Source organism: Mauremys reevesii, linkage group 22, assembly GCF_016161935.1.
Source record: "Mauremys reevesii isolate NIE-2019 linkage group 22, ASM1616193v1, whole genome shotgun sequence".
Lineage (NCBI taxonomy): Eukaryota > Metazoa > Chordata > Testudines > Geoemydidae > Mauremys > Mauremys reevesii.
In genome coordinates this window covers 21,872,052-22,106,522 of record NC_052644.1, presented here as the reverse complement: position 1 = coordinate 22,106,522, position 234,471 = coordinate 21,872,052, and the positions used below count along the sequence as shown (strand labels likewise).

Here is a 234,471-nt window from a genome sequence, read left to right as displayed (position 1 = left end):
CTGGGCCCATCCTGCCCCACGGCGCCCCCAGGAAACAACTTCCCCCCCCCCCGTCCTGCCTTCTGGCCTCTGGCAGAGCCCAGGGCTAGCACGGGGCGTCCCCCTCCTCTGGGAGTCCTGGGGGCTGTGCCCCCCCAGCCCCCCCTTCCCCCTGTGACCCCTGCCCCACGCTCGCCCCTTCTCTCTCCTCGTCCTCCTCCAGCCCCACCTCCCCAGTCTTACCCTTCCTCCAGCCCCCCCTGCCCAACCCTCCCCACTCTTACCCCTCTTCCAGCCCCACCCCTCCCCTCTGGCCCAACCCTTCCCCCAGCCTTCCCCTCCCCACTATTATCCCTCCTCTTTCCCCATTCCTCCCCACCCTCACAATTACCCTCCTCCAGCCCCACCCCTCCCCCACTATTTCCCCTCTTCTCGCCCCCTCCCCGCCCCTCCCCCATTCTCTCTCTCCCCCCCCACTTCCATCCCTCAGTCCCGCCCCCTCCCTCCCGGCTCTGACGCTCCGCGCAGGCTCCAGACACGTGTCCCCCCCCCCCCCCCGCCCCAGTTCTCCGGGAGGCCCCGGCGCCGCCGCGAACAGCTGGGCGAGGGGCGAGTGGGGCGGGGGGCAGAGGGGCGGGGTAGGAGCGAGGGGGTGAGGAGGCTAGAAAGGGGGGGATGGGCTAGCAGGTGGGGGAGGGGGCAGCAGGGAGGGGGCAGCGGGGAGGGGCCCGTCCCCAGCCTGGGGGGGGGTCTCAGGACGCTGCCAACCGCTTGCAGCGCAGCGGACACCCCGGCTTGGATCCTGCGGGCAGGAAGGTGAGTGAGGGGGTGGGAGCCAGGACTCCTGGGTTCCCTCTCTGGCTGAAGGGGCGTGGTTAGAGCGGTGTGTGTGTGGGGGGGTGTTTGGGAGTCAGGACTCCTGGGTTCTCTCTATGGCTGGAGGAGGGGGGAGCGGGGTCTAGTGGTTAGAGCGGGGGTGTTTAGGAGTCAGGACTCCTGGGTTCTCTCTATGGCTGGAGGAGAGGGAGCGGGGCCTAGTGGTTAGAGCGGAGGGGGTTGTTTGGGAGTCAGGACTCCTGGGTTCTCTCTATGGCTGGAGGAGGGGAGCGGCGTCTAGTGGTTAGAGCGGGGGGGGTGTTTAGGAGTCAGGACTCCTGGGTTCTCTCTATGGCTGGAGGAGGGGTGGAGCGGGGTCTAGTGGTTAGAGCGGGGGGGGGTGTTAGGAGTCAGGACTCCTGGGTTCTCTCTATGGCTGGAGGAGAGGGGAGCGGGGTCTAGTGGTTAGAGCGGTGTGTGTGGGGGTGTTTGGGAGCCAGGACTCCTGGGTTCTCTCCCCGGCTCGGGGAGCTGACAGGCGGTGTGTTTCCCCAGCCCATCGATATCCTTTGAATTGAGATTCCAGCCCCCGGGGGAGCCTGTCTCTCAGGGGCTGATGGGATGTGAGGGGGAGGGGGGGGCGCGGCGCTGGGGCCGGGATCCCCAGGGGGAGGGGGGGAGGCTCCCTGGGCCGTCTCTGACTGATGGGTGCTGAGTGCGGGGTGGGGGGGCCCAGATGGGTAGGGGGGGTGTAGCGGGGGAGGGGGCTGGGAGCCAGGACTCCTGGGTTCCTTGGGAGCAGTGAAAGGTCTAGTGGGTTGGAGCCTCCCCATTCTAACCCACTAGGGCCCCCGATCCTGGGAGAGAACCCAGGAGTCCTGGCTCCCAGCCCCTCCCCCCGCTCTAACCACTAGACCCCACTCCCCTCCCGGAGCCGGGGATGGAACCCAGGCGTCCTGAGTACCAAGGTTCTGCTCTCCCCACCCCCGCTCTATCTGAGCCCAGGTCCCTTCCTGTGGGTGCGGGGAAGGTCACAGCCCCCAGAGCGTCTCCTGGGAGCCAGGGAGTAAAGGTCCCTGGCTGGGGACGTGTTTGCCAGGCACAACCGGGCAGCTGGCCTCCGGACTCCTGGGTTCTATTCCCCTCTTCCATCCTTCCCAGCCTGTTTCCCCAGAGGTACAGCGAGCCTGCTTTGATCTGCTTAAACTGGGAGGGCTGCGGGGCAGGGACTGCGTGCTGCTGTGGGGCTGGGCAGTGCCCAGCCGGGGGGCTCCGTTCTGGGTCAGGGGCTGTGGAGAGCCTGGTGCGATTGGGGGCCGGGGGGGGCTGATCTGGGTTAGGGATGGGGCTGTGACGTGCCTGGGTTCCCTCCCCAGCCCTGTGAGGGGAGTGGGGCCTATTGGTTAGAGCTGGGGGGCTGGGGGCAGGACTCCTGGGTTCCATCCCTGGCTCTGGGAGGGGAGTGGGGGCTAGTGGTTAGAGCGGGCGGTGGGGGAGATGGGATCTCTTCCTTCCTCCCACTCCCTGGGAGTCTGAGATGTCTCCACCCCCCCGCCCTGCCATGCCGGGGTGCTGGATTGTGACCTCAGCAGCGCGTCGGGGTGAGGTCACTGCGGAGCTGGGGCTGGACCGGCTGCTGCTGGCAGGTCTGGGCCCGTTGGCAGTGCCCAGGTACGGCAGGTACCTGCCCCAGAGTGAGACGCGCCGGGAGCCCCAGCTCCGCTGATCCCCACGGGGCAGGTGCAGGGAGGCTGAGCCCGGCGGCAGGTCCCTACGCACAATTCTGCGCCCATGGGCTCGGCAGCCAGGCTGGGCTGGAGCCAGCCTGTAAATATGGGGCTGGCTTTGACCAGGGAGGGGAATGACCCCACGGACAAGTCCCCAGCGTAGGCGGGACGGGGGAGTGATGGAGGTGTGGGGCCTGCGTATCCAGGGACCCCTCTGGGGTGGGGCACGGGAGCTGGGTGTCCGGGGACACCTCTGGGGTGGGGCGTGGGGGCTGGATATATGGGGACCCTCTGGGGTGGGGCATGGGGGCTGGGTGTCCGGGGACCCCTCTGGGGTGGGGTGTGGGGGCTGGATATATGGGGACCCCTCTGGGGTGAGTCATGGGGGCTGGGTGTCCAGGGACCCTCCGGGGTGTAGTGCGGGGGCTGGATATATGGGGACCCCTCTGGGGTGGGGTGCGGGGGCTGGATATATGGGGACCCCTCTGGGGTGGGGGGTGGGGGCTGGGTGTCTGGGGCTCTCCCCAGAGCCTTAGGGGGGTTAGTCTCCTGACTCCCAGCCCCCCGTTAGCACCGGGGTAGGACCCAGGCGTCCTGGCATGTCAGTGCCCGCCCCCGACGGCCCCTCTCTCTCTGCCCTAGCGCCCGCTAGCGCCCCCCAGCCATGGCGGAGGCTCACCAGGCCGTGGCCTTCCAGTTCACGGTCTCGCCTGAGGGGGTCGACCTGCGGCTCAGCCATGCGGCCCTGAAGCAGGTCTACCTGGCCGGCCTGCGCTCCTGGAAGAAGAAAATCACCCGGCTCCGGGTATGGGGGAGACCCCACTGGGGCTGGGGAGGAGCTGTGGGGTGGGGGGGAGATTGAGGGGCAGGGGGCTGGGAGTTACCCAAGAGGTCAGACTGGGGCAGAGATTGCGGGCTGGGGGGGCGAGGAGTCAGACTGTGGGGCTGGGGGTTAGAGGGGGAACTGTGGGATCAGACTGAGGAGCAGGGATCTGGGGGTCAGAGTGAGGAGTGGGGGTCAGACTGAGAAGCAGGGATCTGGGGGGTGTTGGGGGATCAGAGTGAGGAGCAGGGATCTCGGGGCTGGGGGGAGGTAATAAGTGGAGATATACCAATCTCCTAGAGCTGGAAAGGACCTTGAAAGGGATTGAGTCCAGCCCCCTGCCTTCACTAGCAGGACCAATTTTTGCCCCAGATCCCTAAGTGGCTGGGGGGAGCTGGGGGGTCAGACTGAGGGGCAGGGAGCTGGGGGGAGCTGGGGGGTCAGAGTGAGGAGCAGGGAGCTGGGGGGTCAGAGTGAGGAGCAGGGATCTGGGGGGAGCTGGGGGTCAGAGTGAGGAGCAGGGATCTGGGGGCTGGGGAGCTGGGGTCAGACTGAGGAGCAGGGAGCTGGGGGGCCGGGGGGTCAGAGGGAGAGGATCTCTGGGGGCAGGGGGCAGGGGGGAGGAGCAGGGGCTGGGGGAGCTGGGGGTCAGACTGAGGGGCAGGGATCTGGGGGCTGGGGGGATCTGGGGAGTCAGACTGAGGAGCAGGGAGCTGGGGGGGAGCTGGGGGGTCAGACCTGGGATCAGGGAGCTGGGGGGGAGGAGCTGGGCTCCGGCCTGGCCCCGTGCGGCTCTCCCCCCCCCCCCGCTGACCCCCGTCTCCCCCCACAGAACAGCCTGGTGACGGGCGTGTTCCCCGCCAGCCCGGCCAGCTGGCTGGTCATGGCCGCAGCCATCCTGGCCAGCCAGGCCTCCCGCCTCGACCCCTCCAGGGGGCTCATCGGCAAGATCAAGGAGCACCTGCCCGCCAGGTGGGGGGGGTATGGGGGGCAGGGCCAGGGATACGTGTGGGGCTGGGGGAGGGATGCAGGGCTGGGGGGCTCGGGGGCACTGAGGAGGGCCTGGGGGGCAGGGCTAGGGGGCTGAGGGAAGGGGGCTGGGGGTGTTGGGCGGACTGGAGGGGTCGGGGCAGGGCCAGGGGCATTTGGGGGAGGGAAGGGGCTGGGCTGGGAGTGTTTGGGGCGGAGGAGGCGGGGCTGGGGGCACAAAGGAGGGCAGGGCTGGGGGCAGGGCCAGGGGCGTGTGGGGCTGAGGAAGGGGCTGGGCTGGGGGCTTGGGGGCACTGGGGGCGTGTGGGGCTGAGGAAGGGGGCAGGGCTGGGGGCTTGGGGCACTGGGGGCAGGGCCAGGGGCTGAGGAAGGGGGCAGGGCCAGGAGCGTGTGGGGCTGAGGAAGGGGCTGGGCTGGGGCCTGGGGCACTGGGGGCAGGGCCAGGGGCTGAGGGAAGGGGGCAGGGCCAGGGGGCGTGTGGGGCTGAGGAAGGGGGCAGGGCTGGGGGGCTCGGGGGCACTGGGGGGCGTGTGGGGCTGAGGAAGGGGGCTGGGCTGGGGGGCTCGGGGGGTCACCGCAGAGGGGGTGGCCCCCCCGCTGACCCCGCCCCCCCCGCAGCGCGTACCTGTCGGAGCCGGCCCGGGCGGGGCTGGGGGCGCGGGCCTTCGCCACCCTGCTGTGGCTGGGGCTGGTGGTGACCATGCGGGGGGCCCTGCGGGCCCTGCTCTGCTACCACGGCTGGATGGGCGAGGAGCACGGGCGCCCCTCCCACGCCACCAAGTGCTGGCTGGTAGGTGCCGGGCCGGGGCTGGGACGTGCTGGGGCCCGGCGGGGCTGGGACGTGCTGGGGGCTGGGACGTGCTGGGGGCCCGGGCGGGGCTGGGACGTGCTGGGGGCCCCGGGGGGGCTGGGATGTGCCAGGGGCCCTGGGGCCATGTGGGGGGCTGCTATGTCCTGAGGCTGCGGGGGGGGGGCTGGTACCTTCTGGGGGACCCCATGGGCAGGGGCTGGGATGTGCTAGGGGCCTTGGGGCCATGTGGGGGGTGGTACATCCTGGGCTGCAGGTGGGGGCTGGTCTCTTCTGGGGGCCCCATGGGGGCTGGGGCTGCGATGGGCCACAGGGGTGCCCCACGCTGCTGTGGCTCAGGCCTGGCATGTACCATGGTGTGGGGGCAGGAGCTAGGATGGGGGCTGAAACTATCGGGGGCAGGGACCGAGCTGGGCGGTGCCGTGGGGCTGGGGAGGGGGAAGGCTTGGAACCGAGTGCCCCCGCCTGGGTGTGTCCTTGGCAGGCCTGGGGGTCGGGGGCTCGCTCCCGGCTGGCCGGTTGGGGGTCACTGCTCTGCCCCCAGGCGCTGGTGAAGATCTTTGCCGGCCGCAGGCCCATGCTGTACAGCTACCAGGCCTCCCTGCCACGGCTCCCCGTGCCCCCCGTCAGCGACACGGTGCAGCGGGTGAGTGACCGCGGGGGGGGCTGGTGGCTGGGGAATCCTGGGGCGGGGTCTGGACTGCCGTGGGGCTGCTGGAGGGGGAAGTTGGGGGTCCTGGGAAGGGGTTCTGGGGACTGGCACTGGTGGAGGACTCCTGGGAGTTGGGGGTCCTGGGAAGGGGGTTCTGGGGACTGGCGCTGGTGGAGGGGACTCCTGGGGAGTTGGGGGTCTGGGAAGGGGGTTCTGGGGACTGGCGCTGGTGGAGGGGACTCCTGGGGGGAGTGGGGTTCTGGGGGACTGGCGCTGGTGGAGGGGGACTCCTGGGGGGCACATGGGCCGTGCCGGGGGGGCTGGGGGCAGTGGAGCTGACACTCCCCGGTTTGGGGGCCTCCCCCCGGCTTTGCCCCCCCAGTACCTGGAGTCGATGCGCCCCCTGCTGTCGGACTCGCACTTCCAGCGCGCGGCCGCCCTGGGCCGGGACTTCGAGCGCTCGCTGGGCCCCCGGCTGCAGTGGTACCTCACCCTCAAGTCCTGGTGGGCCACCAACTACGTGAGTGAGCCGGGCCGGGGCACCGTGCTGGGGCTCGGGGGCACCGTGCTGGGGGCTTGGTGGGGTTGTGCTGCGAGGGGTGGGGGCTCGGGGGGGCTCGTGCTGCAGGAGGGGCGTGGGGGGGGGTCTCTGACTCCCTTTACCCTTGTCCTCCCCCCAGGTGAGCGACTGGTGGGAAGAATACGTTTACCTGCGGGGCCGGGGCCCCCTGATGGTTAACAGCAACTACTACGCCATGGTGGGTCCTTTCGGGGGGGGGCGTGTGGGGGCCCCCCTCCCTGTACCCTGCTCTGGCCCCGTGGGGGGGCATGGGGGCCCCCCTCCCTGTACCCTGCTCTGGCCCCGTGGGGGGGATGTGGGGGGGCCCCCCTCCCTGTACCCTGCTCTGGCCCCATGGGGGGGTGTATGGGGGTCCCCCTCCCTGTACCCTGCTCTGGCCCCGTGGGGGGGGGCGTACGGGGGCCCCCCTCCCTGTACCCTGCTCTGGCCCCGTGGGGGGGCGTGGGGGGCCCCCCTCCCTGTACCCTGCTCTGGCCCCGTGGGGGGGCGTGGGGGGCCCCCCTCCCTGGACCCTGCTCTGCTCCGTGGGGGTGTGTGTGGGGCCCCCCTCCCTGTACCCTGCTCTGGCCCCGTGGGGGGGGCGTCGGGGGCCCCCCTCCCTGGACCCTGCTCTGGCCCCGTGGGGGGGCATGGGGGCCCCCCTCCCTGTACCCTGCTCTGGCCCTGTGGGGGGGCGTCGGGGGGCCCCCATGTATAGCCCGGTCCCTAACCCCCTTCTCCCCCCCACCCCCAGGATTTCCTGTACGTCACCCCGACCCCCCTGCAGGCCGCCCGGGCGGGGAACGGGGTCCATGCCGTGCTGCTCTACCGGCGGCTGCTGAACCGCGAGCAGATCAAACCGGTGAGGGGGGGCCGGCGGCGCAGCCGACGGGGGGGGCACCTGGCCAAGGGGGGCGGTCGGGGGGCAGAGAGGGGAGGAGCCTCGGCAGGGGGCTGTGCCGTGAGGGGGCTGGGGTGTCTCTGGGGGGCGGGTCTCCCCTGGCATGGGGCAGGGGGCTGCGTTATGGGGGGGGGGGCTCTCGGGGTGATTGATTCCCTCCCTGCCCCCCCAGCTGATGATCCAGGGCACCCTGCCCATGTGCTCTGCGCAGTACGAACGCATGTTCAACACCACCCGTGTCCCTGGAGTGGAGGCAGGTAGGACCCCCCCGGCCCCCCTCCCCGGCGAGGGGGGGGTCACCTCCCACTCAACCCCTGGGGTGAAAGCTTTGCACCGGATTAAATACCCTGGAGATAGCAAGTACACCCCCCCTTACAGCTGGGGGGCCTTGCACTGGGGTGACCCCCAGAGTGGGATGGGGGGCCCAGTGGGGGGGCTCAGAGTGGGGTGGCCCCCCAGGGAAAGGCTGAGTGAACCCAGTGGGGGGGTCTCAGAGTGGGGTGACCCTCTCAGGGAAGGGTAGGGGACCCAGTGAGAGCTCAGAGTGGGGTGACCCCCAGAGAGGAGATGAGGGGACCCAGTATATGGGGTCTCAGAGTGGGATGACCCCCAGAGCAGGGTAAGGGGCCCAGTGGGGAGAGCTCAGAGTGGGGTGACCCCCCCAGGGAGAGGCTGGGGGGGTCTCAGAGTGGGGTGACCCCCAGAGAGGAGATGAGGGGACCCAGTGGGGGGACTCAGAGTGGGATGACCACCAGAGAAGGGTGAGGGGCCTCGGGTGGGGCTCAGAGAGAGGTGGCCCCCCCAGGGAGAGGCTGAGGGGACCTGTGTCAGGGGGGTCTCAGAGTGGGGTGACCCCTAGAGAAGGGTGAGGGTCTGGGGGGGCTCAGAGGGGTTGCCCCCCAGGGAGAGGCTAAGGGGACCCAGTGTCGGAGGGGTCTCAGAGTGGGGTGACCCCCAGAGAAGGGTGGGGGGATCTCTGGGGGGCTGGATGTGAACTGGGGTGGCTGCTGCAGGAGGGGAGGGGTTGGTGCCGGGTGTTTTGCCCGGGGAGGGACGGCCAGGCGCCCCCGCCCAGCCCACACCGCTCCCCCAGATTCGCTGCAGCACCGGCGGGACAGCCGGCACATCGCTGTTTTCCACGCCGGCCGCTTCTTCCGCGTGGGGCTGTACCATGGGGGGCGGCTGCTGGGCCCCCGCGAGCTGCAGGCCCAGTTCCAGCGGATCCTGGACGACCCCGCGCCCCCCGCGCCCGGCGAGGAGACCCTGGCCGCCCTGACCGCCGGGCCCCGGTGAGAGCGGGGGGGGGGGCAGGGGGGAACCTAGGGGGATGGGAACTGGGGGGGCAATGGGCAGGACCTAGGGGATGGGAATGCGGGGGACGGGACCTATGGGGGCAGGTGGGGGTGACCTAGGGGATGGGAACCAGGGGCGACAGGACCTATGGGGGTGGGGGCAGGTGGGGGGACCTGGGGATGGGAATGTGGGGGCAGTGGGGATGGGACCTATGGGGGCAGGAGGACGGGACCTATGGGGGTGGGGCAGGTGGGGACCTGGGGATGGGAACCGGAGGGGACGGGACCTATGGGGTGGGGGCAGGTGGGGACCTGGGGATGGGACCGGGGAGAGGGACGGGAGACAAGTGGGGGGGAGGCTGAGTGGGAGCTGGTGGGGGGAAGGGGGGATCCGGGCACCCAGTGGGGCGGGGGGGGGCAGGGGCAGCGCTGGCCGGGCTGACCCCCCCCTGCCCCCCCCGCAGGGAGCCGTGGGCCCGGGCCCGCCGGACGTACTTCGGGTCGGGCCGGAACCAGGAGTCGCTCCGGGCGGTGGAACAAGCCGCCTTTTTCCTGACGCTGGACACCACGGAGCAGGGGCTGCTGGGCCCCGAGCCGGGCCGGGCGCTGGATCGATACGCCAAGGCCCTGCTGCACGGGCAGTGCCACGACAGGTGGGGACCCCTGAGCCCCCAGGCCCCCAACTCCCCCGCTCCGCCAAGGCCCTGCTGCACGGGCAGGGCCACGACAGGTGGGGACCCCCAGGCCCCCAACTCCCCCGCTCCGCCAAGGCCCTGCTGCACGGGCAGGGCCACGACAGGTGGGGACCCCCGAACCCCAGGCCCCCAACTCCCCACTCCGCCAAGGCCCTGCTGCACGGGCAGTGCCACGACAGGTGGGGACCCCCGAACCCCCCAGCCCCCAACTCCCCCGCTCCGCCAAGGCCCTGCTGCATGGGCAGGGCCACGACAGGTAGGGACCCCCTGAACCCCCGAACCCCCAACTCCCCCGCTCCGCCAAGGCCCTGCTGCACGGGCAGGGCCCCGACAGGTGGGGACCCCTGAACCCCCGAACCCCCAACTCCCCCGCTCCGCCAAGGCCCTGCTGCGGGCAGGGCCACGACAGGTGGGGACCCCGGTCCCCAGCCCCTCCCTGACCTCCCAACTCCCCACGACCTGCTCCACCTGAAGACCCCCAATCCCGCCAGCCTCCTCCCTGGCCGCTCCCGTGAGATCCCCCCCCACGAATAACCCGCGTTTCACTCCCCAGGCCCCCTATGACGGGTGGGTGGGGGTGGCAACCCCCAGCCCTTCTGGGGCCCCCCCTAACTCCCACCACTGATTGCCCCCAGGCCCCAGTACCTCCCAGCTCCTCCCACCTTCCCTGCCCCCACCCCAGGACCCCCAGCAGGGAGGTGCCCCCCTGAGGACTCCCGCAATCCTCCAGTCACTCCAGGGTCCCTCCTCGGTCTCCATGGTGTGGGGGGGGACCCTGCAGCGCCCCCCTCCCCCCCTCCCCTGGATCCCGGCTGGCCTGCCCGCCCCCGGCCATGCGCCCCCCTCCCCAGGTCTGGGCCTCACCCCGTGGCTGCCCCCTTGCAGGTGGTTTGACAAATCCTTCACCCTGATCGTCTTCCGCAACGGCAAGATTGGCCTGAACGCGGAGCACTCCTGGGCCGACGCCCCCGTCATGGGCCACCTCTGGGAGGTACGCCCGGACACCTGGGTTCCCTCCCTGCTCCGGGGGGCGGGGTGGGGGAGCTGGGAGCCTGGATGCCTGGGTTCCCTCCACTCCGGGGGAGGTGGGAGGCCGGATGCCTGGGTTCCGTCCCTGCTCCGAGGGGCGGGGTGGGGGAGCTGGGAGCCTGGATGCCTGGGTTCCCTCCCCATTCCAGGGGTTGGGGTGGGGGAGATGGGAGGCCGGACGCCTGGGTTCTCAGCTGCCTGCGTCTCCCCCATTGCCCGCAGTACACGCTGGCCACAGACGTCTTCCAGCTGGGCTATGGCGCGGACGGTCACTGCAAGGGGGAGCTGGACCCCAGCATCTCCCCACCCCAAAAACTGCAGTGGGAGATCCCCGAGGAGGTGAGCCGGGCGGGGCCTGGGCACGGGAGGGGCTGAGGGTGGGGTGTGTAGGGCGAGGGGGGCTGGTCTCAAAGGAGGATGGAGCCAAAGGAAAGCAGGGGCGGGGCCTGGGGTGGAGCCAATTGAAGCTGGGCGGGGCCTGGGGTGGAGCCAAATAAAGATGGGTGGGGCCAAAGGAAAATGGGTGTGGCCTGAGTGGGGGTGGAGCCAAAGGAATCGGGGCGGGGCCTGGTCGAGACAGCGGGGGGGTCGTTTGGGGGCAGCTTTCTGGTCTGACACGCGCCCTCCATCCCCCCAGTGCCGGCGGGTGATCCAGGGCTCCCTGCGGGCGGCCCAGGCCCTGGCCGACGACGTCGACTTCCACACGTTCGCCTTCAAGGACTTCGGCAAGGGGCTGATCAAGAAATGCCGCACCAGCCCCGACAGCTTCATCCAGCTGGCCCTGCAGCTGGCGCACTTCCGGGTACGGCCCCGCCCCCACGGCCAGCCCCTGCCCCACGGCCTGCCCCACGGCCAGCCCCTGCCCCACGGCCTGCCCCAGCCCCGACAGCTTCATCCAGCTGGCCCTGCAGCTGGCGCACTTCCGGGTACGGCCCTGCCCCACGGCCAGCCCCTGCCCCACGGCCTGCCCCACGGCCAGCCCCTGCCCCACGGCCAGCCCCACGGCCAGCCCCTGCCCCACGGCCAGCCCCACGGCCAGCCCCTGCCCCACGGCCAGCCCCAGCCCCGACAGCTTCATCCAGCTGGCCCTGCAGCTGGCGCACTTCCGGGTACGGCCCCTGCCCCACGGCCAGCCCCAGCCCCACGGCCAGCCCCAGCCCCGACAGCTTCATCCAGCTGGCCCTGCAGCTGGCGCACGTCCGGGTACGGCGCCACCCCCCGGCCAGCCCCACCCCCACGGCCAGCCCCACGGCCAGCCCCGGCCCCACGGCCAGCCCCACGGCCAGCCCCTGCCCCACGGCCAGCCCCAGCCCCGACAGCTTCATCCAGCTGGCCCTGCAGCTGGCGCACTTCCGGGTACGGCCCCTGCCCCATGGCCAGCCCCAGCCCCACAGCCTGCCCCACGGCCAGCCCCTGCCCCACGGCCAGCCCCAGCCCCGACAGCTTCATCCAGCTGGCCCTGCAGCTGGCGCACAGGCCCCTGCCCCACGGCCAGCCCCAGCCCCACGGCCAGCCCCAGCCCCGACAGCTTCATCCAGCTGGCCCTGCAGCTGGCGCACTTCCGGGTACGGCTCCACCCCACGGCCAGCCCCTGCCCCACGGCCAGCCCCTGCCCCACAGCCTGCCCCACGGCCAGCCCCTGCCCCACGGCCTGCCCCAGCCCCGACAGCTTCATCCAGCTGGCCCTGCAGCTAGCGCACTTCCGGGTACGGCCCCGCCCCACGGCCTGCCCCAGCCCCATGGCCTGCCCCACGGCCAGCCCCAGCCCCGACAGCTTCATCCAGCTGGCCCTGCAGCTGGCGCACTTCCGGGTACGGCCGCTGCCCCACAGCCTGCCCCACGGCCTGCCCCTGCCCCACGGCCAGCCCCAGCCCCGACAGCTTCCTGCAGCTGGTGCACTTCCGGGTATGGCCCCGCCCCATGGCCAGCCCCTGCCCCACAGCCTGCCCCACGGCCAGCCCCTGCCCCACGGCCTGCCCCAGCCCCGACAGCTTCATCCAGCTGGCCCTGCAGCTGGCGCACTTCCGGGTACGGCCCCTGCCCCACGGCCAGCCCCAGCCCCACGGCCTGCCCCTGCCCCACAGCCTGCCCCACGGCCAGCCCCTGCCCCACAGCCTGCCCCAGCCCCGGCAGCTTCATCCAGCTGGCCCTGCAGCTGGCGCACTTCCGGGTACGGCCCCTGCCCCACGGCCTGAGTGTGCCCCCCCCACCCCCGGGGGCCATGTCCTGGCGCCGGGCGAGGGGTCCCCGTCTAAGCCCCCCCCCTTGCCCCGCAGGACAAAGGGAAGTTCTGCCTGACCTACGAGGCCGCCATGACGCGGCTGTTCCGCGAGGGGCGCACGGAGACCGTCCGCTCCTGCTCCATCGAGTCCTGCAGCTTCGTCCGCGCCATGACGGACTCCACCCAGAGCGTGAGTCGGGGGAGCAGGGGCCTCCCACCTCGGGGGACCCGGCTGCCAAAGCGGGACGGGGGCTGTGGGGGAGGGGTAAAGGGGGCAGGGGAGTCTGGGGGGCCCCCCACCGCTTCCGGGGGGTTCCCGCCGGCGGGAGAGGCGGGTGGTGGAGCCGGGGGGTGGCGTCCGGCGCCCCCGAACTCAGTGCGGAGAGAACTGCCGACGCTGCCTTCCCCGGCGCTCCCCGAGCCTCTGCCCGGCCAGCACTCTGCCCCCAAAGCCCTCGGCTTATCCCCAGCGTCGTGCCAGCTGCCTTTGGTCCTTCCCCTCACTCCCGCCTCCGTCCGTGCCCCCAGGCCGCCCAGCGCCTGGCCCTGTTCCGTGTGGCGGCCGCCAAGCACCAGACCCTGTACCGCCGGGCCATGACGGGCGCGGGCATCGACCGACACCTCTTCTGCCTCTACGTGGTCTCCAAGTACCTGGGTGTGGACTCCCCCTTCCTCAGGGAGGTACGTGGGTGTGGGGGGGTGCTCAGGGGTGGGGCTTGAAGAGGGGGAGGGCAATCTCCAGGAGGCGGGGTTTGGGGTACAGGGGTGGGGTTTGAAGAGGGGAGGGCAATCTCCAGGAAGGGGCGGGGTTTGGGGCACGGTGGGGTTTGAAGAGGGGAGGGCAATCTCCAGGAGGGGCGGGGTTTGGGGTACAGGGGTGGGGTTTGAAGAGGGGAGGGCAATCTCCTGGAGGGGGCGGGGTTTGGGGGTACAGGGGTGGGGTTTGAAGAGGGGAAGGGGCAATCTCCAGGAGGGCGGGGTTTGGGGGTACAGGGGTGGGCCAGTCTCTGGGCAGAACTTGGGAGACCAAGGAGGTGGGGCGATCTCAGGGAGGGGGTGTGGCTTGGGGTACCAGAGGGGCGGGGCTTGAAGAGGAGGGGCGGGGTGGGCACAGACTGGGAGGATCCAGAGGGCGGGGCTGGGTGTGTGGGGTGGGGGTCCAGGGGCGGAGCTTGAATCAGGAAGGGGTGGGCCTTGCAGAAGGGGGTGGGTCTTGGGGGCAGGGCGATCAGGACTGTGCCCCTCCCGCCCCCCAGGTGCTGTCAGAGCCGTGGGGCCTGTCAACCAGCCAGACCCCCATCCAGCAGCTCGAGCTCTTCGACCTCAAGAAGCACCCCGACTACATCTCCTGCGGGGGCGGCTTCGGGCCGGTGAGTGCCGGACGCCTGGGTTCTCTCCTGGCTCGGGGAGGGGAGTGAGGGCTAGTGGTTAGAGCGGGGGGGGGGCTGGGAACCAGGACTCCTGGGTTCTCTCTCCAGCTCTGAGAGGGGAGTGGGGTCTAGTGGTTAGAGCAGGGGGGGCTGGGAGCCAGGACTCCTGGGTTCTCTCCCTGGCTCGGGGAGAGGAGGCTGGTGGTTAGAGCAGGGAGGGGCTGGGAGCCAGGACTCCTGGGTTCTCTGCCCCCCAGGTGGACGATAACGGCTACGGGGTGTCGTACATCATCATCGGCGAAGACCTCATCACATTTCACGTCTCCTGCAAGTTCTCTAGCCCTGAGACGGTGAGTGGAGGCCAGGGGTGGGGGTGGGGGGGCGCCAGCCTGTTCCCCGCCCCCCCGTCTATCCCTCCCCTTCCCCCCCCAAGGCAAAAACCTCTCCCCCAGCTAACCCGTCCTGTCTTCCCCCCCAGGACGCTCACCGCTTTGGGGCCAACATCCGGACGGCTCTGCTCGACCTCCGGGCTCTCTTCAACCTGCCCCCCAAGTAGCCTGAAGACGCGCTGCGGGCGGGGGGGGCGGCTGGATTTCCCCCCCGCCCCAATAAAGCGATGGGGCACGGAGACCCCGCTCGGGCATGGGCTGTGTTTGTGTTCAGAGCCCCCCACTGGTGCGTCTGCGGGGGGGGGAGCATAGGAGTGGGGGGCTGGGGTGACTCCCGGGGGGCGTTTCCCCATCCTGGTGCTGGCTGGTTCCGCGGGGGGGGGGGCCTGCTCAGGCTGGGTACAAAGCCCCCCCTTCTGCTGACCCCCCCCTCCACAGAGCCTGACAGTTCAGCTACCCCATGGGCCCCCAGGAAATGGGGGGGGGAGACGTTGCCATTTTTATTCCCCGCCCCCCCCCCCACAAAACGGGTTTTCAGCCAGGGCTGCAGCCATTGAGGGGGTGTCTACGGTAGCCCCCCCCCACTTGTTTGCTTTTGTGTTATTTTTAAAGGGGGACTGTGGGGGTGGGGGTGGGGGGCTGAGCCTGGAGTCGCTGGCTGCAACTGCGGCCAGGTAATAAAGGCCCAACAGCGACGAACGTGAGAGTCCTCTGTCACGGTGCGGGGGGGTCGTTAGCTGCCTGCCCCCCCTCCCCCCGATATCTGCCCTAGAGCGCCTCGCCCACCCCACGGCAGAGCCCCGGGCTGCTGCCCCCTCTCCCCACAGAGAGACACACACGCAGGGGCGGAGACGCAGGCCCAGGGCCAGGGCGGGCGCTTTATTGGTGGCAGCGGTGGGAGTCAGCGCGGCTGGGGCGGCACCGGAGGCTGGGGCCCCCCGTCCTGGGCCAGCTGGGCCTGCAGGGAGCTGAGCCGGGCGTGGAGGGGGTCCAGGCCGGGGGGCTTCTCCCTGCAGGGGGGCAGAAAGAGACGACAGGGTCCTGGGACTCCCCGAAAGCCTTTGCCAAGGGGCCGCCCCAGGTAGGAGGGAAGCTCCCGCCCGGATCTGGTAAACTGAGTCGAAGTGGAGGACTCAAGGGTGGATTAGCAGCCGAGTCGTGCAGAGAGGAAAACAGGATCCCGACCAGCCGTACAAACCCCTGGGGGCTGCAGGAGCTGCTCCCGCTCAAGGCAGCGGGGGGCCAAAAACCCCACCCGAGCGCAGGCCCTGGGGTGGAGAATCTGACTCGGGTGCTGGTATTTACCCCCTCACCGGACACAAGAAACCAGGGGTCCCCCAAGGCCAGTGCCAGGCAGCGGGTTTAAAACAAACCGGGGGACGTATTTCTTTGCCCAACGCGCCGTTAACCTGGGGAACTCCCTGCCAGGGGATGTTGAGACCAAAACGGTAACGGGGCTCAGGAATGAACGAGAGCGCGGGGGTGGCTCTGTCAAAGCCTATTAGCCAGGGAGGCAGCCCCATGCTCGGGGGTCCTCAAACCTCGGGAGCTGGGAGCCGGCGACGGGATTAATGGCATCTGGACCTGGCCGCTTTCGGCAGGTCACTGGGCTAGACGGCCCATTGGTCTGACCTGGTAAAGGCGGGACGGGGAAGATCAGAGGTGGTGCTCGGATGTGGGGCTTTCCTCTCCCCTGCCCCCCAGCTGACCCACAGCCCTGGGGTCACCCCACACATACAGGGGCGAGGGTGGCAGAGTGACCCCGGTTCCTCCAAGCCCTAGATTCCAGTGTCGGGTAGTTCCACTGGCCCATCTGCCCCAGTGTAGGGGGGGGGTGACTCACTGGGGGCTGAGCCGCACCCGCTCCACGTAGGTCTTGGCTCTCAGGGCTTCGTCCTGGGCCAGGCGCAGGTTGGAGCTGAGGGTCTCCGCTCGTGCGTGGGTCTCCAACGCGGCCTGCTCCAGCTCCTGCCCCGGGGGTGCGGGGGGAAGAGACCTCGTTACGTTGGGGAGAATGGAGGGCAGGGGGGGCAGCGTGGAGGCACTGGGAGGCCCCCCAGTGTGGGACAGGGAAACGGTGGAGCGGGGGGAGGCCCTGGCTGTGGGGCAGGGGAGCTGTGCGGTACCCTGGGGGGGGGCCCTGGCTGTGGGGCAGGGGAGCTGTGCGGTACCATGGGGGCCCTGGCTGTGGGGCAGGGAGCTGTGCGGTACCATGGGGCCCTGGCTGTGGGGCAGGGAGCTGTGCGGTACCATGGGGCCCTGGCTGTGGGGCAGGAGCTGTGCGGTAGCATGGGGGAGGCCCTGGCTGTGGGGCAGGGGAGCTGTGCGGTACTATGGGGGGGGGCCCTGGCTGTGGGGCGGGGGAGCTGTGCGGTACCATGGGGGGGCCCTGGCTGTGGGGCAGGGAGCTGTGCGGTAGCATGGGGGCCCTGGCTGTGGGGCAGGGAGCTGTGTGGTACCATGGGGGCCTGGCTGTGGGGCAGGGGGCTGTGCAGTAGCATGGGGGCCTGGCTGTGGGGCAGGGAGCTGTGCAGTAGCATGGGGCCTGGCTGTGGGGCAGGGAGCTGTGCGGTAGCATGGGGGCCTGGCTGTGGGGCAGGGAGCTGTGCGGTAGCATGGCGGGAGGCCCTGGCTGTGGGGCAGGGAGCTGTGCGGTAGCATGGGGGTCCCTGGCTGTGGGGCATGGGAGCTGTGCGGTACCATGGGGGGGGGGGCCCTGGCTGTGGGGCAGGGGAGCTGTGCGGTAGCATGGGGGGGGAGGCCCTGGCTGTGGGGCAGGGGAGCTGTGCGGTACCATGGGGGGGGGCCCTGGCTGTGGGGCAGGGGAGCTGTGCTGTACCATGGGGGGTGGCCTGGCTGTGGGGCAGGGAGCTGTGCGGTAGCATGGGGGCCTGGCTGTGGGGCAGGGAGCTGTGCGGTACCATGGGGGCCCTGGCTGTGGGGCAGGGGCTGTGCGGTACCATGGGGGCCTGGCTGTGGGGCAGGAGCTGTGCGGTACCATGGGGGCCCTGGCTGTGGGGCAGGAGCTGTGCGGTACCATGGGGTGGCCTGGCTGTGGGGCAGGGGCTGTGCGGTACCATGGGGGCCCTGGCTGTGGGGCAGGGGAGCTGTGCGGTACCATGGGGGGGCCCTGGCTGTGGGGCAGGGGAGCTGTGCGGTACCATGGGGGGGGGCCCGGCTGGAGGTCCCAGCCTGTGAAGGGTCTCGCTGCAGCACCCCCCTTTCCTGTCGTGGGGGGGCTTGGGGCCCCGAGAGACGCCCTGGGGCCCCACATCCTCCCCCCGCCCCTTACCCGGATCTTTGTCTGCAGGCGCTGGCAGGCGGGGCAGGGGGTCGGGGGGAGCCCGCAGTGCCTCAGCTCCTCCAGCAGGGGCGTCACCGCGCGCTCCACCATCTGCCCCAGGCTCTGGGCGCTGACGCAGCCCTGGCTGGGGGGGGGGGGAAAGGTCACAGAAAATGCAGGGCATTGCCCCTCCCCCCAGCCCTGCCGGTGCCCTCACTCCCCAGCCCAGCCCTGGCCTCCCTACCCGCCCCACTGCGCCTGCCGGTGCCCCTCACTCCCCCAGCCCAGCCCAGACCTGGGCTCCCTACCCGCCCCCCCACTGCGCCCAGCCCGTGCCCCTCACTCCCCAGCCCAGCCCTGCCGGTGCCCCTCACTCCCCCCCCCAGCCCTGCCGGTGCCCCTCACTCCCCCCCCCAGCCCAGCCCTGCCCCCCCCAGCCCTGCCGGTGCCCCTCACTCCCCCCCCAGCCCCTTCCTTCCCCCAGCAGCTGGTACCTGGCACAGCTGGGGGGGGGCCGGTCGTGCAGCTCCAGGGCCCTGAGTCTCCGCAGCTGATTGGCCACGTCCTCCAGCAGCGGCTTGACCTGCCGCAGCCCCTCGAGCTCGGGGCGGAGCTGGCTCAGGGCCTGGGCCGTGTGGGTCGCCCTGCCGGGGAGTGGGACTGCCTGAGTCTGCTGCCCGCCTGCGCCCACTGCCGCCCGCCTGAGTCTGCTGCCAGCCTGAGTCTGCTGCCCGCCTGCGCCCACTGCCAGCCTGAGTCTGCTGCCCGCCTGCACCCACTGCCTGCCGCCCGCCCTGGGGGGAGCTAGAGCCTGCGGGGAGGGTATGGCACGGGGGGAGGTGCCCTGGCATGTGGGTGGGGACGAGGGGGGTGCCCTGGGGGGAAGGAGGTGGGGGGAGGTGCCCTGGGGTGTAGGAGGGGGGAAGGGAGGGTGCCCTGGGGGGAAGGACGTGGGGCGGCAGCGCCCTGGGGGGGGGACCTACGTACGTGCTGAAGGCTTCGTCCAGCCGGCCCTGCAGCTCCTGGTGCCCCCGTTCCCACTGGGCCCCCAGCCGCTCGATCGTCCGCAGCACGGCCCCCTGCCTGGGGAGAGGGATCGGGGGGTTGGTGCCCCCCCCAGTCACCCGCAGCCCCCTGCCTGGGGAGAGGGATCGGGGGGTTGGTGCCCCCCCAGTCACCCGCAGCCCCCTGCCTGGGGAGAGGAATATGGGGGGCTGGGCTAGCAGGGCCCCTGCCTGGGGAGAGGGGTCGGCCCACAGCCCCATGCCTGGGCTGGGAGTATAAGGATGCCCCCAACCCACAACCTGGTCCCCTCCCCCAACTCCCCACCACCCCCAACCACCCCACATGACCCTAGCCTGACTCCCCTCCCATCCCCCTCCCCTCACCTGGATTCCTCCAGCGCAGAGCCCGGCTCCCTGCCCTGCACCCCCTGTGGGGTGCCGACGAGGTCTGTGGGGCTGCCCCCCGCCGTGTCCTGGCTGGGTTTGGCGATCTCTGAGGCCGCGCGCTGCTCCGGCTCCTGCCCGCCGAGCTCCCCGCCCTGCGCCTGCTGCTGCAGCGTCCGCAGCTTCTCCTGGGGGCAGGGCTGTGAGCTTCCCCGCAGCAGTGCCCCAGCCGGGGACCCCGGTGCTGCGAGCTTCCCTGCAGCAGTGCCCCAGCCGGGGACCCCGGTGCTGCGAGCTTCCCTGCAGCAGTGCCTCAGCCGGGGACCCCGGTGCTGCGAGCTTCCCCGCAGCAGTGCCCCAGCCGGGGACTCTGGTGCTGCGAGCTTCCCCGCAGCAGTGCCCCAGCTTAAGACCCGGGTGCTGTGAGCTTCTCCCCAGCAGTGCCCCAGCCAGGGACCCAGGCGCTGTGAGCTTCCTCCCAGTAGTGCTCCCAGCTGGGGACCCAAGCGCTGCGAGCTTCCCCCCAGCAGTGCCCACAGTCAGTGATACCAGTGCTGAGAACTTTTCCACAGCAGTGCCCCGGCTGGGGACCCTGGCGCTGCGAGCTTCTCGCAGCAGTGCCCCCGCTGGGACCCTGGTGCTGCGAGCTTCCCCCCAGCAGTGCCCGCTCCCCCATGCTCTCACCTCCAGCAGGACGGAGCTTTTCTTGAGTGCGTTGGTCTTGATCTCGGCATCTTCCACCGACTGGCTGACCTTATGGCAACTCTCCTGTGTTGTGGGGGGGAAGGGGGTTAGCGACCCGGGGAGCTGGGTACCCCCCTCCGGCCTGGGGCCCCCCTCACCTGGAGCTGGGTGCAGTATTTCTCCAGGTCCTCGGCCTCCCTCCGCCGGCGCTCCAGGTTGTCACACAGCATCGAGCACTCGCTCTGCAGGGGGGGCAGAGTGGGGGGTGAGCAGGGGGAGGGTCCATTACCCCCCCCAGGAGGGGGCAGACAGACCTGGAGGCTCTGAACCCGCCGGTTGACCCGGGACGCCCGCTCCTTGAGGCTGGTGACGGAGTCCTTGGCGCGCACCAGGCCGCTGTTCACCATGTCCTGTAGGGGGAGATGGTGAGGGGGGGTCGGGGGGGACCCCCGGCACAGAATTCCCCCCTCCCCGGGACCCAAGGAGCAAATTCTACCATCCCCTGTATAGGGCAAGGTCGGGGGGGGGGAATGTGTGTCCTGCCAGGGTTGGTCCCTATGGGGGTGGGGGGTTCCCAGGTGGGAGGGGGCTCCCTGTAGAAGTCAGTGTTAATCCCTAGGGGGGAGGGACCCCATGGGGGCTGGTGGGAGGCTGGAAGGGCGTGACCGGGGGGGTTTCCTGATGGGGGAGGTCTTGGGGGGCTCTTTTCACATGGGCGGGTCGGTGTCCCCAGGCAGGGTCCCAGGGGGCAGGGTGAGAGGGTCTCACCAGCGGGGTGGGAGGGGCTGATGTCCCAAGGTGGGGTCCCTGGGGCAGTGGGGCTCTCACTTGTGGGGTGGGGGGGTCGGTGTCCCCAGGTGGGGTCCCCCTGGGGCAGTGAGGGTCTGACCAGTGGGGTCAGGGAGTCGTTGTCCCCAGGGCGGTGGGGGTCTCACCAGTGGGGTGGGGGGGTCTGTGTCATCCTCAGACCAAGCAGGGTCCCCGGAGGGCAGGGGAGGGCTGAGGGGGGCGGCCCCCCGCCCGGCCCCGTCGTCCGTGGACTCAGAGTCGTCACCCGTCAGGTTCAGCAGCGAGACGTTGGTGCAGGCGGAGGAGCGCTTCAGGTTCAGGTGGCCGGGGGGGGCCTCGCTGGCCGGGGGGGGCTCCACCCTGTGGGGTGGGGGGCAGGAGTCAGCCACACGGGCCCCCCAGCCGCCTTCTCCTCTCCCCCCCAGCCCAGCCAGTGCCACCCCAACCCCGGCCCTGCCAGCCCCAGCACCCCCCAGGCCTGACCCATGGAAGGACACGGCTTTCTTCTTCTTGGGGAAGGCCTTGGGGCCGGCTTTGCCCAGCAGGTCCCGGGTGCTCTGGGCTCGGGTCTCTGCCCCAGAGGGGGGGTCTCCGGCTTCGTTGATTTCCTTCGACTGCCAGATGGTTTTCACCACCACGTTGGCCATGGTCCGAACCGGGCCGGGCCCCTGGGGGCTCCTCCGCCGAGGGCCTCGTGCCAAGGGCAGGTGGCTGGGAAGGGGAGTTCACTAGAGCAAGGGGCTGGAGCTTGGGGTGGGGGGGCCGGTGCCAGCCCCTCGTGCGAAGGGCTCTCGCCACGACTCCGCCCGGCTGCTCCCTGTGACCTCACAAGTGCCACATGACATCGCCCCCCCCGGCAGAGTTCTGTGAGGTCACGGGCTCTTCAAGGGGAAGGGGCTGGCGGGTGTGTCATAGCACCCGTTCTGCTGCACGGTAAGAGCTGCGTCCGAAGCAGGGGGACGGGTGCTGCCAAAGGACCCGATCCCACAGTTGGTAGGAGTGGGGCCAAGGTCAGAGGGGAAATAGAACCCAGGAGTCCCGGCTCCCAGCACCCCCCTGCTCTAACCACTAGACCCCACTCCCCTCCCAGAGCCAGGGAAAGAACCCAGGAGTCCTGGCTTCCTGCCCCCCCTGCTCTAACCACTAGACCCCACTCCCCTCCCAGAGCCAGGGAAAGAACCCAGGAGTCCTGGCTCCCTGCCCCCCTGCTCTAACCACTAGCCCTCACTCCCCTCCCAGAGCCAGGGAAAGAACCCAGGAGTCCTGGCTCCCTGCCCCCCCCTGCTCTAACCACTAGACCCCACTCCCCTCCCAGAGCCAGGGAAAGAACCCAGGAGTCCTGGCTCCCTGCCCCCCCTGCTCTAACCACTAGACCCCACTCCCCTCCCAGAGCCAGGCAAAGAACCCAGGAGTCCGCTGTGTCTGCACCCGGAGGCTGGGCTTGTGGTTAGGGCTCCTGGCTAGGCTGGGCTGATCTGAGATCGAGTGCCCGCTAGCTGGGCCTCAGTTTCCCTGTTTGCGGAATGCAGCATTGTGCTCCCGAGGGTGCTGGGGGAGGCCACGGAGGGCACTAGCTTTGGAATAGCATTTGGAAGGCCCGGAGCCAGACACCGCCCTCCCCCCAGGGTGTCACTCTTTCTCCTGGGTCAGCCCCACAGCTTCACCTGCCCCTTGGGCTGGATCCCTGGGCCTGCAGCACCATCGCGGGGAGCAACGCGCCCCTCCCCCAGCTGGCATCCGGGTGGGTTTATCAGCCGACTGGACCCAGTGCAGGAAAGCCTTGGTCAGCCCAGAGAACAGACAGTAACAGCCCGGTCGGCCCAGAGCCCCACGCCCTGGCCCCTCACTGCCCCTCAGCCTGGGTGCCCCAGCTCGGCAAAGCAGGGGTGCAGGTATCACAGTCCCGGCCACTGGGGTTTTCTCATTGACACGGGGCCCAAGCCCCAGCCCCAGCCAGGAGCCGTCCACCGCCCGGCCCCTGGGCCTCTGCGCAGAGCCGCCTACCCCCAGGTAACCCGGCAGCACATGGGGGGAAACTGAGGCACGCACAGGCTTCCTGGAAGAGAGTGAATGGCTGCTGCGGGTGGGGCAGGGAGGGCGGTGAGGGGAGGGGGAAGGGCTGGCGGGAGCCCAGGGGCAGCGATTGGGCAACCAGAGGGCGGCACCTTCCAGCCCAGCGGCCGCCGCAGAGCCACGCGGAGGAGAAAAGGGGAAGCAAAACTAGGAGACCAGAACGGTGGAGAGGGATGGGCCCCACTAGCCCTGAATAGTTGGGGCCAGAACCCAGGGGTCCGGGATCCCAGCCCCCCCCTTCCCCTGCCAGAGAACCTAGGGGTCCGAGCTCCCAGCCCCCCCCCTTCCCCTGCCAGAGAACCCAGGGGTCCGGGCTCCCAGCCCCCCCCCCTTCCCCTGCCAGAGAACCCAGGGGTCCGGGCTCCCAGCCCCTTCCCCTGCCAGAGAACCCAGGGGTCAGGCTCCCAGCCCCCTTCCCCTGCCAGAGAACCCAGGGTCCGGGCTCCCAGCCCCTTCCCCTGCCAGAGAACCCAGGGGTCCGGGCTCCCAGCCCCCTTCCCCTGCCAGAGAACCCAGGGTCCGAGCTCCCAGCCCCGCCCCCCTTCCCCTGCCAGAGAACCCAGGGGTCCGAGCTCCCAGCCCCGCCCCCCGTCCCCTGCCAGAGAACCCAGGGGTCCGGGCTCCCAGCCCCCCCCTTCCCCTGCCAGAGAACCCAGGGGGCCGGGCTCCCAGCCCCCCCCCTTCCCCTGCCAGAGAACCCAGGGGTCCGGGCTCCCAGCCCCCCCCCTGCCCCTGCCAGAGAACCCAGGGGTCCGGGCTCCCAGCCCCGCCCCCCTTCCCCTGCCCGAGAACCCCGGGGTCCGGGCTCCCCGTCCCCCCCTTCCCCTGCCAGAGAACCCAGGGGTCCGGGCTCCCAGCCCCCCCCTTCCCCTGCCAGAGAACCCAGGGGTCCGAGCTCCCAGCCCGCCCCCTTCCCCTGCCAGAGAACCCAGGGTCAGGCTCCCAGCCCCCCTTCCCTGCCAGAGAACCCAGGGTCGGGCTCCCAGCCCCCATCCCCCGCCAGAGAACCCCGGGGTCCGGGCTCCCAGCCCCCCCCCCTTCCCCTGCCAGAGAACCCAGGGGTCCGGGCTCCCAGCCCCCCCTTCCCCTGCCAGAGAACCCAGGGGTCCGAGCTCCCAGCCCCCCCCTTCCCCTGCCAGAGAACCCAGGGGTCCGGGCTCCCAGCCTCGAGAACCCAGGAGTCCGGGCACCCCGCCCCCCACACTAGCCTCCTTCCCCTGCCAGAGAACCCAGGAGTCCGGGCTCCCAGCCCCGCCCCCTCCCCGCTGGCTCACTAGTCCCTCCCCCCTGGAACTGCAGGCCCCATCCCACCAATCCCCTTCCGCCGTCGGGTCGTGGCCCCGCCCCTTCTCAGCCTATCAACTTGCGGGATCGCAGGCTCAGCCACTGCGAGAAGGGAAGGGGCGGGGTTGTACCTTGATCGACAGGGGAAGCTGTTCAATGAGTGCGGCTGGTGGGCGGGACATAGCGGTGAGCGACAGGGGCGGTGCTACGGAGCGTTTAGCAAGGACAACGGGCACTTGGAGGAGGGCGCTGAGGAGCCGGCCAATGGGAGCGGTGTATGGGCGTGCCCGGCCGTGACCGATAGCGGGTCTGTCCAATGGGCGCTGAGAGCTGGGAGGGGCCGGCTCTGAGTGGTTGCCGGCAGTCCAATGGGCGCGATGCGTGGGCGGGAATCGTCCTGAGGGACAGTGGGTCTGTCCAATGGGCGCGGTGCGTGGGCGGGACTGATCCTGAGGGATAGTGGGTCTGTCCAATGGGCGCGGTGCGTGGGCGGGACTCGTCCTGAGGGATAGTGGGTCTGTCCAATGGGCGTGGTGCATGGGCGGGACTCGTCCTGAGGGATAGCGTGTCAGTCCAATGGCCGCGGTACATGGGCGTGGCTGGTTCCGAGGGACAGTGGGTCTGTCCAATGGGCGTGGGCTCAGCTGTAAGCGGCGGGCGCGCCGGCCAATGGCCGGCGGTGCCGTGGGCAGGGTCTCCCGTGAGCGGCGGGCGCGGCGGCCAATAGGGGCGGCGCGGGGGCGGGCGGCGCTGGGCCGGGCCCGGAGCAGCCGGAGGAGCCGTCGCGGAGGGAAGCGGGTCCCGCAGGCGCCGGGATGCCGGCGGTGTCCACGGGGGAGGGTATGCGGGGCCTGGCGGTCTTCAGCTCCGACACCCGAAACTTTGAGGGGGGGTGGGGTGGTTGGGGGAGGAATGAGGTGAGATGGGGAGGGGCTGGGGAAGGGGACCACAGAAGGGGAGGGGGTGTCGGGGTGTCATGGGGAGGGGACAGCGGGGGAGGGGGTATTGGGGTGTCATGGGGATGGGTGGGGAGGGGACAGCAGGGGAGGGGGTGTCAGGGGTGTCAGGGGAGGGGACAGCGGGGGTGTCATGGGGGGGGGAGGGGACAGCAGGGGAGGGGAGGAATGAGGTGAGATGGGGAGGGGCTGGGGAAGGGGACCACAGCGGGGAGGGGAAATGGGGTGTCATGGGGAGGGGGCCAGCACAGGGGCTGAGTAGGGTGGGGGAAGGGAGTAAAGGAGGGAGAGGGCAGGGTGGGGGCCAGGGACTGGGGCAGATGGGGGAGAGTCATGGGGGGCTCTGGAGGGAGGCGTTGGGGGCTTGCGGATAGACCAGTGGTGGGGCCCAAGTGCAGGGAAGGATGAGACTGGGGCTGTCAAGGGGAGGAAGGGGCCGTGGGAGGGGATCAGGATGGGGGCATTGTGTGTGTGTGTGGGAATTGGGGAGACCACAAGGGGCGAGGGGAGACCAGGGGAGCTGAGGTGGGGATCAGGAGAGAGGGGAGACCGAGGTAGTGAAGGCCCCTGAGCGGGGAGGCACTGGGGGCTGTAAGGAGGGGAAGGAGGGGGACTGTTGGGGGAGAGGCAGGGTGACATGGGGGCAGGGTGGAGATAGACTGTGGGGGTGGAGTTGGGGAGGAGGTTGGGGGTCCATGGACAGGGAAGGGGCAGACACTGGAGTGTGGGGCAGGGAGGAGGGAATGGGGAGAAGAGAGAGCGTATGGGGGTGGGTCTGACAGGAGGGGCGGGGGAGATGGAGCTGACTGGGGGAGGCAGGACCCACGTGAGGGGGTGAGAGGTGGGACGGGCCCTGGGGATTGAGGCAGAATGGACGGGCAGCTGGCAGGGGTTATGGGGAGGGGCTGTGGGGCGTTTTGGAGCCTGGCCTGGGGGCAGAGCCTGCTGCTGTGAGGTCACGTCCGTCTGTCCCCTGCAGAGAAGGAACAGTAGCCTGGGGCTGTGGCTATTGATGAGTATCAGGGGAGCCTGGGGGGCTCTGGAGGGGTGGAGCCCCTGCCCCACCCCAGAGGCGCTGCATTGCCGGGCGAGGGGCTGAGGGGGCTGGGCCGTCTCTTGGGCCCGTTGAAGAGGAGTTTCCTGTTGCCCGCGTGGCTGGGGAACGTGGCTGACTCAGCTGACACCCCCCCCCCCTCGTCCCAAGGGGCCCCGTCTGCCCAGCCCAACCCCCCGAGACCAGCTGTTTACGAGGCCTCTGGCTTGGAGCTCACACGCCACATGTGTGAACGCCCCCTTCCCAGGACAGGGGGGCTCCGGAGCTGGGCCCACCCGAGTCCATCTAGCCGGGTGTCCCGGCCCCGGGCAGCACTGAGGTAACCCCCAAGGCACCATCTTTCCTCCCCGTCCCACCCCCTCGTGCCTGGCATTGGCTGCTCCATCTCGGGCTACAAAGAAGCAGCGCTGAGGACTGGCCAGTGGCAGTGAATTCCCCAGGCCAACCCCATGCTGGGTGGGGAAGGGGTGCTCCGGCCGTCTGTCCTGGACAGTCACAGACCCACAGGGTCCGGGCTACGCCCCAACTTTGGGTCAGCCTCAGGGGGGCACCCGTCAGTGCCAGAGCCCCAGGGTCCTGCTCTGCCTGCAGGGCCGTCACTGAGCCCCTGGGTGCCAGCCTGTCCTGGCTCCTGCTTGGCCCCTAGAGCAGCTGCTTAACCCTTTCCCACCCGCGGGGTAGCCACGCAAAGCGCAGAGGGAAACTGAGGCAATCGCAGGCATCCTAAAAACCTTACAGAAAATTCAGGGGTGTATCCAGGACCCCACAGCCCTGCCAGCCTCAGCTCCTGGGGTATAACCCACCCCCGTGCCCCATTCCAGAGGTGGCCGCATCTCAGCACCAGGCTGTATAACGAGCCCCCCGAGTCTTTCCCAGAGCTCCTATAGGAATGTCTGGGGATTGTGGACTGAGAGAAGGTGGGGAGGAGAGATGGCTGACGGGGCTGGATGGTGACTGGCCTTAAACTTCTGGTGGGGGGCAGGGGGCGTTAACCCCAAGAAGGGAGGGGAGATGGCAGGGGAAATATTGGGGCTGTTAGGAACCTAGTTAAACACCAGCGCAGAGACTGGGACATGGGGCCTGTCCCCTCTAGTGGGCACCAGCTCCCATCCGGCCCCAGGGCGGGGACTGGCTGGCTCAGGGGGGGCTGGAAATGGGACACCGGGGGCCTGTCTTTCCCCCCTGAGTCTCTGTCCTTGGTGCGTCTATTTCAGGTAAAAGCAAAGAGGCCGAAATCAAGAGGATCAACAAGGAGCTGGCGAACATCCGCTCCAAGTTCAAGGGTGAGTGCGGCCCCCGCCGGGGTGGCCACGTGGAGCTCTGCTGTGGGGGGTGGGATGGGGGGGACGACACCTTGGGCTGTTTCCTTCCCCTCAGCCCCTCCCCTGCCCAGGACAGCCTCCCTTATTCTCCCCCGCCTCCACCGGGGATGTCCCCCCCAGCCACTTTACCCTGAAGCTACCCCTGAAACCCCCCAGGGATGATACCTCCCTACCCTGCTTCTGTCCCTGCTTGGCCCCTCCCGGCTCTGCTTCTCCCCACCGCAGCCCCCGGCTCCCTCCCTGCCGTGTCAGTGACCCTTCTCCCTCGGGCGCCCCCCAGGGGACAAGGCCCTGGACGGCTACAGCAAGAAGAAATACGTGTGCAAACTGCTCTTCATCTTCCTGCTGGGCCATGACATTGACTTCGGGCACATGGAGGCCGTCAACCTGCTGAGCTCCAACAAGTACACGGAGAAGCAGATTGTGAGTGTGGGTGGAGCTGGGGGATTGGGGGTGCAAGTGAGAGGAGCTGCGGTGGGGGACGGCCCTGGAAGCCTGGGGGGTGGAGTGCGAAGGGTGCTGCTGAGGTGGGGGTGGAGGGAGGGGTGGGGCTGGGAAGGGCAGAGGTGGGGATGGGGCTAGGGAGGGAGGGGCGAAGCTGGGGAGGGAAAGACGGGGGAGGGAAAAGGTGGACTTGAAAGGGGAGCTAGGGATGGAGGAGGGGGAGCTGGGGAGGGAAGGGATGGGTGGGGCTTGGGGAGGGGGCGGAGCTGGGAGGGATGGGTGGGGCTTGGGGAGGGGGCGGAGCTCATGTTCCTACTACAGTAACAGGGGGCTGAGGCCTGATTTCTGCGGGGGCCACCCTGGCATCACCTGCTCCCCCCATCCCCCCCAGGGTTACCTCTTCATCTCGGTGCTGGTGAACTCCAACAGCGAGCTGATCCGCCTCATCAACAACGCCATCAAGAACGACCTGGCGAGCCGCAACCCCACCTTCATGTGCCTGGCGCTGCACTGCATCGCCAACGTGGGCAGCCGCGAGATGGCCGAGGCCTTCGCCTCCGAGGTGCCCCGCGTCCTGGTGGCCGGGTGAGCGGGGGGCCCTCGCCGGGGGGGAGGGGAGGGGAACCTCCTGCCCATCTGACCCTGCCCCTCCCCACAGCGACACCATGGACAGCGTCAAGCAGAGTGCGGCCCTCTGTCTCCTGCGTCTCTACAAGACCTCGCCCGACCTGGTGCCCATGGGCGAGTGGACGTCCCGCGTGGTGCACCTGCTCAACGACCAGCACATGGTACGTCCCGCCCTGACTGCCCTGCCCATCACCAGCACATGGTACGTCCCGCCACAACTGCCCCCCCAACGACCAGCACATGGTACATTCTGCCCCCCCAACAATGTCCATCACCAGTACATGGTATGTCCTGCCTCAATTGCTGCCTTAATGACCAGCACATGGTACATTCTGCCCCCCCCAACAACCAGCACAGGGTGTGCCCTGCCCTGACTGCCCTGCCCACCACCAGCACATGGTATGTCCCGCCTCAGCTGCTCCCCTAATGACCAGCACATGGTCCATTCTGCCGCGCCCCCAGTGCTCAGCACATGGTTTGTCCTCTCGCAACCATCCCCAGCAATGACCCATGGTATGCCCCGCCCCCAATGATCGGCATGATGCATCCTGCCCCATCCTCCTCTGCTCGACCATCTGCACATGGTACGTCCTGTCCCAACCGCCCTGCCCATCACCAGCACATGGTATCTCCCACCTCACCCTCTAAGGACCATCACATGGTACGTTTTGCCCCAACTTCCCATGCAGTTATCCCCCAGTGACCAGCACATGGTACATCTCACCCAATTGCTTCCCCCCACAACCAGCACATGGTACATCCTGCCTCCCCGCCCTCTTTAAGCACTGCCACAACCCCCCCCCCCCATAAGCACTTGGTACGCCCCGCCATCCTGGGACCCCTATGACCCCCCCCCATGGTCTGACCCCCTTCCCCCCCCCCGCAGGGTGTGGTCACGGCCGCCGTCAGCCTCATCACCTGCCTCTGCAAGAAGAACCCCGACGACTTCAAGACGTGCGTCTCCCTGGCCGTGTCCAGGCTGAGCCGGGTGAGCGGGGCCGGACGCCTGGGTTCCACCCTGGCTCGGGGGGCGGGGGAGGGGCCGGATGCCTGGGTTCCACCCTGGCTCGGGGGGCGGGGGAGGGGCCGGATGCCTGGGTTCCACCCTGGCTCGGGGGGCGGGGGAGGGGCCAGACACCTGGGATCCCTCCCCAGTGCGGGCAGGGCAGCATTCGGGGCGGGGAGGGCCCATGGCTGGGAACTGACCCCTCACTCTGGCCCCTGCCCAGATCGTGTCGTCAGCCTCCACGGACCTGCAGGATTACACCTACTACTTCGTGCCGGCCCCATGGCTCTCCGTGAAACTCCTGCGCCTGCTGCAGTGCTACCCCCCGCCAGGTAGGGGGCACGACTCCCCACCCCCGCAGAGCCTCAGGAGAGAGCAGGTGGGGGGGGAGAAGCCAGGACGCCTGGGTTCTCTCCCCAGCTCTGGGAGGGGAGGGGAGTCTAGGGGTTAGAGCAGTGGGGGCTGGGAGCCAGGACGCCTGGGTTCTCTCCCCAGCCCTGGGAGGGAAGCAGGGTCTGGGGTTAGGCCAGGGGCGGGGAGCCAGGACTCCGGGGGTCTCTCCGGGGTTGGTGTCTGGGCCCCACACTCCCACCCCCGTGCTGTGACCCTGCAGAGGATGCGGCGGTGAAGGGGCGGCTGGTCGAGTGCCTGGAGACCATCCTCAACAAGGCGCAGGAGCCCCCCAAGTCCAAGAAGGTTCAACATTCCAACGCGAAGAACGCCATCCTCTTCGAGGCCATCAGCCTCATTATCCACTACGACAGGTCAGCCCTGCCCCCCAGCCCTGCCCCCCAGCCCTGCCCCAGGCTCCCCCGCAGCTGCCCCTCGCCGCTGACCCCCCGGTGTCCCCGCAGCGAACCCAACCTGCTGGTGAGGGCCTGTAACCAGCTGGGCCAGTTCCTGCAGCACCGGGAGACCAACCTGCGGTACCTGGCGCTGGAGAGCATGTGCACCCTGGCCAGCTCCGAGTTCTCCCATGAGGCTGTGAAGACCCACATCGAGACGGTCATCAATGCCCTCAAGGTCGGTGGGGGGGGGGGGGGGGCTGGGGGCGGAGTCAGGAGGGACTCAGTGGGCGGGGCCCTGGGCGTGTCCTAGGAAGGGGAGGAGCCACAGGAGGGGTGGGGGGGACACTGGGGTGCCATTGCTGGGGCTCAGCGGGTGGGTCCCTGGGCATGTCCGAGGAGCCTGGGGATGGAGGGGAGGAGCCGGGGCTGGGAGGGGGAAGGCCGGGGTGCCCCCATGGGTGGCGCTGACCCCCCCACCCTGCAGACGGAGCGGGACGTGAGCGTGCGGCAGCGTGCGGCCGACCTGCTCTACGCCATGTGCGATCGCACCAACGCCAAGCAGATCGTGTCCGAGATGCTCAGCTACCTGGAGACGGCCGACTACTCCATCCGAGAGGAGATCGTGAGTGGGGCCTGATGCTGGGGCCTGGGGCTAGTGGTTAGAGCTGGGGGGCTGGGGCCGGACACCTGGGTTCGCTCTGGGAGGGTGGTGGGGTCTAGTGGTTAGAGCCGGGGGGCTGGAAGCCGGATGCCTGGGTTCGCTCTGGGAGAGTGGTGGGGTCTAGCGGTTAGAGCCGGGGGGCTGGGGGCCGGACGCCTGGGTTCGCTTGGGGAGGGTGGTGGGGTCTAGCGGTTGGAGCGGGGGGCTGGGGCCGGACGCCTGGGTTCGCTCTGGGCATGAGCCGGCCGGCGGGTGCCCCCAGGTGCTGAAGGTGGCGATCCTGGCGGAGAAGTACGCGGTGGATTACAGCTGGTACGTGGACACCATCCTCAACCTGATCCGCATCGCGGGCGACTACGTGAGCGAGGAGGTCTGGTACCGCGTCATCCAGATCGTCATCAACCGCGACGATGTCCAGGGCTACGCTGCCAAGACCGTCTTCGAGGTCAGCCTGGGGCGGGGGGAGGCGGGGCGTGCTGGGGGAACGGGGTAGGAGGGATGGGACGGTGGGGAGGGCAGAGGTACTGGGAAAGGGTGGGGGCATTGGGGATGGGGCGCTGGGGCGGTTGGGGAGGATGGAGGGAGGGTGGGGGTGCTTGGGGCAGGGCTGTAGGGGAGGTGGGGATGGGGCGCTGGGGGCGGTTGGGGAGGGGATGGAGGGAGGGTGGGGGGTGCTTGGGGCAGGGCTGTAGGGGAGGTGGGGGGATGGGGCGCTGAGGGAGGTGGGGGAGGGGATGGAGGGAGGCGGAGGTGCTGGGGCAGGGCTGTAGGGGAGGTGGGGGGATGGGGAGGTGGGGGAGGGGAGGGATGGGGGGACAGTAGCCACCAGCTGCTGTACCCCTTGGCCCAGGCTCGCCCAGGACCCCCAGGTCCCTGCGTTGTCCGTCCCCCCCCCGCTCCCCCGTCCCCCCACTCGGGCGTTGCTCCCCAGCCCCCCTCCCTTTGCCGGTTCTGGCCCTTTGGGAGCTGCTGCCCCAGGCCGTGCGTCCCCCGGGGGTGGGGCCCCCCAGCTTGGCCCCGCCTGACCCCTCCCCCTCCCCTCTCCCTCCCCAGGCCCTGCAGGCTCCCGCCTGCCACGAGAACATGGTGAAGGTCGGGGGCTACATCCTGGGGGAGTTCGGGAACCTCATCGCCGGAGACCCCCGCTCCAGGTACGGCCGGGGGGGTCCCTGTGGTGGGGGGAGGCCCTGGGGCTGGCGGGAGGAGCTGGGGGGGCTCTCGGATGCCCCCCCAGCCCGTGCTGACCCCCCCCCCCCCGGTGCCCGCAGCCCCCTGGTGCAGTTCAACCTGCTGCACTCCAAGTTCCACCTGTGCAGCGTGGCCACCCGGGCCCTGCTCCTCTCCACCTACATCAAGTTCATCAACCTCTTCCCCGAGACCAAGGGCACCATCCAGGAGGTGCTGCGCTCCGACAGCCAGATCCGCAACGCCGACGTGGAGCTGCAGCAGCGGGCCGTGGAGTACCTGAAACTCAGCTCCATCGCCAGCACCGACGTCCTGGTGAGAGCGGGGGGGCGTCCGGCCCTGGGGCAGGGAGTGGGACACGGGGCCTGTCCCCTCCAGGGGGCGCAGGCCCTGATCCGGTCCTGGGGCGGGGACTGGCGGGCTTGGGGGGGCAGGGAATGGGGCAGGGGCCTGTCCCCTCTAGGGGGCGCCGGCTCCCACCCGGCCCCAGGGCAGGGACTGGCTGGCTCAGGGGGGCAGGGAATGGGGCAGGGGCCTGTCCCCTCCAGGGGGCACCGGCTCCCACCCGGCCCCAGGGCAGGGACTGGCTGGCTCGGGGGGCAGGGAATGGGGCAGGGGCCTGTCCCCTCTAGGGGGCGCTGGCCTTGATCCAGTCCCAGGGTCGGGACTGGCGGGCTCAGGGGTGGGCCAAGGGGCCTGTCCCCTCTAGGGGGCGCAGGCCCTGATCCGGTCCCAGGGCGGGGACTGGCGGGCTCAGGGGGGCAGGGAATGGGGCAGGGGCCTGTCCCCTCCAGGGGGCGCCGGCTCCCACCCGGCCCCAGGCCAGGGACTGGCTGGCTCAGGGGGGCCGGGGATGGGGCAGGGGCCTGTCCCCTCCAGGGGGCACTGGCTCCCATCGGCCACAGGGCAGGGACTGGCTGGCTCAGGGGGGCGGGGGATGGGGCAGGGGCCTGTCCCCTCTAGGGGGCGCCGGCTCCCACCCGGCCCCAGGGCAGGGACTGGCTGGCTCAGGGGGGCAGGGAATGGGGTAGGGGCCTGTCCCCTCTAGGGGGCACCGGCTCCCATCGGCCCCGGGGCAGGGACTGGCTGGCTCAGGGGGGCAGGGAATGGGGCAGGGGCCTGTCCCCTCTAGGGGGCACCGGCTCCCATCGGCCCCGGGGCAGGGACTGGCTGGCTCAGGGGGGCGGGGGATGGGGCAGGGGCCTGTCCCCTCTAGGGGGCACCGGCTCCCACCCGGCCCCAGGGCAGGGACTGGCTGGCTCGGGGGGGCAGGGAATGGGGCAGGGGCCTGTCCCCTCTAGGGGGCACCGGCTCCCATCGGCCCCGAGGCAGGGACTGGCTGGCTCAGGGGGGCAGGGAATGGGGCAGGGGCCTGTCCCCTCCACGGGGCACCGGCTCCCATCGGCCCCGGGGCAGGGACTGGCTGGCTCAGGGGGACGGGGAATGGGGCAGGGGCCTGTCCCCACCAGGGGGCGCCGGCTCCCACCCGGCCCCAGGGCAGGGACTGGCTGGCTCAGGGGGGCAGGGAATGGGGCAGGGGCCTGTCCCCTCCAGGGGCGCCAGCCTGGACCCAGCCCCTCTCTCCCGCCAGGCAACGGTGCTGGAGGAGATGCCGCCCTTCCCGGAGCGCGAGTCGTCCATCCTGGCCAAGCTGAAGAAGAAGAAGGGGCCCGGGGCCGGCAGCGAGCTGGACGAGGGGAAGAAGGAGCCCGGGGCGGAGCTCAACGGGGGGGTGGAGCCCACGGCCAGCACCACCGTGAGTCCCCCAAACCCGCGTTTCTCCTCTTGGCACTGAGCATCAGCCGGGAGGCCCGGGGCCTTGGCCGGCGGGGGGGCGGGGCAGCCGGGAGGCCCCGGGGCCTCGGCCGGCCGTGGGGCGGGCAGCCGGGAGGCCCCGGGCCTCGGCCGGCCGTGGGGCGGGGGCAGCCGGGAGGCCCCGGGCCTCGGCCTCGGCCGGCCGTGGGGCGGGGGCAGCCGGGAGGCCCCGGGGCCTCGGCCGGCCGTGGGCGGGGGCAGCCGGGAGGCCCCGGGCCTCGGCTGGCCGTGGGGCGGGAGGGGCAGCCGGGAGGCCCGGGGCCTTGGCCGGCCGTGGGGCGGGAGTGGGGCAGCCGGGAGGCCCCGGGGCCTAGGCCGGCCGTGGGGCGGGGGCAGCTGGGAGGCCCCGGGGCCTCGGCCGGCCATGGGGTGGGAGTGGGGCCTGTCGGGGGGAGCCGGGAAGCCTGGGGTGCCTGGTACGTCTCAGTCACCCTGCACCAGCAAGAGGCGCCCCACAGGTGGGAGTGGCCCCCGGCAGGCTTGGCTCTGCCCCCACCCCCACCCCGTTTCCTCGGCCGGGCGATCTCACTCCCCCCCCCCCTGGCCCCCGCAGTCCACCCCCTCGCCGTCGGCTGACCTGCTGGGGCTCCGGGCAGCCCCCCCCGCCAGCTCCGCCGCCCCCACCAGCGCCGGGAACCTGCTGGTGGACGTCTTCTCCGACAACACCTCAGCCACGCCGGGCCTGGCTCCTGGCACCGAGGACAACTTCCTTAGGTGAGGGGGGCCCCGGGCGCCGGCTCCCATCCGGCCCAGGGCGGGGACTGGCTGGCTCAGGGGGGCACCGAATGGGCCCCTCACTCCCAGTTGGCACTTTCTGTGCATCAAGTTGTTGGCTGGGGGGCTCGTGTTCATGTGTGTCTGGCCTGGGGGAATGTATGTGTGGGGAGGGTCGGCCTGTGTCTCTGGCCTGCGGGGGATGTATGTGTGGGGGGGTCGGTCTGTGTCTCTGGCCTGCGGGGGGGGATGTGTGTGTGTGGGGGGGGGTCGGTCTGTGTCTCTGGCCTGGGGGGGATGTGTGTGTGTGTGTGGGGGGGGTCGGTCTGTGTCTCTGGCCTGCGGGGGATGTATGTGTGTGGGGGGGGGTCGGTCTGTGTCTCTGGCCTGGGGGGGATGTACGTGTGGGGTGGGGTTGGTCTGTCTCTCCTGCTGCCCTGGGATTGGGTGACCCTTGTGGCTCTGGCTGCTGCTCTGTGATTGGATGATGCAGTGACTTGGCGCCGGACACCTGGGTTCCCTCCCCAGCTTCGGGAAGGAAGTGGGGGCTAATGGTTTTGGGGGCGGGGGGCTGGGAGCCAGGACTCCTGGGTTCTCTCCCCAGTCCTATCCCCACCTGCCTTGCTCTGACCCCTGCGTCCCTCGTGCTGCGTCCGTCTGTCCGGGAACTAACCTCGCACCTGCTCCGTCTTCTGGTGACTTGTCTTCTCTGCTTTCTCCCTGCCCCCCGCTGCCCCCCCCACTGCTGCCCCCCAGCTCGGGAACAGCTGCTTCCTCCGATGACCCTGCTTTGCCTATCTCTGAAGCTGATGAGCTGCTAAACAAGTAAGAAACCGCCGGGGTGGGGCTGGGTCCCGGACGCCTGGGTCCCTGGGGCGGGGCAGTCCTGGGTAGGTGCGCTGTTGCCAGGTGGGAGCAGCCCCCCTGTGCAATCTCTCTGCTCCCCCCTGGGTGCTGGCTCCCCCTCTGGGGCGTCAGCATGTGCTATTGGGGTGTCTCTCGCTTGCCTGTCGCCCGCCGACCCCCCCCGTGCCAGCTCTCTCGACTGCGACTCCCGTCTGCCCCTTGTTGCCTCGCGGGGGGGGGAGGGTCGGAGGTCAGACTTGTCCTGTGGCCACCGGTATCGTGAGTTTGCTTGTCACACAGGCAGGCTCCTGTCAGCCACAGATGCTGGGGCTGCGGGCGGAGGGAGGGGCACCGGCAGAGCCGGGGCGGCTGCGGGCGGGAGGGAGGGGCACGGCAGAGCCGGGGAGGCTGCGGGTCGGGAGGGAGGGGCACTGGCAGAGCTGGGGGCTGCGGGCGGGAGGGAGGGCACCGGCAGAGCCGGGGGGGCTGCGGGGGGGGAGGGAGGGGCACCGCCAGAGCTGGGGAGGGGCTGCGGGCGGGAGGAGGGGCACCGGCAGAGTTATTGGGGGCTGCGGGTCGGGAGCGAGGGGCACCGGCAGAGCTATGGGGGCTGTGGGGCGGGAGCGAGGGGCACCGGCAGAGCTATGGGGGCTGTGGGGCAGGAGGGAGGGGCACCGGCAGAGCTCTGGGGGGGGCTGTGGGGCGGGAGTGAGGGGCACCGGCAGGGCTTAGCTCACTGCCCCCGTCCCCCCGTGGCAGGTTCGTGTGTAAGAATAACGGGGTGCTCTTCGAGAACCAGCTGCTGCAGATCGGGGTGAAATCCGAGTTCCGGCAGACCCTGGGTGAGGGGGGGGGGGGCGCCGGCCGGATGGGAGTGTTGGGGTGGTTATCGCCCTATGTCTTTCTGGGGTGGGGGTGGTGAGAAGTTTGTGAGGTGGGGGCTGTCTGGCGTGAGGGGGAGGTTTTGGAGGCCTTTTCTCCACCACTGCTGTCCCAGGCCGGGAGGGGTTGGGTGTCGGTATGGGGCGGCCGGGAGGGCCTCTGGGGATGTAGGCGTGGGGTTGGGAGGGCCTCTGGGGGATTGGTGGGGTGGAAGGGAGACGCGGCAGGGCCAGGAGGGGTTCTGGGGATGTAGGCGTGGGGGTTGGGAGGGGCTGTGGGGATTGGTGGGGGCTCTGGGAGGCGGAGACGCAGCAGGGCCAGGAGGGGTTCTGGGGATGTGGGCGTGGGAGGTGGGAGGGCCTCTGGGGGATTGGTGGGGGTGGGAAGGGAGACGCGGCAGGGCCAGGAGGGGTTCTGGGGATGTGGGCGTGGGGAGGTGGGAGGGCCTCTGGGGGATTGGTGGGGGGTGGAAGGAGACGCGGCAGGGCCAGGAGGGGTTCTGGGGGATGTAGGCGTGGGGTGGTGGGCTGAGGGGAGGTCTAGGGGGGCAGGAAGCGCTGTGGGGGTCTGGTCCTGTCACCCGCTGCCGTTCCAGGCCGGATGTACCTGTTCTACGGGAACAAGACGTCGGTTCAGTTCCAGAGCTTCACTCCGACCGTCACCTACCCCGGCGAGCTGCAGAGCCATATCCTGCCGTGGGGCCGGGAATCGAGGGGGTGGATCTGAGGGGGGAGATCTGGGGAGCGCGGGGATCGCGGGGACCTGGGCGCAAGAAACGAGGGAGGATCGGCGGGGAGGGGGGTCCCGGGAGCGGGCACAGGGGGACCCCGGCCTGTCTGTAGTGGGCTGTGGAGCCGCTGGTGGAGGGCAGTGGGGATCGGGCGGTGGGGTCTGGGGGCACAGGGGACCCGGCCCGTCCTTAGCGGGCGCACAGCTGAACATCCAGACGAAGGCCGTGGAGCCGCTGGTGGAGGGCGGTGGGGATCGGGCGGTGGGGTCCAGGGGACCTGGGGCACAGGGGACCCCGGCCCGTCCTTAGCGGGCGCACAGCTGAACATCACGGCCTTCGGCTGGGAGCCGCTGGTGGAGGGCGGTGGGGGTCTGGCGGTGGGGGCACAGGGGACCTGGGGCACAGGGGACCCGGCCCGTCCTTAGCGGGCGCACAGCTGAACATCCAGCCGAAGGCCGTGGAGCCGCTGGTGGAGGGTGGGGGTCTGGCGGTGAGGGGGACCTGGGGAGGCACAGGGGACCCGGCCCTCCTTAGCGGGCACACAGCTGAACATCCAGACGAAGGCCGTGGTGCCGCGGGTGGAGGGCGGTGGGGTCTGGCGGTGGGGGGGGGACCTGGGGGAGGCACAGGGGGGGGCACAGGGGGACCCCGGCCCGTCCTTAGCGGGCGCACAGCTGAACATCCAGCCGAAGGCCGTGGAGCCGGAGGTGGAGGGCAGTGGGGGGGGATCGGGCGGTGGGGGCATGGGGGCACAGGGGACAGCTGAACATCCAGCCGAAGGCCGTGGGGGGCTCGTGGAGGGGGGGGGGGGGGGGGGTGGGGGGGGCCTGGGGGGGCACAGGGGACCCCCGGCCCGTCCTTAGCGGGCGCACAGCTGAACATCCAGCCGAAGGCCGTGGAGCCGCTGGTGGAGGGCGGCGCCCAGGTGCAGCAGGTGCTGAACATCGAGTGTCTGAGCGACTTCACCCTGGCCCCCCTGCTCAACATCAAGTTCAGGTAGCGCCGCCTGCCCCGCCGCGGGGAGCTGGGGACGGGGGTCAGTGTCTAGGGGAGGAGCCTGGGGAGGGGGTGCTGGCGCGCGTCCCCGGGGGCTGGGTGTATTGCAGGGGGCGGTCGGGGGAGGGGCTGCCCCCCTGACGGCTCCCCTCCCCCCAGGTATGGGGGCACCCTGCAGAGCATCACCCTCAAGCTGCCCGTCACCCTGAACAAGTTCTTCCAGGCCACCGAGATGCTGTCGCAGGATTTCTTCCAGCGCTGGAAGCAGCTCAGCCAGTACGTGGGCGGGGTCAGGCAGGGTGGGCAGGAGACAGACAGATCGGGGGCAGGGGGGGACTGACAGGCAGGAGACAGACAGATCGTGGGGGCAGGGGACTGACAGGCAGGAGACAGACAGATCGTGGGGGTGTCAGGGGACTGACAGGCAGGAGACAGACAGATCGTGGGAGGGGTCAGGGGGGACTGACAGGCAGGGGGCAGCCAGTCTGCGGGTGGGGTGGGCAGGAGACAGATCGTGGGGGGGGCAGGGGGAGGGGCCCCCAGGGCATGGCTCCAGTAATTTTTAGCCCCCCATATGGCGCCGGGAGGGGGAGGCCAGTCACAGGAAGCCCATTGCGGGGAAGCCCGGAGGGTGGAGTGGGGGGGGGGATGCATCATCTGATACCCCCAACCCCCCTGCAGGCCTCAGCAGGAAGCCCAGAAGATCTTCAAAGCAAATCACCCCATGGACTCCGAGGTGACCAAGGCCAAGGTGAGGGGCTGGGTGGGGGTCAGCGGGTGGGGGGCTGGGAGCCAGGATGCCTGGGTTCCCTTTCTGGGAGGGGAGTGGGGACTGGTGGTTAGAGCTGGAGTGCTGAGCATCAGGACTCCTGGGTTCTCTTTGCGGTTGTGACTCCCTGGGGCTATGGTGGGGGGCAGCCGCCCCCCAGAGGAACCCCCCAACACCTCTGTATAAATCCATGGCACACCCACATCTGGAATACTGCGTGCAGATGTGCTCATCCCATCTCAAAAAAGATCTATTCTGAAAAGGGCAACAAAAATGATGAGGGGTAGGAAGCATCTGCTGCATGAGGAGAGATTAATAAGACGGGGACTTTTCAGCTTGGAAGAGAGACGCCTAAGGGGGGGTGGGGGGGTGACGGAGCTCTATAAAATCATGCCTGGGGCGGAGAAAGTGAATCAGGGCGTGTTGTTTACTCCTCATAACACAAGAAGCAGGAAGCGCCCAATGAAATGAACCGGCAGCAGGTTTAACACAAACACAAGGAAGAATTTCTTCACACGACGCACAGTCGGCCTGTGGAACTCCCTGCCGCAGGATGCTGTGAAGGCCAAGGCTAGAACAGGGTTCAGAAGAGACCTAGCCAGGTCCCTGGAGGCCAGGTCCAGCGGTGGCCATTAGCCAGGCTGGGCAGGGATGGGGTCCGTGGCCGCTGTTTGCCGGGAGCTGGGGATGGGTCACTCGACGGTGCCCCCTGCTGTTCGTTCCCTCGGGGGCGGCTGCCGGCAGACAGGACACTGGGCTGGACGGGCCTTTGGTCCGACCCAGTCTGGCCGCTCTGATGTCCCCACCCCTGGCGTCTCCCCAGCTCCTGGGCTTTGGCTGCGCCCTGCTGGACAAGGTGGATCCCAACCCCGATAACTACGTAGGCGCCGGCATCATCCAGACCAAGTCGCTGCAAGTCGGCTGCCTCCTGCGGCTGGAGCCCAACGCCCAGGCCCAGGTAAGGGGGGGCCCGGACGCTTGGGTCCGGGCTGGTGGGTAGAGCGGGGTGGGGAGCAGCTGGCAACCAGGACGCCAGGGTTCTCTACTGGCTGTGGGAGGGGAGTGGGGGCTAGTGGTTTGGGGTTGCGTTGCAGATTTGGGTTTTAGGTTGGGCTGTCAAACGATTATAAAAATGAATCGTGCTGGTAACAGAATCCCATTTATTTCAATATTTTTGGCTGTTTTCTACGTTTTCAAATATATTGATTTCAGTTACAACCCAGAATACAGCATGTACAGGGATAACTTTCTATTTGTCTGCTTACAAGTATTTGCACTGTAAAAAAGCAAAAGAAATTGTAGCTTTCAATTCAGCTCAGGCAAGTTCTGTCCTGTGAGCCCTTTGTCGTGAAAGTGCAACTTACAAATGTAGAATTATGTACAAAAAAATAACTGCATTAAAAAATGTCAAACTTTAGAGCCTAAAAGTCCACTCAGTCCTACTACTTGGTCAGCCAATCGCTCAGAAAAACAAGTTTGTTCACATTTACAGGAGATGATGCTGCTGGCTTCTTATTTACAGTGTTACCTGAAAGCGAGAACAGGTGTTCACGTGGCACCGTTGTAGCCAGCGTCACAAGATATTTACGTGTGAGATGTGCTAAAGATTAATGTCCCTTCATCTTCAACCACCACTGCAGGGGACATGTGTCCATGCTGATGACGGGTTCTGCTCAATAACGATCCAAAGCAGAGCGGACCAACGTAGGTTCATTTTCATTGTCTGAGTCAGATGCCACCAGCAGAAGGTTGATTTTCATTTTTGGTGGTTTGGGTTCTGTCGTTTCCGCATCGGAGTGTTGCTGTTTTAAGACTTCTGAAAGCCTCTCCACACCCTGTCCAGATTGGATTTTGGACCTCACTTCCGATTCTTAAACCTTGGGTCAAGTGCTGTAGCGATCTTCAGAAATCTCGCATTGGTACCGTCTTTGCATTTGGCAAATCAGCAGTGAAAATGTTCTTGAAACGAACGTGTGCTGGGTCATCATCCGCGACTGCTATAACATGAAATATATGGCAGAATGCGGGTAAAACAGAGCAGGGGACGTACAATTCTCCTCCAAGACGTTCAATCACAAATTTAATTAACACATTTTTTAACGAGCGTCATCCGCATGGAAGCATGTCCTCTGGAATGGTGGCCGAAGCATGAAGGGGCGTGCGAATGTTGAGCACATCTGGCACATAAATACCTTGCAATGCCGGCTACAAAAGTGCCTTGCGAACGCCTGGTCTCACTTTCAGGTGACATTGTACATAAAGAGCTGGCAGCATCATCTCCTGTAAATGTGAACAAACTTGTTTGCCTGAGTGATTGGCTGACCAAGAAGTAGGACTGAGTGGACTCGTAGGCGCTGAAGTTTTACATTTGGTTTGGTTTTGAGTGCGGTTATGTAACAAAACAAAATAAAACATCTACATTTGTAAGTTGCACTTTCACGACAGAGATTGCACGACAGTACTTGTGTGAGGAACTGAAAAATTCTATTGATCATTTTTACAGTGCAAATATTTGCAATAAACAATCTGCACTTTGATTTCAGTTACAACCCAGAATACAATAGATAGGAAAATGCAGAAAAACATCCAAGCTATTGAATACGTTTCCGTTGGATTCTAGGGTTTAACAGTGCGATTAAAACTGCAGTTGATTTTGGAAATCGTGATTAATTTTTTGTGAGTTAATCGTGTGAGTTAAGTGCGATTAATCGACAGCCCTAGTTTTGGGGTGGGGTCAGGGGCTGTGGTATTGGGTGGGGGGTAGAGGGGAGTTTGGGGGGCTGTGTTGTGGGAGGGCGTTTGGGGGTCTGAGGGAAAGTTCAGGGGATTGGGGCTGCGGGGCTGAGGGGCGATTGGGGGCGGCGGGGCGGGGCCTGAGGGGCGATTGGGGGCTGCGGGGCCTGAGGGGCGATTGGGGGTACCGCCTGACGCTGCGCTCCCTCCTCCCCCCCCCAGATGTACCGCCTGACGCTGCGCACCAGCCGGGAGCCCGTCTCGCGGCACCTCTGCGGGCTGCTGGCCGAGCAGTTCTGAGTCCGGGGCTGCGGCCAGCTCTGGGGGTGTCTGCATCGAGCCCCCGCCCCATCCTGTTGTCGTGGTAACCGTGTTCTCATTGCCTGGCCCGTGGGGGCCCAGCGCTTCGGACGGACCAAGGGGGGCCCCCCCTTCCTCCAGGAGGGGCCCTCGGGAGCTGCCTTTGGGGGGGGGCAGCTCGTGCCCCCGGTTCCTGGATTAGTCGGGTTGCCCCCACTCTCTGGGCCTGGAGGGGCTGGAGTGTGTCTGTTTACACTACGCCCCCCCCTTGTGAGCTCTGTGCCCCCTAAGTCCCCCCCACCTGCACAAAGAGGGAGGGAACTCAAAGGGGGGGAGCTGGGCTGCCCCACCCTGGCAGCTCAGAGCAGCTGGGGAGGCTGCAAATGCCCCCCCCCCCCAGCCCTGACCCCCTCAACCTGGGGCTGGACCATGGGTGGGGGAGGTGTGGGGCTGCCCTCCCCCCCCCCAAAGGGAAGATGTTACACAAGGGGGGGGCTGCGTCTCCTGCCTCTCCCCCCATGTGGGACCCAGCCCCTCTTGGCCTGAGCCCCACCGGGGGGGGGGGGGGGCAATGGTGGGGAGGACCATGTGACTTGCCGTTCTAGGTGTTTCCGAGCGCGTGTGTCGACCTCCATGTGACTGTAATAAACGGGGGGTCGCCCCCCCATGCCACCCCAGCCGCCTCCTGTGCCGCTGCCGCCGGGGTGGAGACGGAGGAGGGAGGCCGGGGACTTGGGGGTCTCTTTCCCAGACGGAGAAGGGGCCCCTGTGGGGCGGGGTGGGGTGATGGCTGGGGAAGGAGGAAGCAGGTGCCAGGGCGGAGTTGCCTTTTCCCCATCAAGGTGTGGGGGTGACTCCCCTCTGCCCCACATAGGGGGCTGGGGCTTTCCTGTCAGACCCCCACCTGCCCCCAGCCAAGGAACCGGCTGATTATTTCATCCATCAGCCTCCAAGCAGAGCGAGCGAGAACCCAGGAGTGACGCGGGGGGGTTGGTTTTTTGGAGGACTTTGTATTCACATGGTGTGTGCCTCAGTTTCCCCATGTGCTGCATGATTAACTAGGGGGTGGGGACAAGGTGGCATGAGGGTTCCTGTCCACTTCCCGAGGGCAGCTCTCCTCCAGCTTCTACAAATCCTCCAGCGCAGGGCCCCCCTCCCCCACGTGTGGGGCTATTCTCCTAGCAGGGTGGGGCCTTCCAGGCAGGTCACCCCGGGGTCTTTCGTGCACCCCAAAAGCTTCAGGGCTCAGTTCACACTTGAGCAGCATAAAGCAGGGCACCAATCTGGAGTCCTGTTCCCTGCAGCTCGGAGTCTCCCCCTTACCCCACGGGCATTTTCCTGCCTCTCCGCTCCCCAGCTCCAGTCCATGCTTCAGCTGGGCTGCCTGGTCCTCTCCTTCCCTTTGCCAGTCCTCCAGCGCCTGTAGCCTCAGCTGATCCGCTGTGGGGCCGGCCCCACAGCCCCCCTGCGGGACAGGAAGCTGGGGCCGCCCTGCTGCTGCTCCGGCGGCTCCCAGCCCCTCTTGTAGCCCTGTTGGGGTCCGGAACCTGCCTCTGGGGCTGATCACCCCTCTCCAGCCGTGCCTTAGTAACAATCCCACCTCTGCCACCACCTGTCGCGGGTTCGCTGTTCCTGACCAGCTCTGAATCGGTCCCTCGTCAGTGGGGACATGCTGTCCCTGGGGTTAATCACTGAGCCTTGCCCACCCCTGCTAACAGCGTGAGCACCCCCCAAGGGGAGCAGCGCACCCCCCCCAGGCTGTAGCGCCTCTCAGCCCGCGTGGTAAAACCATGGGGGTTCATCGTCTGGAACACAGCGTGGAAATTCTTCATTAGCACCGAAAGCAGGAAGTTACAGCCAAGTCCAGCTGGGCGGGGTGTGAGTCCAGAGCCCCTCTCCCCTGCCCCAGCCAGACCCCAGGCCAAAACCGTCTCACAGGCCCACACGCAGCCCCCCCCACCTCATCCCTCCTCAATCGGGGGCCAGACTGGGTCCCCGGCTCTCCCCTCCTGCCCAGCTGGCTTCCTGCAGAGGGCCAGGGTCATCAGTTGCTAGGACACATCACGGGAGCCCAGGTCCCGCCTGGGTATCTGGATTCTTCTGCAAAGAAAACACATTTTCCCCTCCCCCTCGTTATTCAGGTACATAGGGGAAACTGAGGCACGCACCCGCCTAAAGGGGGAAATGATAGCCGTGTGGAGCAAGTGAATCAGCAAGTGTTGTTTACTCATAACCCAAGAACCAGGGCTCACCCAATGAAATTCCTAGGCAGCAAGTTGAAAAAGCAAAGGAGGTATTTCTTTCCCCCAATCTGTGGAACTCCCTGCCGCAGGATGCCGTGAAGGCCAAGACTAGAACAGGGTTCAGAAAAGACCTAGCCAGGTCCCTGGAGGCCAGGTCCAGCGGTGGCCATTAGCCAGGCTGGGCAGGGATGGGGTCTGTGGCCGCTGTTTGCCAGGAGCTGGGGATGGGCGACGGGTGGATCACGCGGCGATTGCCTCTGGCAGGACACAGGGCTGGATGGGCCATTGGTCGGACCCAGTCTGGCTGCTCTTCTGCGCACACGATCATCCTACCAAATAGCCCGAAGAAATCCCCTTTGGTCCCCCGAGGCGGAACCCAGGCGTCCGGGCCGGCGTCTCAGCAGGCAGCGTCCCCGGTGAGGCGCTGCAGGGCGCGGGCGGCCAGGGGCCGCAGGGCGAAGGTGGGCACGTGGGGCGCCAGGAGCAGGAAGAGCTGGTGCTGGGGGGCGTGGATGGCGTAGGCCTTGTGCGTGGCGCTCACCACGTAGCAGTGCCGGGCGCGGTGCGGGAAGCCGGCCTGGAACGGCTCCTGGGGGGGGGCTGCCAGACATAGAGGGGTTAGGGTGGGGGGAGGCCCCAGGCGGGTTTGAGACCCCTCTTCCCTGGGCCCTTCCCACCCCCTGGGCCCTCCCCCTGCCCCCCTTCCCCACTCACCTGGGCTGCCCTCCCAGGGGAAGTAGCGGGCGGCGACCAGGGCGTAGAAGTGGCGCAGGGCGCGGGCGCGGCGCCGGGGGGACAGGCCTGGGGGGAGGAGGGAAGACGCTGAGAGGGGGCTGGACCCGGCCCCTGGGAGGGCGTGGACCCACTCCCCAGATGCACTGGGGATGCCAGGCTAGGGGGCAGGACCTACCTGCCCCGGGCTGGCTTCGGGGGCAGGGACTTACCCTCTCCCCCAGCTGGGTTGGGGGGCAGGGACCTGCCCTCTCCCTGGGCTGGGTTGGGGGGCAGGACCTGCCCTCTCCCTGGGCTGGGTTGGGGGGCAGGACCTGCCCTCTCCCTGGGCTGGGTTGGGGGGCAGGACGTACCCTCCCCCCGGGCTGGGTTGGGGGGCAGGGACCTACCCTCCCCCTGGGCTGGCTTCGGGGGCAGGACCTGCCCTCTCCCTGGGCTGGGTTGGGGGGGCAGGACGTACCCTCCCCCTAGGTTTGGGGGCAGGACGTACCCTCCCCCTGGGTTGGGTTGGGGGGCAGGACGTACCCTCCCCCTGGGCTGGGTTGGGGGGCAGGACCTGCCCTCTCCCCGGGCTGGGTTGGGGGGCAGGACGTACCCTCCCCCTAGGTTTGGGGACAGGACGTACCCTCCCCCCGGGCTGGGTTGGGGGGCAGGGACCTACCCTCCCCCTGGGCTGGCTTCGGGGGCAGGACCTGCCCTCTCCCTGGGCTGGGTTGGGGGGCAGGACGTACCCCCCCCCCAGGCTGGCTTGGGGGGGGCAGGACCTACCCTCCCCCCCGGCTGGGTTGGGGGGCAGGACCTACCCTCCCCCCCCGATCCTGGGGGCTGCACTGAGCTCTGGCTGCTCCTCTGCTCCCGATGGATCAACAGGAACCTGAGAGAAAAGAGGAACGTGGGGGGGGCTGGGGGCTCCACTGGCTGGGCCCTTCTGGGGCACCCAGGCTGCAGCCCCCCATAGCACCCCCCGGCCATCCCCCCTCCCCCCGCAACACCTGCCTTAGGGCCCCCAGTGCCTCCCCCCCGCGCTCCCCCCAGGCACTCACGCCAGGACTCCGGGGGGCAGGGTGGTGCCGGGGGGCAGGCCGTGGGGCTGGGGCCTGACACACGCCTGCAGCGGCTCCAGCAGGGGCTTCCAGAACCGTGGCACCAGCTGGGGGCACAGGGGAGAAGGGGTTAAACGTGCTGGGGCCCCCCTGGCAGGTGGGGGGCCCAGCCCCACTCCCCCTCTAGGGGGCACAGGATGCCACCTGCCCCCCACACCCACCTCGGTCTCCACGGTGTGCAGGGCAGGGCTGGGCCCGCAGATCAGGCAGGCCTCCAGGCCGGGCAGCAGCTGGCAGGTGAGGAGCCGGTGGGGGACCTGGGGGGCGGGCATTGTCAGACAGAGACCCCTGGCCCCCCAGCCCAGCCCCTCTGCGCCCCAAACCTCCCCCGTGTCGCTGCCAGCCCCCCTGCCAGCCCCCCGAAACCCCCCGAAACCCCCACCCACACCCCGTCCACTTCCCCCTGCGTGCTCACCGTGGGGCTGCCGTGGGGCAGGTAGATGGGGTAGTCCCGCGCCGTGGGGGGGGGCAGCGAGCCCACCAGCCAGCTCAGCAGCAGCAGCTCCTGGGGGGCCAGTTGCCACCAGGGCTCAGTGGCCAGCGCCAGCTGGCCCCCAACCACCAGGCAGCCAAAGCGGCTCTCGGCCGCGGCCACGAAGGCTTCCAGGCCCTCCTGGCACACAGGGAGAAAAGGGGGGGGGTCAGGGGGTGGTGGCCCTTCCCCAGGAGCCTCCCACCCCTAGCTGGGGACCCCCCCATCCTGCTCCCCCTGCTCCCCACAGCTCTGAACCCCAGAACCCGCCCCCATGAGATCCCAGGGCAGGGGATGGCCGGAGGGGGCCCCAGAGGGTCTCTGTTCCCAGGGTTGCTGTGGGGGGGGTCTCACCTGCAGGGCGGCGCCGTGGGGCACAGGGACGCACTCCACACACTGTGTCAGGTCCCCGCTCCGCTCCAGGGGGGCCAGGAAGCTGTCAATCAGCTTGTAGCAGGCCTGGGGGAAGTGGGGGGCTGGTGAGGCTGGGAGCGGCCAGGCAGGGAGGGGGCTGCAGGGTTCAGCCCCCCCCCCCCCACAACTGCTGTGGGTCAGCCCCACGGCCTCCGTCTGTCCCCAGATACGGGGGCAGGATGTCACACCACAGGCTGGGGCTGCTACTCCACAACGCAGGCCACTCCCACGCCCTGTGGGGCCGAGGCTGGTGGGCAGCCCCCCCCTCCCAGAGCCCAGGGGTCCTAGTCTCCCCCACTCCGGAGCCCAAGTCCCCAGTCTCCCCCGCCCAGGGCCCAGGCTTGGGGGGCCCCAGTCTCCCCCACCCAGGGCCCAGGCTCAGGGGGCCCCAGTCTCCCCCACCCAGGGCCCAGGCTTGGGGGGCCCCAGTCTCCTCCCCTGGGACCCAGGCTTGGGGGGGTTCCAGTCTCTCCCAAGGCTCAGGGGGCCCCCAGTCCCACTCTCCCCCCCCGGGGCTCAGGTTCAGGGGGGTCCAGTCTTGTGTGGTCCCCCCCCAGGGCCCAGGCTCGGGGGGACCCCAATCCCCCCACTCACCCTCAGGTCCTTTTTGAGGCGTTCAATGTTGCGGATGTTCACCAGCTCCTCCAAGCCCAGGATTAGCACCTGGAACGAGGCCCCAGACTGGTCAGTCGTGTCCTCCCCCCGCCCCCCCAACACAGGGAGGGGGAGCAGCTGGGGCAATTCCTGGCCTGTTCCAGGGCCCCCTGGGGTAAAACCAGGATCTGCTGGAGGGGGTCAATTCCCCTCCCCCTGCTCCATGCCCCAAAGCGGGGGGGGGGGCACTGAATGGGCATCATGGAGAGAGGGACACAGGGCTGGGGGGACCATGTGTGGGGGGACAGGGGAGGGAGGTGGGTTCAGCAGGGGAAGGGCCCAGGACCTGGGGCGCAGCATGTGCGGGGCTGGGGGGGGGGAGGACATAAGAACGGTCACCCAAGGGTCCCTTTGTAACTCCTCGCGGGACTCTCCTGAGTCCTTCTGGGTCGTCTGCCAACTCGGCCGCCTCCCCCATTCCCCCTTTTCCCAGCCCCTTTCTCACAGGCTTTCGGAAAGTCTAAGGACGCTGGCTCCCCCTGGGCCACACGGCTCGACCCCCGGAAGAATTCTAATAGATCGGTGAGGCGCGATTTTCCTTTCCAAACCCAACCCGTCACGTTTGTCTCTGTGCCTGATCGTGCTGTTCGGGAACCAGTTTGCCCAGTACTGAAGCTGGACTCACCGGCCTGGAATTGCCAGGATCGCGCCCGGAACCTTTTCTAAAAATCGGCATCACATGAGCTCCCCTCCAGCCGCCTGGGCCGGAGGCTGAGCGAAGCGATTGGTGACACACCCCAGGGAGTAGTTCAGCAATGTCATAGCTGAGTTCCTGCCGAACTCTCGGGTGATTCCCAGCCGGGCCTAGGGCCTTATTCCTGTTCCCAAACCTCCTCTACCGAGGCCTCAATCTGGGGCAGTTCCTCAGATCTGTCACCCAAAAACCACGGCTCGGGTTCGGGAGTCTCCCTCCCATCCTCTGCAGTGACGACCGACACAAAGAATTCACGTGGCTTCTCCGCGACGGCCTTGTCTTCCTTGAGTGCTCGGAGCAGCGGCCCCACTGATTGCTGGGCAGGCATCCGGCTCCCAGAGCATTTCGGGGGCCCCTGGGGGGGCCCCTGCAGGGATTGGGGTTCGGGGGGGTGGTGGCAGGGGCTCACCATAGCGCTGAAGGTGTTGTCCAGCAGGCGTCCCAGGGCAAAGTCGCTGGCTCCTTCCTCCGCCGACAGGACGATAAGGGTGATGCTGGAAAAGTTGGGGTGATGCTGGGACTCATGGGGGGGCAGCTGCTCCCCACTCCACCCCCTGCCTTAGGGAACCAATCCCCAGCCCCCCCCAGCCCGAGGGCCAGCATCTCCTGCTACCTGACGTCCAGGGCCCTCAGCACCACCCTGCTCCCGCCACCCTGCTGCCCCCTGACCTGTTGTGGAAAACCCTCCACACCACATGGGTGTTTGCGGTGCAGGCTGCCGTCAGCAGGACGTCCAGGTTCGCCCCGAACATGTGCACCCCATTCAGGGAGCCGATCACCGAGAAGGGGAGCTGGGGAGAGAAGGGGGGGGAGGGAGTGTCACTCAAAGAGAATGGGCCAGGGAGCCCGGACTCCTGGGTTCTTTCCCGGCTCTGGGAGGGGAGTGGGGTCGAATGGGTTAGAGCAGAGGGGGCTCGGGGCCAGGACTCCTGGGTTCTCTCCCTGGCTCTGGGAGGGGAGTGGGGTCTAATGGGTTAGAGCAGGGGGGGCTGGGAGCCCGGACTCCTGGGTTCTCTCCTTGGCTCTTGGAGGGGAGTGGGGTCTACTGGCTAGAGCTGGGGGAGGCTGGGAGCCAGGACTCCTGGGTTCACTCCCTGACGTGACTGGCTCTGAGAGGTAATTAGCATTTGGGGGTGGGGGTGTTTCTCGGGGGGACACAGCTCTTCCCCCCGAACCTAATCTCTTTCCTTCCTATAACCCCCCCACCCCCCATACTCTAGGGTTAGGGGGCACCAGCCCCCCAGGGCAGGGGAGGGGCAGGGCCTCACCTGGTGCTTGGAGGGGGCCCCCGTGCTGCGGCAGAACAGGGGGACCCCGCTGCTGGCTGTGAGGCAGAGCAGGGTGACGGAGCCCCCCTCCTCCCCCATGGCCCCTCTCCCCAGGGGGCCCGGCCCTGGCTACCCCCTAAACTCTGTCCCCAGGGGCCTGCAGGCCCCGCCCCTCCCTTGCTGGGCCCCGCCCCCTCCTCCGGCCCCGCCTACTCGCAAGTCCCGCCCCCTCGCCTTGCTGGGGCTCCGCACCCAGGTCCCGCCCTCCTCCGGCCCCGCCCCTTCCCGAGCCCCGCCCCCTCCTCCGGCCCCGCCCCTGTCCGGCCCCGCCCACTCGGGGCCCTAAACCTTCTCAGGCTCCGCCCCTCTCCGGCCCGCCCGCCCGCCCTCCTGCTCAAGCCCTGGCCCCGCGCGCTCCCCGCCCCCCGCCCCAGCCCGCTCCGGCTCAGCCCCGGGCCGCGGCCATCTTGGAGCCCGGTGGCTGCCGGGATCGATGACGCTGTTACCATGGTAACGGCGGGGCGGGCGGGACCGGGGCGGAGCGGAAGGAGCAACTTCCGGTGTGGGCGGGGCTAGGCCGGAAGTGGCAGGAGGAGGTGAGGAGCGGGGGGCGCTGGGGGACCCGGGGGAGGTGTGGGGCGGGGGCTCGGGGAGGGGGCGGGGTTCGGGGAGGTGTGGGGCGGGGGCTCGGGGGAGGGCGGGCGGGGTTTGGGGAGGTGCGGGGCAGGCGGGGCTCGGGAGGGGGCAGTTGGGGGTTTGGGGAGGTGTGGGGCGGGGGCTCGGGGAGGGGGCAGTTGGGGTTTGGGGAGGTGTGGGGCGGGGGCTCGGGAGGGAGCAGTTGGGGGTTTGGGGAGGTGTGGGGCGGGGCTCGGGAGGGGGCAGGCGGGGTTGGGGAGGTGTGGGGCGGGGGCTCAGGGAGGGGGCAGGCGGGGGTTCAGGGGAGGTTCAGGGGCGGGGCCTCGGGGAGGGGCAGGCGGGGTTTGGGGAGGTTTGGGGGAGGGCTCGGGGACGGGGCGGGCCGGGGTTCGGGGGAGGTTTGGGGGGCGGGGGGGATACGTTCCCCCCCCCAACAGCATCTCTCCCCCCAGCGGCCGTGGGGCTCGGGGCGCCCGGGGGGCGATGGTGGTGCCGGGGCTGGAGCTGCCCGCGCAGGCCGTGGCCGGGATGGTGGCCGACGTGGTGTTCGTCATCGAGGGCACGGCCAACCTGGGGCCCTACTTCGAGTCGCTGCGCAAGCATTACCTGCTGCCCGCCATCGAGTGCGTCCGCCGACCCCCGTCCCCGGGTGTGCCCCCGCCCGGCATGTCCCCGGCGTGTGCCCCGTCCCCACCCCGGCCAGCCGGCCCCAGTGTGTCCCTGTCACCCCCCCAGCCTGCCTGCCCCACTGGCCGCCTCCCAGCCCCCACATCCTCTCTCATCTCCCCAGGCCCTTGCCGGGGGCAGCGTCCCCCTATTTCCCCCCATGTGCAGGGTGCCCTGCCCTTAATCCCATATTCTCCCAGCCCTCCTGTGCCCCCCTCCCTCTGTCCCCCTCCTGAATGGACAGCCTGCCCCTGCCCCAATCCCCCAGGCATGTACTTGCCATGAGCAGCCCCCCCCACACACACATTTTCCCCCCATCCCAAGCAGCTAGTCCCCCCGCAAGTGAGCATGGTCAGCCCCACTCCCAATTTAGAGGGGAGGCTCCAGGGAAACTTGGGGGTGGGGGTGGGGGCAGCCTTGGCATCCCCAGCCCCACTTCCCCTTGGGGGAGGGTGTCTGATGGGCACATTCTCCTTGTGTCCCCCCAGGTACTTCAACGGCGGCCCCCCAGCTGAGACAGACTTCGGGGGAGACGTGAGTGGGCCCCGTCCCCCCCATACAGCAGTTTCTGGGGCTTCAGGGCACCCCTCCATCTTCCCCACAGGCAGTGGGGGCTGGGGGGTGCCCCTCATTGTATCCCCATCTCCTTGCGCATGGCAGAGTTTGGGGGCTGAGGCTGGGCCGGTTTGTGGGTCGCCCCCCATCTCACCCCATGCTCCCTGCTGGTGATTGGGTTTGTGGGGGGCTGGGCAGGTTTGTGGGGCTTCCTTTGAACTCCCCTGGTCCCTCTGTGCAGGGTGCGGGTAGGGGGTGTCAGGGCACCCTGATCTCACCCTGGTCCTGTTCAGGGGGGTGTGGGGGGGGGTGTCAGGGTCCCCCCAGATCTCACCCCCCCTCTCCCTGTCAGTACGGGGGCACCCAGTACAGCCTGGTGGTGTTCAACACGGTGGACTGCGCCCCGGAGTCTTATGTGCAGTGTCACGCCCCCACCAGCAGCGCCTACGAGTTCGTCACCTGGCTGGACGGCATCCAGTGAGTGGGGTGGGGGTGGGCGAGGGTAGAGGCCTCCAGTAAGGGGGGGGGTGAGAGGCATCCAGTAAGGGGGGGGTGAGAGGGGAGAGGCAGATCTTCCTGGGGTGGGGGAGACCCCAAGAGTGAAAGTGGGGGAGGGAAGTGCCATGCAGCTCGTGGGGAAATGTCTCCTTAGACAGATAGAAATCAGGACTTCTGGGTTCTCTCCCTGGCCTTGGGAGGGGAGTGGGGTCTAGTGGTTAGAGCGGGGGAGCCAGGACTCTCCTGGGTTCTCTCCCTGGCCCTGGGAGGGGAGTGGGTTTCTGTGGGTCAGAGCAGGACTCCTGGGTCCCATCCCTCGCTCCGTGAAGGCGGTGTCCTGGGGGCCTCACTCGGCTCCATGTCCCTCCTGTGCAGGTTTGTGGGGGGCGGCGGGGAGAGCTGCAGCCTCATCGCCGAGGGGCTCAGCACGGCCCTGCAGCTCTTCGATGACTTCAAGAAGATGAGGGAGCAGATGTGAGTGTGGGGTGGAGGGGGGGAGCCCGGGATGGCGGACGGTGGGTGTCCCTGCAGCGCGGGGGTGGGGGGAGGTTCCAGCTCTGGGGCTGGGGGCTCAGGGTCGCAGCCCTGGGGCGCTGGATGGGGTCAGGGGCTTGGCGCTCCGGGCTGCGTTCCCCAGCTCCCACCGTGCTGTGCTGCATGCTGGGAAGTGGAGGCTCCATTGCATCCTCCCGCACCCCGTCTGTCTCTCCCTCTCCCCTCGCGCAGAGGCCAGACCCACAAGGTCTGCATCCTGATCTGCAACTCGCCCCCCTACCTGCTGCCGGCCGTGGAGAGCACCACCTACTCCGGCTACACCACCGAGAACCTGGTGCAGAAGATCGGAGAGGTGAGGGGGGGCCGGCAGCCTGGACACCTGGGTTCTCCCCAGCTCTGGGAGGGGAGTGGGGTCTAGTGCTTAGAGCGGGGTGGGGGGGCTGGGAGCCAGGACTCCAGGGTTCTCCCCCACCTCTGGGAGTGGGGTCTAGTGGTTAGAGCGGGGGGGGCTGGGAGCCAGGACGCCTGGGTTCTCTCCCGAGTTCTGGAATGGGGGGTGTCTAGTGGTTAGCATGGGGGAGGGGAGGGAGCAGTGTGTCTGGGAACCAGGACGCCTGGGTTCTCTCCCCGTTCCTCGGCCTCCACTCACCCCGTCCCTCCCCTCCCCTCCCCAGCGCGGGATCCACTTCTCCGTCGTGTCCCCCCGCAAGCTGCCGGCACTCCGGGTGCTCTTCGACAAGGCCACGCCCGGCGGGATGCTGGAGGCCCAGCCCAAAGACTTCAGCCAGGATCCCCGGCACATGATCCTCATCCGCGGCATGGTGCTGCCGGGTAAGGGGGTGGGGAGCGATGGAGGGGGGCTCGGCCGGGGGAGGGCAGCGGGACCCCTCCCTGCAGGTGGCCCTGGGGGGCAGAGGAGACATCCTGGAGCCGCGGAGCCATGAACAGGACGCCCGGGCGGGAGGGGCCAGAGAGGAGCCGTGAGGCCGACGAAAGGGGCAGAATCCAGGAGCCGCAGCGAGGGTGGGGGAGAACCAGCAAATGGCAGCCCTGCGCGGGCAGCCGGCATCTCCCGAGGGGCTTGGCAGCGGGCAGGGTGGGGGTGGCTGCGGGCGTGGGGCTGGAGGGTGCAATGGGACGGATCCAGCCTGGGAACCAGCCAGAGGAGGGTTCCCTGGGGCCGGCGCCGGTGCGATCGCGGGGCCCTGTCTGAGCTGGAAACTAGGAATCTATATGGCCTCAGAGGTCATGCTGGGGTCACCCCTTCCTGGCAGGGGGTCAGAGGTCACCACACCTGCCAAAGGCTTAGAGGTCACAGCAGGGTCACCCCTTTCAGATGGGGGTGAGAGGTCATGCTGGGGGCCGTCCCTTCCCATGGGAGGGGCAGAGGTCATGTCTGGGTCACCCCATCTACCAGGGGGTCAGAAGTCATGCCAGGGTCACCCGTACCCAGCAGAGGGTCGGAGGTCATGCTGGTGTCACCCCTTCCGGCAAGGGGTCAGAGGTCATGCTGGGGTCACCCCTCCCGGAAAGGGGTCAGAGGTCATGCTGGGGTCACCTCCTCCTGGCAGGGAGTCAGGTTCGCCTGAGGTCCCACCCAGGGGTCAAGGTGCATTGGGTGGTGCCGGCCTCTCCTGGCTGCTGACCTGTCTCCCATCCCCCAGTAGGTGGCAGCGCAGCCTCTGGTGCCATCCAGCCCAAGCAGGTGGTGCCCCAACCGCAGCTCCCCACCGCGCCCCCGCAGCACCCGCCGGCCCCGCAGCAGCCCCTGCCGCCCGCCTCCCAGCCCTACCAGGTACGTCCCCCGGGGGGGTCCCAGCCCCGCCTCCCAGCCCTGCCAGGTACGTCCCCCGGGGGGGTCCCAGCCCCGCCTCCCAGCCCTACCAGGTACGTCCCCCGGGGGGGTCCCAGCCCCGCCTCCGAGCCCTCCCCGGTCCGTCCCCTGGGGGGGGGTCCCGGCCCCGCCTCCCAGCCCTACCAGGTACGTCCCCTGGGGGGGGGTCCCGGCCCCGCCTCCCAGCCCTGCCAGGTACGTCCCCCGGGGGGGGGTCCCGGCCCCGCCGCCCCGCCCGGCCCGGTACGTCCCCCGGGGGGGGCCCGGCCCCGCCTCCCCGCCCTGCCAGGTCGTCCCGGGGTCCCGGCCCCGCCTCCCAGCCCTGCCAGGTACGTCCCCCGGGGGGGGTCCCAGCCCCGCCTCCCAGCCCTGCCAGGTACGTCCCCCGGGGGGGTCCCAGCCCCGCCTCCCAGCCCTGCCAGGTACGTCCCCAGCCCGGCTCACCTTTGCTTCTCCCCACATGTCCCCCAGCCCAGCTCCCTCAACGCCGCCCAGGCTGCAGCGCAGTCTGCCGTGGAGGCCGCCAAGAACCAGAAAGCCAGCCTAGCCTCGCGCTGTGAGTGCCGGGGGAACCCGGGGGGGGTGGGGTGTCTCACAATGGAGTGGGAGGTTGTGGGGCGGGTTCCTGGGGGTGAAGTCACAAGGAGGGGGTTGGGGGGTCAGGGCCGAGGGGAGGGGTCTCGAGAGGGCCTGGGGGGAGGGGAAGGGGCTGGAGGGGCGGGACCCTGACTGCTTTCTCCCTCTCCCCCGCAGTCACCCCGCTGAACGCCTTGCAGACGCCCTTCAGCCAGGCGCCCGCGCAGCCGCTCCCCGCCGGCTCTGTCCCGGCCATGGCCCCCAAGCTGCCGCCCTCCTCCCAACCCAGCCTGGTGTCCACCGTCACCACCGGCTCCAGCCTGCTGACCCAGCCGCCTGGCCAGCCCCCCCCGCAGCCCGGGGCCCCGGCCATGGTACGTGCAGCCCCGCGGGGCCTCTGGGAACTCTGCTCGCCAGCCACCTTACCCGGTCGCTACTAGTTTGGCTCTGACTGTGATGGGTCCCCCCTGGAACTGGGGTCCCCCCATCCCCGACCCACCAGCCTGGGCTGCAAAGCCCTCCAAGCCAGCACTTCCCCGGCATTCGCACAGGTAGGGACCCACCCGGCTGCAGGCTCTCCACCCACCACTTCATCTTCCAGCGCTTGCCACGTCCGCGAGGTGGGTGCACTCGCCTCGTGCACCGGTGCCGGCAGCTTGTCCCTCAGCCGTGTCTGTAGGGGAGCGGCTGTGGCGCCCACGTGACGTGGTATAAGGGGTGCCACCCGCTCCCCCCACCCTCACTTCCTTCTTGCTGGAAACGCCGGCAGCGGGGAAGGAGGATGAGGATGGGGCGTGGAACGGACGTGAGCACCACATCTCGACGAACACCCGGTAGGGAACCGGGAACTGGCTTCCTCCCAGCCTGGGCCCCTAGAGCAGAACCGAGGGAGACTTTTCGAGTGATTCCTCACCGGACAGACTCGGCCCAAAACATCCCCTCATTCCGTGACTGTGGGGAAAAGGGGTGCCGGGGTGTCACCCCCAAAAGACCCTGCTGCCAGCCCACCCTTTAGTATCTAACCCTAAAGAGGAGTTAGCGGTCAGAGTGCTCCGATCCGCACCTGTGGTGTCACGGAGTGCGGGGAGGTCCGGGCCCTGCACCCCCACTTCCTGCGATTCACCGGGACTCTCAGCCGACAGGAACAGCCCAAAACCCAGAGCTTGTGGGTACAGAGAACAGGACCCCTCACTCAGGGCCATCTTGCGGGGGTGGGGAGCCCAGACCCAGGTTCTGGGCCTCCCCCCGTCTCCCCAGCTCAAAACTGACGCCCCCTCCAGCCCCTCCTCTTGCCTTTGTCTCTTTCCGGGGCCAGGAGGCCACCCGATCCCTTTGTTCTCCAGCACCTTCAGTTGGCACCTTTCAGGGGAGGGGCCCAGACCATCAGGGAACAGGGTGTCGGCCCTTCTCTGTGCAAACACCATCACATGGGCCCTCCAGGGCTCTGTAACGATCGCACCCCCTCATCCCACCACCTAAGAAATGCAAAGGGGAAACTGAGGCACCCACACAGTATTCAGAGAAAACATTAAGAACAGTCCCCCTTGGTCGCACGTGGCTTCAGAGTCCGTCTAGCAGGCCCTTCAGCCGCGTCGGGGAGTTGGCCGGCTCGTCGAGTCCTTCTGGGACACAGCTGAGGCTTGGCCGGGGCGGTCGGTCCGTCCGCTGGCGGAGCCGCCACTCCGGGGGTGAGCCGCAGGAGCGAAGACAAAACGGAGACGATGCAGCTGCCGTTTTATATCCTTGTAATGTGGCTTTTGTTTGCTCTGTCCCACACGAAAGCTTTGCAGGACGTGGCCTGGGCGGGGCGCCTGTGCCCAGGGGTGTCCCTGCATGTCCCCCTGACCCCTAGCGTAGCCCCCGGCTTCTCTCATGGGTTCATTGTGCGGCTGATGGGCCAGCAGGCCGGGCGGCGCCAAGGCCAGGCTGGGGACGGCGCTCGGACACGCCCGTGTATCGGTCGCCGTACGGTGAGACGTGCGAGTATCGTATTTCGCAGCTCAGCCCTTCCCCACCGATCTACCAGGGCGTATCTAGGGCGACTCTGTGCCCTTTTCTCATAGCGATAGGCACAGTATTATCAACGGTCAGCCATATTGCGTACCTCACGGCCTGTCCCCCCGGGGGCGGCGGCTCCCATCCGCCCCAGGGCGGGGACTGGCTGGCTCAGGGGGGCAGGGAATGGGGCCTAGGGCCTGTCCCCTCTAGGGGGCGCTGGCTCCCATCCGCCCCAGGGCGGGGACTGGCTGGCTCAGGGGGGCAGGGAATGGGGCAGGGGCCTGTCCCCTCTAGGGGGCGCTGGCTCCCATCCAGCCCCAGGGCAGGGACTGGCTGGCTCAGGGGGGCAGGGAGTGGGGCAGGGGCCTGTCCCCTCTAGGGGGCGCTGGCTCCCACCCGGCCCCAGGGCAGGGACTGGCTGGCTCAGGGGGGCAGGGACGGGGCTCCTGGGGGGCACCTGGGCTGGGTCTGACCGTGCTCTCCCTCCCCCAGCCCAGCAGCGTGGCGCCCAGCAGTGTCAGCGTGACCCCCCCGGCGGCCCCCCAGCTGGGGGCGGCCCAGCTGTCGGGGGCCCAGCAGTCGGTCACCAACAAGGTGCTGGCCTGGAACGGGGTGCTGGAGTGGCAGGAGGTGAGAGCCCGCCCCTGCGGGGGGTGGGGGGGAGCCGTGACCCGGCCCCTCTGACCCCCCCCCCCCACTTCCTCCCAATATCTGCAGAAGCCCAAACCGGCCTCGGTGGACTCCAGCACCAAACTGACCCGGTCGCTGCCCTGCCAGGTGTACGTCAACCCCGGGGAGAACCTGTGAGTGCCGGGGGGGGGGGGGTACAGTCGGGTGGGGGTAATGCCTGGGGGCTTTTCCCAGTCACTGACTGACTCCCAGGAAAACGGATCAGTGGCCCCAGAAGTTGATCATGCAGCTCATCCCGCAGCAGTTGTTGGTAAGGGGGGAGCCGGGCTGGGTCTCTAACCCCCCCTCTCCCCGCCGCTGGCTGTGGGGGGGCCGGGCTGGGTCTCTAACCCCCCCTCTCCCTGCAGACCACGCTGGGCCCCCTGTTCCGCACTTCCCGCATGGTGCAATTCCACTTCACCAACAAGGACCTGGAGTCACTCAAGGGGCTTTACCGCATCATGGGCAACGGCTTCGTAAGGCTGGGACCCCCCTGGGGCCCCACCTCCCAGGACCCCTCAGCCCCACCCCACCGCATCATGGGCAACGGCCGTAAGGCTGGGACCCCTGGGGCCCCCACCTCCCTGGGACCCCTCAGCCCCACCCCCACCGCATCATGGGCAACGGCTTCGTAAGGCTGGGACCCCCCTGGGGCCCCCCCACCTCCCCCGGGACCCCCTCAGCCCCACCCCCACCGCATCATGGGCAACGGCTTCGTAAGGCTGGGACCCCTGGGGCCCCCACCTCCCCTGGGACCCCTCAGCCCCACCCCACCGCATCATGGGCAACGGCCGTAAGGCTGGGACCCCCTGGGGCCCCACCTCCCCGGGACCCCTCAGCCCCACCCCACCGCATCATGGGCAACGGCTTCGTAAGGCTGGGACCCCTGGGGCCCCACCTCCTCCAGGACCCCCTCAGCCCCACCCCACCGCGTCATGGGCAACGGCTTCACAAGGCTGGGACCCCTGGGGCCCCCACCTCCCGGGACCCCCCCAGCCCCACCGCGTCATGGGCGACGGCTTCGCAGAGCTGGGCCCCCTCACCACCCGCCCAGCCTAGGACACCCCAGCACTGGGACGGGCCCCATGAGCATTTGTCCCCTTCTGCCCCCCGCAGCCCTACTTTTGGGGGTGGGGTCTGGCTGGGGGCGGGGTCTCTATGGGGGTGTGGCCTGACTCACTGTTGTGTGCCCTCCCCCCACACCATGCCCTGCGAGGGGGCGGGGCCTGTCCTGGGGCGGGGTCTGACACGGCCCCCCCCCAGGCGGGCTGCGTGCACTTCCCCCACACGGCGCCCTGCGAGGTCCGGGTGCTGATGCTGCTCTACTCGTCCAAGAAGAAAATCTTCATGGGGCTGATTCCCTACGACCAGAGCGGCTTCGTCAACGGCATCCGGCAGGTCATCACCAACCACAAGCAGGTGCAGCAGCAGAAGATCGAGCAGCAGCGCAGCGTAAGGGATCCCCTGAACCCCGACCCCCTGCCCTGTCCCCCCGACCCTGAACCCCATCCCGTCCCTCCCCCAACCCCGACCCCTGAACCCCAATCCCTGAACCCCCTGTCGCTGAACCTCGACCCCTGAACCCCGACCCCCGCCCTGTCCCCGACCCTGAACCCCAATCCCTGAACTCCATCCCGTCCCTTCCCTGACCCCTGAACCCCGATACTGAGCCCTGACCCCCCTGAACCTGAACTCCACCCCGTCCCTCCCCTTGAACTTCGCCCCCCCGCCCTGTCCCTGAACCCCGATACTGAGCCCCATACTGAGCCCTGTGCACTCAACCCTGAATTCCAATCCCTGAATTCCACCCTGTCCCGACCCCCAACCCCAGAACCCCTCCTCCAACCCTGACCCTTGACCCCTGTCCAGCCTGGGGTGCCCCTGAACCCCAACGCTCACCTGGCCTGGACCCAGCTTGCAGCCCCTGACCCACCAGGTCAAATTCAACCACGTGTCGGGGACCCCGGTGCCCCCAGACACACCCTGGCCCCGACTCCTCAAGGCCAGGCTGGGGGCTGCACCCCGACCACCCCTCCCCCAGCAGCTGGGGGGCTCCGCGTGCCAGGCTGGGGGGGGCATGGGCGTGTAGGGGGGCGGCTGATGGTGATGGGGGTGGTTGGGAGGCAGGAGGGTCCTGCCTGCTGACAGCCTGAGTCCGGGTGGGGTGTGGGGGTGCAGCCCCCCCCCTGCTGCCGGTCTCACCTGTTCCCCCCCCCCCAGATGGCCGGCCAGCAGGTGAGCCCCGCCATGGCCCCGGTCCCCATCATGGACGACCAGCAGCGGCAGCAAAGTCTGGTGAGTTTCTGCGGGGCAGGGGTGTCCTCTCTGTAGCACCCCCCTGCTGGGGGATCTCCCCATGGATGGGACCCTGGGGGAGGGGCGGGGGGGTTGCTCAGCCCTAGTGCGTGGCAGGAGGGGGGAGGACTCAGAGCCTCTGGGGGGGCTAGGAATTGGCTGACCCCTCCCCCCCGCTCTCAGTTGCAGCTCCGGGTGCAGCAGCAGCAGGCGGCAGCCACGCAGCAGCAGGCGGCCCCAGCTGCCCCCCAGCCCCCCCCGGCCCCTGGCCCCCCCCAGGCTGGGCCGCAGGCCACGCAGGGGGGGGCCCTGCCGCGACCCCAGAACCCCGGCGCCACCCCCCCGCTCCGCAGCCTCCTGCTCCGCCAGCAGCCGGTGAGTACCCCCCCTGCCCCCCCCCCGGCAGCTCCCCCCAGCCCCCGACTCAGCCAGCAGCTGGTACCCCGCAGAGCCCATACCACTGACCCCCTCCCCGCGCACCCCCATAGCGCCTGCCCCTGCAGCCCCCTGATGCTGCCGGCATCCAGCCGTGGGAGCCAGGTCCCCCGTGTCTCCCCTGCTCAGGGGTCCCCCTTCCCCTTCCCCGGGTGGGTGGCACCCATAGAGCAGAGGGAGTGTGGGGGGGCGGCTCAGCTCCCCCCTAACAATCCCCCTCCCCCCGGTTTGTTCACAGCCCCAGACTGGAGTCCCGCAGTCCCAGCAGCCGTTGCACCACCTGCAGCAGGCGTCCCAGGGGCTGCTGCCCCATCAGGCCATGGGGCAGCCTATGGGGCAGCCGCCGCTGCAGCTCCCTGGCCAGCCGCTCATGCACCAGGCGCCCGGGCAGCAATGGCCAGGCCAGATGGCCCCGCGGGCCCCACTGCCAGGTAAGGGGGGGGGAGGGGCCACAAGATCTGAACACACACACCCCCTGTCCCACTGCCCCCCATCCTGCCCCACCCCCTCAGCGTCTCTCTCCTCTCCCCAGGTCAGATGCTGATGCCCCCAGGGCCCCGCGGCCCCGGCCCCCAGCCCGGCCTGCAGCCGCCCAGTGTCATGGAAGACGACATCCTCATGGATCTGATCTGAGAGCAGCGCCCCCCATGTGTGTGTGGGGGTGTCTGCACCTGTCAATAAACCTCCTGCTGCCCCCACCCCCCTCCGCTGCCTGTGCTGTACCCCCTCCCCTGCCCCCAGGTCTCTGGGCCCCTCCCCCTCTTCCAGGGATGGAACCCCGGAGTCCGGGCTCCCTGAAGGGTTTGGCTGTTGCTCAGAGACCTGCGTCCAGCCCCCTTCACCCCTGCAGGGACAGCATCCCCCCCACAGCCAATCAGGGGAGGCATTGAATCAGGCTCCACCCCTTGCAGGGCACAGCAGGGACTGAGGCCACACCTCCAGAGAGACTCCGCCCCCAAAGGTGGGGGGGGAAATGCTCAGTGACCCCATCCTGGTGGTTCTGGGCTAGGAGGGTGGAGCGGTGCCTGTGGCCAGACTCCCGGGGGGGGGGCAGCGCTCGTATGTAGCTGTTGCCCACGATGCAAGAGGGGGTGTTGTGGAGGAGTCCAGACCCTGCACCCCCCCCTTCCTGTGCTGCCCCGGGACGCTCAGCCGGCCGCTAGCAGAAGGTTTATTAGCCGACAGGAACAGCCCAAACCAGAGCTCGTGGGTACAGGAAACAAGCCCCCCCCCCCCTCAGGTCCAGTTCCCTGAGCAGAGGAGGCAACTGGCCTCCAACCCCCCAGGTCCTCAGGTAGAATCCCCTCCCCAGTGCAGCCAGTCCCAGCAAACCTCCCCTGCAGGCTTCCCCCACCGTGGGGGTGTGTGTGTGTGGGGGGGTCATAGCAGGAGAAATCCTTGTGCCCTTCTCCCACCTCCCAAGAGCCAGGTCCTTTTCCACCCCAGCAGGGCAAAGCCCACAGGGAAACTGAGGCACAGAACAGCCTCCATCTCCCCCCGACAGACACCAGGCGGCAGGGTCACTGCTCTCTCTTTATTGCGGTGCTGCCGCAGGGGCCAGGCCCGGCTCAGCCCTCGGAGAACTGGCGGTACAGCGCCTCCTGGCGGGCGTCGGCGAAGCGCGGCACAAAGTGAACACGCAGGATCTGGGCAAAGCCTTCGCTCAGCGACGGCTCCACAAACTTACTCCTGGGGGAGAGAGGGAGGCAAGGGGTTAACAGGGGGAATCTCCCCCCCACCAGGCCCTCCCGCCCCCCCCACACTCACTTGTAGCTGTTCAGCACAATGTCGGTGACAGAGACGTGGCCTGAGGCCGTCAGGTCCCGGAACTGGAACCAGAAACAGAAACGAGCTCCTGTCACCGGGGCCAGGGGCCAGGGACTGGCTGGCTCAGGGGGGCGGGGAATGGGGCAGGGGCCTGTCCCCTCCAGGGGGCGCCGGCTCCCATCCAGCCCCAGGGCGGCAGGGAATGGGGCAGGGGCCTCTCCCCTCTAGGGGGCGCCGGCTCCCACCCGGCCCCGGGGCAGGGACTGGCTGGCTCAGGGGGGCGGGGAATGGGGCAGGGGCCTGTCCCCTCCAGGGGGCGCCGGCTCCCATCCAGCCCCAGGGCGGCAGGGAATGGGGCAGGGGCCTCTCCCCTCTAGGGGGCGCCGGCTCCCACCCGGCCCCGGGGCAGGGACTGGCTGGCTCAGGGGGGCAGGGGATGGGGCACGGGCCTGTCCCCTCTAGGGGGCGCCGGCTCCCGGCCCCAGAGCAGGGACTGGCTGGCTCAGGGGGGCAGGGAATGGGGCAGGGGCCTCTCCCCTCTAGGGGGCGCCGGCTCCCCCCCAGCCCCGGGGCAGGGACTGGCTGGCTCAGGGGGGCAGGGGCCTGTCCCCTCTAGGGGGCGCTGCTCACCCGGTTGTTGTGCTTGGCCTGCTCCAGGGTGGCAGTGAAGAGGAAGCAGCGGCAGGGGACCCCGGCGTCCTGGGCACATTCAATGTACCTGAGAGGGAGGCAGAAGAGATGGGGGGAGGGGAAGACAGGAGTTCTCTCCCCCCCCCCCAGTGGGGCCCCCCCTACCTGCGGCGAGACTCAGGGTCTGGGTTGGTGTTGTCCACGGCTGCGCTCTTCCCCTCACGCAGTGCCGCCGCCACCAGCGCCACGCACTTCTGCCAGGAGCCCAGCGTGTCCTGGGGGGAGAGGGGAGGTTAATGGGGGGAGCCCAGCCCCCGCCGGTGGGGGGGGTGCAGCTCCCCGGCCCCCCCTTACCCGGTTGGCGTAGGCGTAGCCGGCCGGCACCAGCTGGCTCTTCAGGAAGGTCGATTTGCCTGCTGCGGGGGGGAGAAGAGAGGGGGAGTCAGTGCTGGGGGCAGGGAGGGGGATTGGGGGGCGCGTGGGGGGCGTCAGACTCACCTGCAGGGAAGCCCACGGCCACCACCAGCTCGGGCGTGGGGGACACCAGGGCAGCGTCGGGGGGGTCGTAGAGGGGCCCCTGGGGGTCCAGCTCCCGCTGCAGGGAGAGATGAGGGGGTTAGACAGAGCCAGCAGCGGGGGGAGGGGAGCCCCATGGGGTGTGATCAGAGCTGGGGGCACTCACCGGGTCGCCGGGGGGCAGCTGGGAGGGGGCAGGTGCCCAGCCCAGGAAAAACTCCTCGGGGGTGTAGAACGGCAACGCGGCGTTCAGGGCAAACTGGGGGGGCAGGAGAGACCGTCAAGGGGGTTGGGAGAGCAGTGGTGTGGTGGGGGTGGGGCAGGGAGGGGGCCGGCAGGGACTGGAGACAGGGAACGGGGTTGTGGCAGAGAGCACTAGAGTGTGGTGGGGACAACGGGTGAGGGGAGATTGGGGGCCGGCAGGGGGTGGGGGGAGCTGGGGAGATGGTGGGGGGGCCGGCAGGGGGTGGGGGGAGCTGGGGAGATGGTGCGGGGGCCGGCAGGGGGTGGGGGGAGCTGGGGACATGGTGGGGGGGCCGGCAGGGGGTGGGGGGAGCTGGGGATATGGTGCGGGGGCCGGCAGGGGGTGGGGGGGCCGGCAGGGGGTACCAGACGGTCACTGCAGGAGAAATCCTTCTTCTTGTGCCCAGGAGCCCAGTTGGGGGGACGCCCGGCCGCGTCTGAAAGAGAACCGGGGGGGCAGGGGGGGTTAGAGGGGAGATCAGCCCTGCTGCCCACCCAGCCCCCACAGCCAAGACATGGGGCTGACAGTGGAAACCCCCCCCCACACACACACACTGCCCCCAAACCACCGCCGGGGGTGTGACGAAGGGGGGGATTGTCCTAGTGGTGTGTGTGCCTCAGTTTCCCTGTGCACTGGGTGTGTAACGGGGGGCGGCAGAGGGGGGGTCGTTGCTGCCGGGGGCCACGTGTGACCTCACCCAGCAGCTGGGACCCCCACGACGACCTGGAGACGGGGGACCCAGCGACCGGTGCCCGGGAGGCCCCGCAGCCGGGTCGGGCCAGGGGCCCTGTGGGCTGGACCTGAAGACAAAGGGCCGTGTGGGGCCTGTGGTGGGGGGGATACGGGGCCTGGCTGGAAGGAAGGGGCTGGGGGAAATCAGGGCCCAGAAGGAAGGAGGGGGCTGTGGGGATAGAGGCCCAGCGGGAAGGAGGGGGCTGGGGATCAGGGCCCAGCGGGAAGGAGGGGGCTGTGGGGATAGAGGCCCAGCTGGAGGGAAGGGGGCTGTGGGGAGGATAGAGGCCCAGCTGGAGGGAAGGGGGCTGTGTGTGGGGGGGATATGGGGCCCGTGGCAGGTCCAGCGGCCCCAGGACGCAGTGGGGCTCGGACTGGACCCCCAAGACACAGCGCCCCTCCCCCACTCACCTCCCACGTAGAGGCTGCTCTGCAGGGCCACAGACACGGCGCCGTTCGCCGGGGGAGATGGGGGGGGTCAGACCCGTGGGGGGAGGGGCTGGCCGAGGCCCCACCCCTGCCCCACCTCCCCAGGCCCACCGACAGCAATTGCGGCCCCCACGGACCCACAGGGTCTGCGCTGGCCAGTGCTCAGGGCGCCTCCCTCATGCCCACCTGGGCCGTCAACCCTCTAAGGGCACAAACCCAAAGCTTCTCCCCCCCCCGCCCTTCCGTGAGACCCCGCCCTGTGCCCCGCCCTTCCCGAGACCCCGCCCATGCCCCGCCCTCCCTGAGACCCTGCCCCTTCCACAAGACCATGCCCAAGATCCCACCCCTGCCCCGCCTTCCTGAGACCATGCCCCGCCCCTTCCCTGAGACCCCGCCCGTCCCTGAGACCCCACCCTGTGCCCCGCCCCTCCTGAGACCCCGCCCATGCCCCGCCCTCCATGAGACCCCGCCCCTTCCACAAGACCATGCCCAAGATCCCACCCCTGCCCCACCCCTTCCCTGAGACCCCGCCCTGTGCCCCGCCACTTCCCGAGACCCCGCCCATGCCCCGCCCCTCCCTGAGACCCCGCCCCTTCCACAAGACCATGCCCAAGATCCCGCCCTGCCCCACCCCTTCCTGACACCATGCCCAAGATCCCACCCCTGCCCCACCCCTTCCGAGACCAATCCCCTTCCCCAAGACCATGCCCGCCCCTTCCCAAGACCCCGCCCATGTCCCGCCCTTTCCTCAAGACCACGCCCATGACCCTTCCATGAGACCACGCCCATGCCCGCCCCTTGCCAGAGACCACGCCCACATGCACCACCCCTGCAGCTCCCATTGGCAGCAGTTCCTGGCCAATGGGAGCTGCGGAGTCGGGGCTTGGTGTGGAGTAAGAGTGGACAGGGCTCTTTTCAATCGCCTGGGGCCCTGGCAATTACCCCCCGTTGCCCCCCCCCATGGGCAGGCCTGCCCCCCAACCCCCCTCCGCCAGCACCTTCTCACACAGATACTCCCACATGCCCAGCAGTGGTTTACGGTAGATCCCGGTTCCAGTCGCCACAAACACCTGGGGGGCAGAATGGGGTGGGGGGGTGTCACATTCTGGGACAGGCGTGGATGCCCCCCCACTGCTCCCCCCATCCTGACTATGGGGGACAGCTCCTGAGACAGGAACAGAGCCCCCAGCTGTCACCCCTCCCCATCGCGGGGGATCACCCAAGGTACGGAGCGGCAGTCGAGTGGGGCCCTCCACAGGGGCTACGGGGTGGGGGGGGGCAGGTCCCCAGCCCTGCTTAGAGATTTTCCCTTGCCCCCAACCCCCCATCAACACCAGGAGGGGCCCCAGGACTCAGCGCTTGCAGGCCCCCTACCTGCACAGGAACCCCCAGTCGCTCCACCACGGCCTCCGCCTTCGCCTTGAAGACCTCGGGGCGCAACCGCCCCCGGCTGATCCCCAGCTGGTTGGTGAAGATCACGATCTGGGGGGCAGGGGACACACAGGTCAGGGGAGAGTCAGAGTGGGGGGGGTTCCGGGGGGAAGGGGGAAAACAAACCTTGTACCCCTCGTTCCGCAGCTGCTTCAGCTTCCGGGGCACCTCGGGGTACAAAATCCTGGGGGGGAGACACAGGGGTTACCCCCAAAACCCTCCAATTCCCCACCCACACCCCCTATGACTTCCCCCAGCCCTGCCGGTGCCCCTCACTCCCGACCCACAGCCCCTGCTAGCCCGGCCCTGCCCCCCCAGCCCTGCTGGTGCCCCTCACTCCCGACCCGCAGCCCCTGCTAGCCCAGCCCTGCCGGTGCCCCTCACTCCCGACCCGCAGCCCCTGCTAGCCCAGCCCTGGGCTCCCCCCAGCCCTGCCGGTGCTCCTCACTCCCGACCCGCAGCCCCTGCTAGCCTGGCCCTGCCCCCCCAGCCCTGCCGGTGCCCCTCACTCCCAACCCGCAGCCCCTGCTAGCCTGGCCCTGCCCCCCCAGCCCTGCTGGTGCCCCTCACTCCCGACCCGCAGCCCTTACGCTCACCTCCAGTCATCGGGGCTGGTGGGAAAAACCTTCCCAGACTTAGTCGTGATGATGGTTCCATCCAGGTCAAACCCAGCGACCTGCAGAGACAGCGAGGGGACCCGTCCCCCTCGTCAGAGGAATGGACCCACCTGCCACCCCCGTTACAGCAATGGATCCATTCATGCCCCCGCCCCCCCATCAGAGCAATGGATCCTCCCAGTGCTCTGCCACCCCCCCAATAATAGACCCATTTGCTCCCTCCCTGTCACATCAATGGACCCATCTGCCCCCTCCCCCCATCAAAGCAATGGACCCTCCTGCTCTGGGCCTGGCTGCCCCAGACAGTGGCGGGCAGTTCCCCAGGCTAAGTCCTGCCAGCCAGGTACCTTGGCGCTGGGCACCACACCCTGCTTGGTGAAGACCAGCAGCTTGCCATGCTCCTCCCAGGAGTCCCTGGGGTGGGGGGGCAGCCCCGAGAGCTCCCCCTGGGGCAGGCGGGGTGCCCCACCCTTTGCCCGCTCAGCACTGGCTGCTGTCTCCTGCAGCTGGTGCAGCTTCGCGGCAACGGCAGAGTCCTCCTCCTCCTCCTCCTCCTCCTCGGGGGGGCTGGGGGCCTTCGGCCTCTTGGGGGGCCGCCCCTCATCGCCCTCCCCTGGCAGGTGGCGCTTGGGGCTGAAGAAATCCAGCAGGCTCCGGTGGGGGGACTGGGGGGCCGGCAGGAAGCGCAGGGTGTAGGGGTAGCGCCCGTTCACCAGCCACAGCGTCTGCCCCTCCTGCAGCGTGCTGCTGTTGCCCGGCTGCAGCTGCAGCTCCTCCACCGACGTGGGGTTCACACCCCGCTGCAAAACAGGGGGGGCTGAGTGCAGGAGGGGTCTCCCAAGAACCACCCCGGCACCCCACCCCAGAGGGGCTGCATCTCCGCACTGGGCGAGGGGTCCCCGTGTACCCAGCCCCCGGCACCCCACCCCAGAGGGGCTGCATCTCTGCACCGGGCTTGGGTCCCCCGTGTACCCAGCCCCCTGTGCCCCACCCCAGAGGGGCTGCATCTCCACACTGGGCAAGGGGTCCCCGGGTACCCAGCCACCTGTGCCCCACCCCAGAGGGGCTGCATCTCCGCACCGGGCGAGGGGTCCCCGTGTACCCAGCCCCCTGTGCCCCACCCCAGAGGGGCTGCATCTCCGCACCGGGCTTGGGTCCCCCGTGTACCCAGCCCCCTGTGCCCCACCCCAGAGGGGCTGCATCTCCGCACTGGGCGAGGGGTCCCCGTGTACCCAGCCCCCGCACAGCTTCCCCCTCACCTGGGTGACTCTCACAGCTCGGTGTTTGTAGTCAGCCAGTAACTCCACTGCAAAAGGAGAGGGGGGGAGATGAGTGAAGGGGAAACTGGGGCCCCCCCTTTGCCCCCTCCCCCGCCCAGTGACGCAGGCAGGACCCTGTCCTGGCAGAGCCCGTGGGGGTGGCTGGTTGGGGGGGAGCTGGTTTGGGGGGCACCGGGTCCCACCTTGCGTCCGGGAGCATTTCTTATCCGCCACACGCGTGCGGGGCCCCCTGCCCAGCACCACGGGGACCCCGTCGGGCAGGGCCACGGGCTCGTGCCGCCCGTCCCCGCTCACCAGCGAGCACTGCATGGCGCCAGCACCTGGCACGGGACACAAGGGGGGGGAGTCAGGCTCGGCTGTGCCCCCCTCCCCCATCCCCCCCTCCCCGGGCTGCGCCCCCCTCCCCCCATCACCCCCCGGGCTGCGCCCCCTCCCCCATCACCCCCCAGGCTGCGCCCTCCCCATCACCCCCTTCCCGGGCTGCGCCCTCCCCCATCACCCCAGGCTGCGCCTCCCCATCACCCCCAGGCTGCGCCCTCCCCATCACCCTCCTCCCGTGCTGCGCCCTCCCCCATCACCCCTTCCGCGCTGCGCCCTCCCCCATCACCCCCAGGCTGCTGCCTCCCCTCACCCCTCCCACGTCTCCCCCATCACCCCCGCGCTGTGCCCCCACATCGCCCCCGGGCTGCGCCCCCCGGTGTCCCCCCATTCCCCTCCCCCCCGGAAGTGGCCCCCTAACCGCACCCAGGGAGGGGGGCGGCCCCTGTTTCCAGGGGAACCGCGCGGTGGGGGTGGGGGAGGGGGCGGTCCGGATCCCCGGCCCGGGACCGTCTCAAAAACCTCGGGAACTTCCGGCACAAGCGGCACTTCCGGCGGGAGCAACCGCCACTGCCGCCCGGCGCCGCGCGCGGGGCCTCGCGCCGCGGGTTCCGGGGAACTTTGGTTCCTAGGCCGGGGAGGGGGCGGGGCTCCTCAGACGGGGGCGGAGCCGCCCCATCCCACCTCACGTGACCCGCCCCCAAAAGGTGCCCAGGCCCCAGGGAGGATGGGAGCTCTGGGGGCAGGTTTTAGGGGTACAGGGGTGGGGGGCGGTAGAGTTACAGGGTTCAGGGGTGCACATTTCGGGGTGCAGGCTTGGGGGAAGCAGTTTGAAGGAGGTTGGGATCTGGGGGTGCAACTTTTGGTTACAGGTTTGGGGGGCTGCTGATCGGGGGCTCTGATTTGGGTGAGCTGTTTTGGGGGGGGTGCAGCTTGAGGTGCCAGGTCATGGGGTGCAGTATGGGGGGGTGCAGTATGGAGGGGGTCCCACACGCCCCCCCCCGGCATTTCGCCACCCGGAAGATCCCTTTGGGCCGCCGTGTCCAGGGGACGGACCCAGCAGCGAGGGCAGGAGGCTGTCGAGTTTGAGGGGGGACAGGGGGTAAAGCCAGCAGGGTGCAGAGGGGAGACACCTGGAGCCCCAGCCCCGGCATTTGGCCACCCCAGCTACAGCGTCACCCCCCGTGGCCCCCAGCACCGCAGCTCTGCCCATCACCCCATGGGGAGAGAATGGGGGCACCTGGCGTGGGGGAATGGGGGGCACACAGAGCCCTGGGCATAGCGGGGGGAGGATGGGGGAACCCAGCATGGGGGGTACAGAGCCCTGGGCATAGCGGGGGGAGGATGGGGGAACCTGGGATGGGGTCACAGAGCCCCAAGCATGGGGGGAGGATGGGGGAACCCAGCATGGGGGGTACAGAGCCCCAGGCATGGGGAGAATGGGGGAACCTGGGATGGGGGGCACAGAGCCCCAGGCAGGGGGGGAGGATGGGGGAACCCAGCATGGGGGGCACAGAGCCCTGGGCATAGCGGGGAGGATGGGGGAACCCAGCATGGGGGGTACAGAGCCCCAGGCATGGGGAGAATGGGGGAACCTGGGATGGGGGGCACAGAGCCCCAGGCATGGGGGGAGGATGGGGGAACCCAGCATGGGGGGTACAGAGCCCCAGGCATGGGGGGAGGATGGGGGAACCGGGATGGGGGCACAGAGCCCCAGGCGTGGGGGGATGGAGGAACCCGGCATTGCGGGCACACCTGGTCCCTGGCACGAGGGAGGGATTAAGGGGGTTTCAGGGAGTCCCTGGAATAGAGGGGGGTCGGGAGGGGGCACCCAGAGAGTTGGGGGGATGAGCTCAGGCAACAGAAGCGCCGATGCACCTGCCCCCCCCATTTAGGGGGCAGATCTAGGGGTCCAGTATTTAGGGGGCAGCTTTGGGGGTGTTGATTTGGGGGGCAGGTCTAGAGGTGCCTGTTGTGGGGAAAGGGGCAGACAGGAAATCTGGGGGGATGGAGAATCGGTTCTGGAGAGGATCCCCCCCCCATCCATGCATATTTGGACTCCTGGGTTCCTGGCCCTGCAGGGGGTGAGGGGGGGGACAGGGACGGGACATTCCTCCTTAGTCCCTCTGCTGTGTGCGGGGGAGGGGCATGGAACCCTAGATGTGGAGGGGGGGTCCCCAGGTATCCCCCCTGCAATGCCCCTGATACCCCCCCCACTCAACCTGAGCTGGCCCGTTCCCCCCATCCACCTCCCCTCCCTCCCTGTTCCCCTTGCCCCCCACCCACCCTCCCTGCCCCCGGTTCCCCCCACCCCCCGCCCTGCCCCAGCTCTCACTTTCCACAATGATCCGTTTTTATTTAATACAATAACAATAATTAATGTAACAAATTAACTAAGAGCAAACTAAGATTTCTCTCCCCCGTCCCCCACGAGTCTGTGGCATCCGGACACCTGGGTTCACAGCAGGGGGCTCCTGAACTCCAGTCCCCCAGGACAGTCCATGGTGCCCGGACACCTGGGTTCGCAGCAGGGTGTGGAGGGGGAGTCCATGGTGCCTGGATGCCTGGGTTCACAGTGGAGTGTGGAGGGGAGTCCATGGTGCCCCGATCCCTGGCTTCACAGCGGGGTGTGGGGGGGAGTCCATGGTGCCCGGACGCCTGGGTTCGCAGCAGGGTGTGGGGGGGGGGAATCCATGGTGCCCGGACACCTGGGTTCGCAGTGGGGTGTGGAGGGGAGTCCATGGTGCCTGATCCCTGGGTTCACAGTGGAGTGTGGGGGGGAATCCATGGTGCCCGGATCCCTGGGTTCGCAGTGGGGTGTGGAGGGGAGTCCATGGTGCCTGGATGCCTGGGTTCACAGCAAGGTGTGGGGGGGAGTCCATGGTGCCTGATCCCTGGGTTCACAGCAGGGTGTGTGGGGGAATCCATGGTGCCTGGATGCCTGGGTTCGCAGTGGGGTGTGGGGGGGAGTCCATGGTGCCCGGATGCCTGGGTTCACAGCAAGGTGTGGGGGGGAGTCCATGGTGCCCCGATCCCTGGGTTCGCAGTGGGGTGTGGGGGGGAGTCCATGGTGCCCCGATCCCTGGGTTCGCAGCAGGGTGCGGGGGGAGTCCATGGTGCCCCGATCCCTGGGTTTGCAGCGGTGGGTGTCGTAGACTCCAGCCCCCCAGGACAGTCTGTAGTGCCCGGACACCTGGGTTCGCAGCTGGGTGTTGATTCTCCGCAGCAGACGCCCTCCCTCGCTGGGGTTGAGGAGGGTCAGTCTGGGGGCGACAGAGCAATGGGGGGTGGTTAGTGCTGGGGAGCAGGGGGCACGAGGGGGGATACAAGGGCAGGGGAGTGGATTGGGGGGGTCACTCACCCTTTTTGAGCGTGGGGGGGGCAGGGCGGTTCTTCCCCAGGTCGCTCTGAGCCAGGGTGTCCATCATCCAGCAGAGGGCGCTGGTGAACTTCTCCATCTGGAGGGGGGAGCGGGGCAGGCGCTGAGGACTCCGCAGCCCCTCCCCCCAGGGTCCCCCCCACCTCAGCCATTCCCCCCGTCCTCTGGACCCCCCAGCCCCCCTCTGCTACTCCCCATTGCCCCTCCTGACCCCCCAACATGACCCCTCCTGACCCCCCCACCTCTGCCATTTCCCCCAGGACCTCCCCACCTCAGCCGTCCCCCCCAGACCCCTCAGCCCCCTCTGCCACTCCCCATTGCCCCTCCTGACCCCACCTCTGCCATTTCCCCAGGACCCCCGCCTCAGCCGTCCCCCAGACCCTTCAGCCCCCTCTGCCACTCCCCATTGCCCCTCCTGACCCCCACCCTGCCTCTGCCATCCCCAAGATACTCCGTCTTTGTACCCCACGTGTCCCCATCTCCTGTCCTTCGTCGTCCCCCCATACCTGGGTCTCCAGGGTCTTCAGCCGTCGCTCCTGCTCCCGCACCTCGGCCAATTGCTTCAAGGCCTGGTCAACCCTGAGGGGGGAAGGAGACGGGGTCACTTGGGGGGCTCCCCTGATTCATCCCATGATCCCCAGGTGACCCCCCAGCTCCATTGCTCCCCCTCCCTGCGCTCCCACCCTTCCATACTCACCCCGCCCCCCACAGACTCACCGCTCCCTCCCTGGACCCCTGACCCCACGCACCCCAGCTGCTCAATGCACCCCTGACCCCCCAAACACACCCAGCCCCACCCCCCAGCACCCCCATACACCCCTCTTCTCCAGGGCCTCCCCCTCACTTCTGAGACGTCCGCCGGAGCCGCTCGGTGTCGCTGTCCCGTTTCTGGCGGCCCAGGGCCACCAGGTGATTCTCCTTCTGCACGGCCTCCCAGGTGAGCAGCCGGGCGTCCTGCTCCGGGGACAGGTCCCGAGCTGGGGACCCAGGCGTCCGGGGCCGAGGGCGGGGGGGGAGACAGACACGTGAAAAGCAGACGGGGGCCAGCAGGCCTGAGGCGCGGCGGCCAGGTCCAGCCCCATATCAACTTAGTGACCCCCCGGCCCGGCTCCCTGCTCCCCACCCCCCACACTGCGGCTCTGACCCCTGCAAGGAGCGACCCCCAGATCTGCCCCCCCAGCCCTGCTCCCCACCCCCCGCACTGCGGCTCTGACCCCTCCCCGACCCCTGCAAGGAGCGACCCCCAGATCTGCCCCCCAGCCCTGCCCCTCCCCTGGACTACTGCTGTGACCCCTGCAAGGAGCGACCCCCAGATCTGCCCCCCCAGCCCTGCTCCCCACCCCCCGCACTGCGGCTCTGACCCCTCCCCGCCCCTGCAGCGAGCGACCCCCAGATCTGCCCCCCCGGCCCTGCTCCCTGCCCCCTGCACTACTGCTCTGACCCCTCTCCGACCCCTGCAAGGAGCGACCCCCAGATCTGCCCCCCCCGGCCCTTGTCCCTGCCCCACAGAGCACTGGCCCCGGTCCTGCCCCCCCGGCACTCACCGAAGTGGCGGCTCTTGGCAGAGCCCCCCCGGGCCCGGTGGAGCAGCAGCTGGCGCAGGTGGCTGATGATGATGAAGGGGGGGGCCAGCGCCGGCCGGTTGTGATACTCCAGGATCAGGCTGTAACGCTGCGACTTCCAGTAGGTGTCGCTGTTGCCCTGCACCTTGGCAAAGGTGTAACTGGGGGGGGAGGGGGCTATCAGACGGGCGAAGGACACGAGGCTGCCCCCACCCCCACCAGGCCCTTGCACGCTCATCAGCTTGCCCTCTGCACACGCTAGTGCACTGGGGCCTCGCACACTCATCAGCACACCCTCTGCACATGCTAGTGCACCGGAGCCTCGCACACTCATCATCACACCCTCTACACATGCTAGTGCACCAGGGCCTTGCACACTCATCAGCACACCCTCTACACACTCTAGTGCACCAGGGCCTCGCACACTCATCAGCACACCCTCTGCACATGCTAGTGCACCAGGGCCTTGCACACTCATCAGCTCACCCTTTGCATGCACTGAGGCCTTCCACACTCATCAAGCTCACCCTCTTCAGGTGCTAGTGCACTGGGGCCTTGCACACTCATCAGCTCACCTTCTGCATGTGCTAGTGCACTGGGGCCTTGCTCACTCATCCATTCCCCTTCTGCATGCACTAGTGCTCCAGCACCTCACACGCAGGTCAGTTCTGCCTCTGCAGATGTGTGTGCATTGGAACCTTGCACGCTCATCAGCTCACTCTCTGCACATGCTACTGCACCAAGGCCTTGCACACTCCTCATCTCCCCCTCCACACTCATTTGTGCACTGGGACCTTGCACACTCATCAATTATCCATCCACCTGTTCTAATGCACTCGCACATCAACTCACTAGTCAGTCATGCTCCTTGCACTAGTGCCCGGCGCTTCCCATGCTCGCCACACGCACTCATACACCTGACCCCTTGCACGTATGTTAATGCACGGTCCACGTGCCCCAATGCACCCTGCCCCTTGCACGCTCAGCAGCTCACTGCCCACCCCCGGGGCCCCGCCGGGCGGTACCTGAACATGGCGATGAGCAGGTTGAGGAGCAGGATGTTGGCGACGAGGAGGAAGATGACGAGGAGAACCAGCACCAGCCAGTTGGCGTAGGTGTTCGTGCAGGGCTCGGCCTCCTCCATCAGGATCGCCGCCGGGTCGTCCGTGCAGTTCGACGCCGCGATCAGCGCCGCTGGGGGGGGAGGTATGTGTCCGTGAGACAGCCCATCCCCTGCCATGGGGCCAGATCGGAGCCGGTGCCCCCTAGAGGGGAAAAGCCCCACACCCCATTCCCTGCCCCCCAGAGCCAGACAGTCCCTGCCCTGGGGCTGGATGGGAGCCGCGCCCCCTAGAGGAGACAGGCCCCTGCCCCATCCCCTGCCCCCCTGAGCCAGCCAGTCCCTGCCCGGGGCCGGGAGCCACGCCCCTGGGGGGACAGGCCCCTGCCCCATTCCCCGCCCCCCTGAGCCAGCCAGTCCCCGCCCCGGGGCTGGATGGGAGCTGGTGCCCCCTAGAGGAGACAGGCCCCTGCCCCATCCCCTGCCCCCCTGAGCCAGCCAGTCCCTGCCCCGGGGCCGGGGGGAGCCGCGCCCCCTAGAGGGGACAGGCCCCTGCCCCATTCCCCGCCCCCCTGAGCCAGCCAGTCCCCGCCCCGGGGCTGGATGGGAGCTGGTGCCCCCTAGAGGAGACAGGCCCCTGCCCCATCCCCTGCCCCCTGAGCCAGCCAGTCCCTGCCCCGGGGCCGGGGGGAGCCGCGCCCCCTAGAGGGGACAGGCCCCTGCCCCATCCCCTGCCCCCCTGAGCCAGCCAGTCCCTGCCCCGGGGCCGGGGGGAGCCGCGCCCCCTAGAGGGGACAGGCCCCTGCCCCATCCCCTGCCCCCCTGAGCCAGCCAGTCCCTGCCCTGGGGCCGGGGGGAGCCGCGCCCCGCACCATCGATCTCGTTGAGCGGGATCTGGCCGAAGATCTGCAGGTAGGGCCGGTAGAAGACGCGGCGGAAGATCCAGGCCAGGCGCTGGTCACTGGGGTGCAGCAGCCCCTCGGTCGTCACCCCGTAGGCCACCAGCCAGACGGCCAGGAAGAAGAGGAAGAGGAAGACGTCCTTCATCTGTTGGGGGGGGGGAGCATGAGCCCCTGGGATGGGACCCTCCAACCCCCCACATCTTCCCCCTGGTCAGAGCCCTCCCCGCCCCCCTCAACACGAGAATCCCCCCAACCCCCAGCTTTTCCGTCCCTCCCTCACCCCCCCGGACCCCCCCCACTCACCATCTTGCCCACAATGATCATCTTGGGGCCCAGCTGCTTGTTGACGGCGAAGATGTGGATGAGACGCAGGGTGAAGACCATGAAGTCCAGGCAGAGCACGGTGCGCCCCGACGGGTAGGTCCTGTGGAACATCCTGGGGGGGGGGGAGTGGGGTGAGGGGGAGTCCAACCCCCCAGCACAGCAGGGAGCTGCCCCCATCCCCTCCCCCAACCCAGCCAGGGACCTCAGCTCAGTCGGGGGGTGATTCTGGGCCGAGGGGGAGGGATGGGTCAGGGGGTCCCCAATCTGCTCCCCACTCACAGCTGAGGTGTCACTCTGTGCTGGGGGGGTGCACAGAGCCATTGCTGGTGGGTGGGGGCAACGGGGGGCTGCTGCAGCATCATGCCCAGGGAGGGCGGACGGAGGGACGGGCGGCTGGGGGTGCCAGGGGCTGGGGGCCGTGCCCAGGCACTGGGGGGGGTCCCAGGGGCTGGGGGCCGTGCCCAGGCAGGGCGGACGGAGGGATGGGTGGCTGGGGGTGCCAGGGGCTGGGGGCCGTGGCCAGGCGCCCGGGGGGGTCCCAGGGGCTGGGGGCCGTGCCCAGGCAGTGGGGGTGCCAGGGGCTGGGGGCCGTGCCCAGGCAGGGTGGACGGAGGGATGGGCGGCTGGGGGTCCCAGGGGCTGGGGGCCGTGCCCAGGCAGTGGGGGTGCCAGGGGCTGGGGGCCGTGCCCAGCCGCCCGGGGGCTCACCGGCAGACAGCCCCCAGCAGGAAGAGCCCCAGGGCGGTCAGGTCGAACTGGTTCCAGGGGTCCTGCAGGTAGGCGCGGACGCGCTGGGCCAGCGGCTGGCGCCCGGTGAAGCAGCCCTGGCGCAGCTCCTCGCACAGCAGGGTGAAGACCCAGACGTAGAGCAGGACCTCGGCGCCGCTGGGGCCGTCGGGCGGGGGGGGCGCGAAGTCCAGCAGCAGCACGTAGGAGAAGAGCAGCAGGAAGAGCAGGTACATCACCACGTTGCCCAGGAAGGCCGTCACCGGCGCCCCCCAGAACCGGCGCCAGCGCCAGAGCCAGGCCCGGCCCGGCCGCGGGGGGGAGCTGAGCGAGGACGCCGACCTGCGGGGGGGGTCAGATCTCAGCAGGGGGGAGGGGGCTCTGAGTTGCAGGGTGGGGGGGGTCAGATCTCAGCATGGGGGGGTGACACCCTGGCACCCCAATATTCACCACGGTCCTGGAGCGAGGATGTTTTGCACCAGGTCCATCTTGTGAGGTTGTGACGAAGTGGGGGGGGGTTCTTATTTTTTCCTTGGTTTCCCAGTGGGTTCCAGGCGGAGGGGGTGGGACTCAGTGTCCCCGGGTGTTACGGGTTAACGAGGGGAGGGAGTTTGTGGGTACAGAGAACCGGAGAGGCCTGGAGGATGGAGACCCCAGCGACTGGTGCCCTGGTGACCCGGCTCAGGAGTCGCAGCCGGTTCTGGCCGGGGGGAGGACAATGGGCTGCGGGGACGGGACCCCGGTGACCTGACCAGCCGGGTCCGGCCAGAGGGGCCAGAGGACGGGAGGGGGGAGGAGCCCAGGAGACCCTGTTTCCCTGGAGAGACGACAATGGACAGAGGGGGGGCTTGGGGCCGGGGGTATCGGATGCCCAGCTGGGAGCAGGGGGGCTCGTGGCTGAAGAGGGGGAGCAGGCAGAGCCCACCTGGCTGCAGGGGGACTGGGACGTGCTGGGCTGAGGGGGGCCAGGCCTGAGGCCGGAGAGTTTCCTGTGCTGGGTTCAACGCTCAATAACCCTCCTGTGTTACGCTGGCTGAGTCGCTCCGGGCTAGAGAGCAGGTGTCACGGAGTTTGGGGGAGACAAGCCATGGTCTGAGCTAACCAGGAGGAAGTTGAACAAAGACAAGTGCAAAGTGCTGCACGTAGGAAGGCACAATCAGTGTCCCACACACAATGGGAAGATCCTGCCTAGGAAGGAGGCCGGCAGAAGGGGCTCGAGGGGTCGCAGTGAACCACAAGCTAAATATGAGTCAAGGGTGTGATGCTGTTGCAAAAAAAAAAAGCCAGCGTGACTGTGGGAGGCATTAACGGGTGTGTCGGGAGCAAGACCCGAGAAGTGATTCTTCCGCTCGGCTCTGCGCCGGGCAGGCCTCAGCCGGAGCACTGGGCCCGGGTCTGGGCGCCGCGTTTCAGGAAAGAGGTGGAGAAATTGGAGAGAAGAGCAGCCAGAGCGATTAACGGTGTAGAGAACACGGCCTGCGAAGGAGGCTGACGGAACTGGGTTGGGTGGGTTGGAAAAGAGAAGCCGGAGAGGGGCCGTGATCAGCAGTTTTCAGGTGGCTGAAAGGGGGTCGTCTCCCAGAGGGACGAGCGCCGCCCTGGGAATGTTCCTACTGTTTTCTCTGAATAGGGTGGGGGCCTCAGTTTCCCCTGTGCGGGTCTCAAGGATCTAGGGGGTGGGATAAGGGGGTGGGATTGGTGCAGAGCCCGAGAGGGCCGGGGAATGGCCGACACTCTGTCTCCTGGCAACTGATGGCCTGGGCCCCCCCCAGCCCCCCACAAGGTGCCAGCTGAAGGGGCTGGAGAACAAAGGGATCCAGTGGCCTGGCCCGGGAGAGAGACACAGGCCGGAGGAGGGGCTGGGGGGGGGTGTCTGTTTGGAGCCGGCTGGGGAAATGGACCCACCCCCCAAGAGGGACCAGACTGGGGGGTCCTGGTCTCTGTACCCACAAGCTGGTTTGGGCTGTTCCTGTTCCCGGCCGGCGGAGAGTCACGTCTGGCTGCGGAGCGGGGGGGCAGGACCCTCTGGCTCCCCCAGCCCCCCCCGGCGCACTCGCTGCGGGAAGCGCACGGGGGGATGGGGATGCTGGATGCCCCCCCAGGAAGGTGAAGCCGCGTGAGCTCCTTGCCGGGGGCCGGTCTGCTCACAGAGAGGGGCCCCCCCGAGTCCCGCCTGGCTGCGTGGGGAGCAGTCCCGGAGCGTCGCCCCCTGACTCCGGGGAGCCTGATCGCGGCGCCTGGGTGTGTAGCTGCAGCTGGGGCTGCCCCGGCGGACGTGTGGGACCAGGAGCGGGTCAGCAGCTTGTCGCAGCAGCGCAGGGGGAGAGGGAGCCCAGGCTGGTGGGCCAGGCGGGCTCAGTGGTACCCCAGTTCCAAGTGGCGCCCCGGGGGGAACCCATCACGGGGGGCTCAGCATGGGGGTTACTGCCATGGGGCGGGGGGGCTCTGGTTTGCAGAGGGGAGGGGTTAGATCTCAGTGGGGGGGGGCACAGCCAGGCGGGTGCAGGAGACAGATTAGGGTCTGATGGGGGAATAGATGTTAGCACCAGGGGACACATGGGGGGGGTGTGGAACAGATTTGGATCTGCGGGGGGGGGCTAGATCTGGGGGGCAGGATGGAGGGGGGCTGACCTTGCAGAGGGCTCTGATCTGGGAGGGGGCAGGTTCAGGCCCCCTTAGCACTGTGGGATCCAATGTATAGGGCACGCTGCCCTCCCCCCCACAGGCTGCCCCCCTCACCCCGTCAGGATCTCCTCCATGGGGCATTTCCCGTCAGTGTTCAGGGTCTCCAGCTCCAGGGTGTGGGGCTTCTCCTGCTCCTGATCCTCCTCCATCGCCCTGGGGGGTGGGAGTGGGGAGAGAGGGAAACTGAGTTTGGGTCCCTGGTGCTGCGAGCTTCCCCCCAACAGTGTCCCCAGCCGGGGTCACCGATGCTGCGAGCCTCCCCCCAGCAGTGCCCCAGCCGGGGTCACCGATGCTGCGAGCCTCCCCCCAGCAGTGCCCCAGCCGGGGTCACCGATGCTGCGAGCCTCCCCCCAGCAGTGCCCCCTTACATAGCTGACCCCCTCCCCCGGGCCCCCCAGCACCCACCTGAAGGTGATGAGGTGGGTGAAGATGAGGGGAGGGCAGAAGAAGGTGAGGAGGAGTTTCCAGACGGGCGTGGACCCTTCCATCTCGCCCCACCAGTTCTGGGTCAGCAGCGCCTGCGGGCCGCAGGGGGGGTTAGGGCTGGGAGGGGTCACTTCTCAGCCCTCCCCCCGGGTGCCCCTCCAATTCTTCCCCTCCCCGCACTCGCCCCCCCGCACCTCCCCGTACCTGCACCCCGTCGTGGGCGAAGAAGCACCGGGCCTCGGCCAGCCAGGCGAGCTGCAGGCAGGTGGTGCCGCCCCAGAGGCGGGAGCGACGCACGAGGAGCTGGGAGGCCCGAGACTCGCTGTTCCTGTAGCACTCGCCAAACACGCCTGGGGGGTGGGGGGGGTTAACGCCATTGCCCCTGGGACCTCACAGCCCCCCCCGGCTGTCCCCTTCACCCCCATCGCCCCTGAACCCCCAATACCACCCCCTGCACCCCCATCCCCAGTACCACCCCGTGCACCCCTGTACTGCTTCCTGCACCCCAGTACCACCCCCTGCACCCCTGTACTGCTTCCTGCACCCCAGTACCACCCCTGCACCCCATCCCCTGTACTGCCCCTGCACCCCATCCCCTCTGAACCCCAGTACCACCCCTGCACCCCAACCCCTGTGCTACCCCTGCACCCCTGTACTGCTTCCTGCACCCCCATCCCCTGTACCACCCCTGCACCCCCATCCCCTGTGCCACCGCCTGCACCCTGTACTGCTTCCTGCACCCCAGTACCACCCCTGCACCTCCATCCCCTGTACTGCCCCTGCACCCCATCCCCTCTGAACCCCCAGTACCACCCCCTGCACCCCATCCCCTGTGCCACCCCCTGCACCCCTGTACTGCTTCCTGCACCCCCATCCCCTGTACCACCCCCTGCACCCCCATCCCCCTGTACTGCTTACTGCACCCCCATCCCCTGTACTGCTTACTGCACCCTGTACTGCTTCCTGCACCCCATCCCCAGTACCACCCCTATACCCCATCCCCTGCACCCCTGTACCATACCATGCACCCCATCCCCATGCCACTCCTTGCACCCCCATCCCCTGTACCACCCCTGCACCCCTGTACTGCTTCCTGCACCCCAGTACCACCCCTGCATCCCCATCCCCTGTACTGCCCCCTGCACCCCATCCTCTGAACCCCAGTACCACCCCTGCACCCCATCCCCAGTACCACCCCTGCACCCCTGTACTGCTTCCTGCACCCCATCCCCTCTGAACCCCAGTACCACCCCTGCACCCCATCCCTGTGCCACTCCTGCACCCCTGTACTGCTTCCTGCACCCCATCCCCTGTGCCACCCCTGCACCCTGTACTGCCCCCTGCACCCCCATCCCCTCTGAACCCCCAGTACCACCCCCTGCACCCCCATCCCCTGTGCCACTCCCTGCACCCCTGTACTGCTTCCTGCACCCCCATCCCCTGTACCACCCCCTGCACCCCATCCCCCATGCCACTCCCTGCACCCCATCCCCAGTACCACCCCTGCACCTGTACTGCTTCCTGCACCCCAGTACCACCCCTGCACCCCCATCCCCAATACCGCCCCTGCACCCCCATCCATCATGCCACTCCTGCACCCCCATCCCCAGTACCACCCCTGCACCCCTGTACTGCTTCCTGCACCCCATCCCCTGTGCCACCCCTGCACCCCCATCCCCAGTACCACCCCTGCACCCCATCCCCTGTGCCACCCCTGCACCCCTGTACTGCTTCCTGCACCCCAGTACCACCCCTGCACCCCTGCACCCTGTACTGCTTCCTGCACCCCCATCCCCTGTACCACTCCCTGCACCCCCAGCCCCTGTGCCACTCCCTGCACCCCTGTACCACCCCCTGCACCCCCATCCCCAGTACCACCCCTGCACCCCTGTACTGCTTCCTGCACCCCTATACCACCCCTGCACCCCATCCCCTGTGCCACCCCCTGCACCCTGTACTGCTTCCTGCACCCCTGTACCACCCCTGCACCCCATCCCCTGTGCCACCCCTGCACCCCTGTACCACCCCTGCACCCCATCCCCTGTACTGCCCCTGCACCCCATCCCTGTACCACCCCTGCACCCCTGTACTGCTTCCTGCACCCCATCCCCTGTACTGCCCCTGAACCCCATCCCCTGAACCCCAGTACCACCCCTGCACCCCATCCCGCCCTGCCCCCGTCTCTCCCCCCTCACCGATGGCCAGGGTCTCGAACTTCATGGCCAGCTCCTTCATGTCTGCGGCCTCCTGCGCGTCTGACTCTTGGTGGGAGAGTTCCCGCAGGATCCGCGCCCCCACCAGCGCCCCCACCGCATCTGGGGCCTGTGGGGAGGGGTTAGAGAGATACTCCCGGAGACCCCGGATCCATGCCCCACCAGCGCCCCACCCTGTTCCCCCTTCCCCGGGTCTCCCCTCCCTCCCGCACCCCCTGGGGGCCCCCCCCAGCTCCCCGCCCCCCGGGGTCTCCCCCGTCCCCCCGCATCCTGTGGGGTCTCCCCCCAGATCCCCACTCCCCAGGGGTCTCCCCCACCCCTGGGGTCTCCCCAGCTCCCCACCCCAGGAGTCTCCCCACACCCCTGGGGTCTCCCCAGCGCCCCACCCCCAGGAGTCTCCCCACACCCCTGGGTTCTCCCCCAGCTCCCCTCCCCAGGAGTCTCCCCATCCCCCACCCCTGGGGTCTCCCCCGGGCCCTCCTCACCATCTCCCAGCAGTACGTGGCCATCTCGCCCCGGTTGAGCAGCACGGCCCAGATGAAGAGGTCGGTCCAGGGGTTTCGGGTGCGCTGGCCGCGGTAGGGGGTGTCCCTGTCCAGCAGGGGAGTCTTCTTCTGGAAGGGGGGGAGGAAAGGGGGGAGGGTCAGAGCCATGTGGATGGGGAGACCCCTGCTGCCAGCCCCCCCTCTTCCCCCACCTCCCCCTGGAACCCGCAGGGTCCCATCCGGCCTCCTGCCCCTTATGGTCCCCCCCCACATACCCCTGCCCCATTGTGCCCCCCATCTCACTGCATCCATATACCCAGCCCCCCACGTGAGGAAGTGGGGTTTATTCGCCTTGTTATGTTGCATGTGAGTCTCACTGTCCCACACTGCGTGTGCCTCAGTTTCCCTGGGTGCTGCCCCAACACTCAGCTGGTGGGAATTGGGGGGGGGGTGATGTTGCTGAGGCCCTGGGGGCAGGTGAGGCTGCCCAGCCGGGTGCCCCTGTGTGAGCTGAGAGCCAGGAGGGGGGTGTGGCCAGGTGCCACCTAGGGCCTGGGAAGCGAGACAAAGGGAAGAAGGAGAGGAAACGGGGGGTGTCGGAGCTCCGGTGGCTGGAGGCTGGGAGTCTTGGGGGGACGGGGGACTGGATTCCCAAGCTGGACTTGGCTGAAAGTCCCTGATTTCTGTGCTAACGAGCTCTGCCCTACGCTGTGACCCTGGCGGCTAATAGACCTTCCCTGTTACCGGCCGGCGGAGAGTCACGTCTGGCTGCGGAGGGGGGGGCAGGACCCTCTGGCTCCCCCAGCCCCCCCCCCCCCCGGCGCACTCACTGCGGGAAGCGCGCGGGGGGAGGGGGATGCTGGATGCCCCCCCAGGAAGGTGAAGCCGCGTGAGCTCCTTGCCAGGGGCCAGTCTGCTCACAGAGAGCCCCCCCCCCCCGAGTCCTGCCTGGCTGCGTGGGGAGCAGTTCCCGAGCGTCGCCCCGTGACTCCAGGACACCCCCACATACCCCAGCCCCCTTGGAGTCCGGGGGGCGCAGGCTGGCGTAGAAGGGGGCGCAGACATCGCCCAGCAGTTCACGGAGCAGACGGGCCACCTGGGTCAGGGGGCAGTCGGGGGGGCGCTCCACAGGCTGGTAGTGGGGGGGCTCGGCCCCCCCCTGGCGCCGCTCCAGCAGCTGGTGCAGCAGCGAGGCCTCGGGGACCCCTCGGTACAGCTCCGACAGGCGGCCCCAGGTCAGGAACTCGCCCAGATCCAGCCCGTTCTCCACAAACAGACGCACGAGGGCCGGGCGGTCCCCCAGCAGCGCGTCCCGCATGGGGTCCTCCAGCTGGGAGGGCTACGGCGCGGGGTGGGGGGGGGGGAGAACCCAGGTTAGTACCTGCCCTGTGAGCACCAGCCCCCCCCCGGAGCCCCCAAACACCCTCGACCCCCCAGAGTGTCCTCCCCGCCTCCCCTCTCAGCTCCCCATAGGAGTCCCTCCTCCCCCTGCCCCCCAGAGCCCTCCTCAGCTCCTCCTGGGTCCCCCCCTCAACTCCTCCCTCCGGGGTCCCCCTCCCCCTGCTCCCCCAGGGCTCCCCAGCTCCTCCCCTGGGGGTCCCCAACTCCTTCTCCTTCCGGGTCCCTCAGCTCCTCCCTCTGGGATCCCCCTCCCCCCGGGTCCTCCCAGATCTCCCTTTGGGATCCCCCTCCCCCTGCCTCCCTGGGACTCCCAGCTCCTCCCGCAAGGTCCCCTCCCTGCCCCCACCCCCCCACCTCCCACTGGATGTCTCCACGGAAGAGCTCGGAGCTGGCGATGTCCACGCGGTTCCAGGCCACAGCCAGACGCAGCTCATCCAGGTACTGGGTGGCCTCACCAGTCAAGTGATCGCCTGTGGAGAGGCAGGAGGTGGGGGATGGCTGGGGTAGCTGTGTGACTTGGTTTCCCCACCCTGGCAGCTAGGGGGCCTGGAGGCAGGGGATGGCTGGGGTAGCTGTGTGACTCAGTTTCCCCACCCTGGCAGCTAGGGGACCTGGAGGCAGGGGATGGCTGGGGTAGCTGTGTGACTCAGTTTCCCCACCCTGGCAGCTAGGGGACCTGGAGGCAGGGGATGGCTGGGGTAGCTGTGTGACTCAGTTTCCACACCGTGACAGCCTGGATTGAATGGGTTCACACGGGGCTCAGTGGGGATCCGGGGGGGGGGGGGAGCAAGGGGCAGGAGGCCGGCAGCAGGGGAGGGTGGGGAGATCCCAAGGGTGAAGAGCATGGGGGGGACTCCATGGGGGGCTGGGGGAGTCTCACCTCTGACCAGGGCTTTGAGCAGCACCGTCTCAAACTCCTCCAGCCCGTCCTCATCCAAATAGACACTGACCAGGTCCCGCAGCACCAGGATCCGCTCCACCTGGGGAGGCAGGTCCGGCACCCCGTGACCCCCCAAACCTCTGCACCCCCCTCCCCGCAGCACCAGGATCCGCTCCACCTGGGGGGGCAGGTCCGGCACCCCGTGACCCCCCAAACCCCTGCACCCCCCTCCCCGCAGCACCAGGATCCGCTCCACCTGGGGGGGCAGGTCCGGCACCCCGTGACCCCCCAAAACCCCTGCACTCCCCTCCCCGCAGCACCAGGATCCGCTCCACCTGGGGGGGCAGGTCCGGCACCCCGTGAGCCCCCAAACCCCGCCACCCCCTCCCCCCAGCACCAGGATCCGCTCCACCGGGGGGGGCAGGTCCGGCACCCGTGAGCCCCAAACCCTGCACCCCCTCCCGCAGCACCAGGATCCGCTCCACCTGGGGCAGGTCCGCACCCGTGAGCCCCAAACCCCTGCACCCCCCTCCCCGCAGCACCAGAATCCGCTCCACCTGGGGGGGCAGGTCCGGCACCCCGTGACCCCTGAAACCCTGCACCCCCTCTCCGCAGCACCAGGATCCGCTCCACCTGGGGGGGCAGGTCCGGCACCCCGTGACCCCCAAAACCCTGCACCCCCCTCCCCGCAGCACCAGGATCCACTCCACCTGGGGGGGCAGGTCCGGCACCCCGTGACCCCCAAAACCCTGCACCCCCCTCCCCGCAGCACCAGGATCTGCTCCACCTGGGGGGGCAGGTCCGGCACCCCGTGACCCCCTTGCAACCCAACAGCGCTAGGCTCCATTCCATCCTGAATGCCTGGGTCCCCTTGCGGGGGACTGAGGGGTCAGTGCCTTGAGCTCCGCCCCCCTCCCCCACCCCGGGCGCCTGGGTCCCCGTGGGGGCTGTGGTACCTGCTCGGCCAGGCCTGGCACGTCGGCGGGCGGGAAACGTCCCTGCAGCTTCTCCTGGATCAGCACCCGGCTCGCCTGGTCCGTCTGCACGTCCTGCAGGATCTGGGCCAGGCAGTCGGCCGCCCCCCCGGAGCCCCCCACCAGCAGGCAGGGGATGTTTGCCTCGGCAGCCTCCCGTACGCGCTGGAGAGGGGAGAGGGGGGTCAGTGAAGGGGCAGGGTATCTCCCTCCCCCTCCACAGCTATCAACAGCCCCGCAGGTCCCGCTCCCACACCCTGACACCCCTCCCCTCCTCCCCTCCATCGCCCCCATCCCCAGACCCTCCCCCAGACCCTCAGCCCCCCCTGCAGTCCCCCCCCCTTACCGTGACCATGGAGGCGTCGCCCCCAATGACCATGACCAGCACGGGGATCTCGATGCTGCCAGTTCCTGAAAGACGGGGGGGGGGGTGGTCAATGCCGGGGGGGGGCAGCGGAGAGGGGGTGACAATGCAGCCCCAGGGAATAGCCAAAAACTAGTGTGTCAGCACAGGCTAGTCTAGTGGGTGGAGCGCCGGGCCCGGGGCCAGGACGCCTGGGTCCTCTCTCCACTGCTCAGCCCCGGGGCCAGGACACCTGAGTTCTCTCCCCACCCCTTGGCCCCGGGACCAGGACACCTGGGTTCTCTCCCCACCCCTGTGACCAGGACTCCTGGGTTCTCTCTGGGTGAAGGAGACCAAGACCAGCTCAGGGGATCTTGCCCCGGGGAGGGAAGGGGGCAGCCTGAGGGGGGGGCACTCAGAACTTAGGGGGCGAGAGAAGGGGGAACCAGAATACTGCGGGGGGGGGGGTAGATGTGGTTAAAGGCGCAGGAAAGGCGACTAACCCTGGTAACCATGGCTGTGGTGTGTGTGTAACTGTGATAGCCATGGCGCCGTGTGTGTGTGTGTGTGTGTGTGTGTGTGTGTGTGTGTGTGTGTGTGTGTGTGTGTTAAATCATGCTAACCCTGGCGAGGGAGGGTAACCATAGTAACCTGGCCAGGGGGCTGGGGGGTAACCGGGTAACTGGGCCGGGGGGTAACTGTGATAACCAGGCCGGGGAATGTGACCGTGGTAACTGGGCCAGGTTGTGTTTGGTCATGGCAACCAGGCCGGGGGATAACCATGGTAAGCTGGCTGGGGGGTAACCTGGCCAGAGGTGTGTGACCATGGTAACCAGGCAGGGGGTGTGGCGGGGGACTAAACATGGTAACCAGGCTGGAGGATAACTGTGGTAACCTGGCCAGGGGTGTGTGACTGTGGTAATCGGGACAGGGGTAACTGTGGTAACCTGGCTGGGGGTGTGACTGTGGTAACCAGGCCAGGGTAACTGGGCTAACTGCACTGGAGGTAACTGGGCTGGGGGCAACTAGGGTAACCGGGCCAGGGTAACTGTGGTAACCAGGCCAGGGTAACTGTGGTAACCAGGGCAGGGTAACTGGGGTAACCGAGCCAAGGGGCAACTGGGATAACCAGGCTAGGGGGTAACCAGGGTAAGCTGGCTGGGGAGTAACTGGGCCGGGTGTGTGTGCCCATGGTAACCGGGCTGGGTGTGTGTGACCGCAGTAACTGGGCCGGGTGTGTGTGCCCATGGTAACCGGGCTGTGGGTGTGTGACTGCAGTAACTGGGCTGCGGGGTGTGTGACCGGGGTAACCGGGCTGGGGTGTGTGCCCATGGTAACTGGGCTGGGGGTGTGTGCCCATGGTAACCGGGCTGGGTGTGTGTGACCGTGGTAACTGGGCTGGGGGTGTGTGACCGGGGTAACCGGGCTGGGGGTGTGTGACTGCGGTAACTGGGCTGGGTGTGTGTGACTGGGGTAACCGGGCTGGGGGTGTGTGACTGGGGTAACTGGGCTGGGGGTGTGTGACCACGGTAACCAGGCTGGGGGTGTGTGACCGGGGTAACCGGGCTGTGGGGTGTGACGAAGCAGGGAGTGGGGAGGATTGACCTGGGGATGTCGCAGAGGAGTTGTACTGGGACTGTCTGCATGGGGGATGGGATCTCAGGGGGTGACTTCACTTGAGGGGTGATACCTGAGCCTGTAACCTGAGCCGGGAGGGGGGTTGGGCCAAGTGACACCTCTACCCGGGAATCTGGACAAAGGCTGGAGGAGGAGCCGGGGGGCGGCTGGGGGAGCCGGCTGGACGGGGTTTCAGTTTGGAGCTGGCTGGGGGAACGGAGGGAACCCCAAGGCTGGGGTCTAAGCTCCCTGCCCCGCCCCCCGAGGGACCTGACTGAGGGGTCCTGGTTGTACCCACAAGCTCTGTTTTGGGCTGTTCCTGTCGGCTAATAAACCTTCGGCTGGCTCAGAGTCACGGTGAATGGCAGGAAGGGGGGGTGCAGGGCCCTGACTCCCCCACACTCCCTGACACGGCGTAACCATGGTAACCAGGCCAGGGCGTAACCGTGGTAACCTGGCTGGGGGGTAACCTAGCCAGGGGTCTGTGACCATGGTAACCAATCCAGGGGTGTTTGACTGGGGTAACCAGGCTGGGGGTGTGTGATTGTGGTAACTGGGCGCAGGGTAACCAGGTTGGGGGTGTTACCGAAACTGAGGTAACCGGGCTGGGGGTAACCAGGCCGGGGTACTCACCGCCGGCGCCCACCCTCTGCTGGGCGATGTGTTTCTCCAGGTGGGCACGGAAGCGGCTCTCGCCCCCCGGGCGCCCCCGGGAGCCGTCGTCCACCAGGAAGAAGAGCGAGTGGTTACTGTCCAGGGGGCGGGCGGTGTCCGTGGCGGGGACCCGGGCATAGCGGGCAGGGAACGAGCCCTGGAGGGGGAGAGTGGGTGAGGGGGGCCTGGTGACCATCTGGACCCCCCCTGAGAGACACCCCAGCACCCAGCTTGATCCTCTCCCCCAACTCCCAGCCCAGCCCCCACAGAGACCCCTCCCTGGTACCCAGACTGCTGCCCCCCCAGCCCATCCAGGAGAGCCCCCCCCAGCGGGCCATGCGCTGCCTCCAGAGAGACACCCGCCCCCCGCCGCCAGGATCCCCCCCGCCGCCCGTACTTTGGGGTTGACGAGGGCCTCGCGGTTGGCGACGACGCCCCAGGGCGCGATGCCCATGGCCACCACGCGGGCGCAGGGGCTGGTGCTGGCCGTGCCGTGGTCCCGGACGGCCTCCCCGACGTATCGCCCGATCCCGGCCTGCAGCCCTCCGGTCATGATCCACGCACCTGGGGGCGGGGGGGGGGGGGCGGCACAGACCGTGGCACAGGCTGAGAGTGTAACACACCCCTCCTAGTGCCCTCCCACCCGTGTCACACCCAGAGCCTGAATGAGACACGGGCACAGACTTGACCCATCCCTCAGGCCTGGGGGCACTCCTGGGGGTGCAACGTTGCACTCGGCCGCCGAGCGTGGATCTGTGAACGGGTGTCAGCACAGGACAGTGTGTGCGCACGGCGGGGTCTTGCTGGGCGTGCAGTCCGGGCACCAGCTCATTTGCATGTGCACGGGGCAGGGCTTCCCCTCAAGTGGGCCAGGGCATGTCCTTTTGCACCCACACGTGCGAGAGCGCAGAGCGCACCGGCATTTGCACGGAGCATGGCGGCATTTGCATGGAGCACGCTGGTGTTTGCACGGAGCATGGCGGCATTTTCACGCAGTGCACTGGCATTTGCACGGAGTATGGCAGTGTTTGAATGGAGCACAGTGGCATTTGCATAGAAAGCACCAGCATCTGCACACACACTGGTGTTTGCACAGAGCATGCCAGCGTTTGCACATGTGAGTGCATTGCACGTCCAGCTTTCCACCACTGCTCAGCCCAGGAGAGGGAGGGGGGCCCACCTGTGCTTTGTGCCGCCTTCACCAGCCCCTTACGCAGCAGGTCCCGGAGCCAGGCCCGGACGGGGGCCTCCCCGTCGCCCCCGACGACTGACACCACCAGGTTGGGAGGGGAGATTTTCCAGTGTTCGGTCACCAGGTTGTAGGCGAGCGCAGGGTCCGAGGAGTCCGACAGGCGGATGAACTGGCCGGGCGCAAGTGAGGAACAGGTCAGGTGGTGCCCCTCACTCCCGATCTGCAGCCCCCTGCTAGCCCAGCCCTAGGTCCTCCTCTCCACCTCCACCAGTGCCCCTCACTCCCGACCCGCAGCCCCCGGCCAGCCCCTCCCACCCCCCAGCTCCACCGGCGCCCCTCACTCCCGACCCGCAGCCCCTCACCTTGCTGGGTTTCCCACCAGCCCCCACGAACTCCAGCTCCCCGAAGGCGTCCGTGGGCCCCTCCGTAGTGTGCTGGTCCGAGTCCCATTTGCTGACGATGGCCGTGCCGAAGGCGTCTTCCACGGCCACAGAGACGTGCTCGGCCCGGGGGCTCCCACATTGGCACTGAGGGGGGGTGCTGGGGAGGAGATGGGGGTCGTGGGGGGGGGTGAGGGGTGGCATTGGAAGAGGGGATGCAGGGGGCAAGGGACAGGGTCACTGGAACACTAGGGGGGGAGCAGGGGGTTGCTGTGGGGCAGAGGGGTCACCGGGGACTGCACTGGAGGGACTGGGGAGGAGATAGGGTCATGGGGGTGCTGGGGGGCACTGGGAGGAGAACCAGGGGTGCTGGGGGACAGGGATAGGGTCACTGGGACACTGGGGGGAGGAAGGGGTCACTGTGGGGCAGAGGATCATAGGGCGGCTGCTGCCTGTGATGAGACACCCCGGCCTGCACATGGCAATAATATCTGGGGTGCGGGGGGGAGGGGCCGCTGGTGGATCCCTGGGCACTGGGGGAGCAGCCTCGGGGCATCCCCGATGGGGGGGGACCCCACTCACCCCGTGTCCTGTGGATCCTCAATGTAGGTCGTGCAGGTTTTCTTCTTGAAGCGTTTGGGGATCCAGGCCTGGAGTGGGGGTGATGGTGGTGGTGGAGGAGCCAGGTCAGGGTCTGAGAAAGGGGAACCCCCCCAAGTCCCAAACCCCAGAACCCCCAATCTCCAGAGCCCCCCAATCCTGGGGAGGGGACCCTCAGAGCCCCCAAAGCCCCCCCAATCTTGGAGAGGAGATCCTCAGAGCCCCCCCAGAGCATCCCTAGAGAGGGTCCCCTCAGAGCCCCCCCACACCCAAGAGGGGACTCTCAGAGTCCCCCAACCTCCAGTGCTCCCCTAACCCCCAGAGCCCCCCCACCCTGGAGAGGGGACCCTGAGAACCCCCCAAACCCGAGAGCCTCCCCCACCCTGGAGAAGGGGGGCTGTCTCCTTCCCCCACAGGTGCACCCTACCCCCAGGAAGCTCGGTGTCTGGATGCCCCATGCTGCTCGCCCCGCCCACCCCCGGCTGGTGCCCGCCCTAGCCCTGGGGCAGGGGGCCCCAGACCTGATCTCGCTGCTTGATGCTGCCCATGGTGCCAAGCTAGGCTGGGGCTGTCCGACCCGGTGCCCGCAGCGGCTGGCTGAGCAGGGCCCTGGAGCCCTGGGAACCCGGCGTCTCACCTGGCAAAGGTGAGTCCAACCCTCTCCGGCGCTGTGGCCCCACCCAGCCAGAAACCAGCCTGACCGGCTCCGAGACACCCACGTGTGTGTGTGTGTGTGGATGGGGGGCAGGAAACACCCTGCTGCCAGGCCACCCCCCAGTCAATCTGGAGTCACCACTGACTACAGTTGGGTCAGATTCTGATCTCAGCTCCACCGGGGTCAATCCGGAGTCACTCCTGTTTGCAATGGGGTCAGGGCTGGATTCTGTTCTCAGCACCCAAGGTCAAGCGGGAAGCACTCTTCTTTGCACTTGGGGTCAGGACTGGATTATATTCTCAGTGCCCAGGGTCAGTCCAGAGTCACTCCTGTTTGCAATGGAGTCAGGGCTGGATTCTGCTCTCCTCATCCGGGGGGTCACTCCGGAGTCACTCCTAGTTGCAATGGGGTCAGGACTGGATTCTGATCTCAGCTCCCTAGGGGGAGGGGTGGGGGGTGTTATTCAATCTGGAGCCCCACCCCACCCCTGCACAGGGGCAGGGCCGGCTCACGCCTCCTTGGAGGGGGTCCCCACCCTGGAGCAGAGTTCACAGCCACGACGCCCTGAGCAAATAGCAGGTGTATCCACACCCTTTATCCAGCCTGGGAGGGGCAGGGAGGGAATGGCCGGGGGGGGGACAACGACGACTCTGAGCCACGCCCCCCCCCCGGGGGATAGGGAAGGCCCCCTCCTGTCCCCCCCACACTCTCCCAGGCACCAAATGCCTGTTTGCCTCCCCCCAGCGTGAGGGTGGTTTGCATTAGTGTGTCCCCTCAAAGCTGGGCCCCTCCCACCCCAGGACATTGCATTTATGGGGGGGGGCTGCCCGTGGGGGCCCCTAAAGTCTCCCTACCCCAGCAGCTGCGTCGCCTGCATAGGAGCTTCATAACAGAGGGGCTGGGAGACTGGACTCCTAGGTTCTGCCCTGGCTTGGAAGGGGAGTGGGGTCTAGTGGCTAGAGCAGATTGAGGGTGGGGAGGGCTGGGAGCCAGGACTCCTGGGTTCTCTCCCTGGCTCTGGGAGGAGAGTGGGGGCTAGTGGTTGGGGGGGGGGTCTGGGAGAGAAGGGGGGGTCCGTCCCCCATGGGTCAGGCGCGGGGCGTTCAGAGTCTGGCTGGCCCAGCCCCCTGGCTGGATGCCCGCGGCTGGGAATGTGACACCCGACTTGGCCCCTCGCCCTGCAGCGAGTGCCCAGGCCGTGGGCAGCCGGGTATTTATAGACACCCCCCCCAACCCGCTCGCTGTCCTCCTCGGGTCCCATCAGCACATTCCTGCCCTGAACGCTGCAGCCCCCTTTCTCCCCCGCCACGCCCCAGGTCACAGAGAGCCGGGGAGAGAACCCAGGCGTCCTGGCTCCTAGCCCTGCCCCCACTACAGGACCCATACCCCGAGCTAGTGACCCAGCTGCCGTGGGGGGGCTATTTATAGCCTGTTCTGGGGAGGAGGGGTGTCTTGTATAAGGGCAGCGAGGGGCCCGCTGGGGCCGGGCAAGGCCGCCATTGGCTGGGGGGCTGGGGGGGGAGCCGGGCAGCTGGGGCCGTCACTCAGAGGAGCCTGGGGCATCTGCGGCTCCACCGCTGCTCGGCTCCGTCCTGCACCCCCATGGCCCCCCCCAAGGCCTGGCTCCTACTGGGCCTGCTCTGCGCCCTGCAGCCCCCCGGGGTCCGTGGCAACCATCACCACGGCGACGTGGAACCCCTCCAGCAGGCCCAGGGGCAGCCGTATCACCACGACGACCCTGGCCCCGGCCACCATCGCCACGGTGACGTGGAACCCCCGCAGCAGGCCCAGGGGCAGCCGCATCACCACGGCGAGGAGGAGCAGCCCCACGGTCGCCACGGCGACGTGGCGCTCCCCCAGCAGGCCGAGGGGCAGCCGCCTCCCGAGGCCCCTGGCCCTGGCCACCACCATCACCACGGCGACGTAGAGCCCCAGGGGCAGCCCCACTTCCACGGTGACCGCCCCCATCACCATGGCGATGAGGAGCAGCCCCATGAGGCAGAAGATGCCCCTGGGCCCCGTCGCCACGACGACGAGGAAGAAGATGCCCCTGGGCCCCGTCGCCACGACGACGAGGAAGAAGATGCCCCCAGGCGCCGTCGCCATGACGCTGAGGAGGATGAGGACGAGGCCCGTTGGCGCCCCCAGCCCGAGGAGGAGGAGGAAGACGAGGATGGCCGCCCTGGGCACAGCGAGGAGTCGGACGAGTCCGAGGAGGAGGGGGACGAGTCCGAGGAGGAGGACGAGTCTGAGGAGAGGGTCCTGACGAAGCCCCACAGGGAGGAGAGATGGGGCAGGGTGCGCCAGGGGGAGGAAGATGATGGTGAGTGCAGCCCCTGCACCTGGGGGGAGGGGGAGCTGGGGCACAGTGGGGGGCAGGGATCATCCAGGGGCAGCACAGAAGGGCAGTGGGAGGGAAAGGAGACACTTTGGGGCTGGGGGGGCATAGTAGGGGGCCCAGGCAGTTGATCACCTCAGGGCCGTGGGCCTGCTGGGTGTGGGGGGGTGTTACCCAGGGTAAGGGGGTCGGGCCCAGGATCTGCCTGCCAGGGCCAATGTGCCAGCCCCACAGCTGCTGTGCTGGGGAGAAAGAGGGGGAGAGAACCCAGGAGTCCTGGCTCCCAGCCCCTCCACCCCCCGCTCTAACCCACCAGACCCCACTCCCCTCCCCAGTCCGGGGATGGAGCCCAGGGTAGCTGTGTCTGTCCTTGCAGAGGGCGAGGAGGAGGAAGAAGAGGACGGCTACCAGCCGGGCTCCGTGTGCCAATACTGCGCCTTCTGCAAGGTAACCCCCCATACGTGGTTAGTCTGTGTGCGCGGGAGGGGGCTGGGAGCCGGGACTCCTGGGTTCTATCCCTGGCCTGGGAGGGGAGTGGGGGCTAGTGGTTAGAGCAGGGGGGCTGGGAGCCAGGACTCCTGGGTTCTACCCCTGGCTCTGGGAGGGCAGTGGGTTGTCATGGAGTGTGGGGGAGTCAGGGCCCTGCACCCCCAACTTCCTGCAATTCACCCTGACTCTCTGCCAGCCAGTAACACAGAAGGTTTATTAGCCGACAGGAACACGGTCTAAACAGAGCTTGTGGGTACAGAAATCAGGACCCCTCGGTCAGGTCCCTCTTGGGGGATGGGAAGTCCAGACCCAGGTTCTGCCCCCGCCATCTCCCCAGCTGGCTCCAAACTACAACCCCTTCCCGCTGCCTCACCCAGCCTTGTCCAGTTTCCCGGGCAGAAGCTGTCACCTGGCCACAGTATCATCCCTCAGTGACGTCACCCCCTTATTTCCCATCCCCATCTAGTATTGGTGCAGTACCCCGGGGGAAACTGAGGCACGCCCCGTGTTAGCAGAAGACAGTAAACTAGTAAAACGCCCCTGCCCCATTTCCAAGTTAATACTGTCACGGAGTGTGGGGGAGTCCGGCCCTGCACCCCTCTTCCTGGGACTCACAGTGACTCTCAGCCAGCCAGTAAAACAGAAGGTTTATTGGACAACAGGAACACAGGATACAGGGGGGCTTGTGTTCAGAGCCAGGACCCCTCAAACTGGCCCTTCTGGGGTTCAGGGTGCTTGGATCCCAGCACAGGATTCCCTGAACTCCCACCACCCAGTCCCAAACCGAAACTGACCCAACCCTCTCCACTCGGCTCCCTGCCTTTGTCTAGCTCCCCGGGCAAAGGTGTTGACCTCTCCTCCCCCTTGCCTAGCTCAGGTTACAGGCTGAATACCTGTCCCTCACCTAAAGTCCTCCCCGGCTCTCCCAACCCCCCCACAGACAGCCCCTACTCCATCACAAATACTCCCTACTCCGGCACATCTCTGCCCCCTTCGAGACTGAACTGAGCGGGGTCACGCTCCGGGACAACGCATCAGCTAGCCCGTTGGCACTCCCCTTCCCATGGGCCACCTCCGCCTCGCAATCCTGCAGGAGCAGGCGCCACCTCAGGAGCTTGGCGTTGGCTCCTTTCATCTGGTGCAGCCAGGTCAGGGGGGAGTGGTGGGTGCACACGCTGAAGTGTCGCCCAGAGAGAGATGGCTGGAGTTTCTTAAGGGCCCGCACCATGGCCAGACATTCCTTCTCGATGGCCGCGGAGTTCTGCTCCCGGGGTAGCAACTTCTTGCTCAGGTACACGATGGGGTGTCTCTCCCCCTTTTCATTAACACCACCCCCAGCCCTGTGTCTGAGGCGTCGGCAAACACCATAAAGGGCTTGTCAAAGTCTGTGGTTACGAGAACTGGGCCACTGACCAGAGCCTCCTTCAATGCACAGGGAGCCCTCTGGCACTGCTCGGTCCAGACCACCTTGTCCGGCTTCCCCTCCTTGCACAGCTCAGTGAGGGGGGGCGGCTATGGCGCTAAAGTGGGGCACGAATCTTTGCTAGTACCCCGCCATCCCAATAAAGCCTGGACCTGCTTTTTGGTTTGGGGAGCGGGCCAGTCTCTGATCACCTGCACCTTGGCTGGTTCCGGCTTTAGGCAGCCACTCCCCACCCTGTGACCCAGGTAGGATACTTCAGCCATCCCCACCTTGCACTTCTCAGCTTTTACGGTCAGCCGGGCCTCCTGGAGTTGGTCCAGCACTCGTTTAACCCGGGACACATGGTCCTCCCAGGTCTGGCTGAAGACGCAGATGTCGTCAATATACGCCACAGCAAAACTCTCCATCCCCCTCAGTAGCTGATCCACCAGGCGCTGGAAGGTGGCCGGTGCCCCCTTCAGGCCGAAAGGCAGGGCCAGGACCTCAGAGCCCCAGAGGGGTGATAAAAGCCGATTTCAGCCTGGCATCTGCATCCAGCGGCACTTGCCAGTCGCCCTTTGTAAGATCCATGGTGGTGAGGTACCGAGCTCCCCCCAGCTTGTCTAGGAGCTCGTCAGGCCTGGGCATTGGGTAGGCATCAGATACGGTGATGGCATTGAGCTTCCGATAGTCCCCACAGAACCGGATTGACCCGTCCTTCTTGGGGACCAGCACCACCGGCGAGGCCCAAGGGCTGGCAGACGGCTGGATCACCCCCAAAGCCAGCATGTCCCTGACCTCTCTCTCCAGGCCCTGAGCAGTTTTCCCTGTGCCGTGGAAGGGGGAGCATCTTATGGGCGGGTGCGATCCTGTCTCCACCCGCTGGACAGTCAGATTAGAGTCCAGGCTGGTGGAAAACAGCTGTCGGTACAGATGCAGCACCGCTCTGATCTCAGCCCGCTGGGCAGGGGTCAGGCGATCCGAGAGGGGAATTGTTTCCAGGGGGAGCCAGCTCTTGTCCCAGGGAATAGATCTACTAAAGGGTCATCTCCCTGCTCCTCCCAATGCCCACACACGGCTTCATCACACTGACACAGTACCCAGCGGCGGTGCCGGTTCCACAGCTCCACCACATAGTTTACCTCATTTAGTTGCTTGACAACCTTGAAAGGGCCCTTCCCAGGCGGCCTGGAGTTTGTGCAGTTCCAAATATGTGTCCTCAGGGGTTTTACGCAGACTCCAGAACTTTTCCCGGTTCGCCTCGGGCGTCAGCCCCAACCCGCGGAGCAGGGCCTGTTTGAACAGTTCATAGTCCTCTGCCTCCGCCCCTTCCATTCGGCTGTGCATCCCCACGGCTTTGGGGTCCAGTAAGGGGGTGAGAAACCGGAGCCTGTCCGCAGGGTCAACCCTGTGCAGCTCGCAGGCCTCCTCAAAGCCGTCAGGAATTCATCTACGTCCTGCCCTTCCTCACACCGGGACAGGATGCGCCGATCAAAGCTCCAGGCAGTCCTGGGTCCCCCCTCGCTCACCGCAGCGGGGGGCTCTCTGCTCCTCAGCCTGGCCAGCTCCAGCTCATGCTGCTCCTCATCCGCCGGCTCCTTCCCCTCATCTGCCGGCTCCTTCTCCCCATTCTCCAGCTCCTTCTCCTCATCCGCCAGCTCCTTCAGTTTTAACTCCCTCTCCCATTCCAGCCGCCTCAGCTCCAGCGACGGGGAGCTTGGTCGTGAGGATCCCCTGCTGGTCGCGGGGGTCACGGTGCCCCCAGGGTTCGCCTGGCTCCTTCCAGCCCCGCCCCAGGCACAGGTCGGAGGGGCCCTGGGGTGCCCTTGGCATCAGTCTGACCCCTCCCAGCTGGGACAGACGCTGGTGCCACCGGGCTGGGCTGGGCTCAACTCCTCTGAGTGATCCTCCTCCTCCAGCTCCCCCGTAAGGCGCTGCTGATACATCTCCCCGCTGGACACTCGCAGGCCTGGGCGCGCTCAGCTCCCCACGGTTTCCAGGAAGAACCCGACTGTCCCACCCTGCTCCAGGTCACCACCTCTCCCCCAGGGTCAAGCTGCCGACTCCTCCACCCCTGGAACCGCTCACCACAGTCTCCAGGGGGACCCCGTTCCTGCAACAGCCCTTCTCGAGGGGCCCCCACCCCCAGGGGTTAAGCACCGTTCCCGGCGTGCAGTCCATCCCACTACTGCTGGAGTGTGCCGGAGTGTGGGGGAGTCGGGGCCCTGCACCCCCCCCACACACTTCCTGTGATTCACAGGGACTCTCAGCCGGCCAGTAACACAGGTGGTTTATTAGCTGACAGGAACAGCCCAAAACCCAGAGCTTGTAGGTACAGGAAACAGGGCCCCTCAGGCAGGTCCTTCTTAGGGGGTAGGGAGCCCAGACCCCAGTTCTGGGCCTCTCCCCATTTCCCCAGCCAGCTCCAAACTGAAAACCCCTCCAGCCGCCTCCCTCAGGCTCCTCCTCCAGCCTTTCTCCAGTTTCCCGGGCAGGTGTCACCTGGCCCCGACCCCGTCCTGGGCTCAGGTTATGAAAGGCGGCCACCAACCTTTCCGTGCTGGCCGTCAGGTATCATCCCTCAGTGACGTCGCCCCCTTATTTCCCATCCCCACCTAGTACTGGTGCAGCACCCCAGGGAAACTGAGGCACGCCCTGTGTTAGCAGAAAACAGTAAACTAGTAAAACTCCCCTGCACCATTATCAGGTTAATACTCCTTATTCTGTCACAGTGGGGTCTGGTGGTTAGAACAGGGGGCTGGGAGCCAGGACTCCTGGGTTCTCTCCCCAGCTCATGGGGGATGGGTGGCTGGCTTGTGGTCCTGGCCCTGACACCTCCCCCCCCGGTTGGTTCGTTCCAGCACTGCGGGGAATGTGAGAAGTGCCCATGCAAGGAGGGTGACACCAGCGAGCACTGCGAGTCCTGCCAGGTAGGGGCTGCGAGCTTCCCCCTAGCAGTGCCCCTGGCTGGGGATCCCAGCGCTGCGAGCTTCCCTGCAGCAGTGCCCCTGGCTGGAGAACCCAGCGCTGCGAGCTTCCCTGGAGCAGTGCCCCAGTTGAGGATCCCGGTGCTGCAAGCTTCTCCACAGCAATGCCCCCGCCCAGGGCCCCTAGCGCTGCAAGCTTCCCTGCAGCAGTGCCCCTGGATGGAGAACCAAGCACTGCGAGCTTCCCCGCAGCAGTGTCCCTGGCCCTGGGAACTTCCCTGGAGCAGTGCTCTTGGCTGGAACCCAGCACTGCGAGCTCCACCACAGCAGTGCCCCCAGGCAGGGACACCAACGCTGCGAGCTTCCCCGGAGCAGTGCCCCAGTTGAGGAGTGTCACAGGGAGTGCAGTGCTGCGAGCTTCCCCTGAGCAGTGCCCCTGGCCAAGGACCCCAGCTCTGCGAGCTTCCCCACAGCAGTGCCCCCGGGGTGGGATGCCAGCGCTGCGAGCTTCCCCACAGCAGTGCCCCCGGGGTGGGATGCCAGCGCTGCGAGCTTCCCCACAGCAGTGCCCTGGCAGTAATTCACTTCTCTCTCTCCTCCCCCCACGCCGCCAGTACTGCCAGTTCTGCTACGTGTGCCCCCTCCTCTGCGAGACGGGCTGCCAGCCAGGTGAGTGACCCCTGCACCCAGCCCCGGGGGGGGGGGGATCCTGGGGCGGGCATGGGGGGGGCGCTCGTCTGACCCCTCTGTGCTTCTGTTTTGCAGGAGGCATCATGGACCAGCTCTCTGGGGCCTTGGTCCAGTAAGTGACACCCCCACCCCAGAGCCAGGGTACCCCCTGCTGGGGGGGGGGGCGGGCTTCAGCTTGGGAAAAGGTCTGGGCTGGGAGGGACGTAACCCCCCCGTTCTGGTGGAGTCACCAGTGTAACCCTGTGGGGGGGACCCCAGTTCCAGCGGGAGGGGGTGGGGGGGTCACCAATTTATCCCTTTTGGGGGTGGGACCCCAGTTCCTGGGGGAGGGGGCTGGGGGTCACCAGGAGTTTAACCCTTCCCTCTCCTCCCCAGGTCTGTCTCATCCATCTTCGAACATCAGGAGCAGTGAAAGGCTCGTGGGGAGAATCATTTTTTTGGGGGGTGGGGGAAGAACCTGGCTGACCTCTGCCCCTTAGGGGTTAAAGGGGGCCAAGGAGCAGGTGGCCCCCCCAAGGGAGGGGGGACATGAGTCCTGCACCTCAAACTGCGCTGTCACCCCCCCCCAGTGCCTAGTTACAAGGCCAGGGGGGGTCATCCCCTTTAGGTGGGGGGGCAGCCCCACTCAGAGGGCACCGGGGGGGGGGAAGCATCAAGCTGCAGCCTCCCCACGAGGCATCATGCAGCCTCCACTTACCTCCTTTGATGCCCCCATCTCATCCCCCCCGGACGCTGCCCTGCTCCCCCCATAAGTGGCCCCCCCAGCATGAGCTGCAGGACCCCATAGCAGCCCCCCTCCACGTTGTACGTTTTGTTCTTTGGTGCTTGTTTCCCTGTGAATAAAACTGGCCCCCTTCCCCCCACCTGAGACTTTTTTTGGGGGGGAGGGGGGAAGGAGTCTAGCAGCCCCCCCGGGTAGCTGGGTCTGGGTTCCCCACAGGCGGCCACCTCTGGGGTGGGGCACAGGACTGGATCCCTTGCACGGATGGACACGTAGCCCCTGCTGGGGGTGGGGGGCTGGGTTTTGGGGGCCCCCACCCAGCACTGGGACATGGCACCTCTGGGGGGGGGGCGCGCTGGGTTTTGGGCCCCCTTGCCTGGCGCTGGACAAATGAAGCCATTTTTTTTCATAAACATTTTTCTTTTTTTAAACGTTTTCCAGCCCCCGGGGGAGCGGGGTGGGGGGGGGCAGACCGGCTGTCAGGCCCCCCCCCAGCATTTTTTTTTTTACATTTTTTTTGTAAAGTTTTTCCTCCGTTTTTTCCCCTCATGCAAAACCCCCCCTGCCCCCCCACAAATAAAAACAGGGCCCCAAAAATAACCTTAAATTAACCTGGGGGGGGCCTTAAACGAAGGTTCGTTAAACGGCAGCAAAAGTCATTTCCACCAGCAGCCACGCCACAGATATGCACAGAAAATACAACTCTTATGGTACAGAGCCCAGGCCGGCCCCCCCAGGGCCAGCCCCAGGCCAGGGCCCGCCCCAGGCCAGCCCCGCCAGACCACGGCCCAGACCACCGCCAGGCCCCCTCCCGGGCCAGCCCCGCCAGGCCCAGGAACACACCAGGCGAGAGACCCCCGGGACCGGACCCCCAGGCTAGCACCCGCAGCACCCCCCCTCCAGGGTTTGATTTCAAGGATCCCCCCCCCCCCACAGAGCAGCCTTTGTCGCAGGCTGCTCCCCCCCAAGGGGTGGCCCAGCCCAGGGGGGGCAGGAAGCAGCCCACAGGGTGATGGGGTGGGGGTGTCAAATGCCCCCCCGCTTTTAGCAGCAGATTCCCAGGACAGAGTTAACCCTTTGAGGGCCTGGGGTGAGGAGGGGCTACAGGATGCCACCGGGGGGGGGGGGGGAGATACCAGATTGGGGGCTAAAAATCCAGGGGGGGGAGATGGGGGGGCTCAGGCTGGGGGGCTCTAAGCCAGGTGTGAAGGGGGGGGCTACAAGGCTGGGGGAAGCCTTTAACCCAATTCACATTCTTGCCCCCACCCTTGACAGAACAACAAATAAACTCCAAACAGACAGGTGGGGGGGTCATGCCCCAGATTCCCCCTTCCCGGGGGGGGCTCGGCCCCCCGGTCCCTCCGCAGTGTCCATAGGGCCGGGGGTGTCCCCCACCCACAGCAGCAGCAACGCCCCCCTGCAGGCAGGGGCGGGAGTGTTTTTTGGGGGGAGGGGCCAGACGCAGGCCCCTCCCCTCATTGTGGGGAGGGGAGGGAAGAACCCCCCCCTCCAGCAGCAGTGTCCGTCCGTGGGTCCCTGGCACCTGGGGGGGGGAAAGCAGAGAATAAGACTGGATCCCCCCCCCACAGACACTCCCAGAAGCGCCCCCCTCCCCCCCTCCGCCGCACTCACCCGGGGCTAGCAGGAGTAGGTTCGCACCGAGACGCCATCACCCCGCTGGCTGGCCAGGGAATTTCCTGGGGGAGGGGGTATAAGGAGAGGTCAGAGGTCCCACAGCCCCCGGACCCCACAGCTGGGACCATCAGGGCACAGGCACCGGAAATTCTAGGGTGGAACTACGCCAGCATTGCGAGCTTCCCCACAGCAGTGCCAACAGCCAGGACACGTCCCCCTCAGCCCCAGTGCTGTGAGCTTCCCCACAGCAGTGCCAACAGCCAGGACACGCTCCCCCATCCCCCCCAGCGCCACAAGCTTCCCCACAGCAGTGCCCCCTGCCGTGGCCCTCCCGCGCCCCCAGAGGCTGCGAGCGCCCCCAGGGCAGTGCCGCACCCGTACCTTCGGGCTGCACCTTGCGGAGCTGCACGCTGGGGGGCGCCATGGCGGTGGCGCGGAAGGTGGGGGGCAGCATCTCGGCTGAGTCAGGGCTCACCCCCCGCAGGTCCTTCTCCCGGAACATCTTCCGCCACGACGGGGAGCGGCTGAAGGTCTTGGCGCTGTCCTGGGGGGTCAGAGGTTACAGAGCTGGGGGGGGGCTGGGCACCCCCCTTCCACCCCTGAAACACGTGGACTGGGCGGAGGGAGGAGACGATTCCTGGGGGGCCCGTAGCCCGGTGGGGGGGAATTGTGTGGAGGGCCAGTTCTGTGGGGTCAGGGATGGGGGCTGCACATGGACAGGTGGGGACGCACACCCTGGGAGGAATATTCTGGGGCGGGGCACAGTCGGTGGGGTGGGGAGTTCTGACCTCATCCAGCCTCCGGGCTGTTCCCATACCGATGAGATACCCACATTCCTTCTCCAGGTTTTGCCGCGCCTGGAGCCCAGAGAGAAAGGGTGGGGAGGTCAGGTGTGATCGCAGCCCCCTCCCCTATCCCTATCAGGCCTTGCACCCCTGTGAGCCCCAGATCAAAGCCTGGGCTCCTCGAACACGGAACCCCCAACCCCCTTCCTGCCCTGCCCCAACTCCCCACCCTCCTTCCCTTCCCCACCGGCTCCCGCCCCCCTCTGCTCCCCAGCCCCTTCCCCTCCCCCCCACCTCCGCCCCCAGCCCCTCCCCGTCTCAGGCCCCCGACCTGGGTGTTCTGCGTGGGGATCTGCAGGAGCAGGGCCAGGTCGCTGCAGTCGAAGGCGTCGTCCAGGGCCAGCAGCGCCCCGTGCACCCCGCTCTCCGCCAGGTTGTTGGCGAATTCCTTCAGCCCGATCAGCTGCACCCAGCACATCACCCGCTCGTTGGACCAGACCATCACGTCTGGGGGGGGGGAGGCAGGGTCACACGGGGCCCCTCACTCCCGACCCGCAGCCCCTGCTAGCCCAGCCCCTCCCCCCAGCCCTGCCGGTGCCCCTCACTCCCGACCCGCAGCCCCTGCTAGCCCAGCCCCTCCCCCCAGCCCTGCTGGTGCCCCTCACTCCCGACCCGCAGCCCCTGCTAGCCCAGCCCTGGGCTCAGAGGTGAAAGCTGGTCCGGTCCGGCCCAGCGTACCAGCAAGAGCCAGTAGCCGTGCCGGACCGCACCGGCTTCCGCGGCGGGGATTTAAAGGGCTCTGGGCTCCCTGCCGCAGCCGGCAGCCCAGAGCCCTTTGAATCCCGCCTGCGGCTCCTCAGGGGGGATTTAAAGGGCCCGGAGCTCCACGGCGGCTGGGGCCCCGGGCCCTTTAATATGCCCCTGAGCCCTGGGGGCTCCCAGCCACCTCTGCAGCTGGTAGCCCCAGGTTGATTTAAAGGCCCTGGGGCTCCCAGCCACAGCCCTGCCCCAGTGCCTTTAAATCTTGAGAGGCCCCGCCCCTTCCGGCTGAGGCCACGCCCCCTCAGGACTCTTTCACTCCTGCCTGGGCTCCCCCCAGCTGTGCCGGTGCCCCTCACTCCCGACCCGCAGCCCCCTGCCAGCCCAGCCCTGGGCTCCCCCCCGCAGTGCCCCTCACTCCCGACCCTCAGCCCCCTGCTGTCCGGGGGGGGGGGGGGGCTCAGTACCTTTGATCTGGTTCTGACTTTCCTCCCGTCGCTGCTCCAGCTCCTTGCGGTCGTAGTTGAGGCGTTTCAAGCACATGATCCCGTAGTGGAGACTCACCCTGGGAGACAGAAAAGGGGAGTTGGGAGGTGGGGATCCCCCCTTCCCTGCAATCCCCATGCAGCTACTGAGAGCTGGGTTCGGGGGGGAGGGGAGCAGCGGGGGGGAGGGCCCAGGGGGCCCCTACTCTCACTGGTGGAAGCGGGGTGAAGGGGAGCAGGGGCAGCGAGGGGGCAGTGGGGAGGGGTGGGGAGGCCTGTCTGTCCCGGTGGAGCGGGGTGGGGAGCAGCCGGGTGGGGCGTCTCACCGGTGGAAACGGGGGGACGGGGAACAGCGGGGAGTCCGGGGAGCCCCCATCTCTCACCGGTGGAAGCTGTCGACCATCTTGAGCTGGCCCCGCAGCTCCTTCTTGTTGAGGTGGTCGAGCATGCGGGCGTCCACCAGCGACTCCATGAAGTAGCTGCGATACTGGGGCAGGCCCAGGCTGGGCAGCCAGTCGTTCCCCACCCACTCGTGGTTCATGTCGCCGTAGGCCAGGATCTGCCGGGGAGGAGGGGCACGATGGGAACGTCAATGCCTGACCCCTCGCTCACCCCGCTGCCCTTTGACCCGGCCCGTGACCCCGCTGCCCTTTGACCCAGCCCGTGACCCCGCTGCCCTTTGACCCGGCCCGTGACCTTTGTCCATCCCGCTCTGCCCTCGTGACTCCGCTGCCCTGACTCCTGACCCACACTGTGACCTCCCCACACCACGACCTCTTACCTGCCACATGACCCCACTGCCCCGTCCCTCGCTCACCCTGAGACACCCAAACTCCCCCTGCCCTTTAACCCCTGACCTCGTGACCTCCCTGCCCCATTACCCCCTGCCCCACCACCCTGCTGTCCTCTGATCCCTGTCCCCTCAGTGTGATCTCCCTACCCCACCTCTCACCCACCCCGTGACATCAGTGCCCTGTGACTCCTGACCCCATTTTGACCTCTCACCTGCCCCGCAACCCCTGACCTTTTGCCCACCCCGTGACCTCCCCATCCTATGACCTGCAACCCCTTACTCAGACTGCAACCTGCCCTATGACCTCTAACCTCTCACCCCTACGCTGTAACCCTGGCACAACTCCCACCTTTCCCCTCCACTCCCTCCAATCTCCGAACATCCCTCACTTCTGACCCTGCTGCCCAGCAACCCACAGTCGCCCCTTCCCCACCCGACTCCTGCCATACACCCTCTGACCCCTGTGCCCCCACCACCACCACAGAGGGAATAATCCAATGCACACAATGCACTGCAACAGTCTCAGCTACCAACACAGATTGCAGGGAGGACCGATGTACTGCCACAAAAAACCACCCCCGTGAAACAGGGCCAGTGGGACAGCCCATCCCTCCTCCCCCCACCCCAACAGGGACAGAGGGATAGTCCCCCTCCTCCCGCAATGGGACAATCCATCCCTCCTTCCTCCCCCCTAAACAGGGATAGTAGAACAGTCCATCCCTCCCCCTCTCCCCCCCACCCCCTCCAACACAGGGAGAGTGGGACAGTCCATCCCGCTCTCTCTCTGTGTGTGTGTGTGTGGGGGGGGTGCTACGCCTAGCACTGGGTTACATCCTCACATGTCCATGCCCTGGCCCCGCCCTCCTCCTGCCCCGCCCCCACCCAGGTCAAAAATACAGCAGCTGTCTGCCCACCCCGTGCGCGCGGGGGTGTGCGTGTGTGTAGCATCCTCGCACGAGAGCGAGGAGACGTGCGAGACGTATATAAAAGAACGGGAGGTCAGGGCGACGGGGTGAGCAATTGCACTTCTCCCCCCACCCCCCCCAAGGAAACGTTCGCACCAGAACTGGCCTGATCCATAACAAGGGGCGACAGGAAACGCAGGGCAGATTTAAAGCGTGGTAAACCTATGGCCACGCCCACCGCTGCCTAGGCCACGCCCACCCCATGCCTAGGCCACGCCCTCACAGTCCATACTCCTGCCTAGCAGCCCCGCCCCCCTACCTGCTCCCAGCTGATCTCCTTGCTCTCCTGGGCGGGCGCAGCGGGAAGGAAGGTGGAGAGAGTGGTTAGTGCAACGCCCCTCCCCCGTCTCCGTGTTCCCCCCCCCTCCCCGTGCACGACTCTCACTCACCAGCTTGGTTGTGGCCGTGAGCGACTCCACCTCCTCGTGCGTCATCCACACGTTGCTTGTGGACTGGGGGGGGCACGAGGGCGCAGGACACGGGGGCGGGGGGAGAGAGACAGAGATTTCACCATTACATCGCTTTAGGAGGGGACCTGTCCCAGCCTCTCAGGCGCCGGGGGGAGCGGGGCAGGGGCACCAGGGCTGTGGGGCCATGGGGGGGGCCGTACCAGGTAGGAGTCAAGTGGGGCAGGCACTGTGGGGACTTAAGGGGGACTGGGGAGCCAGGGGGGACCCAAGGGGGGCTGGGGACGTACTGTGCGGCAGAGGGCGCCGGGGGGGCCCTGAGGGGGCCCTCGGGCTGTACCATGCGGGTGTTGGTGGGTGGAAGCAGGGAGCCAGGGACGGACCCTGGCAGGGCCGTACCATGCAGGTGCTGGCAGGGGGCCGGGGGGGGACCCCAGGGGGGCCGTACCGTTTGGGAGCTGGCGGGGGGACCAGGGGGGCCGTACCATGCAGATGCTGGCAGGGGATCAGGGGTGACCAGGGGCCATACCATGTGGATGCTGGTGGGAAGCACCAGGGGCGTGCACAGGTGCTGGCGGGGACCAGAGGGGTCGTACCATGCGGGTGCTGGTGGGGACTGGGGGCCGTGCACGTGGTGCTGGCGCAGGGACCGAAGGGGTCGTACCATGCGGGTGCTGGTGGGGACCGGGATGGATTCCAGGGGCAATACCATGCGGGTGCTGGCAGGGGACCCCAGGGGCCATACCGTGCAGTTGCTGGCGGGGACTGGGGGCCGTACTGCACGGGTGCTGGCGGGGACTGGGGGCCGTACCGCACGGTGCTGGCGGGGACTGGGGGCCGTACCGCACGGTGCTGGCGGGGACTGGGGCCGTGCACGGGTGCTGGCGGGAGGGACTGGGGGCCGTACCGGGTGCTGGCGGAGGGACTGGGGGCCGTACCGTGCACGGGTGCTGGGGACTGGGGGCCGTACCGCACGGGTGCTGGGGACTGGGGCCAGGTGCTGGGGACTGGGGGCCGTGGTGCTGGTGGGGACTGGGGGCCGTACCGGGTGCTGGGGGCACGGGGGCCGTACGGGTGCTGGGAGGGACGGGGGGCCACTGCACGGGTGCTGGTGGGGACTGGGGGCCGTACTGCACGGGTGCTGGTGGGGACTGGGGGCCGCACTGCACGGGTGCTGGTGGGGAGACTGGGGGCCACCGCACGGGTGCTGGTGGGGACTGGGGGCCGTACTGCACGGTGCTGGTGGGGACTGGGGGCCGTACAGGTGCTGGTGGGGACTGGGGGCGGTGCTGGGGACTGGGGGCCGTACCATGCGGGTGCTGGGGGCCGGTGCTGGGGACGGGGGCCGGGTGCTGGTGGGGAGACTGGGGGGGTGCTGGCGGGAGGGACTGGGGGCCCACGGGTGCTGGGACGTGGGGCCGCACGGGTGCTGGGGACGGGGGCCATGGTGCTGGCGGGGACTGGGGGCCGTACCACGGGTGCTGGCGGAGGGACTGGGGGCCGTACCGTCACGGGTGCTGGGGACGGGGGCCGTACCGTACGGGTGCTGGGGAGGGACGGGGGCCGTACCACGGGTGCTGGGGAGGGACGGGGGCCGTACGGTGCTGGCGGGAGGACTGGGGGCCGTATGGGTGCTGGCGGGAGGGACTGGGGGCCGTACCGTATGGGTGCTGGCGGAGGGACTGGGGGCCCACGGGTGCTGGGGGGACGGGGGCCGGTGCTGGCGGGAGGGACTGGGGGCCGTACCGCACAGGTGCTGGGGGCCGTGCACGGGTGCTGGGGACGGGGGCCGGGTGCTGGCGGGGACTGGGGGCCCACGGGTGCTGGCGGGGACTGGGGGCCGTCGTGCTGGTAGGGGACTGGGGGCCGTACCGTGCACGGTGCTGGGGGACGGGGGCCGTACGTGCACGGGTGCTGGGGACTGGGGGCCGTACGTGCGGTGCTGGCGGGCGCCGAGGGGCTGGTGAGCGACACCATCTCCTGGATGGCCAGGCGCAGCTTGAGCCGGTGCAGCGGGTTGCTGATGCCGATCTCCCGCTGGATCTCCGTGTCCGACAGGTTGGCCATGATGGCCCCGCTCTTCACATTGGCCCGGCAGGCGGCCACGTACCAGGCCGGCATCCCCACCCACAGCTGCCGGGGCAGGGGGGTTAGGGCGCCTGGGGGGTGCCTGGAGCCCCCCCATTCAGCCCCCCGGACGCCTGGGTTCCAACCTCGCAGCCCCCCCCCCTCCACTTCCCCCCGGACGCCTGGGTTCCAACCTCGCAGCCTCCCCTCCACTTCTCCCCCGGACGCCTGGGTTCCAACCTCAGCCTCTCCACTTCTCCCGGACGCCTGGGTTCCAACCTCGCAGCCCTCCACTTCCTCCACTCCCCGGACGCCTGGGTTCCAACCTCGCAGCCCTCCACTTCCCCCCCCCTGGGTTCCAACCTTGCAGCCCCTGCCCCACTTCTCCCCGGATGCCTGGGTTCCAACCTCGCAGCCCTCCACTTCCCCAGATGCCTGGGTTCCAACCTCGCGCACCCCCCCCCCACTTCTTTCCCAGATGCCTGGGTTCCAACCCCCATCCCCTCGATGCCTGGGTCCCCCGGCCCCCTCGCGATGCCGTCACCTCCAGCCAGGACACGACGGTGGGTCCGTCCCAGGCGGCGAAGGGCAGGCCCTGGCGACAGGCCTCCTCCAGCAGCTCGTGCCTAGGGGGCGGGAGTGGGGGGGTTAGACTGAGGGGACCCCCCACCCTGCCCACCATCCCCCGCCCATAGCCCCCTGCCCCTCCCCCCACTCACTTCTTCTTATTCCGTCGGTCCTTGTCCACCGGCCCAGCCAGCTTGGAGAGACCCAGGGGGTCCGCGGGGGACGTCTCGTCCGACGGGGTCCCGGCTGGGGGGGGGGGGGGAGGAGAACAGGTGAGAGTCTCCCCCCACACTCCCGTTGCCGGCCAGCCCCCCTCCCCGCAGCACCCAGCCAGGGAGCCCGGATGCCTGGGTTCTCTCCGCGGCTCTGGGAGGGGAGTGGGGTCTAGTGGTTAGAGCGGGGGGGGGGGGGCTGAGAGCCAGGACTCCTGGGTTCTCTCCCCGGCTCTGGGAGGAGAGTGGGGTCTAGTGGTTAGAGCGGGGGGGGCTGAGTGCCAGGACTCCTGGGTTCTCTCCCTGGCTCTGGGAGGGGAGTGGGTCGCAGCAGGGTGTGGGAGGGGATCCTGAGGCCCATGGGGGGGGCACCTACGCAGGGAGGGCGAGTCCCGGCCTGGGGGGCCCAGCCGCCCCTTCTCCTTCTTCCCGAAGAGGCGCCCGATGGACGACTTGATGCTTTTCTTCTTGGTGGATTTGTGCAGCGAGTCCTGGCTGCTGTTGGTGCCCTCGGAGCCCAGCCTGGGGTGGGGAAATGATACAGGCTAACGTGGCCTCCTCCCAATATTCACCCACCCCAACCCTGCAGCCCCGCCCTGGGCAAATGACAGAACCCCCCTGATTCACCCCCAAACCTGTCGCCCGTCCCCCTGGGTCGCTGCTCCCCGACTTCCCATCGCAGGACCCCCTCCCGACTCCCGGACCTGCTGCCTAACCCTCCCTTCCCTGGGTCGCTGCCCCCGGCCTGCTGCCCCATAACTCCCCCTCCCGGTCACTGCCCCCAATTTCCCATCCCAGCTCCCCACATCCCCATCCTCCTGCCCACTGCCCACCCCCTTCCCCACTGGGTCACTCCCCACCCCAGCCTGCTGCCCCCAACCGTGTCTCCCCCCCACCCCCCGGCTCACCCTGCCCTCAGGTCCCGGCCGTCCTCCAGGGCTCCGGCCTGCAGCGCCAGGGCCTGGCTCACCCGCTCCAGCCGGGCAGTGCGGGGGGTCGCGGGGGGTGGCGTCTCACAGGGCACCAGGGCCTTCTCCTCCGCCCCACGCCCCTCCTCCTTTGGCACGTGGTTCTGGGGGGGCAGGGGGGAAGCACAGGGCACTGCCTCAGGGAAGCACGCAGCACAGGGGTCCCGTCCGCGGTGGGAACGCGGCTGGGGAGGGAGAAGCTCGCCGCGTGGGGGGGCCCTGCGGTAGGGAAGTTCCCAGCGCTGGGGGGGACACACCCCGCTCTGGGAGGGGGCGGGCAACACCCCATTGGGGGGGGCCGGGAGCTGGCGGCGCCGGGGGGGGCAGGACACCCCACTAGGAAGCGGGAGCTGGCAGCGCCTGGGGAGGACAACACCATGGGGCGGGAGCTGGCGGCGCCTGGGGGCAGACACCGCTGGGGGAGCTGGCAGCACCTGGGAGGACAACACCCCATGGGGCGGAGCTGGTGGCGCCTGGGGCAGAACACTCCACGGTGGGGAACTGGCAGTGCCAGGGTGGGAGGGCCTGGGACAGGACACTCCACGGTGGGGAACTGGCAGTGCCAGGGCGGGAGGACAACACCCCATGGGGAGCTGGCAGCGCCGGGAGGACAACACCCCATGGGGCGGGGCAGGACACCCCACTAGGAAGCGGGAGCTGGCAGCGCCTGGGGGAGAGGACAACACCCCATGGGGGGGGCGGGAGCTGGCGGCGCCTGGGGAGGACACCGCTGGGAAGGGAGCTGGCAGCGCCTGGGGCAGGACACCCCGGCTGGCTGGCAGCGCCTGGGGGAGAACACCCCATGGGGGCGGAGCTGGTGGGGCCTGGGGGCAGGACACTCCACGGTGGGGAACTGGCAGTGCCAGGGCGGGGGGGCCTGGGGGGGCAGGACACTCCACGGTGGGGGGAACTGGCAGTGCCAGGGCGGGGGGGACCGATACTCACCATCCTGTCTCCCTCGCGGGCGGGGCTGTGGGGCGCCAGGCGGGGGGTGGAGTGCCCGCTGCTGGGGGGTGAGGGGCTGGCCAGGGTGGAGCTGGTGACGGACGGGGGGATGGAGGCGCCAGCCCGGTACCGGCCCAGGGACCCGTCCAGCGCCGAGCCGCTGACCCGGCTCTCGATCTCCTCGGCGCGCAGCTCCGTGCACTCCTTCTCCTCCTGGATCAGCCTGGGGGGCAGGGACAGCCGTGAGGGGGGGGCCCAGGGGATCCCTCGGCTGTGGGCTGGTTATGGGGGATGGAGAAGCTGCTGAGGGGTCCCCCAGGGGGTGCAGAGGAGGACCCTGGGGCGTTAGGTGGTTCCTGGGGGGTTCAGAGGGGATCTCCAGGGTGATGTGAGGGTCCCGGGGGGTTCAGAGGGGGTCCCTGAGGTGGTGACTCACAGGGGCTGCGGGTTCAGGGGGTCCCCTAGGGCGATAGGGGGTTCAGGGGGTCCCAAGGGGGGTCTCACTTGATCTCCTTGTTGATGGCCTCGAGCTGCTCCTGCAGCATGATGGCCAGCGTCTGCACGTCCGTCTGCCCGCTGGGCGAGAGCAGGTCGGCCGAGCCAAAGAGGGGGTCGCGCTCCTCCTCGTCCGACCCGTCCAGCCCCCCCTCGAAGGGCTGGGCCAGCCCCCCTGCCTGCTGCGCCCGCTCCCACTCCTGGGGGGCCTGCGGGGAGGGGAGGGTGAGATGTGGGGCAGACCCCAAAACTGCCCCCCCAGCACAGTTCCCCCCACAGCCGCCCCCCCACCATTGCCCCGCCCCCCTGCAGCACAGGGCCCCCCCAATTCCTGGGGGCCACCAGGGGTGGGGGGCGATCTCAGCCTGCCCCCCAGCACCCCTCCAGCCCTGCCCCCCATCCCGATAGCAAGAGATGGCTGAGTACTCACCGGGGGTGGGGGCAAATCCGGGGCAGGGGAGATAAAGGACACAGTTAGTAGCAGCCAGAAACCTGCCCCTCCCAGCCAGTCCCCCACCCCACCCCATCACCTTAGTGGCTTCATCCTTTACGGCCCAGCGCCCCTTCTTGTGCCTGCGGGGGGTGCCGGCGTAGGGGTCCGCGGGCAGGGCGGGGGCCTGGGAGTAGCGCAGCTCCAGGGCGCTGCCCGGCAGGGACCTGTGGGAACAGTACAGCATTCGGGACACTGGCGCCTGCCTCAGTTTCCCCACCTGCTGCGTGAGCCGCCCAGCTGGGGGTGGGGCAGGGGACACAGTGGGGGCTGGGAAGCAGATGGGGGGGAGTTTTCTGCGAGGGGTAACATCAGGGTTTTTTTTTTTTTTTCAATTTGGATCAATTCCCGTTTTCACGGCGACGGGAAAAGATGGGCGGACAATTAGCGGCAGACAATGAAAACCGGTTCGGACGCCAGCCGTGGGAAGATCCTCCAGCCCAAGCAACACGCTGGCCGCCCGCCCTCCCCTTCCGTCGCCGCACGGTGAGTTTCCCTCTCGGGTCACCGTGAAGTCGGTGTTTACAAACAAGCTACAAACCACACCCTGCTAAGCCCAGCGACAGCCGAGGCCCCGTCTCTTAGGGGTTAAGGAAAAATCACAGGGTTTTCCCCAATCTATTATTCAAGGGAGATTTTAACGGATTTCCCCCTGAATTTTCGACTGCTCGAGCACGTGCGACAATATTGATTCTGTTAGGAAAAGCCTTGTTCCATTCAGTAGCTGCCGTCACGTGAACAGTGAAGTCGGTAACCGCGAGACTCTCCGTTAGCGTACGGCGCTGGAGCGGAAGAGACAGGTGGGTCAATGCCCATATACAGCTACCGTACAGCATAAAACTGCTCTTCGTGGCTTTCGCTTTTCTCTTTACTCCTAGAGGGATTCTGTGCCATTGCACGTGCGTAGACTGAATGAATTGCGCAGAGTTTTAATTTTTTTGTGCCAAAAAAAAAAAAAAGAAAAAAAAAAGCTTCGGCTGAAAAGTTGTTGCGGTTCTGCCTGTTGGCCACCAGAGGGTGCTGTGGCGATAGAACAAAGCAGCAGCTCCCGGCCAGCTAGGGAAGAGAAAGAGCCGGCAGAGCCTTCTTCGCACTGCCTGTCGGGCCAGGTCAGGAGACAGGGGCTATGGGGAGACTGACCCTCCAGCAGCCCCACGTTGTCTGACAGGGGCTCATAAGGGCTAGTGGGAGAGGACAGACTGGGGCAGGGGCTGAACGGGACGGGAGGCGCAGGGCCACAGGGGGGAGGGAGACGCAGGGCTACATAGGGGCAGGGGAGGGGGTGCAGGGCCACATGGGGATGGGGGCAGTGGATGTCTGAGTGGAGGTGGAGGGACACATGTGTCTGACTGAATGGGAGAGGCTTGGGGCCAGCCAGGGTCTGCTTGGGGAAGCTCCCGAACAATCCCGCCCCCCAAAATAACTTGTTCCATACTGTTCACACCCAGGCCATTTACTCCCCTCTCCCTCAGCTCCTCCGTTACCCGACTCCCCCCGGCCCTCGCACTGCTTCTCGGGGGTGCGGGAAATACGGGTCTGTATTGTAGCTTCAATGAATTATTGCTCAGAGTTTTGTATTAATACGCCTAGTAAGGAATCTATTTGTCAAAAAACATTTTCTGAATCTTTTTTGTAATACAGACGTACTTGCTGACAGGGATGTTGAAATAAACGACCACAAATAATTGAAACGGATGTGATTATATTGCGTTATTTTGACAAATAAACTTTGCAGAATTTTAAACTACAGTCAAACCCATTTATCTCGACCTCGGTTAACTTGCCAATCCTATTAAGTCGACGTTTTAGTAGTGGAACCGCCAAACTCCCTCTTTGTCTTATCGGTTTCTCATCGGTTATGTGGATTCTTTAATCTCGCCGAACCCTAATATCTCGAGCACAGAAGAGCTTTTGCCACTAACCGAGGTCGAGATAAATCCTGCCCGCTCCTGCCGCATCCTCCCCCACCCGCCCGGCCCGCATACCCGGTCCCCGCCCGCCCGGCCCGCATAGATCCAGCCATGTGCAGGCACCGGAGTTCAGGGGTGGGGAGGTGGATAACTATTTTTGGCAAACCCCTGGGCCGGCGACATAACAGGGTTCAACTGTATTGTGCGCAGAATTTTTAATTTTTTGGCGCAGAATTCCCCCAGGAGTCTCTCTTTGGGCTGCCTTCGCTCCCCCATACTATCCCTGACATTTACCCAGAAAACCGCACCCGTTTTTTTAATTTTTGTAGCCAACACAAATCAATTCCCGGAAAATCTTTAAACAAAACGGCCCGAGCTGCAGCTAGGCAGGTTCTTTAAGCAATTACACAGATTTATTCAGAGTCATCATTTTTCCGTCTCATCCGACCTTAGAGAATGGTGAACGACGCGTTCCTTCTTGACTAGATTTTTTTTTTTAAACTTGCGCTTTGTGTCAAGCTTTGATTTGAAAGTAAATTTCAATTTAAAATGCACCAAACCAACATTTTCATTTTTTTTTTAAATTAGCAAAATAAAACCGTACCGGACACATTCATAATGAAGTTTGCCAAGACCCGTTTTGCTTGTGAAACCAGCTGAATCGAACCCTTATTAATTAGTAAGCCACGACCCGGGAATTGAAGGTCCCGCATTTGGAGCGAGTGGATCTCATTCCCTCGCCGGGTTTTCAGGCAGCGACCGGAAGAGGAAAACCAGCTCTCTTGCTTTTCCAACCCCGCATCGGTTTCCTAACTTAGGCTGAGCTGGGCACTGGAGGGACCTAGCCAAAGAAACTGAACCGAGGGGAATTTTCTCCCCCAGGCGGCTTTAAACCCTCTCCGAACTGCGCTCTGGCGTCCGGCCAAAGTCGGCCACAAACTTCCCTTTCGTTCGTTTCAATGGTTCCAACCGGTGCTGGTTTTTACAAGGATAAGCCTGGATTTGGTTTCTTTTCTAAATCATCCACCCTGCCCCCCCCCCCCAAGAAACCAACCCTCCCTGGGGACACCCCCCCCCAGAACCCCTCCCTTCCCTCCCACCCCCCTCCTCCACTTTATCCCTGTCAGTAACCCCCTGCCCCGGGTCTGCCGGGGACCAGGACCTGGGGGGGGCACGGTATCAACCCGTTACCTGGAGTAGGAGGAGACGGGTCGGCCCCGCAGCTGGTCGATTTCCATCTGCATCCGTTCCATCTCCGCCAGCAGCTGATCCTGAGGGGATGTGTGGGGGGGGTGTCAGTGCAGCAGAGCCCCCCCCCACCCCGAGCCCCACAGCCTGGGATCCCCACTCTGCCTACATGGCAAGCATCCCCCTGCCCCCCACCAGTACAGAAAAATCTGCCCAGCCCCCGCCCCGAGCTCCGTCCCCACCCCGCACCTTGTTCACGAGCAGCTCGTCCTGCCGCTTCTTCATGTCGGCGATTTCCTCGCTCAGCGTGTTCTGGGGGGCAGATGGGGTGAGACCACAGACCCCAATGCAGCCCCCAGATCCCCCCCCGCCCTGCCGGTGCCCCTCACTCCCGACCCGCAGCCCCCAGATCCCCGCTGCCCTGCCAGTATCCCTCACTCCTGACCCGCAGCCCCCAGATCCCCGGCCCTGCCAGTGTCCCTCACTCCTGACCCGCAGCCCCCAGATCCCCCCGGCCCTGCCAGTGTCCCTCACTCCTGACCCATAGTCCCCAGATCCCCCCCCCGCCCTGCCAGTATCCCTCACTCCTGACCCATAGTCCCCAGATCCCCCCCGGCCCTGCCAGTGTCCCTCACTCCTGACCCATAGTCCCCAGATCCCCAGCCCTGCCGGTGCCCCTCACTCCTGACCCATAGTCCCCAGATCCCTCCCCGGCCCTGCCGGTGCCCCTCACTCCCGACCCACAGCCCCACCGTCTCCTCCAGAGCCCCCATTCGCTCCTTGAGGTGCAGCTGCAGCCGCTCGTTGGACTCCGACAGCAGCTTGTCGACCGTCTCCGAGAGCCGCTTGTTGTGTTCGTCGTTCATCTTCTCCCGCTGCCGCGCCTGGGGGTGGGGTGGGGGGGTCATGGGGGTCCCCCTCCCATCGCCCAGAGCCCCCCTCAAACCCCCTTGCGGCCCCATCCCCAGAGCCCCACTACACCCTCTGCATCCCCACCACCCCTGTGCCCCGGCCCCACCCCATATTCCAAAGCCCCCAGCACCTGCCCCATTGTCAGACAACCCTCCCCGTGGACACAGAGCACCCCCAGGTATGTCTCCCCCACTTGGGGACCAATCCCCAGAGGTCCCCCCTTCTTACCCCCCCCACACCCCCACCCAAGTCACTCAGGGAGGGGAACTCCTCCCCCGCACCCCGTCCCCTCCAAACCCCCAGGGATGGGGGGGGGGCAGCAGAGCCGGGCCGAGAACCCAGGAGTCCTGCGACACCCCCCCCGGCCCCCTCCTCACCCGCTGCAGCTCCTGGTTCTTCTCCTCCAGCTGCGCCTCCAGCTGGCGCAGTCGTTCCTCGAAATTCCCGTGGCGCTCCTCAGCCTGGGGGGGGGACGGGGGGGACGGGTGTCAGCCACGCAGCCCCCACCAGCCGGGGGGGGGAGGAGGAGCTGTCGTCTGGGCCCCCACCCTACCCAACGAGGGGTGGGCTCACCACCCTCCCACCACAGCCCCCCACCCTCCTGGCCCCCCCAACCCTGCCATGACCCCCCAGGGCCACGTGCCCTCCCCGCCGCCCCACCCTCCTGACCCCCAACACTGCCATGACCCCAGGGCTGCGTGCCCCTCCCCGCCACAGCCCCCACCCTCCTGGCCCCCAACCCTGCCATGACCCCAGGGCCACGTGCCCCCTCCCGCCACAGCCCCCACCCTCCTGGCCCCCCAACACTGCCATGACCCCCCAGGGCCGCGTGCCCCCTCCCCCGCCACTGCCCCCCAACCTTGCTGAGGGCGGCCACGCGCTGGGCCAGTTGGGCTTCGATCTCGGGCAGCGTCTCGGCCCTTTGCAGCGTTTGCTGGAGCTTGGCCTTGGCATCCTCCAGCCACTCCTGCAGCTGGCGCCCCTTCTCCTCGCTCTGGGGGGGCACCGAGAGTCAGAGACCCCCCCACAGCCCCCCCACCCCCTTCTCCTCGCTCTGGGGGGGCACCGAGAGTCAGAGACCCCCCCACAGCCCCCCCACCCCTTCTCCTCGCTCTGGGGGGGGGCACTGAGAGTCAGAGACCCCCACAGCCCCCACCCCTTCTCTCGCTCTGGGGCACTGAGAGTCAGAGACCCCACAGCCCCACCCCTTCTCCTCGCTCTGGGGCACCGAGAGTCAGAGACCCCCACAGCCCCCACCCCGTCTCCTCGCTCGGGCACTGAGAGTCAGAGACCCCCACAGCCCCCACCCCTTCTCCTCGCTCTGGGGCACTGAGAGTCAGAGACCCCACCCCTTCTCCTCGCTCTGGGGGGGCACCGAGAGTCAGAGACCCCCCCACAGCCCCCCCACCCCTTCTCCTCGCTCTGGGGGGGGGCACTGAGAGTCAGAGCCCCCCCACAGCCTCCCCACCCCTTCTCCTCGCTCTGGGGGGGGGCACTGAGAGTCAGAGCCCCCCCACAGCCTCCCCACCCCATCTCCACGCGGTGGGGGGGCTGTGGGGGGGTACAGCGACGCCTTGCGGGGCACGTGGGGTCCTGGGGCTCTGACCTGGCGGTACAGCGACCCCTTGCGGGTACGTGGGGTGCCGGGGGCTCTGACCTGGCGGCACAGTGACCCCTTGCAGGGCATGGGGTCTCGGGGGCTCTGACCTGGCGGTACAGTGACCCCTTGCAGGGCATGGGGTTCCGGGGGCTCTGACCTGGCGGTACAGTGACCTTGCAGGGCATGGGGTCCCGGGGGCTCTGACCTGGCGGTACAGTGACCCTTGCAGGGCACGGGGGGGTCCCGGGGGGGGCTCTGACCTGGCGGTACAGGGACCCCTTGCAGGGCATGGGGGGGGTCCCGGGGGGGGCTCTGACCTGGCGGTACAGTGACCCTTGCAGGGCACGGGGGTCCCGGGGGGGGCTCTGACCTGGCGGTACAGTGACCCCTTGCAGGGCACGGGGGGGTCCCGGGGGGGCTCTGACCTGGCGGTACAGCGACCCCTTGCGGGGCACGGGGGGGTCCCGGGGGGAGCTCTGACCCGGCGGTACAGTGACCCTTGCAGGGCACGGGGTCCCGGGGGCTCTGACCTGGCGGTACAGCGACCCCTTGCAGGGCATGGGGGTCCTGGGGGCTCTGACCTGGCGGTACAGCGACTTGCAGGGCATGGGGAGGTCCGGGGGCTCTGACCTGGCGGTACAGCGACCTGCAGGGCATGGGGGGTCCCGGGGGCTCTGACCTGGCGGTACAGTGACCTTGCAGGGCATGGGGTCCTGGGGCTCTGACCTGGCGGTACAGGGACCCCTTGCTGGGCACGGGGGGGTCCCGGGGGGGCTCTGACCCGGCGGTACAGTGACCCCTTGCGGGGTATGGGGTCCCGGGGCTCTGACCTGGCGATACAGTGACCCCTTGCAGGGCATGGGGGGGGTCTCGGGGGGGCTCTGACCTGGCGGTACAGCGACCCCTTGCGGGGCACGGGGGGGTCCCGGGGGGGGCTCTGACCCGGCGGTACAGCGACCCCTTGCGGGGCATGGGGGGTCCGGGGGCTCTGACCGCAGGGCATGGGGTCCTGGGGCTCTGACCTGGCGGTACAGTGACCCCTTGCGGGGTATGGGGGGGTCCCGGGGGGGCTCTGACCCGGCGGTACAGTGACCCCTTGCAGGGCACGGGGGGGTCCCGGGGGGGCTCTGACCTGGCGGTACAGCGACTCCTTGCAGGCCAGCTCGCTCTCCAGCTTGTCGTTGGCGTCGTGCAGGGACGTGGCCTCGCGCTGGGCGCTCAGGTACCGTTTCTCCAGCGTGGTGATTCGCTCCTCCATGTCCTCCCGCTGCGCCAGCGCCTGGGGCAGGGGCAGGCCGGTGGGGGCGGGGCTGACATACGCCCCCCTCCCCTGCCGGGACCAGCCACCGCCTCCCGGCCCCGATGCCCCAGGGTGGCTCTGGGGGGTCCAGCGACTTGAGGGGACCCGGGCTTGGGGGAGGGGTGCACAGGCTCCCTGCCATGGGGAGGAACCTGGGGGCTCTTGGGCCTGGGAGGGTTCAGGGGCCTCAGGCCCGGGGGAGAGGTTCGGGGGGGGCCAGGCCCGGGGGGGGGCCCTCACCTCCTTGAGGTCGCGCTGCAGCTTGGCGCTGCCCTCCTGCGCCTTGGCCAGGTCGCGCCGGGCGCCCGCCAGCTCCTCCTCCAGCTCCGCCAGCTGCCGGCACAGGAGCCGGAGCCGCTCCCGCAGCTGAGCCAGCTCCTCCCGCTGGCGCTCGAGCAGCTCCTCCGGCTCCGGCGCCCGCCCCGCCCGCGCCTCGGGGGGCCCTGCCCCGTTCGCCGCCGCCTGGGGCAGGGGGGAGACGTCAGGGACACGGGGCTCCCCAAAGAACCCCAGAGCCCCCCAATATCCCCGGCACCCCCCCAGCTCCCACTGAGAACCAGCCCCCCAGAGTGCCCCCACCCAGCCACAGAGCCCCCAATATCCCCGGTAACCCCCGCAGCTCCCACTGAACCCCAACCCCCCCAGAGTGCCCCCACCCAGCCCCAGAGCCCACCAATAACCCTGGCACCCCACAGCTCCCACTGAACCCCAACCCCAGAGTGCCCCCACCCAGCCCCAGAGCCCTCCAATATCCCCAGCACCCCACAGCTCCCACTGAGCCCCAGCCCCCAGAGTACCCCACCCAGCCCCAGAGCCCACCAATAACCCTGGCACCCCCACAGCTCCCACTGAACCCCAACCCCAGAGTGCCCCCACCCAGCCCCAGAGCCCCCAATATCCCCGGTAACCCCGCAGCTCCCATTGAACCCCACCCCCAGAGTGCCCCCGCCCAGCCCCAGAGCCCACCAATATCCCCGGCACCCCCACAGCTCCCACTGAGAACCGGCCCCCCAGAGTGCCCCCACCCCGAGGCCGCGAGTATCCCCAGCTCCCAGAGAGTTGCCCCACCCAATATCTTCAGTCCCCAAGGCCCCCACTGAGCTCCAGTTCCCGAGAGCTCCCCATCCAGCCCCAGACCCCAATACTCCCCAATGTGTCCCAGCCCCCCCACCTTCCCCTTCTCAGCCCGATCGCCCCCCCAGCCGCTCTCACACAGGTCGGCGTGTCGCCCTCCTTCGGCACGTCCTGGAGGCCGGACCGGCGCCGGGCGAGCTGCTCCCGCAAGGACAGGGACTGGGGGGAGGGGGAGATGTCAGAGCTGTGAGCTTCCCCGGCGGCAGTGCCACGCCCCTCCCCCCACCTGAGGGACTCCTGTGAGCTTCCCCGCAGCAGTGCCCTGGGCTGGGAGTGGCCCCCCCACGATTCATTCAGATTTGGGCAGGGGGTGCCCCCCCCCCCAGCGCCTGTACCTCTTGGTTGGACATTTCCAGCTCCTCCTCCAGCACCGCGACCCGTTCCAGGGCCACTCGCAGCCGCTCCCGGACCTGCCAAGGGGGGGGGGGGAATGGGCTGTGATCAGACCAGCCCCCCCCAACTCCCTACACACACCCAGAGCCCCCCCCCCCAACCAGCCCCCCCCACCGAGGTCAACTCCTTACCCCCAACCAGGTCCCCACACACCCCCAGAGCCCCCGCCAACTCCCTACCCCTAACCAGGTCCTCCCCAGAGCCCCACCCCGCAGGTTCCTCCCCACACCCAGAGCCACCCAGAGCCCCACTCCCGAGACCAACTCTCCCCAACCCAGACCCTGAGCCCCCAGCCAGCCCCCTGAGACCAACTCCCCACACCCCAGAGCCCCACCCTCCAACCAGGCCCCCACACCCCAGAGCCTCCCAGCCAGGCTCTGCCCCACCTTTCGTCCAGCGCCTTGTGGTGCTCGAACAGGGACTTCAGAGCCTTCAGCACCTCGACCTCGCTGGAGACGCCGCCGGGGACTGGGCCTGGCGCTTCACCACCGTCATGCGGAGCGACCGCTCGTGCCGCGACACCAGGCACTCCAGGTGCTCCAGCAGCAGCTGCGGGGAGGGTGAGGGATGGACGGACGGATGGACAGACACCGCCCCGGGTGCAGCACGGATGGACGGACCCCACGCCTCCCGGCCGCAGCAGGGACGGACGGACCCCACACGCCTCCCCGCCGCAGCAGGGACGGACGGACACCCCCCCTCGCCTCCCCCCCGGCCGCAGCAGGGACGGACGGACCCCCCTCCACGCCTCCCCCCCGGCCGCAGCAGGGACGGACGGACACCCCCCCTCGCCTCCCCGGCCGCAGCACGGACAGATGGACCCCCACGCCTCCCGGCCGCAGCACGGACAGATGGACCCCACGCCTCCCCCGGCCGCAGCACGGACGGACAGACACTCCCCATCCCCGGAATCAGCCACAGATGGACAGACACGGACCCCGCCCCGGCTCCAGAAAGACACATGGAGATGGACCCCGGTGAGGACCTCACCCGCGTGTTGTTGCGCTCGGCTTTCAGCTCCGAAATCTCCTCCTCCCGCTCCAGCAGCTGCTCCGGCAGGCGTTCAGCTCCTTGGTCAGCGCGGCAAACTCCTGTGGGGGGGGGAGGAAGGGGGGGACAGACACCCCCCCCCGGAGAGGTAAAAACCACGTGGCAAAATTCCAGCTGCACTTTATCCTGGGCCCACAGGGACCCTCCCCCTGCCCTGCCCCCACTGGGAATCCCCCCCAAACCCGCCTCCCCCCCCGGGCCCAGGAATCCAATCAGCCCCATAACTGCGGGGAACAGTTCAGGGACCGAGGCGGGTGGGATCCCGAGGTCTCGAACCCGGCTCTGCCCCGACACACCCATCCTCCTCTGGCTCCCGGAGACAACTCGCCGGCTTCCTTTAACGAACCGTCACCTCGTTTGCTACGGAAGCGGATTGAGATGGAAGGTGCCATGGACCCGGGGTAAGCGACCGCACCCCTGGGATCAGGAGTCACCTGGAGGGTGCCGGGATGGGGGCACATGGGACCGGCTACTGCAGACCCTCGCCAGGCCGGCAAGACAGACCCAGGCACCCAAGGGACCGTCGGAGGCTCGGCTGATGCGGCCAAGGAGTTTGCTAGTGGACAGGTCAGATCTAAAGCCGGATTTCACACCCGGCGCGGGACGTTAGGCTGGGCTCAGGGCGTCCCCCACCCCTCGGGAGACGTCCGTCCCCGGGAAAACGTCGCCCGTCGGGGCGATACGCTCGCCGCGTTCCCGCGGATCCTCGGCGTCCTGCCGGCGGAGACAGAACCAGCTGCCGTGTCGGGGCCAAGCCAGGAGAAGCAGAGGAAACGGCCCCGGCAGGGACCCGCAGCGAATACGGCCCCGATATTCACCAGGCCAGGCCTGCGGAGGGATCGCGTGCGGCTCAGAGCAGGTGACGGACGGAGAACGGCGCTGAGGACCCGCGGTGGCCGGTTTCAGTGGGTCCTGATGCCGTTTGGCAGAGCGGCCGCCCCGGCCGCTCCCCAACGTTGCCCCGGGGATATGTTACGGGATGGCTCGGCCCAGCCTGCTGCGGCCTAGCGCGAGGCCAGTCCCGTTTCTTCTGACCCCCCCGAGCGTCGGGACAGTCCGAGAGAGACAAAAGAAACTCGCCGTGGCCTTTACGCCGAGTTCGAAGAACGCGCCTGCTTTCAAGCCATCAAAGCCAACTCGCCACCAAAACAGCCCTCGACGGGGCCCGGCTCCGGCCCAGGGTCTCACCGACCCCGAAGGTTCGGAGAACCCGCCCCAGGCCGGAGCTGCAAGCCAGCGACCCTTCGGCGGGCCGCGTTCGTCCCACGGGTCAGCTGTGTCATCTCCGCCGTCCCGGAGTGAGATGTGGCCAAGCCGGCACCTGCTCGTGGACTTAAACCCCAGAATTTTCCCAGAGCCGCTGTCCGAGGGGGTTTCTTCTATTTAACCTGCTCTACGCCCGTCTCTGGGAGTGACCCCTTAGTGGGCCGGGCCCCATGGACCCACACAGTCCTACCGGGACAGGCCCGTCGGCTCCAGCGCCCCCCCGTCTCTTTCCGCAGCTCCCGGCAGCCCAGACAGACCCTGCGCGATGCTCCCGGGGGAATCCACAGCAGCACCGGTGGCCTTTGCTGAACAAGGTGAGTCCCCCAGGTGCAGACCCTGCCCAGCCACGGGCTGGCACCGAGGGGCAGAGTCTGACCCGTGATCCAGCACCGTGATGGCTCAGGCCAAGCTGGGACGGCCTCCGGGTCCCTCTCTGTCCCCGCCTTTGTCTGCCAGGTCCGGGCGCCTCCGAAACGGGCGCCGCACATCCAGTCCCCGAGGCCCGGTTCTCCAGCTCTGTTCCCAGGTCCCGGCTGCTGGGCGCCCTGCTGGTCCTTGGGGCATGTCTCTGTCTCGCTGGCCCCTGTTGGTTTGGGTTTGAGACACCCCTCCGGCCCTGTGTTAACCCTTCTGCACCCCACTTGGGGGGAGGGGGGGGCAACGCAACGCATGGAGGGAAACTGAAGCACGCCTAGGTGTCACGCACCCATTACAGGAAACTGCTGATTCGTCACAGCCTCTCCTCCACGGGCCATGAACCGAGTGCGGGAGCAGCTCCACCGCCAGCCAGTCCTCCCTGGCTGCCCCCTCACCAGCGTTACCCGCATCCTCCGCCAGCCCAGCAGTGTGGCACTGGGTCCCACCCATCCAAGCACACAGGGGCCGGCTCGAAAAACCAAACCTGGGTGATAAAAAGGCAGGCAAGACCCGCATCGCCCGCCAGGTCCCCGTCCCCGCAGGGACGGACGTTCCCTCCAACCGGGGCACCGGCTCCCTAGAGAATCCGGAGACAGATCAACCCCTTCCCCTCCCAGGGCCCAACCCCCACCTGCCCACCCCCCAGATGGGATGGGCACGTCATCCGGGGGGGGCTGGTGTCCAGAACCGAGAAGGCAAACGCCAGCCGCTGATCCAACAGGAAGGGGCCAGACCGGAGCTCACAGCGTCCCCCAAAACCACCCCGAGGGGAGGGGTACGGGCGTGACCCCACAGGGATCAAACTTCCTCAGGTCCAACGGCCGCTTCAGGCTTCCAGGTCGCTAACCACTAGACCCTGCCGCCTACGTCCCGGCCCCGACAGTGGTGAGGGGGGTCGGAGCTGTGGAGTCGCTGGCCCGGCCGGGGTGGACAGGGCGGCGTTACCGCCCAAGCTCTGCCCTAGTGCAGACACGATTCTGCCTTTAGCAAGCTGGTGGGTGGGGGGGCCCTGTCTACGCTGCACCAGTCAACCTCTGCCAGTGCCCCTCACTCCTGCCCCGCAGCCCCCTGCCAACCTAACCCTGCCGGTGCCCCTCGCTCCCGCCCCGCAGCCCCTGCCAGCCCAGCCCTGCCGGTGCCCCTCACTCCCGCCCCGCAGCCCCTGCCAGCCCAGCCCTGCCGGTGCCCCTCACTCCCGCCCCGCAGCCCCTGCCAACCTAACCCTGCCGGTGCCCCTCACTCCTGCCCCGCAGCCCCTGCCAGCCCAGCCCTGCCGGTGCCCCTCGCTCCCGCCCCGCAGCCCCCCGCCGGTGCCCCTCACTCCCGCCCCGCAGCCCCCCGCCGGGCGCTGACCTGGGGCAGGGCGATGCTCAGCTGCCTCTGCAGCGACTCCTTCTCGTGGGCCAGCTCGCGGAGCCGGAGCTGGGCCGTGCCCAGGCTGTCCTGCGTGTCCCGCAGCGTCTCCAGCAGCCGCTCCCGCTCCGTCAGCATGTTGACCATCAGCTGCTCGAAGTTGGCGTCCTCGGGCCCGTAGGCCGAGCCCCGGCGGCTGTCCTCCGTGATGGTGGGCATCACCTCGCACATCATCCTGCCGGGGGGGGCGGGGCAGGCCCCGGGGGGGCGCCGCGGGGGGGTGGGCGGGGGGCTCGGTGCCCCGACCTCCCGGGGGTGGGGAGGAGAGAGAAAGAATGAGACAGAACTCGGATGCCTGGGTTCTATCCCAGCACTGAGGGGAGCGGGGCCTAGTGGTTAGAGCGGGGGTGCTGGGAGTCAGGACTCCTGGGTTCTCTCCCTGGCTCTGGGAGGGGAGTGGGGTCTAGTGGTTAGACCGGGGGGGGGGGGGGGAGGCTGGGAGCCAGGACTCCTGGGTTCACTCCCTAGGTTTGGGTGGGGCGTGGGGAGGGTGTCCCTTACTAAAACAACATATTAATTTAAAACTATCTCAGAAACTCCCATAAATCGCCCTCCCCGGAACTGGGTCCAACGTCCCACTGTGGGTTTTTGTGGAGCAATGAGGCCGACTCTGTCCCCACCCGCCCATTAAACACCTTGGGTGGGGGGAGGTTCATTACAGGGAGTAAAAGCTGGGCCCCTCCCCCAACAGCTGGTGACAACCCCCCCGTGGGGGGATTATAACCCCCTTCCTGCCCCAGCCCCCCAGGGTAGGAGCTGGGGACCCCCATGGGCCCATCCTGCCGGGTATCTCCCCTCCCCGGAGACCTGGGGAACACGCACCAGGTTCGCGACCATGCCGCCCCCCCCGCCCCTCCAGTGCAGCAGAACAGACACACACAGCGGCAGAGCTGTCAGCAAAGCCAGACGTCGGCTTCTGCCTGCCAGGAGCAGGACTCACTTCCCCACGCAACACACACGGCGTCACCCGCTCCCGACACAACGTGACACACAGCCACAGTGCAACACCCGTCCACAACGCAACACACGGCGTCACCCGCTCCTGACACAACGTGACACAGTCACGGTGCAACACCCGTCCACAATGCAACACACGGCACCACCCGCTCCCGACACAACGTGACACACAGCCACAGTGCAACACCCGTCCACAACGCAACACACGGCACCACCCGCTCCCGACACAATGTGACACACAGCCACGGTGCAACACCTGTCCACAATGCAACACACGGCACCACCCGCTCCCGACACAACGTGACACACAGCCACGGTGCAACACCCGTCCACAACGCAACACACGGCGTCACCCGCTCCTGACACAACGTGACACAGCCACGGTGCAACACCCGTCCACAACGCAACACACGGCGTCACCCGCTCCTGACACAATGTGACACAGCCACGGTGCAACACCCGTCCACAATGCAACACACGGCACCACCCGCTCCTGACACAATGTGACACAGCCACGGTGCAACACCCGTCCACAATGCAACACACGGCACCACCCGCTCCCGACACAACGTGACACACAGCCACGGTGCAACACCCATCCACAATGCAACACACGGCGTCACCCGCTCCTGACACAATGTGACACACAGCCACGGTGCAACACCCGTCCACAACGCAACACACGGCACCACCCGCTCCCGACACAACGTGACACACAGCCACGGTGCAACACCCGTCCACAACGCAACACACGGCGTCACCCGCTCCTGACACAATGTGACACAGCCACGGTGCAACACCCGTCCACAACGCAACACACGGCACCACCCGCTCACAACACAATGTAACACACAGCCACGGTGCAACACCCGTCCACAACGCAACATGCGGCGTCAGCCGCTCCTGACACAACGTGACACACAGCCACGGTGCATCACCCATCCACAATGCAACACACACGGCACCACCTGCTCACGACCCAACGCGACACTGGGCCATGCACACAGCATCACACATTCCCAATGCAACGCCACACACAGCCACATTGCAACACTCGTCCACAATGCAACAGTGCGACAACGCAACACACATAGCATCACCCGCTCTCGACACAACATGACACACAGCCAGAGTGCAACAGTCGTCCATAATGCAACAGTGCAACACACACACGCACAGTAGCAGACACAACACCACATGCTACACACACACAATGCAACACCCACCCACAATGCAACAGTGCAACACAACACACAGCATCACTCGCTCCCGACGCAACGCAAGGTACAGCCACGGTGCAACACCCATCCATTAGGCAATACTCTGACAAAGCCACACACACAGCACCACCCACTCCTGACACAACATGACACACAGCCACAATGCAACAGTGTGACAATGCAACACTGGGCCATGCACACAGCCTCATATGCTCCTGAAACGCAATACACAGCCAGAGTGCAACACCCATCCATTATGCAACAGTGCAACACACACACTGTAACAGACACCACATGCTGCAGATACAATGCAACACCCACCCACAATGCAACAGCGCAACGCAACACACACAGCATCACCTGCTTCCGACACAGCCACGATGCAACACCCCTGCCCGCAATGCAACAGCGCAACACGGCCCGCGCTACACACACACTACAACTTACAGCACAATGCACTACCGACACAACGCAACACCCGCCACCAATGCAAAGTGCAACACAACACAGACTACCGACAATGCAACACCCAGGCCCAGTGCAACACCCCCAGTGCTACACACATGGCAACACACAGTGCAACATGCTACCAACACAACGCCACAATGCAACACACACATAGGCTGCAACACCCAGGCAAAAGGCAATAACCCAACACACATACACACACACACAGCCCCCCTCCCCCCAGGCTCAGGCCCTGCGCCTGCAGACACCTCGTCTGGGATATTTATAGACACCGACAGGACTGGTGGCCCCTGCTCCCACGCACAGACACACTCAGACGGTACCTGTGCACAGACACCCCAACACACGCCCCAACACGCCAACACACGCCCCAACACGCCAACACACGCCCGCCTCTCATGGGCCCTCATGCCAACCCCCTTCTCCTTCCCCCACGGCCCTGATCCAGGGAAACCGCATCAGCTTCCTCGGGGAGGGGGTCCAGATGCCCTCCCCCCCCGGCCGCAACACACGTGTGTTGGCGTGTGCGGTCATGTGCTCGCGACACACCAGCTGGGCTCGCATGGAGCAGTGTGGCCCAGGTGGCACCGATGGCGCACGGCGGCTCGCACGGCCGGAGCGGCTCGCACGGGCAGCTCACGCACATGTCAGGGCCCAGCTGGGGGGGTGTCAGGTGGTTTGTGCCCCACAGACTGGGGGATCGTTGCCCCCCCCATAGGGTCTCTCCCACTGAGTCCTGGGGGCAGGCGCCCTCCCCGGAGATGGATCGGGGGGGGGAGCAGCTCTGACCCACCAGAGTGAAGAGAAAAAGTGGGAGGCTCTCCCTGCCCCCCCAGGAAGACAACATAGTTGGGGGAGGGGACGGAAGAGCTGTCAGCCCCGATCCCAGCTGCAGGTTGAGCTGGGATTGCCCCCCCCGACCCCCACGGTCCAGCTGCCCTGCCCCTTTGCCCTTGGATTTTGGGGGTGGACTCCTAGGAAGGGACAGAGGGGTTCCCCCAGCCACATGGGGAGGGGGGAGATGCTGGGCCCCTGGGGTGGGGGGGGGGTAGACTGAGGATAGAGGCTGGGTGTGGGGTCAGAGAACAGGGGAATGAAGCAGGGAGGGGCGGGGTGTTGGCAGGGGAGGGAGGAGGGGCTGGGAAGAGTGGGGGCTGAGGGGCAGCTGGGCAGGGGATGGCGGGTGCAGGCAGGCGGGGGCTCACCCAGCTGGTACCTGGGGCAGGGGCTGGAGGGGCCGGGACAGGCAGATGTGGGGCTGGGAGGAGGAATGGGAAGTGACTGTAGGCTGCTGGGTGCACCAGGTGTTGGGGAGCAGGGGGCAGGGGCGGGGCAGGGCACCTCATGCACGGGTGTGGGGTAGTGCTGGGAATGGGGGCAGGGGTGCACACAGGGGCTGGGAGCAGGGGAGACCAGGCTGGAGGAGCAGGGACTGGGAGAGTGGGGGCCGGGCAGGGAGGCAAACGTGGGGCCGGGAGCAGGTGGGATGCACGCAGGGACTGGGGCTGGGCAGGGGCGCATGCAGGGGCCAGGAGCCAGGCTGGGGAGCAGGGGAGCCAGGACTGGACGGGGGGGCACACGGAGGGGCCGGGGGAGCAGGTGGGATGCACAGGGACTGGGAGAATGGGGGCTGGGCAGGGGTTGGGGGCCGGGCCAGGGAGCAGGGGAGCCAGGACTGGACGGGGGGACGCAGGGGCCAGGGGAGCAGGGGGCCGGGCAGGGACCGAGAGGGGCTGGGAGAGCGGGGAGGGCTGGACAGGGGCGCGCAGGGGCCAGGGGCCGGGCAGGGAACGAGGGGACTGGACAGGGGCGCACGCAGGGGCCAGGGAAGGGGGGGGCGGGGACCGGACAGGGACCGAGGGGCTGGGAGAGCGGGGAGGGCTGGACAGGGGGCGCACGCAGGGGCCAGGGGCCAGGCAGGGACCGAGGGGGCTGGACAGGGGCGCACGCAGGGGCCAGGGGAGCAGGGGGCCGGGCGGGACCGGACAGGGACCGAGGGGCTGGGAGAGCGGGGAGGGCTGGACAGGGGGCGGGGGCCGGGCGGGGACCGGACAGGGGACCGGGCGGGGACCGGGGGAGCAGGCGGGCCGGGCACTGGGAGCCCGCCCGGCTCCTACCTGCAGCGGCGGCTGGTCTGATGCTGCGGAGGCCGGAGCAGGAGGGTGGGGTGTCCCAGCTCCTACCTGCGGCAGGAGAGAGGTGCATGCGGGGCGGGGGCCTGGGGAATGGCGGGAGTGGGGCACCGGGAATGGCTGGGGGCACTGCATGTCGGGGGATGGGGAGGAGATGTGCGCGGGGAGGGTGCATGGCTGGGGAGGGGATAGGCTGGAGGGGTGCGGGGGTCCATGGCTGGATGCGGGAAGATGCAGGGGTGGGGCATGTGCTGGAGGTGCAGGCGGGGAGACGGGCAGGGGATGGGGCAAGATGCAGGGATGGGGGCAGGGAGATGGGCGGGGTGAGGGGTGGAGATGCGGGGCGCAGGCGGTGCAGGCAGGGGAGGTGCGGGGCGGAGGGTGCAGGGGATGGGTGGAGATGCGGGGCGCAGGCAGGGGGAGGAGGTGCGGGGATGGGAGGAGGTGCGGGGCCGCATGGCTGAGGGGTACAGGGGTGCATGCAGGGGAGGGGGAAGGGAGAGGTGCGGCGGGGTGCAGGGATGGGTGGAGATGCGGGGCGCAGGGGTGCATGCAGGGGAGGGGAGGTGCGGGGCGGGGATGGGTGGAGATGCGGGGCGCATGGCTGAGGGGTGCAGGGGTGCATGCAGGGGAGGTGCAGGGCGGGGTGCGGGGATGGGTGGAGATGCAGGGGCGCAGGCAGGGGAAGGGGGAGGTGCAGGGCGGGGGTGCAGGGATGGGTGGAGATGCGGGGCGCATGGCTGAGGGGGCGGGGTGCAGGGGATGGGTGGAGATGCGGGGCGCAGGGGTGCATGCAGGGGAGGGGAGGCAGGGCGGAGGTGCAGGGGATGGGTGGAGATGCGGGGGTTGCAGACAGGGGAGGGTGTGGGGATGGGTGGAGATGCGGGGCGTATGGCTGAGGGGTGCAGGGTGTGCATGCAGGGGAGGGGAGGTGCAGGGCGGGGTGCAGGGGATGGGTGGAGATGCGGGGCGCATGGCTGAGGGGTGCAGGGGTGCATGCAGGGGAGGGGGAGGTGCGGGCAGGGGTGCAGGGGATGGGTGGAGATGCGGGGGCGCATGGCTGAGGGGTGCAGGGGAGCATGCAGGGGAGGGGAGGGCGGGGCGGGGTGCAGGGGATGGGTGGAGATGCGGGGGGGCGCATGGCTGAGGGGTGCGGGGGGTGCATGCAGGGGGGAGGGGTGGAGACGCGGGGGAGGGGGGTGCAGGGGGGGCGCGGGTACCTGCGGCGGCCGGTGCTGATGCTGCGGAGCCGGCGGACGCCCGGGGTCGCGCCCTCCCCGCCCCGCGCTGCCGGAGCCCCGCCGGACGCGGCTCCCGGCCCCTCCGCGCCGCCCCCCACCCCGCCCCACCGGCGCCGGCCCCTTTAAGGGAGCCCTGAGTGACGGGCCGCTCAGCCAACGGGCGCTCGCCAGAGTCCGGGGCGGCCGCGAGGCCCCGCCCAGGCACGGGGGTGGGAGGGGGCGGCTCCGAGCGGCCAGGCCCGACGGCCAATGGCGGAGGGGCTGCCGGGCAGGGGAGCCAATGAGGAAGGGCGGGGGCGGGGCTCGCTTTCAGGATGATGTCATCCGGTGTGCGGCGGGCGGGAGAAGCCGGAGCTTGGATCTCGGGGATCGCACCGCCGAGAAATGCACCAACCCCCCGAGACCTGCACCGACCCCCCCTGCACCCCCGGGACATGCACCGACCCCTGCACCCCGAGACATGCACCGACCCCTGCACCCCGAGACATGCACCAACCCCTGCACCCCGGGACATGCACCAACCCTGCACCCCAGAGACATGCACTGACCCCTCCCTGCACCCCTGGGACATGCACTGACCCCTGCACCCCAGGACATGCACCAACCCCTCCCTGCACCCCCGGGACATGCACCAACCCCCCGAGACATGCACCGACCCTGCACCCCCGAGACCTGCACCGACCCCTCACTGCACCCCCGAGACCTGCACCAACCCTGCACCCCCGAGACCTGCACCACCCCTGCACCCGAGAGACATGCACCAACCCCTCCCTGCACCCCGGGACATGCACCGACCCCCTGCACCCCGAGACATGCACCAACCCCTGCACCCCGGGACCTGCACCGACCTGCACCCCTGAGACATGCACCGACCCCTGCACCCCGGGACATGCACCGACCCCCTGCACCCCAGAGACATGCACCAACCCCTGCACCCCGAGACATGCACCGACCCCCTGCACCCCGAGACATGCACCGACCCCTCCCTGCACCCCGAGACATGCACCGACCCTGCACCCCCGAGACATGCACCAACCTGCACCCCGAGACATGCACCAACCCCTCCCTGCACCCCCGAGACATGCACCGACCCTCCTGCACCCCAGAGACATGCACCAACCCTGCACCCCGGGACATGCACCGACCCTCCCTGCACCCCCGGGACATGCACCGACCCCTGCACCCCGAGACATGCACCGACCCTCCCTGCACCCCGAGACATGCACCGACCCTCCTGCACCCTCCCTGCACCCCGAGACATGCACCGACCCTCCTGCACCCCGAGACATGCACCAACCCTGCACCCCGGGACATGCACCGACCCTCCCTGCACCCCAGAGACATGCACCAACCCTGCACCCCGGGACATGCACCGACCCTCCTGCACCCCCGAGACATGCACCGACCCTCCCTGCACCCAGAGACCCGCACCAACCCTGCACCCCCGAGACATGCACCAACCCTGCACCCCCGAGACATGCACCAATCCTCCCTGCACCCCCGAGACATGCACCGACCCCTCCCTGCACCCCCGAGACATGCACCAACCCTCCCTGCACCCCAGAGACATGCACCACCCTGCACCCCGGGACATGCACCGACCCTGCACCCCGAGACATGCACCGACCCTCCCTGCACCCCGAGACATGCACCGACCCTCCTGCACCCCGAGACATGCACCGACCCTGCACCCCGAGACATGCACCAACCCTGCACCCCGGGACATGCACCGACCCCTCCCTGCACCCCCAGAGACATGCACCGACCCTGCACCCCCCAGACATGCACCACTCCTCCCTGCACCCCCGAGACATGCACCAACCCCTCCCTGCACCCCGAGACATGCACCAACCCTGCACCCCCAGAGACATGCACCGACCCTGCACCCCCGAGACATGCACCAACCCCTCCCTGCACCCCAGAGACATGCACCGACCCTGCACCCCCGAGACATGCACCGACCCTCCCTGCACCCCGAGACATGCACCGACCCTCCCTGCACCCCGAGACATGCACCGACCCTGCACCCCGAGACATGCACCGACCCTCCCTGCACCCCGAGACAAGCACCGACCCTCCTGCACCCCGAGACATGCACCAACCCCTCCCTGCACCCCCGAGACCTGCACCCACCCCTCCCTGCACCCCCGAGACATGCACCGACCCTGCACCCCAGAGACATGCACCGACCCTCCCTGCACCCCGGGACATGCACCAACCCTGCACCCCAGAGACATGCACCAACCCTGCACCCCAAGACATGCACCAACCCTGCACCCCCGGGACATGCACCGACCCTCCTGCACCCCCGAGACATGCACCGACCCTCCCTGCACCCCGAGACATGCACCAACCCTGCACCCCGAGACATGCACCAACCCTGCACCCCGAGACATGCACCAATCCTCCCTGCACCCCGAGACATGCACCGACCCTCCCTGCACCCCGAGACATGCACCGACCCTGCACCCCGAGACATGCACCGACCCTCCCTGCACCCCGAGACAAGCACCGACCCTCCCTGCACCCCGAGACATGCACCAACCCTCCCTGCACCCCGAGACATGCACCGACCCATCCCTGCACCCCGAGACATGCACCGACCCTGCACCCCAGAGACATGCACCGACCCTCCCTGCACCCCGGGACATGCACCAACCCTGCACCCCAGAGACATGCACCAACCCTGCACCCCAAGACATGCACCAACCCTGCACCCCGGGACATGCACCGACCCCTCCTGCACCCCCGAGACATGCACCGACCCCTCCCTGCACCCCCGAGCCATGCCCCAACCCTGCACCCCGAGACATGCACCAACCCTGCACCCCAAGACATGCACCAATCCTCCCTGCACCCCGAGACATGCACCAACCCCTCCCTGCACCCCGAGACATGCACTGACCCCTCCTGCACCCCGAGACATGCACCCCTCCCTGCACCCCGAGACATGCACCACCCTGCACCCCCGGGACATGCACCGACCCCTCCCTGCACCCCAGAGACATGCACCAACCCTGCACCCCCGAGACATGCACCAACCCCTCCCTGCACCCCCGAGACATGCACCAACCCTGCACCCCCGAGACATGCACCAACCCTGCACCCCCGGGACATGCACCGACCCCTCCCTGCACCCCCAGAGACATGCACCGACCCTGCACCCCAGAGACATGCACCGACCCCTCCCTGCACCCCCGAGACATGCACCGACCCCTCCCTGCACCCCCGAGACATGCACCGACCCCTCCCTGCACCCCCGAGACATGCACCGACCCTGCACCCCCGAGACATGCACCGACCCCTCCCTGCACCCCCGAGACATGCACCAACCCTGCACCCCCGAGACCTGCACCAACCCCTCCCTGCACCCCGAGACATGCACCGACCCTCCCTGCACCCCGAGACATGCACCACCCTGCACCCCAGAGACATGCACCACCCTCCCTGCACCCCGGGACATGCACCAACCCTGCACCCCAGAGACATGCACCAACCCTGCACCCCCAAGACATGCACCAACCCTGCACCCCCGAGACATGCACCGACCCCTCCCTGCACCCCCAAGACATGCACCAACCCTGCACCCCAGAGACATGCACCAACCCCAGCCTGCACCCCAGAGACATGCACCAACCCCTCCTGCACCCCGAGACATGCACCGACCCTGCACCCCCAGAGACATGCACCGACCCCTCCCTTCACCCCCGAGACATGCACCAACCCCTCCCTGCACCCCCGAGACATGCACCGAACCCTCCCTGCACCCCCGGGACATGCACCGACCCCTCCCTGCACCCCTGAGACATGCACCAACCCTGCACCCCCGAGACATGCACCAACCCTGCACCCCCAAGACATGCACCAACCCTGCACCCCCCAGACATGCACCAACCCCTCCCTGCACCCCCGAGACATGCACCAACCCCTCCCTGCACCCCGGAGAAATGCACCAACCCTGCACCCCCGAGACATGCACCGACCCCTCCCTGCACCCCCGAGACATGCACCAACCCTGCATCCCCAGAGACATGCACCAACCCCTTCCTGCACCCCAGAGACATGCACCAACCCTGCACCCCCGAGACATGCACCAACCCCCCGAGACATGCACCGACCCCTCCCTGCACCCCCGAGACATGCACCAACCCTGCACCCCAGAGACATGCACCAACCCCTCCCTGCACCCCAGAGACATGCACCAACCCTGCACCCCAGAGACATGCACCAACCCCTCCCTGCACCCCTGAGAAATGCACCAACCCTGCACCCCCGAGACATGCACCAACCCCTCCCTGCACCCCAGAGACATGCACCAACCCTGCACCCCAGAGACATGCACCAACCCCTCCCTGCACCCCAGAGACATGCACCAACCCCTCCCTGCACCCCCCGAGACATGCACCAACCCTGGGGAAATGCACCAACCCTGCACCCCTGAGAAATACACCACCACCCCCTGCATCCCAGAGAAATGCATCAACCCTGCACCCCAGAGAAATGCACCAACCCCTCCCTGCACCCTCGAGCCATGCACCAACCCCCAGAGAAATGCATCAACCCTGCACCCCAGAGAAATGCACCAGCCCTTTCTTGCACCCCAGGGAAATGCACCAACCCCTCCCTGCACCCCCAAGACATGCACCAACCCTGCACCCCAGAGACATGCACCAACCCCTCCCTGCACCCCAGAGACATGCACCAACCCTGCACCCCAGAGACATGCACCAACCCTGCACCCCAGAGACATGCACCAACCCCTCCCTGCACCCCCCGAGACATGCACCAACCCTGGGGAAATGCACCAACCCTGCACCCCTGAGAAATACACCAACCTTTTCCTGCATCCCAGGGAAATGCATCAATCCCTCCCTGCACCCCAGAGACATGCACCGACCCCTCCCTGCACCCCCGAGACATGCACCAACCCCCCCTGCACCCCCGGGACATGCACCAACCCTGCACCCCCGGGACATGCACCGACCCCTCCCTGCACCCCCGAGACATGCACCGACCCCTCCCTGCACCCCCGAGACATGCACCAACCCCTCCCTGCACCCCCGAGACATGCACCAACCCCTCCCTGCACCCCCGAGACATGCACCAACCCCTCCCTGCACCCCCGAGACATGCACCGACCCTGCACCCCCGAGACATGCACCGACCCCTCCCTGCACCCCCGAGACATGCACCGACCCCTCCCTGCACCCCCGAGACATGCACCAACCCTGCACCCCAGAGACATGCACCAACCCCTCCCTGCACCCCTGAGAAATGCACCAACCCTGCACCCCAGATAAATACACCAACCGTTTCCTGCACCCCAGGGAAATGCACCAACCCCTCCCTGCACCCCCGAGACTTGCACCAACCCCCAGAGAAATGCACCAACCCCTTCCTGCACCCCAGAGAAATGCACCAACCCCTCCCTACACCCCCGAGACATGCACCAACCCCTGAGAAATGCACCAACCCTGCATCCAGAGAAATACACCAACCCCTCCTTGCACCCCCGAGACATGCACCAACCCCTCCCTGAACCCCTGGAGAAATGCACCAACCCCTGAGAAATGCACCAACCCCTGAGAAATGCAGCAACCCCTCCCTGCACCCCTGAGACATGCACCAACCCCCAGAGAAATGCACCAACCCTCCCCTACCCTCCTGAGAAATGCATATACCCCCTGAGAAATGCAGCAACCCCCACAAAATGTACCAACCCTGCAACTCCAAGACATGCACAAACCCCTGGGAAAATGCACCAAACCCAGACTGCCGGGGAAATGCACCAACCCCCGAGAAATGTACCAACTCTGCACCCCAGGGAAAGGCACCAACCCGAGAAATGCGCCATCCTGGCAGCCCAGAGTAATGCACCATCTTAAGCCATGCAGAGAAATGCATTTGCCTTCCTCATTCGAACACGCTCATTTCTCCACATTGTATGAATTGCTGCAAACCACCACGAGAAATGCAGCAGTGCATGCAACCTGGTGACACGTCCCAGCCCACAGAAATGCAAGAAGCCATGCGGCCCAGAGACACACCAGAGAACAAGCCTGCAGGGCATCAAACCGCCCCGCCCCAGAAAGATGCGACCCAGACACGCAACAAATATTGGCAACACTGAGAAGCGCATTCGCCCATGCGCCGCTGCGTTCACAGGGGCAGGACAGCCCCAGGGAGAAAATGCAACAATGCATGCGACGCACCAACGTGCAACTCGGCCAGCTGGGAAGTCCATGCGCCGCCTGAGGCGCTTGCAACCAACCGCACATGCACCATGCAGCCCCATCGCGCCCCGAGATCTGCAACGGGCCAAAACACAGCCCCCCTGCCCCCACCAGTGGGGCTGCAAAGGAAGCATCTGGCCTGGGAGCTGCGTCCACGCGTGAGACGCGGCAGCCATCGATAAATGCAGGAGCAAACCTGCGTCCATCCGTGACAGCTGCTGCAGGCATTACCAAGCCAGGCCGGGCATGCGAGGCAGGGAAAGGCCACCACGGTGGTGGGGGGGCTGACAACTCCCGGCCAGCCACACACCAGGCTTGGACTCCAGATCGATCTGGGGGTTGGGGGGGAAGGGAAGCCCATTAATTCAGAAGCAACCCCCCCCCCCCCAGCTTTCAGCCAACTCTCCGTTTGCAAATTCAGGGCCTGCTGCCTGGGGGAGGGACAGCAGAGATTAGGGGACCCCTCAAGGCCGGACGCAGAAGGAGGCAGGTCAGTTGCCCCACGTCCCACTTCCTGCTGCCGTGAGCCAGCCGGTGCCCCCGGAACTGCTGCCAAGCGGGGGCGCTGGCTTGTCTCCCCAGGATCAGGCCCAGGCGGGTCGAGTCGCTGGGTCAATCCAGCTGGAACTGGCCCCCTCTCCGCCCTAACGTGGGGAGCAGGGGGGAGTGCGCAGGGAGGCGGGGGAGGGTCACCTACAGTGAGTCCCGGGCCCCCCTACCCCAGGGAATTGTTCCCTGGCCAATCCTCCTGCCTGGGCGAAACGCACGCCGCATTTCCCGGCTGAATCCGTCCAGCAGCCAGGCAGGTTTTCCGGCCCCTCTGCAATTTACCACTGTCCTTGAGATGTGGACACCAGAGCCCAGGGCCGAGGCACAAAAGACACGGACACGCACGTCACAGACTCTCTCCCATCGGTTTATTCACAGTCAGGAACCTCCTTTCCCCCAGCACAATCAGGAGCCGTGGCACAGGGCACGCACGTTCCCGGGGGGGAGGGGGAGGGGGAGACGGACAGCAGGGGCCAAGAGTAGGATTCATCCACCCCCCCACCCCCCAGGGCTGGGAAGAGAACCCAGAAATCCTGGCTCCTGCCCCCCCCCGCTCTAACCACTAGACACCACTCCCCTCCCAGAGCTGGGGAGAGAACCCAGGAGTCCTGGCTCTCAGCCCCCCTGCTCTAACCACTAGACCTCACTCCCCTCCCAGAGCTGGGGAGAGAACCCAGGAGTCCTGCCGCCCAGCCCCACCCTCTGACTCCTTCTCTGGGAATTTCACCCCCGTCTTTCCCTGGCAGACCCAGCGGCCAAACCAGAAAAACTGACTTGAGGGGGTGACTCACTCCAGGGGGACGGGCGTGTCCCTGATTCCCAAGCTCGTTTCCCGCACCCCCTCCTGATCTGGGAGGCGGGAGGGGAGCCCAGCCCCCCGGCCTCTGTGCCCCCTGCCTTGGAAAGGACAGGGCAAGGGAGATATGGGGGGGTCCTAGGGACCAGAAATGATGCTGCGGCTCGGGAGGGGCACAGGCAGAACTTGGGGGAGGGGGGGAGCCCAGGGCTGGGCTAGGAGGGGGCTGCAGGTCGGGAGTGTGGGGCACCAATGCCCAACACACCCTGAAGCCCAGTGTCCCCCAAGTGTCACCCCCGCCCCCCCCCCCAGTTAAGCAGCAAAGTCGCCACCTGGTGGCCACTCTCTAAACTGCATCATCAACATGCTAGGATGCAGCCCCTCTGGGGTGGGGCACGGGGGGGCTGGGTACACAGGGACCTCTCGCCCGGTGCTGAGATGCGGCTGGCTCTGGGGGGGGGCGCTGGGGCTGGGTACACAGGGACCTCTCGCCCAGCACTGGGACACAGCCCCTCTGGGGTGGGGCACGGGGGGGGCTAGGTACACAGGGACCTCTCGCCCGGCGCTGAGATGCGGCTGGCTGTGGGGTGGGGTGCTGTGGCTGGGTACACAGGGACCTCTCGCCCGGCGCTGAGATGTGGCTGGCTGTGGGGTGGGGCGCTGGGGCTGGGTATACAGGGACTCCTCGCCCAGCGCTGGGACATAGCCCCTCTGGGGTGGAGTGCACAGGCAAAGATGCACAGGAATTTGGGACAGGAAGTGAAGGAGAATCCTGTAAGGTGGGTGGTTTGGGGGGAGTGAATTTCTCCAGGAGCCCGCTCCCCCTTCCCTGCCCGTAAGCCAGGATCTCCCTCACACACCCTCTCCGACTCTCAGAGCTTGGGGGTTGTTCCCCACAGCCTGGCCGGCAGGCGGATTCACACCGGCTCACGCACAGGGGTCAGATTTAAATAAGGGAATAAATACGGTTCACGGCGGGGCCGGCACAGGCCGGATAAATAGACCCAGCTACACACGAAAACTGGGGGGGGGGGGGGGGACGGAATCTTTAGGGGGCTGGGCCTGGGGGGCCCCTGGCCTCCCCAGCACGGGACGAGACGGATGCTATCCCCGCGACTCCAGAGACCTGGGGAGAAAACAGAGGGGACTTTCGTCAGAGCAGGGACCAGGGAAGCAAAGCAGATTTGGGGAGCACAGAGTGATTTTGGGGGTGCTGCTCATGACACCAGGAGGTTGGGGGGGCCTTACACGTAGCTGGGGTGCTGCTGGCAGCACTGGGGGGATTCTGGAGGGAATGGGGGCTCTGGGGGCTTTCTAGGGGGATGCAGGGGGTCCTTATGAGTAGCTGTGGTGCAGCTGGCACCATTGGGGGGTTCTGGGGGGGCACAGGCAGTTCTGGGGGGCCCTTATGTGTAGCTGGGGCTGCTGGCACTAGTTGGGGTTCTGGGGGCACATGGAGTACTGGGGGCACAGGGGTTCTGGGGCCCCTTATGAGTAGCTGGGGGCTGCTGGTGCCGGTCAGGGGTTCTGGGGGGCACAGGGAGTACTGAGGGGCTCTGCGAGGGCCCTAACGAGTAGCTGTGGTGCTGCTGGGGCTGGCAGGGGTTTCTGGGGGGTGCAGGGGGCTCTGGGGGGCGCAGGGAGGCTTTCTGGGACACTGTAGCTTTGTCCCACCTCCGGTCAGACAGGCCCTGCGCTGTTGAGGAGGATGAAAGGCTCAGGGAAGGAGAGGAGTCAATGGGAGCAGAGGGAAACCTTCCCAGAGTTGGGACCCTCCTTCCAGATGGGGCTGGGGTTGCCTCTCGCACTGAGGTTGCCTCTCCGGGGGAGGGAACTCCAGTTGCTAGGAAAAGGCAGCGGTTAGTAATGGGAGATTCGATCATTAGAAACGTAGATAGCTGGGTCTGTGATGACCGGGAGAACCGTAGGGTGACTTGCCTGCCTGGTGCGAAGGTTGTGGATCTCTCGAGGCATCTAGACAGACTTATGTGTAGTGCTGGGGAGGAGCCGGTGGTCGTGGTACATGTAGGTACCAATGACATAGGGAAGGGTAGGAGAGACGTCCTGGAGGCCAAACTTAGGCTGCTAGGGAAGAGACTGAAATCCAGGCCCTCTATGGTGGCATTCTCAGAAATGCTCCCAGTTCCACGCGCAGGGCCGGGTAGGCAGGCAGAGCTTCAGCGTCTCAATGCGTGGATGAGACGATGGTGTAGAGAGGAGGGGTTTAGATTTATTAGGAACTGGGGAAACTTTTGGGATGCGGGGGGGAGCCTATACAGGAAGGATGGGCTCCACCTAAACCAAAGTGCAACCAGACTGCTGGCGCTTGACATTAAAAAGGCTGCAGAGCAGTTTTTAAACAGAGATGGGGAAAAGCCGACCGCTGCAGCGGAGCACGGGGATCGGACCGAGACGTCTCTTAGCGGAGAGCCCAGCGACAGAGATCCTCGAGGGTCTAGTCAGGAGGAGAGGATGGACGAGGATAAAGAATGAGCCAGATCAGACGAGAAACATTCACATAAAAAAGAATCTGACACATCAGACAAATAAACAGTGACGAGTTTTTGAAGTGCTTGTACACGAATGCCAGAAGTCTAAATAATAAGATGGCTGAACTCCTAGAATCTCAGGGCTGGAAGGGACCTCAGGAGGTCAACCCCCTGCTCAAAGCAGGACCAACCCCCAGAGTGCCTCGTGTTAAAGGAGGATATTGCTATAGAAGGCACCACAGAAACCTGGTGGAGTGGGGACAATCAATGGGACATGATCATTCCAGGGTAAAAAATATATCGGAAGGACGGAACAGGTCGTGCGGGGGAGTGGCTCTATATGTGAAAGAAAATGTAGAATCAAATGAAGTAAAAATCTAAAATGAATCCACATATTCCATCGAATCTCTACGGATAGTAATTCCAGGCTCTAATAAGAATATAACATGAGGGATCTATTATCGACCACCTGACCAGGACAGTGGTAGTGAGGATGAAATGCTAAGGGAGATTAGAGAGGCTAGCAAAATAATTGAAATCCCCCACTGTTATCGAGTTCTTTATCCCCATATTGACTGGGAACATGTCACCTCAGGACAAAATGCAGACACAAAATTTCTCGATACTTTAAATGGCTGCTTCTTGGAGCAGCTGGTACGGGAACCCACCAGGAGAGAGCTGATTCTCGATTTAGTCCGGAGTGGAGCGCAGGAGCTGGTCCAAGAGGTAACTATAACACGACCGCTTGGAAATAGTGACCATAATATAACAAGGTGTAACATCCCTGTGGTGGGAGAACACCTCAGCAGCCCAACGTTGTGGCATTGCATTTCAGAACGGGGAACTATGCAAAGATGAGGAGGTTAGTTAAACAGAAATTAAAAGGTACAGTGACAAGAGTGAAATCTCTGCAAGCTGCATGGATGCTTTTCAAAGACACCATAATAGAGGCCCGACTTCCATGTATACCCCAAATTAAAAAACACAGTAAAAGAACTAAAAAAGAGCCACCGTGGCTTAACACCCATGTAAAAGAAGCAGTGAGAGATAAAAAGGCATCTTTTAAAAAGTGGAAGTCAGATCCTAGTGAGGTAAATAGAAAGGAGCATAAACACTGCCAGATGACGTGTAAAAACGTAATGAGAAAAGCCAAAGAGGAGTTTGAAGAACAGCTAGCCGAAAACTCCGACGGTAATAACAAAATGTTTTTAAGTACATCAGAAGCAGGACGTCTGCTAAACAACCAGTGGGGCCCCTGGATGATCGAGACCCAAACAGCGCTTAAAGACGGTAAAGTCATTGCGGAGAAACTAAATGGACTCTTTGCTTCAGTCTTCTCGGCTGAGGATGTTCGGGAGATTCCCAAACCTGAGCCGGCTTTTGGAGGTGACAAATCTGAGGAACTGTCACAGATTGAAGTGTCACTAGAGGAGGTTTTGGAATTAATTGATAAATGTAACAGTAACAAGTCACCGGGACCAGACGGCATTCACCCAAGAGTTCTGAAAGAACTCAAATGTGAAATTGCGGGTTTACGTGGGTTTGTAACCTGTCCTTTAGATCAGCTTCGGTACCCAATGACTGGAAGTTAGCTAATGTAACGCCAATATTTAAAAAGAGCCCTAGAGGTGATCCTGGCAATTACACACCGGTAAGTCTAACGTCAGTACCAGGCAAATCAGTTGAAACAATCATAAAGAATAAAATTGTCAGACACGTAGAAGAACATAAATTGTTGGGCAAAAGTCAACATGGTTTCTGTAAAGGGAAATCGTGTCTTACTAATCTATTGGAGTTCTCTGAAGGGGTCAACAAACATGTGGACAAGGGGGATCCAGTGGACATAGTGTACTTGGATTTCCAGAAAGCCTTTGACAAGGTCCCTCACCAAAGACTCTTACGTAAATTAAGCTGTCATGGGATAAGAGGGAAGGTCCTTTCATGGACTGAGAACTGGTTAAAGGACAGGGAACAAAGGGTAGGAATTAATGGTAAATTCTCAGAATGGAGAGGGGTAACTAGTGGTGTTCCCCAAGGGTCAGTCCTCGGACCAATCTTACTCAATTTATTCATAAATGATCTGGAGAAAGGGGTAAACAGTGAGGTGGCAAAGTTTGCAGATGACACTAAACTGCTCAAGATAGTTAAGAACAAAGCAGACTGTGAAGAACTTCAAAAAGATCTCACAAAACTAAGTGATTGGGCAACAAAATGGCAAATGAAATGTAATGTGGATAAATGTAAAGTAATGCACATTGGAAAAAATAACCCCAACTATACATACAACATGATGGGGGCTAATTTAGCTACAACTAATCAGGAAAGGGATCTTGGAGTCATCGTGGATAGTTCTCTGAAGACGTCCACGCGGTGCGCAGCGGCCGTCAAAAAAGCAAACGGGATGTTCGGAATCATTAAAAAGGGGATAGAGAATAACACGGAGAATAACTTATTGCCCTTATACAAATCCATGGTACGCCCACATCTCGAATCCTGCGTACAGAGGTGGTCTCCTCATCTCCAAAAAGATCTACTGGCATTAGAAAAGGTTCAGAGAAAGGCAACTAAAATGATTCGGGGTTTGGAACGGGTCCCATATGAGGAGAGATGAAAGAGGCTGGGACTCTTCAGCTTGGAAAAGAGGAGCCGAAGGGGGGATATGACAGAGGTCTCTAAAATCATGAGTGATGTGGAGAAAGTGAAGAAGGAAAAGTTATTTACTGGTTCCCATAATACAAGAACTAGGGGTCACCAAATGAAATGAATGGGCAGCAGGTTTAAAACAAACGAAAGGAAGTTCTTCTTCACGCAGCGCACAGGCAGCCTGTGGAGCTCCCTGCCGGAGGTGGTTGTGAAGGCCGGGACTATAACGGGGTTTAAAAGAGAACTGGATAAATTCACAGAGGTTAAGTCCGTTAATGGCTGTTAGCCAGGCTGGGTAAGGAATGGTGTCCCTGGCCTCTGTCTGTCAGAGGATGGAGATGGATGGCAGGAGAGAGATCACTTGATCATTGCCTGTTGGGTTCACTCCCTCTGGGGCACCTGGCATTGGCCACTGCCGGCAGACAGGACACTGGGCTGGATGGACCTTTGGTCTGACCCAGTACGGCCGTTCTTATGGGGGGGCCTTATGATTAGCTGTGGTGCTGCTGGCACCAGAGGGGGTTCTGGGGAATAGGGGTTTGGGGGTTTCGGGGGCCCTTACGAGTAGCTGTGGTGCTGCTGGCGCCGGCGGGGGTTTCAGGGGAACGGGGTCTTGGTGGGCACAGGGGTTTCGGGGGCCCTTACGAGTAGCTGTGGTGCTGCTGGCGCCGGCGGGGGGTTTCAGGGGGAACGGGGGTCTTGGTGGGCACAGGGGGTTTCGGGGGGGCCCTTACGAGTAGCTGTGGTGCTGCTGGCGCCGGTGGGGGTTTTTTTGGGGGGAACGGGGGTCTCGGGGGGCAAAGGAGGTTTTGGGGGGGCCCTTACGAGTAGCTGTGGTGCTGCTGGCGCCGGCGGGCCGTGCGCATCTTCTCGAACCGAGCCTCCATCTCCTCCAGCACCTTGGGCGTGTAGCGAACGACCAGCTTCACCGTTCCCTGGGCCGCCTTCAGCAGCTCCACGGCCTTCTCGTGCTGCTCCCCTTCCACGCTCTGCCCCACGCACAGACACACGGGGGTTAGGGGCACGGACCCCCCCCAGTGCTGCCCCCACACCTGCTGCTGCCTCAGTCTCCCCACATGCTCAGCCCTCCCGGTCCCCATGCCGGTCCCCCCGTGCTGCCCGATGTCCCTCCCCTGGTGCCTCCCCCATGGTCCCCATCGCCACCCCCCCGCATCTTCCTTACATCCCTTCCTAGTGCCCCCCCATGCCGGTGCCCCCCATCGCCCCCCAATGTCTCCTCCCGGAGCCCTCCCCACGCCAGCTCCCCCACACGGCCACCCCTATGTCCCCTCCCGGTGTCCCCTAACCCTAACCCATCGCCCCCCAATGTCTCCTCCCGGAGCCCTCCCCACGCCAGCTCCCCACCACGGCCACACCTATGTCCCCTCCCGGTGTCCCCCCATCGCTCCCCCACATCCCTCCCATGTCCCCTCCCCCCGGCTCACCACGCCGTTGACGGACAGCAGCTGGTCCCCCCGCTTGAGGCCGCCGTGCCGGTCGGCAACGCCGCCGGGGATGACGCGGGAGATGTAGATGGGCGAGTTCTGCTCCTTGCCCCCCATGATGTTAAAGCCGAGCCCCTCGTCCGTCTTGGGCAGCTCCACCACCCGGGGGTGGGCATGGCCCTCGCTCGCCGCGAACGCCGCCACCGTGGCCTGGGGGCACAGACGCAGGGCGCTGGGGGGGGGGCAGGGCGCCCGAGGGAGGGGTCCCCGGGGGGGGGCAGTGCCTGGGCCCAGCTCTCGGGGGGAGGGCGGTGCTCAGTCCCAGGGGTCCCCGGGGTGGGGGCGGTGCCTGGGCCCAGCTATGGGGCTTGGGGGTGCCCGGGCCCAGCTCTCGGGGGTCCCCGGAGGGGGGCGGTGCCTGGTCCCAGCTATGGGGCTTGGGGGTGCCCGGGCCCGGCTCTCGGGGGTCCCCGGGGGGCAGGGGTGCCCAGGCCCGGCTCTCGGGGGTCCCCGGGGGGGCGGGGGTGCCCAGGCCCGGCTCTCGGGGCAGGGGGTTCCCGGGGGGGCCATACCTTGGCCGTGGCGTGGGCCCGGATCTCGGCGCTGCCCGCGATCTCCAGCGTGTCATAGAGCTGCTCATAGACCTGGGGGAGGAAAGCGGGGGAGGGGCTGTCAAGGCGAGAGCTGGGGGGGAACCCAGGAGTCCGGCCGGGCTGGGGGCAGGGGCAGTGAGGGTTGATCCAGGCCATGGGACTCCCAGGTGATTCAGGGCTTGGGGGTGGGAGGTGTCTGGGGGTCACAGCCGGAGACACGGCCATGGCGGGTCATGGTCGGGGACCCCCAGGGGGTTGGGGTGGTGGTGGGGTGAAGCCCCCGGGTGTGACCCGGTAGGGGGCTCGTCTCCCAGAGGGCCAAGCAGAAGTTGAACTGCAGAACCCTCGGGGGGCGGCAGGGGGGACTGGGGGTGCAGAGCAGGGGGTGTCCCAGAGATGTTGGAGGTGGCCTGGAGGATTGTGGGGTCTGGGGTACAGGGAATGTATAGGGGTGCAGTACAGGGGTGGGGTGCAGGGGATGTGGGGAGCAGTACAGGGGTTTGGGGAGCAGGGGACGTGGGAGCAGTACAGGGGATGGGGGTGCAGTACAGGGCGTGGGGCTGCAGTACAGGGCGTGCGGGGTGCAGTACAGGGGTTGGGGTGCAGGGGTGGATGTGGGGGAGCAGTACAGGGCGTGGGGAGCAGGGGTGGATGTGGGAGAGCAGTACAGGGTTTGGGGAGCAGGGGTGGATGTGGGGTGCAGTACAGGGGTTGGGGTGCAGGGGATGTGGGGAGCAGTACAGGGGTTGGGGAGCAGGGGGATGTGGGGGTGCAGTACAGGGGTTGGGGAGCAGGGGGATGTGGGGGAGCAGTACAGGGGTTGGGGAGCAGGGGATGTGGGGAGCAGTACAGGGTTGGGGAGCAGGGGATGTGGGGGTGCAGTACAGGGCGTGGGGTGCAGGGGTGGATGTGGGGTGCAGTACAGGGGTTGGGGAGCAGGGGATGGGGGAGCAGTACAGGATTGGGGTGCAGGGGATGTGGGGGTGCAGTACAGGGCATGGGGATGCAGGGGATGTGGGGGTGCAGTACAGAGGTTGGGGAGCAGGGGATGTGGGGTGCAGTACAGGGTTGGGGAGCAGGGGATGTGGGGAGCAGTACAGGGTTGGGGTGCAGGGGATGTGGGGTGCAGTACAGGGGGTGGGGGTGCAGGGGGATGTGGGGGAGCAGTACAGGGGTTGGGGAGCCTGGGCGGATGTGGGGGTGCAGTACAGGGGTTGGGGAGCAGGGGATAGGGGATGCAGGGGATGTGGGGTGCAGTACAGGGGTTGGGGAGCAGGGGATGTGGGGTGCAGTACAGGGGATGTGGGGCTGCAGTACAGGGCGTGGGGGTGCAGGGGTGGATGTGGGGGAGCAGTACAGGGCGTGGGGGTGCAGGGGTGGATGTGGGGGTGCAGTACAGGGGTTGGGGAGCAGGGGGATGTGGGGGAGCAGTACAGGGCGTGGGGAGCAGGGGGATGTGGGGGAGCAGTACAGGGCGTGGGGATGCAGGGGTGGATGTGGGGGTGCTTGTGGGCACAGAGGGGTTTTGGGGTCCAGGGGGTCTCACCTCGCGGATGGCTGAGCAGAACTTGCTCTGCAGAACCCGCTGCAAAGCCTGCAGTTTGTGGGGGGGCAGCTCCCCACTTCGCTGCAACCGCTCCAGCAGCTCCACGGCGCGCGCCACATCTGTGGGGATGGGGGGTTCACACAGGGGGCAGGGAGAACCCCCCAAAACTCACTCCCTGCCGCTGCACCACATCCCCCCACATCTAACATCTGCCCTGCCCCCCAGCCACCACCTGCCCTGCTCCCATCTAACTCCTGCCCCCCCAGCCACCACCTGCCCTGCCCCCCCACATCTAACTCCTGCCCCCCCAGCCACCACCTGCCCTGCCCCCCACATCTAACTCCTGCCCCCCAGCCACCTGCCCTGCCCCCCCACATCTAACTCCTGCCCCCCCAGCCCCCACCTGCCCTGCCCCACATCTAACTCCTGCCCCCAGCCACCACCTGCCCTGCCCCCACATCTAACTCCTGCCCCCAGCCACCACCTGCCTGACCACATCTAACACCTGCCCCAGCCACCACCTGCCCTGCCCCCACCTGCCCTGCCCCACATCTAACACCTGCCCCCAGCCACCACCTGCCCTGCCCACATCTAACTCCTGCCCCCAGCCACCACCTGCCCTGCCCCATCTAACTCCTGCCCCAGCCACCACCTGCCCTGACCCCACATCTAACTCCTGCCCCCAGCCACCACCTGCCCTGCCCCACATCTAACACCTGCCCCCAGCCACCACCTGCCCTGCCCCCACATCTAACTCCTGCCCCCATCACCTGCCCTGCCCCACATCTAACACCTGCCCCCAGCCACCACCTGCCCTGCCCCACATCTAACTCCTGCCCTGCTCCCAGCCACCACCTGCCCTGCCCCCACATCTAACACCTGCCCCAGCCACCACCTGCCCTGCCCCCACATCTCCTGCCCTGCCCCCAGCCACCACCTGCCCTGCCCCACATCTAACTCCTGCCCCAGCCACCACCTGCTGCCCTGCCCCCATCTAACACCTGCCCCAGCCACCACCTGCCCTGCCCCACATCTAACTCCTGCCCTGCTCCCCAGCCACCACCTGCCCTGCCCCACATCTAACACCTGCCCCCAGCCACCACCTGCCCTGCCCCCCCACATCTAACTCCTGCCCTGCTCAGCCACCACCTGCCCTGCCCCCATCTAACACCTGCCCCAGCCACCACCTGCCCTGCCCCCCATCTAACTCCTGCCCTGCTCCCCCACCACCTGCCTGCCCCCACATCTAACTCCTGCCCCCAGCCACCACCTGCCCTGCCCCCATCTAACTCCTGCCCAGCCACCTGCCTGCCCCCATCTAACTCCTGCACCACCTGCCCTGCCCCCCACATCTAACTCCTGCCCCCAGCCACCACCTGCCCTGCCCCCACATCTAACTCCTGCCCCAGCCACCACCTGCCCTGACCCCACATCTAACACCTGCCCCCAGCCACCACCTGCCCTGCCCCCACATCTAACTCCTGCCCCATCACCTGCCCTGCCCCCACATCTAACACCTGCCCACATCTACCACCTGCCCCCCAGCCACCACCTGCCCTGCCCCCCCCACATCTAACTCCTGCCCCCCCAGCCACCACCTGCCCTGCCCCCCATCTAACTCCTGCCCCCAGCCACCTGCCCTGCCCCCAGCCACCACCTGCCCTGACCCCCCATCTAACACCTGCCCCCAGCCACCACCTGCCCTGCCCCCACATCTAACTCCTGCCCCATCACCTGCCCTGCCCCCATCTAACACCTGCCCCAGCCACCACCTGCCCTGCCCCCATCTAACTCCTGCCCCCAGCCACCACCTGCCCTGCCCCCATCTAACTCCTGCCCCCAGCCACCTGCCCTGCCCCCCATCTAACTCCTGCCCCACCACCACCTGCCCTGCCCCCACATCTCCTGCCCTGCTCCCCAGCCACCACCTGCCCTGCCCCCACATCTAACACCTGCCCCAGCCACCACCTGCCCTGCCCCCATCTCCACCTGCCCTGCCCCCCATCTAACTCCTGCCCCCAGCCACCACCTGCCCTGCCCCACATCTAACTCCTGCCCCCCATCACCTGCCCTGCCCCCCCACATCTAACTCCTGCCCCCCCAGCCCTTACCCCGCTCCAGCCCCAGCGGCTCGCTGCTCAGCGCTGCCATCTTCACGCACCGGCCCCGCCCCACGTTGCACTGGGGGGGGGGTGATGGGGGTGATGGGGGGGGACACGGCGCGGGGGTGGAAATGTACCTGCGCGCACGCGCGTGCCCGGAGCTCCGTGCGGGTGCACGACGTCTGTGCACGCGCCCCCAGCCGCGAGTTCACGCCTGAGAGCACGTCCCCCCCCCCCCGCAGACACTGAGAGCAGGTGGGGGAGGGGCAGGAGCAAAGCCCCCCCCACCCGGGGGGGTCCCTGCAGCACCTCCATGGTCCCCCCGGCTCGGGGGTGACCCCCCCCTTGGTGCTCAGGCCCCTCCCCAGCCACGTCCAGGGGCGGCGAGTTCCCCAGGCCAAGCCCAGGGTGGGGGATTCACGGGGCAAGATCAACACCCGGCTGGGGGGGGGTCCAATATAGGGGGCAGGCCCGAGCCCCTGGCGGGTGAGTCTCCGGGTCAAACCCCTCAGCCGCGGGGGGGTGGAGCGGGGTAAGGGCTGGGGGGGCAGGAGTTAGATGGGGGGGGCAGGGCAGGTGTGGGCCCCCCACACCTGTGGCCCAGCTGGAAGCACCACGGGCCCCACCCACGCCTGGGGGTGCCAGGAACAGGTCAGAGACCCAGGGGAGGGGCGCCCCCAGCTAAGGCTGCCTTAGAGCGTTAACGCCGGGGGCAGAGCGCAGTGACCACGTGGGGGGGGGACGCTCCTGGCAGGCAGGGACCCTGCCCGATGCCTAACGGGGGAATCCCGAGCCAGGGCAGAGGGGATTTGGCCCTGCTGCAACGTGGCTGGACCCTGGGCCCAGATCTGGTGCCCACAATTCGAGGCTGCTCCTTGAGGGCAAAGTGTGGGGCCCGCAGCTCTGGCCATTCCTAGCCCAGCCCCCCCCCCGCCCCGCCCCATAACAGCACCTCACAGCAGAACCATTAAAACCCCTTTATTGTGGTTAAAGAAAAGCAGATGCAGCCGCGCGGGGCTTTATACAGACGTGTGGCATTTCGGGGGGGTCACGCTACAGAAACTGGGGGGACAAAAACTTACCCACCTAAAAAAAAAAAAAAGGGAAGTGGCCAGGCCGGCCTGGGGGCAGGGGAGCCCCCTCACTCCAGGGGCTGCTCCAGCAGGTACCCGTTCTCCGTGGACATGTAGCCGTCTCCGGACTGCATGGACTCCTGGTCCAGGAACATGTCCTGGCTGGTCTCCTCCAGCGGCTCGGCCAGGCCGTTGTCCTGGCCGGCCCGTTCGTCCCGCTTCTCGGCCCCCCGCTCGCCGCGCTCGCCCCGCTCCCGTTTGTGCTCCCGGTCCCGCTCCCGGTCCCGCCGGCGCTCCCTGTCTCTCTCCCTGTCCCTGTCCTTGTCGCGGTCCCGGTGGCTGCGCCGACGGTCCCGCTCCCGGTCCCTGTCCCTCTCCCTGCCCTTGTCCTCGCCCTCCAGCTTCAGCTCCAGCCTGTCCAGGCCCAGCTCGCCCAGCGCCACCTCCTCGGCCTGGGCGTCCCCCCCCTCGGGCAGCTCCTCCTTCTTGTCGCGCTCCCGGTCCCGGTCCCGCTTGCGTTCCCGGCTGCGGCTGTGCCGCTTCCGCTCCCGCTCCTTGTCCTTGTCCTTGCTGCGCTCCCGGCTCCGCTTCCGCTCCTCCTTCTCCCGGCTGCGGGTGCGGCGCCGGCGCTCCCTGGACCGGCTGCGCCGGCGCTCCCGCTCCTTGTCCCGCTCCCGGCTCCGGTCCCGCCGGTCTCGCTCCCGCTCCCGGTCCCTGCGGGGAGAGGGGCCCCGGGCGTCACACCCCTAACTCTAACCCCTGGGCCATCCGTCACCCCATCCCCACCACACTCCCACAATGCACTGGGCCATCCCCACCCCCTCCGGGCAGCAGGGGGCACTGCAGATACCCACAGCCCTCCATGCTCCCACAATGCACTGGGACAGGGGGCACTACAGACACCCACAGCCCTCCACGCTCCCACAATGCACTGGGACAGGGGGCACTACAGACACCCACAGCCCTCCATGCTCCCACAATGCACTGGGCCATCCCCACCCCCTCCAGCCAACAGGGGACACTGCAGACACCCACAGCCCTCCATGCTCCCACAATGCACTGGGCCATCCCCACCCCCTCTGGGCAGCAGGGGGCACTGCAGACACCCACAGCCCTCCATACTCCCACAATGCACTGGGCCATCACTGTCCCTCCCCCAAACTCTCCTCCAGGCCCCACCCCACCATATCCCTTGGCAGGGGGTCTGGCCAAAATTGGGGGGGCACGCGGGGTCCCCCGGGGCACAGTCTGCCCCCCACTCACCGCTCGTCGTATCTGGAGGTGTCGTCTCGGCCGGAGTGCCTGATGTTGACATCGGCACCACCCCTCCGGGTGCCCCCCAGGCCACCACCTATAAAGAAAGTGCAGCTTTTCAGCACCCTGCTCCCGGCAGGGATCTATGGGACCAACTCAACCCCCCCGGCTCCCCCAGCGGAGGGAAGGGAGGGGCACCTCCATATTCACCACTGCCCTGCGCCTCTGCTCGGCTGTGCACCGTCTGCCTGGCAAGGGCTCACTCTGCTTGGACTGTGGGGGCTGCCGCTGGGCAGGAAGGCAGGAAGTCGGCTGCGGGGTGTTACTGAACTAGGTTGTGCGGCCGGGGGTGTGTGTGTGTGTGTGTTACTGAACTAGGTTGTGCGGCGGGGGCTGGGGGGGGGTGTTACTGAACTAGGTTGTGCGGCCGGGAACCCCCCCAACCAGCCATTCAGGGGCGGCAGCGTGGAAGGCCCGTGGAGGGGAATCCGCACCGCTTGCTTGGATGTGGCCTGCTGCTTTTCATGGAGCCCGGAAAGCCTCGAGCCTCGGCGCCCCCCCCCAGGCCTGGAGCTGCGAGCACCAGCTCGCCAATGTGCCCCAAGGCACGGGGCATTCAGGGAATCTGCGCGCTGCCCCCGCCCCCAGCACCGGCTCCGCAGCTCCCATTGGCAGGGGCGGTGCCTGTGCACAGCGGCAGGGCCTCTCTGCCTAGGGGCCGGAGGTGCCGGCCATCTCGGGGAGCAGAGCAGCGCAGAGCCAGGGATCCTGCATTAGCCCTGGCTGGGAGCCGCCCGAGCTAAGTGCCTCCCAGCCAGAGCCTGCAACCTGCACCCCAACCCCCTGCCCCGAGTCCACTCCAACCCCCCAGGGGCCCCACAAAAATCTAACAGCCCCAGGCCCACAGGAGAGTTAATCCGGCCCTGCTCACACCTCAACACCTGGAAGAACATCTGGACAATGAAGACTGAACGGGGGAGGTGGTCCCAGGCTGGAAAGGAGAATCCAGCTTGCGTATTAAGGAAATCTACCATCAGGGTGAGATGATGCTCGATTCAAATCCTGTCCAGTTTATGGAACTCGGATTGCGGTGGGTGGCCCAGGGCACCGCTGCTGCGCCCAGGACCAGCTGTCGGGGGCCACACCAGCCGCTGCAGAAGCCACAGAGGTCCCAAAATCCGTGACTTCCGTCAAAGCCTTGCAGCCTCACTTACGATCACTTAAAATCTCTTTCTGCCGTTAACAAATCGGTTTTGTATTTTATCTCGACCGATGGGCTTTGCTCGAAGCGCAAACGGGAATAAAAGCTGGTGCACGTTCTCGCCACACTGGGGGACGGGCGGGCTGGGGACCCAGCTTACACGGATCAGACTTCTGACCAGGGCAAGACCATCCGGCTCTGGGGTCCTAAGCTGGGGGGGACTGGCTGGAAGAAGCATTCATGTAACTCAGCGGGGTGTGTCCCCACCTGTGGGGGGCTGTGTGAGTGCAGGACCTGGAGGGGTTTGCAGCTTGTCAGAGGGAGCCCGGGCTGGTTAGACAGAGGGCTCAGCAGTACCCCAATTCCAGGCTGCACCCTGGGGAGCCCGTCACAGGCCGGGTGGGGAGCTCCTGGCAGGGGACGCCGAGGGCTGTGCCGATTGCCTGCCACGGCGCTGCAGGCCTGATGTGGGGTCACTCTCCCCGCTCTGCGTTCCGGCGGGGCAGGGTGTGTGTGTGGGGTGGGGGGTGTCTTACTCACCCAGCCTGCGGGGACGCCAACCCTTGACTGTCCGGCCTCTCTCCACGTCCACCAGCACCCTCCTGCCGTCAATTTTCTTGCCGTCTGCGTGCTTGTATGCCGCTGCAACAGATTGGGGTGTCCACAAGGGCGGGGGGGGGAGGGCGCTTCTGTTAGGCACGGAGCCCACACAAGCCCGCCCGCCCCCCCCACCAGACACACACAGCTCCCCCCACCTGCCCCGTGGCTCCCCAGAGCCGGCCGAGGGGCTGCCCCACCCTGCCGTGGGGTAGCTTGCCCCGAGGTCCCCCTCCCCCGTGCTGCCCAGACTTCAGCAGCTGGGTCCATGCCAGAGCACAGGACGCCCCGACCCCGTCGAGGCCGGAGATCCGCAAGCCACGGCTGCTGGGCTGAATGGAGCAGCCCCTCGCCCCCCACCCCAGCCAGCCCCCCAAAGCTGCAAGGAAAGGAATGTTACCGACAAGTCAAATACCTGCGTTTGCCCCCCGCCTCCTCCCCGATGCCACGCTCGCTGCGTGGGACCCAGGCAGCCCCGTGGGGGGGTAAACCCCTATGAGACGGGGGTACACCGCCCACCGCTGCTGCCCACCCCCCACCCCAGCCAGCCAGCTAACCCCGAATCCGCCATGCATCCCCCCCAAAGCAGGAGGTATTACACCTACAGGAAGGAGGGAGAGGAATCTGTGTACAACCAGGGGTGGTACGCGCAAAGGTTTTACAGTCTGGTACCCGGCTGGCACTCCCCCCGCCGCCCCCCGCCAGTCACGCCCCTGCCGCCCCCCCGCCTGTCGTCACCAGAGGAACAGAGTACAGATCCCTACGTGGCGGCTACAGATGGCACCGAGGCAACAGGGGGGGAGGAGGGGGCGCTAGACGGGCACCGCTCACGAGAAGGAAATAAAAGCGTTTACCTGGAGAAACTACTTACAAAACATTTCAACTTAGCGCCTCAACTCAACGCATCAGGCTGCTAGCGTGGGCGCGAGAGGCTGGGCTCCGCCCCCGGGCCCCCGGCCGGGGCACTGGCATTTAGGGGGGGGTGGCGTGGCTGCCAAGCGACACCTCGCTGCCTTACCTGTCTTGGCAGCGGCGTAGGTGTACCCCCCACGGGAGGTACGGTCCCCCTGGCCCTGCCCGCCCTCCTGCCCCCCACAGGAGCTGGGGCACTACGGCATTGAGGGGACACTTACCAGCCCCACAATGGCTCAGCTGGAGCCCCCGCCCGGCCTGCCGCCGGGCTGGGGGGCCGGGGCAGGATTCTTCCCCTGCCCCCTCGTTGCCAGCTGGCTGGTCATGAGGGGACACAGCTGCCCACTCAGCCAGAACCTCGAGGGGGCAGGGCAGAGCACCCTAGCCACAGGGACGGCCCCCCCCAGACCACCTCCGTCCAAGGCACTTGTGGGGAAACCCGGCCCCCCAAGAGCCCCCCATGCCAACAGAGCACACCCCAGGCAGAGGGAGATCCTGCGCTGCCCTGGCTAGAATGGGGTCCTGGTTCCGCCCCAGGGCCGTGTCTGTCTGTGGTGCTGGTCCCGGCCAGGAGAGGCCGTGGCTTACCTGAGACCAACCTTATTGTCACCTCTCTACCAAGCCCCCCTAGGCAGAACCTCTCCCCCTAAGCGCTGACTCCATCAGGGAGAGCCCCGGGGCTGACTGCTCCACCCCCATCGCCCTGGGCCAGGGCTCAAAGGGAGGCTCGATCCCTGGCATCAGCAGGGCTCCGTTCCCTTGACACCACCCGTCACAGATCCCCAGCCTGCCGGTCGCTGGCCAATGGCCCTGCGCCCTCCCCCGGGTCCAGAGGTCGGCAGCGTGACTGCTGGGGACAGGCCTTCAGGGCTCACGCAGGGAGATATTGTAGGTCCTACACAAACGGGGGCAGACCCGTCCCCTTACACGGTCCGATGTGGAGGGCTCAAGAGGGACTGGAGCCGGGCTGGGTTTAGTGTCCTCGGCGACGCCTTGCGAGGCCGGTGGCTCTGCCAGAGAGCTCAGCAGCCAGCGCCCGGACCCCATCCCTGCATGGGGCAGGCGGGTTCGCCAAGCCCAGCCCGGCTCAGCGCCCACGGGCGGTTCTACGGGGCGGGCGCGTGAGGTGACTTACGCTGCCCTGGGCTAGTGTCGCTGTGTGCCGGCTGCCTGCGTGTCCATCCCTTCTCGCCCGCAGGGTTGTGGGGGGGGCTGTCTCTGCGAGCCGCGGGGCGCCGGTCCGAGGCTCAGCCGAGACTGACGCCCCAACCGAGCCCCAGGCGCGGGCCACGGAGTGGCTGGCTGCGCCAGGGGCAGCCAGAGTAGCTAGTCTACCTCACCTCGCCAGCCTGGTGGGAACGGCTAAAGGCAGGACTCGAATATTCCCTGCCCCGCTAGGACGCGACTGGAAGCTCAGTGCCCTGCACGGCACGGCCCACCCCGGCCTGGGCAGCGAGACGCCCGAAGGGAGATGGTAGCTCGAGCAGAGAGCGCCCCTGGCTGGAGCGGCGGATACGCCGGACGGATTGGGCGGGGAGCAGGAAGTTGCCTGGGTTGCAGTTTCATTGTGGGGATTAAGAGTCAGACAGATGCAGCCAGCGCTGCGAGCTCCCCCTCAGCAGTGCCGGCACTGACACGCGGGCAGGACCGAAACCCAGCCCTGGGACATATTCGAGTCCTGCTTCATCAGCTGCGGGGAAGCATCCTACACAGGGTCACGTCCGGCCTGCCCTCCCCTCGCTACCTCCGGTGGGAATTCGGAGCCTGCGCACCCCCCGTCCGGTCTCCGCCCGGCAAGAGAGCGGAAGCCGGACGAGAGAGCAAGCTTCTCCGGTCGCCACCCCCACCACGCTAGGTGCCTACCGCTGCTGTGGCCTGGCTCGTGTATAGGTGTAGGGGTGCCGTGAAATCTTACCAACATACAAACCCTTATACCAACCATACACTGAGGTGTTGTATGGGGGGAGCATTAGCATCAGCTGCAAGCCAGCAGTGGCAATAGCCATCAGAAAGGTGGCTGCAGTGACAATAAGAACACAGAATTAATACACCCCTCCTCCCAACAGCATCGTTCACAACAGTCACTAGCGCCAAGACGCACCTGCCCCCCCCCACACGCTCGAGCCGAGCCGCTCCCCCAGCTTCGCCGTTTCTGGGCTCAGCCCTGGAGCGGGGGCAGCTCGTGAAGCTCAGCGGTTCGGGGGGGGGGTTACACACAGCGCTGAGCCCGTCGGAGCACACGCACCCTCTCACTCACACGCCACGACCAGCAGCACCCTGATTACATTAATCTGCAGTTATGGGAGGGAGGGGCACCCCGCCTGCGGGGGTCATCTCAGCATTAACCCTCTGATGGCCGGCCCCCAGCCCCGCCTCCGTCGTTCATGTCCAGCTCCAGGGGGGTGGGGGAGGGAGCAGAGTAATGGAACCTGAGTTTGCGCCGGCCCTGCGCTCCGTTACTTACCTCCGGGAGCTCGAGGGCCGGCGCCGAGATGGAAAACATGCGCTTTAGGGAGAGGCAAAGAGGCCCGGGCAGAGGCGGTACTTACAGTGCATGTCCCGCTCGTGTTCATACTCGATGAAGGCGTAGCCGCGCGGCTTTCCGGAACGCTTGCTGTACACCATGTAGATCTGGGGGGGTGGGGGGGTGGCAGGTTAATGACCCAGACACGGCCCCTCCCACGCGCGCTGCTTAGCCCCGGCTTCAGTCTGACACAAGCCACTGCCCCACAGCACCTTTCGTTGTGCTGGTTAACTCGCTCCAGACCAGCAGGGGGCGCTCATGCGCTGATTGAGGTCTGACAGAGCCTTCCTGGCCAGGGGGGTAGCCTGGTCCCAACAGGGCACCACCAGGATAGGGAGAGCCAGGAACACCCGTCACCCGTGTGAAATCCCACAAGGGCCCTGCCAAGCAAACCTGGAGGGGGAACATCCCAACCCGAAAACTTGGGGGGGAACTTCCCAACCCAAAACCTTGGGGGGGAACTTCCCAACCCGAAAACCTGGGGATCAGTTAGACCCTGAGCATACGAACAAGCCCCACCAGTCAGGCAGCAAGGGGACTGGGGACCACCTCAGAGCAGCAGTTCACCCCGGCTGGTGTCCCATCTCCAGCTGTAGTTGATCCTTTCAAGGAAGGGAAAACCCGGCCCACATCTGGCTAGTTGTATCGGGGGAATCCCCACCTGCCCCCTGCGGGCGCCTGGCTGAAGCCCCTAAGCATGAGAGCTCATTACGGCAATTGTCTCAGCGCAGAGCTGCCAGCGGTTAGAAGCCCACCGGGGCTCCGCAGGCACGGACCAGGAAGGAAGGGACCCCCCTCCCCCAGCATTCCTCTGGGCTGGGAGCTCACAGGGGATGGAGACCCCCCCATTTCCCCAGGGTCAATCTCCCGCCCTGGGAACAGCGAGGCCTTCGCAGCCTCTTACCCGTTTGATGGGGCCATAGACCTCGAACTCTCTTCTGAGCTTGGATTCTGTCGTGTCGTAGTTCTGCGGGGGAGAGGACAGGCTGGTGAGACAGCTGCTGCTGGCGGTCAGGTGGGGGGGAGAAGCAGGTGCCCCGGGAAGGGGCTCCCAGGCAGCGGGAGGAAACTTACCACTCTAGCCACGAAGAGGGTTTTGAAGGCGTCTCCCTGGGCGTTGGGGTCGTTGTGCGGGTCCCCTGGATGGGGAGAGAACAGGGCTAGGCAGGCGGAAACATCAATGGCTGATGCCGCCCCCCCCAGCCCCCGTTCACCCTCCCATACGCTGAGGCACCCGTGAGGGGATGTCCCCAGCAGGTGGGAGTTAGATCAACCCCCCTGCCCCCCACAGTGATGGGACACTCCCCCCCCAACACTCACACATCTTCAGCTCATTCTCCACCTCCTGCTGCCTCCGCTCAATCTTCTCTCGTCTCTGTGGGAAGGAAAGGGAAGGGGTGACGGGCTCTGGACTCCTGGCAGTGACTCTCCAGAGAGGGAATCCAGGACAGGATTCGAGGGGAGCTCTTAGTCACTAGCACCCCCGAGGCTCTCAAAGTGCGCTCATTGCTTCGTCCTCACCGCCTTCTGCAGGGCTGTTACCCCCAATTCACAGACGGGGACGCCCAGGCACTCCCCCCAAAGCTCACAAAGGGAGTTAGTGACAGAATTACCAGCGAAAGAACCCAGGAGTCCTGGCTGCCAAATCCTCCCCCGCTCCCCTCCCAGAGCTGGGGAGAGAACCCAGGCGTCCTGGCTCCCAGCCCCACGATTCAATCACCAGACTATATGGGAGAAGGGATACTCAAGGGAGAACAGAAGAGACTCTGGCAGCAGAGCGCCTCCTCAGCTCGCCCCTTCCCCACACAACCCAGAGCTGGCTTTCGGGGGGAGGGGCGCACGCAGACAAACCCCCCACCCCGGTTGCCCATGCCCCTAGAAGGATGGGCTGACCCCCATGCTTGCAGAGAGCCGTACCTTCCGCTCCATGCGCTCCTCACGGGTCTCAGCGCGGGTGGGTGGAGGGGCATCGCGTGGGTCCTGGGGGGGAGAGAAGCACGTTAGCAGGGCATCAAGCGGGTGGGTGGCACAGACATGGGGGGCGGGGGGGAGCCTGGCGGCTTTGGAGCAGAGAAAAGAGGTGATGAGGCAACCAGCTCCCCGCCTCCAGCCCCCTGCCAGCGCCGCCCTGCTGGGGAGGCCGAGCTCACCTCGAACTCCCGGATGTACGGCGCGATGCCGCAGTAGGGCTGGTTGTGGTGTTTCTCATGAGGCAGCTTCTCCAGAGGGGGCAGGTACGGGATGGGGTCTCGGGGGGCGAAGAGCGCCAGCAGGTTGGGGGGCAGGAACTGCGTCATCTTGGGAAATCTGCTGAGGGGGGGGAGGGAAAATGCCAGATCGTTGGATCCTACAAGTGCATCCCCCCTCCTCCAAGTGTGTGGGGTCAGGCCCCCCCAAACTCAGCCAACTTAGGGGCCAGCTAAGCTCCTCCCTCCTCCTTTGGTGGGGTTCTGCTTCCCAGCGGCACCCCCCACCTCATCTCCATGGACGCAGCCAGTTCCTGGGCAACCCATGTGCTTCTTCTGCTCCCCCCCCATGGGGCTCCTCAGCCCCCCCCATCCTGGGGTCACCCCCCCAACCCGGTCCATCCCCTGCGGTTACGTCTCGTCTCTGCGGGAAGGGGCGACGGGCTCTGGACTCCCGGCAGCGACTCCCCAGAGAGGGACCCCGGGACGCGATTCGAGGGGCCCTGCACCCCCAGGACTCCGCCTCCCCACACACCCCCATTGCTCCCCTCCCCCGCCTGGACCCCGCCCCAATTCCTGCTCCCCCAGTAACCCCCCCCATCAGCCACCTTCTCCGCTGCCCCCCCGGGCCCCCCCTCACCTGACCCCCCCTCCCGTGACCCTCGGCCCCAGCTGCCCCCCCCGGGCCCCCCCGCAACCGCCCCCACCTGCTCGGCCCCCCCGGGGCTGCCTGGACCCCTCGTGCCCCCCCCGGGCCCAGCCCCCTCCCCGGGGCGCCGCGTGACCCCCCCCCCTCACCGGCCGCGCCGCGCTCGGCTCCTCCCGCTGCCGCCTGGTCGGGGCCTGCTCCCTGCCCGCTCTGCGCATGCGCGTCCCCGTCACCGCGTCCGGATCCCTGCGCCGCCGGGACTCGCATCGGGGGCGGGGGAAGGAGGCGCGAATCTCCCCCACTCGGAGGGATGATCCCTCCGCCGCCGGCAGGAAAAGTAGTGCCCGAGCGCGGGGCAGGGGCAGACCATAATACTCGACGCCGGGGCGCTCCTGGCGCCATGGTGGTGACCCCCCCCCCGCGACCTGCACCATAGCAACCGGGCCCATGACCCTGACCTGCTCCATAGCAACAGGGCCATGACCCCTGACCTGTGCCACAGCAACCAGAGCATGACCTCTGACCTGTGCCATAGCAACTGGTCCCATGACCTTGACTTGCCCCATAGCAACTGGGCCCATGACCCCCGACCTGCTCCATAGCAACCAGGCCATGACCTGACCTGTGCCATAGCAACTGGGCCCATGACCCCCGACCTGCTCCATAGCAACCAGGCCATGACCTGACCTGTGCCATAACAAGCAGGGCTATGGCCCCTGAGCTGTGCCATAGCAACTAGGCCCATAACCCCCAACCTGCACCATAGCAACTGGGCCCATAACCCCCGACCTGCTCCATAGCAACAGGGCCATGACCTCTGACCTGCACCATAGCAACCAGGCCATGATCCCTGACCTGAGCCATAGCAACCAGGGATATGACCCTGACCCGCGCCATAGCAGCTGGGGTAATGACCCTGACCCCAGCTGGGCTTGGGATACAGCCTCCTCTGCCCCTAGGGCAGGGCCCTGTACGCCCCAGGCCTGGCACCGTAGGGTCACGGGGGGCCCCGTACGCCCCAGGCCTGGCACCGCAGGGTCACGGGGGGCCCCGTACGTCCCAGGCCTGGCACCGCAGGGTCACGGGGGACCCCGTACGTCCCAGGCCTGGCACCGCAGCGTCACGGGGGGCCCCGTACGCCCCAGGCCTGGCACCGCAGGGTCACGGGGGGCCCCGTACGCCCCAGGCCTGGCACCGCAGGGTCACGGGGGGCCCCGTACGTCCCAGGCCTGGCACCGCAGCATCACGGAGGGCCCCGTACGCCCCAGGCCTGGCACCGCAGGGTCACGGGGGGCCCCGTACGTCCCAGGCCTGGCACCGCAGGGTCACGGGGGGCCCCGTACGCCCCAGGCCTGGCACCGCAGGGTCACGGGGGGCCCTGTACGTCCCAGGCCTGGCACCGCAGGGTCACGGGGGGCCCCGTACGCCCCAGGCCTGGCACTGAAGGGTCACGGGGGGCCCCGTACGCCCCAGGCTTGGCACTGAAGGGTCACGGGGGGCCCCGTACGCCGAGGCCTGGCACTGCAGATGGCTCTGGAGCAGAGATGCCCACAGAGGAGCAGCAGATGGCGCTGGAAGGCTGTGTGAGGAGCACAGACACCCCTGGACAGAAACCCAACAGGACTAGGAGAGGGGAGTGTGGGGTGATGAGGGATGTCGGGCGTGTTAGAGCAGGACTCCTGGGTTCTCTCCTCAGGGAGGGGAGGGGCATCTAGTGGTTGGAGCAGGTGGGGCTCCGAGCCAGGACTCCTGGGTTCTCTCTCCAGCTCTGAGAGGGGAGTGGGGTCTAATGGTTAGAGCCTGGTGTGTTGCATACACACAGGGAAGCTGGCACAGTCCCTATAATTCGGGTAAGGGCAGAAGACACCCCACTAATTAATAAATTAATTAACTCTGTTTATCACACACCCCCTCTCTCCAGGCAGGTTTACACCAGCCATTCCTGGGCACTTATGTCATAACTATTAACAGATTATTTTCTTATTACACAGTTATCTCTTGATCCCTAATGCTTTGTTACTTGGGTGTGATTACATCTCTCCTCCTGACACTAGATTAATTAACCCCATTTTGGTTAACGAGCTTACATTAGAATCCAGGAACAGGAGGCCCAGAGGCAAGACACCCCAAAGGGAAGCGCTCATCCCCTTGGGCGTTCGCATCTCACTTTTATGCTTGTTAATTATGCTCTGCAATTTACAGATGGTGGGAATAGAACCCAGGAGTCCTGGCTCCCAGCCCCCCTGCTCTAACCACTAGATCCACCTCCCCTCCCAGAGCCAGGGATAGAACCCGGGAGTCCTGGCTCCCAGCCCCCTGCTCTAACCACTAGATCCCACTCCCCTCCCAGAGCCAGGGATAGAACCCAGGAGTCCTGGCTCCCAGCCCCCCACTCTAACCACTAGATCCCACTCCCCTCCCCTCCCAGAGCCAGGGATAGAACCCAGGAGTCCTGGCTCCCAGCCCCCTGCTCTAACCACTAGACTCCCCTGCCCTCTCAGAACTGGGAACAGAACCCAGGAGTCCTGGCTCCCACCCCTTGCCTCCATATCATCCCTGGGAGCTGTCTGCCCCCCTGTTATTTTTAGTGCCCTCGGAGCCGAAGGGGCAGAGGGGTAGGGGCGGGCACTGGGGTTTGGCACGGGGGCGCTGGAAGTCAGAGCTGTCCTGAGAACATGACACCTCCCCGGGCTGGGAACGTGTTTACAGCCAGAGATCCCGGCCCTTGGCCTCAGGGACGGACGGACAGACAGATCCAGGGCTCAGAAAGCAGGAGGGGCTGGGGGGGTGCAGAAGAGGGGTGCAGGGAATTGTCAGAGCAGAAAAGAAAGGGTGAGAATAGAAGAGAGTGTATGTGTGTGTGTGTTTGTGGTGGGGGGGGAGATATGGTGTGAATGTGGGAACGAATCAGGGCCTGAGCAGGAGGGGGTACGTGCTGAGTGCGGGAAAGGGGAAGCGAATCGGGGCCAAGAGAGGGGGGAACACGGTGTGAGGGAGGGAGCGAATCAGTGGAGAGTGAAGCAGGGGCACCCACGGTGGGGAACCCCCCCGTCCCGGCCCATGGCCACCGTTGCCGGGCCCTGACCTCCCCCGCCATGGAGAAGCCGGCGCTGCCAGCGGGGGGACCCGCCGAGGCGCCCGGCCCCTATGTCCCGTGCCTGCGCCGGGACTGCTGCGAGCGGGTGGTGATCAACGTGGCGGGGCTGCGGTTTGAGACCCAGGCCAGGACCCTGCTCCGGTTCCCCAACACCCTGCTGGGCGACCCCCGGCGCCGGCTCCGCTACTACGACCCGCTGCGGAGCGAGTTCTTCTTCGACCGCAGCCGGCCCTGCTTCGACTCCATCCTCTACTACTACCAGTCGGGCGGGCGGCTGCGGCGCCCCGCCAACGTCCCTCTCGACATCTTCCTGGAGGAGCTGAAGTTCTACCAGCTGGGCGAGGAGGCGCTCAGCAAGTTCCGGGAGGACGAGGGCTTCGTCCAGGAGGAGCAGCGCCCGCTGCCCGGGCCCGAGTTCCTCAAGCAGGTCTGGCTGCTCTTCGAGTACCCGGAGAGCTCGCAGGCCGCCCGCATCATCGCCATCATCTCCGTGCTGGTCATCCTCATCTCCATCGTCATCTTCTGCCTCGAGACGCTGCCCGAGTTCCGGGACGAGCGGGACATTTCGCTGCCGGTGAGCGAGGGGGTTCGCGGGCCCGGCCCTGCGGCTCCACCGCCCTGCTGCGCACCCGCTGCCCAGCCCTGCAGCTCCAGAGCCCTGCTGTGTGCCCGCTGCCCCCCTCCCCACGGCTCCATCGCCCTGCTGTGTGCCCGCTGCCCTCCTCCCCATGGCTCCATCACCCTGCTGTGTGCCCGCTGCCCCCCTCTCCATGGCTCCACCGTCCTGCTGTGTGCCTGCTGCCGCCCTCCCCACGGCTCCACAGCCCTGCTGTGTGCCCGCTGCCCCCCTCCCCCAGGCTCGAGCGCCCTGCTGTGTGCCCACTGCCCCCCTCCCCACAGCTCCATCGCCCTGCTGTGTGCCTGCTGCCGCCCTCCCCACGGCTCCACCGCCCTGCTGTGTGCCCGCTGACCCCTCCCCATAGCTCCAACGCCCTGCTGTGTGCCCGCTGACCCCACCCCAAGGCTCCATCGCCCTGCTGTGTGCCCGCTGCCCTCCTCCCCACGGCTCCACCGCCCTGTTGTGTGCCTGCTGCCCCCCTCCCCACCGCTCCAGCGCCCTGCTGTGTGCCCGCTGCCCCCCTCCCCACGGCTCCACAGCCCTGCTGTGTGCCTGCTGCCGCCCTCCCCACGGCTCCACCGCCCTGTTGTGTGCCCGCTGCCCCCCTCCCCATGGCTCCACCGCCCTGCTGTGTGCCCGCTGCCCCCCTCCCCACGGCTCCATCGCCCTGCTGTGTGCCCGCTGCCCTCCTCCCCACGGCTCCACCGCCCTGCTGTGTGCCCGCTGCCGCCCACCCCACGGCTCCACCGCCCTGCTGTGGGCCCGCTGCCGCCCTCCCCACGGCTCCACCGCCCTGCTGTGTGCCCGCTGCCCCCCTCCCCATGGCTCCACCGCCCTGCTGTGTGCCTGCTGCCCCCCTCCCCATGGCTCCACCACCCTGCTGTGTGCCCGCTGCCGGACCCTGCGGCTCCTCCGTCCTGCTGTGTGCCCGCTGCCCCCATCTCCATGGCTCCTCCGTCCTGCTGTGTGCCCGCTGACCCCCTCCCCACGGCTCCATCACCCTGCTGTGTGCCCGCTGATCCCCTCCCCATGGCTCCACCGCCCTGCTGTGTGCCCGCTGACCCCTCCCCATGGCTCCATCCCCCTGCTGTGTGCCCGCTGCCCCCCTCCCCCTGGCTCCACCGCCCGGCTGTGTGCCCGCTGACCCCGCCCCAGGGCTCCATCGCCCTGCTGTGTGCCCGCTGACCCCTCCCCATGGCTCCATCGCCCTGCTCTGTGCCCGCTGCCCTCCTCCCCCCGGCTCCATCACCCTGCTGTGTGCCCGCTGCCCTCCTCCCCATGGCTCCATTACCATGCTGTGTGCCGCTGCCCCCCTCTCCATGGCTCCATCGCCCTGCTATGTGCCTGCTGCCCTCCTCCCCATGGCTCCACCGCCCTGCTGTGTGCCCGCTGCCCCCCTCTCCATGGCTCCATCACCCTGCTGTGAGCCGCTGCCCCCATCTCCATGGCTCCATCGCCCTGCTATGTGCCCGCTGCCCTCCTCCCCATGGCTCCATCGCCCTGCTGTGTGCCCGCTGCCCCCCTCTCCATGGCTCCATCACCCTGCTGTGTGCCTGCTGCCCAGCCCTGCAGCTCCACCGCCCTGCTGTGGGCCCGCTGCCCGCCTCCCCACGGCTCCACCGCGCTGCTGTGTTCCCGCTGCCCGCCTCCCCACGGCTCCACCGCCCTGTTGTGTGCCCGCTGCCCTCCTCCCCATGGCTCCACCACCCTGCTGTGTGCCCGCTGCCGGACCCTGCGGCTCCTCCGTCCTGCTGTGTGCCCGCTGCCCCCCTCCCCATGGCTCCCTCGCCCTGCTGTGTGCCGCTGCCCTCCTCCCCACGGCTCCACCACCCAGCTGTGTGCCTGCTGCCCCCCTCCCCCTGGCTCCACCGCCCTGCTGTGTGCCGCTGCCCCCCTCCCCATGGCTCCACCGCCCTGCTGTGTGCCCGCTGCCGGACCCTGCGGCTCCTCCGTCCTGCTGTGTGCCCGCTGCCCTCCTCCCCATGGCTCCACCACCCTGCTGTGTGCCCGCTGCCCCCCTCCCCATGGCTCCACCGCCCGGCTGTGTGCCGCTGCCCTCCTCCCCCTGGCTCCACCGCCCTGCTGTGTGCCCGCTGCCCCCCTCCCCATGGCTCCATCACCCTGCTGTGTGCCCGCTGCCCCCCTCCCCATGGCTCCAGCACCCTGCTGTGTGCCCGCTGCCCCCCTCCCCATGGCTCCACCACCCTGCTGTGTGCCCGCTGCCAGACCCTGCGGCTCCTCCGTCCTGCTGTGTGCCCGCTGCCCCCTCCCCATGGCTCCGCCACCCTGCTGTGTGCCCGCTGCCGGACCCTGCGGCTCCTCCGTCCTGCTGTGTGCCCGCTGCCCCCTCCACGGCTCCATCACCCTGCTGTGTGCCCGCTGACCCCTCCCCATGGCTCCATCGCCCTGCTCTGTGCCCGCTGACCCCCTCCCCACGGCTCCATCACCCTGCTGTGTGCCTGCTGCCCCCCTCCCCATGGCTCCACCGCCCTGCTGTGTGCCCGCTGCCCCCCTCCCCATGGCTCCATCACCCTGCTGTGTGCCCGCTGCCGGACCCTGCGGCTCCTCCGTCCTGCTGTGTGCCCGCTGCCCCTAGCTCCACCACCCTGCTGTGTGCCCGCTGCCCCCTAGCTCCATCACCCTGCTGTGTGCCGGCGGCCCCCCTCCCCACGGCTCCATCACCCTGCTGTGTGCCTGCTGCCCCCCTCACCAAGGCTCCATCACCCTGCTGTGTGCCCGCTGCCCCCCTCTTCATGGCTCCATCGCCCTGCTGTGTGCCCGCTGCCCTCCTCCCCACGGCTCCTCCGTCCTGCTGTGTGCCCGCTGCCCCCCTCCCCATGGCTCCTCCGTCCTGCTGTGTGCCCGCTGACCCCTCCCCATGGCTCCAACACCCTGCGGTGGGCCCGCTGGCCCCCGCCCCAGGGCTCCACCACCCTGCTGTGTGCCCGCTGCCGCTCCTCCGTCCTGCTGTGTGCCCGCTGCCCCTAGCTCCACCACCCTGCTGTGTGCCCGCTGCCCCCTAGCTCCATCACCCTGCTGTGTGCCTGCTGCCCCCTCCCCATGGCCCGATCGCCCTGGTGGGTGCAGGCGGCCCCCTCCCCCTGGCTCCACCGCCCTGCTGTGTGCCCGCTGCCCCCCCACAGCTCCACCGCTCTGCTGTGTGCCCGCTGCCCCCCTCTTCATGGCTCCATCGCCCTGCTGTGTGCCCGCTGCCCTCCTCCCCATGGCTCCATCACCCTGCTGTGTGCCCGCTGCCCCCCCTGCAGCTCCACCGCCCTGCTGTGTGCCCGCTGCCCCCCTCTTCATGGCTCCATCACCCTGCTGTGTGCCCGCTGCCCCCCCTGCAGCTCCACCACCCTGCTGTGTGCCCGCTGCCTGGCCCTGTGTTCCCTCCATCCCACCACCAACCCCATCCCAGCTTCTCCTCTGCCTGGAGATCCTGTTCGAGTTCTGGGACAAGAGGGACATCTCGCTGCCGGTGGGTGGGAGGAAAGGGGGACCCCCTAAAATTCCAGCATCCCCTGCCCCCCACCCCCCTTCCCAGAGCTGGGAGAGAGCCCAGGAGTCCTGCCTGCTCGCGGGGGGCCTGGTTCATGGCAGGCTGGGTCAGGGATGGTGCTGACTGGCCTGGCTGTGTGGGTCCTGTGCGGTGCGAGCCACCCAGCCCCCTCCGCCCCCTCCCACCCTCCGGGCTGGGTGACCTCCCCGCACCTCGTCCCAATTGATGTCAATTTGCTGATGCAGCTGGGGGGCTGACGGGGGATTCCCTGCGGGGAGGCGGGGATGACCTGGGCTGCATGCCACCCCCTCCCCGCTGCACCACCCACCCAGCCCCCTGCTGCAGTGCCGCAGGCCAGCTGGGTTTCCCCCTGACCCCTTCCTCCTTCACGTGTCCCCCCCAGATCCCCCATCACCGGGCCAACAGCAGCCACGTGCACGCCCCCAAGAGCCAGCTGGACGACCCCTTCTTCATCGTCGAGACCATCTGCATCTGCTGGTTCTCCTTCGAGCTGGCGGTGCGGTTCCTGGCCAGCCCCAGCAAGCCGGCCTTCTTCAAGGACATCATGAACATGATCGACTTCGTGGCCATCATCCCCTACTTCGTGGCGCTGGGCACGGAGTTCGCCCGGCAGCGGGGGGTGGGCCAGCCGGCCATGTCGCTGGCCATCCTCCGGGTCATCCGGCTGGTCAGGGTCTTCCGCATCTTCAAGCTCTCGCGCCACTCCAAGGGGCTGCAGATCCTGGGCCAGACCCTCAAAGCCAGCATGCGGGAGCTGGGCTTGCTCATCTTCTTCCTCTTCATCGGCGTCATCCTCTTCTCCAGCGCCGTCTACTTCGCCGAGGCCGACCACGCCGAGACCAACTTCACCAGCATCCCTGAGGCCTTCTGGTGGGCCGTGGTCACCATGACCACGGTGGGCTATGGGGACATGTCCCCCGTGACGGTGGGCGGGAAGATCGTGGGCTCGCTGTGCGCCATCGCCGGGGTCCTCACCATCTCCCTCCCGGTGCCCGTCATCGTCTCCAACTTCTCCTACTTCTACCACCGGGAGACGGAAGGCGAGGAGCAGGGCCAGTACGTCCACGTGGCCGGCTGCCCTGGCCACCTGCCCTCCCCGCTGGTGCCCGCCCGCCGGGAGAAGGCCTGCGGCAAGGAAGACACGTACTGTGGAGATGGGGCCCTGGCGCTGCCCAACTGCCGGCTCCTGGATGGGATGGTGGCCTCGGCCAGCAGCCAGCCGGTCCTGTTGGAGCCCCAGCAACCCAACCGGGGCCTGGTGACCCAGGTGTGAACCTGCTGGCACCTCTCCCCACCCAATTTCCGACCCGCCGCCCCCACCGCTCCTCGGCACCTCTCTTGGGCGGTGGGAGACGAGATTGGGTCCTGGTTTTGGCCACTCTGCTTCTAACCAGAGAGGGGCGAGGGAGTGAGGGGTGTCTCCTGGCATGGATACTGCCCCCCCTCACCTGGCCAGAAAGCTCTGGATGCAGCCGGCCCAGTACGGACGCCTCCCCCGCCCCCCCAGTCCCGTCTCCAGCTCCCTGACTGAGAGCAGCTGGCCCCGGGGCACTTGCTGAGCTCACCTCAGCATGTTCTCGGGTTACATCTGCTGGAGAGCGCCCTGGAACATACCCCACGCCACCGAGCCCCAAATAGCAAGCGTGGGGATAAATAAGGGAAGGCTTCTTGCCAAGGTATCTCAGCGAGCTTTGCAGGGCAATACAATCCCAGCCGTTGGAGAGGTGGAGGGCCAGGGGCAGGGGCAGGGGCTGGGGAGGCGGCCAGAGCCCCGGGGACATTGTGACTGTGTTTCACGTGCTGGACTGGGGTTGTCTCCCGTTCAGTGGAATCCTCCCACCCCCGTGTCCCACTTTGGGAGCCATCCTTCTCCTCAGCTCCACACCTCAACTAGGGACATGCCCAGCCCACCTGGCCTCTCCCATGGGGGCAGATTCAAAGCTGGGGCCGGGATGGTTGCTTCTGCCATGTCTCCTTCCTGCCCCCACCAGGTGCAGGGCGGATCTCCCCTGGAGACGTTTGCCTGGTAAGCTGGGCTCAAAGGCGTCGGCCCTTCCACAAAACGGGCCAAGCAAAGAGAAGAAAACTTGGCTCACGGCGTCCATAAGGGCGAGCTCCACGCTGGTGCCCCAGCTCAGCCTCGACTTAACTCAGTGGGTCACTCAGCTTGTCCCCAACCCAACGCAGTCCAGGACCCTCCAGTCCCACAACCCTACGCAACTCAATCCCCTCCCAACCCAACCCAGCCCAGTCCGTTCCCAACCCAATGCAGTCCAGTCCCCTGCAACCCTACGCAACTCAATCTCTTCCCAACCCAGTCCAGTCTGTCCCCAACCCAACGCAGTCCAGTCCCCCACAACCCTACGCAACTCAATCCCCTCCCAACCCAGTCCAATCCGTCCCCAACCCAACGCAGTCCAGTCCCCCGCAACCCTACACAACTCAATCCCCTCCCAACCCAACCCAGCCCAGTCCCCGCAACACTCCAAACTCAATCCCCTCCCAACCCAGTCCAGTCGGTCCCCAACCCAACGCAGTCCAGTCCCCCGGAACCCTACGCAACTCAATCTGCTCCCAACCCAACGCAGTCCAGTCCCCCGCAACCGTACGCAACTCAATCCCCTCCCAACCCAGTCCAGTCCGTCCCCAACCCAACGCAGTCCAGTCCCCCACAACCCTACGCAACTCAATCCCCTCCCAACCCAGTCCAGTCCGTTCCCAACCCAACCCAACGCAGTCCAGTCCCCCGCAACCCTACGCAACTCAATCCCCTCCCAACCCAGTCCAGTCCATCCCCAACCCAACGCAGTCCAGTCCCCCGCAACCCTACGCAACTCAATCTGCTCCCAACCCAACACAGTCCAGTCCCCCGCAACACTACGCAACTCAATCCCCTCCCAACCCAGTCCAGTTCGTTCCCAACCCAACCCAACACAGTCCAGTCCCCCCCAACCCTACGCAACTCAATCCTCTTCCAACTCCACCCAGCCCGTTCCCAACCCAACCCAATGCAGTCCATTCCCCTGCAACCCTACGCAACTCAATCCCCTTCCAACTCCACCCAGCCCATTCCCAACCCAACCCAATGCAGTCCAGTCCCCCCCAACCCTACGCAACTCAATCCCCTTCCAACTCCACCCAGCCCGTTCCCAACCCAACCCAACGCAGTCCAGTCCCCCCCAACCCTATGCAACTCAATCCTCTTCCAACTCCACCCAGCCCGTTCCCAACCCAACCCAACGCAGTCCAGTCCCCCACAACCCTACACAACTCAATCCCCTCCCAACCCAATGCAATCCAGTCCCCAGCAAACCTACGCAACTCAACCCCCTCCCAACCCAACCCAGCCCAGTCCATTCCCAACCCAACGCAGTCCAGTCCCCTCCCAACCCTACACAACTCAGTTCTACTCAGTCCCCCAACCCAACTCAGTCCCCTTCTGGTCCTTTTCCAACCCAATCCAAACCCCTCCCAATCAAATGTTTTCCCCCAGACCCTGCAAAGCTGACACCTCCCACAGAGTGCAGGTGCATCCCCCAGGAGTTCGGGGGCCACCCAGACGTCCCCGGCTTGCCGTACCCCCAGAATCACATACCTCCGGCTTGTCCCAAGCTAATGGGCAAGCTGAGGCGGGGAAAGAGAAGCCCAGGGGAGTCCTAAGTCTTAAACATTGGTGTTTGCCACGCACAGAAACACCCAGCGAGCTGGAGGGCAGCACAGAGTAGGAGAAGAGGGACATGGGATGGAGAGAGAGAAATCTCTTTCCCCCCATCCTCATTGTCCTCCTGGCTCCAGGCCACCTCCCTCATTCGTTGTCTTAATTTTCGTTTCAATGGTCTTAAATGCTGGGTCGGAGAGGACAGTGGCACCAGGAACAGGATGAGTGTAAATGTTGTGAAGAGAAAGGCCTGTCGGGGTGTGTGTGCGAGGGGCGGGTGGGGCCTACAGCACAATTAGGGTGCAAACGAGCAGGAACGACAGGGCATATGTGCCCGTGAGTAGTTACTGCTCTAACCGTTGTATGACCTTGTGGTCCCCCATGGTGTCACGGCTGGGCTGAGCGTCCCGCTGGCGGATCGTCCGGGCGGGCAGCACATCTGTTGGGCCACCCCGAAAGCACCGTGGACCACACAACCCAGACCCGCAACGCACCCAGGGCAGCCATAGATCCCCCACATGGTGCCCCCTTCCTGGAGGGACCCAGGGCCACCCCACCAGGGCCTCGCTCTGAGCGGCTACTCCGGAGGGACCCCAGCCAGCGCTCCTTGCCCAGCCCCAAACGTCCCGGGAACTGCTGCCCCGCCAGGAGCAACTGAGCTCTCAGTCCGTTCAGCTTGGGACGGTTAGAGCAGACGCCAGCCTGGAGACTGGACTCTTGACCGCAGGATGCACTGTCCCAGGCGCTGGGTCTCCGCTTCCCAGGTGCTTTGCAAGGAACGGCCACTTCTTAAACGGGGCTCCAGACGCAGGGGCCTGCAGTCCGGCCGATCCGGGTCTTCTCCGGATGCGGGGGCCTTGCACAGAAAGGGCTCCCCCCCCCAACGCCTGCAGGACTTCGCACGTCGGCCCCTGAGCTTTGGGCTTTATTTATTTTTAATTGCAGATTATTTCTCGGAAGAGGGTTGGGGCCGAATCAGGGCGCTGTGGTGCCATGCGCTGCCAGACCCTGACCAAAATCAGGGCCCCGTCGTGCTAGGCGCTGCACAGACCCCGGCCGAGATCAGAGCCCTGTTGGGCCGGGTGCTGCCCAGACCACCACCAAGAGGCAGCTACCGCCCTGAAGACTTCATGGTCTGAGCGGACTAAGGAGAAGGCTCATCCTCCCCACCTTACCGATGGGGAAACTGAGGCATAGAATGGTGCAGTGACTTCCCGACCCCACGGGGACTCATGCTGGGCCCTGAAGAGCTGGGGGCAGGGATGGGGAGAGGGGCTGGATCCAGAGTTTGTACCTCTCCTCTGCGAGGCTCTGGATCTCACGGGGCCGGATTCTCCCCCGGCCGCCTCCGGACTTCAAGCTGCTCCCCCCTCATGAGACTTCGTCCCGTGCGCCCCGCCTTCCCCTGGACCCGGCCCCTCCACCACTCTCCTGCATCTCGGTGTGAAGAGACACTGGCCTGCCCTGATCGCCAATAAACCCGCCTGCCATGTTATTTATTGCAAAGGAGGGATGGGAGCGTCTGGTGTCTCACTGCTCTGCCCCCAGCCCGCCCCACGGCCTGAACGGAAACCGGGGGTGGGATCCAGCCCCACTCCGCAGCCTGCCCCGGTCTGGGGTAGGGGTGGAAATCAGGCGTGAGCCCATTGCACCGCTGCCGGGTGGGAACGGCCGCGATGGGGCAACGGTCCATGTCCCCCCGCCTTCATCTCTGCAGCTGGCGTAACCCGGGAGGGATGCCCCCCGCAGCCCCGGAGCCGCCCCCCACCCCTGGCTGGGGTAAATCGGCCAAGCCACGGTGAAGGGACCCGGGGAGTTCATGCGACGATTGCAGCCCGGCCTGGTGCCTGGGCAGGGAGGGGAGCGGAGGGCATCCAGGGTGACCGATTCCTCCCCTGCTCTTTGCTGGGGGGGGGCGGAGTCCGTCCGTCTGTCCTGCTGAGGTGGCAGGGTTTAAATTTAGGCTGGCAAAATAGCCGGGATGCCGGAGGCCGGAGGGAGGGGGGTATTTAAAGGTACAGCAGCGTGGCCTGGCTCGGGGGGGGGGGGGACTGGTGCGTCGCCCCATGGGGCAGACACAGGGGCCAGTTTGTGTCCCTGCGCGGCACGGGTCAGGGGGGGGCGGCATTAAGAGGTGGGGCATGGAGGGGGCGGTGGAGGGAGTGGCCAGAGGCAGGGACAGACAGAGGGACAGGGAGGGAGGTGGGCCAAGCGATGGGGGGAAGGGCAGAAGGGCCTGAGCCCCCGCCAGTGGCCATGGCAGATCCGGGCCCCACGAGCCCCCACCCGGCTGGGCCCCTCCCATCCCAACCCGCTGGCCTCGGTGCCCCATGGGCACGTCAGCCGAGATCTGCCCCCCAAACACTGCCCCCAGGGGTGTGAGGCCCTGGAGAGCTAGATAGAGGGGGTGGATGGGGATAGATAGATAGAGGGGGGTGTGGGGATAGATAGATAGATAGATAGATAGATAGATAGATAGATAGATAGATGGGGTGTGTGGGGATAGATAGATATATAGATAGAGGAGATGTGTGGGTATAGATAGATGGGGTGGATGGGGATAGATAGATAGATAGAGGGGGTGGAGGGATAGATAGATAGATAGAGGGGGTGGATGGGGATAGATAGATAGAGGGGGTGGATGGGGATAGATAGATAGATAGATAGAGAGGGGTGTGGGGATAGATAGATAGATAGATAGAGATGGGTGTGGGGATAGATAGATAGATGGAGGGGGGTGTGGGGATAGATAGAGGGTGTGTGTGGGGATAGATAGATAGAGGGGGTGGGGGTATGGGGATGGGTAGATGGTGTCGGGGGAGCAGGGGGTATGGGGGTAACTGGATGGTGGTGGGGGGAGCACGGGAGATATGGGTTGGGGGATCGGGGGGCATGGGGGTGTCACGGAGCCCCCGGGCGATGCTCTGGAGCTGCTCCCCACCAAGCCAGGCAGGACTCTGGGGAGCCTCCTCTCCCTTGGAGCAGACTGGGCTTCACCTCCTGGGTCTCTCCTTGGAGCATTCAGCATCCTCTGCCCCCCATGCGCTTCCCACAGCGAGTCCCCCCCAGCAGGGTCCTGGGGGGCCACAGGGTCCTGCCCCCCCACTCCGCAGGCAGACGTGACTCTCAGCCGGCCGGTAACACAGAGGTTTATTCGATGACAGGAACAGGGTCTAACACAGAGCTTGTAGGTACCGCGATCCGGACCCCTCGGCCGGGTCCATTCTGGGGGGCAGGGAGCCAGACCCCCACGTCTGCCCTCGCGCCTCGTACCCAGCCAGCCCCAGACTGACTCACCCCACAGCCCCTCCCCTCTGCTCAGCCCTTTTCCCGGGCCAGGAGGTCACCTGACCTCTTTGTTCTCCAGCACCTTGAGCATCCTCATGCAGGGGGGGAAGGGGCCCGGCCATTAGTTGCCAGGAGACAGAGTGTCGGCCATTTATGTGCACTGGCCTTTATCCCACCACCTAGAGACTTAAGAACAGCACAGGGGAAACTGAGGCACCCACCCAGCGTTCAGAGGAAACATTAAGAACTGTCCCACTTTGTCACAGGGGGTAACGGGATGGGGATGGGGCAGCAGGGGCGATATGGGGGTAACTGGATGGGGGTGGGGGGAGCAGAGGGGTATTGGGGTAACTGGATGGGGCGTATGGGGATCGCTAGGTAACGGGTGTTGATTGCTCCAGTCCCCATTGGGGGTAATTTACTGCTGTGCTCATTTCCCTGTGGTGCCCTCTCCCCTCCCGCCCCTGCCCTAACCACTAGCCCCCCCTCCCCTCCCCTCCCCGAGCCAGGGAAAGAACCCAGGAATCCTGGGTTCCCAGGTCCCCGCAGCTGCCACTCCCCCTTCCCCCCATTCCTGCGTCTGGTGCTTTTACAGGCCAGATTGTGATTTCCAGCCATAAAGACCCGACATTCACCCCCCCCGCCTCCCCCCCGGTCTGCCTGGCTTGGGGTCGTTACCTGGCGGGAGGGTGTAACCAGCAGGGTGGTGGTGAAGGAACCAGGAGCCAAAACCCAGCGTCCCAGCAGTGTTCAGTCAGGGGGGGGCCCAGTGCTGCGAGCTTCCCCACAGCAGTGCCCACCCTTCCCTCCTCCAGCCTCACACCAGGGGATGGCAGCGGTGAAAGCCGTGACCCACAGCAGGTCACTGCTCCCCTGGATAAGTGGATCCGGGTGTGGGCTTGGGGGTTACTCAAATCCAGAGCAGCAATGGAACCCAGGTGTCCTGGTTCCCAGCCCCTCCCCACCCCGCTGTAACCCATTACTCCCCTCCCCCCGCAGTCAGGGGGGGACAGGCTGTGGGGCCCCTGAGACAATGAGCAGGTTTGGAAGCCAGAGGTTTCTCGCAGCATCTGCAGAACATCTGGGCGGCCCCTGAGGTGAGCGGGCTGGGGGAAGCACATCTGGCTGGGAGGTACCACGCTGGGGTTCCGCAGCCGGCTGGGATCAGAACTGTGTGTCTGAGACCCTGCACCCCTCCAGCCCTGGGGGATTCCCTGTCACAGCCCCCTGCTGACCTCCGCCCCCTCCCCACAGCCCAGCAACCCTGCTGCTCCTGGTTCCCCACAGCCCAGTGCCCCCTGCTGAGCCCCCCGCCCTGCTCCCCGGAGCCCAGCACCCCTATTGACCTCCGCCCCCCTCCCCACAGTCCAGCGCCCCCTGCTGATCCCCCACCCCGCTCCCCACAGCCCAGCAACCCTGCTGCTCCTGGTTCCCCACAGCCCAGCGCCCCCTGCTGGGGACACTGCTGCAGGGACCCCCTCACCCGGCACCGGGACTTGGCCCCTCTGGGGGCTGGGGGACCCCTGCGGCTGCCGGGATCCCTCGCCCACTTCTGCCTTCACAGTGCTCCGGGTTTGGAGGTCAGAGGTCAGAGGTCAGGGCCCCCAGCTGGAGGAGGATGGGGCCCTGCAGGGAGGAAACTCCCGTCCCAGGGGCTGTTTCCTCCCTGGATGGGGAAGGAAACTGACCTCGTTCGTCATGGTAACGTGGGGGGGGCTCCCTGGGGCGCCATGGAAACCGCCTCCCTGGACTCCCTAGGAGGGTCTGGGTCCTTAGCTGGTGCCCCTCACTCCCGACCCGCAGCCCCTGCCCTGGGCTCCCCGCCCCTGAACCCTGCCAGTGCCCCTCACTCCCGACCCGCAGCCCCCTGCTCCCACCGGCCCAGTCTCCCCCAGCCCTGCCGGCGGTTTAACGTGTGCGGGTGCAGGGGAGATGCTCCGCTGTGAATCTGTCAAAACCATAATCCCCAGAGGGCTACGAGATAATCCACGCGGATCCCAGCTCGGGCCCTGGCGGGCGGGGAGGGGGCGCTGCGCGGGGGGGCCCGGGGTCGGGGTCTGGGGCAGGGCTGTGGGACAGTCGGAAGAGTTGTCACAGTGACGCCAGAGGGTTACCCAGAAACCAAAATCCGACCACGCTTCGCAGAGACCCAACGGGCCGGGCGCCTGCCGGACGACGTCCCCGAACGGCCAGCTGGGGTGGGCTGGGGGCCCATTTCCCAGGGTAACGGGGTGTCTCCCCCCCATGGGACCACCGGGGTCCAGACTCGAGGGGCCTCAGGCCCATGGATTCAGTAACTGAAGCAGCTGATGGGAGCCGGTGTCTCTGCTCTGGGTATTTCCCAGCCACGCGGATGCCCCGTTTCCGCGGCCGGGGCTGGTGGGAAGGGCAGCGGGGGGCCGTCCTGCGGCTGAGGAGCAAACAAGGGGGGGCAGTTTGGTGCCCACCCTGGCCCCTGATTCGTGGCTAGTGGCATCGGCTCTTTGGGGACATCCCCTTCTCAGCTGGAGAAGTCCTCAGGCGATGGCTGCGGATTTCACCATCTCTGCGAGGGGCCGGTGGGATGCGTCTCTGGGGAGCTGGGGGATTGGGGCCAGAAGCCAGGCTGGCTTTGGATGGGCAGGGCGGACGAGCTGTAACATCGGGGGCCGGCACGCAGGCTGGCAACAGCCATGGGTCCCGGCTCGGGGCGGGGTCATGGACACGTGGCTGCCCGGCGAGGCTGGATTCCCAGAGGGACGTGTCTCGCTTGCCTCCGCCCTGCAGAGACCCGGGTGGCCCCTTTGGTCGGCACCTGGCTGTAAAAGGTTTGTCCCGTAACCTCCTGAAGCAGGGAGTTAAGTGCGGCGAGTTTGTCAGACCTTGGACAGGAGGTCCTGTTACAGAACAGCTGCCGTTGAGGGGTTCTCAGGGTCCCCCCCAAACTGAACACACTGCAACACGTCCCACCCAACACACCCCAACAGCTCACACACGCCCCGGCCGATCCAACCCACAATAGGGTCGCACACCAATAGACCTAGACATCCCACCGCACCCACCAACGGCACACGCCCTGCTGCGTTCACATCCCATCCCCCCACCCACACAACCCCTCCCACAAGAGAAGCACCCCCCCCCGCCCCCACTGAAATGCACAGCTCCCCCGGCAGCCTAAATCTCCTTATAACAAAGTGTGTGGCAGGGAACGTCCTACGGGTTTGGGGTTGGGTTTTATTTAAGAAAAGAGGGAAAAAGACTAAAAAACAAAGAAACCAAACAAGTAAATACAAACCTGGCCAGGCAAGAGCAGAATTGGCCAGTTCTGCCGCCCGCAAGTTAATCTGCCGTTTTCCTGCCTTCACTTTGCAGCTCTGAGGTTCCTTTCACGACGTTTTGGCCTCGGGATTTCCTAGGGTTTTGTTGTTGTTTTTTTTAAATGAAAAGCGGACGGGGAAAAAAACCTAATAGAAACCACCCAGCCCCCATGAGTCCCCTTTACTTGCACGCCAACGGTCTTTTAAACCATACCCCGGTGCCTAGGTTTGAAGTAAAACTGACAGCCGACAGGGACCGGCCAGCCAAACGCCGGCACAGCGTAGAAAACAGACGGGGAGTTAATTTGCAATCTCCGACTCTCAGGCTGCCGAGCGTTTTGCAAGCGTTTGTTTTTTCTTTTCTTTCTTTTTTTTTAACGAAGTTTTTGGGCTGGTGATTTCCTAGGTTTTTCAAACAGCGGCGGGAGGGGGAGATGAACACGCCGCTCGCGGAAGGCGCGTCGTCGCCGTGACAAGGGATCGTTCATTCGCAACCTCTCCGGCTTTGCGCGCGCTCGGACGGTCTTTTGGCGTGGAAGGTCCCAGGGCTTTTTCCGACGACAGATGCTGGTACCGCAGCCTCGGCGGGTATTTGCAAAGGTTGCGCCTGCAGTTCCCGGCTGCCGGGCGCTCTGAGGGTCTTTGAACCAACTTTTTGCTTGCACCGAGTTTCCTAGCTTGGCTTTTTTGAACTGCTGACGATCCAGGTCTTTCCCCCTAGCTTCAGCCCGGCTCAGCGCTGCACTGTCTGCTGCGAGTCTCCGGCCTCCCTCGAGTCCTCGGCTCCGCGACCGGCCGGTGTTCAGAGCACAAAAGGGAGGTGAAAAGCAGGAGCCGGGCAGGGCAGGGCCTCCAGGCAGGTGGCTAGGGCTGAAAGCAGGGGGCTGCTTTGTTGAGGTTGGGGGGGGCGGAGAATGGGGCATGGGGCTTGTCCCCTCTAGGGGGCGCTGGTTCCCATCTGGCCCCAGAGCAGGGGGGAGCCTGGCTGTTGCGGGGGGAGGGGATAAGCCAGTTTCCTTCCTGCATTTTTGCAACCTGAGCTAATCCCAAGTCTTTGTATCTCCCCCTCCCCCCTCTGCACCCACCTGCCGCCGGCTGGGCCTGCCGGGCTCTGGGTCGCAGATCAGCCGCACCAGGGACCGGCGCGTAACTGGCTCCGGCGCCGTGCGGGGGGAGTCTGGGCTTGGCAGTGGGGGGTGGGTCACACCCCGGCAGAGCGGGGCTGAGATAAGAGCCCACCCTCGCTCCCAGTGCAGCCTGGGGTGGCTCTGGACTGACCCTGGGGGAGCTGAGATCAGAACCCGGCTCTGACCCCACTGTGAACAGGAGTGACTCCAGATTGACCCCAGGTGGAGCTGAGCTCAGAACCTGGCCCTGACCCCACTGTGAACAGGAGTGACTCCAGATTGACCCCAGGTGGAGCTGAGATCAGAACCTGGCCCTGACTCCACTGTGAACAGGAGTCACTCCGGATTGACCCCAGCCCTGCCCTTGTGGCAGACGGGGGCGGGGGTGACTCTGGATTGGGACAGGTATTGGGATCTGCCCCTTACAGACAGCCCCCGCCCCCCAGGGCTGGTCTCACACACAAAGGAGCCGGTTACCCCCACACACGCACACACACGTGTCTAGGTGGCTGGGGGTGGGTGTGTGTGTGCCTGCCTGTAATTGAAGCCAGACCTGGATCAGGTGAGGGGCGTGCGGGGAAAGGGGGGGGGCCTCCCCCCCCAAGGCAGATTTCCACCCTCCCCCTCTCCGGCTGCAGGCTGCCTGTCTACCTGTCTCCAGCCCCCCACCCCTTCCCCCGGCTCCCCGCCCAGCCCCTCACCCTCCCTGCTGGCGGACCCCACCCCACCCCGCTGGGCCCCAATAGCTCAGCGATGGAAGGGGGCGGTGTCCCCCCCCCGCACACACGCTCCCTCCACCCCCCCGGGCCTGCCATTCCCTGGCAGCCCGGAAACGCGAATTCCAGCCCCGCGCGCTGCGACGGCTGATTAACTTCTCATGTTGAAACCCGAAGGCGCGTGGGGGAAGGATCGACGGCGCGGGGACCTCGTCCGTCTGCACAGGGGCCCTGCAGCGTCAGGTGGGTGGAATAGCGGGGGGCTGCGGGTCGGGAGTGAGGGGCACCGGTGGGGCTGGGGGGGGCTGTAGGTCGGGAGTGAGGGGCACCAGCAGGGCTGGGCTAGCAGGGCTGCGGGTCGGGAGTGAGGGGCACTTTGCAGAGGTGGGGGCTGGGAGATGCCCCGTGGAGGGGGAGCTGCTTGTGAACAAGGAGGGGGCGGGGGCAGGGAGCTCCCAGGGTAGGGGACCCCCCCCGCCCCCATCCACCGAGATGCTGCGGGGTCTGGATTCCATTAGCCAAGAGCCGGGACACAGACCAGCCACTCCCAGCCTGCCACTCTGGGAGGGCCGGGTGCCGGACGCCTGGGTCCTCTCCCCAGCTGTGGGAGGGGAGTGGGGTCTAGTGGTTAGAGCAGGGGGGGCTGGGAGCCAGGACTCCTGGGTTCTCTCCCCGGCTCTGGGAGGGGAGTGGGGTCTAGTGGTTAGAGCAGGGGGGGCTGGGAGCCAGGACTCCTGGGTTCTCTCCCCGGCTCTGGGAGGGGAGCAAGGGCTACTGGATTAGAAGGAGTCCAACTCTCCCCCCTCCCGCCCTGCTCTAACCACTAGACCCCACTCCTCCCCCAGAGCCAGGGATGGGAACGTCCCTGTTCCCTGGGCAGGATGGAAGCTCTGCGGTGCTCCAGTGACAGGAGAAGGGGAGACTCAGACTGGGGGGACACAGATCACAGGCCCAGTTTCACTTGGTCCTCCAACCCCTAGGACCCAAAGTAGCTCAGAGAGACCCCAACCTGCCCCTGGATAAGCCTTTGCTGTTAGAACACCACAGGGGGCTGCGGGTTGGGAGTGAGGGGCACCGGCCGAGTTGGGAGGAGCCCAGGGCTGGGCTAGCAGGGGCTGCGGGTCGGGAGTGAGGGGCACCGGCAGGGTTGCGGGGAGCCCAGGGCCGGGCGAGCGGGGGCTGCGGGTCGGGAGTGAGGGGCACCGGCAGGTTTGAGGGGAGCCCAGGGCCGGGCGAGCGGGGGGCTGCAGGTCGGGAGTGAGGGGCACCGGCCGGGTTGGGGGGAGCCTGGGCCCGGGCGAGCGGGGGCTGCGGGTCGGGAGTGAGGGGCACCGGCAGGGTTGGGGGGAGCCCAGGGCAGGGCTAGCAGGGGCTGCGGGTCGGGAGTGAGGGGCACCGGCAGGGTTGGGGGGAGCCCGGGCGAGCGGGGGCTGCAGGTCGGGAGTGAGGGGCACCAGCAGGGTTGGGGGGAGCCCAGGGCTGGTCGAGCGGGGGCTGCGGGTCGGGAGTGAGGGGCACCAGCAGGGTTGGGGGGAGCCCAGGGCTGGTCGAGCGGGGGCTGCGGGTCGGGAGTGAGGGGCACCGGCAGGGTTGGGGGGAGCCCGGGCCTGGGCGAGCGGGGGCTGCGGGTCGGGAGTGAGGGGCACCGGCAGGGTTGGGGGGAGCCCCGGGCCAGGCTGGCAGGGGGCGGCAGGTCGGGAGTGCGGGGCACCGGCAGCGCTGGGCTAGCAGGGGCTGCGGGTCGGGAGTGAGGGGCCCCGGCAGCGCTGGGCTAGCAGGGGCTGCGGGTCAGGAGTGAGGGGCACCGGCAGGGTTGGGGGGAGCCCAGGGCCGGGCTGGCAGGGGGCTGCAGGTCGGGAGTGAGGGGCACCGGCAGCGCTGGGTGAGCGGGGGCTGCGGGTCGGGAGTGAGGGGCACCAGCAGCGCTGGGCGAGCAGGGGCTGCGGATCAGGAGCGAGGGGCACCGGCAGCGCTGGGCTAGCAGGGGCTGCGGGTCGGGAGTGAGGCACCGGCAGGGTTGGGAGCCGGGCCCGGGCGGCGGGGCTGCGGGTCGGGAGTCTGGGGCCCCGGCAGGGTTGGGGGCCGCCCGGGCCTGGGCGAGCGGGGGCTGCGGGTCGGGAGTGAGGGGCACCGGCAGGGATGGGGAGCCCGGCTAGCGGGGGCTGCAGGTCGGGAGTGAGGGGCACCGGCAGGGATGGGGGGAGCCCGGGCCCGGGCGAGCGGGGGCTGTGGGTCGGGAGTGAGGGGCACCAGCAGGGTTGGGGGGAGCCCAGGGCCGGGCGAGCGGGGGCTGCGGATCGGGAGTGTGTGGCACCGGCGGGGTTGGGGAGCCCGGGCCCGGGCGACAGGGGGCTGCGGATCTGGAGTGAGGGGCACCGGCAGGGTTGGGGAGCCGGGCCGGGCGAGCGGGGGCTGCGGGTCGGGAGTGAGGGGCACTGGCAGGGTTGGGGGGGCAGGGCTGGCAGGGGGGCTGCAGGTCAGGAGTGAGGAGCACCAGCAGAGTTGGGAGGAGCCCAGGGCCGGGCGAGCGGGGGCTGCGGGTCGGGAGTGAGGGGCACCGGCAGGGTTGGGGGGAGCCCAGGGCCGGGCGAGCGGGGGCTGCGGATCGGGAGTGAGGGGCACCGGCAGGGTTGGGAGCCCAGGGCCGGGCGGCGGGGCTGCGGGTCGGGAGTGAGGGGCACCGGCACGGTTGCGGGGAGCCCGGGCCCGGCGAGCGGGGGCTGCGGGTCGGGAGTGAGGGGCACCGGCAGGGTTGGGGGGAGCCTGGGCCCGGGCGAGCGGGGGCTGCGGATCAGGAGTGAGGGGCACCGGCAGGGTTGGGGGGAGCCCGGGCCCGGGCGAGCGGGGGCTGCGGGTCGGGAGTGAGGGGCACCGCCGCGCTGGCTGTTCCCTGCCCTGGCAGGTTGGCGCACGTCTGGCTGAGCTGCACATACCTGCACAGCGGCGGGGGCTGGTTCCTGCACAGGAGGTCACGTCGCCTGGGATTGTGGGTAACACTTTATGCAAATAGCCTCAGGGTCAGACTCTAATCTCTCTACAAACTGGTTATACTCTGTTAGCCCCACCCCCGTCCCAGAGCCAGGGAGAGAACCCAGGCGTCCGGGCTCCCAGCCCCCCCCGCTCTGACCCCTCAATCCCAGCCCGCCGCCCCCCAGGGCGATGAGAACGGGCGGCTCAGTGCAGGGATGCGGGAGGCTCTCTGTGGGGGGGGGGGGCAGGTGGGGGATGGGCTGGGTTTCAGGTTTCGGTTTCAAAGGCGAGCGCATTAGCCCCCCCCCTGGCTGCCCCCTCCAGATGTCCCTGCATCTGGATCCCATCCCCGCCCCCCGCCCCAGCTGCCGGTTCCGGATTCTGCAGCTGTCACTGGAGGGACGGACGGACGGGCTGGGAGCTGGCGGCACCTAGAACCCAGGGGCACCGTGCTCGAGAACCGGGGGGGGCGCGTAAATAGCCAGTGCTCGGCTCTAGCGGGTCACGTTGGGAAGGGTGGGGGGTTGCCACGTTCTAGATCCCAGTTCCAGACCCTGGCGTCAGCGTGTAAATACCGAGGGTCTAGATCCCGTGGGTTCTAGAACCTGTGGCCAGGCTCGTGTTCTGGCTGCTTCAGACCCTGGCGCCATTCGCAATCCCCCCGGGCCGCGATGCGGGTTCATTCAGTGCGGGGCACGATCTGCCACGGGGCAGAACGGGGGTCTGACCAGGGGCACGTTCTAGACCCAATCAACGTGTCTGGGGCGAGTTCTAGGCCGGCCAGCGTGTCGGCACCTTTTCTAGAGCACGTTGGCCCGACGGCTGGGGGTAGCGGTTCTAGGCTCCCCGCGTTCTAGAATCCCCCTAAAACCTGCCTGCCTGGGGGGAGGGGGGTCTAGTGGTTGGAGCAGGCAGGGCCGGGGGCCAGGACTCCTGGGTTCTCTCCCAGTTAACATTAATTGATGTATTTCGCTTTCCCCTCAGGTCTTTTGAGCGACTCCCCCCTCCCCAGCCGCTGTGACCCAAACCTCCCACCCTTCTCCCAGCCGGAGGCCGGCAGCATGAACATCGAGCCCCCCAGGGAGGGGGCGCCAGCCCTGCGCTGCCCCTGAGCCTCCCCCCTGCGGAGCCATGGAGCCCCCCAGGGGCAGGGGGGTCTGGGCTGGGATCGCGCCGAAGGGACCCTGCGCCTGGTAGGAGTCGCCCAGTGCCCGGGGGGGTCAGGACGGGGCGTCGGCCTGACCCTCGGCTGCAGGAGGGTCATGAATCGGGCCCAGGGCTGGATCTGCAGGGAACTGGCCCCCAGACGCTGACACTGCAGGTAACACCCAGGGTGCCCCTCACTCCCGACCCGCAGCCCCTGCCAGCCTGGCCCTGCCCCCCCCAGCCCTGCCAGTGCCCCTCACTCCCGACCCGCAGCCCCTGCTAGCCCAGCCCTGGGCTCCCCCCGCCCTGCCGGTGCCCCTCACTCCTGACCTGCAGCCCCTGCCAGCCCAGCCCTGCCCCCCGCCGCCCGGCCAGTGCCCCTCACTCCCGACCCGCAGCCCCTGCCAGCCCAGCCCTGGGCCCCCCCCAGCCCTGCCGGTGCCCCCCACTCCCGACCTGCAGCCCCTGCCAGCCCAGCCCTGCCGGTGCCCCTCACTCCCGACCCGCAGCCCCTGCCAGCCCAGCCCTGGGCTCCCTCCACCCTGCCGGTGCCCCTCACTCCCGACCTGCTGCCCCTGCCAGCCCAGCCCTGCCCCCCCTGCCCTGCCAGTGCCCCTCACTCCTGACTCGCAGCCCCTGCCAGCCCAGCCCTGCCCCCCCCCCGCTCTGCCGGTGCCCCTCACTCCCGACCCGCAGCCCCTGCCAGCCCGGCCCTGCCCCCCAGACCTGCCGATGCCCCTCACTCCTGACCCGCAGCCCCTGCCAGCCCGGCCCTGCCCCCCAGCTCTGCCGGTGCCCCTCACTCCCGACCCGCAGCCCCTGCCAGCCCGGCCCTGCCCCCCCCAGCCCTGCCGGTGCCCCTCACTCCCGACCTGTGGACGGGGCCATGTCTCAGTGCTGTGGGGGTTTAATGGGGGAGGGGCAGGACCTGCCAGCTCTAACCCCCCCCCCCCCCGTTCTCCCCCCAGGTCCCCGCGGTGATGCTCATTCGGCTCCAGGCTATGGTCACCTCGTTCCTTTGCGCCCTCCACGCCGCCCCCCGCCGCCTCCCCTCCCCGCCGGCCCGGACGCCGGTCCTGGCACGCGGCCCCTCCCGGGCGACTGGGAGCTGTCGTCCCCCCGCGTGGCCCTGGCCAGCCGAGCCCCCGCCGGGCCCCCCGTGCTGCTGCTGCTGGAGGAGGAGCCGGGCGTCCGGGCGGGGCCGGCGAACGGGACGCGGCGGGCGCGGCGGGCCGGGGGGGCGGAGGCTGCCCGCCGGGGCGAGATGTCCGTGTGCGACAGCGTCAGCCGGTGGGTGACGGACAAGCGCACGGCCGTGGACGTCCGGGGCAAGGCGGTGACGGTGCTGTCCGAGGTGCAGACGCTCACCGGGCCGCTCAAGCAGTATTTCTTCGAGACCAAGTGCAACCCGGCGGGCGGGACGACGGGCGGGTGCCGGGGCGTGGACCGGCGCCACTGGCTCTCCGAGTGCAAGGCCAAGCAGTCGTACGTGCGGGCCCTGACCGCCGACGCCGACAAGCTGGTGGGCTGGCGCTGGATCCGCATCGACACGGCCTGCGTCTGCACCCTGCTGAGCCGCGCCGGGCGGGCGTAGCCGGGCCGGGGGGCTGGAGGGACGGAGCCCCCGGCACCCGCCCCGCGGGGCTCTGCTTGGGAACCGGAGCGACTCAGGCACTGCCACTCACATGGACGCCGTGGGTCAGCCCAGGGGCTGGGGGCCAGGCTCGGAGGCTGATCAGTGGGGCTGGAGCCTGTGGGCGCCGTGGGTCAGCCCGGGGGCTGGGGGCCAGGCTCGGAGGCTGAGCTGTGGGGCTGGAGGCTTGGAGGCTCAGCTGTGGGGCTGGAGCCTGTGGGCGCCGTGGGTCAGCCCGGGGGCTGGGGGCCAGGCTCGGAGGCTGATCAGTGGGGCTGGAGGCTCGGAGGCTCAGCTGTGGGGCTGGAGCCTGTGGGCGCCGTGGGTCAGCCCGGGGGCTGGGGGCCAGGCTCAGAGGCTGATCAGTGGGGCTGGAGGCTCGGAGGCTGAGCTGTGGGGCTGGAGCCTGTGGGCACCGTGGGTCAGCCCGGGGGCTGGGGGCCAGGCTCAGAGGCTGATCAGTGGGGCTGGAGGCTCGGAGGCTGAGCTGTGGGGCTGGAGCCTGTGGGCGCCGTGGGTCAGCCCGGGGGCTGGGGGCCAGGCTCAGAGGCTGAGCTGTGGGGCTGGAGCCTGTGGGTGCCATGGGTCAGCCCGGGGGCTGTGGGCCAGGCTCGGAGGCTGAGCTGTGGGGCTGGAGGCTCGGAGGCTGAGCTGTGGGGCTGGAGCCTGTGGGCGCCGTGGGTCAGCCCGGGGGCTGGGGGCCAGGCTCAGAGGCTGAGCTGTGGGGCTGGAGCCTGTGGGCGCCGTGGGTCAGCCCCGTGGCCTCGAGGGAGTTTCTGCCTTTTGTGTCTGTTCGCTGTTTCTTCCCATATTTATTACTCCCCCCTCCCGCCAACCCCCCTCGCCCCCGAATTAACTTATTCCCTGACCCCGCCCCCCCCTCCGACCCACTTGCGGTTCCTTGTACCTGGAAAAGACCCGAAAGAAACAAACCCAGAGTCTCAGCGTCGTTCATTGGGGTCACGGCCTGTTTGTCGGGGGGGGGGGGAACGACCCTCGGGATCCACGTGTGGGGCACCCACCCCACAGGAGTCTGGGAGCGATTCCCATGAGTCCCATGGCCAGCTCCCCCCAGCCCTGCCGGTGCCCCTCACTCCCGACCCGCAGCCCCCCCAGCTGAGGGAGATACACCTCCTGATTGACCCCTCTCTGCTCCCATGGTGGGGGGGGGGTTGGCCCCCACTCCTGCCCCAGGTTGAGGGGGTCCTGGGGGGATTCCTGTGAATTTGGCGCCACCTTGTGGCAGGGACAGGGATATTCAAGGGCTCCCTAGTACCTGCCTCCACCCCGGGGGCAGAATCAGACCCATAGACCCATCCAGCCCTGTTAACTGCCCCCCCACACACACACACTCTTCTCTGGGGGGTGTGTGTGGGGATAGTAATTGACCCACAAACTGTCCCACACCGCTGCACTCCCAACTCTGGATGGGGCGTGTCCTGCAGCGGGGCATCCCACTGGTTAACGATGGGGCTGAGCCAGTGTGGACCCAGATGGGACCCAGACTATTCACAGCCAAGACCCCCCATGACACCCCCGAAGGGGACAAGCAACCTCACCGGGCGAGGGGCAGCCAGCACCAGGGGCACAGCAGGGAGCAAATCCAGACACCCAACCACCACCGGCTGAGCTGCAAATAGAACCCAGGAGTCCTGGCTCCCAGACTCCCTGCTCCAGCCACTAGACTCCCCTCCCCTCCCAGAGCCAGGGTCCGTCTTTATAGGGCTCCGTCCTCGGACAAGTCTCTGGGGTTCGTTTACCTCGTCAGGCTCAGGCACGGACTCACGGGCCGTGGTCACTCGTGGCCCTGTGCGGTCCGTGGGGGGGGGTTGCCCCCTTCAGTACGACAGCCCTTCTCGGGGGGCCGCTCTCCCCCGGGGTCCGGCCCCTCCACCTCCTGGAGCCGCCCCTCCCTGAGCCTCAGCGCGTCTGTCTCTGCCGTTGGCCCCTCGGGGAGTCCCCTCGCTCGGACCCCCAGGGCCTCCACCCCCCGAAGGCCGATGCCCCCGCCCCGCCCTGCTCTCTGGCCCGGGCGACTCAGCCAGCGTAACACAGGAGGGTTATTGAGCGTTGAACCCAGCGCAGGAAACTCTCCCGCCTCAGGCCTGGCCCCCCTCAGCCCAGCACGTCCCAGTGCCCCGGGAGCCAAGTGGGCTCTGCCTGCCCCCTCCAGCCCCGAGCCCCTGCTCCCAGCTGGGCATCTGATACCCCCGGCCCCAAGCCCCCCTCTGTCCATTGTCTTCTCTCCAGGGAAACAGGGTCTCCTGGGCTCCTCCCCTCTCCCGTCCTCTGGCCCCTCTGGCTGGACCCGGCTGGTCAGGTCACCGGGGTCCCGTCCCCGCAGCCCATTGTCCTCCCCCCGGCCAGGACCGGCTGCGACTCCTGAGCCGGGTCACCCGGGCACCAGTCGCTGGGGTCTCCATCCTCCAGGCCAGCGGCCGGGGTCCCGCGTTCCCTCTCCAGCCCTCTGTGCCCACAAACTCCCTCCCCCCTCCCCTCGTTAACCCGTAACACCCGGGGACACTGAGTCCCCCCCCTCGGCCTGGAACCCCCTGGGAAACACAGAAAACAAGACAACCCCCCACTTGGTGCCCCGCTGTTCTCGCGGTGGAGGCGATAACCGATCCCGGCTGGTTGGGGGGTTCCCCCCCCCCGGCCTCGGGGCGGCTGGGGGTGGATTCCGGGGGTGCCCTGCGGGTTACCACCCAGCCCACTCTTCGGCCACAGGGGCCTGCCGGAGGGTGGGTGTTTTCCTTCCTCCAGATCTGGGGTCGTTTACTATGATTCTCAGGCAGGCGCCTCAACCTTTCATTCCCCATCCAAAGCCCAACCGTGCGACCGCACTCGCACGCTGGGTCACTTCCCGCTGTTCCTCTCACACCCGCACGGGGCGACCCCACGGCGAGTGTGAAAAATCGGGACGGGGGTGGGGGGGGGAAATAGGAGCCTAGATAAGAAAAAGACCCGAACATCTGGACTGGCCCTAGACAATCAGGACCTCTGGTCACCCTCCATCTACACGTTGTTACCTAGTCAGCTTTCCCCATAACCCGTCTAGAGCCACCGGGGCCCGACGGCCCCCCCAGGCCTTGCCGTTCCACTTGGTACACGGGAAAAGGGAACGGGGAAAATTAGCCTGACCACATGTCCCAGGTTTACAGGGACAGTCCCGATTTTCGGGTCTTTGTCTTATCCAGGCTCCTATTACCCCCCAGCCCGTCCCGATTTTTTAAACTCGCTGCCCGGTGGCCCCAGGAGAAGCGCAGGCGAGGGGGTTACCGGAGCTCCGTCCCGCGGGCAGGAAAACGGTCGTAACCAGAACAGGATCCTTGTGGCACCTCAGAGACAAACACATTTATTGGGGCCTCGGCTTTCGGGGGCCAGGACCCACGTCACCGGCTGCAGCCCCCGACCGCCGACGCCGTCTCAGAGGTGCCAGAAGGAGCCTGGGTTTTGGCGGATCCAGACTAACGCGGCTGCTGCTGGGAAAGCGGGAAAAGTCACCGGCCGGCCTGGGACTCTCGTCACTTTCGAGCAGGTTTTGTCTCGGGATTTTGCCCCCAGCCCACGGGCCCCTCGGGAGCTGCCCGGCCCGTGGGATCCGCGCTGAGCGGCGGGTTCCCGGCTAATGCTCCGGCCAGCCCCGGGCTCTGTGCTGGGCCGGCCCCACTCGCCGAACAGAGACGTGTCCAGTGTGACCTTCATCCGGCGTAATCGCTCTCGGGGGGCCAGCCCTGGGGCCCCGGGGCTGCAGCTCTGCCCCGGGCCCCTCGGGGGTCCCCTGCTCTGGCCCCCGGGGCCACCCCCCAGAGGGAGCAGCCCCCCCCCCTCCTCTGGGCTCCAGCCTGCAGGGACCCTCAGCCAGTGCAAGGGGGGGGGGTTATTGTACGTCCCACCCCAGCCCAGGCAGCTCTCAGGGTCCTGGCCTGGCCAGTCCTCACCCCATGTCCCAGCCCCATGGGCTCCGGCTGCTCCTTGGCCCCACCCAGCCCCTCTTCCAGCCAGGCCCCATATCCCCTCCTACAGCCCCACTTCCACCCAGGCCCCATATCCCTGCCCACTGCCCCCTTCACAGACAGGCCCTGTATCCCCTCCCCAGGCCCCCTTCACAGACAGGCCCAGACCCCTCTTCCAGCCAGGCCCCATATCCCCTCTGCCCCACCACTTCCAGCCAGGCCCCATATCCCCTCTGCCCCCCACCACTTCCAGCCGGCCCCTCTATCCCCCCCAGTCCCTCCTCCTTCCAGCCAGGCCCCATATCCCCCTCACAGCCCCCCACTTCCAGCCGGGCCCTGTTCCCCTCCCCACACCACCCCTTTGTCCTCCCTCCGGCCAGCAGGTCACCTGGGCCCCTCCCCTCAGCCCCTTGTTTCCCCAATGGCTGGAACCAGCTGCTAGAGCTGTGGGGCAGGGGGGGGGCTCCCGGGCACCAGTCGCTGGGTCCCCCCATCTCCAAGCTGTCGTCGGGGTCCCGGCTGTTGGGCAAGGTCACACCTGGCCCCCTTCAGCAATGACCCCCCCCCTGCCACCCCCCCATTGCACACCCAGCACACAGGGAAACTGAGGCACACGCCGTGTTCATGCACAACACTGTGAAAAGCCCCCACTTTGTCACCCCCCCCCTGAGCTGGGGTGAGAACCCAGGCGTCCTAGCTCTAAGCCCCACCCCCACCCCCACCACTTTACCCCACTCCCCTCCCAGAGCCAGGAGAGAACCCAGGCGTCCGGGCTGCCAGCTGCTCCTTGGGCCCCGTGCCAGGTCACATGTGCTAGGTTCCAGCTCCATGGTAACAAGTCACAAACACCCCCCCCCCGCCGGGGGGAGGGGGCAGGGCCAGGGCAGAGGCTGGCATGGCTGGCACCGTCCTGCCCGCGCCCGCGGGCACCGACCTGGGCTGGGGCCTCGAGGGGGCCCGGTGGCGCCACAGCTGGGACTGGCCCCTCACCAGCAGTGGGGTGGGGCTGGAGAACCGGCCCCCACAGCCCTTCCCGCCCCCCGCCGCCCGCGTGAGTGCCAGCCAGCGGCCCGGACGCCTGGGTTCCCTCCTGGCTCGGGGAGTGGGAGTCTGGTGGTTAGAGCTGTGGGGGAGCGGGGGGAGGAAAACAGGAGCCAGGACGCCTGGGTTCTATCCTGGCTCTGGGAGGCAGGTGGGGTCTAGTGGTTAGAGTGGGGGTAGGGGGCTAGGAGCTCGGACGCCTGGGTTCTATCCTGGCTCTGGGCAGGGAGTGGGGCCTAGTGGTTAGAGAGGGGGCAGGGGGCTAGGAGCTCGGACGCCTGGGTTCTATCCTGGCTCTGGGCAGGGAGTGGGGCCTGGAGGTTGGAGGAGAAGGCACCGGCAGCCAGGACGCCTGGGTTCCCTCCTGGCTTGGGGTGGGAGGTTGGGGGGGGTGGGAAGGAAGGAACAGCCAGGATGCCTGGGTTCTCTCCCCTGCTCTGTGGGGCGGGGGGGTTACAGTCTCTCTCTGCCTCCCCCCAGTCCACAGTCCATGAGCCCCTGCCCCCCGGCGCGGAGCGGCCCCCGCGGGAAGAGCTGATCCGGCGCCTGGCGACCACCACGGGCCTCTGCCACGACGTGAAAACCCACGGAGGGGTCCTGGGGCAGCCCGGCTACCTCCTGCCCGCCCCGCTGTGGAGAGTCCACGGCAACAAGGACCTCCGGGACAAGGCACGCCGGGGGCCGGGGGCCAGGACGCCTGGGTTCCATCCCCGGCTCTGGGAGGGGAGTGGGGTCTAGTGGTTAGAGCGGGGGGGCTGGGGACCAGGACTCCTGGGTTCCATCCCCAGCTCTGGGAGGGGAGTGGGGTCTAGTGGTTGGGGTGGGGGGAGAGCCAGGACACCTGGGTTCCATCCCCGGCTCTGGGAGGGGAGTGGGGTGCAGTGGTTAGAGTGAGGTGCGGGGGCTGGGAGCCAGGATGCCTGGGTCCCATGGCTCAACGCCTGCTCCCGGGGCGGCAGTGAGGCTCACGCGTTGTCTCTTGCCCCCCAGGATGGCTTTTGGGATCTACTCTAGGGTCCCCCGCCGGCTGTTGGGGGCAGGGGGAGGAAGGTTATAGCTCAGGGTGGGGGCTCCTTAGAACAGGGGGGGACCTGTCTCCCTCCCACCTGCACTGACCCCCGCCCCCCCCACCCCCGGTGCTCTGCCCCCCCAGCTGCAGCTCCGCGCCTGGCGGGTCCCGCTGACCCCGGGGGGCCGGCCCAGCGAGACCCGGCACCGGTTCTGCGGCTGGCCCCACCTGCCCCCCGAGCCCGCCCACCACGCCGGCCCCCAGCCCTTCGCCCTGGCCGCCCACCACAGCGACGGCGCCTCCAAGGTAGGGACCCCAGAAATTGGGGGGGCTCCCTGGTTGGGGGGCAGGGGCTGGGGTTCCCTGGGGTGGGGGTTCCCCGGGAGGGTGGCGCTGGCCGATGGGGTGGGGCGAGGGGTCAGGTTCCCAGGGAGATGGCAGATGGAGTTGGGTGAGGGGCTGGGGTCCCCAGAATGGGGTGAACCCTAATTTCCATCTCCCCCGGCCTCCTCAGTCCATGGTGGCCAGCACGGAGAACAAGCCCCTGGCCGGATCCGTCTTCTACGTCCGCGACGGGGCGGTTCTGAGCCGTCTGGACCCCTACGTCTCCGTCACCAGCCGGGACATCCGCACCTTCACCCCGTGAGAGACCCCACCGCTTGGGCGGGGGGCTGGGAGCCAGGACGCCTGGGTTCTCCCCATGGCTCTGGGAGGGGACTGGTGTCTAGTGGTTAGAGCAGGGGGCTGGGAGCCAGGACGCCTGGGTTCTCTCCCTGGCTCTGGGAGGGGAGTGGGGGCTGGTGGTTGGAGCAGGGGGGCTGGGAGGCAGGATGGAGGAGTTGGGGGGTGCGGGCAGGGCTGACAGAGTTAGGGGGCAGAAGGATCCGTGGTTTCACCCCCGCCCCCCGTCTCTCCCCCAGGCAGGAGCTGCAGGGCTACGCCCGGAAAGACGCCCTCACCTACTGGCAGTTTGAGGGTTACCCGAAGGCCTGGGGGCACGGCCTGAGGGACCCCTCCCTGGGCAAGGACGCGGCGCCCCCCATCCGGCCCCCCGGCCCCCCACGTGACCCCGGCCTCTTCCCCAGCCCCACCCGCCCTCCCCGCCTGCCAACGCTGGCCCCTGCTGTCCCACACCGGGGGACGCTGAGCCTGGCACAGGAGTCCTACGGGCCCCCCCGCTGTACCCCCAGCAGCCAGGGCCCCCCAGCCCGGCCCCCCACCATCTGCCCCCCCGTAGCCGGGCCCCGGATCCTGGCAGTGCCCCTGATGTACCGCACGGAGTATCAGTGTTATGGGAGCAGCAAGCCGGGGCCTGTCTGAGGGGTCCCCCCCATACTGTGCACCCCAACATGCTATGATACGTCACCCCTGTGTTCTCTGGTCTGTCCTCCTTGGGGGGCAGGGGGCTCGCCGACGCCTGGTCCTTTCTCTGCCCTCCCCCAGTTACCAGGACACCTGGGTTCTATTTTGGGGGGAGGAGGGGCTGCCAGGCATGAGTCTCAGAAGAGGACCCAGGTGTCCTGCCAGCCCCCCTCCCCCGTGCCCTTGGGGGGGATTTGTCCGGGGGCGCCGCTCTTGAGGCCAGCAGGATGCGGGGATTTCTCACCTGGCAACGCATCTGGCACCAGCCCCCGGCTTCCGGGGGGGGCCTGGGTTGCCCTTGGCAAAGGAGACGTGAGCCGAGAGGGTGAACGGCTCTGCCCCCTCCCCTCCCCGAGCCGGGGGGAGAACCCAGGAGTCCTGCGCCCCAGCCTCCTGCTCTAACCACTAAACCCCACTCCCCTCCCAGAACCAGGGAGAGAACCCAGGAGTCCTGCGCCCCAGCCTCCTGCTCTAACCACTAAACCCCACTCCCCTCCCAGAACCAGGGAGAGAACCCAGGAGTCCTGGCTCCCAGCCCCCCTGGTCTAACCACTAGACCCCACTCCCCTCCCCGAGCCGGGGGGAGAACCCAGGAGTCCTGGCTCCCAGCCCCCCCCCGGTCTAACCACTAACCCCCACTCCCCTCCCAGAACCAGGGAGAGAACCCAGGAGTCCTGGCTCCCAGCCCCCCTGGTCTAACCACTAGACCCCACTCCCCTCCCAGAGATGGGGAGGAACCCAGGAGTCCCCAGGGGCCGTGCCAGGCGAAGGGGCTGGCTGCTCGGACTCCTGGGTTCGCCCCTGGCAGACAGGCCGCGTGGGCCGAGGTGCCCTAGTGACGTTGGCCTTGAAGTCGCCCCCTCCCTGTGCCGGGGGGGGGGTGGCCTTGGCTCCCCGCTGCCGCCAGCTGGAGTGGGGCGGGGGGAGGGGACGTGGGCACTGAGGGGGCAGGAGCTGCGGGTATAAGAGGGGCCGTGGGGAACAGCTGGTGCTGATTTCCTCGGGCACCGACGCCAGCATGGGACCCCCACAGGTGAGAGCCGCGGAGGGGGGCTGGGGGGCAGGGAGCCGTGCGCTGGCCAAGGGGGCGCGGGGGGCACATGGGGGACGAGGGTCCCTGCCGGGGAGGGTCCGGGACCCAGCTAACGGTGCCCCCCCCTTCCCCGAGCCGGCCCCATCTGCCCCCCGCTCTGTCCTCTCCCCCAGCGCTGGCTGCAGGCTCTGGCTCTGGCGCTGCTGCTGGCCGGGGGGGCCCTGGGGGCCGCCCGCGGGCGCCGGTTCTGCCGCCCCGTCAACGCCACCATCGCGGCCGAGAAGGACGACTGCCCCGTCTGCGTCCCCGTGGCCACGGCCATCTGCAGCGGGTACTGCCCGACCAAGGTGAGGGCGGGGCCGGGGCGGGCGGCGGGCAGGGGCGGGCGGGCACCGGCGGGAGGGGGGCACCGGCCTCGGGGGGGGGTTTGCCGCCTGCCCCCCTGCCCTACCCCTCTCTCCCCAGGAGCCGGTGTACAAGAGCGCCCTGGCGCCCGTCTCCCAGCACGTCTGCAGCTACCGGGCCGTGCGCTACGAGACGCTGGCGCTGCCCGGCTGCCCGCCCGGCGTGGACCCGGCCTTCACCTTCCCGGTGGCCCTGAGCTGCCACTGCAGCCTCTGCCCCATGGACTCCAGCGACTGCACCGTGCACAGCATCGGGCCCGACTTCTGCAGCGCCCGGGGGGGCTTCGCCTAGGGGCGGGGGGGGCAATAAACGCCATGGCCGTGCCCCCCCGGCTCCGCGTGTGTGTGTGGGGGGCAGGGCAGGGCCTCGCTGCGACCACTGGCCCCCACTGCCCTCCCAGCGCCGGGCACAGAACCTGGGGGGCTCCCAGCTCCCCCGCCCTGAGACTCCCAGCCCCCTCCCAGCGCCGGGCACAAAACCTGGGGGGCTCCCAGCCCCCTCCCAGAGCCGGGCACAGAACCTGGGGGGCTCCCAGCCCCTCCCCACAATCCACCTGACCCCGCGCCCTCCCAGAGCCGGGCACAAAACCTGGGGGGCTCCCAGCTCCCCCGCCCTGGGGCTCCCAGCCCCCTCCCAGAGCCGGGCACAGAACCTGGGGGGCTCCCAGCCCCTCCCCACAACCCACCTGACCCCGCCCCCTCCCAGAGCTGGGCACAGAACCAAGGAATCCAGTCCCCCGCACCTTCCCCTAGACCTCAGCTCCCTCCCAGAGCCAGCACAGAACCCAGGTGTCCGGGCTCCCAGACGTCCCCCACAAGACTCCCAGCCCCCTCCCAGCCCCAGGCACAGAACCCAGGAGTCCGGGCTCCGAGCCCCCTCCCAGAGCCAGCACAGGACCCAGGTGTCCGGGCTCCCAAACGTCCCCCACAAGACTCCCAGCCCCCTCCCAGCCCCAGGCACAGAACCCAGGCGTCCGAGCTCCGAGGCCCCCAGCCACAGAACCCAGGCGTCCGGGCTCCCAGCCCGTCAGACACTCAGCAAATTTTTCCAAAATGTTTATTTTACAAAATCAGAAACCACGGAAAGGGCTGGATGGGCAGGGGGGCAGCAGGGGGGCGGGATCACGATGTGTCCATGGTGTCTCCCTCTGCAAGAGAGAAGGAAGGTTAGAAGGGGGTGGGGCTTTCGAGGGCCCTGCCAAGGGGCCGGGGGGGGGGGACAAGACCCCGCTGAGCCGGGCAGGAGCCCCCCCGGCGCCCCCCCCGCACTCACTGAGCTCGTTGAAGAGGAAGGCCTCCTGGAACTCCTTCATGTACTGCGTGGAGCGCGACTCGTCCAGGAACAGGGAATACACCCGCTTGATGTCCTCCACCTGCACCTCCGTGCCCTGCGGGGGGGGGGGGGGGTCAGAGGGGCCCGGTGCACCCCACGGGGGGCGGGGGGGCACCCTCAGAAATCCCACCCAGGAGCCCGGGTTCCCAGCCCTCCTGCTGCCCTCCCCCCGAGCCGGGGTCGAACCCAGGCATCCGGGCTCCCAGCCCTCCTCCTGCCCTCCCCCCGAGCCAGGGTCGAACCCAGGCGTCCGGGTTCCCAGCCCTCCTCCCCCCCGAGCCGGGGTTGAACCCAGGCGTCCGGGCTCCCAGCCCTCCTCCTCCCCTGCCCCCGAGCCAGGGTCGAACCCAGGCGTCCGGGCTCCCAGCCCTCCTCCTCCCCTGCCCCTGAGCCGGGGTCGAACCCAGGCGTCCGGGCTCCCAGCCCTCCTCCTCCCCAGCCCCAGAGCCGGGGTCGAACCCAGGTGTCCGGGCTCCCAGCCCTCCTGCTGCCCTCCCCCCGAGCCGGGATCGAACCCAGGCGTCCAGATTCCCAGCCCTCCTGCTGCCCTCCCCCCGAGCCGGGGTCGAACCCAGGCGTCCAGATTCCCAGCCCTCCTGCTGCCCTCCCCCCGAGCCGGGGTCGAACCCAGGCGTCCGGGTTCCCAGCCCTCCTGCTGCCCTCCCCCCGAGCCGGGATCGAACCCAGGCGTCCGGGTTCCCAACCCTCCTGCTGCCCTCCCCCCGAGCCGGGATCGAACCCAGGCGTCCGGGTTCCCAACCCTCCTGCTGCCCTCCCCCCGAGCTGGGGTCGAACCCAGGCGTCCGGGCTCCCAGCCCTCCTCCTCCCCTCCCCCCGAGCCGGGACTGAACCCAGGCGTCCGGGTTCCCAGCCCCCCGAGCCGGGATGGAACCCAGGCGTCCGGGTTCCCAGCCCCCCGAGCCGGGATGGCCAGGCGTCCGGGCTCCCCTCCCCCCGAGCCAGGATGGAACCCAGGCGCCCGGGCTCCCCTCCCCCCGAGCCGGGACGGAACCCAGGCGTCCGGGCCTCACCTTCCTCTTGCGGCACACCAGGCTGGCGGCGGTGATGAGCTGCATGGCGTAGCGCAGGGAGGTCTCCAGCCCAATGCGGGTCAGCACCGTGTAGGCGTCTTCATTCATCTCCACGTCCTCCTCCTCGCACCTGGGGGCGGAGGGAGGGGGCAGGGCACTGCTGGGGGGAGCTCGCAGCATTGGCAGAGATCCCTGACGGGGCGTGCGCCTCAGTTTCCCCACAGGCCGCGTGGTCAGCGGGGGTGGGAAGAGGCAGTTTGCTCACCACACAGACCCAGGTGTGACCCACGGCGGCTGGCTGGGGCCAGGGCCCCCCACGCCCAGGGAGGGGCCCAGAAGACAATGGCCCCCCCACTGCCCAGCCGGTTGGCACCCAGCAGCTAACGCCCGCGGGTGCCCCCTGGGCAGGGAGCCGGGCGGGTGCGACCAGCAGGAGGACGAGGGGCCGGGGGGGGTTGCTCCGTGTGGGGCTGGGGGGGGGGAGTGGGGGCACTGGCACTAAGGGGTCGGGGGGCTCTGGGCTCGGGTCCGACCCAGCTGGGCTTGGCTGTAATTTCTGTCCTCGGCGCTAACCCAGGACTCTCCGCGCTGCGCCCAGACCCCCAACAGCCCCCCCACGGTCCCCCCCCCGACCGATTCACTCCCGAGCCCAGAGCTGGGGGGCCCGTCCGCCCCCGGGGCCCATCCCAGGGCACTCGCTGGGGGGGGGCTGCAAGCTCCGAGGGGGGGGCCAGGGGGTGGGAAGCCGAGGGGCTCACCCCAGGGGCTGCCGGGCCGGGTGAGAGCACCGGGCCTATGGGGCACTGCCGTGGGGACCCCCCCACCTGATCTTGAGGATCTGCTTGGTCTCCTTGTCGCTGTAGGGCGCGGTGGAGATGATCAGCAGCCGGTCCAGCAGGTCGATGGGGATCCCGTGGGGGCTCTGGTAGCTGGTGCCGCGGATCCTGGGGGGAGCGGGGGCCTCAGCGACAGGGGAGGGGCTCCAGCCCCTCCCCCCCACAACTGTCAGAGCCACCTGTCCCCATGCACCCCACCCCCCCGGGAAAGCCCCCGTGAGGAAGTGGGGTTTATTCGCCTTGTTATGTTGCATGTGAGTCTCACTGTCCCACACTGTGCGTGCCTCAGTTTCCCTGGGTGCTGCCCCAACGCTCAGCTGGTGGGAATTGGGGGGGGGGGGGGTGATTTCGCTGAGGCCCTGGGGGCAGGTGAGGCTGCCCAGCCGGGTGCCCCTGTGTGACCTGAGAGCCAGGTGCCACCTTGGGCCCGGGAAGCGAGACAAAGGCCAGAGGAGGGGCTGGGGGGGGGGACCCAGAACCAGGATCTGGGCTCCCCACCCCCCAAACGGGACCAGACTGGGGGGTCCTGGTCTCTGTACCCACAAGCTCTGGGTTTTGGGCTGTTCCGGGTGAGAGTCACGTCTGGCTGGGGGGGGGGGGGCAGGACCCTCTGGCTCCCCCAGCCCTCAGGAACGGAGCTACCTGTCACCCTGCCCGCCCCAGCCAACCCCCCTCCACCCTGACCCCCACCAGCCCCCCCCCGGCCAGGCCCCCCCCGGCTGCCCACCTGGTGATGCCGCGGTTGGTGGCCATGATGAGCACGGGGGCCATGTCGCTCTCCAGCGCCCGGTTGAGGAAGGAGAAACACTCGATGTCCAGCATGTGAACCTCGTCGATGAACAGCACCTGGGGGGGCACGGCCGTCACCCTCCTGCCGGCCCCCCCTTCCCCCTCCCTCCCCATGGCCCTCCCACAGCGATCCCCCCCCCCCGGGGACACCCTGCCAGCCCCTCTCCCTCCCCAGGGTCAATCCACTGTGATCCCCCATCCCTGTGATCACCCCGCCAGCTCCCCCCACCATCCCCACCTCCCTGTGATCACCCTGCTGGCCCCCACCATCCCCTCCCTCCTGGGGTCACCCCGCCAGCTCCCCACCATCCCCTCCCTCCTGTGATCACCCTGCTGGCCCCCACCATCCCCTCCCTCCCTGTGATCACCCGCTGGCCCCCCACCATCCCCTCCCTCCCGGGGTCACCCTGCTGGCCCCCTGTGCATACACTTAGCCCCTCCAATCACTCAGTCCCTGGAACCATGCTGCCCCCCCAACACCCTACAGGCATCCTCCTACCCCAACTCACCCAGGCTCCAAACCCCCCAGAGATCACCTGTCCAGCATCACCCATCCCCCCGCACTCACCCCGGGATGACCTCGGCTTTTCCCTCCTCACGCCACTCGGCCACCTTGGCGTTGATCTGCTCCCGCACCTCGGCCTTGATCTCCCCGGTGTCGCCTGGGGGCGCAGACACGAGCTAGGGGGCCCCGGCAGGGACACGCCCCGACCCCGACGCCCCCAGGGGACCCACCCTCCCGGGGGGGGCACCCACCTCGCTGGGGAAGGGAGAGGCTCTGACTCGGGGGGTAGAGCCTGTGCCCCCCAGGGCCGCGGAAGAGGGTCAGGAGGCCGCAGGGAGGTGGAGGCGGCTGCGGGGGGGCACCTGAGAAGAGGGCCAGGACGCCCTGCGTGCGGCTGTTGATGGGGCTGTGGGGGTGACGGGGGCTGTGGGGTGACAGGGGGGCCGGGGGGCACCTGTGACGCGGGCCTGGACGCCCGGCGTGCGGCTGTTTATGGGGGGGTGGGGTTGACGGGGGGCCGGGGGCACCTGAGAAGAGGGCTGTGCCCTGCGTGCGGCTGTTGATGGGGCTGCGGGGTGGGGGTGACGGGGGCTGCGGGGGTGACGGGGGCGCGGGGGCACCTGAGAAGAGGGCCAGGAAGCCCTGCGAGCGGCTGGTGATGGGGCTGGGGGGGGGATGATGGGGGGGTGACGGGGGGGCCGCGGGGGGGCACCTGAGAAGAGGGCCAGGAAGCCCTGCGTGCGGCTGTTGATGACGTCGATCTCGTGCAGCGACACCGTGTGCACGACCTCCTTGCGCTTCTGCAGCTCCCCGTCCGGGCACTGCACGAACTTGGTCTGGGGAGGGGGCAGCTCAGAGTCTGCCCTCTGGAGCCCCCCACCGCACCCCCCCCAGCAGCCGACCCCCCCCACACACACCTGGGACAACATGAAGTGATGCGGGGGAAGGGCTGCTCAGCGCCCCCCTGCTGCCCCTGAGCACCACCCCACTCCCCCCCCCCCGAACGTGGGGGGCAGGCAGCTCAGAGCCCCGGCCCGTACCTGGGCGCCCCCCTGCCCCCCCTCTCCCCCCCCCGGCACTGCCTGTATCTGGGCACCCCCCCTCCCCCCAGCACCGCCCGTACCTGGGCGCCCCACTCCTCCCGGCACCGCCCATACCTGGGCAGCCCCGGCACCGCCTGTACCTGGGCGCCCCTCCCGGCACCGCCCGTGCCTGGGCTCCCGGCACCGCCCGTGCCTGGGCTCCCCTCTCCCGGCACCGCCTGCACCTGGCGCCCCGGCACCGCCCGTACCTGGGCTCCCGGCACCGCCCGTGCCTGGCGCTCCCGGCACCGCCCGTGCCTGGGCTCCCCCCCTCTCCCCGGCACTGCCCGTACCTGGGCTCCCCCCCGGCACTGCCCGTACCTGGGCGCCCCCCCCGGCACCGCCCGTACCTGGGCGCCCCCCCCGGCACCGCCCGTACCTGGGCGCCCATGGCGTCGTAGTCCCGCGCCCGGGTGAAGGAGCGCCCCAGCTTGCTGATCTTCCCTGTGGCTTTGTCGATGGTGATGACGTCCCTGCGGGGGAACAGAGGAACGGCCAGACTGGGTCAGACCAAAGCTCCGTCCAGCCCAGTGTCCCGTGTCCCGGCAGCCGCCCCCAAGGGACCGAACAGCAGGGGGCACCGTCGAGTGACCCATCCCCAGCTCCCGGCAAACAGCGGCCACGGACCCCATCCCTGCCCAGCCTGGCTAATGGCCACCGATGGGCCTGGCCTCCAGGGACCTGGCTAGGTCTCTTCTGAACCCTGTTCTAGCCTTGGCCTTCACAGCATCCTGCGGCAGGGAGTTCCACAGGCCGACTGTGCGTCGGGTGAAGAAATTCTTCCTTGTGTTTGTGTTAAACCTGCTGCCGGTTCATTTCATTGGGTGACCCCAGTTCTTGTGTTATGAGGAGTAAACAACACGCCCTGATTCACTTTCTCCGCCCCAGGTATGATTTTATAGAGCTCTGTCACCCCCCCCCCCCTTTAGGCGTCTCTCTTCCAAGCTGAAAGGTCCCCGTCTTATTAATCTCTCCTCACGCGGCAGCCGTCCCAGACCCCTCAGCGTTTTTGTTGCCCTTTTCTGAACCTTTCCCAACTCCAACCCATCTCTTTGGCGAGGGGGCGCCCGCGCCTGCGCCGTCTCCCCGATGCGGCTGTGCCGTGGATCTAGAGAGGCAAGACATTTCCTGCAGGACTCCCAGCGCCGGGCTCGGGCTTTCACCGCCGCTGCACGTGGCGCGGATGTTACCAGCGAACTCTCCGCAATGACTCCAAGATCCCTCTCCAGTGGGAACAGCTAATTTATACCCCAGCATTTTAGGGGGGGGGTGGTCAGGCCTGGCTGGGGGGGGGGGGTGCGACGGCAGACGGGGGGAGCCCAGCCCCCTCGACACTGGAAGCCCCGATATGGGCCCCTTGTGGGAGCCCTCCCAGCAAGCGTGAGCTCTCCACCCATGGGCCCCTCCTGTCCCACCCATCGCCCACTGCCGCCCCCCCCCCCCTCACCCTGCCTGCACTTTCTCCTTGGTCAGGGACTCGATCATCTTGGTGCCCAGGTCGTAGATGGTTTCCATCTCCGTGGTCTTCAGCGTCAGCTTCCCCACCTTGGCGCCCTGTGGTGTGGGGGGGGGAGCGTCAGCCGCTGCGCACCTCCCCCCCACCCGCCACACTCCCTGGCAGAGAGCAAACGTGGGGGGAGGGGGAGAGAGCCCACAGCTGCCCCCCGCCCACTGGCCTAAGGGGGGGGTCTGCTCTTGGAGGGAGGGGAGGGCCCGTTCCTGGGGCGGCAGGTGGGGTATGGGAGGGCACATCAGCACCAGCCAACCCAGGTCTGTCCTGCTCCTGCCAAGCTGGGCCGGGGAACCCGGGGCGGCACCGGCTGGCTCAGCCCCCAGGGGCTGCCCACCCCCACCCCCTGCCGCGCTCCCCACTCACAGTGCCAGTGGCCGGGCGGTCAATCTGGATCTCCACCACCTCCCCCTCGATGATCTCGGTCTCCTCCCTGCGGGTGAAGAGTGGTGGGGTCAGGGGGGAACAGCCCTCACCCCCCCCCGGGACAGAAATCAGCTTCCCCCACCACCCCGAGCCGGGCAGGCAGCTCTGTGCCCAGGGCGGAACCTACGCACGGCAGCAACCAATGCCCCCTGGCTCCCAGCCCCCGGCTCTAACCACTAGATCCCACTCCCCTCCCACTGCCAGGGAGAGAACCCAGGAGTCCTGGCTCCCAGCCCCCGGCTCTAACCACCTGATCCCACTCCCCTCCCATTGCCAGGGAGAGAACCCAGGAGTCCTGGCTCCCAGCCCCCGGCTCTAACCACCTGATCCCACTCCCCTCCCATTGCCAGGGAGAGAACCCAGGAGTCCTGGTTCCCAGCCCCCCTGCTCTAACCCACCAGTTCCCCTCTCCTCCCAGAACTGGGGAGAGAACCCAGGAGTCCTGGCTCCCAGCCCCCGCTGCTCTAACCACTAGACCCCACTCACCTCCCATTGCCATGGAGAGAAGCCAGGAGTCCTGGCTCCCTGCTCTAACCACTTGAACCCACTCCCTTCCCAGAGCCGGAGAGAGAACCCAGGAGTCCTGGCTCCCAGCCCCCCTCTCCTCCCCGAGTTGCAGGCAGAACCCCGGCGTCCGGGCCCCGCCCCTCACTTGATGCGCACGCCGATGGAGCGCCGGAAGGCCTGGGTCAGCGCCTCTGTCTTGCTCATCTCCAAGGAGAAGATCTCGCTGCCGGCGATGGCGGTGAAAGGCGTGTCCAGCCCCAGCGCCTGCGCCATGCCTGGGGGCAGGGGGGAGAGCTGGTTACACAGGGGAGCGGACAGCTGGGGACCCCCACTCCTCAGCCACTGCTCTGGGCATGGCAACTCCCTCGAGGGGCCCAGAGGAGAGTGCCAGGGCGGGAGGGATTCCCAGGGTCGGGGGGATCCCAGGACACGGGTAGGGGGGATTCCTTGGGTGGGAGCAGGATTCCAGGACGGGGGGAATTCCTGTGGGGGGGAGGGAGCCCAGAGGGCCCTGTACTTATCAAGAGGAGGAGCGGAGAAGGGATCCCCAGGCCAAGGCTGTGATCGGTTCCCAACAGGGGCCCCCCAGGTGCCTTGGAGGGAGCCCCCCCAGTGTCGTACCCATGGCAATGGCCGTCTTGCCGGTGCCCGGCTGGCCGGCAATGAGGACGGCCCGGCCCGCGATCTTCCCCTCCTTGATCATCTCCAGGATGACGCCGGCGGCGCGGCGGGCGGCCAGCTGGCCAACCATGCCCTGCGAGACCTGGGGAGAGCGAGGGGTGGGTGACAGCGAGGGGGGAGCCTCAGCCAGCCCCCCGGCTCCTCCCTCACATGCAGCCCCCCCCCCCTCACACCTCCAGCCCCCCGGCTCCTCCCTCACATGCAACCCAGCCCCCCCACTCACACCTCCAGCCCCCCGGCTCCTCCCTCACATGCAGCCCATTCCCCCCACTCACACACCCAGTCCCCCGGCTCCTCCCTCACATGCAGCCCAGCCCCCCCACTCACACACCAAGTCCCCCGGCTCCTCCCTCACATGCAGCCCAGCCCCCCCACTCCCACACCCAGCCCCCCGGCTCCTCCCTCACATGCAACCCAGCTCCCCCACTCACACACCCAGTCCCCCGGCTCCTCCCTCACATGCAGCCCAGCCCCACTCACACACCCAGTCCCCACTCCTCTCTCACATGCAGCCCAGCCCCACTCACACACCCAGCCCCTGGCTCCTCCCTCACATGCAACCCAGCCCCCACTCACACCTCCAGGCCCCCGGCTCCTCCCTCACATGCAGCCCAGCCCCCCCACTCACACACCCAGTCCCCTGCTCCTCTCACATGCAGCCCAGCCCCACTCACACCCCATCCCCACTCCTCTCTCACAGCCCATCCCCACTCACACCCCCAGCCCCTGCTGCAATCCAGAGGCAGCCCTTCCATCTCTCCCCATTCACCCCTTCCCCCAGACGCAACCCCCACGCCCGCCAGAACTCCCGCCCCCGTACTCAGTTCCTCCTCCACTGACCGAGGTGCCCTATGCCCCCCGCACAGCCCCCCAAGCTCCCTCAGACAGTGACGCTACCCCCAACAGCCCCCCATTTTCCCTCCCACCGAAGCCTCCTGGGTCTCTCTCCCAGTGGGCCCCTCCGCCCAGGCTCCCCACACGGGAGTGGCCAGGAGGAGGCGCCCCAGGTACCTGTCTGGGCTCCAGGGCATCGTCCAGGCCCAGGCCCCGGATGTGGGAGTGGGCGCCTGGGGACAGAAGAGAGGCCGGCGCATCACCTGGCTGCCCGGGCCGAGGGGGGACTTGGTGCCCCCCCCGTGGGCAGGGGCCAGAGCTGATGAGGGCAAAGGGCCCAGGCAGCCTGGTATCGCCCGCTGCTCCCTGACACCTCAGATCAGCCCCACGGGCCCGGCCAGCCCCACCGACCTGCCCCACGGCTCCCCCCCCAATGAGCCCCACGGGCCCGGCCAGCCCCCGATCAGCCCCACGGGCCCGGCCAGCCCCGCCCCCGATCAGCCCCACGGGCCCGGCCCAGAACCCCGCCCACAGCCCAGCCCCCCGCTCAGCCCCACTGACCCGCCCCCGCTCAGCCCCACGGGCCCGGCCAGCAGCCCCGCCCACAGCCCAGCCCCGATGAGCCCCAGGGGCCAGAGCCGCCGGGGGGGGCAGGTTGCGCCCAGCCCCGTTGCCGTGGAGACCGCCTGGCGCCCGGCTGGTTCCCATGGCGGCGGCGGCGGCGGCGGCAGGTCCCCGGGGCGGGACTCACCGATCCGCTCGATGCGGGTCACGTCCCGGACCTCAGGCACCTTCGTGGCCTGGGGAGGGAGGAGAGCGGTGAGGGGGCGGGGGCAGCGCGCGCGCGGGCGGGGCCCCGCCTCCCAACCCCATCTCCCCCGGGCAGGGCCGCGCTCTGGGGTCCCGCGGGGCGGGGCGGTGCCTCTCACCGCCGTTGCCATGTTGCCCGGACTCCGCAACGAGCCACCCGGCGCTGACCGGAAACCGGAAGTGGCTCCTCGCCACGCGCCGAGCACAGGGCGCCGCTCCGGCCGCCGCTCTATGGTCCGCGGTCCTCCAGCCTCGCGGCGCGGCGCGGCCCCCTGAGCCCGCCCCCTCACCTAGCCCCTCCTCCCCCGCCCTGACCCCGCCCCTCCTCCTCACCTAGCCCCTCCTCCCCCAGGCCCCGCCCCTCCCCTCCCTCCTCCCCTGGCCCCGCCCTTTCTCCTACACTGGCCCCTCCTCCCCTGACCCCGCCCCTCCTCCTCCTCCCCTCTGCTGACCCCGCCCCTCCTCCTCATCTAGCCCCTCCTCCCTGACCCGCCCTCCTCCTCCTCCTCCTCCCTGGCCCCTCCCCTCACCTACGCCCCTCCTCCCCTGACCCCGCCCCTTCCTCCCCTACCCTGCCCGCCCTCCCCTGACCCGCCCCTCCTCCCTGACCCTCCCCCCCCTCCCCCCATCCCCTTCCTCCTTTGACCCCGCCCTCCCTGACCCCGCCCCTCCTCCCCTCTGCTGACCCCACCCCAACCCTCCCACTCCCGCATTCTACCCCCTCCTGACCCCGCCCCTCCCCTCCTCAGAACTCGCCCCTCCCCTCCTACGCTGACCCTCCCCTGACCCCGCCCCTCCCCATCCTCTCTCCTCCTCTGACCCCGCCCCCTCCACTGGCCCCGCCCTTCCCCTGCTGTCCCGGCCGCTGATTGCGCCACTCTCCCTCTTCAGACCCGCCCCCGCGTACCTCGCCCCGGACCCCTCCCGCCACCCCCTCCCGCCCCGCTCCCCTCCCCCCTTTCCTGGAATTGGCGACACTTCCCCTTTAAGACCTTGGAGCACGTACCCAGCCCTCCCCCACGTGTCCCTCCGTGGCCGGTCACCGGCTACGTCAGCCAATCAGAGCCCGGGATCCTGTGAGCGCTCCACTCAGAGTCGCGGGAGCGCAGGGGGGCGTGGCGCCGTGCGGGCCACGCCCTGTGTGGGCGGGGCTCCGCTACAGCAGATGGGGGAGGGGCGGGGTCAGTCTGAGACTAGCGCTGCGGAGGGGTGGAGGCGCTGCGGGGAGGTGAGTGGGGGCTGAGAGCGCCCTGGTGCCCCCCCCACCTCCAGCTCCCCCCCATGATCCCCCTCCCCCCATGATCCCCCAGCCCCCCCCAGCCAGCCCCCTCCGATCCCCCAACCTCTTCCGCCATGTGCCCCTGCATCCCCCCAGCATCCAGCCCCCCATGTCCCCCCTCCAGCCCCTTCCCCCATGTCCCCCTAACACCCTCCCCATCCCCTAGCCCCCTCCCCCTCCTGTTCCACCAGCCCCCATGTGCCCCCTGCATCCCCCCAGCATCCAGCCCCTATGTCCCCTCCAGCCCCTTCCCCATGTCCCCTAACCCCTCCCCATCCCCTAGCCCCTCCTCCTGTTCCACCAGCCCCTGTTCCCCCAACCCCTTCCCCGTGTGCTCCTTTTAACCCCCAGCCCCACCTACCCCAAACCCCAGCTTCCCACCAGCCAAGGCTCTGACCCCCCCCCCTTCCTGTGGGTCTGGGAGGTGCCGGTGCAGGGGGTGTCCCAGGGCTCTGACACCCCACCCATGGGCCTGCACTGTGGGGGTAGCAGGGCTGATCGGGTCTGTCTGTCTCCCCAGCCGGCCACACAGACCCCCCCCCCATTGGCGAAGTGCTGCCCCCCAGCCTCAGCCGCCATGCCCCTGGCCCGCAGCGTCTCCGTCACCTCCCTGACGGGGCTGGAGGACTGGGAGGATGAGATCGACCTGGAGAATGCGGTTCTCTTCGAGGTGGCCTGGGAGGTGGCCAACAAAGGTGAGCCGGATGCCTGGGTTCTCTCCCCGGCTCCGGGAGGGGGGGGTGTGCTAGTGGTTAGCTCAGTGGGGGATGTGAGCCCGGACACCTGGGTTCTCTCCCCTGCTTGGGGAGGGGAGTGGGGTCCAGTGGCTGGGAGCCCACGAGGTTGCCGGCCATGGCTCCTGGGGGGCAGCGCCCAGCCCCCTGGGGTCCCAGGCATCCCCCTATGGGGTGAGGAGCAGGAACATTAAGCCTAGGGGAAGAGCGGGGGCAGGGGTCATGGGGGCCTGGCTCTGTGCCCCCCCGCTGGAGCAGGGCCCAGTGGGAGGAAGCCCCCCCCCCCCAGCAGCCCTGCTGCCCCCTCGGCCGAGTCGCGTTCCCTCGTTACATCTAATGGGCCCATTGTGCTGGCTCTGTGCCACGGGGTTGTGATGCCCCCTGGGGGCACGGGGCAGAGACGGACCAGCCCCAGGTTCCCCTGCAGCCCGGCGTCCCCCTGCCGGCACTGGGGCATCGGGGCCAGTACTGATGGCCGGGGGGCGCTGGGCTGGTGGGTGGCAGGGCAGAGGCCCAGCAGGGGGCGCTCTCCCCTGGCAGGCTGTGCTGGCCCCAGTGGGGTGCTGGGCTGCAGTGGGGGGGGGGCGGTATTTTTGGGGTGTCTTGTCCTGGCTTTGAGCTCCCTGCTGCTTGCTTCACTTCCTGTCCTAAACTGTTCTATGGCGGTTAAGCAGCCCCTCACCCCACTCCAGAGGGGTTGCGACTCCGCCCAGGCAAGGGGTCCCCCACAACCAGCGTGGGGGGGCGCTGGCTGGAGCTGTCCTTGGCGCTGTGACCCCCCCCCAGGCCTCGGCTGTGAGGGAACAGGCGCAACCTTATGATTCCCCCCGATGCCTCCTGCCCCCCAGGTCCTCTTGCTGGGGCCCAGGCCAGTGGGCGGAGACGCTGGTGCAGAGAAGGGGCCGGTCTGAGCTGGGGCGGGATAACTGCGCCATGGGGCAGCCCCCGGAAGGGGGCTCTGGACACGAGCTGGGGGGGAGCTGGGCCAGGCTTGTGCGGGGGAGGGGGGTTTGACCATGGGGGGCGCTAGAGCTGGGGAGGTGGGAGGGGTCTCCTGCTTTGGGGACCTGGGTGGCTGAGAGCCCTGCTTGGGGGAGTATGGGGCAATGGGGGAGGGGCCCCTGCTGCTGGGGGTCCCACAATGCATTGCATCCTGCTGGGCCCCATGGGACAGGGCAAGGGAGTCCCTGGTGTGGGGGAGGGGGGGTGTATCAAGGGGCCCCCCCATTGCTCAGATAAAGGGGCAAGGTGTGTATGGTGTGGGGCAGGGGTGGGTGCATGCAGGGCTCTGTCTCTAACACCCCCCCCCCCGCAGTGGGGGGGATCTACACGGTGCTGCAGACCAAGGCCAAGATCACGTCGGACGAGTGGGGGGAGAATTACTTCCTGCTCGGGCCCTACCTGGAGCAGAACGTGCGCACCCAGGTGGAGCTGATCGACCCGCCCCACCCGGCCGTGCGGCGCACCATCGACTCCATGAACGCCAAGGGCTGCAAGGTGAGAGCCGGGCCGGGGCGCCAGCCGCTGCCAGCGGGGAGCCCCCCTCCCCCCAGCACCGCAGCTGGCGAAGTGACAGCCGGGGGGTGTTCGGGGGCCTCCTTGTGATTTGCGGTGGGGGCGGGGCGGGGACTGATGGACCATAGGGAGCAGCAGGGGTCACAAGGGGGGCCCCACCCATTTCCTCCACCTCTATGTTGGGGTCTCCCTTTTCCTGACCAGAACAATTCTGGCACCCCCCTCCCAGAGCCAGGAGAGAACCCAGGAGTCCTGGCTCCCGCCTTCCCCGCTCTAACCACTAGGTCCCACTCCCCTCCCAGAGCCAGGAGAGAACCCAGGAGTCCTGGCTCCCAGCTCCCCCTGCTCTGACCACTAGACCCCACTCCCCTCCCAGAGCCAGGAGAGAACCCAGGAGTTCTGCCCCCACCTAACCAGATTGAACAGAATCCCCTCCCCCTCCCCCCGGAAATCCTGTGTCCTATTAGGACCGTCAAGGCCAATCCCTGGTGTTTTGGGGTGTCTCATTCCCCCTCACCCAGCAGCCACCTCTGGGACGCCCAGCCCTCCCCCTTGGCCGGGTCCCCAGAGGGGGGCTATCTTTAGTAGCTGGGCTCAGGTTACCCCCCAGGAAAGGTCACCCCCCCACACACGTGATGTTTTTCTCTGGTGCTCAAAATATCTGCCCTGAAGTCCCCTCCTGGGTGGGTGGGGAGAGGGTGTCACGGATTCACGGGTCGTGCCCACTCGTGGCCCCGTGCGGTCCGTGGGGGGGGGTTGCCCCCTTCAGTGCGACAGCCCTTCTCGGGGGGCCGCTCTCCCCCGGGGTCAGGCCCCTCCACCTCCTGGAGCCGCCCCTCCCTGAGCCTCAGCGCGTCTGTCTCTGCCGTGGGGCCCTCGGGGAGTCCCCTCGCTCGGACCCCCCGGGGCCTCCACCCCCCGAAGGGGCCGATGCCCCCCCGCCCCCCACCCTGCTCTCTAGCCCGGAGCGACTCAGCCAGCGTAACACAGGAGGGTTATTGAGCGTTGAACCCAGCACAGGAAACTCTCCAGCCTCAGGCCTGGCCCCCCTCAGCCCAGCACGTCCCAGTCCCCCTGCAGCCGGGTGGGCTCTGCCTGCCCCCCCCTTCAGCCCCGAGCCCCCCTGCTCCCAGCTGGGCCTCCGATACCCCCGGCCCCAAGCCCCCCTCTGTCCATTGTCGTCTCTCCAGGGAAACAGGGTCTCCTGGGCTCCTCCCCCCTCCCGTCCTCTGGCCCCTCTGGCCGGACCCGGCTGGTCAGGTCACCGGGGTCCCGTCCCCGCAGCCCATTGTCCTCCCCCCGGCCAGGACCGGCTGCGACTCCTGAGCCGGGTCTCCGGGTCACCCGGGCACCAGTCGCTGGGGTCTCCATCCTCCAGGCCAGCGGCCGGGGTCCCGCGTTCCCTCTCCAGCCCCCTGTACCCACAAACTTCCTCCCCCCTCCCCTCGTTAACCCGTAACACCCGGGGACACTGAGTCCCACCCCCTCCGCCTGGAAAACCCAAGGAAACCCCCCACTTCGTCACATCGGGCAACCTAGGGGGGGTGTCGGGAAGTGGCTACTGCCATCTGGGCCCAACCCCACTCCTGGGGGCATCTCCCCAACCCCCGAGGTGGCAGTTGGGGGTGGGGTCCCTGCTGGGTGTGGAGGCTCGGGGCGGGGGGGAGGGGTTGGTCCATGTGCCTGTGGTGGGGAGAGGCCCTGGGGCGGGTGGTTTGGGGGCCGGGGTTCTGCTGGGTGCTTGGTGTCAGGGGCCCAGGTGGGGGGCCCCTGGGTGTGGTTTGGGGGGGGCTGGGTGCGGTGTGGAAGCCCCGGGGCTCCTCTCACCCCTGCCCCCCCCCAGGTGTACTTTGGGCGCTGGCTCATCGAGGGGGGCCCCTACGTGGTGCTGCTGGACGTGGGGGCCACGGCCTGGAGCCTGGACCGCTGGAAGACGGAGCTGTGGGACAGCTGCACCATCGGGGTGCCCTGGTACGACCGGGAGGCCAACGACGCCGTCCTCTTCGGCTTCCTCACCGCCTGGTTCCTCGGCGAGGTGCGGGGGGGGAGATGCTGCCTGAGAGCCCCCAGCTCTGCCCACAGCGCTCCCTACGCCAGCCCGCCGCTGGCCCCCGAGCGCCCCATTTCCTGGGGCATCGCAAATAGAACCCAGGCGTCCTGGCTCCCAACCCCCCTCTGACCCACTAGACCCCACTCCCCTTCCAGAGCAAGGGAGAGAACCCAGGCGTCCTGGCTCCCAACCCCCCTTCACCTTCCAGAGCAAGGGAGAGAACCCAGGCGTCCTGGCTCCCAACCCCCCTCTGACCCACTAGACCCCACTCCCCTTCCAGAGCAAGGGAGAGAACCCAGGCATCCTGGCTCCCAACCCCCCTTCACCTTCCAGAGCAAGGGAGAGAACCCAGGCATCCTGGCTCCCAGCAGCCTCCCCCGCCCCCCCCCAAGCCAGGGAGAGAACCCAGGCGTCCTGGCTTCCAACCCCCCTCTGACCCACCAGACCCCCCTCACCTCCCAGTACGGGGAGAGAACCCAGGTGTCCTGACCAGGCTCCGTCTCTCTCTCTCTCTCCCCAGTTTGTGGCTCAGTGCGAGGAGAAGCCGTTTGTCATCGGCCATTTCCACGAGTGGCTGGCGGGCGTCGGGCTCATCCTGTGCCGGGTCCGCAAGCTGCCGGTGGCCACCATCTTCACCACCCACGCCACGCTGCTGGGGCGCTACCTGTGCGCGGGCAGCGTCGACTTCTACAACAACCTGCACGCTGTGAGTCACGGGGACGGGGGGGGGCGCCCCGGGGTTCATGGTCCCCTCCGAGGCCGGGGAGAGAACCCAGGAGTTCTGGCTCCCAGCCCCCCCTGCCCTAAATCCCCTTCCAGAGCCAGGGAGAAAACCAAGGAGTCCTGGCTCCCAGCCCCCCCTGCCCTAACCATTAGACTCCCCTCCCAGAGCCGGGAGAGAACCCAGGAGTCCTGGCTGCCCAGCCCCCGCTACACCTCCTCCCCTCCTAGGCCAGGGAGGAGAAGTCAGTCTGGCTCCCAGCCCCCTGCTCCCAGAGCCATGGAGAGAACCCAGGAGTCCTGGCTCCCAGGCCCCCCTGCCCTAACCACTAGACTCCCCTCCCAGAGCCGGGGAGAGAACCCAGGAGTTCTGGCTCCCAGCCCCCCCTGCCCTAAATCCCCTTCCAGAGCCATGGAGAGAACCCAGGAGTCTTGGCTCCCAGCCCACCCTGCCCTAACCACTAGCCCCCACTCCCCTCCCAGAGCCAGGGAGAGAACCAAGGAGTCCTGGCTTCCCTTTGCCGCCTCTCCCCATGCTCTACCCTACTCTGGGGCGTTACCACGTTGTCCTGTCTCACTGCCCCCCTCTCACCCTGGCCCCAGTTTAACGTGGACAAGGAGGCCGGGGACCGGCAGATTTACCACCGGTACTGCATGGAGCGGGCCGCCGTGCACTGCACCCACGTCTTCACCACCGTGTCCCAGATCACGGCCGTGGAAGCTGAACATCTGCTCAAGAGAAAACCCGGTGAGGGGCTGGGGGCGCGGGGCCCTCTGGGGCGGGGCGCGGGGGCTGGGTATGCAGGGACCCCTCATCCAGCACTGGGATTCGCCCCCTCTGGGGTGGAGCGCGGGGGCTGTTGAGCAGCCACATAGAACAGCGCGGGGAAGAACAGGCAATCCCAGGCCTGGTTATTTCCCACTAATGGCTGCCCCGTGTCTGCTCTCCGGTGCCCCCCTTTTCCTGCCCCCCCCCCCAGATCTGGTGACCCCCAACGGCCTGAATGTCAAGAAATTCTCTGCCATGCACGAGTTCCAGAACCTCCACGCCCAGAGCAAGGCCCACATCCAGGAGTTCGTCCGGGGGCATTTCTATGGGTGAGTCCCTGACACCCCAATTCCCGGGCTTCTGGGGTGCCCCAGCCTGCTCGGTCCCACAGGCGCGACCTTGGAACAGTATCCCCGTCGCCCCTGTGGTAGAACCCAGGAGTCCTGCCCCCCACCCCCCAAACTCACCGAACCGGGTCCTTCCCTCCTGGAATTCCCCTCAGCGCCCCCTTCTGGCTGCTGGTAATACTGCACCTGCTGTCCCTTTACTGCCCCCTTGAGGTGCTGTAGAGGATTAAGGGGACATGTGAGGTCAGATCCCCCCCCCCTTTCACCCCAATGCTAGGTGCAGTGTGGCAATTGGACTCCTCCTGGGTGGGGATGCGGCTGGCTCTGGGGTGGGGGCTGGGTATCCGGATACCCCTCGCCTGGTGCTGGGATGCAGCTGGCTGTGGGGTAGGGCGTGGGGGCTGGGTATACGGGGACCACTTGCCTGGTGCTGGGATGTGGCTGACTTTGGGGTGGGGCGTAGGGGCTGGATATACGGGGACCCCTTGCCTGGTGCTGGGATGCAGCTGGCTCTGGGGTGGGGCCAGGATATACGGGGACCCCTGGCCCGGGGCGGGGTGGGTGCTGGCTGGGGGGTGGGGGGGGGGGGCTGGGTATACGGGGACCCCTCGCCCGGTGCTGGGATGCGGCTGGCTCTGGGGTGGGGTGTGGGGGCTGGGTATACGGGGACCCCTCGCCCCGTGCTGGGATGCGGCTGGCTCTGGGGCGGGGGCGCGAGGGCTGGGTATAGAGGGACCCCTCGCCCGGTGCTGGGGTGCGGCTGGCTCTGGGGTGGGGGGCGGGGCTGGGTATACGGGGACCCCTCCCCCCGTGCTGGGTTGCGGCTGGCTCTGGGGTGGGCGCGGGGCTGGGTATCACGGACCCCTCGCCCGGTGCTGGGATGCGGCTGGCTCTGGGGCGGGGTGCGAGGGCTGGGTATGAGGACCCCTCGCCGGGTGCTGGGATGCGGCTGACTTTGGGGTGGGGCGCGGGGGCTGGGTATACGGGGACCCCTTGCCCGGTGCTGGGATGCAGCTGGCTCTGGGGTGGGGCACGGGGGCTGGGTATCCGGGGACCCCTCGCCTGGTGCTGGGATGCGGCTGGCTCTGGGGTGGGGCGCGGGGCGGGGTATACGGGGACCCCTCGCCGGGTGCTGGGATGCGGCTGGCTCTGGGGTGGGGCGGGGGGGCTGGGTATCCGGGGACCCCTCGCCCGGTGCTGGGTTGCGGCGGGCTCTGCGGTGGGGCTGGGGCTGGGTATACGGGGACCCCTCGCCCGGCGCTGGGATGCGGCTGGCTCTGGGGTGGGGCGCGGGGGGCTGGGTATACGGGGACCCCTTGCCCAGCGCTGGGATGTGGCTGGCTCTGCGGTGGGGCGCGGGGGCTGGGTATCCGGGGACCCCTTGCCCGGTGCTGGGATGCGGCTGGCTCTGGGGTGGGGCGCGGGGGCTGGGTATACGGGGACCCCTCGCCCGGTGCTGGGATGCGGCTGGCTCTGGGGTGGGGCAGGGGCTGGGTATACGGGGACCCCTGGCCCGGCGCTCGGATGCGGCTGGCTCTGGGGTGGGGTGCGGGGGCTGGGTATCCGGGGACCCCTCGCCCGGTGCTGGGATGCGGCTGGCTCTGGGGTGGGGCGCGGGGGCTGGGTATCCGGGGACCCCTCGCCCGGTGCTGGGATGCGGCTGGCTCTGGGGTGGGGCGCGGGGGCTGGGTATACGGGGACCCCTCGCCCCGTGCTGGGATGCAGCTGGCTCTGGGGTGGGGCACGGGGGGCTGGGTATACGGGGACCCCTCGCCCGGTGCTGGGATGCGGCTGGCTCTGGGGTGGGGCAGGGGCGGGGTGTAGGGGGGCCCCTTGCCCGGGGCTGGGATGCGGCTGGCTCTGGTGTGGGGTGCGGGGGCTGGGTATCCGGGGACCCCTCGCCTGGCGCTGGGATGCGGCTGGCTCTGGGGTGGGGCGCGGGGGCTGGGTATACGGGGACCCCTCGCCCGGTGCTGGGATGCGGCTGGCTCTGGGGTGGGGTGCGGGGGCTGGGTATACGGGGACCTCTCGCCCGGTGCTGGGATGCGGCTGGCTCTGGGGTGGGGCAGGGGCTGGGTATCCGGGGACCCCTCGCCCGGTGCTGGGATGCGGCTGGCTCTGGGGTGGGGCGCGGGGGCTGGGTATCCGGGGACCCCTCGCCCGGTGCTGGGATGCGGCTGGCTCTGGGGTGGGGCAGGGGCTGGGTATACGGGGACCCCTTGCCCGGTGCTGGGATGCGGCTGGCTCTGGGGTGGGGCAGGGGCTGGACGTTCAGGGGTTTCTCTGCCTCAGGCATCTGGACTTTAACTTGGACAAGACCCTGTTCTTCTTCATCGCCGGGCGCTACGAGTTCTCCAACAAGGGGGCCGACATCTTCCTGGAGGCGCTGGCCCGGCTCAACTACCTGCTGCGGGTGAGGGGGGCTCCCTGCCCGCTGGGGGGAGGCGACGCCTGTGCTGGGGGGTCCCTGGCCCTGCCTCCCCGCACTCTGGGCCCCCCCCCGCCTGCCGTCTCCGGTGGGGCCTGGTCAGAAGGGGTCGGACAGAGGGTAGATGGGGCCCGTGGCGGGTTTCCTAGCTGGGCAGGGGGCAGTGAGGGGGTGGCTCTGGGACGGGGCTGAGCTGTCCCTGGAGCCCCCAGCCCTGCTGGGGAATGGCCCTGGGGGCCCGTCCCCCCCACTCACCTCCTCTGCCCCCCCCCCCAGGTGAACGGCAGCCAGGTGACCGTGGTGACCTTCTTCATCATGCCGGCTCGGACCAACAACTTCAACGTGGAGAGCCTCAAGGGGCAGGCCGTGCGCAAGCAGCTCTGGTGAGCGACCCCCCCCCCCCGGGGGCCAGGTGTCCTGGCTCCCCCCTGCCCTAGCCACCAGCCCCCACTCCCCTCCCAGAGCCGGGGAGAGAACCCAGGAGTCCTGGCTCCCAGCCCCTGCCTAGCCACCAGCCCCACTCCTTCCAGAGTCGGGAGAGAACCCAGGAGTCGGCTCCCAGCCCCCCCGGCCCTAGCCACCAGCCCCACTCCTCCCAGAGCCAGGAGAGAACCCAGGAGTCCTGGATCCCAGCCTCTTGGTCTAATCAGCAGACCCTGCTCCCCTCCCCAAGCTGGGGAGAGAACCCAGGAGTCCCGGCTCCCCCCTGCTCTAACCACCAGCCCCCACTCCCCTCCCCGAGGTGGGGAGAGAACCCAGGAGTCCTGGCTCCCAGCCTCCAGCTCTCACCACCAGCCCCCACTCCCCTCCCAGAGCGTGGGAGAGAACCCAGGAGTCCTGGCTCCCCCCTGCTCTAACCACCAGCCCCCACTCCCCTCCCAGAGCCAGGGAAAGAACCCAGAAGTCCTGGCTCCCAGCCCCCCCTGCCCTAGCCACCAGCCCCCACTCCCCTCCCAGAGCTGGGGAGAGAACCCAGGAGTCCTGGCTCCCAGCCCCCCCTGCCCTAGCCACCAGCCCCCACTCCCCTCCCAGAGCTGGGGAGAGAACCCAGGAGTCCTGGCTCCCCCCTGCTCTAACCACCAGCCCCCACTCCCCTCCCAGAGCCAGGGAGAGAACCCAGGAGTCCCGGCTCCCCCCTGCTCTAACCACCAGCCCCCACTCCCCTCCCCGAGGTGGGGAGAGAACCCAGGCGTCCGGGCTCCCAGGATCTCTCTCTCTCCCCCCACAGGGACACTGCCAATGCCGTGAAGGAGAAGTTTGGGAAGAAGTTGTATGATTCGCTGCTGGTGTAAGTCCCACCCCCGGCTCCCCCAAGCTCAGCGGCCCAGGGGGCAGCAGTGAGGTGCAGGGGGGGCTGTGCCGGCCCTTCCGCTTCCCTGTAGCCGGGAGGGGGGGGAGCTGGGGTGAGGGGGAGGCAGGTGGGATATATGGGGCAGGGGACTCTGGGCTATGGGGCAGGGAGCTGGGGGGGTGCAGGGAATGGGAGTTGGGGGGCATCCAGTCCTGGGCTCTGCCCCCCCCCACTAACACCGCCCGTCCCCCCAGCGGGAACCTCCCTGACATGAACAAGATGCTGGACAAGGAGGATTTCACCATGATGAAGAGAGCGATATTCGCCACCCAGGTACCCGGACGCCTGGGTTCTCTCCCGGGGCGGGGGGAGGGGGGTCTAGTGGTTAGAGCGGGATGGGGGTTGGGAGCCAGGACTCCTGCCTCCAGTCCTGGCTCTGGGAGGGGAGTGGGGTCTCATGGGATTGAGCTGTGGGGACTGGCCGCCCGGACGCCTGGGTCCAGTCCTGCGACGGCCAAGCCTCCCCAGGCTGACAGGTGTCCGTCCATCCGTCCTAGCGTCACTCCTTCCCCCCCGTCTGCACCCACAACATGCTGGACGACTCGACGGACCCCGTCCTCAACACCATCCGGCGTCTCGGGCTGTTTAACAGCAGCGCCGACCGCGTCAAGGTGAGCCAGGGGGCGGCCCCGCGGGGGAGGGACAGGGGGGGTGCTGCCTTGCTGGGGATAACACCCCCCCCTGCCCCCAGGTCATCTTCCACCCCGAGTTCCTGTCCTCCACCAGCCCGCTGCTGCCCGTGGACTACGAAGAGTTCGTCCGAGGCTGCCACCTAGGAGTCTTCCCCTCCTACTACGAGCCGTGGGGCTACACGCCAGGCAAGGAACTGGGGCGCTTGGGTTCCCCCCTGCGGCAGGGCGGAGAGTGGGGAGGGGGGTGGGGAAGGACTTCTGGGTTCTATTCCCCAGCTCTGGGAGGGGAGTGATGTCTAGTGGTTAGAGCAGAGGGGGCTGGGAGCCAGGACTCCTGGGTTCTCTCCCTGGCTCTGGGAGGGGAGTGGGGTCTAGTGGTTAGAGCGGGTGGGCTGGGAGCCAGGGCTCCTGGGTTCTGTCCCCGGCTCTGGGAGGGGAGTGGGGTCTAGTGGTTAGACAAGGGGTGGGGGAGCCAGGACGCCTGGGTTCCATTCCCCAGCTCTGGGAGGGGAGTGGGGTCTAGTGGTTAGAGCAGGGGGGCTGGGAGCCAGGGCTCCTAGGTTCTATCCCCAGCTCTGGATGAGGGGTCCCTGTGTAACCAGCCCCCACCCCAGAGGGGCCGTATCCCAGCGCCGGGCAAGGGGGCCCCATATACCCAGCCCCCGCGCTCCAGCTGGTGGGTGTCCACGGGCCATCACGCTCTGTGGTTCCAGACGTGAGTTGGTCAGAACCAGGCTACAAGGGTGGGGGAAGGGGGTATATGCCCCCGCCCCTCTCCCCGGACCCCCGGTCTAACCCTCCCTCTCCCCCTGCCAGCTGAATGCACCGTCATGGGGATTCCCAGCATCTCCACCAACCTCTCCGGATTCGGTTGCTTCATGGAGGAGCATATAGCCGACCCGTCGGCCTACGGTGAGTCCCCCTGCCCCACGACCTGGGGGAATTGTTCCCTGGCCAGTCCCCCTGCCTGTGCAAAACGGACGCCTCATTTCTCGGCTGAATGCGTCCAGCAGCCATGCTCGGCCCTGCCTCTGCTCGACCGACGCGCCCGGGATCCGGTCCCCACGCACGTCCCCCCCGCCCCACACCCCCAGCCCTTCTCAGCTAAACGGCCGGAGCTCCTGGGGGGGGTCTCTCACTCGCGGGCAGGTTTTCCGGCCCTCACGCTCTTCTCCGGCTCCTCTGCAATTCACCACCATCCTCCTTGAGATGTGGACACCAGAGCTGGGTGCAGGATCCCAGCTGCCCCAGGGCCAGCTCCCCGTTCACACAGCCCAGGGGGGTGCTGCCGATCGCCCGCCACGCTGCTTCCCAGGAGAGAGCCCCCCCTCCTCCCCAGCCTGTACGTGCTGCCTGCGTTTCTGGTCCGAGACGGAGCTGTATTAACACGCAGCGTTTGCTTGGGCCCGGCTTACGCAGCGAGCCGGTCGCCTTGTATCGCTGACCCATCCTCTGCAATGGCTCCCGCGCCCCCCAGCGTGTGGGTCGTCTGCAAACTTTATCAGTGAGGATTTGATGTTTTCCTGCAGGTCACTGATAAAAACGTTCAGTGGCGAGGGGCCTTGCGAGACCCCACTAGAAACCTGCCCACTCGATGGCGGTGCCCCCACTTACAATCCCCCTGCGAGATCTATCAGCTAGCCAGTTTTTAATCCATTTAACGTGGGCCATGTTACTGTGTTATCTTCTCGTGCTTTGATCTTAATGTCGTCTGAATAGGTCACATCAGCCCCATTACCTGTGTCATTCAGATTTCTAATTTCACCAGACAAGATGTGACGGTAGTTGGATGGGATCTATTTTCCATAGACCCATATTGATTGGATTTAATTGCATTGTTCCCCTTCAATTCTTTAAGTCCCACATTAGCCACTTCGTCATCTTGCCTGGGATCGATGTCCGATTGACAGGCCTATAATTACCCAGGTCACAGATTAGCTTTCTTCCAATCTTTTGGAAGTTCCCCAGGGTTTCCAGATTTATCGAAGATCAATGGTCCAGCGAGCTCCTCGGCCAGCTCTTTTAAAACTCTTGGTTGCAAGTTTTTGGGACATGCTGATTTTAAAATGTCTAGCGTTAGCTGCTGCTGTTTAACCTCCTCCAGAGATCCTGCTGGAATGGGAAGTGTTTCATCATCATATGATCTGACTACGTGATCTGGCTTTTCCCCAAATACAGAACGCAAATACTTGCTGAACGCTTCTGCTTTTCTGCATTGTTGTTCACAACTCTATCCTGGCCAGCTAGTAATGGACCAACTCCATTCATGGAATATTAGGTTGGAAGAGACCTCAGGAGGGATCTAGTCCAACCCCCTGCTCAGAGCAGGACCAACCCCAACTAAACCATCCCAGCCAGGGCTTTGTCAGGCCAGGCCTTAAAAACCTCTAAGGAAGGAGATTCCACCACCTCCCTAGGGACTCATCCCAGTGCTTCACCTCCCTCCTCGGGAAATAGTGTTTCCTAATATCCAACCTAGACCTCCCCCACTGCAACTTGAGACCATTGCTCCTTGTTCTGCCGTCTGCCCCCACTGAGAACAGCCGAGCTCCAGCCTCTTTGGACCCCCCCCCGGTCAGGTAGTTGAAAGCAGCCATCAAATCCCCCCTCACTCTTCTCTTCTGCAGACTAAACAAGCCCAGGTCCCTCAGCCTCTCCTCAGTCATGTGCTCCAGCCCCCTGGTCATTTTTGTTGCCCTCTGCTGGACTCTCTCCAATTTGTCCACATTCTTCTTGTCGTGTGGGGCCCAAAACTGGACGCAGTATCCAGGTGTGGCCTCCCCAGTGCCGACTAGAGGGGAATGAACACATCCCTTGATCTGCTGGCAGTGCTCCTACTAACGCAACCCAACGTGCCGTTGGCCTTCTTGGCAACAAGGGCTCACTGCTGACTCATTTCCAGCTTCTCGTCCACTGTAACCCCAGGTCCTTTTCTGCAGAACTGCTGCTTAGTCAGTCGGTCCCCAGCCTGGAGCCGTGCCAGGGATTCGTCCGCCCGAAGTGCAGGACTCTGTGCTTGTCCTTGTTGAACCTCATCAGGTTTCTTTTGGCCCAATCCTTCAATTTGTCTAGGTCCCTCTGTATCCTATCCCTCCCCTCCAGCGTATCTACCTCTCCCCCCAGCTTAGTGTCATCTGTGAACTTGCTGAGGGTGCAGCCCACGCCATCATCCAGATCATTAATAAAGATATTGAACAAAACCGGCCCCAGGACCGACCCCTGGGACACTCTGCTTGATACCAGCTGCCAACTAGACATGGAGCCATTGAACCCAACAATCTAGCCAGCTTTCTATCCATCTTGTAGTCCATTCATCCAATCCATACTTGTTTAACTTGCTGGCAAGAATACTGTGGGAGACCATATCAAAAGCTTTGCTAAAGTCAAGATATAGGATTTATTTTGTTCCTAATACACTAAAAAACAAACCAACCCTTCTTATTGTCCCTAAGTCTGCTGGTCATAGATTTCGCCTTGTGTCCTTCAGCTTCCCTTATCAATTTTCTACAATTCCCTGATTTGTGATTGAAATGCTTTATTATCACCTTCTCCTTGATTCCACTTGTTGTATAGTTGCTGTCAATTCCCCCATAAGCCTAGTTGGTTTTTTAACCTACCTTCGTGATTGTGGCTTTTCAGGCCTCTAATAGAACATCCTTGGGACTCTTCCCAATGATCGTTAACATTTTTCTCTTTAAATTCTCTCTCCCAGCTGACTTAGCTCAGAAATGGGTCGAGATTTAACATAGAGGCTGGGTTCTGCCCCAGCTCTGGGAGGGGATGGGGGGCTAGTGAGTTAGAGCAGGGGGGCTGGGAGCCAGGACTCCTGGGTTCTCACTCCCTCCCCTCTCCCTTCCCCAGGGATCTACATCCTAGACCGACGGTTCCGGGCGCTGGATGATTCGTGCACCCAGCTGACGTCCTTCCTGTACAGCTTCTGTCAGCAGAGCCGGCGCCAGCGTATCATCCAGCGCAACCGGACCGAGCGCCTCTCCGACCTGCTGGACTGGAAGTACCTGGGCCGGGTGAGTAGGAGAGGGGCTGGGTGAGTGGGAAATCCCTGGGCCAGGCCATGTGGGGGAATTGCTGGCTTGGGGGCGGGGGGAAGAATGGCTCCTGGGGCAGTGGTGTCGCGGCGTCCCCGGGCGATGCTCTGGAGCTGCTCCCCACCAAGCCAGGCAGGACTCCGGTGAAGTCTCCTCTCTGGGAGCAGACTGTCTCCAGGGCAAGAAGCTCACACGGTTTCCACCTCCTGGATCTGACCTTGGAGCATTCAGCATATGCCCCTCCGTGCGCTTTCTCCAGCGAGTGCACCCCGGCGGGGTCCTGGGGCAGCCAGAGGGTCCTGCCCCCCCACTTCGCGGTCAGACATGACTCTCAGCCAGCCAGTAACACAGAGGTTTATTCGATGACAGGAACAGGGTCTAAAACAGAGCTTGTAGGTACAGCGAACGGGACCCCTCAGCTGGGTCCATTCTGGGGGGGCAGGGAGCCAGACCCCCCGTCTGCACTTCACTCCTCGTCCCCAGCCAGCCCCAGACTGACTCACCCTCCAGCCCCTCCCCTCTGCTTTGTCCCTTTGCCGGGCCAGGAGGTCACCTGATTCCTTTGTTCTCCAGCCCCTTGAGCATCCCCTTGCAGGGGGGAAGGGCCCCGGCCATTACTTGCCAGGAGACAGAGTGTCGGCCATTTATGTGCACTGGCCCTTTGCCCTGCAACAGTCACACCCCTGATCCCACCACCTAGAGACTTAAGAAATGCAGAGGGGAAACTGAGGCACCCACGCAGTATTCAGAGGAAACGTTCAGAACATTCCCACTTTGTCACAGGTGGGGCTTCCCCCACCCCCACCCCCTCCAGCCTCCATGGGAACCGACCCCTTGGGGAGAACCTGCTGCTGTTGGAGGCTGACACGGAGGGTGGCTGCGGGGGGCAGGGCAGAGGGGGGCTGTGGGGATGGCGGAAGGGAGCGGGGTAGGGGGAGGTCCTGCCCCAGCCCCCCTATAACCTCCCTTGTCTTCTCCCCCACCCCAGTATTACATGTCTGCCCGACACCTGGCGCTCGCCAAGGCCTTCCCCGACAACTTCACCTACGAGCCCCCGGAGGAGACGGCGGTGAGTGCGAGACCCCCGAGGGGCCCCACATACCCAGCCCCCACCCTGCTCCCGAGGCCCCCATGCCCCCTCCCGAGGAGCCCCGTATACCCAGCCCCTGCAGTCTCTCCCGAGGGGCCCCCCATACCCAGCCCCCACCCTGCTCCCGAGGCACCCCCGGCCCCCTCCCAAGGAGCCCCGCATACCCAGCCCCCAGGGTATTGTGTTTCTGCGCTGGGTGAGGGGTCCCTGTGTCCCTGGCCCCTGCATTTCCCCCTCCCACCCCCCGAGGGATCCGTGTGTACCCAGCTCCTGTTTCTCCTCACCTCTCCCCCAGGGGTTCCTGTGTATCCAGCCCCTGTGTGCGCCCCCCGCCCTGAGGGGTCCCTGCGTGCCCCCTGTGACGGGTTCGATCACAGAGACCCTCTTGGGGCTGCCACCTGATGTGCTGAAGTTACCCCTGAGCCCGTTTCCCTGCCAGCCTGGGACTCCAGAACCCTGCCTTGTTGAGCCAGACGCGCCGGCCTGCTGCATCCCAGAGCCAGGCTCTGAACCACGTTCCCAGAGCGGCAGACTTAACCGAAAACAGCTTAGAAAGTGCTCCTGACTCCAGCACCCAGACACCCAGCTCCCAATGGGATCCAAACCCCAAATAAATCCGTTTTACCCTGGATAAAGCTTAGACAGGGTAAACTCATAAATTGTCCACCCTCTATAACACCGCTAGAGAGATGCGCAGCTGCTCGCTCCCCCGGGTATTAATCACTTACTCTGGGTCAATTAATAAGCAAAAGTGATTTTATTAAGTGTAAAAAGGAGGATTTAAGTGGTTCCAAGTAACAGCAGCCAGAACACAGTAAGTCACCAAGCAAAATGACACAAAACACGCATGTCTAAGCCTAATACGTTAAGAAACCGAACGCAGGTAAATCTCGCCCTCAGGGACGTTCCAATTCGCTTCTTTCACAGCCTAGACTCCTTCCTAGTGTGGGCCCAGCCCTTGTTCCAGCTCAGGTGGTAACTAGGGGATTTCCAAGGCCGCCCTGCAGGTAAACAGCCATTCACAGGTTGACAGCAGCGATACAAGTTTCTATCTTCTCCCAATTCCAGCCGTAGAAACAACACGTGCAGACAAATAGGATGAACACACGCAGTAGATCATAACCTTTGTAATAAGCAGCCAAGAGGCCTGTGGCACCTTACAGCAGTGGTCCCCAACCTTTTTGTCTGGCGGGCGCCAGACGAAGGACCGGGGCGGCGGTCAAGCATCCGCCGAAATGCCGCTGAATTTCTGCGGCATTTCTGCGGCGACGCCTCTCGATGACGCCGCCTGCCGCAAACGCCGCAGAAATTCGGCGGCATTCGGCGGATGTTCGACCGACGGCCAGGACACGGCCCCTGCGGGCGCCGCGTTGGGGACCCCTGGCTTATAAACTAGCAGATGTATTGGAGCATGAGCTTTCGTGGGTGAATACGTGCGTCTGACAAAGTGGGGATTCACCCACGACAGCTCCTGCGCCAATACGCCTGTTGATCTGTAACGGGTCGGCAGTTATAGATCAACCTTTCAGCAGTGCTGTGCCGAGGCTTCGTTCATTCGCTCTGATTTAAGGGTTCGCACGCCGGTCATACGTGTTAATGTTTTTAGAAGGTCTCTTTCTAGAAGTCTATAATATAGAACTAAACTATTGTTGGATGGAAAGTAAATCAGGTTTTTAAAATGTTTAAGAAGTTTCATTTAAAATTAAATTGAAAGGCAGAGCCCCCCGGACCGGTGCAGGGCGAGTGCCAGTGAAAATCAGCTCGCGCGCCATAGGGGGCCTACCCCTGGTCGATAAGGTGCCCCAGGACTCCTGGTCGCTTTTTACAGCTCCAGGCTAACAGGGACAAGCTTTGTAATGGTGCCTCCCAAGAGACCTTTTGCATGAAGTATATTCCAGTTACGTCATGTTCACACATACTTTTCTAAAGCATCTGCAGTGCTACATCACCCCCCCCACCCCCTCGGGGAGCCGCGTCTCGGCGCCGGGCGAGGGGGCTCCGTCCACCTGTGCGGCCATGTCTGGGTGCTGGCACTACCAGGCACGTGTCTCTCTCCCCCACGCAGGCCCAAGGATTCCGCTACCCCCGCCCGGCCTCCGTGCCCCCTTCGCCTTCCATCTCCCGCCACTCCAGCCCCCACCACAGCGAGACGGAGGAGGACGACGAGCGGTACGACGAGGAGGAGGAGGCGGAGAAGGATCGGCGCAACATCAAGCCCCCGGCCATGACGGGCCCCGTCCCCGAGTGGCGCAAGCCCCCCAAGAAGGGCTCCAGCGAGGCCAGCACCTCCTCCAATGCCTCCAACGCCTCCACGCCCACCATGCCCTCCAGCCCCAGCGACTCCAGCAGCCCCAGCACCTCCATCATCGAGGAGAGGAACTAGGGGAGGGGGTTCTAGACTGGTCTAGAACTAGGGAGCGCCCCCGCCCCAGGCACAATGGTTATAGGCAACCCCCCTGCCGTCCGTGTCCTCTGCTTCTGGCTCTCCCTCTCAAGAACCCTCCGTTCCCTTTTGCTGTGTTCTAGATTGCTGGTGCTAGGTTCTAGATAGTTCAAAACCGGGTCTCCCCCCGTCCCCCAGTGAGAGGGGTATGAACATCCCCTTATCACCCCCTGTCCTCTGCTTCTGGCTCTCCCTCTCATGAACCCACCCTTCCCTTTTGCTGGGTTCTAGATGGCTTATGCTAGGTTCTAGGTCATTCAAAAGCAGGGGTGACCCCTCCATGTGAGATGAACATCTCCCTCCTGCCCTCTGCTTCTGGCTCTCCCTTGGGATCCCCAAAGTGATGGGGTTTTCTGTGTTCTAGATCAGTGGCAGGAGTGTTCTAGAGTCCAGTCTCCCAGTTGCTCCAGGACCCTGTGCACTATAGGCTCTGGCCTGCCCCTGCAAACTGTCTAGAACGACGTCCATGTTGTCTGCAGCACTCTGGATCGTACTAGTGTTTGCAGCTGCCAACGTTCGGGAGAGATGGGGGGTGGGGGGGGGCTCTCAAATGGTTTGGGCTAGGAGCGAGGTCAGGGGTGGGCTAGAGAGAGGCCTGGTCTGGAACAGGGCCTGGCTCCAAGGTGTGGGGTTGGTCTGGATCATTCTATAATGCTTCTCACTCAAGGATGCAGGGCAGCCCTGGATTATCATGTTTGGGGATCTAGATTGTTCTAGAATTATGTGTATTAAAATGGGGCTTGGGGACGTAGGATACCCATAAATGATTCTGGAATGCAGCATCGGGTGATGCTGGGGGTTCTGGAGCAGTCGAGAATGGGGTCTGCTATAGATTTTGATTGGATTGTTCTGGAGTGATGTGACATAGCGGGGTGCTGGAGCTGTTTAGAAGGAGGGGCAGTCTAGAATGACCCTGCTACCGAGGGTGGTGAAGTCTGAAGTGTTCTGGATCCCTCTAGAACTCAGTGCAATGAAAGGTTTGGGGCCACATGTAGAAGGCCACATTGTCATGGTCTAGACCAGTCCAGAACATTGCACGGTCAAGAGATGTTGAAGGATGTTGGGTGCTCTGGAGGGGACGTCTCGAATGGCATCTCTGGGAAGGGGGAAGCACTGGTGGGCGCTGTGAATGAAGGGAGATGGGTCGGTTCCTGACTTCTGGACTGCAGCTCTACCTAGATCTGCAGCACTCCTGTGGTCGGGCAAGCATCGCCTCGGAAAGAGGTGGTCTAGATCACATTGTAGATCAGTCTAGAGCATTGCGTGTAGGATGGAACGATGCTGCCGGGGGCAGGGTTCTAGATCGTTCTCGTAGCGTCGGGACGTATGCTAGAGACCCAAGCTGCCTGGCACATGTTCTAGGTTGTTTGAACTCACTAGACACCAGCGTGGCGGAACTGGAACGACTTGCAGGGTTTCGACCGTTCTCGGCTTGGGATTTGGTTGCTGGGTTCTAGATCACCCTGCGCTCCGGCTGAGGGGGCTGCTCTAGAACGTGGCCGACGCCGGGGCTGCAGGAAGGCTCCAGGATTCTGCATGCGGGTGCAGTCTGGTCACCTCCCTTCCCCATCCCAGACCTCCAATAACAGACCAGTCAAGAACCCGGCTGCTTGATATCTAGAACCCTGCTCCTGGCTGGGGAGCGGTGGAGAAGGGTCACACAGCTGGACCCGCTGCTGAGATGCAGCCCCCTCTGGGGGAGGGGGAGGTGTCTAGACAGGGCTGCCTTTGCCCGCCGGTTTCCCAGCAACCCCAAGCCAAGGAAAATCATGTTTCAAAGCTGTTTGGGCTGCCATCCCGTGCCTAGGCCCCCGCTCTGTGCCTAGGCTGGGTGCTGCACCCATGGGTGCCATGGGGCCTCTGTGGGGTGAGCCCCACCCCCCCGGCCCAGGCTCATGTTTTTTATTTATGGCTGTTGCAAATGTTGTCGCTTGGTTTCATTTTTGAATAAACGTGAGCTAAACTCAGTGTCGGCACCGTGTGTCCTGTAGGGAGCATCTCTCAGCCTGCTCGGGCCATGCAGCTGGTTCTGGGGTGGGGCGTGGGGGCTGGGTATACAGGGACTCCCTTGCCTGGCGCCGGCATGCGGCTGACTCTGGGGTGGAGGAATGGGGGCTGCATATAGGGAGACCCCTTGCCCAGCACCAGGATGCAGCTGGCTCTGGGGTAGGGCACGGGGGCTGGGTATACAGGGACCCCCTTGCCTGACACCGGGATGCGGCTGACTCTGGGGTGGAGGCATGGGGGCTGGGTATAGGGAGACCCCTTGCCCAGTGCCGGGATGCAGCTGGCTCTGGGGTGGGGCACGGGCCCATGTTTATATGGGGATCCCTCACCCAGTGCTGGGAGGTGGCCCCTCTGTGTTGGGGCACAGAGGCTGGTTATATGGGGATCCCACACCTGGTGGGGGGGATGCAGCCCTGCTGGGGTGGGATTCAGGCTGGGGGCCAGACTATGGGGGGCACCCCTGGTGCAACAGGGTGCTCGGTCCCTCCCCGCCAAGCCCCTGAGTGCCCCCCTTCCAGTGAGGGTGGGGGGAGCAGGGGCAGGGAGAGCAGCTGCCCCACCCAGCTGTTAATGCCCTCGGACACCCCCTTACCCAGCTGGGGAGGGCCAGGCTGGGGGGCACTGATGATGGGAGGGGGGGGATGTACCCCCCCCTTCACAGGGATTACAGTGATGGGGGGGGGATGGGGAGCCAGGACTCCTGGGTTCTGTCATGGGCTTTGTGAGGGGTTGGAGAGTGTGTGTGTGGGGCGCTGGAAGCCAGGACTCCTGGGTTCTGTCATAAGAGGGGTGGAAGCCAGGGCCTGGGTCCCCATCAGACACCTCACACAGCCGGAGTGCCAATGCCAAGCCTTTATTCAATGCCAGTTACAGACGGTGGAGGGGGCAGGTCACCCCGTGATCGGCAGGCGGGGGGGGGCTCCGGCCCAGCTGGGCAGCAGGATTTAAGGGGCCGGCGCCGGGGGCAGCGCGGGGCTCAGCTGCTGTCGTGCAGGGTGAGCCGGTCGAAGAGATACTCGCCCAGCCCCGCCTCGGGCGCCCCCACGCGCCGCAGGTTGGTCACATGGTCGCCCAGTTTCTTGAGGAGCTTCACCTCCTCGTCCAGGTAGTGGGTCTCCAGGAAATCACACATCTGGGGGGGGGGCAGAGGAGAGTTAGAGATGGGGATCCCCTTGGGCCTCCCCCCCCGGACTCCTGGGTTCTTTCCCCAGCTCTGGGAGGGGAGTGGGTTCTAGTGGTTACAACAGGGGGAGCTGGCAGCCAGGACTCCTGGGTTCTCTCCCACCTCGGGGAGGGGGTTCTAGTGGTTAGAGGTGGGGGTGCTAGGAGGCAGGACTCCTGGGTTCTCTCCCTGGCTCTGGGAGGGGAGTGGGGTCTAGTGGTTGGAGCAGGGTGGGTGGCAGCCAGGACTCCTGGGTTCTCTCCCTGGCTCTGGGAGGGGAGTGGGGGCTAGTGGTTGGAGCAGGGTGGGTGGGAGCCAGGACTCCTGGGTTCTCTCCCACCTCTGGGAGGGGAGTGGGGGCTAGTGGTTACAGCAGGGGGAGCTGGCAGCCAGGACTCCTGGGTTCTCTCCCCTGCTCTGGGAGGGGAGTGGGTTCTAGTGGTTAGAGCCGAGGGGCCCGGACTCCTGGGTTCTCCCGAGGTGGGTCACTTACATGGGGGTCCGCGTGGCTCGTGGCCACCTTGTGCAGGTCCAGCAGCGCCTGGTTGACGGTTTTCTCCAGCTTCAGGGCGAAGTCCATGGCGGCCGCCCCGTTCCCCCACTCGTCCTGCTCCGGTTTCTGGAGGGGGGGGAGAAGGGAGGGGGGTTAGGCCTGTGCCTGGGGGGCAGATGGGGTCCCCCTCAACCCTTCCCATAGACCCCAGCTCCCCCCCACCTGCCCCCCTCCCTCCTGCCCCCCGCTCACCTGGATGGGCTGCAGGAGGATGCGGCCCCCCCGGCGGTTCTGGAAGCTCAGCAGCCGCTCGGCCTGTTCCCGCTTCTCGCCCGACAGGTGCCGGAAGAACTCGGAGAAATGGGCCAGCGCCACATCGTCCCGGTCGAAGAAATAGCCCTGGGGGGAGACATCAGTGAGCCCCGAGTGTGGGGCTGCCCCCAGGTCTGGGGATCAGGGAGTCACCCCCCGAGAGAGCCCCCAATCCAGGGACCCCCCCAGCCAGAGATCTGCCCCCAGGGGGCAGCCCCACCCCAGGTGGTTAATGATTCACGTGGCTGGGGAAAGGCAGGGACCATGGAGGCTGGACTCTGCCCTAGGAGCACCTGGTAAACAACAGAGGGTGGGGCTGGGGTGGGAGGAGAGAAAACAGGGACCCAGGCAGCCAGAGCTGGCACCCAGGGGTGGGGAGCGGGGGGGCCCTGGGGCTTGGGGTCAGTGCCGGGGGGGGGGAGAAAGACCCTGCACTGGGGATACACAGGTGGGAAGGGCGAGGAGGTGGGTGCTGGGAGCCAGGACTCCTGGGTTCTCTCCCCAGCGCTGGGAGGGGAGTGGGGTGCAGAGGTCGGAGCTCGGGTGGGGCTGGGAGCCAGGACTCCTGGGTTCTCTCCCTGGCTTTGGTAGGGGAGTGCGAGCTAGTGGTTAGAGCAAGGTGGGGGTCGCTGGGCTCCAGGACTCCTGGGTTCTCTCCCCGGCGCTGGGAGGGGAGCGGGGTGCAGGGGTCGGAGCAGGGAGCCAGGACTCCTGGGTTCTCTCCCCGGCACTGGGAGGGGAGCGGGGTGCAGGGGTCGGAGCAGGGAGCCAGGACTCCTGGGTTCTCTCCCCAGCGCTGGGAGGGGAGCGGGGTGCAGGGGTCGGAGCAGGGAGCCAGGACTCCTGGGTTCTCTCCCCGGTGCTGGGAGGGGAGTGGGGTGCAGGGGTCGGAGCAGGGAGCCAGGACTCCTGGGTTCTCTCCCCAGTGCTGGGAGGGGAGTGGGGTGCAGAGGTCGGAGCTCGGGTGGGGCTGGGAGCCAGGACTCCTGGGTTCTCTCCCTGGCTTTGGTAGGGGAGTGCGAGCTAGTGGTTAGAGCAAGGTGGGGGTCGCTGGGCTCCAGGACTCCTGGGTTCTCTCCCCGGCGCTGGGAGGGGAGCGGGGTGCAGGGGTCGGAGCAGGGAGCCAGGTCTCCTGGGTTCTCTCCCCGGCCGTGGTAGGGTTGGGGGGTGCAGGGGTGGGTGCTGGGAGCCAGGACTCCTGGGTTCTCTCCCCGGCACTGGGAGGGGAGCGGGGTGCAGGGGTCGGAGCTCGGGTGGGGCTGGGAGCCAGGACTCCTGGGTTCTCTCCCCGGCGCTGGGAGGAGAGTGGGGTGCAGGGGTCGGAGCAGGGAGCCAGGACTCCTGGGTTCTCTCCCCGGCGCTGGGAGGGGAGCGGGGTGCCGGGGGCGGCGCCGGGAGCCAGGACGCCTGGGGTCTCTCCCCGGCGCTGGGAGGGGAGCGGGGTGCAGGGGTCGGAGCAGGGAGCCAGGACTCCTGGGTTCTCTCCCCGGCGCTGGGAGGGGAGCGGGGTGCAGGGGTCGGAGCAGGGAGCCAGGACTCCTGGGTTCTCTCCCCGGCGCTGGGAGGGGAGCGGGCTGCAGGGGTCGGAGCAGGGAGCCAGGACTCCTGGGTTCTCTCCCCGGCGCTGGGAGGGGAGCAGGGGCTCACCACGGACTGGTAGCTGTAGCTGGCTCGCAGCAGCTGGTTCACCAGGCGGTTGGTGCCGGCTTCGCTCTCGGAGTCGTAGTTCTGGCGGATCTGGGAGCTCATGGTGCCCGGTGGTCTCGGGGTGCAGAGGCTCGGGGGGTGCAGGCCGGTCTCGGGGTGCAGAGGCTCGGGGGTGCCCGGTGATCGCGGGGTGCAGCGGTTCAGGGGGTGCAGAGGCTCCGTTCAAGCACTGTTGAAGCAAGAGCCTGTGGGGTCTGGGGGGCTGCGCGGCCCCTTTATATCCGCCCCACCGCGGCTCTTCCCAGCCCTGGCCGCCCCCCGCCGCTGTGCCCGCCCCACACAGGGGGAGGGGCTGGGAGCCCGGACGCCTGGGTTCGCTCCCGGCTCTGGGAGGCTGATTGGAGAGAGAGACGCGCCCCGCCCCCCCAGCTGCCCCCCCCCGGACCCTGACTCGGCACAAACCTTCCCCGGGGTCCCACCCTGGGAGTGACGTCAGCATGACTCAGCAACCCCCCCTTGGGCTGTTCCCTTCATTAGCCACCGCCCCCCCCCGGGGCTTAGCGCGTGTGACGCAGCAAATATCCCCCAGCACAAAGGGAGAGAACCCAGGAGTCCTGCCCCCCCCGCTCTAACCAGCATCCCCCACTCCCCTCATAAACTGGGGAGAGAACCCAGGAGTCCTGCCTCCCCCGCTCTAACCAGCATCCCCCACTCCCCTGACAAACTGGGGAGAGACCCCAGGAGTCCTGCCCCCCCCCGCTCTAACCAGCATCCCCACTCCCTCATAAACTGGGAGAGAACCCAGGAGTCCTGGCTCCCAGCCCCCCTGCTCTAACCACTAGACCCCACTCCCCTCCCAGAGCCATGGAGAGAACCCAGGAGTCCTGGCTCCCAGCCCCCCTGCTCTAACCACTATCCCCCACTCCCCTCCCAGAGCCACGGAGAGAACCCAGGAGTCCTGGCTCCCAGCTACCCCCCTCCCCCATTCCCCGAGGTCAGGGTCTCTGGGTTCCTGTTTTTGGGGCTCAGCAGCGGATCCGGTCCGAGCCGGTTCCCTGGGGCCAGTCACGGGCTGGGGGGGGTGAGGGGGGGTTGGTTTATGAGCTAGGGCTGGGCACAGGCTGGGGGTCAGCGGGTTCGGGGTGGGGAGCCTCGTGAAGGGGCCGGCTGGGGCTGGTTGGGCCGGGGGGGGGGGGGCACTGGGAGCGGCTGGGCCCATGGGGAGACATGGGGGGGGGAGGCGTCCGTGGGGCAGGCGGTTTCTGCTGAGCTCAGCTCTCACGGGGTCGGGGCGCGTGACGGGCGGGGCCGGGAAATGGGGAAATGGGAGCGATTGGAAGGTCAAGTGGGTTGGAGCAGGGTGGGGGTTGGGAGCCCGGACGCCTGGGTTCTCTCGCTGGGAGGGGAGTGGGGCTCTAGTGGTTAGAACTGGGCGGGGAGGGGGGAGGTCAGGGAACCCGGACGCCTGGGTTCTCTTGCTGGGAGGGGAGTGGGGCTCTAAGTCTTAGAACGAGGTGAGGGGGGTGCTGGGAGCCCGGACGCCTGGGTTCTCTGGCTGGGAGGGGAGTGGGGCTCTAGGTCTTAGAACGAGGTGAGGGGGGTGCTGGGAACCCGGACGCCTGGGTTCTCTGGCTGGTTGCTGGAGGCATCCCCTTTACCCGCAGACCGAGCGCTTCTCCCTCCGGGGGTAGGAAGTTCCCAAGGAGCCGGGTGGGGACCTGCCGTTCCCGAACACCCCCCCCTCACCGCTGGCCTTCGAGCCCAGGGCCCCCACTGCCCCCACCCGGCTTTTCCCCCAGCCCCTCCCCTGTCTGTTCACGCCCCCCCCCCCGACAGGCCCCAGCTGCAGCCGCCTCCTGCCCGGCATCACCACTACGCGGGGGGCTCGGGGGGGGGGGGGGTTTCCAGAGTCTCTGTGTCTGGGGTGCAGCCCCCCCCCACCGTCTCAGCGTGTCCCCTGCCCCCCGGAGCTGGGCGCTGGAGGGAACCTGGGGCGATGCCGAGCCCAGGACAGGGGAGACCATCCGGCCTGGCCCCGCGCCGGCGCCGACCCGAACCTGACGGGCTGCGGCTGGTGCAGCCCCCCCATATCTCAGCCCCCCAGCCGGCTGGGGCTGGTGAGAACCGGTTGTGTGGGGGGGGGGCGGCAGCGGCCCTGGACCCAGAGACCCGCTCCCCTCCCCACCTGAGCGCCCACCCCAAGGTGGGGGTCTGGGGGGAGCCCATGGGGGGCAGTGCAGGGGGTGGGGCACCCAGCCCCAGGGGGGGATCGATGGGGTTGGAGGGGCGGGGGGGTTTGGGGGGCCCTGGGGGGAGCTCACCATGGCCAGGGGGTCACCAGGGGGTTGGTGGAGGCTGCACAGGCCTGGGGCTTGTTCTGGAGAACCTGGAGACCCATGGCCGGGTGGGGTCTCCCGGGCTCGCTCGCCGGGGGCTCCGGGTCAGCCTGGTACCGAGGGGACGATCCGCGACCGGGAGCCGGTTCCCCGGCCCTGCCGGTGCCCCTCACTCCCGACCCGCAGCCCCTGCCAGCCCAGCCCTGCCCCCCCCGGCCCTGCCGGTGCCCCTCACTCCCGACCCGCAGCCCGCTGCTAGCCCAGCCCTGCCGGTGCCCCTCACTCCCGACCCGCAGCCCCTGCTAGCCCAGCCCTGCCGGTGCCCCTCACTCCCGAACCGCAGCCCCTGCTAGCCCAGCCCTGGGCTCCCCCCAGCCCTGCCGGTGCCCCTCACTCCCGACCCGCAACCCCTGCTAGCCCAGCCCTGCCCCCCACCAGCCCTGCCGGTGCCCCTCACTCCTGACCCGCAGCCCCTGCTAGCCCAGCCCTGGCCCCCCCCAGCTCTGCTGGTGCCCCTCACTCCTGACCCGCAGCCCCTGCCCCCGCCCTGCCAGTGCCCCTCACTCCCGACCCGCAGCCCCCTGCTAGCCCAGCCCTGCCGGTGCCCCTCACTCCTGACCCGCAGCCCCTGCTAGCCCAGCCCTGGCCCCCCCCAGCTCTGCTGGTGCCCCTCACTCCCGACCCGCAGCCCCCTGCCCCCCCCACCCCGGCCGGTGCCCCTCACTCCCGACCCGCAGCCCCCTTCGACCCCAGCCCTGGGGTTCCCCCACAGCTCTGCAGGGGCCCTTCCCCTGACCCACAGATCTTGCTGTATCTTGTCCCAGAGCCAGGGTAGAACCCAGGAGTCCTGACGGGGGTCGGGGGTGGGGTTACCAGGCATCCGCTTTTCCGTCAAACGGGGACCCTGGCGGCTCCGGTCGGCACCAGCAACCAGTGGGCGGCGCCGCGGGGCTAAGGTGGCTCCTGAAAGCGGCCGGCGCATCCCTGTGCCAAGGGGCCGGAGGGGGGATGTGCCGGCTGCTTGCAGGAGCTGCCTGAGGTAAGCACCTCCCGGCCAGAGCCTGCGCCCCGAACCCCTCCCAGACCCTGCACCCCGAACCCCTCCCACCCCCGCACCCCTGCCCTGCCCTGCACCCCACCCCTCCCACCCCGCACCCCTGCCCAGCCCTGCACCCTGAACCCCTCCCACCCCGCACACCTGCCCAGCCCTGCACCCTGAACCCCTCCCACCCCGCACTCCTGCCCAGCCCTGCACCCCAGACCCCTCCTGCACCCCAGAACCCCTCCCACCCCGCACCCTGCCCAGCCCTGCACCCGAACCCCTCCTGCACCCCGAACCCGTCCCACCCCGCACCCCTGCCCAGCCATGCACCCCAGACCCCTCCTGCACCCAGACCCCTCCCACCCCGCACCCCCAGCCCTGCACCCCAAACCCCGTCCTGCACCGGAACCCCTCCCACCCCGCACCCCTGCCCAGCCCTGCACCCCAAACCCCTCCTGCACCTGAACCCCTCCCACCCCGCCCCTGCCCAGCCCTGCACCCCAGACCCCTCCTGCACCCCAGACCCCTCCACCCCGCACCCCTGCCCAGCCCTGCACCCCACACTCCCTCCTGCACCCCGAACCCCTCCCACCCCGCACCCCTGCCCAGCCATGCACCCCAGAACCCCTCCTGCACCCCGAACCCCTCCCACCCCGCACCCCTGCCCAGCCCTGCACCCCCGAACCCCGTCCTGCACCCGGAACCCCTCCCACCCCGCACCCCTGCCCAGCCCTGCACCCCAAACCCCTCCTGCACCCTGAACCCCTCCCACCCCGCCCCTGCCCAGCCCTGCACCCCGAACCCCTCCTGCACCCCGAACCCTCCCACCCCGCACCCCTGCCCAGCCCTGCACCCCGAACCCCGTCCTGCACCTGAACCCCTCCCACCCCGCCCCTGCCCAGCCCTGCACCCTGAACCCCTCCTGCACCCTGAACCCACCCCGCACCCCTGCCCAGCCCCGCCCCAGACCCCTCCTGCACCTGAACCCCTCCCACCCCTGCACTCCTGCCCAGCCCCGCCCCGAACCCCTCCCACCCCGCACCCCTGCCCAGCCCCGCACCCGAACCCCTCCCACCCCCGCACCCCTGCCCAGCCCTGCACCCCGAACCCTTCCTGAACCCCTCCTGCACCCCAACCCCTGCCCCAGTCCTGGGACCCCTCCCACCCCAGAACTCCTTCCTGACCCCGCACCCCTGCCCCAGCCCTGCACCCGAACTCCTTCCCGACCCCGCACCCCTGCCCCAGCCCTGCACCCCGAACTCCTTCCCGACCCCGCACCCCTGCCCCAGCCCTGCACCCACGCTTCAGACCCCTCCTGCACCCCAAACCCCTGCCCCAGTCCTGGGACCCCTCCCACCCCGAACTCCTTCCCGACCCGCACCCCTGCCCCAGCCCTGCACCCCTGCACCCAGAACCCTTCCCATCCCACAACCCCTGCCCCAGCCCTGCACCCTGCCCAGCCCTGCACCCCAAACCCCTCCTGCACCCCAAACCCTCCCACCGCCAAACCCCTGCCCCAGCCTGGGACCCCTCCCACCCCGAACTCCTTCCCGACCCTGCACCCCAGACCCTTCCCAAACCCCTCCTGCACCCCAAACCCCTCCCACCACCAACCCCTGCCCCAGTCCTGGGACCCTCCCACATCCGAACTCCCTCCTGAGCCTGCACCCTGCCCCAGCCCTCCCCCGAGCGCTTCCCGAACCCCTCCTGAACCCCAACCCCTCCTGCCCCAGCCCTGCACCCCAAACCTCTCCCATCCCCAACCCCTGCCCCAGCCCTGCACCCGAACCCTTCCCGAACCCCTCCTGCACCCCAAACCCCTCCCACCGCCAAACCCCTGCCCCAGCCCTGCACCCCAAACCTCTCCCATCCCCCAACCCCCTACCCCAGCCCTGCACCCCTGCCCCAGCCCTGCACCCCAAACCCTTCCCGAACCGCCTCCTGCACCCCAAACCCCTCCCACCCCCGAACCCCCTCCCAGACCCCGCACCCCTGCCCCGCCCTGCACCCCAGACCCTTCCCAAACCCCTCCTGCACCCTGAACCCCTCCACCCCTGCACCCCTGCCCAGCCCTGCACCCCAGACCCCTCCCAGAACCCCTCCTGCACCCCGACCCCTCCCACCCCGCACCCCTGCCCAGCCCTGCACCCCAAACCCCTCCCACCCCGAACTCCTTCCCGACCCGCACCCCTGCCCCAGCCCTGCACCCACGCTTCCGAAACCCTCCTGCACCCCAAACCCCTGCCCCAGTCCTGGGACCCCTCCCACCCGAACTCCTTCCCGAGCCTCCACCCCTGCCCCAGCCCTGCCCCGAACCCCTCCCACCGCCGAACCCTGCCCCAGCCCTGCCCCCAAACCCCTGCCCAGCCCTGCACCCCAAACTCCCTCCTGCACCCAACCCCTCCCACCCCCGGGCCCCGCCCAGACCCTGCACCCCTGCCCAGCCCTGCACCCCGAACCCCTCCCACCGCCAACCCCCCTGCCCCAGCCCTGGGACCCCTCCCACCCCCAAACTCCCTCCCAGACCCTGCTCCCCGACCCCCTGCTGGCTGGAACAAGGGCTCTACCGGGGCAAGGCTGGGCCCACACGAGGAAGGAGTCTAGGCTGTGAAAGAAGCGAATTGGAACGTCCCTGAGGGCGAGATTTACCTGCGGTCGGTTTCTTAACGTATTAGGCTTAGACGGGCGTGTTTTGTGTCATTTTGCTTGGTGACTTACTGTGTTCTGGCTGCTGTTACTTGGAACCACTTAAATCCTCCTTTTTACACTTAATAAAATCACTTTTGCTTATTAATTGACCCAGAGTAAGTGATTAATACCCGGGGGAGCGAGCAGCTGCGCCTCTCACTCTAGCGGTGTTATAGAGGGTGGACAATTTATGAGTTTACCCTGAATAAGCTTTATCCAGGGTAAAACGGATTGATTTGGGGTTTGGATCTGTGAAAGTAGAATGAATTATATTACAAACATAGACAGGATTAAGGAAATGCTGTCTGTACCTTTAAGGAAAATCGCTGGAATGCTGGAGTCCAGGTGTCAGGAAAACAGACATTAACATAGAACAATGGCACCGTTTAAGGGCAATGGGTGAAGCATCAGCCTTAGATCGATAGGAGTTAGTAAGGAAGTAGGAGATGCAGGCTGGGCCCCAGGTGAATTTTGCTGGTTTTCTCCTTTGTCCCTTTGTTTGATTCCCGCTCTTTTATCTGTATAAATAAGACTGTTTGGGTCTTGCATGGCCACTCACATTATCTGGGTGTTATTGGCGGAGCGCTGCGCTAATAAAACCAGAGTGGTCTGACAAATTGTGAGTCTTGATTCTAACTTTGACAATTTGGAGGTTCCACCGAGATGGCAACCGTCTTCACTGGGGCTGTGTGATCCCTGACCGTTTTGTGGGACGACCGTGGCAGCCGGCACCTGGGCATTTGACCCGAGCGGTCCTCCTTCTGAACGGAAGGGTGCACGACCACAGTGAAATCTACGCCATCGAACCTGTTGGTTCCCACTCTGTTCTGGTAGGGATCCCAGGATCTGGCATCAGGAATCTGGTCAGGTAATTATATCTGTGTTTTGTCCGGACTGAGGACTGTCCTGTCTCTGTGTCTATCCGTCCTCTCTGTGGAGTGTTTGAGTCTGGGTGCCGTCTCCGTCCGGGGATCGGCCGACCAAGGGGTTCCTGTCCCCGCGGTCTGAGTGAGTGAAATCTGCTGTCGCAGCCGCTTTGCACTTTGGGTAAAGCCCTGGTGTGAAAGCAAGGGCGATTGAGGCAGTAGCCTGTGGGCTCCTTTTGTGTGTGGCACCGGGCATCGCTCTGACGAACCCGAATTTCCTTCTTGTGTGATTGGTGTGTAAAGTCCTCCTGTATGGGTAACCAGACGTCTAAGTCGGGACAGTTCCCTAAAGGAACCCCGGCTCATTTTATGCATTTTAGGAAGGGTCCGGACTCCTGTAAATTTCTGGAAAAATGGTCTAGGCTAACTCAGGGAGATCCCAAAACTCAGTGGCCACTGTTAGGATTTTGGGACAAGGACCGAGTAGACGTCTTAAAAGACAAACTCGGCCAATCTAAAACTA

At 67.2% G+C, this 234,471-nt stretch overlaps 18 protein-coding genes across 39 annotated transcripts; 9 read left to right on the top strand and 9 right to left on the bottom strand.

The window, feature by feature from the left end:
• The first annotated feature begins 695 nt into the window (after positions 1 to 695).
• Positions 696 to 14,948, top strand: CPT1C (carnitine palmitoyltransferase 1C). Of its 9 annotated transcripts, none has more exons than XM_039509972.1 (19): positions 696 to 795; positions 3,165 to 3,327; positions 4,178 to 4,317; positions 4,954 to 5,125; positions 5,688 to 5,789; positions 6,178 to 6,315; positions 6,476 to 6,553; positions 7,109 to 7,216; positions 7,428 to 7,512; positions 8,349 to 8,544; positions 9,012 to 9,200; positions 10,128 to 10,233; positions 10,494 to 10,610; positions 10,909 to 11,073; positions 12,548 to 12,682; positions 13,021 to 13,173; positions 13,749 to 13,862; positions 14,120 to 14,212; positions 14,341 to 14,505. In XM_039509972.1, the coding sequence occupies exons 2-19, from the start codon at positions 3,187 to 3,189 to the stop codon at positions 14,416 to 14,418; spliced, it is 2,310 nt and encodes a 769-aa protein (XP_039365906.1). In that variant the 5' UTR covers positions 696 to 795; positions 3,165 to 3,186; the 3' UTR covers positions 14,419 to 14,505. The 9 variants fall into 9 exon arrangements, with proteins under 9 accessions (XP_039365906.1, XP_039365911.1, XP_039365913.1 ...); XM_039509977.1 differs by lacking the exon at positions 696 to 795 and adding an exon at positions 1,884 to 1,971; XM_039509979.1 differs by lacking the exons at positions 696 to 795; positions 14,120 to 14,212 and adding an exon at positions 2,338 to 2,466 and having other exon boundaries at positions 14,341 to 14,426; positions 14,462 to 14,948.
• A 150-nt stretch (positions 14,949 to 15,098) lies between these two features.
• On the bottom strand, positions 15,099 to 21,224 carry TSKS (testis specific serine kinase substrate). Of its 2 annotated transcripts, XM_039510029.1 has the most exons (11): positions 20,879 to 21,223; positions 20,542 to 20,755; positions 19,921 to 20,016; positions 19,765 to 19,848; positions 19,607 to 19,690; positions 18,923 to 19,110; positions 18,522 to 18,617; positions 18,029 to 18,178; positions 17,544 to 17,679; positions 16,095 to 16,219; positions 15,099 to 15,261 (listed from the first exon to the last, which is right to left on the bottom strand). In XM_039510029.1, the coding sequence occupies exons 1-11, from the start codon at positions 21,040 to 21,042 to the stop codon at positions 15,153 to 15,155; spliced, it is 1,446 nt and encodes a 481-aa protein (XP_039365963.1). In that variant the 5' UTR covers positions 21,043 to 21,223; the 3' UTR covers positions 15,099 to 15,152. The 2 variants fall into 2 exon arrangements, with proteins under 2 accessions (XP_039365963.1, XP_039365964.1); XM_039510030.1 differs by lacking the exon at positions 18,029 to 18,178 and having other exon boundaries at positions 20,879 to 21,224.
• Positions 21,225 to 26,976: 5,752 nt separating this feature from the next.
• On the top strand, positions 26,977 to 41,872 carry AP2A1 (adaptor related protein complex 2 subunit alpha 1). 2 transcript variants are annotated; one of them, XM_039509954.1, is made up of 22 exons: positions 26,977 to 27,045; positions 27,365 to 27,507; positions 27,920 to 28,113; positions 28,187 to 28,316; positions 29,042 to 29,143; positions 29,385 to 29,493; positions 29,775 to 29,925; positions 30,016 to 30,184; positions 30,434 to 30,571; positions 30,873 to 31,055; positions 31,664 to 31,761; positions 31,879 to 32,110; positions 33,387 to 33,551; positions 34,164 to 34,324; positions 35,081 to 35,149; positions 35,930 to 36,012; positions 36,648 to 36,737; positions 37,655 to 37,778; positions 37,938 to 38,054; positions 38,460 to 38,529; positions 39,371 to 39,505; positions 41,503 to 41,872. In XM_039509954.1, exons 2-22 carry the CDS (start codon positions 27,457 to 27,459, stop codon positions 41,578 to 41,580), a joined length of 2,649 nt encoding a protein of 882 aa, XP_039365888.1. In that variant the 5' UTR covers positions 26,977 to 27,045; positions 27,365 to 27,456; the 3' UTR covers positions 41,581 to 41,872. The 2 variants fall into 2 exon arrangements, with proteins under 2 accessions (XP_039365888.1, XP_039365889.1); XM_039509955.1 differs by lacking the exon at positions 35,081 to 35,149.
• Positions 41,873 to 43,788: 1,916 nt separating this feature from the next.
• FUZ (fuzzy planar cell polarity protein) lies at positions 43,789 to 49,259 on the bottom strand. Of its 6 annotated transcripts, XM_039510058.1 has the most exons (11): positions 49,161 to 49,259; positions 48,562 to 48,683; positions 48,302 to 48,386; positions 47,139 to 47,207; positions 46,485 to 46,589; positions 46,074 to 46,271; positions 45,820 to 45,915; positions 45,599 to 45,705; positions 45,359 to 45,429; positions 44,538 to 44,624; positions 43,789 to 44,423 (listed from the first exon to the last, which is right to left on the bottom strand). In XM_039510058.1, the coding sequence occupies exons 1-11, from the start codon at positions 49,257 to 49,259 to the stop codon at positions 44,221 to 44,223; spliced, it is 1,242 nt and encodes a 413-aa protein (XP_039365992.1). In that variant the 3' UTR covers positions 43,789 to 44,220. The 6 variants fall into 6 exon arrangements, with proteins under 6 accessions (XP_039365992.1, XP_039365995.1, XP_039365993.1 ...); XM_039510061.1 differs by lacking the exon at positions 44,538 to 44,624; XM_039510059.1 differs by lacking the exon at positions 45,359 to 45,429.
• Positions 49,260 to 49,614: 355 nt separating this feature from the next.
• MED25 (mediator complex subunit 25) lies at positions 49,615 to 60,561 on the top strand. 5 transcript variants are annotated; one of them, XM_039509981.1, is made up of 19 exons: positions 49,615 to 49,756; positions 50,249 to 50,419; positions 50,951 to 50,996; positions 51,370 to 51,494; positions 51,891 to 51,989; positions 52,242 to 52,362; positions 52,685 to 52,841; positions 53,678 to 53,805; positions 54,307 to 54,400; positions 54,598 to 54,794; positions 56,911 to 57,048; positions 57,136 to 57,221; positions 57,301 to 57,358; positions 57,456 to 57,563; positions 58,351 to 58,539; positions 59,308 to 59,382; positions 59,566 to 59,757; positions 60,056 to 60,248; positions 60,350 to 60,561. In XM_039509981.1, exons 2-19 carry the CDS (start codon positions 50,280 to 50,282, stop codon positions 60,448 to 60,450), a joined length of 2,247 nt encoding a protein of 748 aa, XP_039365915.1. In that variant the 5' UTR covers positions 49,615 to 49,756; positions 50,249 to 50,279; the 3' UTR covers positions 60,451 to 60,561. The 5 variants fall into 5 exon arrangements, with proteins under 5 accessions (XP_039365915.1, XP_039365916.1, XP_039365914.1 ...); XM_039509982.1 differs by having other exon boundaries at positions 49,616 to 49,756; positions 53,675 to 53,805; positions 54,316 to 54,400; positions 60,350 to 60,560; XM_039509980.1 differs by having other exon boundaries at positions 49,616 to 49,756; positions 53,675 to 53,805; positions 60,350 to 60,560.
• A 776-nt stretch (positions 60,562 to 61,337) lies between these two features.
• LOC120388387 (polynucleotide kinase 3'-phosphatase) lies at positions 61,338 to 68,349 on the bottom strand. Its single transcript, XM_039510203.1, has 17 exons — positions 68,208 to 68,349; positions 67,646 to 67,783; positions 67,443 to 67,489; positions 66,531 to 66,983; positions 66,163 to 66,242; positions 65,693 to 65,750; positions 65,510 to 65,617; positions 65,135 to 65,205; positions 64,118 to 64,167; positions 63,340 to 63,410; positions 62,897 to 62,989; positions 62,713 to 62,809; positions 62,569 to 62,630; positions 62,380 to 62,489; positions 62,215 to 62,302; positions 61,585 to 61,646; positions 61,338 to 61,506 (listed from the first exon to the last, which is right to left on the bottom strand). Exons 2-17 carry the CDS (start codon positions 67,770 to 67,772, stop codon positions 61,386 to 61,388), a joined length of 1,698 nt encoding a protein of 565 aa, XP_039366137.1. The 5' UTR covers positions 67,773 to 67,783; positions 68,208 to 68,349; the 3' UTR covers positions 61,338 to 61,385.
• A 1,977-nt stretch (positions 68,350 to 70,326) lies between these two features.
• On the bottom strand, positions 70,327 to 90,589 carry TRPM4 (transient receptor potential cation channel subfamily M member 4). Its single transcript, XM_039510200.1, has 25 exons — positions 90,106 to 90,589; positions 89,567 to 89,634; positions 88,967 to 89,144; positions 88,593 to 88,773; positions 87,810 to 87,976; positions 87,392 to 87,569; positions 85,145 to 85,209; positions 84,781 to 84,963; positions 83,825 to 83,924; positions 83,299 to 83,414; positions 82,553 to 82,882; positions 81,544 to 81,672; positions 81,041 to 81,167; positions 79,050 to 79,195; positions 78,825 to 78,937; positions 78,474 to 78,572; positions 75,717 to 76,076; positions 74,988 to 75,120; positions 74,655 to 74,829; positions 73,748 to 73,916; positions 72,705 to 72,883; positions 72,005 to 72,137; positions 71,667 to 71,739; positions 71,143 to 71,239; positions 70,327 to 71,044 (listed from the first exon to the last, which is right to left on the bottom strand). The coding sequence occupies exons 1-25, from the start codon at positions 90,130 to 90,132 to the stop codon at positions 71,040 to 71,042; spliced, it is 3,531 nt and encodes a 1,176-aa protein (XP_039366134.1). The 5' UTR covers positions 90,133 to 90,589; the 3' UTR covers positions 70,327 to 71,039.
• A 1,252-nt stretch (positions 90,590 to 91,841) lies between these two features.
• HRC (histidine rich calcium binding protein) lies at positions 91,842 to 98,948 on the top strand. Its single transcript, XM_039510302.1, has 6 exons — positions 91,842 to 92,562; positions 92,954 to 93,024; positions 97,330 to 97,398; positions 98,010 to 98,064; positions 98,161 to 98,197; positions 98,461 to 98,948. Exons 1-6 carry the CDS (start codon positions 91,842 to 91,844, stop codon positions 98,495 to 98,497), a joined length of 990 nt encoding a protein of 329 aa, XP_039366236.1. The 3' UTR covers positions 98,498 to 98,948.
• A 756-nt stretch (positions 98,949 to 99,704) lies between these two features.
• On the bottom strand, positions 99,705 to 123,150 carry PPFIA3 (PTPRF interacting protein alpha 3). Its single transcript, XM_039510198.1, is given in 31 exon segments — positions 99,705 to 100,349; positions 100,439 to 100,503; positions 100,823 to 100,985; positions 101,230 to 101,298; positions 101,558 to 101,733; positions 102,453 to 102,550; positions 102,854 to 103,029; positions 104,488 to 104,514; positions 104,618 to 104,680; positions 106,565 to 106,768; positions 107,247 to 107,328; positions 107,422 to 107,515; positions 107,858 to 108,003; positions 108,390 to 108,553; positions 109,395 to 109,617; positions 109,899 to 110,089; positions 110,420 to 110,546; positions 113,481 to 113,560; positions 113,727 to 113,789; positions 114,230 to 114,361; positions 114,767 to 114,850; positions 115,249 to 115,383; positions 117,122 to 117,268; positions 117,530 to 117,751; positions 118,502 to 118,582; positions 118,759 to 118,835; positions 119,204 to 119,284; positions 119,287 to 119,365; positions 119,807 to 119,871; positions 119,874 to 119,907; positions 122,903 to 123,150. Coding segments are annotated over 30 exon segments (3,576 nt in total). The 5' UTR covers positions 123,137 to 123,150; the 3' UTR covers positions 99,705 to 100,349; positions 100,439 to 100,444.
• A 13,225-nt stretch (positions 123,151 to 136,375) lies between these two features.
• LIN7B (lin-7 homolog B, crumbs cell polarity complex component) lies at positions 136,376 to 147,499 on the bottom strand. The gene is made up of 6 exons (XM_039510152.1): positions 147,386 to 147,499; positions 145,275 to 145,393; positions 143,708 to 143,779; positions 143,136 to 143,345; positions 142,516 to 142,679; positions 136,376 to 137,684 (listed from the first exon to the last, which is right to left on the bottom strand). The coding sequence occupies exons 1-6, from the start codon at positions 147,423 to 147,425 to the stop codon at positions 137,663 to 137,665; spliced, it is 627 nt and encodes a 208-aa protein (XP_039366086.1). The 5' UTR covers positions 147,426 to 147,499; the 3' UTR covers positions 136,376 to 137,662.
• An 839-nt stretch (positions 147,500 to 148,338) lies between these two features.
• On the bottom strand, positions 148,339 to 158,075 carry SNRNP70 (small nuclear ribonucleoprotein U1 subunit 70). Of its 2 annotated transcripts, none has more exons than XM_039510045.1 (10): positions 157,922 to 158,075; positions 157,088 to 157,247; positions 156,855 to 156,917; positions 156,258 to 156,312; positions 156,012 to 156,076; positions 155,842 to 155,904; positions 154,963 to 155,044; positions 151,445 to 151,546; positions 149,713 to 149,800; positions 148,339 to 149,163 (listed from the first exon to the last, which is right to left on the bottom strand). In XM_039510045.1, exons 2-10 carry the CDS (start codon positions 157,232 to 157,234, stop codon positions 148,518 to 148,520), a joined length of 1,311 nt encoding a protein of 436 aa, XP_039365979.1. In that variant the 5' UTR covers positions 157,235 to 157,247; positions 157,922 to 158,075; the 3' UTR covers positions 148,339 to 148,517. The 2 variants fall into 2 exon arrangements, with proteins under 2 accessions (XP_039365979.1, XP_039365980.1); XM_039510046.1 differs by having other exon boundaries at positions 157,088 to 157,244; positions 157,922 to 158,062.
• A 2,624-nt stretch (positions 158,076 to 160,699) lies between these two features.
• KCNA7 (potassium voltage-gated channel subfamily A member 7) lies at positions 160,700 to 167,392 on the top strand. The gene is made up of 2 exons (XM_039510028.1): positions 160,700 to 161,443; positions 165,391 to 167,392. The coding sequence occupies exons 1-2, from the start codon at positions 160,868 to 160,870 to the stop codon at positions 166,279 to 166,281; spliced, it is 1,467 nt and encodes a 488-aa protein (XP_039365962.1). The 5' UTR covers positions 160,700 to 160,867; the 3' UTR covers positions 166,282 to 167,392.
• Positions 167,393 to 181,306: 13,914 nt separating this feature from the next.
• On the top strand, positions 181,307 to 182,803 carry NTF4 (neurotrophin 4). The gene is given in 3 exon segments (XM_039510156.1): positions 181,307 to 181,384; positions 182,178 to 182,247; positions 182,250 to 182,803. Coding segments are annotated over 2 exon segments (612 nt in total). The 5' UTR covers positions 181,307 to 181,384; positions 182,178 to 182,189.
• A 4,862-nt stretch (positions 182,804 to 187,665) lies between these two features.
• On the top strand, positions 187,666 to 190,213 carry LOC120388320. The gene is made up of 5 exons (XM_039510095.1): positions 187,666 to 187,849; positions 188,320 to 188,508; positions 188,993 to 189,154; positions 189,363 to 189,490; positions 189,769 to 190,213. The coding sequence occupies exons 1-5, from the start codon at positions 187,694 to 187,696 to the stop codon at positions 190,166 to 190,168; spliced, it is 1,035 nt and encodes a 344-aa protein (XP_039366029.1). The 5' UTR covers positions 187,666 to 187,693; the 3' UTR covers positions 190,169 to 190,213.
• Positions 190,214 to 190,924: 711 nt separating this feature from the next.
• LOC120388377 (lutropin subunit beta-like) lies at positions 190,925 to 191,951 on the top strand. Its single transcript, XM_039510190.1, has 3 exons — positions 190,925 to 191,243; positions 191,417 to 191,590; positions 191,709 to 191,951. Exons 1-3 carry the CDS (start codon positions 191,229 to 191,231, stop codon positions 191,937 to 191,939), a joined length of 420 nt encoding a protein of 139 aa, XP_039366124.1. The 5' UTR covers positions 190,925 to 191,228; the 3' UTR covers positions 191,940 to 191,951.
• Positions 191,952 to 192,738: 787 nt separating this feature from the next.
• On the bottom strand, positions 192,739 to 202,225 carry RUVBL2 (RuvB like AAA ATPase 2). The gene is made up of 15 exons (XM_039510032.1): positions 202,111 to 202,225; positions 201,933 to 201,981; positions 201,359 to 201,414; positions 200,288 to 200,429; positions 199,812 to 199,941; positions 199,100 to 199,166; positions 198,671 to 198,777; positions 197,603 to 197,696; positions 196,854 to 196,977; positions 196,205 to 196,298; positions 195,575 to 195,694; positions 194,836 to 194,955; positions 194,012 to 194,141; positions 192,921 to 193,035; positions 192,739 to 192,795 (listed from the first exon to the last, which is right to left on the bottom strand). The coding sequence occupies exons 1-15, from the start codon at positions 202,120 to 202,122 to the stop codon at positions 192,770 to 192,772; spliced, it is 1,386 nt and encodes a 461-aa protein (XP_039365966.1). The 5' UTR covers positions 202,123 to 202,225; the 3' UTR covers positions 192,739 to 192,769.
• Positions 202,226 to 203,170: 945 nt separating this feature from the next.
• Positions 203,171 to 223,363, top strand: GYS1 (glycogen synthase 1). Of its 2 annotated transcripts, XM_039509995.1 has the most exons (17): positions 203,171 to 203,219; positions 203,791 to 203,965; positions 205,320 to 205,501; positions 207,363 to 207,554; positions 208,090 to 208,275; positions 208,893 to 209,037; positions 209,270 to 209,387; positions 211,698 to 211,818; positions 212,110 to 212,216; positions 213,062 to 213,121; positions 213,379 to 213,457; positions 213,682 to 213,795; positions 213,876 to 214,002; positions 214,633 to 214,728; positions 217,678 to 217,841; positions 218,851 to 218,931; positions 221,018 to 223,363. In XM_039509995.1, the coding sequence occupies exons 2-17, from the start codon at positions 203,848 to 203,850 to the stop codon at positions 221,333 to 221,335; spliced, it is 2,208 nt and encodes a 735-aa protein (XP_039365929.1). In that variant the 5' UTR covers positions 203,171 to 203,219; positions 203,791 to 203,847; the 3' UTR covers positions 221,336 to 223,363. The 2 variants fall into 2 exon arrangements, with proteins under 2 accessions (XP_039365929.1, XP_039365930.1); XM_039509996.1 differs by lacking the exons at positions 203,171 to 203,219; positions 205,320 to 205,501 and having other exon boundaries at positions 203,906 to 203,965.
• Positions 223,364 to 224,236: 873 nt separating this feature from the next.
• On the bottom strand, positions 224,237 to 227,283 carry FTL (ferritin light chain). The gene is made up of 4 exons (XM_039510183.1): positions 227,017 to 227,283; positions 225,310 to 225,456; positions 225,058 to 225,183; positions 224,237 to 224,534 (listed from the first exon to the last, which is right to left on the bottom strand). Exons 1-4 carry the CDS (start codon positions 227,116 to 227,118, stop codon positions 224,379 to 224,381), a joined length of 531 nt encoding a protein of 176 aa, XP_039366117.1. The 5' UTR covers positions 227,119 to 227,283; the 3' UTR covers positions 224,237 to 224,378.
• Positions 227,284 to 234,471: the final 7,188 nt, after the last annotated feature.

Excerpts from the sequence above, each read along its gene's own strand:
- FTL (XM_039510183.1), bottom strand. The coding sequence starts at position 227,118 with ATGAGCTCCCAGATCCGCCAGAACTACGACTCCGAGAGCGAAGCCGGC. Across the intron at positions 225,457-227,016 it reads GCTACAGCTACCAGTCCGTG|GGCTATTTCTTCGACCGGGA; the intron begins GTGAGCCCCTGC and ends GTCTCCCCCCAG. Across the intron at positions 224,535-225,057 it reads CGAGCCACGCGGACCCCCAT|ATGTGTGATTTCCTGGAGAC; the intron begins GTAAGTGACCCA and ends CCCCCCCCCCAG.
- MED25 (XM_039509980.1), top strand. The coding sequence starts at position 50,280 with ATGGTGGTGCCGGGGCTGGAGCTGCCCGCGCAGGCCGTGGCCGGGATG. Across the intron at positions 57,359-57,455 it reads TCATCCCGCAGCAGTTGTTG|ACCACGCTGGGCCCCCTGTT; the intron begins GTAAGGGGGGAG and ends CTCTCCCTGCAG. Across the intron at positions 58,540-59,307 it reads AGATCGAGCAGCAGCGCAGC|ATGGCCGGCCAGCAGGTGAG; the intron begins GTAAGGGATCCC and ends CCCCCCCCCCAG.
- FUZ (XM_039510058.1), bottom strand. The coding sequence starts at position 49,259 with ATGGGGGAGGAGGGGGGCTCCGTCACCCTGCTCTGCCTCACAGCCAGC. Across the intron at positions 44,625-45,358 it reads CCCAGGATCGGGGGGGGAGG|GCCTGTCCCCCCGGCGCCGC; the intron begins GTAGGTCCTGCC and ends TCCTCCCCCCAG. Across the intron at positions 44,424-44,537 it reads CCCCTGGGAGGGCAGCCCAG|CCCCCCCCCAGGAGCCGTTC; the intron begins GTGAGTGGGGAA and ends TATGTCTGGCAG.
- HRC (XM_039510302.1), top strand. The coding sequence starts at position 91,842 with ATGGCCCCCCCCAAGGCCTGGCTCCTACTGGGCCTGCTCTGCGCCCTG. Across the intron at positions 97,399-98,009 it reads AGCACTGCGAGTCCTGCCAG|TACTGCCAGTTCTGCTACGT; the intron begins GTAGGGGCTGCG and ends CCACGCCGCCAG. Across the intron at positions 98,065-98,160 it reads CGAGACGGGCTGCCAGCCAG|GAGGCATCATGGACCAGCTC; the intron begins GTGAGTGACCCC and ends TCTGTTTTGCAG.
- LOC120388320 (XM_039510095.1), top strand. The coding sequence starts at position 187,694 with ATGGCTGGCACCGTCCTGCCCGCGCCCGCGGGCACCGACCTGGGCTGG. Across the intron at positions 189,155-189,362 it reads ACAGCGACGGCGCCTCCAAG|TCCATGGTGGCCAGCACGGA; the intron begins GTAGGGACCCCA and ends CGGCCTCCTCAG. Across the intron at positions 189,491-189,768 it reads GACATCCGCACCTTCACCCC|GCAGGAGCTGCAGGGCTACG; the intron begins GTGAGAGACCCC and ends TCTCTCCCCCAG.
- TSKS (XM_039510029.1), bottom strand. The coding sequence starts at position 21,042 with ATGGCCAACGTGGTGGTGAAAACCATCTGGCAGTCGAAGGAAATCAAC. Across the intron at positions 20,017-20,541 it reads CAGACCCCCCCACCCCACTG|GACATGGTGAACAGCGGCCT; the intron begins GTGAGACCCCCA and ends CTCCCCCTACAG. Across the intron at positions 19,691-19,764 it reads AATACTGCACCCAGCTCCAG|GAGAGTTGCCATAAGGTCAG; the intron begins GTGAGGGGGGCC and ends CCCACAACACAG.
- GYS1 (XM_039509995.1), top strand. The coding sequence starts at position 203,848 with ATGCCCCTGGCCCGCAGCGTCTCCGTCACCTCCCTGACGGGGCTGGAG. Across the intron at positions 207,555-208,089 it reads CCGCCTGGTTCCTCGGCGAG|TTTGTGGCTCAGTGCGAGGA; the intron begins GTGCGGGGGGGG and ends CTCTCTCCCCAG. Across the intron at positions 212,217-213,061 it reads GCCGTGCGCAAGCAGCTCTG|GGACACTGCCAATGCCGTGA; the intron begins GTGAGCGACCCC and ends CTCCCCCCACAG.
- CPT1C (XM_039509974.1), top strand. The coding sequence starts at position 3,187 with ATGGCGGAGGCTCACCAGGCCGTGGCCTTCCAGTTCACGGTCTCGCCT. Across the intron at positions 3,328-4,177 it reads AGAAAATCACCCGGCTCCGG|AACAGCCTGGTGACGGGCGT; the intron begins GTATGGGGGAGA and ends CTCCCCCCACAG. Across the intron at positions 6,316-6,475 it reads CCTGGTGGGCCACCAACTAC|GTGAGCGACTGGTGGGAAGA; the intron begins GTGAGTGAGCCG and ends TCCTCCCCCCAG.
- LOC120388377 (XM_039510190.1), top strand. Across the intron at positions 191,591-191,708 it reads GCGGGTACTGCCCGACCAAG|GAGCCGGTGTACAAGAGCGC; the intron begins GTGAGGGCGGGG and ends CTCTCTCCCCAG.
- LOC120388387 (XM_039510203.1), bottom strand. The coding sequence starts at position 67,772 with ATGCAGTGCTCGCTGGTGAGCGGGGACGGGCGGCACGAGCCCGTGGCC. Across the intron at positions 66,243-66,530 it reads GTGTGGTGCCCAGCGCCAAG|GTCGCTGGGTTTGACCTGGA; the intron begins GTACCTGGCTGG and ends CTGTCTCTGCAG. Across the intron at positions 62,490-62,568 it reads GCTACGCCTACGCCAACCGG|GACACGCTGGGCTCCTGGCA; the intron begins GTAAGGGGGGGC and ends CTCTCCCCCCAG.
- LIN7B (XM_039510152.1), bottom strand. The coding sequence starts at position 147,425 with ATGGCAGCGCTGAGCAGCGAGCCGCTGGGGCTGGAGCGGG. Across the intron at positions 143,780-145,274 it reads TCTGCTCAGCCATCCGCGAG|GTCTATGAGCAGCTCTATGA; the intron begins GTGAGACCCCCT and ends TTCCTCCCCCAG. Across the intron at positions 137,685-142,515 it reads CAGCAGCACCACAGCTACTC|GTCTCTGGAGTCGCGGGGAT; the intron begins GTAAGGGCCCCC and ends TTTTCTCCCCAG.
- RUVBL2 (XM_039510032.1), bottom strand. Across the intron at positions 199,167-199,811 it reads TCCATCGGCGTGCGCATCAA|GGAGGAGACCGAGATCATCG; the intron begins GTGAGGGGCGGG and ends CTTCACCCGCAG. Across the intron at positions 197,697-198,670 it reads AAGGAGAAAGTGCAGGCAGG|GGACGTCATCACCATCGACA; the intron begins GTGAGGGGGGGG and ends GTTCCCCCGCAG.
- KCNA7 (XM_039510028.1), top strand. The coding sequence starts at position 160,868 with ATGGAGAAGCCGGCGCTGCCAGCGGGGGGACCCGCCGAGGCGCCCGGC. Across the intron at positions 161,444-165,390 it reads AGCGGGACATTTCGCTGCCG|ATCCCCCATCACCGGGCCAA; the intron begins GTGAGCGAGGGG and ends TGTCCCCCCCAG.
- AP2A1 (XM_039509954.1), top strand. The coding sequence starts at position 27,457 with ATGGAGGCCGTCAACCTGCTGAGCTCCAACAAGTACACGGAGAAGCAG. Across the intron at positions 32,111-33,386 it reads TCGCCAGCACCGACGTCCTG|GCAACGGTGCTGGAGGAGAT; the intron begins GTGAGAGCGGGG and ends CTCTCCCGCCAG. Across the intron at positions 39,506-41,502 it reads AGCCCAACGCCCAGGCCCAG|ATGTACCGCCTGACGCTGCG; the intron begins GTAAGGGGGGGC and ends TCCCCCCCCCAG.
- SNRNP70 (XM_039510045.1), bottom strand. The coding sequence starts at position 157,234 with ATGACGCAGTTCCTGCCCCCCAACCTGCTGGCGCTCTTCGCCCCCCGA. Across the intron at positions 156,313-156,854 it reads AGGAGCGCATGGAGCGGAAG|AGACGAGAGAAGATTGAGCG; the intron begins GTACGGCTCTCT and ends TCCTTCCCACAG. Across the intron at positions 151,547-154,962 it reads ACACGAGCGGGACATGCACT|CGGCATACAAGCACGCAGAC; the intron begins GTAAGTACCGCC and ends AATCTGTTGCAG.
- TRPM4 (XM_039510200.1), bottom strand. The coding sequence starts at position 90,132 with ATGGGCAGCATCAAGCAGCGAGATCAG. Across the intron at positions 88,774-88,966 it reads CTGGTGGGAAACCCAGCAAG|TTCATCCGCCTGTCGGACTC; the intron begins GTGAGGGGCTGC and ends GCGCCCGGCCAG. Across the intron at positions 84,964-85,144 it reads GCGACGCCTCCATGGTCACG|CGCGTACGGGAGGCTGCCGA; the intron begins GTAAGGGGGGGG and ends TCCCCTCTCCAG.